General features: G+C 56.4%; 18 protein-coding genes across 51 annotated transcripts; 8 read left to right on the forward strand and 10 right to left on the reverse strand.

Moving 5' to 3' along the window:
• Positions 1-27918: 27918 nt before the first annotated feature.
• On the reverse strand, positions 27919-43373 carry SEPTIN2 (septin 2). Of its 2 annotated transcripts, XM_088530218.1 has the most exons (12): positions 43344-43373; positions 42411-42531; positions 39018-39104; positions 38252-38375; positions 36869-37003; positions 36438-36555; positions 34110-34211; positions 33669-33814; positions 32837-32920; positions 30273-30330; positions 28551-28663; positions 27919-28135 (listed from the first exon to the last, which is right to left on the reverse strand). In XM_088530218.1, exons 1-11 carry the CDS (start codon positions 43350-43352, stop codon positions 28559-28561), a joined length of 1089 nt encoding a protein of 362 aa, XP_088386344.1. In that variant the 5' UTR covers positions 43353-43373; the 3' UTR covers positions 27919-28135; positions 28551-28558. The 2 variants fall into 2 exon arrangements, with proteins under 2 accessions (XP_088386344.1, XP_088386345.1); XM_088530219.1 differs by lacking the exon at positions 36869-37003.
• A 2701-nt stretch (positions 43374-46074) lies between these two features.
• Positions 46075-69837, forward strand: HDLBP (high density lipoprotein binding protein). Its single transcript, XM_088530220.1, has 28 exons — positions 46075-46196; positions 54604-54671; positions 55122-55234; positions 55675-55829; positions 56091-56306; positions 57890-58096; positions 58280-58495; positions 59277-59483; positions 59692-59799; positions 60333-60437; positions 60557-60635; positions 61218-61357; positions 61632-61736; positions 61983-62096; positions 62408-62494; positions 62650-62781; positions 63675-63893; positions 64710-64931; positions 65139-65357; positions 65982-66120; positions 66356-66501; positions 66825-66929; positions 67134-67268; positions 67691-67834; positions 67999-68184; positions 68301-68417; positions 68785-68913; positions 69288-69837. The coding sequence occupies exons 3-28, from the start codon at positions 55159-55161 to the stop codon at positions 69372-69374; spliced, it is 3795 nt and encodes a 1264-aa protein (XP_088386346.1). The 5' UTR covers positions 46075-46196; positions 54604-54671; positions 55122-55158; the 3' UTR covers positions 69375-69837.
• Positions 69838-72017: 2180 nt separating this feature from the next.
• Positions 72018-81496, reverse strand: ANO7 (anoctamin 7). Its single transcript, XM_088530167.1, has 23 exons — positions 81317-81496; positions 80537-80603; positions 80035-80192; positions 79626-79733; positions 79099-79235; positions 78557-78614; positions 78094-78204; positions 77745-77910; positions 77357-77447; positions 76977-77073; positions 76420-76563; positions 76194-76331; positions 75911-76009; positions 75706-75808; positions 75241-75352; positions 74665-74719; positions 74300-74397; positions 74024-74175; positions 73254-73459; positions 72857-72999; positions 72541-72631; positions 72329-72448; positions 72018-72113 (listed from the first exon to the last, which is right to left on the reverse strand). The coding sequence occupies exons 1-23, from the start codon at positions 81428-81430 to the stop codon at positions 72018-72020; spliced, it is 2664 nt and encodes an 887-aa protein (XP_088386293.1). The 5' UTR covers positions 81431-81496.
• Positions 81497-86767: 5271 nt separating this feature from the next.
• PPP1R7 (protein phosphatase 1 regulatory subunit 7) lies at positions 86768-101593 on the reverse strand. Of its 2 annotated transcripts, XM_088530224.1 has the most exons (11): positions 101498-101593; positions 100853-100930; positions 100570-100692; positions 96176-96231; positions 95186-95251; positions 94466-94596; positions 93744-93906; positions 90393-90509; positions 89879-89983; positions 89081-89167; positions 86768-87138 (listed from the first exon to the last, which is right to left on the reverse strand). In XM_088530224.1, the coding sequence occupies exons 4-11, from the start codon at positions 96206-96208 to the stop codon at positions 86962-86964; spliced, it is 879 nt and encodes a 292-aa protein (XP_088386350.1). In that variant the 5' UTR covers positions 96209-96231; positions 100570-100692; positions 100853-100930; positions 101498-101593; the 3' UTR covers positions 86768-86961. The 2 variants fall into 2 exon arrangements, with proteins under 2 accessions (XP_088386350.1, XP_088386348.1); XM_088530222.1 differs by lacking the exon at positions 100853-100930 and having other exon boundaries at positions 101498-101557.
• Positions 101539-116456, forward strand: PASK (PAS domain containing serine/threonine kinase). Its single transcript, XM_088530168.1, has 19 exons — positions 101539-101622; positions 101972-102113; positions 102623-102820; positions 103812-104047; positions 104535-104705; positions 106028-106168; positions 106709-106843; positions 107530-107823; positions 108196-108343; positions 108843-109014; positions 109539-110068; positions 110247-110428; positions 111672-111839; positions 112670-112795; positions 113173-113307; positions 114175-114374; positions 114891-115024; positions 115845-115991; positions 116180-116456. The coding sequence occupies exons 1-19, from the start codon at positions 101539-101541 to the stop codon at positions 116374-116376; spliced, it is 3540 nt and encodes a 1179-aa protein (XP_088386294.1). The 3' UTR covers positions 116377-116456.
• A 1592-nt stretch (positions 116457-118048) lies between these two features.
• On the forward strand, positions 118049-118994 carry MTERF4 (mitochondrial transcription termination factor 4). Its single transcript, XM_088530169.1, has 3 exons — positions 118049-118253; positions 118333-118517; positions 118623-118994. The coding sequence occupies exons 1-3, from the start codon at positions 118049-118051 to the stop codon at positions 118992-118994; spliced, it is 762 nt and encodes a 253-aa protein (XP_088386295.1).
• A 1508-nt stretch (positions 118995-120502) lies between these two features.
• On the reverse strand, positions 120503-143076 carry SNED1 (sushi, nidogen and EGF like domains 1). Its single transcript, XM_088530172.1, has 32 exons — positions 142852-143076; positions 136629-136916; positions 134813-134953; positions 133485-133647; positions 132144-132269; positions 131821-131934; positions 130518-130631; positions 129848-129961; positions 129629-129745; positions 129339-129464; positions 128943-129047; positions 128328-128441; positions 128095-128211; positions 127829-127945; positions 127627-127743; positions 127423-127536; positions 127164-127337; positions 126916-127029; positions 126578-126691; positions 125960-126073; positions 125759-125872; positions 124757-125053; positions 123493-123676; positions 123299-123411; positions 122468-122746; positions 122050-122194; positions 121878-121960; positions 121369-121455; positions 121168-121284; positions 120909-120996; positions 120633-120716; positions 120503-120539 (listed from the first exon to the last, which is right to left on the reverse strand). Exons 1-32 carry the CDS (start codon positions 143053-143055, stop codon positions 120503-120505), a joined length of 4335 nt encoding a protein of 1444 aa, XP_088386298.1. The 5' UTR covers positions 143056-143076.
• Positions 143077-145219: 2143 nt separating this feature from the next.
• Positions 145220-163794, reverse strand: CROCC2 (ciliary rootlet coiled-coil, rootletin family member 2). The gene is made up of 31 exons (XM_088530173.1): positions 163741-163794; positions 163379-163529; positions 162939-163084; positions 162474-162647; positions 162262-162329; positions 162056-162136; positions 161549-161699; positions 161219-161325; positions 160775-161002; positions 160460-160556; positions 160165-160374; positions 159798-159997; positions 159520-159702; positions 159273-159417; positions 159048-159194; positions 158724-158954; positions 158457-158650; positions 158150-158298; positions 157935-158080; positions 157568-157747; positions 157196-157330; positions 154707-154850; positions 153206-153444; positions 152953-153112; positions 152461-152628; positions 151991-152367; positions 151802-151928; positions 150001-150231; positions 148959-149239; positions 146083-146251; positions 145220-145444 (listed from the first exon to the last, which is right to left on the reverse strand). The coding sequence occupies exons 1-31, from the start codon at positions 163792-163794 to the stop codon at positions 145220-145222; spliced, it is 5298 nt and encodes a 1765-aa protein (XP_088386299.1).
• A 316-nt stretch (positions 163795-164110) lies between these two features.
• On the forward strand, positions 164111-166569 carry MAB21L4 (mab-21 like 4). The gene is made up of 5 exons (XM_010225198.2): positions 164111-164543; positions 164886-165114; positions 165533-165686; positions 165879-166235; positions 166429-166569. The coding sequence occupies exons 1-5, from the start codon at positions 164111-164113 to the stop codon at positions 166567-166569; spliced, it is 1314 nt and encodes a 437-aa protein (XP_010223500.2).
• Positions 166570-167314: 745 nt separating this feature from the next.
• AGXT (alanine--glyoxylate aminotransferase) lies at positions 167315-170222 on the reverse strand. Its single transcript, XM_088530184.1, has 11 exons — positions 170043-170222; positions 169746-169938; positions 169599-169663; positions 169422-169522; positions 169273-169343; positions 168833-168917; positions 168597-168692; positions 168376-168445; positions 168172-168267; positions 167821-167949; positions 167315-167422 (listed from the first exon to the last, which is right to left on the reverse strand). The coding sequence occupies exons 1-11, from the start codon at positions 170205-170207 to the stop codon at positions 167315-167317; spliced, it is 1179 nt and encodes a 392-aa protein (XP_088386310.1). The 5' UTR covers positions 170208-170222.
• Positions 170223-175454: 5232 nt separating this feature from the next.
• KIF1A (kinesin family member 1A) lies at positions 175455-213355 on the forward strand. 28 transcript variants are annotated; one of them, XM_088530226.1, is made up of 50 exons: positions 175455-175563; positions 179332-179408; positions 179840-180019; positions 180410-180475; positions 181163-181341; positions 182002-182113; positions 182341-182418; positions 182665-182730; positions 183132-183149; positions 183613-183688; positions 183813-183891; positions 184309-184451; positions 184953-184979; positions 186609-186820; positions 187022-187101; positions 187675-187750; positions 190053-190132; positions 190478-190584; positions 191064-191147; positions 191328-191508; positions 191615-191687; positions 192380-192473; positions 193299-193447; positions 194317-194495; positions 194596-194733; positions 195534-195788; positions 199862-199980; positions 200077-200162; positions 200703-200841; positions 201060-201228; positions 201662-201752; positions 202658-202776; positions 203041-203096; positions 204078-204186; positions 204609-204675; positions 204765-204849; positions 204958-205063; positions 206865-206891; positions 208626-208649; positions 209577-209691; positions 209988-210121; positions 210311-210372; positions 210459-210604; positions 211278-211490; positions 211650-211727; positions 211857-211981; positions 212126-212272; positions 212402-212594; positions 212672-212790; positions 213010-213355. In XM_088530226.1, the coding sequence occupies exons 1-50, from the start codon at positions 175458-175460 to the stop codon at positions 213050-213052; spliced, it is 5487 nt and encodes a 1828-aa protein (XP_088386352.1). In that variant the 5' UTR covers positions 175455-175457; the 3' UTR covers positions 213053-213355. The 28 variants fall into 28 exon arrangements, with proteins under 28 accessions (XP_088386352.1, XP_088386354.1, XP_088386358.1 ...); XM_088530228.1 differs by having other exon boundaries at positions 195558-195788; XM_088530232.1 differs by having other exon boundaries at positions 186687-186820.
• A 3195-nt stretch (positions 213356-216550) lies between these two features.
• ILKAP (ILK associated serine/threonine phosphatase) lies at positions 216551-224492 on the forward strand. 2 transcript variants are annotated; one of them, XM_088530255.1, is made up of 10 exons: positions 216551-216632; positions 217528-217644; positions 218371-218497; positions 219024-219130; positions 219492-219585; positions 220850-220937; positions 221363-221484; positions 222721-222840; positions 223853-223934; positions 224229-224492. In XM_088530255.1, the coding sequence occupies exons 1-10, from the start codon at positions 216587-216589 to the stop codon at positions 224367-224369; spliced, it is 1044 nt and encodes a 347-aa protein (XP_088386381.1). In that variant the 5' UTR covers positions 216551-216586; the 3' UTR covers positions 224370-224492. The 2 variants fall into 2 exon arrangements, with proteins under 2 accessions (XP_088386381.1, XP_088386382.1); XM_088530256.1 differs by having other exon boundaries at positions 216586-216632; positions 217528-217669.
• A 2779-nt stretch (positions 224493-227271) lies between these two features.
• On the reverse strand, positions 227272-228837 carry ERFE (erythroferrone). Its single transcript, XM_088530185.1, has 6 exons — positions 228738-228837; positions 228330-228529; positions 228138-228246; positions 227953-228043; positions 227593-227671; positions 227272-227380 (listed from the first exon to the last, which is right to left on the reverse strand). The coding sequence occupies exons 1-6, from the start codon at positions 228823-228825 to the stop codon at positions 227282-227284; spliced, it is 666 nt and encodes a 221-aa protein (XP_088386311.1). The 5' UTR covers positions 228826-228837; the 3' UTR covers positions 227272-227281.
• Positions 228838-230064: 1227 nt separating this feature from the next.
• Positions 230065-234309, reverse strand: KLHL30 (kelch like family member 30). Of its 4 annotated transcripts, none has more exons than XM_088530189.1 (8): positions 233536-234309; positions 233347-233349; positions 233104-233272; positions 232620-232706; positions 232121-232276; positions 231807-231995; positions 231013-231158; positions 230065-230316 (listed from the first exon to the last, which is right to left on the reverse strand). In XM_088530189.1, the coding sequence occupies exons 1-8, from the start codon at positions 234307-234309 to the stop codon at positions 230065-230067; spliced, it is 1776 nt and encodes a 591-aa protein (XP_088386315.1). The 4 variants fall into 4 exon arrangements, with proteins under 4 accessions (XP_088386315.1, XP_088386314.1, XP_010210796.2 ...); XM_088530188.1 differs by lacking the exon at positions 233347-233349 and adding an exon at positions 233484-233486; XM_010212494.2 differs by lacking the exon at positions 233347-233349.
• Positions 234310-235785: 1476 nt separating this feature from the next.
• On the reverse strand, positions 235786-237498 carry ESPNL (espin like). The gene is made up of 2 exons (XM_088530174.1): positions 237313-237498; positions 235786-237258 (listed from the first exon to the last, which is right to left on the reverse strand). The coding sequence occupies exons 1-2, from the start codon at positions 237496-237498 to the stop codon at positions 235798-235800; spliced, it is 1647 nt and encodes a 548-aa protein (XP_088386300.1). The 3' UTR covers positions 235786-235797.
• Positions 237499-241134: 3636 nt separating this feature from the next.
• CFAP410 (cilia and flagella associated protein 410) lies at positions 241135-245857 on the forward strand. The gene is made up of 7 exons (XM_088530190.1): positions 241135-241228; positions 241710-241728; positions 242239-242285; positions 243015-243244; positions 243916-244078; positions 244557-244650; positions 245663-245857. Exons 1-7 carry the CDS (start codon positions 241152-241154, stop codon positions 245786-245788), a joined length of 756 nt encoding a protein of 251 aa, XP_088386316.1. The 5' UTR covers positions 241135-241151; the 3' UTR covers positions 245789-245857.
• Positions 245858-249160: 3303 nt separating this feature from the next.
• Positions 249161-257932, reverse strand: PFKL (phosphofructokinase, liver type). Its single transcript, XM_088530257.1, has 22 exons — positions 257826-257932; positions 256777-256850; positions 256292-256369; positions 255963-256152; positions 254987-255152; positions 254856-254900; positions 254504-254612; positions 254046-254141; positions 253863-253955; positions 253270-253395; positions 253110-253174; positions 252691-252754; positions 252369-252515; positions 252057-252127; positions 251831-251918; positions 251309-251461; positions 251065-251229; positions 250673-250734; positions 250294-250405; positions 250057-250156; positions 249573-249678; positions 249161-249443 (listed from the first exon to the last, which is right to left on the reverse strand). Exons 1-22 carry the CDS (start codon positions 257908-257910, stop codon positions 249296-249298), a joined length of 2343 nt encoding a protein of 780 aa, XP_088386383.1. The 5' UTR covers positions 257911-257932; the 3' UTR covers positions 249161-249295.
• A 446-nt stretch (positions 257933-258378) lies between these two features.
• Positions 258379-259939, forward strand: PROCR (protein C receptor). The gene is made up of 4 exons (XM_010212493.2): positions 258379-258433; positions 258512-258748; positions 259472-259738; positions 259817-259939. The coding sequence occupies exons 1-4, from the start codon at positions 258379-258381 to the stop codon at positions 259927-259929; spliced, it is 672 nt and encodes a 223-aa protein (XP_010210795.1). The 3' UTR covers positions 259930-259939.
• Positions 259940-264458: the final 4519 nt, after the last annotated feature.

Genomic DNA, 264458 nt, shown 5'->3' on the forward strand with positions numbered 1-264458 from the left:
GAGCAGATTTGGTGGGTGGAAGCAGAACAGTTTGGCAGTGGCTGTTGGACCCAGGAGTGCAGAACACCCTGTTTCTTTGGAAAGGCCACAAGTGGGTTTCTTGACTAGAGCTCGTAGCTGATGACAATGTTCAGTGTAGGTCTCCTACAACTAAGCGACTGGGAATGAGTGTTAGGGGTGGGGTTGGGGGGGATTTTTTCTTTGCATGCTAGTTGGAAAGCCATTTTTTTATCCCAAGTAATAATGACCCAGTTTCTACCTGCAGTGCAGTACCGTGGTCGGGAAGCGAGAGAGGAACGCGCACAGCAGGAGGCTGCACGGGACAGACAGACAGGGGCCGGTGCTGCCTCTGCCCCAGGCGCCCGTGCAAATCCCTGTTTTGGGTAATGAGAGAGAGGGGCAGAGGGGCCGGTGCTTCGCAGCCCTCCACGGTGTCTGTGCCCAGGAGATGGCCCCACAGGTAGCGCCCGTGGCAGGCGGGAAGGGGGGATGTTTGGGGTATTTTTCTTTCGGTGTCTGTTTTTCTTGTTGAATCATGTTTTTTGGAGTGAATTTCCCTTCCTGTTCTCCCACGTGCTCCTCCCTGCGGAGGGGACAGCACCAGGAAACCGCGACCCCGTTTCAGTCAGGGCAAGGGTGGCGGCAGCTCCTCGGACTGACACCACCGGCCAGGTGTGACCGAGCGGTTGTTCCCAGTCACGGTGACACTGTGCAGCCTCTCTGACCTGTGCTCCCCTTCCAGCAGGTTGAAACAGAGCTGATTTAGTGGGGTTTCAAAAACAGGAGCCTCCAAATCCTTCCAAGGGCAGTTCCAAGACCCACCAAAACCCAGGGGCAGAGACACACAGTACAGGGTATACACAGATTTATTTACTTCTACAAATATATGAAGTTCCACATTACTTTTACTGGTCTAAACAAATACTTTTTTGTGTGGTTTTTGAAACAATATTGCCAATAAAAAAATTAGCCTTCAGTTGCAAAAATTCCCACCCCCAATCCTGCAGAGATCCTGCAAACACAAAAGAGGACAGGGCATTAAAAAAATTGTACCCTCTGCAAAAGAAAAAAAAAATGGGGAGTGGGAGGTTTGGGGGCTTCAAAGGAACAAATCCCAATGTTTCACTGTACAGGACGATTCGGAAGTCTTTGCCGTTTCCTTTTCCCTGCAGTGAGTTTGCTGTCAGCCTGTCACACTCCAGGTTTCCTGTGGGCGCAAAGGGGACCGTGTTAAATGCGAAGCCAGGAACGTGTTGTTGGTCCAGTTCATGTTTTAGACATCACATAATCACATTTTTGATCCTTTTGCAATAATATAACCTTGCAGTCCACACTGGTGTGGAAAAGCCGTGAGAAACAGTCGTTATGCAGAAGAAACCCTCCCGAAGACCAGCCTGTTTTGCCAGCTTCTTGCTCACGCTCCTGGTGCATGGCAGAAACGCGGGAAGCCGCCAGGTCCCGACCCAGGCGCTGCCGGCCAGGGCTCTCCCTCCGTGTCCCCGCTCTGCGGGTGTCCCTCGCGCCTTGTGGCTTCGGAGGGGAGCGGGATGGAGCCGGGGCAGGGGGGCTTCGGCTTTCCCGAGGCGACATTTTGGGTCGGAAAAGCCTCGTTCTGCCAGGGGCTGCTGAGGGGGGGTCGTGCGCTGGGCAAGAGCACACGCGGAGCCCCGTCCCTGCTGGTGGGAGCGCCGGGAATCACAGACTTCCAAGGGTCTCTGTCCTTCAGCCTGCTCTTTTGTGCCATAACGTGTATCTTTTAACCAGGGGTGAGGGTTGTTAAAGGCTTCCAGAGCGCAGCTACTTCTCATTTACCGACAATGACAAACTGCCTGTTGTTTTCCGGTGGGCTTGGCAGGGGCTATGGTATAACAAAATATCTAAGGTCCACCTTTGCTTTAAGCAGATGCATTTCTATCTGCAGGAATAAGAATTATTTCACTTACTGGCATAGCTGGACAGTTATCTCTTTCTTTCTGTTACCAAGGTACTTGTAACTCTCTTGCACTGTTTATCTAAAGTTGAAATATGTTCTTTGAATCCTTGTATAAATAAAAAGGCCGGAGACTTAAATCTGTAGTTACAGGGCGGTTTTATTTCTTCTCCACTGAAGGCATAAGGTTTTTCCCTTTTGTTTTTTTCTTCTTTAAGTCATGGATAAAGGCTAGGTCAATAGCCCCGAAGAAGGGTGCCTTGCTTTAAAACAGAGGGTTTGTAAAAGTATAGTGCAGATATTTGGAATATGAGTTTGCTCTGCATAATGTGGACAAAAACTGCCGGGATTTGATGGATGTGGAAACCAGATGAGCCAAATTTTTGCTCATCAGGGCAAGCGTGCTCAGGGATCTCCTGTCACGTAAACGCGCAGGAATCGGTGCAGGTCTTTGTGAGTGCGGCTGCTGGCTGGGCTCAGCACGAGCCGCCCCGTCTCATGGCCGGAGTGGTGCCGCGGGTTCGGGTTCGGGTTCGCTTCTCTGCCGTTCCGCCAGAGCAGGGGACTGCAGGACTCACAGCAATTTGTCAAAGCAGCTAGTGAAATGTTTCTGCGGGAGACTTGAAAACTAGAAAATAGCAAAAGTGCACCTGCCTACAAGCAAATATCACTTAAATTTAATAAATTGAGTAATATCCTGAGTCAGTAGGTATTTCTTCAGTGTAATGTCCTGCAGTTGCAGCTATTTATGTCACATGCACGAATTTACATCAGTGCAAATAAGCATAGAAATGTTAAGCTAGTTGACTTCCCAGTCAAAAGATGGGGGCTATTTGCAACTGGAAATTATAATGATGGCAGATGTTAGTGAATTAGGAGTTAACGATGAGTTTAATAACATGTTATTATGAGCTAATGCTTACAGAAGACACAGGACTTGGAGACGGTTATCATTATTACGGCATTGCATACTGCTTTCTTTCCAATATACATTGCGTATTGCTTTCCCTTCCCATATCATAGTGCCTCACATAGGGCTGTCACCACATTACTGCTGCTGGAGGAGCAGCAACAGAGCAGCCCAGCCTGAAACCGGGGCTCATCCTTAATCACCGACCCTCCTTAATCAGCTACCTCTCCAGGTAAAGAGGCCCCATACTCGCACCCATAACCCTCAAGTAGACCTGCTGTGCCAATATACTGCCAATACAGACCGTTTTATGGCCAATAAAAGGATTTTTCTTGTGGGGAAAGGTAAGCAGATCCTTTTTATTTCTTTATTATCCCTATTTTCTCTAATTGCAGTGAGGCACCCTACGTGTTTTTGTGCAGTCCGCCGGGACATCCGTGCTCACAGGGCCGTGGGGGCTCTATGGGCCCAGGTGCTGCCCTACCAGGGCCTCCGAGCGCACGGGGTTGAGAGGGCCCTATGGGCCTTGGCGCAGCCACCCGGAGTCTAGGTGCCCATGAGACCGGGGGGCGCTACGGGCCTTGCTGCAGCCCCCTGGGCCCTCTGTGCACATGGATCGGGGATGCCCTACGGGCCTTGGGGCGGCCCTCTGTGACCTCCATGCGCACTGGGCTGGCTGGGAGGCTCAATGGGCCTTCGTGCAGACCCCGGGATCTCCACAAGCTCAGGGGGCAGCGGGGGGACTACGGGCCTCTGAGCGGTCCCCAAGAGGCCTCTGTGTGCACGGAGCCATGGAGCCCCCTGGGGCCTCCATATGCACAGGCCTCAGGAGGAGGGCCTAAGGAATTACAGAGGCCCCTCGGGGGCTCCATGCAGATGTGGTCAGGAGGGGCCTGCAGTATTTTGAGTGGCCTGCTAGGGTCTCTCTGTACATGGGCCCTGGGGGGGCACTACAGGCATTCGTAAGGCCCATCAAGATGCACGAAAGCCCGGAGGACCCCCTGACCCAGTGTGCACGGAGGACCCAGGAAGCTGCATGAAAGTCCATAGAAACCCCCGGCACAGTGCTCCTGGAGGCCCCAGGAGACCGTACGAAAGCCCAGAGGGCCACCTCAGTCTAGGGCACATGGAGGTCCTTGGAGGCCACACAAAAGCCTGTAGGGCCCCCCTGGCCCAGCACGCATGGAGGACCCAGGAGGCCGCACGAAAACCCATAGGGCCCCCCATAGCACACAGGACCCAGGAGGCCACACGCAAGCCCCTAGCGACCCGCCCTGGCCCAGTGTGCACGGAGGCCCCAGGAGGCCGCTTTAAAAGCCTGTAGGGTCCCCCCAGCGAAGCGCGCATGGAGCCCGTGTGAGTCTACACGAAATCCCTGAGGGCCCCCTCCAGCCCAGCACACACAGAGTCCCTGGGAGGCCACGTGAAAGCCCAGGGAGCCCCCTCGGTGCAGTGCACACAAAGCCCCAGAGGCCGCACGAAAGCCTGCAGGGCTCACCCAGCTCAGTGAGCACGGGAGCCCGTGGAGGCTGCACGAGAGGCTGCAGCACCGCCCCCCACCCCAGCCCAGCGCACACGGAGGCCCTGGAAGGCCACATGAAAGCCCAGATGTCCCCCTGCCCCCACCCCGGCAAGTGTGCACGGGGGCCCCAGGAGGCCTCACGAAATCTCGAAGGGCTCCCCCGGCTCAGTGCACACAGAGTCCCCAGGAGGGCACATAAATGCCTATATGTCTCCCTTGGCCACGTGCGCACAGAGGCCCCAGGAGGCCGCACAAAAGCCCAGAGGGCCCCCTCAGCCCAGTGCTCATGGAGGCCACAGGAGGCCGTACTGATGACCGTAGGGCGCCTCCCGGTGTTTTGCACATGGCGAAACTGCGAGAGCACAGAAAAAACAAAAGGCCTCCCATTCACATGCGCACAAACACTCCTTGGGGGCCTCATGAAAGACCACAGGGCCCCGTGCACACTGAGGTCCCATAAGGCCGCCCAGAGTACCATAGGGACCCCCCCCCCCCCCCCCGCCCCGGTGTTTTGTGCACTGAGCCCCTGGGAGGACGCACGGAAGGCCTAGGGTGCCCCCTGGTGTTTTACGCTTGGATGCACCTTGAGGCCACATGAAAGACCCCATTGCCTCCACGGCCCCGGACGCACGGAGGTGGCACGAAAGCCCAAAGGGCCCCTCCCAACCAAGGTGAACAGACACCCTGGGAGGCCTCAGGAAAGGGCCTAGGACCCCCCTCACCCCAGCCCAGTGCGGATGGAGGTCCAGGGAGGACTCCTGGAAGGTTGTAGGGCGCCCCCTGGTGTTTTGAATACGGAGGCCGCAGGAAAGCCTCCCTGCTCATGCCCTATGGCCCAGTGTGCATGGAGGCCCCGGGGGGGGCACACGGATGGTCATAGGGCGCCCCCTGGCGTTTTGCGTATGGAGGCACCGCAAGGCCACACGAAACCCTTTGGGCCCTCCTGGCCCTGTATGCACAGACACCCCGTGAGGCTGCGGGAAAGAGGGTGGGGCCCCACCGGCCCCGTGCACCCTGAGATCCCATAAGGCCACACAGAATGCCATGGGGTCCCCCAAAGGTTTTGTGCACCAAGGCCCCGGGAGGCTGCACGGAAGGCCTAAGGTGCCCCCTGGTGTTTTGTGCTTGGATGAGTCTTGAGGCCACATGAAAAAACCCTATTACCTAAAACAGCCCTGGGTGCACGGAGGCCCCAGGAGGCGGCAGGATAGCCCATAGAGCCCCTCCCAACCAGGGCAAACAGATGCCCTGGGAGGCCTCAGGAAAGGACCTAGGACCACCCCCTCACCCCAGCCCAGTGCGGACGGAGGTCCAGGGAGGACTCCTGGAAGGTTGCAGGGCGCCCCCTGGTGTTTTGAATAAGGCGGCTGCACAAAAGCCTGTAGGGGCTCTATGGCCCAGTGCGTATGGAGGGGCCACACGGATGGTCATAGGGCGCCCCCCGGCCTTTTGCGTATGGAGGCACCGCGAGGCCACACAAAACCCAGAGGGCCCTCCTGGCCCTGTACGCACAGACGCCCCAGGAGGCCGTGGGAAAGATCGTGGGGGCCCCGTGCGCTCTGAGGGCCCATAATGCGACACAGAGTGCCGTAGGGCGCCCTGTGGCGTTTTGTGCAGAGAGGGCCTGGGAGGCCGCCCGGAACACCATAGGGCCTTCCCGCATTAGTGCACACCGAGGTCAGGGAGGGATACACTGTATGGCCTGTACGCCCCCTCCCAGTCCAGTGGCCATGGAGGCCACACAAAAGCCCAGCCAGCCCCCTGGCCAAGTGCTCACGGAGACCCCACGAAAGGTTGTAGGGCCCCCCCCAGCTATGTGTGTATGGCAGCCCTCGGAGGCTGCATGAGAGGCCGTAGAACCCCCGCAGGCCCAGTGCACCCGGTGGCCCCTGGAGGCTGCAAGAAAGCCTGTAAGGCCCCCCGGCCCAGCACGCACGGAGATTCAGAGAGCCTGCATGCAAGCCCAGATGCCCCCCCACAGCCAAGTGCGCATGGAGGCCACACAAAAGCCCAGAGGGCACCCTCACTCCAGTGCGTAGTGAGGCCACAGGAAGTGGCCTCCAACCCAGTGCACATGGATGCGTTGGGAGGCCTCACAAAACCTCATAGGGCTCCCCCGTCTCAGTGGGCACGGGAGCCCTCAGAGGCTGCACGAGAGGCCGTGGCACCCTGCCCCGGCCCAGAGCGCACGGAGGCCCTGGGAGGCCGCACTGAGGGTTGTAGGGCACTCCCCCGGTGTTTTGTGCACTGAGGCCTTGGGAGGTCGCACGGAAGGCCTAGGGTGCCCCCTGGTGTTTTGCGCTTGGATGCACCTTGAGGTCACATGAAAGACCCCATTGCCCCCATGGCCGCGGGCACATGAAGGCCCCAGGAGGTGACGCGAAAGCCCATAGGGCCCCCATCAACCAGGACGAACAGACGCCCTGGGAGGCCTCAGGAAAGGGCCTAGGAACCCACCCCTCACCCCAGCTCAGTGCGGATGGAGGTCCAGGGAGGACTCCTGGAAGGTTGTAGGGCGCCCCCTGGTGTTTTGCATAGGGAGGCCGCACAAAAGCCTGTAGGGGCCCTATGGCCCAGTGTGCATGGAGGGGCCACACGGATGGTCATAGGGCGCCCCCTGGTGTTTTGCGCATGGAGGCCCCAGGAGGCCACACAAAAGCCCAGAGGGCCCCCTTGGTCCAGTGCGCACAGAGGCCCGAAGGGCTTCTCCAACCCAGTGCACATGGATGCTCAGTGGGCACGGGAGCTCTCAGAGGCTGCATGAGAGGCTCTAACACCCTCCCCTGGCCCAGTGCACACAGAGGCCCCATGGAAGCCTGTGGGTCCCCTTCAGTCCAGCGCGCACGGAAGCACCGGGAGGCATCACGAAAACCTCTAGGGCCTCCCAGCCCAGTGTACACAGAGGCCGCACAAAAGCCCAGATATCCCACCCGGCCAAGTGTCCTGGAGGTCCTGGCAGGCTACACGAAGGCCCAGAGGGCCCCCTCAGTCTAGTGCACATGGAGTCCCTGGGAGGCCGCACAAAAGCTTGTAGGGCTCCCCCAGCTCAGTGGGCACAGGACACCTTGGAGGCCACGCTGATGGCCATAGGGCGCACATGGAGGCACCGCAAGACCACACGAAAACTAAATGCTCCTCGGAGGCCACATGAAAGACCCTATTGCCTCCACGGCCCCGGGCGCACAGAGGCCTCAGGAGGTGGCACAAAAGCCCATAGCCCCCCCCCCCCCCCCCCCCCCGCTAGTGAGAGAGAACAGACGTTGCTGGGAGGCTTCAGGAAAGCGCGTAAGGACCCCCTCACCCCAACCCAGTGCAGATGGAGGTCCAGGGAGAACACCTGGAAGGTTGTAGGGACCCTATGGCCCAGTGCGCATGGAGGCCACACGGATGGCTATAGGGCGCCCCCCCTGGTGTTTTGCGCATGGAGGCACCGGGAGGCCACACAAAACCCAGAGGGCCCTCCTGGCCACGTGCACCCGGAGGCCGCACAGAAGCCCGTAGAGCCCTCCCCATCTGGCCCCATGGACACGGAGGTCCCGCAAGATTGCACAGAAACACAAGGGACTCCTCGCCACGAAGCACACGGAGGCCCGGGAGGCCGCAAGAAACCCCATCTGGCCCTACATGTGCCTTGAGCGGCTACTCTCCTGGGCTATGGCCCATCATGCCAGGGAATGGGGGATGTGCCAGAGAAGACGGCCCAGAATCAGTGTTCCAGCTTAGCCATGCTAATGAGATGCTAACAAAATGCTAATGAGATGCAAACTTGATGGCCATGACTAGCAGCTCAGACAGCACTAGTGTCAGCTTGAGGGTGTTCTAAAGCACCTTGGAGTTCAGAGGTGTGTTGCTGTTGGAGCCCAGAGGATGTGAGACATTCCTGATGCTAATAAGATGCAAATTCTATGGTAATGAGGCCACGACTGGCTGTTGTCATGATCCATTCTTAGCTCTATTTTCTGAGCAGCACAGCGCTCAAAACGGGTGCACATAAAGAGGCAGGGCTCGAGTGAGCAGGGTGGAGCCGACTGGGACGGTGTGGCCGGGGTTAGTGGGGGCCAGGACCAAACAGTCCAGGGGCAGGGCTGCTGTTTTGGTTGTCCAGGGACCGCAGAGGCGTTCGGCTTCCCGCTGCAGAGTAATGACACTTTAATGAAATGTAATGATATGCTAATGTTACGCTAATGAGGTCATACCTCCACTCGGTATTGTGAGCGAATGAGGGCGTGGTCGAGGCAAAAGTGGGCGTGGCCATCGGGTGAGGGGGCGGGGCCTCCGGCGGGTCAGGGCTCCGAGGGCCAGGGCAGGGCGGGGCGGGGGTGGGAGGGCGGGGCGGGGGTGGGGGTGGGGGGCGGGGCCTCGGCCCCTTCCCGGCGCCTGCGCGGCCGCTCCCGTCCCCAGAGAGGGGGCGGAGCCGCGTGGGGCTGCGCGGGTCGTGCGGGCTCCGGGGCGGCCGCTCCGGCCGCCTCTCGCACCCGGGGCCGGAGGGTCCCGCCGCGCTGCCCGCTCCCCCGGACCGCCTGGCCCAGGTGAGCGGCGGCGGCCGGAGCGGAGCGGGGGCTCTGCCCGCCCGGGAGCGGCAGGCTGGGCCCGGCCCGTCTGGAGGGGTCCGCGACCCCCTTCCCGCCCCCCGCCCAGCGCACACGGGGTTGGGGAGGGCTGCGGCACCGCCGGGCTCTGAGAAGAGGGGCTGCAGGGGGGGTTTGGGGTGTCTTTGTCTCCCTGCCCAAATGCTGCATTTCTGGGGCTCCCACACGGGTTCAGGGGGCTGGTCTGGGGCTCAAAGAGCGTGATTAGCCCTGCGTTTTGGGGTTGAAAGCCAGCGGTTCAGTCTGACCTGTAACACACCCCCAACTCTCTTTGTTTCAGACCCTAAATTGCAGGATCCGAGTTCCGAACTTGACGTGAAGTGCTGCATTTCTTGGGCTCCCCAAGAAGCCCCAGGGCCTGGTTGCAGAGCTCAGCAACGGACACCAAGTCCTGCATTTTGGTGCTCAAAAGCAGAGTCTAAGTGCTGAGTTTGGGGGTTCGGGAACAGAGCCCCAGTCGAACGTTTGTGCAGCTGGGAGCAGTGAGCGGGTGCTCTGCTGGGCAGTGCCCAAAGCAGAGGGGTTAGCCCTCGGCAGGGGTTCGGAGGGTGGCTGGGCTGGGGGGGTGGCTGGGTACGTGGACCCTCACCGGAGAGGGGTCCATTCGCAGCCGCCGCGACGGCCCCCGTGCACCAGGCAAGCCTTGGCATCTGGCTTAGTTTCTGGTGTGAGAGGCCCTTTTGAGGACCCCTTTGTTTGTGGTTTGTCCAACTCCTGGGCTCTACTTGCCCAGAGCTGATGATGAACTGCTTATTTCATGTGGATGCACCATTAAATATGATGTCCATAGGCAGATTGTGACAGTGAATGTTTTATGACCTTGTCCAGGGGGAATACTGCAAGCGCAACAGTGGATTGGGAGAGAGAAAACCCCAGCAGACCCCATCTTGGCAGCGCAGGGATTATCGGGGAGCTGTGTGAGCTGCTGGACGCTGATCCCTTCAAGTCTCTGCTGGAGACCCCTGTCAACAGCGCCAAGGTAACTGGGACCCACCAGTGGGGTGGGAGCCCCGTGCCGGGCTCCAGCGCGTCTCCCTGCAGGGGTTGTGCTGCTCCCGGGGAGAGCTGTCGCATGGAGACGTTTAACGGGGGCTGGAACACGTCTGTGGGCCCGTGGCGAAAGGAGTTGGGGTGTGTGTGTGTGTGTGTGTGTGTGTGTGTGTGTGTGTGAGGGAGCGTTGAGCGTGCGAACGCTGCTGTGGGGACCTGAGCGAGCTGGGACGTGGTCCCTCACGTTCCTGGTTTCTCCACACACTGTTTGCACACATTTCCCCCCAGGCCAGGCCAGAGACTCCGTGAGCGCCAGCATGGAGAGCTGCTGCGCGCCCGGCCCGCGTGCGCGAGGGCCGCTGCATGGGGGATGCTCCCGGTCCTGGGGGAGCTGGAGAGCAAGTGCCCCAGGAGGAGGTGAGAGGGGAGGTTTTTCCGCTCGCCTCTGGCTGTTCTCGGGCTGACCCGGGGCGCTGGGTCCTGCCTTCCTGCTTTGCGGTGCCCCAGATCACAAGTAGCCTCTCGCGAGGGTGTCGCAAGAGGCCGAAGATGTGGGCGCACGGGCCAGGGCTGCTCCCTTGGGAACTGGGGCCACAGGGCAAACTTAGACGGGTTGGAATTAGACAAGCTTAGCCTTAGACTTAGACAGCCTTAGTTAGGCTTGCATTTAGACAGGGGCATTTACACTTACATTTAGGCAGACTCAGACAGGCTTATCCTTAGACACACTTGAAGAGGCTTAGCCTTCAGGAAGCATAGGCTTAGTCAGACTTAAATTTAGACAGACTCAGACAGGATAAGCCTTAGTCAGACGGCCTTAGCCTTAAACTGGCTTACACAGCCTTAGTTAGACGTAAATTTAGGCAGACCTAGAGAGACTTAGCAGGTTTAGCCTTAGACACACTTACACAGGCTTGGCCTAGAGAGACGTGGACAGGCTTATTTAGACTTAGATTTAGACAGGATTAGCTTTTGATAGACTTAGCCAGGCTTAAATTTAGCTAGACTTTAACAGAATTAGACAGGATTAGCCTTAGAGAGACTTTGAGAGTCTTGGCCTTAGACAGACTTAGTCAGGATTAATTACACTTTCATTTAAACAGGGGCATTTACACTTACATTTAGTCAGATTTATAGAGGCTTAGTCTTAGGCAGACTTAGGCTTTGTTTCCACAAGCCTCGTATTGAAACGGTAAGTGCTAAATCCCTCTGAAGGGATTACAAATCCTACAGGCTGTAAATAATTTCTGTGCTGTAACCCAGAAACGTTCATGTCCACGAGGGCAGAAGGGGAGACGGGATGTAAAGGAGGCCCTTCTGGAGCCCCTTGTGCCACCATTGCAAAGGCTGCAGACTGGCACTGGCTTGTGCAGGACTAGGTAGTATTTGAAGGGCTGCTTCTGGCTTCCCTTTGGAAAGCCGTGCCGGGGTTAGTTTAGAAAAGAGTTAAAGTTGTTCTGGGAAATAGAGGAAGCAGATTGAAGACTAGGGAGGATTTGTCCCCATTTGTATGAGCCTCAGTGAGGGTTTGTGGGCTGGAGGGGACATCTTGAAGGGTGTCTTTGGCTTGAGGGCGCTCTGCTCTGTCCTGGCGCTATCGCTGCCCTTGCAGCTCTGTGCGCTGGGGACGTGATGCTGGGAGCGCGTTCCTGCTCTCGAGGCCTCTCTGCCTTCCAGGCCCGAAACCAACCCGAAATCACTGATCAGCACTTCCACGATGCCCCTTTTGATGGCCACTTTGCTGCTGAATTCTCGGCGTTTTAGTCAGCGAGCGGCACGTGTGGAGTCGACGGATTCACCCTCCAGGTGGATGCTGTGCACAAGGTACGTGGCAAGGGGTGCGGGTAGGCGAAAATTAACCTCGCCGCCCGCCTTGGCCCAGATGCTCCATGAATTATATGGGCTCTGGGATCTGACATAGCCTAGAAAAGACAGATTTTAATGCAATGAGAATAAGCAGCAAACACTCCAGGAGGGGACATGGAGATGAAGAATTGGCCTATTTTCAAGCTCCTTTGAAAACAGACTTTCTCAAAGCCTGCTGAGAAGCAGCTCTTTAAACACAGCTTCTTACTGTTGCTGTGGGATTTGTTACAGGTGCCAAAGACAGTCAGGAAGGGTGAGCAACTGGCTGGGTGATAAATACTGTTGTGAGCATTTGTGTTGATAAGCGTGCAAGTCAAAAAGCTGCTCGAAAAAAAGGCAACCAGCTTCATCTAACCTTACCTTAACAAAAAAAAAAAAAAAAAAAAAAGTAGATAAAAAGCATTATCTAAAAGGTGTTGGTATAATTTCCCCTGTCCATGTGATCTCTTTCCCCAAGGCGGAAGCGAGGGCATCAGCAGCACGTTCAAGATGTCTCCGTAGTTGCCCGGAGGGCGCAGCGGGGCCTCGTGCTCAGCGACCTCTCGCTCCCCGCTGGGAACGTGGCCACGGGGTCTCGGTCGGCAGCGACGGGAGGCTGATGCTGGGTGACTCCTTGGCCTGTGCAACGAAGGGGAGCAGGTCAGGAAGAGCCTCAACATGAGGTCGCTGCTCGTGGAGATGGAGGCTGCGGTTGTTGCGCCCTTCTTGTCACAACATGGCGCTTCCCTCGGGAGCGTGTTCGCTGCTGCTGCTGCTTTTGGGAGTTTGCTTCCCGTCCAGGAAGTGCGGGAGGCTGCAGAAGAGGAAGGAGGTGCCAGAGCCATCACAGAGGAGCATCCCCTGAACAGCCTGGCGGAGCTGCCCGAGGGAGCCAGGGCTGGGAGCAGCCAGGACTGCCCTGTGGGGAATATTAATATCCTATGGAAAAGCAGGGATGCTTCCCAAGTGAGAGGTGGGAAGGGGAGGCAGGAGAGCTTAGAAGTCACAGTGCACAGTCATGTGCCCTATGGAACAGAAGGTTAATGCGGTGCATGCTTTTGTTTTGTTAAAGCTTTTGATAAATTTCACAAAACGAAAAATAAAAAGGAGGAAAAGATGGGAAAAGCGTGCTGACATTTTTATACACTTCTGGGGAAAAGGGTTGTCTCCCACCTTGAGTGACAACCATGAGTGCACGGCGTCATCCCCCTGGTCACGACTGAGCCCCCTCATTGCCCCCAGCCCCACGGCTGGAGCCAGGCAGGGCAGGCACTGGGTGTCTCTGCCCTGCTCCTTCCCTCCAGGCTTTGTTGCTTCCTTGACACTGTCCTGGGCAGGCAGACACATCCCTGGGGTGCAGGGCAGCTGGGCAGAGCGCCCCGCGCCGCTCCCTGCACGAGCACTGGGGCAGGGAGGCTGCGGCCTTGGCTCCGGCTGGCACTATCACTCCGGCTCCACACAGGAGCTCAGCCTGGTGCCTCCTGGGCTGATCTGCCCTGCTTCCCTGTGCGCTGTGAGGGAGCGGGCAAGCTGGGGTGGTTTCCTTGGCTGTGCAGATGAGAGTGATGCAGCTGGGCGGCCGCTCCACCGCAGCGCTCAGGAACTCAGGTTTGCCCAAAGGGACGTGCGGGCCCCTTGCTGTGCCTCACTCTGCACCCCGGATCTCCCCGCAGGGCCCGGCCGCCCCTGTGCAGCCTGTCCTTGTGGCCAGGGCACGCGGGGCCACGAGCGTTGTGCCCGGGAGTCCCTATTTACTGGGGTGTCCTGTCCCTGTGCACCCCCCGATGTCTTCCCGGCACAGCACAGGACGCGCCCGTGCCCTTGGGTGCCCTTCCCCGCAGCCCGGGCCCTGCTGCTCCTCGGGGCCGGGGGTGTCACAGCACAGGGACAGCGGCGCAGGCCCCGCCCGTGTCCCTCGCGGGTGACACTCGCCCCGGGCTCGGGGCTGTCCCCGCCCGTCCCGTGCGGGCGGCTCGCGGGGCGCGCTCGGCCCGGGGACACCGGCCGCGCCAGCGGGGCTCGCGGGGGCGACAGGACGGGGGGGGCCCGCGCCCACAGCGCTGGGCGGGGCCGGGAGGGGCGGTACCGGGCGGGGTCGGAACCGGAACCGGAGCCGCAGCCATAAAGGGAGCCGGGAGCAGAGCGGGAGCAGCAGTTGTGAGAGCAGGAGGCGGTGCTGGGTGTGCGCGGAGCGGCGCTCCTGCCGGGAGAGCCCGGAGCGACGGGACCGGCAGGGACGGGCGAAGGAAAGCGCCGAGCGGGAGCCGGAGCCAGCGCTGGAGCCGCCGGGAGCGGGAGCCGCGTGGGTGCCGGGGCCGCTGCTCGGGAGGAGGCCCCGGGCCGGAGCCGCCCCGGTGCGGAGCCCCTTCCCGACAGCGGGAGCAGCCGGTGCCCCCCGGGGTCCCGCGGGGCGGCCCGAGCCCTGTTCGGGGCCGGGGTCGGGGCGGCGGCGTCGGGCCCGTCCGGGCAGCGCTCGCTGCTCCGGGCAGCGGCACCGAGCGCGGTACTGGCCGGGGCTCGGCCCTGTCCCCGCTCGGGCCCCGCGGCCGTCGCGGAGCCCCGCGAGCGCTGGAGCCGGTGAGTAACGAGCGCGGGGGCTCGGGGCAGGGGATGGGGTGCGCGGGGAGGCCGCGGGGCTCGTGTGCATCGAGCCTGGCGCCTATGGAATCCATAGGGGCTGCGTGTCGCTGCGAGCGCTCGTGTAACTGTACTCTAACTTTTGTGTGTAACCGTAAGATCAAGTAACAGAGACTTGTTTAGCCGCTTGAGTTGATTATCTTTTTCATCTTGGCTGTGAACAACAAACTTGTTTAACTGACTGGTCTAATTTATCTAATTACCTTGTTAATTTTGTATGCGATAAACCTGTTTCTCTGTTAGATCTGATTCTTCTCGTTATCTTGTTAAACTAGTTTATGGGGTAAAGAACAACTTGCTTATGGGGGGTGGAAGTGTTGGCTGGTGGTGACTCCTCGGGTTTCCCTGTGTTGCCTCCCTGCTGCCAGCTTGTCCCGATTGAGCAGTTCCCTTATGCATTTTGAATGTGTGTTGGCTCCCTGATGACTACTGACTGGCTCCTGGGAGCTGGAAGTACTGGCTGAACCTCGAATAAAATGTTGGACTGACCCGAGGGTTTCTGCTGTGCTTGTCTCTCTCCCACTCCACTGTTGTGCCCCACACTGTTCCCAAGTGCCAAGGTTGTAAATCAGTCACGGTCACAACTTGCCTCCTGACATCACCTTTAATAGTTCATCCACATGGAATGATTAGCTCATTAACAGTTAATTGAATAATTGGCTCGTTAGCAGTCCCTCCCTCTTCCCTAACGAGTCCAGCAGTTGCACAAACACTGGACGAAGGGGGTCCCCGAGGCGCCTCTCGCCCATATTCTAAGTCGTGCGCGAAGGTTCGGCCTGGTGCAGGGGGGCTTCCCTGCCGTCGCGGCGCCCGCGAACGGACCCCCACCTCCGGTGAGGGTCCACGCGCCCGGCCACCCCCCTCCCAGCCCCCGGCCGCCTGCCCGCCCCTCGCCCTCCCCCCACCCGCCCAACCCCGAGGCCTCTGTTTTGGGGCTGAAAACAGACGACGTAGCCTCCGTTTCCAAGCTCCAAAACGCACGACTTAGTCTCCGTTTCTGAGCTCTTCAACCAGAGCCGGGAAGCTGCTTTGGAGCCCCAAAAATGCACGACTTAGTCTCCGCTTCTGAGCTCTGAAACCAGCGCAAGGCACCCGGTTCTGAGCAGCAAAAAGGCAGTACTTCGCCTCTGTCCCTGAGCCCCAAAACAGCCTCCAGGGCCTGATTTTGAACCCAGAAACGCAGCACTTAGTCTCTGCTGCAGAGGCCTCGGGGCAGCCCCCAGAGCCTGGTTTGGAGCACCCCCAATGCAAGACTTGGCCTCTGTTCTTGAGCCCTCCAAGCAGCTCCTGGAGGCTGTCTGTGAACCCAGAAACGCAGGACTCGGCCTCCATTCCTGAGCCCCCAGAGCTGCTGTGGAGCCCCAAAAACGCAGCACTTAGTCTCCATTGTGGAGCCCCCAAACCACCCCCTGAGCCTGGAGGGGAGGCCCAGGAAGGCAGCACCTGGGAACAGAGGCTGCAGCTCATGGCCTCCAGAACAGCCTCAGGGGCTGCTTGGGAGCTCAGGGAAGGAGAGCGAGCCGCAAGCAGCCCCTGGAGCTCCCAAAAGGCAGGATGGAGCTTTCCTCGCTGAGCCCCAGGCAGCCCCAAACCCTTGGGGCTTTTCTAGCTCCGCAAGGCAGAAGCTGCCCCCTCCGTTTCAGGGCCCCAAAACACAGGACTGAGCCTCTGTTTTGGAGCCCCAAAACACAAGGCTGAGCCTCCCTTTCTGAGCTCTCACAGCACTCCCAAAGCTCTTTCGGAGCCCCAGAAGGCAGCTCCGGGGGCTGGGGGGAGCCCACAAAGGAGTCTGAGCAACCACATCCCAGGATTTTGCTGCCCTTTCTAAACCCCAGGCCCGGCCCTTCTCCTGAGCCTGTCCCCAAGCACCAGAACCCCTGTCCTGAGTCCCCCTCCACTTCTGAGCTCCCAAACCAGCCGCGGGAGCCAGGATGGGGGCCCCAGAAACACAGGCGGGAACCTCCATTCCTGAGCCCCCAAAGCAGCCCCCGGAGCTCGTGGGGAGCCCAGAGCTGCAGCCCCCCAGGCTGCCCCTTCGCCCCTGCTTTCACCCCCCAGAAACACCCGGCCCAGCCCTCCCCAACCCCGTGTGCGCTGGGCGGGGGGCGGGAAGGGGGTCGGGGCGGGTCGTGCTTGGGACCTGGGTCGGGGCCCCCTCCGGACGGGCAGGGCCCAGCCCGCGGCGCGGGGCAGCCCCGGGGCGGGCGGGCGGCCGCTGCGCTCCGGCCCTTCGGCCTTTATTTCCCGGCGCCGGCAGCGGCCGCCCCGCAGCCCCGAGCCCGGCCGCTCCGCGCCCCGCCGCTCCCGGCAGCGGCAGCCTCGGCGGGCGGCAGAGTCCCCCGCGCGCCCCGTCCTCCCCCGGCCCCGGCCCGGCCGCTGCCGCCGCCGCTTACCTGGGCCCGGGAGGCCGGGCCGGGGCAGCGCGGTCAGCCCGGAGCCCCCCGCGCGCCACGAGCCGCCGCCACCGCCCGCGCCCGCCCGCGACTGAGGGAGGCGCCGCGGCCGCGCAGGCGCGGGAAGAGGCCGCCAGGCCCCGCCCCCTCACGCCTCCGCCCCTCGCGCTCCCGCTGGGCCGGCGGCTCCGCCCCGCGCGGGGCCACGCCCCCGAGGTCCTGGTCACGCCCCCAGCGCGCACCAGGTTTCTGCCCGGGTTAATTAGCATTGAGAGCTCAGGGGAGGACCTTCTTAGCATAGCATTAGCGTCTCATGTGTCAAGCAGCACCACGAGTGTTAACGGCTCCAGGCGGTTCGGGTGGGGGGGCTCTGGGGCAACCCAGGCTGACGTCAGGGTTGTCTCTTCGCCTTCCCCCTCACCTCCCGCACGTTGGGCTGCTCTGCGGGGTGCCGTCTGCGGTACCGACCCCCCACCGCTGAGCCCCCTTTTCCTCCCGTGTTTGGGCCACGCCCCCTCTCCTGGCCACGCCCCATAATCCCTGGTCACGCCTCTTCAGACCTCACCACGCCCTCTCAGACGGCCCCTCCCTCCATCAGCATGTTTCCACCCCCACACACATAGTGATGCTTATGATTATTAAATCCATCACTGCGACGAAGGCAGATGCAAAGCACTTCCAGTCCCACGTGCCCAGCCCAGAGCTGGGCTGGCAGCAGGTGCACCCAGGGGAGAATCCCCCCTTTCCCCTTCCATACTGGGACAAAGCAGGGACAGAGAAGGGAGCGGAGAGGCTGAGGGGGGAGTGGGAAGCAGTTCAGGGGCACTGGGTAGCTGTCGAGATGTTATGAGTTTGATATGCCTAAACATCAGTGTGGGTATTGACCCGCCAATGAGGGGGCTGGGCCGACTGAGAGGGCATGGCCTGGCCCGAGAGGGCGGGGCCGTGACAGAGTGGCTCGTTGTGATTGAGTCTTCTCTGAAGCCACTCAGTGCCTTCTCTGTCATGGATTTGATAATCATAAGTATCACTGTTGGGGCGACATGCTGATGAAGGGGCGTGGCCAGGAACGATGGGGCATGCCCAGGAGAGGGGCGTGGCCCAAGCGCGGGAGGAAAAGGGGGCTCAGCGGTGGGGGGTCGGTACCGCAGACGGCACCCCGCAGAGCAGCCCAACGTGCGGGAGGTGAGGGGGAAGGCGAAGACACAACCCTGACGTCAGCCTGGGTTGCCCCAGAGCCCCCCCACCCGAACCGCCTGGAGCCGTTAACACTCGTGGTGCTGCTTGACACATGAGATGCTAATGCTATGCTAAGAAGGTCCTCCCCTGAGCTCTCAATGCTAATTAACCCGGGCAGAAACCTGGTGCGCGCTGGGGGCGTGACCAGGACCTTGGGGGCGTGGCCAAGGGGCGGGGGCGTGGCCCAGCGGGAGCGCGAGGGGCGGAGGCGTGAGGGGGCGGGGCCTGGCGGCCTCTTCCCGCGCCTGCGCGGCCGCGGCGCCTCCCTCAGTCGCGGGCGGTGGCGGCGGCTCGTGGCGCGCGGGGGGCTCCGGGCTGACCGCGCTGCCCCGGCCCGGCCTCCCGGGCCCAGGTAAGCGGCGGCGGCGGCAGCGGCCGGGCCGGGGCCGGGGGAGGACGGGGCGCGCGGGGGACTCTGCCGCCCGCCGAGGCTGCCGCTGCCGGGAGCGGCGGGGCGCGGAACGGCCGGGCTCGGGGCTGCGGGGCGGCCGCTGCCGGCGCCGGGAAATAAAGGCCGAAGGGCCGGAGCGCAGCGGCCGCCCGCCCGCCCCGGGGCTGCCCCGCGCCGCGGGCTGGGCCCTGCCCGTCCGGAGGGGGCCCCGACCCAGGTCCCAAGCACGACCCGCCCCGACCCCCTTCCCGCCCCCCCGCCCAGCGCACACGGGGTTGGGGAGGGCTGGGCCGGGTGTTTCTGGGGGGTGAAAGCAGGGGCGAAGGGGCAGCCTGGGGGGCTGCAGCTCTGGGCTCCCCACGAGCTCCGGGGGCTGCTTTGGGGGCTCAGGAATGGAGGTTCCCGCCTGTGTTTCTGGGGCCCCCATCCTGGCTCCCGGGGCTGGTTTGGGAGCTCAGAAGTGGAGGGGGACTCAGGACAGGGGTTCTGGTGCTTGGGGACAGGCTCAGGAGAAGGGCTAGGGTTTAGAAAGGGCAGCAAAATCCTGGGATGTGGTTGCTCAGACTCCTTTGTGGGCTCCCCCCAGCCCCCGGAGCTGCCTTCTGGGGCTCCGAAAGAGCTTTGGGAGTGCTGTGAGAGCTCAGAAAGGGAGGCTCAGCCTTGTGTTTTGGGGCTCCAAAACAGAGGCTCAGTCCTGTGTTTTGGGGCCCTGAAACGGAGGGGGCAGCTTCTGCCTTGCGGAGCTAGAAAAGCCCCAAGGGTTTGGGGCTGCCTGGGGCTCAGCGAGGAAAGCTCCATCCTGCCTTTTGGGAGCTCCAGGGGCTGCTTGCGGCTCGCTCTCCTTCCCTGAGCTCCCAAGCAGCCCCTGAGGCTGTTCTGGAGGCCATGAGCTGCAGCCTCTGTTCCCAGGTGCTGCCTTCCTGGGCCTCCCCTCCAGGCTCAGGGGGTGGTTTGGGGGCTCCACAATGGAGACTAAGTGCTGCGTTTTTGGGGCTCCACAGCAGCTCTGGGGGCTCAGGAATGGAGGCCGAGTCCTGCGTTTCTGGGTTCACAGACAGCCTCCAGGAGCTGCTTGGAGGGCTCAAGAACAGAGGCCAAGTCTTGCATTGGGGGTGCTCCAAACCAGGCTCTGGGGGCTGCCCCGAGGCCTCTGCAGCAGAGACTAAGTGCTGCGTTTCTGGGTTCAAAATCAGGCCCTGGAGGCTGTTTTGGGGCTCAGGGACAGAGGCGAAGTACTGCCTTTTTGCTGCTCAGAACCGGGTGCCTTGCGCTGGTTTCAGAGCTCAGAAGCGGAGACTAAGTCGTGCATTTTTGGGGCTCCAAAGCAGCTTCCCGGCTCTGGTTGAAGAGCTCAGAAACGGAGACTAAGTCGTGCGTTTTGGAGCTTGGAAACGGAGGCTACGTCGTCTGTTTTCAGCCCCAAAACAGAGGCCTCGGGGTTGGGCGGGTGGGGGGCAGCCCCCTTAGTGCGGGTGGGGGGAAGGGCGAGGGGCAGGCGGGTGGCCGGGCCAGGGGGTGGGAGGGGGGTGGCCGGGCGCGTGGACCCTCACCGGAGGTGGGGGTCCGTTCGCGGGCGCCGCGACGGCAGGGAAGCCCCCCTGCACCAGGCCGAACCTTCGCGCACGACTTAGAATATGGGCGAGAGGCGCCTCGGGGACCCCCTTCGTCCAGTGTTTGTGCAACTGCTGGACTCGTTAGGGAAGAGGGAGGGACTGCTAACGAGCCAATTATTCAATTAACTGTTAATGAGCTAATCATTCCATGTGAATGAGCTATTAAAGGTGATGTCAGGAGGCAAGTTGTGACAGTGACTGATTTACAACCTTGGCACTTGGGAACAGTGTGGGGCACAACAGTGGAGTGGGAGAGAGACAAGCACAGCAGAAACCCTCGGGTCAGTCCAACATTTTATTCGAGGTTCAGCCAGTACTTCCAGCTCCCAGGAGCCAGTCAGTAGTCATCAGGGAGCCAACACACATTCAAAATGCATAAGGGAACTGCTCAATCGGGACAAGCTGGCAGCAGGGAGGCAACACAGGGAAACCCGAGGAGTCACCACCAGCCAACACTTCCACCCCCCATAAGCAAGTTGTTCTTTACCCCATAAACTAGTTTAACAAGATAACGAGAAGAATCAGATCTAACAGAGAAACAGGTTTATCGCATACAAAATTAACAAGGTAATTAGATAAGTTAGACCAGTCAGTTAAACAAGTTTGTTGTTCACAGCCAAAATGAAAAAGATAATCAAGTCAAGCAGCTAAACAAGTCTCTGTTACTTGATCTTACGGTTACACACAAAAGTTACAGTACAGTTACACGAGCGCTCGCAGCGACACGCAGCCCCTATGGATTCCATAGGCGCCAGGCTCGATGCACACGAGCCCCGCGGCCTCCCCGCGCACCCCATCCCCTGCCCCGAGCCCCCGCGCTCGTTACTCACCGGCTCCAGCGCTCGCGGGGCTCCGCGACGGCCGCGGGGCCCGAGCAGAGACAGGGCCGAGCCCCGGCCCGGCCCGCGCTCGGTGCCGCTGCCCGGAGCGTCAAGCGCTGCCCGGCCAGGCCCGACGCTGCCGCCCCGACCCCGGCCCCGAACAGGGCTCGGGCCGCCCCGCAGGACCCCGGGGGGCACCGGCTGCTCCCGCTGTCGGGAAGGGGCTCCGGCCCGGGGCCTCCGCCCGAGCAGCGGCCCCGGCACCCACGCGGCTCCCGCTCCCGGCGGCTCCTGCACTGGCTCCGGCTCCCGCTCCCGCTCGGCGCTTTCCTTCGCCCGTCCCTGCCGGTCCCGTCGCTCCGGGCTCTCCCGGCAGAAGCGCCGCTCCGCGCACACCCAGCACCGCCTCCTGCTCTCACGACTGCTGCTCCCGCTCTCCTCCCGGCTCCCTTTATGGCTGCGGCTCCGGTTCCGGTTCCGACCCCGCCCGGTACCGCCCCTCCCGGCCCCGCCCAGCGCTGTGGGCGCGGGCCCCCCCCGTCCTGTCGCCCCCGCGAGCCCCGCTGGCGCGGCCGGTGTCCCCGGGCCGCCCGCGCCCCGCGAGCCGCCCGCACGGGACGGGCGGGGACAGCCCCGAGCCCGGGGCGAGTGTCACCCGCGAGGGACACGGGCGGGGCCTGCGCCGCTGTCCCTGTGCTGTGACACCCCCGGCCCCGAGGAGCAGCAGGGCCCGAGCTGCGGGGAAGGGCACCCAAGGGCACGGGCGCGTCCTGTGCTGTGCCGGGAAGACATCGGGGGGGGCACAGGGACAGGACACCCCAGTAAATAGGGACTCCCGGGCACAACGCTCGTGGCCCCGCGTGCCCTGGCCACAAGGACAGGCTGCACAGGGGCGGCTGGGCCCTGCGGGTAGATCCGGGGTGCAGAGTGAGGCACAGCAAGGGGCCCGCACTGGGATGGAGGGGCCCTACGGGCTTTCATGCCGCCTCCAAGGGCCTCCGTGTGCACTGGCCTGGCAGGGACCTTCAGGCTTTCGTGCAGGCACCTGTGGCCTCCATGTGCACTGGGCTGGGGGGCACTCTCCGATATTCGTGTGGCCTCCCGGGGCCTCCGTGCACATGGGGTCAGGGGGATCCTCCAGGCTTTTGTGCGATCTCCCGGGGCCTCCATGTGCGCTGGGCTGCAGGGGCAGTATGAAATTCTGTGTTGCCTCTCAGCGCCTCCGTGCGCCCTGTGGCTGAATGGGTTTTCTTGCAGCCCCCTGGGGTCTTGTGCGCACAGGCCAGGAGGGCCTTGCTAGGCTGAACGAAAGATTGCAGCACCTCCCCATCCCACTGTGCACGGAGGCCCCGGGATGCCATATGTAGCCCCTGCCCCGTCCTCGTGCCCACAGCGCCCCAGGAGGCTGCACAAAAGCCCGTAGCGCTTGCCCGCCCAGTGCACATGAACCCCGGTAGGCCGCACAAAAGCTCCTAGGGCCCCAGGAAACTGCATGAAAGCCCAGAGCGGCCCCCCACCCTTCTCCCCTGGAGACCGCACAAACCCCGGCGGCTCCCCGGCTCAGCGTGCTTGGAGGCCCCAGACCACCGCGCCTCCAGCCCAGTGCACAGAGAGGCTCCAGAAGGCTCCAGAAAAGCCCATAAGGTTCCCCTGGCATAGTGGGCATGGAGGCCCCAGGAGGCTGCACAAAAACCCAGAGGGCCCTGCCCACACCAGTGCACATGGAGGGCGCAGGAGATGGCGTGAAAGTCTATAGGGCTTTGCTGGCCCCATGCGCACCGGGGTCCAGGGAGGCCGCACGAAAGCATGTAAGGACCCACCGGCATAGTGCCCACTGAGGCCACACAAAATCCCGTAGGGCCCCCCCGGCTCTGGGGTACACAGAGGCCCTGGGAGGCCATATGAAAGCCTGCAGAGCCCCCTCGGCCTCTTGCCCATGGAGGCACTCCGAGGCTGCACAGAAGCCTGCAGGGCCCCCCCAGCCCAGTGCATCTCCTCCTATTTTCCGGCTGTAATGGAACTTTTTGTACTAGGCCTTTTGAGACTTCTGCCAGGATGGTAAATGGTGCATGTGCATCCTCCCAGGAGAGGTTAAATACAGTCGTCTTCGACAAACACAACCTCTGAAATGCCAGACATTCTTTTCCTCTAACATCACAGGATGGCTTTTCTTCTCAGTTGCTTCTCTACCTGTCTCTGAGGAAATGAGAGTGTTTATGGCCAGAGAGGGATGACTAATTTATCCACAGGTGATAACTCAGGGGAGAGCTTAGGAGCCCATGGTGTAAATCTGGCCCAGCCATCCTAATACTGAGAATGACCCAAAACAGGAACATACGAGGTTCTACATTATCTCCTTCCTCATTCCTTGGCGAAGAGCAAGATGGCCAGGGAAAACCCTCCAGCTGCTGTTCAGATGTTCAGAAAAAGGAATCACTGTCATTTTAAGCAGGACAGAGGAATCTAGAAAAAAAAAAATTACCCTGAAGGCATGGCTGAAAAAAAAGGAAAAATGAGCATGAGAAATGCAGGCAGATTAAAAAACAAACTAGAGGTATGTCGACAGGCTGCCTACAAATTTAGCGTACATTCCTCCTAGCACTGCCAGTGGTAAACCAAGAAACACTTTACCATGAGTAGTTAGGTTTATTTCACTGGTCATCATTTTAATAACATTTATACTAATCCTCTTTCTTTCTTCTCACTCAATGGTTAACTAATAAAAAGATTTGAGGGAAATACTGACTCAATATTGGTATGTGGATACACACACACACTTTTGTGAGGGGTTTTTACAAGTCAGTTTTCCCATGTTGTTTTATGTGTTGTTTTATGTGCAAAAAATTAAATTTTAGCAGCCAATTAAAATTTCAATTATGGCTGGGGTTGCCCAGACACTACCAAGACCACAGTCAGCACTGTACAAGATATAATGAGAAATTGTTCTTGGCCCTAAAGGCCTTGCCCTCTGAAAATAAGGGAATGCTCAAAAGAAGCATTTTTGTTTGTTCAAAATAAACATGAAGAATGACACGTCCAGAAATGAAACCTGGGTTATAGGACGGTCACTCCAGTTCCAGTTTAAGATGTTCTCTCTATTCTTTGGTACTGGATGTCCAATACAGAAACATATATGACTGGTTGGATTAAACTTTCAGCTCACCCCAATGTCACTGCAATTTACTTCCTTATAACAGATGTACACATCCTTATACTACTTTATGGGTGATTATAAAAAAGCAAGACTTGTCTTCTGTGATTTAGCATTCAGCACACCTGGTAAGAAAACCTGGGAGATTTTTTGTAATACATTTTCCAGGAGTGATTTCATTGTGAAACTTTTAGGGTAATTCTCTCTCTCATTAGCCTTTTTCAAAATTGCGTTTGAAATCCATTAAATAATCTTCTATACTTGACCAAATGTATACCCATTCTGAAAACTGGAGACATAATCAGCACACACAAAAAAAGTCTTCTCTCAAAAAATAGGTCCAACATATTCAAGGATGCCTTCTTTTCCTGCTCACTACAGACTAAAAGTGAAACTTCCTTAAGTATATCAGTCCTACCTTAAACACTTGAAGTAAATAAGGAAAATACATAAAGCCATATGTTAAAATTAACAGCAAAGCAGAAATCTTATGGCTTGTGTAGAATGACACGACTGCATAATGTGGTCATGCAGCACAGCCTCCCAGCAACAGCACAGCAATCCACAGTGAGTTTTCCAGTTTTTCAAGACCCACAAGAAAGTGGCATATTTCAGTGAGTACTATAAAATGCTCTGCTGTTCAAGTTTACCACAGGAATCCAAGAACAAGGACACAGCCTCGTGCTGCTGATCTGTAACTGCTGTCAGGCCAGCTGAAGTAGCTTTGCAAGAAGTTGCGAGTCCTAAATTATCTTGGAATGTCTGGGACAAAGATCAAAGACCCTTTGGATGCTTCTAGAAATTAAGTAGCCTTCACTGGAGAACATGCTGACCTTTTAAACTCAAAGCATCACCCACAAAAAGCTGCATTCAACACTAACATTACAATTAAGCGACACGAAAGTTTGGTGAGGGCTGCTGAAAAAACAGTATTCCCATTGGTAGAAATGTGGGAGCTCTGGGAATACCCATAGGGAAAAACACTGTACCAATAACCTTGGAACATGCAATATTTAAAAGATGTATTTTATACAGTTTCACGAATGCATCCTCCTTTCACGAATCTAAATTTTTCCTTTATATTCTGAACATATCACCACAAACTAATGTTGCTAGGGTAGATTACAACAAGAAATCATATTGGGGGGGGGGCGGGAGAAAAAAAGGTATTTTTTAGCACTTTTATTACAGTTTTGGCAAGTGGCAGTACCTAAGAAATAACAACAGTAATATTTTTGTACTGAGAAAAGCCATTCTAGCTACCAAATATAAAGCTCTACAAATTTGAAAGCTTTCTGACTCCGAAAAGAAAAAGAACAGTGAGTGGCTCAGCCAGTCACCAAACATCATCTACCTTTTGCCTCAATTACTGCTGTCAGTAATTGAATTTACCTGAAAAATGATCTGATAAAGGTGGTCTCATTTTTGGGACCGCACTGAGTGAACCAATTACCTTTGCAAGAGCATCATAAGAAAGGGAAAGGGGAAAAAGATCTGCAGAGATGTCAGGCACCATGAATGACTTCCCCAAAGACTTGGGAAGAAGAAGCCATCCTAAATATTTCACTTACAACAGCAAGGGCCATCAACTTGCTTTATCCTATGAAAGGAAACCATACGGAAAGATTTCTCCCGCTGGAATTTGTAAATGAAAAGGAATTTGCATAAGAATCAGCCATAATACGTCATCAGGATGAATTATTTTAATAGGTCCATACTATTTCAAAGACGACGATGTTGCCTAAAACAATTCCACAGGTAGTGACCAAAGTATAACAGAGCACTAAATGCACAGACAATCTGCTGCTGTTCCCAAGTTAGCATAAATAGAGAAAACAGATATCGAGAGCATTGAGGAGAACATCAAGGAGGGCGACATGCACAACCAGTCCCCCTTTGCATTTATTTCAGATTTCACAGTTCTTCAAGTACTGGTTCCTAGTGCTGTTGTAGCTTGCAATACCAGACTGATGTAAAGTCAGAAATGTCATGGAGTGTTTCTCCTTGGCAAGGCGGACAGCACCTGGAGCATGCTACATCCTAAATATTTAACAGGGAGTCGGACACAGAGCTTCCAAGCACACAAATGCTGCCAGGACGAAGCAAAAGCAGAGCTTGTGCAACTGAAGAACAGCACAGGACACTCAAAATACTTCATGATTTAACTTCATAGTAAGTTCTTTTGGTAACTTTCTGACAACTGATTGACAAAATGCATCAAAAGACTTAGATGTAAGGTGCTGTGGAATGTTATTTTGCGACTTTTTTTTTCTTTTTTTTTAAAAGAAAGGTAGGAAAAATATGGGAAAACATGCATTTTAAAATAGGTTTTATATGTACTTATTTGACAAAACAGGACTTAATACTTCTATGTATCTAAAAATATAAAAAGGTTCTCATTTTCACTTTTGTTGCAGTGAGGGAAGACTGAGTAATGTGCAAAACTCTGATGATAGCCACTTTTGAGAAGAACACTGGAGCTTCCTAGCAAAGCCTGTGATGGAGGATTTTTACTTCATATCTTTCCAAAGATTCAAATATAAAAAGTTTAATAAACAGTAGTTTCAGGAAGATAAAAATTTCAGTTACTAAGCTAGCTGATATTTAATCTAGCCATTTAAGTACCACTGAAAATATACATTTAGCTGTATAAGTCCTGTTCCTTTTCCAAAGGAATGTTAAAATTTTATTTATCTATTTTTCATAAAAGTCACTACTGCACCTGAGCTCTAAAAAGAGAGAAAAGTGGCAATTCTATTTATTTATAAGCTGTTCTGATAACATTTTTTATCAGATCACATTAGAAATCTGATCACTGGATTATCAGAAGAAGCAGCAAAGCCAAGCAGAGTGTTTTACTGCTTACCTTACTGGTTACCACATATGTAGCTGCATATTAGAGCTATCATTATGTGCCACAGCTACACTATGAACCATGCTATGTTGAAAAAGCTCTAGCCAAGGTTAAAACAAGGTCTTATGTTATTATTATCATTAAGAAAAGTGACCTTGACCTGAAAAAAAAAAGCCTGTAACATATGCGAGTGGCTTCAGAAGTAATACTGCCAACTCCATCTTGATGCAGGACCTTAAAATACAGTTTGCAGCAATCCTGTCAGGCACAGATCACTTCAAGAGATATGTGCTGGCACATATTTTATACTAAAGTTAACTGTTTGCAATGCCCTAAAAAGGAGCATGAAAATTCAGTAAGAATTATATAACTTATTGTTATTGTGCTTTCGAACATGGGAAGCACCTTTGCATAGGAAATTGTTCTCTTTCACTTACTAATATCAACACTGTTCTAGTCTGCTTTGCTACAACGATGCCAGAAAATAGTAGTACTCATTTATATTGATCTACTAGAAACTCCTAAAAAGTATTTGCAGTAAAAAGAAAAAGAGTCACAGGCAGGCAATAAGAATGTTATATCACTCGCTTGAATCCAAAGGAAATAATGCCTGCCATATGGAACACAGCGTGCCCCTCAAGGAGGCATTTCTTCTTCTTGTTAAGACACAAGGCATGCCCAAATTTTAAATTCATAATTGCAGGAGGCAAGAAAATTGCCTGCTGCACTGAGCAGGACTGAAAAAGGGCAGATGATCTCACAGACACAAATCTGTAAATGCCACAAGAACTACAAAGTTAAGGTTAGCACTGCAAGACTGCCTAATTTAGTGACTATTAAAACCCTGGCCAAGACATCACTGACAGCTGTTTATTTCTAAGTGTAATAAAAAGTTAAAAGTAGGGGGGTAATACGTCATATTAAAAAAATAGTAAAAAAAAAAAAAAAAAAATCAATTAATGTCAAGTCAAGCTAGAAAAGTTTCCGTGTCTAATTTGTACCTCAATACAATGAGAAAATAAAAATAAGCTCAAGAACTACTAAACAGACTCAAAGTGATATGTGTGTAATATATAAAATACTGACTGACTACTTCTTATAAAAGACTTATCACAAAAGTTACTACAATGCATTTCTACGTTTAAAGTAAACTCCAAGTCACATATTGAGCAAAAGGCATCCTTTCCGGTACAACAACATCATAATTCAACTCCCAAAGGTTTACTTCAGGAAAGTGAGTATAAAGTAACCTGCAAAACGAGACAGAAAAAAAAACTCAATTAAAAAAAAAATTCTACTTATACACTTAGAAAACTGAAAACTTGTATATACTAGTGGTCAGAGTGAAACAATGACTTCATCGTGAGTCTAAGAATCACCTGTTTACACAATTTTAAAAACTCCTCCCATAATTCTTGCCAACACGCATTCCATAGACTTTCTGGAAACCTGAATGTATATATATTGCACACGAATATTTGGTTAGGCTTCAAGTCATTTCACTTCACAAGCACTAGTTAAACATTCAAAACTAACACAAGGACCAAACTATATGCAGGTTGTTTTTCTGTTTGTTTGTTCGTTTTTTTCCAAAACTTCACAATACCAATCACAAGCTGAATTATGAAGAGAAAAACCCTGTAGGGAGCTGTTTGAACATCTTACCAAGGACTTTATACGTGGTGTCCATGAACTGCACTGCTGTCTCCTTCGCCACTTTGCATCTGCATCTGCATTTGTGCCTGCATTCTTGCAATCATCTCCTGCATGCGACGAAGCTGGAAAGGTGGCATAGGAGAATCCTTTAGAAACCTACCTCAGAGTATAATTTTTCACTGCCACCAAACTATTAATTACTTATATGAAAGAAGGTGCACACATTTGCATTAGATTTATCTGATGGGCAGTAACCCAGGGGCTGGAAATTTACTGACCAAAATGAGCAGGCTTTATTATTGCAACATAGGATCATATTTTAAGCATCCCTAAATGGAAGTCTCTGCTTTCTCAGAAGTTAGATTGGTAAGACTTGTGGTGTTGAAGTACTGAACAAAACATCATTACTATGGCCAGGCAGAAGAAAAGCAGGTTGTAGACTGTGTTTATGCCCCTCCAACTGCACCTGGATCTGTCAGAAAAAAAAACTATCAGGATTATTCCTCGACACTCTTGCTAACCATGACTATGTGGAAGCAAGAATTACAGGCAAATCACCCAAGGAGACACATGCATTATGAAAAATATTTGAGTTCCTACCAGTTTAATTTTAGAGCACTGGAATCTTTAAATACAGGGTAATCATGTAACTCAGCTGCTGAGGTTACTTCAGCCTCGTTACATGTACAATGCTTAGACATTCTTTTTAGTACCAAACTGCCTGACAGATGGGGTCATCCTCACTACAGAAATCGTTTTAGTTGCTTTCACACATCTACATTTCAAAAGGCATAGGCTAAACATTTAAGCAACAGCAAAAAATTGTGTACATACTCCCTCAATTTCTAGAAATATTTGTCTTTGGAACTTTCTAAACCAAAATATATAAAATTTGGGTTTAGGAAGCACTGGAAAGTTTTACTTTCTTTGCGACAATGTCTCAGCAGTTTTGAGCTCATCTATCCTTCTAGCATGCACAAAATTCCATGCTAGTGAGTTCTACAAATAACAGACTGCACTGAAAGTACCTTTTTGGTTTGAATTCTGTTTAACTGTTAGCTATGACTTGCTTCTTTCTTTGTAGTTTCCATCTTGCCATCCATGATTATATAAGCTCCTTACTACAACCTTGCCTTCTGCCATCTACTTCCCAAGAATAATAGCCTAATCTCTAACAGAAGCGGCTTCAGATCTCCATCCAGTTCAGCCTTTCTGTTCACTCTTCACTTCTCATTGTACTTTTTCTAGTTTCAGCTATATGTATTTTGAGTGAGGAGGACCAAAAATGCAGTGTTTGAACTATGCATTATGCATTTGTCACAGCAGCAGAATGAGAATTTTTATTTTTTCATTATTTCTGACAATTCCTAACATTGTTTCCTGCATTGCTGTTGTGCTAAACTGACTTTTCCCTCATCTGCAAATACTAACTGAAGAGCTTTTTTCCCCATGTACGAGGGTAGTTCTCTCTCCTTGTGTAACGCATACTAACTCCGTTGATGGATTTCAGTTTATGGAATCAGATTCCATTTGTTGCAGTATATTAATATTCTGAGACTCTTCCACACCTCTTTCCATTATGTTTTGTTATTCCATCTTGCATAACTTTATATTAATAAATTCTACTTTCCCCCTTAAAATTAACAAGATTATGTAAATCATTTGGCCTAAAATAATAAAACAAGAATAAAATTCTCACAACCACATGAGAACTGAGTTTTGCTATCTTACTTCAGCTTCTTTTTCAAGTAGAATCTGGTCTTTGTTTACTTCTTCATCTTCTACTTTCCTAAGATAAGACAAATATTGTTTAACAACATACATACACACTGGATTTTTCATTTCTATTGGACGCTTTGACAAAAAAAGTCTAAAAGAATAGATATTCACCTTATTTGTGAACATTTCTAGATAATACATAGAAAATATATTAAAGCATTTTCCCCAAGAATATTTCATTTTTTAGATGAGAAATATTAGATTCTTTCTTTTTCCCCAAGCAAAACATTAATTTACTCCCCACTTCTCCAGCAATTTAAGCCCAGAACAAATACAAAATTCAAAAAGGCTTCTTTGAGTTTAGAATATGCCAGATCTTCCTATAGAGGTATGAATGAAAATTATTTCTGGACACTATTCAAGCATAGCAGTTTACTTGAGTATAACATTACCTTAACTGATTGTAATTTGAGTACCACATGGGCATATCAAATTTAAAAGTACTACAAATGCTCAACTCAATTTTTCTTTTTTCATTGCTGAACTAAATGAATACAACTAAATCAAAATGCATGCTCAGGATAATCTTGGGCAAGACAGGAACAAAAATATGGAAGCAACGTATCAAATACTTAGTGCTTTAAGAAACTGTGAACAGCTACCCCCAGGCAGAACCTTCCTTTGATTCTAGTTCTATCTCACCCCTGATTTTATGAAGCACATGTTTGCTATCAAGCATCTATAAAAAGCACACATTACTTATGGAAAGCTTTTAGAGCAAGACAGGTTATTTAAATACCTAAAGACAAAAAGAGGGCAAGCCCTTAACCCTTTGTTTACTACTCAAGTAAAACGCTAATCCTTAAATAAATGAGCACATTTATCTTTTGAGAAAACTTCCACATGTAGATGTGTGCAACAAATTACTGTGTGCATCTTTTCCCCGGAGAAGCCTCCTACCCACTTCTCCACTTAAGAGTTGTGAGGCTGATTATTTTTCTACTGTACTTTAGTTATATTACAAACATTGATTACTCTTGTTAAAATTAAGCAAATGCTGTCAGCCAATATTGCAGCAAACTATTGCTTAAGCAGAACAGTCAGTTTTATTTTGAAAAACTGAACTGGAAAGCATTTTGAAACCCTGTATTCCCTGCCACTCCGCTATCACATTTCTCCTATCACATCTTGCAGTGAGAAAAAAATCCACTAATCAGTCTAACCATAAAAGTGCTATCAAAAGTGCAAACCAAATAAATGGATATTTGCTAAAAGGTTAACAGAGAAACAGACTGTCAAAAGAAAAGAAAAAAAAAAAAACCCTCTATGCCTGAAAGCTTTTAAGAAGCCCAGTGAATACAACCAACAAGTCCAATTACCAAGGGCTGCCAGTGAGACAGGTGCAAAACAACTCCCACAAACTACCCTCACATAAAATAAACATAACTACCTCCTAACAGTACCTCAGAAATGCCAAAACAAAGACGTGCATCCAATTTAACTAAACCAGATAGAAGAACATGTTTTAGTTTCACAAAGATACCCCAGCTTAATAGCAATTTCCTGCCCTGATCCTTGGGTGAGGCTGCTTTAAGTCCTCTGAAACGGGTGTTATTTGAACTCTGGACAGCCTGAGGTGACATTATATCTAAGGCCTCCATACATACCTGGATTACAAACACCATAACTTGGCAAAGATCTTTTTTTGTAACTTGAACATAAGAGGACTGGAAAAAAAAAATCAGGGAAGAAAAATATGTCCTCTTGCCTGAAGTGAAAACTGAACTTGCAGACCAAGCTACAGGCAGAGAAAAACTTTTTCCTCAAAATTGTCTGTGTACAGGATATAACTTCTGTCAACAAGGAAAGTTGCAGGCTGAAAAAGGTTTTGCGAAGTATATCAAAAAATGCAATTATGAAACCCTCTGGTGGTTGAAATAAGAGAAGCAACTTAAAAATCTAAACCACAGAACACCCAATTTTCAGCAAGAATTGAAGTCAGCTTTACAAATCCTGTTATTTTAGTCTGAAATGGGGGGCTCTGCCTGCCTCTCTTACCACGATAGACCTGCCCTATTCACCGCAGCCCAAAATAGTGTTGAAGGGTGTTATACTATGCCTGCTCTCCAGAGATGATTAGTTATTTACACCATGTTGAATAAACCACGACAGGAGGACATCAGTTTCTCTTTTTAAAGACAAAGTCCAGGCAGGACTGGAAAGATTTTAATGTGTTGGGACTGATTTTTAACTTGTGTATGTGAAAGGACTTCTAAAAATAGCTACATCTGCTCAACTTATTTACCTTAAACATTCCAATCCAACCGTGTTAAAGCGCTAGGCAAAGCAGAGATCTAAATATACTCTTTTAATTTCATAGCTGTTTCTTCAGGTTTTCTTACTAGTTTTTCTCATACTGAACTCCTAGGTGCAAGCTGACCAACTGACTTTGGGGCTGGCTGGAAGTAGAGCTGTAGATTTATTGATTCCTAGCAATGAAAAGATCATAGAGAAAATCCAAAAACCTAAGGTCAGAGGAGGAAAAAAAAAAGAGCATATAAACACGAGATAACAACCTGCCGCCTCGCTTGAGCCTCTCGGAGCGGAAGTTCTCATAGTGAAGGTCTTGGGTCACCTCCTGAAGATCTTGCATATGGGTGCTGCAGGAAGAACACTCTTTTAAACATAGCACACACCTGAGAGCTTAAGCCACATATACAGTAATATTTTAATGCAGTTGTCCCATTAGGCCTTCTCCAGCTGATGAAGCTGCACTGATTCAACCCAGATGATTAATTTACGGGCAAGTATTCATTATATAGTTAAACAGAGCAGGAAAAAGATTTGTAGTTTGACAAAACAAACATGATGGTACAAAAACTACAAGTGTGCTCAGTGTTTGCCCCTCTGTAATGTGGTAATTGTTAGAACTAGCCTAGGTTAAATCAGTAGAATAAGAGGCACCACCTCAGACTCCAAGACGTAAGCTGTCCCTCTGAGTGAGACATCTGGGAAGAGGAAGCACGAAGTGCGGTGAGAGGGTGGGTCTTTTGCAGGTATATAGACACAGGTATTTTTAACAGGCAGCAGCTATAACTCCACCTGGCTTATGTTCCTGAGGCTCTGAATAGCTATACTACATTGCGTTCAAAAAAAGGATTAGATAGATGATTGTTTTCATGGAATCAGAGAATAATTCCTATTGGAAAGGACCTCTAGAGCCTATCAAGTCTAATCCCTGCTTAAGACAGGGCCAACTTGATCACGTTGCTCAGAGCCTTCTCCAGACAACTCTGAACATCTCCACACACAGAGATTCCACAACCTGTCCTGACCCTCAGGACCAATTTCACCTCCACAGTCATTCTTTTTTTCCCTCAGGTATCTAGTTGGAGTTTTCTAACTTACATTAACATGGTCCTCAGCTTCAGGAAGTCGTTATGCTCTGGGTTCTCCACTTCAACTACACCCCATGGGTAGAGGCGACCTCTAACTTTTTTACCTTTGGCTTCAATCAGTTGGTTGGATCCCACTACACAAAATGGGATACTGGCCTGAAAGCAAGATTCCAAAATTATTAGGCATAACCTAGAACAACAAGAACTCTGCAGATGACTCTTGTTTTGCTCAGCATTTACAGTAAAAAGCTTGTATTGATAATTCGATGCTGTCAAAGTAGAGGAAAAGAATAATCATTTTTATCACCTTATCACCATCATCTTCATAGAGAAGCCTAGACACAGAACTACGGTGGTCTCAGGTCACAGAGCATGTGCCTTATTTTAAAGGCAGGTGAGCAGTCTGAAGAGATGTAATACACTATATTTGTCTCCTCTATGTATGTTTTACCTTCAGGAGTCTGGTCTGCTCTTTAAAATCTTCATCCTCATCTGATTCAGCATCAGGCAGGTGATAAATCTTGATGCCATGCTCTTCAATTTCATCCAGAATCTGAGTAAATAAAAGGCAAAAGTAAACAAAGTAGAAAGGACTGAAGGAGTAGTAAATAAAGTAAATAAAAGGCAAAAAATTGAGATAAAAACAACTCTGGCTTTACACATGTATTAAGTTTTAAGGTAAAATTAGTTAATCTATTATGTGCAAACCATCTCTTGAGAACTGACTGATCGAAGCTACTAGCAAAGTGTTATTCCACATTCTATGATGATATTCAACAACCACTCTCCATAGACTCTCAAGCAGACAATAGTGCATGCAAACATTAGGTACCTTAAGAGAGTACCTCCTCAGTAACACCAATTACTGCATAGGAAACAATATATGCAATACAGCGTCACATTGTTCAGGCTCTGGTATCTTATTATACCCAAATTACATCTATCACTAGCCGTAGTTTGATTTTCAACAAAGCTATTACACAGTATAGCACTTCTGCCTTCCCAATCGCTCCTGTTTTGCATCAGCTGCAGCTCTCAAAGCTGAAGCTCTATCTCCTTACTCAGGGAATACTCCTGCACAACAGTTTTACTTGAGAAAATAGAGTTTCCTCTTCTGAGCATGGATAAAGAAGTCAAAAAGATAGTGGAAGAAGTTTTAACTTTCTGGTATCAAGATCTTTTTACCATAAGGACTGCAAATTTATTTCCATCTTGGAAGTCCTCAACTTCAAGCAGGCTTGGTTTTGTTTCTTGTTTGTTTTATTTCTTTTTTGTTTTATTCCTTTTTTTCTTCTTTTTCTTTCTTTTTTTTTTAATTAATTCAAATGCAGTTTGTTTTCTGTTTCCTCAGGTCATTCGCATCTCGGTTCAAATTGAGACCGCACAGTTTACTTCTCATTCAAATTGCAAATTACGAGAGAAAAACTTTAATTTAAAGCTTTAATTTCAGGTAGGTGATCAGCATGCTTTTTTTCCTGACAGTTTTAACTGTTCCTAATACTGCTCAGTAATTTGACTTTTGATGTTCTGCAGCAGCGGAATAGCTAAGGAAGAATCACGAATGAGCTGACTTTAAATGGGAACAGTTCTGAAGCCATCTTACTGCAGGCAATCAGTAGACACACCCAACGAATAATAATAAGAAAAAAAAAATTAATCATTTTAAAACTCCCTAAAGATGCCTATCACAGTAGCATTCCAATGAAAGGACCTTCCCTGCAAGCAATTAAGAATTCAAGAACCCACTATCTTATGTGGATTACTGCTTAAAAAAAAAAAAAGCGGTAATAAAAAAGTAACAACTGCTTTGAAGTCAAAGTCTAAACCTCCTGCTCTTGCTCCTAAATTATTATTTGAGGGTGATGGTGGGAAGGGAAGAATTTAAAAACAGAGCAGCAAAAGTCACTAAGTTTCTCCCTTCCTCCATCATATTCCTGACTGCTAGTTTAGAAGTGGTATCTGCAGCAGAAATCCAGTAGCCAGAAGGCCAAATGCTTCTTTTAGGGAATTTTTTTTATTTCTGCAGAGTTCTAGGAGAAAAACTGTTTCAAAGTAAAGTACACCTAACTTACCCAAACTGCAACAAAAATAAAGAACACGATAAGGATTTTCAAACTAACTAAAAAAAAAAAAAAAGAAAAGAAGTTTTAAATTTAACATCTAGGACTGCATCAGCTGAGGCCTGTGGCAAATTAAATCTAAAAGATTTTTTCTAAAATTCACCCCCACCAACACAACATCAAGGCCTGGAAGACTGAAACTGTTAAGGCAGCCATGCTATGAAGAAGCAAGAAGAAAGGATTGCAGTGCACAAGCAAAGATAGGGACATACAAAAATATTTTTTTAAAAAAAATGAAAATCCTATTTTTCAAATATCAGAATTCTGTCTGGAAAAAAAAAAACGTATGCAGATGACACTATTGCTACTTTGGGATGGATCACACTGGCAAGGTGGCAGTTATCATCAGCAAATACATTTAAATGCATTTAAATATTTGAAAAGTTTTAAAAAAAACATTTACAATGTAATCTTGAATGTAGTCAATCTGCCATTTCACAGGCAACCATTAAAATGAAGATTTCTCAGATAAACACATAATAGAAGAGCTTGCAAGATAGCAAACTGCAAATGTTTTCTTGACTTTAAATGATGTCACCCTGTGCACATAAAATCCTGTTTTTCTTGGGTAGGATGGAGAGAAATTGAATGCCTCTTTCTTTGCAATCACGCTGCTATAACCAAAGCCCAACATTTTTTTGCAAATTAGAAAAACTTACCCTTTTCTTTAGTCTCTCTCGCTCCTTCAGAGAAAGTGTATCAGCTTTTGCAATCACTGGTACAATATTGACTTTGTTGTGTATGGCCTTCATAAATTCAACATCCAAAGGTTTAAGACTAAAATTAAAAGATGAAAAAAAAGTTTATTTTAAATCTAGATGATCGGTATTTTCACAACACGAAAAGTATCTCAAAAAAGAAAACACTCCCTGGACTATGAAGTATTAATTCCAGGTATTTGCATCCATATTAGATAACATGCAGAGCTTTGTATCTTCTTCTTACACAGACAGAAAGTACAGATTAATTAATTCTAATGGTACTAACATTTAACTAATAGAAATATGATTCTAAAAATTCAAGTCAATAGGCGCAAAACCAAGCCCCTGAAGTAAAATCGCTTCAAAAATAAAATTAGAGAAATACCTACCCATGCCCAAATGGTGAAATGAAATAGAAGCAACAGTGAACACGGTTATCTATGATATGTCTTCTGTTCAAACCACTCTCATCATGAAGATAGCGCTCAAACTGCTCATCAATATAGGAGATGATGGTCTTAAAACTGTAAAAAAACATATAGATGCAGGAAGTCATGTATATTCTCCAATGCTCAATTTTAGAGATGTTTCTAAGGTAATATTAAAACATCACACATCCTGGTGATGAACCAGCGTGTTGATGGAGAAGATTAATAGCCTTGCACCAGTAAATTAAAGTAAGACATGTCTTAGCATGTTAATTAAATCCAAACAAACAACTGTCACTATAAATATACTATGTATAAATGCACTGTGTATATAAACATACTGTGTAAATAAATATATTTTTAACTTCTGAAGCATAAATCTCCTGCTCTACCGTTTATCTTTTTAATAGAACTAATTATGCATGTTCAATCTAAACTTTTTGTTCCAAATGATTGAAAACACCAAATTATGGTTCACGATGCAACAGCAACCCCTGCCAGCAGCTGCAATAGAGCTGCAGCAATGCCAGAATCGTGCATCATTATTGCTCTGGGTTGCATCTGTCTGAGCCACTCTACCTTAGGCATAAAGTCTGTTCAGTCTGGCAGAATGGTTACTCTCCCATACATTCAATAAGGATAAATATCACTTGCATAGATTGGAATACCAGGTTATTACTGGAAGAATTAGAAAAGTATATATCCAGATGTGGGCATAAATAAATATGGCATTTCTTCCAACTCCCATGTGGGCAGGATCTAAAGGCCGATGTGTACGTGCACCAAAGACTACCAAGCACTAGATGAACTACTTTCTTGGAGTTTTGTTGAGGTACTTGTGTCCTCCGTAGTTTCCCTGCTTTCTGACTACAAAAGAAATGTCAATGATAGCGGTCACTTAAAACCCTTCCAAAATTCAGGGGTTAATCAAGGGGAAAAAATAGAGTAAAACATCAAATCACAACATTTATTCCAATTGTTCGGGAGTTACTGATGACTATTTCTAATGCGGTAAACCTACAGTTAAGAACATTTTTAAATTTGAAGCAACTAAAAAGCAAGCTTCCTCAAAATAATAAAACCTAGCCATTTCTCTGAAATAAGACATCAGATTCATCATATAGCCAAAAACACACACAAACAAAAGAAGACAATGACAAGAATATAACCACTGAAAAGAAATATTAAAAGAGCTACTGCTGCCACCTGGGCTGCCTACTTTGGGTTTTGCATCATTATTAACATAGTCCCACTTCAATTACTTATTTCCCGCCCACTCAGGACAGATACGAAATGGACAACAGTCTTTATATATAGATCAATACCTATACGCTGTGTACATACCAATCTCGACAATTGATAGCATCGCCATATCCTGGTGTATCCACAACTGTCAGACGCAGTTTCACCCCCCTCTCTTCTATTTCAACCGTTGAGGCTTCGATCTGCACAGTACGTTCAATCTTTTCTAAAAGACAAGGAATTTGATCTTTCAGAATTGACTTTATAAGAATACATCATTCTGGGATAAAATTTAAAAAGATTAAATAAAGATTAAGTGAAAGATGCGATTGCGTAATTAACATTTTTCCACAGATAATCTCTAAACCATGATAACATTGTAGCAAGACACAGCAACAGAGCTCATTTGAAAGATTTTGCTTGACTGCAATTTCATACTTTTTGAAAAAATCTACTACAGAAACTGAGACAAAAAGGACCAAGAAAAACTGCAGGTAACCAGTAAACTGGAAACAATACTAAATTTTAATGGAAGGGATGTTTTTTAAAAAAGCCCGTAATGTTAAAAGGATTAAATAATTGTTAGCTAATACAATAAATTATTAAAATAAGTCTTTAAACAAGTAGCCAAGAGGAGGAAAAAAAAAAAAAAAGTAGTAGCATCACCCTCTCTTTTCTTCCGAGACTTTCTTTTGTCAGATTATGGCATGCTTTGGTTAATAGAATAAACAGGAACAAGGGGCAGGGAAAGAAAAAATTATTATACCTAGAAATCACAAAATCACAATGAGCTGTTACTAAAACACGAAGATAAAGGTATTGAACTCCAAAAATTTCCATTATAAGTAAGAAATTAAAGTGTGGTTACCAGCTGCTCCTGGGATTATCCTCTCTGGGTAGAGATCCGTCAAGAACAAGCTGTTTATTAATGTAGATTTTCCCAATCCGGATTCACCTGTGATTCAATATGAAGACAACATCACTACACATCTTGAATAATTAATCTGTAAAAAATTAACTCAATATGGTCAGATGATACAGTTTTAATACAGCTGAGATTAATAGGCAATTAATAGGCAACTGCTTATTAACTACCTATTAATCTCAACTCTATTCAAACTGATCTCAACTGTATTCAAACTGTGTCATCTGATTTTTTTTTCATGTTAAATATAAATGAATCTTTCAATTTTGGACTAAAGTTTGTTATTTTGTATTAGAAGCAAAAGTTAGCATGAAAAGGCTGAATAATAACTTATGCCTCTCAGGTTTACAGCACCCTTTCTCACATCTTTCAAAGAGGATTTGTAACTCAAGCTGCTAGTCAAGCAGACTTGCAATGAATTCAAAGTTAGACTTAAAGCTTCCTACACCATGCCTCAGGATTTTTTAAAGATGCATTTTCCTGCTACCACTCTAGAAAATAAAGATCATATACAGTGAGAAGCTAGATCATATCAAGGTTATATACTCAATTTAAACAGTGAAAAAGATGTTGCTGAACTTTTGCACAGCCAGCCATCATAAAGTGTGTTTTTTGCCCACTTTTTATGGTGATATGGGATACAGGAATGGGAGGGAAGGGGAATATGACACTGTTGCTGAGCATACACAGGGAGTAATTTTTTCACTGATGATACTGAGTATCTTTGTACCATAAATACATTTCTTTCCACCAGGAAAGCCCAAAAAGCAACTAATTAGCTAAAGACCAAGATACCAATCAGAATAATGTCCATGGCTTAAAAAAGAACAGTTTCTCTAAGTAACAAAGTCTGTTCAGCAGCAGCAATCTGACAAAAAAATATGAACAGAAAGGGGAAAAAAAAAGAAAAAGAATTATTTTTAGATAAAGATTTGACTAGTATCTGCTGTTTTTAAAATAGTTTTATCAGCAGTAGTCTTCACCAATGGGAAAGACATGCAGTCAGATTAACTCGGCAGTCCCATGGTGCCATTTCATCAAAAAAAACAAAGAATTTTGATTATAAGCACATTCCATACTTTCCATTTGGGTAAATATTGTATCTAAACCAAATCAGTTTTCCTTGTCCAGGATTAATGAAAAGAGCAGTTATGCCAAGAACTGGTCACAGTTTATTCAGTCTCAAATAAAACAACTATTTAGATGAAATCATAGCTCAATAACAAGCATAAAAATGATATTGTTGATAAACACAAGTGGATTTCTCTTGAACAACTCAGTCAAGCAGCTAAAGTAACAGAAACCCTAGCTCATATCTTCACAAGCTGTGACAAACAATAGCTTGGAGGGAGAGGAAAAAAAAAAAAAAAAAAAGAGGGAGAAATCACTGGATCAGGACTGTTAGTATAGATAGTGTTTGAACAAATATTTCCCTGCTTGAAAAATAAGAAATGTGTCCCCTTAACAAAGAAATACAGTTCAATCCAGACTATACAATATCTCCCGAGAGAGAAAAGATTTAAACTCCCTACGCATATGGCAACAGAAAGAATTCACATTCCAAACTGTTGAAATAATCAATGTTTTAAAGCATAGCTTATCTTAATCTACTGCCTGCCTCTTCTAGTGTATCTTAAAATATCACTCAAAATTTTCAACACAGTTTTTGGAACTTTTCCCCAAGTTCTCTCACTGTAGTCTTCATTATCCTTTAGGATACTGGCAGATATTACTCTAAAGTTAACCCCACCTTGTCTCAAGAGTTAAATTTAATAGTCTTTCCCTCACTCTGATAAAACATTATTTTCCCTCAACTTCTAGTTTACAAGGAAGAGGCCACTTCTTGGTGTATATAGTTTTACTTGTCTTTTGGCCAGATCTGTTTTATGTGGCATTATTTGCAATTAATCTCAAAAACCTCTGGAAATTAGGCTGATCTACAAATAAGAAAACTTATCTTCTTCAGAACTGCCCAGATTTTTAGGGCTGCAGAACAATAATCTCCAAAGAGTTAAAATAGATACTATAATTTGAAACGTGCACATAAACTGTGGTTTTATGCTTAGTTTTTATTCACTAATCCACCAAGGTATTACTAAGATGCTAAGCGAATCCAACAAAGCCAAAATAAAATGATTCTGAGCAATGAAAAGACACATTTAGCAAGTAGTACAACTGAATTGAACTTCCATGTTCCCATTCCCTCTTCCTTCCTCCCCCTCACCCCAAATGACAGTAAACAACTATCATAAATTTCTGCTAAAACCAAAATAGGGACACAGAATTGCAAGAAACACAACACAAGTAATGCTGTGTCTTCTTTTAGGCAAAATTGATGATGGGTTTGAGGACAGGCTCTTTCATAGATACTGTAAACAAAAACAAAACGAAGAAACAACAAAAAAAAAACTTAGATATCTACTAGTGTTTATCTTCCCACCCCACCTGCTCATATACAGTTATAACTCTTGGGTAAATATAACACACAGAAGGAATTTACTTACGATGATGATAAAGAAGAATCGTATTTTATTTAAACCACTGCACTAGGGTACAAAAGTCTATTTAAAATGTGTGAATTACAGAGTTCATTCACCAAAATTCATAAGTTACGGCTCCCAAGTAGAATTCCAGGCAAAATGTAAAATATGCCCAAGTCACAGTTACTACCGATTTGGAAATCTATTTGATTCACAAAAATAACAGAGCACTCTAAGAAAAGCGAGTATGTCTGCAAACATGCTTTATTTCTTTCTGTTCCTGCTATCTACACAGATTCTCAATGAAATACCTAATAGAACTGCAATTTAAATTATGACCGCTAACAGTATTATTAGTATTAATTTAATAAGTAAAAGCTCATAATAAAACGAACTTTTCTTTTCTCACAAGAGTATTTAGAGAAGAAGAAAGAATAGGCAGAGATATCAGAATTCTGACTTTTTTGAACTAAATAAATACAACAAATGGTTTAAACAGAATAGGCTTCTTGACACTATTCTTCTAACCAAAATAAGCCAGCAAAAAAGGTTGTATTAAAACTTGTTGTCAGCAAAGTTGTAAGCAAAGTTTTAAATGGACAATATGGCAGAAAAGGAGGAAACAATGATCACTGGAGAGCAAAATAAAATTTATTTGCTTCACTTGCAAAATTCAAGAATGGTTTGCAATGTGGAGAACAATTTAACATTATTAAAGAAACTTAAATGCTGCTGTGCAGAAGAGCTTTCAGATACTATCTGAAGAGTTGCAACAGTATAAGTAATATTCACTTTAACTTCAAACTATCTGTAAGAAGATACTAATTTTGAGGAAGACTATAAAATGTTTCCTTACCAACCACCATGAGAGTGAATTCAAACCCCTTCTTCACAGACTTCCGATGAACCTGATTGGGAAGGTTTGCAAATCCAACATAGCCAGGGGTTTCTGGATTGGTAAACTGAGCAGGCTGTTGCTAAAAAATTCAATAAAATAAGGCATAAGACACACTTGTTTGTGGTTACTTCTAATATTATAAACTATAATCAAAGAAAGGTGGGGGAAAATCAGAAATTTAGTGGATCTTTTAGCACTCTGAAGTCTCCCTTTGGCTCCTTACTGTTGTCATTAGAACTTTTAAAGAAAAACTGATAAAGCCGCTTCCCTTTATCGGGGCATGGCGGGATATGGGATTACTTCTCCATCATTTAAGTCACAGGGTTTTAAAGTTGAAGCAATTTTACAATAAAGGATTGATCCATTGCATGCACCTTGAGCTTAATAATAATAATAACAATTTGTTTAATAATTTAAAATAAAATAATAATTTGTTTACATCTAAGAACATTCCTTTCTTAAATTATTTCTAGTCAAAAGAGTAAAAGAAGTTTCAGTGCAAAAACATAACAGAAAGTGAGCTTCAGTGCCATTCCCTTAGCAAAATAAATAAATAAATAGATAAATAGATAGACAAATAAATAAATAATATTTAAAAAATATCAGGAGTATTATCAGCTCGCTGAAGAAGTTTATACTACATACAGGAAATACTTTCATATGTGTTTTGTATTACTGAATAATACTGTGGTTTCTAAAAGTAAATACCTTTATTTAATTCTCTCATTTGAAGCAAATTCTCTTAATAAATTTAATAATTTATTTCTTTAGAAATAAACCGTCATGAAACACAATGTAACAATTACACATTTTCTGCTTGGAGACCAAATACTTAAAAATGATGCATCAGTTTTACATTGTTACATTCGAATAGGGAAATGCCATTCTTACCTTGGACATTTTTAAGAGAAGGCCAGGAACAAATCTGAAACAAAACGTTTTTCAGAATATTAGAGATCATATGGTAGAGAAAAGAGCAACAAATGTAAGTATAATCTCCATTGTTGAGCACAAAATTAAAGGAGAACTCTTGAATTTATTTTGGACATCCGGAGTTTGAAACAGTGCAAATAATTTCTCACAGAACACCAGTGGCTGAATCTTCAGTATGAATGAGGAGCAGGATTTTCAGGAGCCATCAAGAATTTTATTCCTACCCATGGACGGCAAGCTCAAGCAACAGGAATGGGAAGTGCTAAGCCTGAAAAAATAAAAGCTTTTATCCCCTTTTGGAAACCAACCAAACCAAGCACTTTGCAAAAAAATATTTCACTGTTTACAGAAAAACATATTTTCCTAAAAACTTAAAACAAACAAACAAGGCATTTTTTTTCTACTTAAAGCTCCTCCCTCTCCACATTTTCTTTTACCCTGGGTGTGCTGTAAAAAGCTGATAGCTTCAAAATGGAAGATCACTGCCTCCTCTTTGATCTGGATGCATGTAAATTCAGTCTCCTATTTAAACTTCTGTGGCCCAGATAAGTTTTCCAGACACAGCTGTATCACTTCGAGATACAAAGCTGGAAAGAAAATCTCTTGTCTGACATCTCCCTAAAGAAAAGCCTCTTAAAGCCCCGAAATCTGACAGAAGAGGACTTCTCTTGCCTAATTCACAGGATTTCAGGAAACAGTATGATTTGCTAGGGCAAGACAAAAATGTCAGCAAATGCAGTACCCTTGGTAGAAGAATCCCCTTTCCAGTCACTCTCTCCCATTTCATCTCTTTTTTTCCAAAAAGGTATCTGTTCCCTCTTTCCCAGTCCTCATACCATACCTGCCTTTTATCTAGCTAGGAGACACTCACTTCTATTCTACAGATTTTAAATTCTCATCCTTTGACCCCTTCCATCTTCCAAGCACTCTTGGCTCATGCAACTACCTCCCCTCCTGAAGAGGAAAATTTTACAGGTTACGCGCACCAAGTCATCCTCTTAATCTCCTCAAATCTGTCCTCGAAAAGAACTGCTGCCTTATTTATGAAAAAAAAAATGGGGGGGGGGGAGAGAAATTAGGAACTGCTAGAGGAGAACTAACCATAGTGAGTTAAAATGGTGTGTTTTAAAAACAAAACAAATAAACAAACAAAAAAACAAGTCAGGGGATTTCACTTCTTGCTACTGTAGTTTCCAGAAGAAACACCATAGCTGTCAAAAATCTTCACCAATTTCAAACCAACTTTGTCTTCTGCCTGGCATAAAAATCTTGACCTCCTTTCTATCTGATACTTATAAGGTGGCTTTGCCTTCAAGATCACTTTTACAAAGAGTATTTAGTTTGGGAGAACAGGCCATTGCATCAAAACAAATTGTCGTCAAGCAAATCAACTTGATTTCACATGAGGCTGAACCCGCAGGCAAAACAAACAAACAAACAAACAAAAAAAAACAAGCAAACTTCCCTTTTATAGTCACAGACAGAAAACAAAACAGGTAACACATTTTTTTAGCCAATTTTTTTTCTTAAAAGCAAAACCTGCCATTTGCCATGTCTAGATTTTCATCAACAAATCAGACTAAGAGCAATGAGGCTCTTGGCAATGTCCCTTGTGAGATTTTTGTCTTTGTGGTGATTGCTCTGATAACAACTCCTCCTTCCCAGAGCGTTTCCTGCCAAGTGATGTCACTGATCTCTGCTCAACTACTCTCCACGAGGGCTTTTCAAGGCCCAACAAAGCCAAATCCTGCACAGGAGAACATTCCCAACCGTTTCTGAGAGCAGAGAACAACTTCTCACAGCTACTGGGCAACATCCAAGCAGCTGGAGGAGTGACATTAGGGCTTAATACATGCACCTAGCACAGAAATCTTTCACATAAGACCTTTCACATCAAATTCCCCTGAGGCCAGTGGCTGAAATTCTCCCACGCAGGCAGCAGCTCGCAGCCTCCAAGACATCCGGATTTTCCTCTGGAGCAGGTCAGTCATGTTCCTTACCCTCTGGTTTATTCAGCCCAGCCAGCATTGTGCAAGAAAGCATCGTCTGGAGTCTTGCACTGAGTTCAGAGATGCTGCCTTACCTCTTGCTTGTTATTTTAACATCCCCATCCCCCTCTAGAAACAGGAAACTGCATCTTTGAAAGTCACGGCGTGAGGTTTTGACTGTTTTTTTTTTTTTTATACTTTTAGGTGACTCACAAAAAAAAAAGTACCTTTTTTTTTTTTTTTTTAAGATAGGTGGAGAAAGACAGGATGTTACTCGGCCTCTCGGCTAGGAAACCGAGGCAGATCGCCGCCTCACGAGAGAACCGAAGCTCGCCCCCGTCCTCCCTCAGCTCCCTCTTCCTCAGCCGCACTCCGCGCTGCCCAGCCTCCCCGCGGCCCCCGCGCTCCCCTCCGCCCCTACCCCGAAGAAAGGCTCCTAAAGGAGCTTCCCAGCCCATTTTCCGAGGGATTTCCCCCAAAAAATATCCCCTTGGGAAGCGCCGGAGGCGGCGGCCGCCCCTTCCCGCCCTCCCCGAGCGCAGCCGCCCGCCGCCCGCCTCACCTGCCGGCCCGCGCGCACGCAGCCAACCCGCCCAACGGCCGTGCCCGCCCAACGGCCGCGCGCGCCCCGCCCCGCTGCGGGCGGGGCCTCCGCGCGCATGCGCGCGCCGCCCGTCGCCATAGCGACCCGCCCGGGCAAAGGGACGTGCGGGAGGGGCCGCCCTTATGCGGGTAGGTCGCGCCGAGCGCTCTTCTTTGCCAAGATGGCGGCCGGCGCCTCGGCCTCGTACCCAGCCTAAGCTTCGCTGCGGGCCCACTAGAGGTAACGGCCTCCGCACCGCCCGGCGAGCGGTAGCGGCCGCGCGGGGGTTGTGTGGGAGTGGCGCGGCGGGGCGAGGCACGGGGCTGCGGTGACGGCGGGGCGGGCTCGGCCTCGGCCTCCTCCGACAAGATGGCGGCAGCAGAGAGACGGGCTCGGCGGGCGGCAGGTCTAGCTGGCGCTCTATGGTGGCGGCCCTCGCCATTGGCGCCGCGCGGGCCACGTGCCGCCCCGGCGGGGTCCCCGTCTGTTCCCCCGCCACCATGGAGGCGGCGGAGGCGCTGAGGGGAAGGGCCTGAGTCACGGCCCGCGCCCCTCGCCTGCCCTCCGCGCGGGACGAGTGGGCTCCGGCGGCCCCTGAGGAGCTCCGAGTGTCTCTGCCCGCCCTTGAGGCCTGGCCGAGCAGGGAAGCGGCGCCTCTAGAAGCTTCTCTGCCGGATGTCCCCAGAGCAGGGCCGGCAAGTGCAATGAGTTTGTCAGGCCTGGCCCAGGCTTGGCCGCAGATAACGTGATTTGGTCCCATCGGCGGTCTCAGCCGTGCCCAAGGCCGTCCTAGCCGGTGAGAGGTCGGGCTGGGCTGGGAGTGGCGTCGTTGCTTGGAGGAGCCTCCGAGTCATCCCTGGGCTCGAGGAGCCGAGTCCCCAGTTCTGTGCTGGGAGGCGAAGGTTAAAGTCCCTCACTGTTCCTAGGCGCTCGGGAGTCGCCTCTTTTCCTATAGTGCTGCGTAATGGGAGAGGAAAAATATATGCGTAGGTGCATGCTACACTGCTGTATTGCCTGCTTCTTGTTCTGCAAGGCTTTCTGCTGCCTTATGACTTGGTCTCCATTTCCTGTACTGTTGCTCTGAATGATCCCTATTGCTCTTCTCTGGTCAGAGGGCATTTTAACACTGTAACAGCTCCCTTTTCTTGCTTTGGGGGCTGTTTTCTTTGGATCTGGTGTTTCAGTTTGTTTTTTTCCAACCTGTGCTGAAAAATGAGGGCCTGGGTAGTGATTCACAGGTGATATCATATCACAACTGACATTTCACATAGAATATCCCAGCCTCTGGTACAGGAATATGCATCAGAGGCAGGAAAGGAAGCAGTAACCTAATCTATAGCCATATACTGGTCAAAGCTATGCATCTGCAGACTTTTGTTTAGACTGAAGCTGTTTGAAACAACCATCTTCCTGTTTGTACAAAGAACTGAATGCAGCACGGCCTCGAGAAGATTACCCACCTTCTCTACCCTTTTCCTTCCAAAAGGCCCGCTGTGCTCCAGTTTTTTTTTTTCACAGATCAGAATGACGACCACAGGAAAAGCTCCAGACACAGAGGTGACTGCATCCGGAGGCCCATGATCTTTGTGCAAGAGGCATTGCCGTTTTCTAGACTGAGATTTGCTGCTGAGGCTGCATTTAGGAGGCCTAGGTTGTTCTCCAAAGGAACTTTGCTAAGTGATTATTATTATTTTTTTATTATTATTATTAAAGGAGTGGTTAAGGAAAAGTACTTTGTTCTGTGAAAATCACTCCAGTGTTTCATGCACACTCCTGTTTAGGTCTTTATTGCAAGTTAAGCTGATTTCTTGCCCTCTTTCTCTCCCATCCCGTGGTCTCGCTGGAAATACTGAAGATTTTCTGACTCTGACTTTTATAAAGGTTATGATGTTCCCTCCTTTTTTATGAGTCGTCTGTTTTTCTAGACTGGTATCATGAAGGAGATGAAAGCAAAGGGATTTTGTGTGATCCAGAATTGGAATGAGTTTATGCCCAGCAAGCCTTTGATAACCTTAGTAACTTCTTTTAAGTAGAATAACAGCGCTTGCTCTTAGCAGGGATAGATGCATGGGGGACCATTTTGCCATGGGTATTTTGGGAACTGGCCCAGCTACCACAAGTTGAAATGGCTATAAGAGCAAACAGCAGTGTTGAGGTCAGTCTGTGGTTTCTTCGCATTTACACTGAACATGCATATTTGTCTGGAAAAGGCTCTTGAGGTGACCAGGAGGGTATATCTGACCACTCGAACCAACAGTCTTTGCAGACTATAAAGTTTATATGAGAACTTTGTTTCTTTCTGCTAAAAATGTGGTTCAGTAGCGGTTCAACCTTGTTTTGTGTTCAAGAATACACCTTATAAAGCTTAGAAAATGAATCTTGACGCGAAATAGCAGTGTGTTTGCAGGTGTTTAGAAACCAGCCAGCAGTCAAGATGGGTCTAGAAACTGCCTTTGCACTTTGCAAGCATTCATAAGGAGGTCTGAATATTGCAGAGCATCAGGTTCCTTCTCAGCGGGACTGGACACCCAAGTGTGGTCTGGAGAGGCACCACAGCAGGAATTGCAAACTCCTTACACTGTATGGATAAAAAAACCATAACAGCGTCCTTTCCAGAGCAGGACCCTTTTAGAAATGCTGTCCTAATCCTGACCGAGGCTGCGGGGATTGCGACAGGGATTTCTCAAGCGGGCTGGGATAGGCAAGTTTGCCCAGGAGTAACAAGTCCAACTTGTCGCAGGATGCGTTACAGAGAGCCCAAGAGCCTCCAAACCTTTTGCAACATCTGCACAAGGAGTAAGTAGGTGTTAGTTGTATTAAAACGCCCCAATTGCCAAGGATGAGATAGGAGAGAAGCCCAGCTGCAGGATTAGACCTCTGTTTCTGATTGCTGTAACCTTGAAAGAAGAGAGCTTTACATCGTACTGTCTCTGTGCTGTGGTGTTTGCTGGTGTCTTGTTTTGTTTTAGGTTCTGTTTGATTTGCTCTAAGAGCTATTCCGTGTCCTAAAAGCCTGCTATGTGAATCTCGTGTGTTACGTTACCATTTGAGATGGAAAAATCCTGCATTTTGCCCATCTTCCTTCTACAAACTGGCAACCTGCAGCTGCTGTGGCTGCAGGGAAAATGCACCTCGTGTTATGGAGAGCTGAAGAAAGAGGTGTCAATAAATAAGGAGAAAAAGTTCTAGCTAAAGCAAAAGAAAAAAAAAAAAAGGAAAAGCTTCTTTATTTAGACTATTGTATAAAAGAGTCGGGGTTGCTGGAAGATTTCTGTGTTTAAGGATTTAACTCCAACAAGAGAAAGTCAGGCTGTGGTGAGTGGTTTTATTTCATAAGAAACCTGTGTCAGTTTCAACTGAAATGGTTGTGTTTTCCCTCGTTTAGGTGACTTATTTTATTTATATATATATATTTTTGGGTGGGGTGTTTCTAGCTGCATGGACTCTCCTGGCAGAAATATCAGCTTCCTTTCCAGCAGCTCCAACAAAATCAGGATGCTTCCCTCTGAACTTGCTGGTGGACATCTGTGTCTTTCCCTGCTGCTTCAGTGTGGCTGCATTTTGCATCCAGGAGATCAGTAAAGCCTCAAGGATATCTAATAATATTTTGGAAATGATTAGTAGATATATTAGAAGTCTAAATAACTTAGATACTTCATGCCTTAGAGTGATAATTTCCTGAGTTCATCTTCCAAAGTGCTGAATAGCTCAGTGTTACGCATGCAGCCTCCCTTAAGCAGAGGTGCTTAATTGAACTGCAAAATGAAATGCTTTTGTCTGCTGGTGCAAAATGAAAGTGGTTCCCGATTGTTTTACGCCCAGCAGGGACTGGAGGTGATTTCCAGCAGCTTTCCTAAGGATTTTGCACTGTTGGGAAATAACCTGTTTGGAAATGCTTTCAGATTAGGCTGCCAGATTTATTTATCATTAAAGGGGAAAAAAAAAAAAGCATAAATGACTTGTGTCTAAACATGTCACAGATCTGGATGACTATAGTAAGCATCAAGAGCAGCCATTCATATCACTATTGTGTACCCGGTGCTTCTTGTCTGCCCAGCGAACATCCATGAATGAAAACTAGAAATGAGTGCTACTTCCTTGGTATCTTGATAAATACTGCTATGTTGCTACTAACCACTTTGTGGTCATAAATCCAAGCAGCTGTTGATTTAGGGGAGGAAAGGGCTGTTACAGTTCAGCTTGGTGCTGGTTACCTGTAGTACTGAGCGGATAACTTCTTGTTGGGGTCTGCGCTGGAGCTTATGCACAGTCCCAGGGGATAAGGTCCACTCAGGACTTGCGATTTGAAGGGAGGTCATTGGCCTTCTGTCTCAAAATAGATGAGTTAACTTTCCAAAATCTACCTCCAGCATGTTCTCAGGGACTAGTTAACTGGAGTGCTGTTGCTGTTGAGCGTGGGCTGGTTTGTGGCATTGGTGCACAGCGAGGGCATCAGTCCTCCTCCCTTCTTGGAGGAACGTGGAGGACTTTGTTGCCCCTTGCTCAGTTCAGACAGTTCCGCCCACAGAAGTGCTTGCTGCCTCCCCTGCCAGCGTGTTAGCCCTGAGGCTCTGGGCACTGCCAGTTAAGCTGGATATTTCGCAAAATCAACTGGGTGTTTGCCAGAGATGAGGGACAAACAAAGCCTGGGGCTGGCCGTGTGGCAGGAACGGGGACAGAGGGCATGGGACAGATATGTGGGGCACGTCAGGAGAAAGGAGGAGGAGACCAAGGAGCTGATCCAAGCAAGATGCCCCTACTCCAAGAAACAGAGACAACGCCAGAGAAACCCCACTGGGATGAGACATGGGGAGTTATCGAACTGGATTCATCCTTGCTTGTAACCTTGGGCAAGGAGCAGAGGAGTCGGGGTTGGCTGTGTCTCGCTGTGGGTGCTGGAGGCCCTAGGGCTCATCCGACCTCCCCTGCCCTTCGCTCTGCTCTTTGGAAACCTGGCTCCAGCACCTGGTGAAAAGTAAAGCTCACCTTATCTCTGCTCAAGTGATAAAGCAGAAGGTAAACCCACTGTGGAGCAGGAGAAAGGAAAGCCAAGGAGAACAACTCAGGGAGCAGATGGGGTGAGGAGGGAGGAGAAAAAAAAACTGACCTGTTGTTGCCTGTGTTTGTATCTTTAGCATGGAGTTGCTACAGTCTCCTGAGAGTCAGTGTTATAGGTTTATGGGGACCCTGTGAGGCCCTGGCGGACAGCATTGTGTGATTAAGTGACTTAGCTCTAAGCAGAACTGCTTAAATAGCAGTGGGGAAAGCTAAAAACAGCCAACGTCTGCTCTTATAAACAAAGTTAAAACATCAAGTTGCTGGCTCTGCTAATTGAGGCAGAACTGTGGCTGAAAGGGAGGAAACAGCAAGTGTCTACACAAGAAGTTCACAAGTTCTTGACAATAAAAGATGTTTTAACCCTCCCCAAATTCTATCTGAAAGCTCTTACTAATCAGGGCACTACCCAGCTCATCCAGGAGAGACAAGAACAGTGTGGAGGGCTGCAAGTATCAAAGCAGAAGAAACTTCTACCTAAAACCACCCAACCAACCCAAACCTGGGGCCGAGCAGGGTGGGAGCTGAAAGGCTCCCGTTCTCCAAGCATAAAATAATATTAAAGTCGTTGCTGTGGGTGGAAATGGCTTTGCTCGCTTCTCCTTTCACCATGGGCTCGAAAGGGCTTCATGGAGCTGAAAGCGTAGCATGTCTGGTGCTCTCGCTGTCGGTTTGGATCATCGTGATGGAATTCTGCCGAACACATCGAGAGCGGTTCGCTTGGCCTGGTGGAGATTAGGAATTAGCTCTCGGCTGTGGCCAGACTGAGCCCCTGTCCTGTGTGCTGCGAGTAGGACAAAGGGAAAGGCAGGACCAGAAGTGAGGAGCTTGCTATTGTTTTTGGAAAGTGCTCTCTGCCTTTTCAGAGGGAAATGCTGCCAAATGGAAGATTTCCCCAATTTCAAGTCATTCCTGCTACCGACAAATCGATGGTGGTCCCTGCGAGTTTAATTCTGTTATTAGTTTTTGGGAGGGGGGTTATTTTATGCTCATGATGCAACTGTTAAGGTTCTTATTTTCAAATTGCTCATTTTTACCAAAAGACAGAAGTAAAAATCCCCCCCCAATGGAAGGGCCTTGCAGAGCGGCGTGACTCGGGGAACTGCAATGCTGAGGAAAGCATACCAGGGAACGGATAAAGTTTATAAAAATGAAGCGCTGACATTCCCGTAAGTCTTCGTTATCCAATAAATATTAGTAGCTGAGCAACCTTTAAAAGCTTTGGAGGAGCCATGAGCAACCTCACTTAGGCTTTTCTGTGCAAGACCTGGACTAAAAGCAGCCGAACTGGATTAAAAATTAAAAAAAAAAAAACTGCATCTGCTTAAATTTTCCGCACTTCAATTGCAGATCCTCTCCGTGTCACCCTGCTTTCCCCCATAAATATTGTCATTTGGGTTGTCTTGTGAATTTTCTAGACAGTTTTTTTCCTTTTTTTTTTTCCCTCCCTTTTGCTCCATCTGTTTACCTAAATTAAGCCTCTGGGAAAAGGAGCGTTTGCCATGGCTTAACCGTGGCAAATAGGTACCTAAATCCCACCTGTCTGCGAACACCTGCAGGAGCATATCAGGGACCCTGGTGGCAGATTTAAGGACAGGGTAAGCTTTTAAAATCCCTAAATATATGACAGATAATACCAAAAACAAAACAAAACAAACAAACAAAAAAAAAAGGCGGGGGGGAGGGTCAAGTTCAGGGCTTGCATGTCCCTTGAGTTTCCAAGCTATGTGATACACGGTGTGTGAGAGCTCTGGCAACATCTTTTTATTTTTAAAATTGCCACGTGTTCATTATAAGCTGCAATTGCTAAGGGAGAGGGAAGGAGAGATGCGGAAAAGGTAAAGAAAAGAATTGGATCCATGTAGGCAGTGGAGACGAAAATGAAGGTTTTCTTCTGAAAATGGGCAAGGAAATAGTGCCCACTTTGTTTTGTGCTGTCACCTTCTCCTTCCTTGGGTAACCCTGTGATATTTAAGTGTGAGCAGCCTTTGAAATGCAGCTTTGGGCTATTTTTTTGCTGGGAGTTTTTTGTTTTTTTCCCCCTCTCCTTTTACAGTTTCCCCAATGATCTATTGGGGAGCTCATTTCCTGCATCTCTCTTCCCGTTCTTGCATGGAGTCAGTGTTTTGCTTCTCTGTAAACATGTAACACGCCACGGGAAGATACTTTATTTCACTTAGCCCCTCTTGTTTAAAGAGTACTTAAGAGTGGGTTTTGGCTCCAAAAGGTGGAAGACCTGAACTTTCCTCTAGTCTGACAAACTTTCCAATTTGTGCACACGCCTGTAAACTTGAAATACAGGCAGAAAATTCATCTGAGCCATTCTTGATTTGAAGGTACTATTTCTAGTAATATCTCATTCCCTATTTTTTCCTTTGGTTATTTGATGTCTTAACTTTTCCTAAAAGCCAAATTCATGTAAAATTGTGATCAAATGCCTGTCTCAGTATAAATGGCAGGCCTGACTCTGACTTGTGCCTTTGTCTGCTCCATTAGTTTTGCTTTTAGATCCATTTTATTAAACTGTTGGTTGGCTTTGCCATGGCTGATGGGTATGGGTGTTGCCGTAGCACCTCAACCACCCCAAAAAATAACTTTGCGGGGCCCCGCGCGCCGCTCGCGTGTGTCCGCGTGGGAACCAGCCTTTGGGGGCGCCTGCGGCCCGGCTCGCCGCGGGCGGGGAGGGGGCTCGCGCCTCCCGCCGTGCCTGCGGGGCCGCCGAAGCGGCTCCCTTGCGGCGCGGGCGCCTCCCGCGCGGGGCCGGGCCGGGCCGGGCCGCTCCCGCTGACGTGCGGCGCCGCCATTGGCAGCGGCGCGGCCTATATAGGCGCGGGGCGGCCCTGCCCGCAGCGCCGCGGGGCTTCTCCGGCGGGGCGGGCGGCGGCCACGGCACCAAGTAAGTTGCGGGACGGGGCCCCGCGTGTCCCCCTCGCTGCTGCTTCGCCGCGGCGGGGAGGGGGGGCGGTGCCGACGTGGAGGCTGGGGGAGGGGGCAGGGACGGCCTCCCTTCCTGCCGCGGGCACCGACGTGTCAGCGGGGCCTCCTCGCCTTCAGGGAGCCGCGGGAGCGGCGCCGGCCTCCGCGCAGCCTTCCGGGCGCGGGGCCAGCGCGAGGCCCCGGCTCCGCAGCTTCCCCCGGGGCGGCCGCGCCAGGCCCGTGTCCCCGTGTGTCCCCCCCCCTCCCCCGGTGCGGGATCGCGTTGCAACCGCGGCTCCAGTTCGCTCCCCGCCACTGCGGAGCCGATTGAGTTTCCGCGCGGGCCGACGGGGAGGCCCCGCAGGGGGAGCTGGAGCGGGGGGCAGTTTTGGTGCCCCCACCCCCTTCCCGGCCAGGGACGTGGCGGCAGCGCGGGGGCCCTTTAAGGCGCCGCCCCGCCCGCGCGCGCCCCGCCCCCGCCGCCAGTGCTGAGGTGGCGCTGGCCGCGCCGCCCCCCCGCCCCCGGGCACCGCCGCCCCCCCCGGGCCGCACCGGGAGCGACCTCAGGCCGGAGGCAGCGCCGGGCCCCGCGGGACCTTCCTCTTCTCCCGCAGCCAGTGCAGGCGGGCACCTCTATACCTATTTTTATATGTTTTTTCCTTTCTTTTCTCTACAGCAAAAGCTGGCAGGCTGACAGACGGGCAGCGTACAGGACGGACTCTCTGGCTACTGACCATTTAGCTGGTGAGTGCCTGTTCTGGGGAGGCCAAGGACAGCCTTGCTGGGCTGCTCGTGTGTCTGAGGAGGGTCCGAGCACATCCCAAATGCAGCGGGAGGTCAGACACCTGTGGGAGCAACCTTTAGGAAGAGGCAACTTCCATATGGGCCTGTACGGCTTTTGGGAGGAGTTATCCAGTGGTTTTTTGCTGCCTATCCAGCCTTTCACACTCTCATTAGAAAATTAGATGTTTTAATGCATAGGCTAGTTGGAATGCGTGTTAGCAACTTCTGTTGTACCCCTTGCCGGTGACCTTCTGAGGCTACGCATCCCCTCCCAGCCTCCTGTCCAGTGTGGCGAGAAAACCGGGCAGCTGCTGGGACGGCAGACCTGTTACCAGGGTGGGTTTAGTAACCACGCGTCCTCGTCACCACTAAAGGGTCGCTGGCGGCGCCGCCTGGCGCCTTCTCTTGCAGTGGCAAACCCGGATTGTGTGTGGGTGGGAAGTCGACAATGAGCTCCGTGGCAGTTCTGACCCAGGAGAGCTTCGCTGAACACCGCAGCGGCCTGGCTCAGCAGCACGTGAAAGGTGAGGACGCGCCGCCGCGGCGGTTCCCCGCGAGCGGGTACAGCCAACCCTGCAGGGCAGGAGATGCGCGAGTGGCGCCGCAAAGGAGCCTCGTGGGATTAGTGCGCTGGGCTCACGTGCTCCCTTTGCTCGTCTGGGTGCCACTGGTGTGACTCTGTTAACTGACTTTTGGGTGGTTTCTGCACCCGTTCTCCGGCTGAATTGAACATGCAGTCGGACAAGGCCACTCAGGCAGGGGTTGTCTTGTGCAGCCTGTGCTCTGCCTTGGCCGGTTGTGCTCCAGACGTGGCGGCTCTGCGAGCATAACTGTCATGGGAAGCACAATAAAGCACAAGTTGTTTGCTCGCCCTCGTTACTAGTGCCTAAATACATGTAGACTGCTATGAAGAGGGGCATTTCTACCTAGAGAGCATCTTACCGCCCTGTTTGCCTCGTTCTAGTTACAGCTTTAAACTCTGAAGAAGAGAATGATCCTCCAACCTACAAGGAAGCCTTCCCTCCGCTCCCTGAGAAAGCACCATGTTTGGAAACCGCCCAGGAACCGGCTGGGCCCTGGTGCAAGATTCGACCCATAAAGGCTTCTGTCATCACTCAGGTTGGTGGAAGACGAGGTTTAAAGTTTGTCTCCCCTATAGCACTTTGGGCACAAAGTTTTAGGAAGACACCTAAAGAGCAGGACAGTCCTTCTGCCGCAGCACACTTGCCATTTCCCTGGCATCCAGTGTCTCCCCTGGGAAGGGTTGCACAAACCTGGGAATTGCTAGTCCAGGGTGGCAGAGACACAAGGAGATGCTGGAGCGTTCCAAACCTTACCAAATACACATGTCCTTTCCTTACCTGCGCTCTGGCTGAGCAGGTGTTCCACGTGCCACTGGAGGAGAGGAAGTACAAGGACATGAACCAGTTTGGAGAAGGCGAGCAGGCCAAGATCTGCCTGGACATCATGCAGAAGACAGGAGCTCACCTGGAGCTGTCTCTTGCGAAGGACCAGGGCCTTTCCATCATGGTCTCTGGCAAGCTGGAAGCCGTCATGAAGGCTCGGAAGGAGATTGTCGCTCGGCTGCAGACTCAGGTGAGGGCACCTAACTGTTCCTTGCTTGGTCGTCACTCTTCCCCGTGACGCGCAGATGCTTGGAGACCCTTGGGCGGGTGTACTTATAAGCAGGAGAGGTGTTATTAGATGACTAATTCAGCTTAGCCTTATGTTTTCAAAGCACCCGATTGGCAATTTGGGATGGAGATGAGGCTTAAAATAGGGTTCAAAGCTAATTACAGGCCCCGGTGTTGCATGAAGGGTGGAGGCTGTGGTCGCCACATTGCAAACGGCGACTTGGTGCTAAGGTGCTGCTGCTGGAGGGGGGCAGCTCCTCACTCACGCAAGGCAAGCAGTTTATGTGAATGAACCTGTGCCTTCCTTAAACTGTTGAGAAGAGTGGAGAGGGGTGAGGGAAAGGAGGAAAGAGAGAAAAGGAATGGTGAGTGAAAGCTTCATTCCAGGGTTTGGATTGTGTAAGTTGAGCCACACTGATAAGGAGCCAAAACCCCTGTTGTTTCTGTTGCTGCTTCTTTTGACTGTGCGGGTTTGGATTCCTCACCTGCTGCTTCAGTTCCTAATCACAGGAATCTTGTCAGCACACGTGGCAGCCGCTTCTCCTAGGGTAATGTTGAAGCAGTTAATGCAATAGCTAATGCAGTGTCTTTTCAGCCCGTGTGTCATGCCCTGCCACAGGGAAGAGAATGGGACAAGCCCTAAATAGCATGCGCCTGGAAAAGTACTTGGGGTTGTTCTGCTGTAGATCCATGACCCAGTGTCCCCAAACACACCTCCTACTACCCCAGCTCTGAAAGGTGTGTCTGTGTTCTCAGCTTCTCCTGGGCTTGGCTGCCTTCAGTAGAAAAAGTTGAAAACCAAGTCGTCTGTCTTGTGGTTCTCTCAGTGTAGTTTGAATCGTGTGTGTAATTACTCTTGGTAGGTGCATATTCCCAGGCATCACCAATCATATCCAGCTAGCAAAACCACATGCAACGAGAAAGGAAGAAGTCTACAATCCTTGTTACAAGCCAGACCTGCAATGGTAGGTGGAGAGAAGGCCCCTTTTCTGCAAGGGGCCCTCCAGAACTGCTCGCAGGCTCGACGTGTGTCACACCAAAGATACCTTGCAGGGAATGGCAGGAAGGCTCTCTGAGTTGCCTGCCTGCTGGAGTAGCTCTCTGGTGTTGAATTTCCGTTTCCTAGGAATCAGGCCATGTGTCTTGTTCTCTGTAGGCTGAGCAGCAGGTGCCGGAGTTCGGATAAACTCCATCCTTGAGACGTCCTCTCACTTGCTTTCTGCTGTTGCTTCTGGGGCTTAGGCAAGGTGACTGGCAGCTCCTCATCTGATCCTGAAAGCCTTTGATAATTCAGAGCACTATCTGTGTGTCTCAACCAAACAGGATTTGGATGGGAAAGGTGGTTTTTAGACTCCTGGATACAGGTTCTGTGGGTCAACTGTTCTGGTACAGTAGCAGGCCTTGGACTCGGTGTGGTTGGAAGGGGTTGTGCTTGCTCTGAGGAACACCGCTGAGCAGCACCAAACTGGGTTTCCCTGGCTCTGTTCCTGTGGCTCTACCAGTTCAGACAAAGGTCCTCACAGATGCTCGGTTCCTGCGTTTCAGGCTTCAGCGACAGTTGCCATCCCCAAGGAGCACCACCGCTTTGTGATCGGAAAGAACGGCGAGAAGCTGCAGGACCTGGAGCTCAAAACTGCGACCAAAATCCAGATTCCCCGCCCGGATGACCCCAGCAATCAGATCAAGATCACCGGCACTAAAGAAGGCATCGAGAAGGCCCGACACGAGATCCTGCTGATATCGGCTGAGCAGGTACTTGGGCACTGTGATGGGATCTGGAGAGGCGTTTTGCTTCTCCATGGTATTTTAGGTGCTTGTAGCCACCGTGGGCACATTCAATCGCTGAGTAGAGACGCGTGCGGTGCTGCTGCCTGTACAAGCACCTTTCCCAGGTCCTGTAACTTCTGCCTCTTCCTTCTGCCCATACTCTTCCAGGATAAACGTGCCGTGGAGCGCCTGGATGTGGAGAAAGTCTATCACCCCTTCATTGCTGGCCCCTACAACAAGCTGGTGAGCGAGCTTATGCAGGACACAGGGACGCGCATCAACATTCCCCCGCCCAGCGTCAACAAGACAGAGATAGTCTTCACTGGAGAAAAGGAGCAGCTAGCCCAGGCCGTGGCTCGTGTGAAGAAGATCTACGAGGAGAAGGTAGGGACGGTCCATAAGAACCTTCGCCATCTTCTCTGCACCTGCTCACACTCCCTCTTCTCGTTGTGCTTGTGCATCTCTCCGTTGCGTTCTTTCTGTGTCAGCTCTGTGGCCCTTGCAGCGCATGGCCCTGGGGTTTGCTGTGCCCTTCCCCAGAAGGGTAATGGGACTGATGCTACCAGGGAGATGAGATGTTTTGCTTTTCTGTGTCCTGGGAATCGGCAGACCACAGAAAGCTCCCTTGGCTCCTGCTCACAGAGGTGTTACTAGGCAATGGTGTCTACAGTGGTGGCCTCTTGATGCTGTCGGTGCTGCCACAATAAGCAGAAGTTGCCGAGGAGTGAATTTTCACATATTGATTATTCACGGCCAACATTGCCAGGAAAATCCTTGTTGTGGGTTGCCGGGCTCTCCTTCCCCATGGTTAGGACTGTCTTTGTACCAGTCTGCATTTCAACAGAGATAATCAGCTTACAGCCGCTAGCCTACGTGGTGTTGCGCTACGGGACTGCGTGGGGGACGGCTGCGTGGTGAGCCCCGTTGTGCAAGGTTGTGTGTGTGTGCGGGCTCCTCCCTCCCCAGAGAGCTCCAGTGAAGCAATGAACACAAGGCTGTCTGTGTGCAGGGCCCCAAATTGTGCTGTAGGACCCAAATGGAGCGTGCTCGGCTTTGGTCTTTGCTGGGCACAGACTCTCACTCTGTCTGGTGGCTGCCCCTTCCTTTGCTCTCGCCCTTCTCTGCCCCCCTTTTGATTGCTGCCCTCATGCCTCTGCCCGTGCAGAAAAAGAAGACAACCACCATTGCAGTGGAGGTAAAGAAGTCCCAGCACAAGTATGTCATCGGCCCCAAGGGGAATTCCCTGCAGGAGATCTTGGAGAAAACTGGAGTCTCGGTCGAGATCCCACCCACTGACAGCAGCTCGGAGACGGTGATACTGCGTGGCGAGCCTGAAAAACTCGGGCAAGCATTGACTGAAGTCTATGCGAAGGTACTGAGAAGATGGGGTAGGCCTCCTTAGGAAGACACGTAAAGGTGTATCCATTAGCACTGGCGAGCGTGGCGGGGTCTCTGTGGGACTATTAGAGATGCTGCTCATCTGAAACCAGCCACTGATGCTGAGAGAAATTGAAACTGAACTCGTGTGAAGACCTCTCCCAGTCTGTCTGTTCTACAGTTTCTCTGTTCTTCTGTTCCAGGCCAACAGTTTTACCGTCTCCTCGGTCTCTGCCCCCTCTTGGCTTCATCGTTTCATTATTGGAAAGAAAGGACAAAATCTGGCCAAAATAACTCAGCAGATGCCAAAGGTATGGATGAGTTGGTTAGCTCTGCACCCTCTGCTCTAAAATGGGGTTTAGCCTGTATCACCCTTTGTAGAAGGGATAAATGTGCTCTAGCAGGGGAGAAACCACAGGAGAAGTGACGTAGATCTTAATATTAAGAGAGGCTCTCTTTCCTGCTGTAAACACGGCTTGTCCTGAGTTATGCTCATGGGTTGAGCCCTTCAGAAGAAGCTTTATAAGACACTAGTTTGAGAACTGATGTAGTAACGTAGCTGCAAATGTTGAGTTTGGCAAGGCTTCTCATTGCGAGTTACATGATATCTGGAGAAAGGCCAGGTGACTAGTTTCTTCAAAGCCCTTGCAGACTCCAGGACACAGTTAGAGCCTTGGGCCACAACTATTGTATGGCCAGAATTATAAGTTGCCTGTTTCTGAAAACACAGACACGATTGTGTCTTGCATGGAAAAGAAAACATCTCGTCGCAGAATGTGTAGGCCTGCCTAGCAGCACTGACCTGGCTTGCTAAAGTCTCACTGGGTGCTTGTCTTCCCTAAAGGTTCACATCGAATTCACTGAAGGAGAGGATAAAATCACCTTGGAAGGACCTACAGAAGATGTGAATGTGGCTCAGGAACAGATTGAAGTCATGGTCAAGGATCTGGTAAGTTGGTGTTATTGCCAGTCCCAGAGGAATGTGGAGGGAGAAGGGGCAGCAGCGTGGGGATGATGACATATGTGTCGCATGTGCCTGATTACTAAGCCCTGCACAATTCCTCATAGATCAACCGGATGGATTATGCAGAAATCAACGTTGACCACAAATTCCACCGACACCTTATTGGCAAGAACGGAGCTAACAGTAAGTAGGGCACCTTTCCGACAACGCTGCGATCCTTCCTGTGCCATCGATGTTTAGTAGACAAGTAGCTCATCGGAGTGGGTGTTTCCATCATGCTTCATCTGTTCTTTTAGAGCAATGTTGGCTCAAGGAGAGAAATGGGCAGCAAGGGCTTGGGGTGGCTTTGATTTGTGGCAGTGTCTTGGGAAGTTGAACAGCAATGAGATTATTTTGCTGTGTCCTGGAGGAAGTTTTCATTTGGTTGGAGAATTAATTTTTCCTTTCTTTCAAGTAGCCCCATAGCTAACATGAATTACGTTTTAGCAGTAGGTTGGAAAGAGTGGTGAAAATCTGCCAGTGAGTTTCTCCCCGCAAAAGAATTTGAGGTCAGAAATGAAATGACCATCTTCTGATCTAAATGCAGTGTCGCTCAGGGAGGATGTGTTCAGGTCCTTGTGCAGCACAGAGCTGCTCTCACTGACCTGCGCGGTGAAGAGGGGTTGCCCCTGTCTCAAGCCCAGCCCAGAGGCTGCCTTAACTGTTTAAACAACCTGAGCCAGCCTTGGCTTAGCAGACTGTGTCAGCACATTCCTCCCCTTGCAGTTAACAGAATCAAGGACCTCTACAAGGTGTCTGTGCGTATTCCTCCGGACAACGAGAAGAGCAACCTGATCAGAATCGAAGGAGACCCACAGGGGGTCCAACAGGCCAAAAAAGAGCTGCTGGAACTCGCTTCCCGTATGGTGAGTAGGACGTGATGCCTGGGAGGCCGCAGAGGTAGGGCTCTTGTGTTCCACTGTGTCCTCACCTCCTGAGGTTTTGGACATGCTGGCAAAGTTCCTGCTCACAGATCTATTCCTCTGTGCCCTTTCATACTCCTTCTCTGGCAACCTAAAACAAATTTTGTCTAGGGAGAACAGATATTAATAATGAGTAGAACTGTCAGGCAGCAAACTGGTAGCTAAAGTTGTGTGGCTCTCCTGCTGCAAACCTGACTGTAATCTCTATCCTCATCAGGAAAATGAACGCACCAAGGACCTAATCATTGAGCAGAAATTCCACCGGACCATCATTGGGCAGAAGGGCGAGCGGATCCGGGAAATCCGGGAGAAATTTCCAGAGGTGAGGGTTTCCAGGGGATGGGGAACCCAGAAGGGGTGTTTCCTACTGAGATAAAAGTGTCATTATAGCTGAATCCATATCTATTAAGTATAAGAAGACTGTTCTCTTGGCGAGAAGTTGCTAATGTGGCTGCACTTTTCCAAATGGGACGGAGGGCGTGTAGGATCCCAGGCTTTTGCACATGCCTGACATACAGCAGTTCTCACATTTGCTTGTTTTTTGCCTTTAAATGACCACTTCTTGCAGGTTATCATCAACTTCCCAGACCCAGCGCACAAGAGTGACATCGTCCAACTTAGAGGTCCCAAGAACGAAGTAGAGAAGTGCACCAAGTACATGCAAAAGATGGTGGCAGACTTGGTAAGAGGAGTTCTGTGTGTTCTTCTGTCCTGCACACCTAGGTGGCCCTGGAATAAAGCACAACTGTATTGTCACTATAGCTTAGCTGGGGCTAAAATGTGCTCTGCATACAAACTCTGTGCAAGAGGATAATGCCTCTTATTTGAAGACAACATGGCAAGGGACACACTTTTGCTCGTCCTTGCAAGTCTGTTCTACAGAGAACTTGGGTCTTAGCTTATTGTCAAGAACTTGCGTTTATCAAGATCCTGGAGCAGGCCCTGGCTTGGCTGACAGGGTGATCTTGAATTCTCCTTTTCTTTCTCTCTCAGGTTGAAAACAGCTTTTCTATTTCTGTCCCCATCTTCAAACAATTCCACAAGAACATCATAGGGAAAGGAGGCGCCAACATCAAGAAGGTGAGATAGCTTTCCTGTCTCCAGGGCCCAGCGTGGTCTCTGCCTGCAGCTAAATCCCCATTCACTGTGGTCTCCTGCTCTTTGGTGAAATGTAACCTCCAAGGGCTTTGTTTTCATTTGGGACATCTCTGAAATGAGTTTTCTCTCTGTGGCAGATCCGTGAAGAAAGCAACACCAAAATTGATCTCCCAGCAGAGAACAGCAACTCGGAGACAATTGTTATCACAGGCAAGAGAGCAAACTGCGAAGCTGCTCGCCACAGAATCCTTGCCATCCAGAAGGAGCTGGTAAGTGAAGCGACTGCTCTGCTGCAGATGAGGAACCTTAAAATGTTGCTAAAAGGCATAAATAGAGAAGAAGTGGCTGTAACAGGGAAGGACAGGGAGGAACCAGGAAGTGCACCTCGGGGCATTCTTGGATCTTAAACCCAAGTTCTTAGCAAAAGCTGCCTGTAGCTCCTTGTCCAGAGAGCTCTGATTTAGGCCTGTGTCATTTGGCACCTTTTTCAGAGAAGCCTCTTTGTCCGGCTTGCCCAGATGCAGGTAGGACTGTCCCTCTGAAATTGGCATGGGTGATCTAGGGAAAGCAATGCTTTAACCGAGCTCAAGGAGACTAAAAATGCCCTCAGCATTAACGAGGATAGCTCACCTTGAATGAAGCAAGGATCCGAGCTGTGTTGTTAACATGAAAGCCTTGTGGTGGGAGAGCCGTCTCCCAGGACGGACTCTCTACAGCAGCCAGGCTAGTGTCTCACACGTTACCAGAGAGCAGGCTCCTGTACTTGCTTTGAGAGGTGCTCTGAGCTCACTCAGCTCCACCAGCATCTCCCACAAAATGCAGTAGCCCTGAGCAGCTCCTGCCCCTTCACATGAACTCCTGGAGGCAGGTGCAGCCTCTTTTTTTTTTTTTTTTTAATCAGAAAATGATTTTGCATTTGTGGTGTCTTTTTTTTTTTTCCCTTGGGGAAGGGATATTGTTCTTCTAGAACTAACTGTGCTGTGGTGCTGTTCCTCCTGTCTCTGGCTGTTCCTGTGTCAGCAGCAGCCAGTCTCAAACCTCTCCATCAGGCATTTTGTACAGCTGTCTGTAGAAACCAGCAGCGTGGAGGTCGCATGCTACGCCAAGCGGGGATGAACACAGTTCTGCAGCTGACCAGCTGCCTGGCACTGCTCTCTTTCAGGCCAACATCACAGAGGTGGAGGTGTCAATTCCCTCCAAGCTGCACAATTCCCTCATCGGCGCCAAAGGCCGCTTCATCCGCTCCATCATGGAGGAGTGCGGCGGAGTCCACATTCACTTCCCCACTGAAGGCTCTGGCAGCGACACTGTGACCATCAGGGGCCCAGCCCAGGATGTGGAGAAAGCCAAGAAACAGCTGCTGCACCTGGCAGAGGAGAAGGTTAGCCCTGTCCCAGGGGAAGCAGCACATTGGTTTGGCCTGTCCTTTCTCTTCTGGGGTTGAAGTGATCCCTTCTGCCTGCTGGAAAGCCTCTGGCATTGGACAGTTCCATCATCTTTTGAGGGATTTGAGGGCAATTGAAAGAAAAATGTACTTCCATCCCTCGGACAATATGTTCCATCCCTGCAGGCAGAAGAAATTGCTCTAACACTTCTTTTTACGGGCTGGAAATGTGTTAAAAGCACTAAGGCCCTCCATTCCTGGGGTTTAAATGCTGTTAGGTAACTACACTGCCCTGAAACAGCTTTCTTTACATATATCCCTATCTTATCTCGCTCCCTGTGAATTTTTTTTTTGATCTCCCAAGTTCCAGCAGTTGTCACGGGTCTTCCATTTCAGTGCATGTACCTGGGTTTGGGAGCCTCTGGTTGCAAGACCTTGTCCTGAGTTGGGACTAGCTAGCAATTTCTGTTAGCCAAAGAGGCCCCTCTGCAGCTTGTCCATATGTTTGAGTCCTCTCAGTTTAAAGCAGCCCTCAAGTGGTTACGCTGCCTTGTGCAAGCGTCAGGGCCTTCTTCAGGGGAAGTCTCTTCTGCTCGTGTGCTCTCTAGTCCCGCTCAGTGCAGAGGTAGCTCTTCAGCACTGGGGTGTCTTCGCGTAGTAGTTTATCTTTAAGACATCATACCTTCGATTTTCAGACATCAGACTGCACTTGCCTTGCTCTTGAAGCAGTGTGTGTGCAGGACACTGTACACGCTGCTGATGTGGATGTACACATTCTGTATATTGTTCCCTGGTTTATCCGACTCCTTTCAGCAAACAAAGAGCTACACCGTGGACCTCCGTGCAAAGCCCGAGTACCACAAGTTCCTTATCGGCAAAGGCGGTGGCAACATCCGTAAGGTGCGTGACAACACTGGCGCCCGCATCATCTTCCCAACCTCCGAGGACAAAGATCAGGAGCTGATCACTATCATGGGGACTGAGGAGGCTGTCAAGGAGGCACAGAAGGAGCTGGAGGCCCTCATCAAGAACCTGGTGAGAACTTCTCTTCTCCTACCCATCCCTGTAGTGTGGAGGACCTTCCAGGGTGGAGGATCTGCTTGCCCTAAAACCACTTCACGGGAGCTCGAAAAGATCCCCATGCTGACAGTGTTGTTGGGATTTTCTGACTGTTGTTGAGTACAGGAAACTAATGATTACCACCAGAACAGGCAGGGTTGACTGAGTGTCGTCTGTGGGCAGGATAACGTGGTGGAGGACTCCATGGTGGTTGACCCTAAGCACCATCGCCACTTTGTCATCCGGAGAGGCCAAGTTCTGCGCGAGATCGCTGACGAGTACGGTGGGGTCATGGTCAGCTTCCCACGCTCTGGCACTCAGAGCGACAAAGTCACCCTCAAAGGAGCCAAGGATTGCGTGGAGGCAGCCAAGAAACGTATCCAGGAGATCATCGAGGACCTGGTATGTCCGAGGAAAGCCGGGTTTCCTCACTTTGCTGCTTCAGCAGTGCTGTTCTTGAACCTGTGGACAGCCAAACTTCATATAAACAAGTCCTGTGGCAACCTAGGGCCTGCGAACTTTAGATCCCAGACTGGGGAATAGTTATTGGCTTTAAAAAGACAAAGTTGCACAAAGGAATTGCCCCTTCTGCAATCCCTGTGGTGTCTGGGAGTGGAAATGGAGGTTTTTCCTTGGTATACTTTGAGTCATTAAAAGGTTGGAGCCTTCTTGTGTCTCTCCATGGTGGATCTTCTGGCTGCTGCCTGGCTTTTCTTCTGTCAGCACTGGCTTTCAGAAGCAGCCAGCAGACCGACTTGTGCTCTCTCTTCCCTTTTTTCTTTTTCCTTTCTCTGCATCGTTCCTGCCCTTTCAGAATCATAGAAAGCTTGAGCTTTGGTCTCTAAAGCCCTTAACATCACGGGTTGGAGGCAACCTTTGTTCAGAAATCCTCTGCTAACTCCTTGGAGAATAGGAGGGATTCTAGGGAACTTTCTAGGGAACCAGCTTTTATGTCCTCGCATGTCCGTTATGGATTCCGGTGTGAAAGTGGCTGCATGGCAATAGAGCAACTCTGCTTTCTCGCAGGAAGCTCAAGTGACAATCGAGTGCACCATCCCACAAAAGTTCCACCGCTCCATTATGGGCCCCAAAGGATCCCGCATCCAGCAGATCACCCGGGACTATGGTGTCCAGATCAAATTCCCTGACAGGGAGGAGAACCCAGGTATTCCCGGGGGGTGGGAGGTGCATGTTCACAGGGTAGTGGGGAAGATGAGTAGCATCTTGGCTATTTGCTAGCTAAAGTCTGTGGAGAAGTAACCCCAGATGTTCCCTGCCGTGTCCTTAGTCTGGGCTCAGCATTAGCCTAGTCATTTTGGGGAAAAGGGATGATTTGAGGAGGTGAAACTGCAAATCTGGAGGGCTCCACATGTTTAGTGTGACGTTTTCCATTTTGCCAGTCCCCGTGGCGGAGCCAGCGGTGCAGGAGAACGGTGAGGAGGGAGGTGAAGGCAAGGATGGGGACCCCAGCTCTCCCAAGAAGTGCGATATCATCGTCATCTCCGGCCGCAGGGAGAAGTGTGAGGCAGCCAAGGAGGCGCTGCAGGTTCGTGGGCTTCCAAGGTCTGCGATGTCACGGTGCCCCAGTGCAAAAAGCGTAATAAAACTCTCCAGTCATGTTTGCTATCGCTCTGGTCACCAAACGTGCCCTTCCAAGGGGCACTCCTGCTACTGCTCTGTCATTTGGCCTGGGATCATAGGGTATGAGCAGTTGCCAGAGCTGAGTGTGTTCGTAGCTGCTCTCTCCCCCTTTAGAGCTTCCACTGTGGCTATGAGAACGTGTATCTCACTTCAGTGAGTTGTTCTTTTGAGCAAGCTGAGAGATGAAAGGGGTCTTTGCTCCGCTGACCTGCGCTTCCTTCCCTGCAGGCCCTGGTTCCTGTCACCATTGAGGTGGAGGTTCCCTTTGATCTTCACCGTTACATCATTGGCCAGAAAGGAAGCGGCATCCGCAAAATGATGGACGAGTTTGAAGTAAGTCGCTCCCTCTGGTCTCCAGTGTGCTGGAGAATCTGAACATGACTGGGGTTGTGACAAGGCTCAGCACTGTCATGGTGGCAAAGCCACCTCTATAACACCAAAATGAGAGTAATTTAACTGTGTAATTTAGTCTCTGGGGTCTCAAGTGGCCCTGCATTGAATAGTGGTACGAGATGACAGTTGGTATGTGTTGCTCAGGTGAACATCCAAGTCCCTGCTCCGGAGCTGCAGTCGGATATCATCACCATCACCGGGCTGGCCGCCAACTTGGACCGTGCCAAGACGGGGCTGCTGGAAAGAGTGAAGGAGCTGCAAGCTGAGCAAGAGGATAGGGTAAGGCTGGGAGGGCCAGACGAGGCCTCTTCAATGTGAGCTGGCAGGGGAGAGTGTTTGGATTCTGCCGCGGGGAAACTCCGGACGTCCCAGGGCTTTATCACAACTCCGTGTTCCTCCCAGACACTTCCATGTGGGAACTCATGGTGCTGGAAGTCCTTCTGTGCCTTCCTTGTCCCAGCTCTGAGCATGAGGGATGAGCTGGTTGCTGCTTGGAAGTTCTTGCTGGACTTGGCTAGAGCGCAAAGCCCCAGCTGATGCTTTTCCATAGCCAGGTGCACTCAGAAGGACCCTGCACAATTTGCCCTGCATGTGCAGGGAACACCTGAGCCAGAAGGAAATGTTGGAACTCGGAGGGACGTCAGTGTTGCTGCTGTGGCACGGTCCCTGCTGCTGTGCCTCATTCTGCTGCTCCATTCCAGGCCTTGCGAAGCTTTAAGCTGACAGTCACTGTGGATCCCAAGTATCACCCTAAAATCATTGGAAGAAAGGGAGCAGTGATCACCCAGATACGCACAGAGCACGAGGTCAACATCCAGTTCCCGGACAAGGATGATGAGAGCCAGGTGAGGGCGGAGGGGGCACAAGGAAGCAGCTGGTGGTCTCAGAGTAGGACGCACAGCGTCCTCTGTAGAGCTCTGACATCCCTATGCTGCCTTTGGAATTAAAGGAAAAAGATGGCTCAGCTGTTGGTGGGCCTGGTCACTCATCTGTGTCCCCATGTGCCCAGGCCCAGGACCAGATCACCATCACGGGCTACGAGAAGAATGCCGAGGCTGCCCGTGATGCCATCATGAAGATTGTTGGCGAGCTGGAGCAGATGGTGTCCGAGGATGTGACGCTGGACCACCGTGTTCACGCACGCATCATTGGAGCGCGTGGCAAAGCCATCCGCAAAATCATGGATGAGTTCAAGGTGCGCAGGGAGACTGGGGGCACTGGGCCTGGGTGCTTTTTTTCTCCTGCAGCTCTCCTGGTGCAGGTCATTTGAGATGGGCAGGTCTAAGTCCTCTCCTGTTCCTTGTGTTGCAGGTGGACATTCGCTTCCCGCAGAGCGGAGCTCCTGACCCTAACTGTGTGACTGTGACCGGCCTCCCGGAGAACGTGGAAGAAGCTATTGATCACATCCTCAACTTGGAGGAGGAATACGTAAGTGCTTAGCACGTCTCGGCGGGGGGAGCAGGGACATCATCTCTCACCGGGCTGGGTGGCCGAGGCAGCTCCAGCTGGTAGTTCCTCCTATGGCTTTGCAGAGCGTGGCCCTGGGGCAGGTGGCAGTTGGCCCGCTTGTGCTCAGTGACGCACTGCAAGCTCTGGCCCTGCTGTCAGGAGGCACCATGCACGTGCAAGCACTTGCCTGGCTGCAGCTTGCACCAGTCAAGGAGGTGGTAGCCTGCCTCCTAGAGATGCTGTTTTCAGCCCTTGTAGAGTGGCTCAGCGACCTTAGGAAGGTCCTGGCAGGGGGATGTGTTGTTTTGGGTGCTTTTTCTGCTCTAATGGGGCCGTGTGGCTGCAGCTTGCAGATGTGGTGGACAACGAGGCAATGCAGGTGTACATGAAGCCCTCTTCCCATGAGGAGTCCAAGGCCCCGTCCAAGGGCTTCGTGGTGAGAGATGCCCCCTGGGCCACTGTCAACAACGAGAAGGTGAGTGCTGCCTCTGCTGAGGGCCTGCGGGATGGGGGAGTGAGGCACCTTGGCCCTGGTCCTGCCCCAGGACCTGGCCCTGCTGGCACAGTTGAGGCAGAACAAGCAGCGAGCTTAGTCCTTGGCACGTGCAAGCTGAGCGCAGGCCTGGGCTCTGCCTCCACTGCTCTCCGAGCTCTGTGTCTCCTTCTTCCACGCACGTCATCCACGTTGGCCAACGGCTTCACCGCTGGCCCCGGGCAACCTGACTGGCCCTGTTGTGCCCTCGCCCCCTCTCTCTCCTGGGCTGTGAGAAATTCTGCTTAGCCCCGGGCACACGATGCAGGTTTGCAGCAGGGCAGGAGCTTAACTTGTTCCCTTTTCGTTTGCTTTAGGCCCCCGATATGAGCAGTTCTGAAGACTTCCCCAGCTTTGGGGCTCAAGTGGCCCCCAAGACTCTTCCCTGGGGACCCAAACGATAATGACCTGGAAGCAGAACCATCTCCTCCAGCCCGCTGACCTGACACTAACCTGCCACAAATCCTTCCTGTCCGAAATCTGACCCAGCGGCTGGAGCGCAACTCAATTGCCCCACGAGGTCTCCTAATGGTGGCTGGAGTGCTAGACCCCATCCTGCTCCCCTCAGCTATCACCGTGGCTAGGACCCACCCTCCTCTCTTGATGGATCCTCTTTCCTCCTTTGGAACAAGCCTTCCACTCAGATTCGAACACTAAATGTGTGTGTTTTCGTTAGAAACTCCATAATTGACTCCAAGTGGCTAAGATTTGCAGCTTCCCGAGCGCTAGCAGAGCACTCTGCTCTCTCGAGCATGTCTTACTGGGCATTCTCGCCTTCATTAGGAGACCTCCGTTACTGTGGCTAGGAATCTACTTCCTGTCTCATGACCTCAGGAAATAAATTTCCTTGACTTTCTAAAGCCAAAACGTTTGCCCTCTTTCCTTTGTGTTTATCCCAGGCCTTACCTTACCTTTGTAGAGTGCAATCAACCCTCTTTTTTTTTTTTTGTTTTCCTTTTGAACTGCCAAAAATTCATTTAATGCTGATAGCTGACTGTGGGGAGAGCTTAAAACATAACCTGAAAGACCCCAAAGTTGCTTTTCAAAGGCACAAAAGCTGCGCTAGGCTGGAGAGGCAGCAGCGAAGGAAGGGAGCAGAGCCCCGGGAGGCTGCCGCGTGCATGGAGCCGCCGCGGGCAGTGCCTCGAGCCCGGCCCTGCTGCCGAGTCTTCCAGGTGGTGATTGCAGAGCCTGCTCCTAGCGGGGGGTAGGCAGGTGAGGCAGCACGTGACAGAAGTACCGCCCGGGACGAGGGGGAGGGCGCGCGAGGCCGCTGCGCTGATGCGGAGCGGAGGCTGCGACGGCCTCCAGGCACGAGTGGCGGGGCCGCCTACAGCTATTGCCTTCTTTCTACCTCAAAAGTCAGGACGATGGGGGCCTCCCCGGGGAGGTGGCTTAAGCAGCTCCCCAGCTCCCACCCTGTGGACCAGAGCAGAGCGCCCTCCCCGGGGCTGCAGGAGCCGAGCGCGGGGCCGGAGACGCCCGGGCTTGGTTGCCCCTCCGTGCTGCCAAGATCACCCTGGCCTTGCTGGGAGCTGGACGGCTGCTCTGGCGGGTGGAGAGCTGGGCCACCTTGTGTGCTGGGCTGCCCGTGCTGTGGCCCTGCCTCCCGCAGAGCCCCTGTCCAAGCTCCTCCAGCCACTAAGAGGAAAATCCGTGTCCTGGTGGAGAAAGGCAGGGGGAAGGTCCCATGGCGCCTCCAGAGGTTGTGGTCTGAGCCCTTCCTCTCCCTCAGCTGCTTCAGCTCTTGGACAAGCAGGAGGCCCCGGCCTCTCTTCTCATGCTGCTTACAGGGCAAAGGCCCAAATGTGGGAAGGCTGGGCCCCCTCTTCTTGCCTTTCCCAGCCAGGCCCGAGATGCTCCCGCTTCTCCTTCCTGCCCTCACTCCTCCTGGAAGCGGCTGCGAGGTGAACCAAACCCTCATAGTGCTATCAGCAAGTTGCAGAAAGGGCCCCAAGCGACCAGGTCCCCAGCACACAGGGTGGGTTAGAACCAGGAGACCCCCCTCCCCTCCGCGTCTGCCCGAAAACAGTTATTGCCCTGTAGCTTCGGCCTGTCCTACGTCACCGAGCCGGTCACAACGCCCTCCTTCCTCTTTAGGCCCCTAGTCTTCGCACCAGTTGCACAGCTCGGCTTGCGTTACCCTGGGGGCACCGCGGCCGTGCCCCCCGCCCCTCCGCGCTGCAGCAGGTCGTGAAGTGATTGTACCTAGTACTGTCCCCCCGCGCGCAGCAGCCCGTGGCATGTGTCCATTTCCTCTCTGACGTCTTCCATATTGTACGTTTCCATAGCAATGATCCCTTGGCCTTAACTTTGGAATTTGGAGACTATATGCAAACATGTAAAAAGGCTCATGAGTATGGATGACACTGGAATTTTATAAATTCTAAAATAAAACCTGAAACAGCTCTGGAGCGTTGCGGATGGTTTTTGTTTCCTCCCTAGGCGGGGCTGAGAGCCAAAGTGGCAGCCCTGGGCCTGGGCTGAGCCCAGCGTGAGGCTGTCCCGTGCCCCGCGACGGAGGGACAAGGGGCAGGTAGCAAGGGCAGGGCCCGGCCGTGGTGGCAGCGGCGCAGGGAACTAGTGCCCCCCTGCAGCCTTGGCCCTCGGGGCTTTGCCCGCAGCGCTGCCGCAGGGGAGGTCACTGCTGCTGGCAGCAGCAAAGCCACCCTGTGTTCCCGTTCTGGGTTAACACGAGTACAAGAGGCTGGAGGGGCCACCGTGCTGAGGCCGAATGCGGCAGGAGGCAAAAGCTCTGGCTCTGCCGGCTGAGCCCGGGCACGCCGCGGGTGCAGCCGCCTTTAATGGGTTTAGTCTGTTTACACAGCACTAGGTTTAACTTACCGTAACACTGCGAACGTGGGTAAATAGCCGGCGTCAGCCCGTCCCCACCCCCAAAATGCCCCCTGTGGCGGAGCCAGCCTCTTCCAGCCAAGCAGAGAAGGCTCCCACCCAACCTGCGGCTCAAGGTTGTCCCAAGGAGGAGCAGGACGGAGCAGAGCGGAGCCTAGGCGCAGCGCCCAGGGCCTTGGGACACGCTGCAGCTCTTAATTGCTTTGCTCCTGCTCTGTTTCCCAGTCCCTGATTGTTGCCGAATCCAAGACGTTGGCCCTGTTCCTCGTGTCTCGTTGTTCTATAAGGATCTGGGTCAAAGAAAAAAAAAAAAAAAAAAGGAGCAAGTTGGTGCTGACACTAGTCAAGTTTCAGCTCTAGCTCCTTATGGGCTGTCTGGTTGCTCAGCCCCTCACTGAGGAGCTTCAAAGCAAGAAGGCAGCACAGGAGGAGGAAGAGGAGCAGCCAGGTGCAGCTGTGGCACCAGCTCACGCGGGGCCACGGCTCCGAGGGAGGCAAAACCCACCTTGTTCTCAGCCAGAGCTTCCTTGGCCAGGTACCGCTCCCGCTTCACCTTGATCTCCACTGACTCGGGGATGTCGGGTACCAGCAACTCAATTAAACGCGCGATAAAGAAAACCACGTGCTGCGAGGGGGAGGAGGAAGGCAGCGGTTAGCGGTGCTGGCCCCTGCACCGCCCGCACAGGTTGGCAGCAGCCGGCGCGCCGTGGGCAGCACCTCAAAGGCGATGATGAAGGCCAGGCGAATGGCGAGCAGCTGCCAGTAAGTCGATGAGAAGTTGCCATCGGGGTCTCTAAATGCCCGGTACCTGCAGGAATAGGACACAGTCACCACTGCCTCTGGGTGCTGAGGGAACCCTGGGGTGAACAAGGTCCCCGAGACCCTTGGGGGAGCTGGTCGGCAACCTGGACCTGGCTGAAGGCCGCCATGCACCACCTTGGCATGCACCTTGGCATGCTCGCCAAGGAGGTGGCACTGGCAGAGAGATGCGAGCGGCAGCATAAACGAGATCGAGCAGGACGGGGGCTCCCACCTGCACATGGTGTTGTTGTGCTGCACAAACTCCCACGGCGCGTGCGCCAAGGAGAAGTTCACGTAGCCGCGCAGGCTGCTGTCGTAGATGTGCTTGTAGTAGGTGCGGGGCAGGAAGTCAGACGTGAAGGCAATGAGGAAGGCCTGGGAGGAAGGAGATCTGCGTCAGGGGGCTTCCCACGCAGCCCGAAGGACATCCCAGTCCCACCGGCCAAACCACCTTCATGGCCACACATTTCTGAACTCGCTCGAACACGACAGGCTGCCCCAGGCCTTATCCTCAGCTGCACAAACCAGACACAACCACAGCTTCATCTTGGAGGGCAGCTTGCTGCTAAGAGTGCCTTGTTTCACACTCGCCCCTCGATTAACCCTGATTTCCCTAACTCTCAACGCACGTTGCTGATGACAGCCAGGTGGGCGATGACCTCGAGGATGTAGAACCAGATGCCGATGCCCTGTGCCCGCTCAGCCACAGGCCGCCGGTAGTCGCAGACCAACTTCTGCGCGTCCACGCGGATCTCCACCCAGTTGTTGAGCAGGGCGAAAAGGGGCGCCAGGGGACAGGCTGCCACGAAGATGGTGATGAAGCCAAACTGCATGACTGGGGTGTGAGGAAGAGGAAGGACAGGGGGTTGAGAGGCAGCAGCAGCGGCAGCAGCTTCCGCTGCCAGCCCCCTTCCCACCTCACCAGCACCCAGAGGTCCCCACAGAAGGGTTAAACCCCTGGAGCTGACTCAGTTGGAGGAGGGAGGCAAGGAAGGAGCCTCCTCCGGGCAGAGGAAGCCATGAGGCGCAGCAGCCTGGGCTGGGCTCCAGGGTAAAGCCTAGCCTGAGTCGGAGGCTTCCTGTGGAACATTTTCCTCCTAAATCCAGGCCCAGCAGGGAGAAGAGCCACAGCCCGTGCCAGGACCAGGCTCCGGCAAAGAGACCGGTCTCCTTTGCACCCCTGCTGCGGGGAGCGGCCTGGCCCGCTGCCCCCCAGATTGCCGGGGCCCATGGGCACCTCACGCTGACACCCCAGGGCTGCTGCTCTGCCAGGGAGTTTCTCCACAGCCGTCCTGAGGCGCCATGAGGAGACACGTGTCCCCCCACGCCCACCGCTCACTCCTCACCATGTGCCAACATCCCAGTCCCAGGCCGGCCGCAGAGCCCTTCGGGTTCCTACCCATCTCCAGGTACTCATCAAAGAGCCCCTCGAACACCAGCAGTTGGTAGTTCTCCTCCCAGGGCGCCTTCTCCGCCTGTACCGATTCCCCATCCTTGGCTGCCTTCTTGCTGGAGTTGAACCTGTGTTTCTGCCACCAACACTTCAGCTTCCTGGAAGGAGATGACAGTGACACGGTTTGCTGCTCAGGAGCCATGAGCTGCTTGCGCTCGGGGCTTGCAGCAGGACGGGGCGCGACGCGGCCGCGCTCCCCACCGCAGCACCCGCGGCACTTACGGGATGACCACCTCCTGCATGTTGTTGATGATCTGCTTCCCCACCATGATGACAAGCAGCTCCTGCGCGAGCTCGATGAGGCACCCGCCCGGGCTGCACTGTATGGGAAGAGCAAGGGCTCCCTCAGGGCCGGATCCAGCAGGTGGAAGAGTCCTAAGGGTCCAGTGTTAAGACTCCCCACCATCCCCAGTGGCCCAGAAGACTGTGAGCACAGGAAGGCATCAATGGGGAGCACCAGCTCCAGGGTGGGGTGACAGTCCCGTAGTTTGTGACTCACAGACACCCCACAGGCAGGAAGATCACAAGGAGAGGTGCCTGCGTCCCAGCAAGGACCCTGTCCTGTGGGGGGCACCGCCAACACTCACCTCCTCGTTGCGGACGCCCAGAAAGTTCACGTAGTTCCCGGGGTAGCCGACAAACCTGCGCAAGCCGGGGCAGAGACGTAAGCCCATGGGTCACCCTTTCTCCCCACCCTGCCCCTATCCACTGCCTCCCATTCTCCACAAGACTCTGGTGTCCATGGACACATCCCAGCAACCCTGGGAGTGAGCTGGGCTCCGAGAAACCTTAGTGCTGCCCCTCTCATCCAAACCCCCCCAGGCACCACAAAGGGAATGCAGAGGGAAGGACGGACATCTCAGACGCCTCCAAAAGGCCCAGCAGTGCATTTCCATGAAGGAAAGGGGGCTCCTGGGTGTCCTGTCTTACACCAAAGCCCTCCAAGGATTCCAGCTTTTGGGTAGGCACCCAGCAGGCCAGGAAGGAGTGAGTGGCTGTCCCGGTGCGGTGCTCCTTGCCCCAAGGTGGCAGCACCACTCCAGCTTGCCACAGCCCTCCAAGAATATGTCCCCATCCCTGCCAAACGCCAGAGCCCTGCAGGACACAGGTGGGCACGGGCTGTTCCCTGACACGAAGCTCCCTTCTCCCCGCAAAGGCCTTACTTGCCCTTGAAGAAGGCGACGTAGAAAGGAGAGGAGTAGAAGTTGACGAACTGGAAGACGAACACCTTGAAGATGAAGGCGTCCTCGTACTTGGTCTGTGTGCGGTGCATCTCTGCAGGGGGGAAGCACAGAGCGGCTCGCTGGTGTTGGTCCTAACCAGTTAAGACTCTGATCAGCCTCCTGGAGCACGTCCTGCGCTCTGCCCTCTCCCTCCCCTGCCCACACGACTGTCCCTTGGTCTTGCTCTGGTCAACCCTGATGAAGAGCGTCCTCCAAGCAGCTGCCATACCAGGAGCCCAGGCCACCCGTTCTGGCACCTCTTGCCTAATTGTGCTGGTGTCTCCTCATGGGAGCAGCAGCGAGCAGCTCACGCTCTCCAGAGTCTCGCTGTCATGGGGAGGGCCAAAGGGAACCAGGTTTTAAGGATTCATGTCACTTTGTGCCTTCCCCACCGTGCCAGCTTACCCCACTTGGTGAGGAAATGAGCCAGGGAAATGTAGATCTTGGAAAGGATGAGGATGAAGAACAGATTCACCACTGAGCCCGTGACACTGGCAATACGAGATGCCTACAGGAAAAGCAACACGGAGAGCACGACAGGCGAGGTCGACAAAACACAGCAAGAAAAGCAGATCTGCTCAGCGCGGGAGCGGCTCCGGCCACGTCTTACCGAGGCCACGAAGCGGAAGTACCCGGAGCTGGCGAGCAGGATGGCAACTACCACCCGGTACAGGATAACAGAGACCACAAACATCACCACGATGGCAATCTGCAGACAGCACACGACAGGTGAGCGAAAACCTCACTTACCCTAAGGCATTAACAGCTACAAGGGAGGTCACTTGTAACCCACCCCTTTTTTTCCCATATCAACCCCCTCTATCATGTCTGCCTAGAACAGGCCAGCCTTGGCAGCCGATGGAGCTGCTCTCCCAGCCCTCCCGAGATCTCACCATCATTATAACAACCATGGACCCGGCCAAAATCCGTTGGTGGCGGTTGCGCTTGGGGAAATAGGGCTCCTCTGTGCCGGTAATGGGGTTTATTATCGTCATGGGGGCTGTGGCAGTGAACTGGGGTCGTGGCCGCTCCTAGGGAGGAGGAGGAAGGTGTTACAGGCACCCAGTGGTTTGGCTCAGCACAGTTTTGGGGGGCGTTGCAGAGGGTCGGGACCCCCACCTCAATGTCCTCGAAGTCGGAGCAGTCCCAGCGGTGCGCCAGGGAAGCGTTCATCCGCTTCCAGTGCTCCAGGAACATCACCGCCCACAGCGACATGAACATGCTGAAGAAGATGGTCCCACCATGGTCAAAGAGGCGCCCTGCCTGCGGGGCAGCAGAGCAGGGCCGTGAGGGAGGTCAAGGGCTGCCACCGCCACACGCAACGTCTCACAGCAGCTTCATGGTGTTGCTTTGTGGGCCAGCGGACCCACAGGAGGACCTGGGATCCCCGTGACGCAGGTGGCTCTGAGGGACCCTGAGCACGAGGGAGGTTGGCAAATGCTCCCAACCTGTCCTGCCCACAAGACTCATGTAGAACAGCACCTTGTCCCTGCTCCTTCTCAACGCCAGATAGAGCGAGGGCAAATCCCGGTGCTTCCAAGAGCACTTGCAGGCCCCCAGCAGCCTCCCCGCCAGGGCCCTGCAGGACACAGCACCCCTTGCAGCCAGACATGGGCTGACAGGGCAGGGAGGAACCCACGTCTGCTCCACCTGCCTCCAAGGAAGCGGGATCTCACCATAAACGTCGTGCAGATGCTGGAGAGCTGCCAGTAGGGACAGGACTTGCAGAGGGGACACATCCTGTACTGCTCTTGGCTTTCACAGACCTCCTGCCTACAAGCAAAGGAAAGAGCAGCAAGGAGTCTGCCATAGCTTGCCCTCTCCCACAGCGTCCAGGCAGGCTGCAGCCCAGGTGCCCAGGCTCCCCAGAATGAGAAGTTTCCTCTCTTTTGCTAAAATTTGGCCCTAATGGGTCAGAACTTGGGGTGCCAAGGGTTAGCCTGCACCCAACAGGCGACTCAGCCCCAACGAGGCCCACTGGGCTGCTGAAACCTACCCAAACTGCCCCTCCTGTGGCCAGGGGAAGGGATGAGCGGGGAGATCAGGGGGCACTTACGCAGGCACGTCATTAAACATGAGGAAGATGCCCGCTACGAACACCAAGGTCCCCACAACTGCTGCAGGCAGGAGCCACCCCGTGTAGAAACCTGGAGGAAGAAGAGGAGGGCAGGGAGTGCGAGTCCCGTGGGCCTCGGTCGAGACCAGCGCCCTGCGGCTCTGCTGAGAGTGGCTACAGCTACAGACAGAGCATTTCTCCTTGCCAGGCTGCTGCCGCAGGGGGAAGAAGCCACCTGAAAAGTGTCTCAGGACACTGTGGCCCGGAACGGGTCCAGAGGAGCAGCTCCGACAGCCCCTCACGCTCCCAGCCCTCTCCGTGGCCCAAGGAGAAGTCATGTCCGGATGGACTGAGGCACCTGAGCTGCTCCGGAACCTGCAGGACTCACCCAGCCAAGCGAAGTAGAAAGCCACCTTCTCTCCAAAGTACTTGCGGATGTGATCCAGGGGCTGGTACTTGTACCACTTTCTCCAGTTGGCCCAGTACTGGAAGAGGATTTGGCGCTGGTTGAGGCTGCTGGGAGCTGATTCCTCCGACGGGAGCTTGAAAGGACCCTGCGGGGACACTCATGGCATGAGCAAGATGAAGCAGAGGGCTGTGCCAGGATGCTGCATCCCATCCCAGAGGGTGGCTCCGAAGAGGTCTCCACTTCCCCACTTTCTTTAAGGGCCCTGAACAAGGCTGAGGGTGCCCCGGGCTGGTGTCTCCGGGGCGGCAGCGGGCAGCTGGCTACGTACGTCGTGCAGTGGGAAGGCGGCGCTGAAGACGTTCTCGCTCAGCAGCCAGTCCACGCCGACCTCCCTCTCCTTGGAGCGGCCGTACTGCGTCGTCGCCAGAATCTCGTAGAGCTGGTGGGGGCAAAGCGGGAGAAGATGAGCAGGGCTTGTTCATGGGGAGAGGGCTCCACACCACCCATTGCGGGAGAGCTGCTTTTGGGCTACTACCTCCAAGCTTGGCTCTCAGAAACACTGCCACGTTCTTCCCCGTGACCCTGAGCAGCAGAGAAGGCTTCTCCTCTCTGCTCCCCTCTGAAGTTCTTTGCACGTAGCAACACATGTTCTGACAACAGGCTCTTGCCTGTGACACGAACCCTCTCCGGGGACAATGTCTATGGCTCGCGGCAGTTCTCCCTCAGACCCTGCACACCATCGGAGGCCAGGGAAGAGAGGCCGTTGCAGCTTCGCTACGCAAGGTACTCACGATTTGATGCCGCTGGGTGGTGGAGAAGAAGGTGTCCTGTTTTTCACTCCCTAGGAACCTGGCAGCACAGAGAGCAAGAGCCCGTGGGCACAAGGCTCGTGGGACAAGCTGCTCTGCTACCCCAGCCCTTCAACTCCCATGGCCGCAGCACCATGCTGGAGGCTCCGTACGGGCCCGGCAGGCAGGACTTCTGCCCCAGCTAGTGCCACCACTTGGCAGCACAGCGGGGACAGCTGGGCAGCCCTTGCCCCGTCAGCAGCTGCGCGCTGCCCTCTGAGCAGCGCTGCTCTCCTTGGCACGGCCGTATCGCAGCTGCAGCCACCCGCTGCGGTGGCCAGGCCCGCAGCAAAGGCTGCCAAATCAGCCTGGGGGCTATAAACGTGTCGGAGGATGAGCAAGACCCCAGGAAGGGGTGGGTGGGGATGAGGAGCTGTTGCTGTAGGCCTCGTTGTGCAGGCACGGGAGGAAGGAATCCAAGTCCAAGCCGAGAAGGAGCGAGCAGTGGCCGAAGCTGCCAAGAGCTGCTCCCCGGGGGCTCTTACCATTGCAGCTTGTTCACCTTGAACTGGCAGGTGTAGTGGTCGAGGGGCAGGTTGGGAACCTCCTCGGCCATCACGTTGCGGATCCCCAGCTTGCCCAGCACTCTGGCTGACCAGTTGGAGGCCTGGTTGGGCAGGGCCTGCACACAGGGGACAGAAAGGTCAGCAGGAGGGAGCAGTAACAAGAGAGCAGCGAACCCAACTGCAGGTGGGAGACAGAAGGGATAACCCCACACTGGGAGGCCACGATGGAGGAGGAAGCCTGTACTAGGGGACGGGGGACAAGAGAGGTGATAAGGACAAGAAGCTCAGAAGGGATTTGAGGTGGGACCCAACGGACTTGGGGAAGGAACTGGGGAGCACTGAGCCCACAAGAAAGTGAGGAGGAGGAAGTGGAGGAGGAGGAGGAAAGGGGTGGGGAGGAGGAGAAGACAACCTCCTCACAGAGGCTCCTGGCAAGGCGCTGCTCCTGGGGAGAGCCAGGGCTGGAGGCACCGTGCACCTCCAAAGAGCACCGTCTAGCAGCTCACCTGCAGTGGCAGGCGGAGCTGCAGCTCCTCGGCGTAGTAGCAGAGCACGCTCCAGGGCGCGCTCAGCAGCAGGTAATGCACCACCTTCTTCTCCATGCGGCTCACGTGCTGCGAGGGGCAACCAGGGCAGAGAGGGGGCTGTGGGGACACTGGCACACGTGTCGCGGGACTCGCTCGGCCAGTCTGGATTAGCCCAGTGGGCCCATGTCCATCCTGGCAGGACCGACCCTCCCAGCCCCATGGAGAAGGGATGAGCCGGTTCCACATCCCACACAGCCTTCGTCATCCTTGCTGTCCTGCTCCACTCCCAGCGGGGTCCTTTTGGGATCATGGACACAGCTGCCATCCCTTCTCCCGACTTCCAGAGATTAACACACAGTGGAAAAACTGCTGTCAAACCTCCAGGTACCTTTTCCATGTGGATGCCAGTATCAAGAAGCTTGTCCAGGAACCTCTTGCGCCAGGTCCTGTGGATAAGGGCCGATCTCTCCCGGACACCCTTGTTGTCACTGCTCTCCTTCAGCTTCGTGAGTTCCCGGGGAACCGTTTCCCACACAAGGACAAAGTCTGAAGCAGAAGAGGAAGCTCGTGCCCACACCGTGGCTCCTGCGCCACCAGCACAGGACTCAGTGCAACCACAGGGCCAGGCATTTGTTTCGTGGGTAAAACAAGGAACAGAGGTAAAAGTGCTTGGGCTGCAAACGTCTTTCAAAGGCTTGAGTTCCTCAGAAGGACAACGCTCACTGGGGGCTTGCAGGAGGTCTTATGGACCAACTATAGCCAACTGCACTTGTTAAGGACAGCGTCAGCCATGGAGATTGGAAGCCTCTTCTGTTCCTTACCAACCCAGCAGGCCCCATGCAGCCACATCCTCCCCATTTAGGGTGAAAGCCCTCAAAGATCCCCCTCACCTATCCTGGTGTGACCATCACTGAAGACGTTGTCAGTGCTCTGCTTGTCCAGGGATGAGTTGTTGAGCTAAGAAAAAGGAAACACAGAGAACCATGATGGTTGGCAAAAACCTTCAAAGACCTTCAAGATCATTGAGTCTGCCCATAAAATACACAGCAATAAGAGCCCAGATCTCCTCACAGAGCTAGTCTGGCTGGAGGGCTTCTCCTCCCCTGCTCCTGGCCTTTCCTTCAAGCCCCCTTACTACAGGACACGGCTCGAGCAGCCCTCGGTTCTCCCTGCAGAAGTGCCAGGTGCTGGCAAGGCCGGGGACCCCCTCCTACAACCCCATGGATGCAGAAGGTTCCTGGAGAGCAAAAGCTTTCAGCTGTGGTGGACTTGGGATTAGGAAGAGGATGAGAGGTGAGCTCCCATGTGAAAAATACTTTTAATGTTGCAAATTGCCATCAGTAAAGGGCATCATTCAATTTGAGGCAGGTAGGTGGGAGAGTAACTTGGGGTCGAGTTTCATAAACACAAGGCCTGACTTTCAAGCCAGAAATTCCTCAGGAACTGCGATTCCTTAGGACCTGGGATCCTTGGGTGCCTCTGGCTCTCGGGCCACACAGAACATCACGTGGGTTCTTATGGTCACTTTGGGGGCAGATGCTGAGTTTTGTGCATTACTTGGGCCCAGGTGCTCTGCTGGAGTCTCTCCAGGCCCAACAGGAGCCAGCCCCGAGGTACAGGACAAAAACAGGGGCTCTGGCTGGGCTGCCACGAGGGACACAGCCACCTACCTTGGTGATTTCGCTGGACTCCTTGTTCATGCTGCCGTAGTAGACCCCTCTGCTGCTCTGCTCCTGCTCTACCAGGCTGCTGTGCAGATCATCCGAGGTCTTTCTCCGCTGCATGGCGATCCGTTGCGCCGGGAGCTGTTCCTGCTGCCGGGAGGCCGATCAGCTCAACGAGAGCGCGTCAGCGTGAGCACGGACGAGCCGTCGCCCCCAAAACAGGCAGCCTTAAAGGCTGACGAGGTCTGATGCTGGAGATGCAGTAAGAGCTGCTTCTCTCTCCCCCAGCTCCACAGCCAGAAACTCCTGCCCAAGACTGGTGAAACCACTAGGTTTCCAGGTGGAAAACGAAAAGGAATCAACGGTCAGCAGTCTCATTTAGGCCAAACGCGACGTCCTTTCTTCACATGGCACCTCAGACCATGTCCAAGTGCCTGTGTCTACACCCCAGCCAAGATAAAGTGGGGTTCAGCCAGCAAAAACCTGGTGAGAAAAATGCATTTTTCTCCTCTTGGATTTTTCACCTCGCTGCTCGGCATTGCAGCTAAAGGAAGGAGTTTTCATGCACAACCACCCAGCAAAAAGACAGGTCCATCAGCAGGTGTGACCCAGCGGTGCAAAAGTCAGGAATTTCCTCTCTGCCACAAACTATTCCCCAGAAAGAGGTCCAAAACATGGACTGCTCATAGCCCAAGAACTTCAAACCCTTCACACAAGGCACACAGAGCAATACAGTAACCTCACACAGTGCTTTCCACCATCTCAGGCACGTTGGGATTTCACTAAAAAGCAGAAAAGGCGCCTGCTGCAGCCGTGGGCAGGCCAGAAGGATGTCACAGCAGTCCCAGCACACACAGGCAAGGGGAAGATCAGTCGTGTTCCCTTTCTCCAGCTGGCAGCAAGAGTAAATCAGAGGGGTGTTGCCTGAACTAGTGGTAATGAAAACCAGGCAGAGGTAACAGGGTACGTGCACTAAATGGGAAGAGCTACTCTCTTGGAGTGCATATTCCACCTAAATACACTGGACGGTCTCACTTTCCCAAATTAAATAACTTCATGCAAAGTCTAGGTGAGCGGAAGCTGCTGTGCATCTGAGAGCTGCAGTCACCCTCTCCCTTCTGCTTTCTTCTTCTAGCACAAGTGCTTGTGTGGCTGCAGCAAGAACAACCTAAGCAAATACAACTAATTTATGGCTAGGATCTTACACAGGCCTGTAGCAATAGTTGGCCATTGGTGAATCACTTTTCTGGAGCCTCCAGGTACCAGGTTGTTCCTGCTCTTCCAAGGTCTCTGCCATTCCATGCTCTCAGGGGAACCTGCTACAGTCTCTGTAGCTAAGCTAAGTCTTAACGACTTTTCCTTAATCTAGAGTCACTTTATACCACAGGGGCATTCAAAAGCAGATGTAAATATAATACTTAGGCTCTTTCTTTTCCCCTCAATATGTCTTTAGTCGTGGCAGTGGTTTGGATTTGGTTTGTTTCAGATTATAGCAAAGCTCCTTCATCTAACAGAGCTGCATGGAATTTGTCCTAGCACTTGGCATCGAAATGCACCAAGAATCCTGGTCCAAGATCACCGTGGTCAAAAGACACCATTGGAAAACCCATGGGCAGCCCATACCAACCTAGCTGTTCTGACACATGAGCTTCTCTTTTCTGGGGTGTCAACGCTGCGCAAGGAAGAAACCTGCTAAATTCATCTGAAAGCATCAAAACGCCACACAGTTCCTCAAAAGCAAAGAAGTCATGGAAATAGGATCAGCCTCTTGCTCCTGGACTGAGAACTAGCTGGTATGGAGATAAAATGTTCCTCTGGGGAATGATGTCCCTCCTTATTCCTGCTGTGCTCGGGATTGGCAGTGACACGAGACAAGCGGTGGGGCAGTCACCATTCAAAGCCTCACTGCCCACCCCAGCCTTCTTCCACTTCCACTTCCCTTTTGAGGATCCAAATCCCCCAGGAACCTTTGGATAATCCAGGCAAAACTTCCACATCTTGAGCCACATTTTTGGCACCCGAACGTCCTGAAAAGTTCAGGGCTGAGATGCCCACTAAGAAGCCCCCACCATAGCCAGAAGCCAGTTTGTGGAGCACATGTACACTCATCGTTTTGCAAAGCACATAGTGGCCCTGCCTTGGAGCTGGTGAGAAAGGGAGGAAGGAGGAAATAGTTGCAAGATGAACCCCTGTAAATCCAGATTAACACTCAGGAGCTTCCAGTACCTGGTGTAACAGACGCTGCCGTGATCCCCTCCATCATGTCTGACACCCTCGTTCAACCTGAGCGCGATACACGCGCGCAGCCGTACGGCAGGCAGCAGGATCAGAAACCAAGACTCTTCTCCATACCTGATGTCCGGGACCACCGCACTGTGGTCAGGCTCCAGCGGGAAGCGAGCACTGGCAAAGCAAAACGCCAAGGATCCCTCCCACGCTGCTGCCCTGAGTCCGTGTCTCTGTCTCCTGCTTGCCCTCGAGTTTCTAGAGGCAGGGAAGCGCTGCTCGTTATTGCTTTAACACTGTGGTTTACGGCTGCTTCCCGTCTTGGGAAAGGCCAGTTTGCATTGCTGAGAGATAAGGCCCGTGGGCAGGCCCGGGAGGAGAAGGGCGGCAGGTCTGCGGTGCCTTCCTGCGAGCAGAGCAGCCGTTAGCAGGCCCTGCCCTTGTTTGAGATGGAGGTGGGAACTCCGTGTCCCGGAGCAAACAGAGCGGCCGCGTTCCAGGGAGCTCGCGGGGAGCCGACCTTTGGCAGAGCAGACACGAGGAAGGGCAGAGGGGCTGCGCTCCGGTGGTCCTGGTCCCCAGCGTTTGCCCAGGTCAGCTCCCGAATGGAGGCCCTGCCTAAGCAACAGGGAGAAAGGTCACCCCGGGCGAGCGCCATGGCCGAGCGGAGCCTCCCGCCGCAGCGGTGCCGGCGTCACCCTACCCGCTCCGGCTGCGCAAGTGCCGAATTCCGGCGGTGCTTCTGTGGCATCACAATGGCAGACGGAGCCACCCTGCGACGGAGCCGGGCGCACGGAGCTGAAGTTCCCAGGGCAAAGCGGGGGACAGTGGAGCTCGGTGTCCCTTGGCTCGCGGGCTACAAACTCCTGGTCTTGCCCAGGGGCTCACCCATCTCTCGAAGATTCAAATCCAGTGCAAGTTAGAATAAATCAAACCAGCACTAAGGGAATTTTTCAAGTACACCTTTCAGTCTTTCACACTTCTTATTTCTCAGCTATTTCTCTGCATTTGGATAAGGCAGGAGGACGAGGTTTACAGCGCTGGTGGGCAGCAGCCCAAGACCTGACATGCAGTAACCAGCACACCTCATACTAACCAACTAATACCTCATTGGAGATTTGGTTCAACTGCTAACAGAGAGAAGGGAACAGTTCCTTTAAAAAGAGCCAAAATATTACTTTTTACTGGAGAACTTGTCAAACAAGTAAGCTGATACGTCCTTTTAACAGCAGCAGCTTTCATATGTAGACTGTTTTGTTGCTATGTTCCCTTACAAGGGCTACAGGCCACATGTGAGAAGTTCCTCAGATACCTGACACGTTCATTGGATAAAAACCCTGTTCAAAACATGCTTGTGTGCACCTCAAACCTGCTACGGAGCCGGTTATTCGGTTACACTCACTCAGTTCTTTTCCCAGCCTTTACCTTGATCTATTTAGCTCACGATAAAAAATTCACTGTGACCTGGCCAGGGCAGCAGCTTCTCCCCAGGAGTGATGAGAGATACCTGTTAAGACAAACACACTTCAGCAGATGGCAATCCCTTCCTAGGAAGCTTTGGAGACGCTGAAGACACAAAGGTCAGCTGCCTATATCAAACATGAGTGTAGAGGAATGTCAAAACCACCTCTCTGAATTTAACGGCAACAAGACTTGATGTGGTTTTTTTTCAAAGAAGTCGACCCTTACCTTGTTGGGTCATCTGGCAGCAGCTCATGGTCTATCCTTACCTTATCCTTATGTCTCTGGCCCTACTTTCCACCTCTTGTCAGGAAACCCAGCTCCTGCAGTCAGAGTGTAGAGGGAGAGAGCCCAAGGACACCAGTGTAACCAACTGAGGGCGGATATACAGCTCGCCCCTCCTCGGGGGCTGCTGAAAAACATCCTGAGTAAGCAAGTTTGGTACTGAGACGATGCCAGATGCCCTCCTGGCCTCCCAACACCCCGTCTTGACACCTGCCTCGCAAGCAACTGCTGCAAGAGGGGCAACTAATCCCCAGGCACAGATTGTGTTGACGGAAGCGCTCAGGGAAACCATCAGAAATAGGGTCCGCTCTAGCTGGCACCAAACATCTTGCCAAAGGTGACTACTGCCACCGCAGAGATCAAGTAACTGATGACAGATCATATGGCAGTGCAATAAGCAGCAGCCCCCAGGGCACCCTGCCAACCTTCCTGCCTCCTCTGCCATCAGCACATTAGCAGCGAGCCCTTCTGAGCTCTGCCAGTTAAAATTAGGAGTCCTTCACAGAGGACTGCATCTTACCCCTCTCCAGACTCTTCTAGGGCTTTCAAAACTGCAATCCAAGTGTCTGGCACTCCAAGCAGGTGGCTTTCCATGAAGGGATGCTGGCAGCATTCGTAAGATGAAGACTACGTTTGAAGAGACACTAAATCACTGCCTCCCTCTATAGGAGCTCTGCTTGTTTTCAACACAACTGAACACAAAAGCCTCTGCCGAACCTTTCAGCTTCGCTTCGGGCAGCGGTGGCACCTGTGACGATCAAGGAGCTGCTTTGAAACGCCGGAGTGCGGGCCCCACGTAGCACTCTTGGGTTCTGAAATAGATCTCAAAAGGGCCTTGACTGCAGCCTAGGAAGCAGAATACCTGCCTTGCTTTCTGCTGTGCTTTGCTCTGGCAAATCCTGGGAAATAAAAGGCAAACGGTCATAACCACTAAACAAGAAGCATGCCAGAACAGGCTGGATCCCTCGCCTCCTCAAGTAGAATCCCTTTTTAATCTTGCTTTTTGAAGTCCCTTTGCCCATTCCCACCTCACTCCACTGTTTGCGATTAAAACATGGAAGTCATATCAGTAGTGGCTTTCTCTAGGCATGTCCATTCCCACTCCCCTTTCACAACTCCATTTTTCTCAGCCTCTCTCTAATGAGCTTGCAGCTGTTTCCCCACAGACAGGAAAGAATATAGAAAATCTAACTTTCCCCCTTCTCTGGAGATGTTTAGCCCTGACTTAGATTGGCTAAGCTGTCAAGTTTTTCCCCATGTCAACCCTTGCCTTGTCTCCTCATATTTTTACCTATCACCTTCAAACCTGGATCTGAACGCTGGAGGAGGGAACACACTGTTTGCAAGGATCTCACTGGCCTGGAGATGCATCACAGGATCACTGCAAGTCACAAGTGGCTCCAGCTAGAAATGCTTCAGTCCATCGCAACCACTTGCTGCCAAAACTTCCCACATAAATAACAGACGGAAGCGCAAGGAAGTCTCTTAAGATTTAATAATAATAACATTTCAAAAACAACGAGTGCATTGTACACAAGATCTTGGATTCAGTGCTTTTTATTGACCATTTGTTTTGCGAGCGTCAGTGTACTGAAGACCTAGGGAGTGGTAAGTGGATAAAAAACCCAGCTGGGACACTTCTGCAAGGAGGGCAGGAGAGGAGAAGGGCAGCAGGAGGTTCAGAATCGAACAAACGTGGCATCAATCTGCCGAACAGACGGGAGGGCCAACATGATTTTACGCCGGTACTGGGGATCCTTCTGCAAGGGGTTTCGCTCCAGATAAACAGTTTCCAAGTTCTTGGCTCCTTTCAGCTCATCCAGGTCACTCCAGCTCTCGACGAGATTATCATTCATCTGCAGAGCACATATACACACACAAAGAGACACTTCCAGCAAAGTCTGCTTAGCAAGAGCCTAGCCAGGACTGGTGCTGCTCACGGGGAGCATTACCCAAGTAGCAGGAACCTCTACGGTCTTCACATGCATGTGAGAAGTCCCTGGTTACACGATCCTTTTCCCTCTGGAACCCGAGGGAACATTTTGTGCTGCACACGCCAAGCTTTCCTAACGTCTACCACTTTCTGCACAGTTTGGGGCTGCAGGTCAAACGCTGCACTCTACAGACCACCCACCTGGTCTGCCAGGTACCACCTCCATCTATCTGGTTCAGTGAAAGGAAACTGCCTGGTTACTGGCACTGCCGGTGCTCCAGCACATGACATTGTTTCAGTTAAGCCCCTGGACTAATGCTCTGAAGAAAACCCAGTAGCTCTTCACTCTGCTATCGCTTATCCCAACATTGCTTCAGGCAAGTCACTCGCTCGTGTCTGAATTCCTCCGCTGGGATAACACAGGGAAAAGTTTAGACGATTCCTGCAGAATCTGAGATTTGGAGTTCCGTTTCCTTGAGATGTTAAGGAACTTGGTTAGGTGGTTTCATCTCTTCAGATGGTGAAAATAAATAAGTAGAAGCAACACTTGCCTATAGCAAAGAAAGCTGAGCCTAGGTTTTTGTCAAGAATATAAGCTTTTTAACACTTTCGAAGTGAAAAAAGAGCAGTAGAGCTTTTTCCTATGTTCAGGTGGGGAAGAGAGTTGGACAAAGCTACTAGATCTTGGCCAAAGCTCTGCTTTGGCAAAGGCCTCTTTCAAAACACAGGTGTTTTTGCAGAAATAGTCCAGTAAGAGAGGATCCTCCCTTTACCTTCTGCAAGGCAAATGTAAACAGCTGCACAAGGCCTCCTTGTCTAAGCAGCAGAGAGCTGTGCTCAAAGAGGAAGATTACAGGAAGTTGAAAAGATTCAAGCCAGTCCCACAGCAGTCACATGGCAGTGTCTTGAGCCCAGAGCCTGCAGGACATCATGTTAAACAGCTCTGTTATTTAAAGGATTCCTGCTAGAATTAAGAAGCTCAGGTGACATCACCAACAGTCTGCTAAGCAGCACTCCATTGTGTGAAAAAACAGCCCAAGGAGCTTAGAGCTGCTTTCCAGCTCTTCTGTCACTGCCTCTACCCCAAACTGTAACCAACTGAAAGCCCAGACAACAGTATTAAGCAGCATTAACTCTTCTTCTCAGCCTTGACTCCTAAGAACTCTACAAGAACTAAAGCATCTACCAGCTCAGCAGGGTCTATTCTTTCCCCCAGACATTAGCAGCTGCCAAACACAGCAGAGGACTGACATTTCAGGAAGGGAATCTAATCTACACATTTCCTGACTGGAGTAGTGAGTGGTAAAGTTTAGGATGCCACAAGGAAACCAAATCAACCTTGAACACTCAGGAACAAAAGTAAATCAAGGATAGTTTTGTTTTCTTTGTATTTACAGTGACAAGAACAGACCAGCTCCAAACAGCGTGCTCTGGGGTGGTGCTGAGCCACCATTGACCATTGACCATTTGTTTTGCGAGCGTCAGTGTACTGAAGACCTAGGGAGTGGTAAGTGGATAAAAAACCCAGTGTCCCCATTTCACAGTGGCCCTGACTTAAAGAAAGAGGAGACCTGCAAAACCAGGACCCAGGAAGGCTGGTTTATAACCATTACAAGCAGGACTTTAGCAGGGATGGGTTGGTAGCAGGATCTATATTCTGGGTAGAGACAGGCCTGTTTTTACTCATCAAAGCCTGCAAAAATTCCAGTAGATGTAACTTCTTCTCCAGGGAAGTCAGTTGTCGGAATATAAAGAGTTTAATAACCCTACAGACCCCTGGACTCCAAGGAATAACCTTCCCCTCCTGCTGTTCCCCGGCACAAAGGGGTGTAATTTGTCACATCCCACTTTTTTGGGGTACTTACCCAGAACTCCTGCAGCTCTGTGAGGTGGCTGATATTCTCAATCTTTTTGATTCTGTTGGCAGCAATGTCCAGCATTGTAAGTTTGTTCTAGACAAGGAAACACAACACTTCAGAGCCCATTTGCTTTCACCTTCTCACCTCCACTTTTCCTCAGGCCCAGAATTTGAAGCCACGACACGACTGGGCCAGCTCTTTACATGCAGCACAAGGAGAGTTCGCACTAATTAATTATAGCAGGGAGAGTGTTTTGAATTAAACTGGGTTATTCGCACAAGCTGAGTGAGCTTGCTCTGCTCTCCTACAATGCCATCTTCTGCCAAATGAGAAAGAAAACACCACGGGGCTTCTCTCTGAGCAATCCTCTGGGACAGCTCCACAAAGCCCACCGAGAAGGCAAGGCAGATGTCACAGCTTGCTCCTCTTGCCCACAGCTCCTCTCATCCTCCTCAGTAAGACTCCTAATTATCTACAGGCTTCTGTTTGAAACAGTGAAGCAGGGAGAGGCAACAGCAGTTGCCAGGCTCTGCAGATCAGCCGGGCACTTTGATCAACCATGTGTTCCCCAAGTCCCTTCAGCCCATCCCAGATAACCATGAAAATGATTCCATTCCAGAAGATCTGGAAGGGCTTCACATATCCAAGATATTTTAACAGAGCAAATACTTGGATCTCCATGTTGTTATCATGCAATGGGAGAAACTGAGGAATGAAAAAGCTCCCAGAAACACCTAGCCCCACTTTAGGAGCACTTCAGGGCAACAATCAGACACGTTTAGTGAGAGCTGGTGGGAAGCTCACGTTGTTCTCCAGTCCCTCGATGACTTCAATACCGTTGTGGCTGAGGTACAGCTCGCGCAAGTTCACCAAGCTCTGCAGACCCTCAATCTTGGTCAGACGGTTGCTCTGAAATTGTAACAGCAGTTACAACACCATTAACACAGGAAAACCCAGGGGAATTCCTGAGAAACAGCATTCCTGTCAAGTATAACTGGGAGAAAATGAAATGGCCTGGTGGGAGTACAGGGAGATGAGAGGTAGCAGAGCCCACACTGATCTCACTCAGTTAGTTTGATCTCTTTACTACCATCTCCCAAGGAATATTCGGGAAAGTCAAAGTCGCTAAGACTGGAAGAACGTGGCTCTGACCTTCCCACCAAAAGCTGCAGCCTGCAAGTTTTCCATTAGGTCTGTTTAGAAACAACAGGCTTACAAATTAGTAACACTTGTTTTATAGTTCTTTCTAAGGGAAAGCTCAGAGGGAAGCTGCATCCATAGCCCTTCAAGATATAAAGGTTCCAAGTAGAATCAATACCTGTATACTGAGCACCGACAAGTTTGTTAGTGCGTCCAAATTCTGGAGCTTGGTGATTTTATTTTTTCCAAGGAACAGACTGTCAAGATTAGTCAAGGTGTCAATGTTTTCAATTGCCTGTGAAATGACCAAAGGAGACAATGTTATTGCTGTGACATGAAACCTAATCTATAGATGACCAAGTTTAAGAGGAGCAGTTTAAGGCAATAGAAATTTAGAGAGCCTTCTTAAGATGTTCTTGCCAACAGCTTGCTACCCTGATCTGAGCAGCTCTAAAACTTTCGCTATCTCTGAATCAAGATGTTCTCCAGGTTGGGTTGCACAGGCAGCCTTAGATGCATGTGCCCACAGCGCATCAAAAAATGAAGCCACTTGGCTAGAACTCCACATTATTAGCAGTTACTGAAGCAGCATAGCAGGAGCAGAGAGGACCATCAGCTCATTTTCCTTTGTGATGGGAATACACCTAGAACATGTGCTCCCTAAGTGTCAGAATTTCCAAAAGGGAAACACAATCCATCTCAACTGCAATGAGAAGAAAGAGGAAGTATTTCCAAGTGGAGAATGACAAAGACTCCTGAGAAACACCAGCCTGCCAACTCCACGATACAAAGCTTGCACAAGGCAGGGCCTCCCTCTGGGCCTAGAAGCAGAGCAGGGTTTTGTGCAGTGACCACTGCCTCAGGGCATTTTTGTTCCTCGACTTTCATCAAGGGTCATGTCACCTTGTTCTGGCTGTGGTCTCCACTATCCAGGCAGCAAGAGCAGAGAAAAGAGGCTCAGAGTGTGCTGGACAAGACATTCTTGGGGACATCAGGTGTATCCAGAGCAGGGAACATTCACTTGTGAACCAATAAAAGTCTGTTACTAGGGAATGGAAGGAGCATCTGGAAGGAGAAAATAAAATTCCCAAATTTAGTCCTGACCATCAACGATCACAACTCAGAGGCAATTTAGCTCCTCTGCACTGCAGTTTCTGTGCCAGAGCAAGGTTAACTGTCTCAGGGGTGTATGTGAAGGTAAGGATGACACACATGCTCCTAGCACAACACACACCAGTAGGTTAGTCTAAATCCTCAGAGCTCAGCCTTCTGCAGGAGGCAGCAAGGAACTCTGTGAGAGGTCAAAAAGAGCCTCATACTTCACTTGCAACAAGAGGTCAAAAGAAAGTATGAACTAGAAGAGAGGAAAATAAAGGGGGAGAAAGAGGGAGAGAGCCTTAGAAAAGAATTCTGCTCATTTAGGCTTAGAAAAGAATCTTTCCTCCAACAGAAGGAAAGAAAATGCTATGGATTTTTGCAGAGGACAGTCTCCTTTACTCAAAGGTAAAGAGCTTCTGCTGGAAGAGAATTTTATAATAAGGACTTCAGCTCTCAGAGAGGCACAGACACACAGCCACGTGGGCATCTATCAAAGCACCTTCTGACCGTTCCATCTTTTCCATGTCTTTCTTGCCTGATGGAGCTGCAGAGAGTAGCACTGCTAACAAGACAGGGAACGGAGCCTAGACAGTGCCTTTGCACACATGTGTGCACACAAACACACACATGGATTGGTGATGAAGATGATGGACAAACACACACACACATAAAGGAAACAGTAGAGGAAGAAGGATGGAAACACACACACACAAACTACATGTTATAGATGCACTTCGGTGAGAAAAGAAGCTTCTCAACATCTACATTCAACATTAGCTGCTGATCAGCACAAACTGGGATTCGTGCTCCTCTGGAACTATCCCCGTTCTGGCCTTGCAAAAAACCAATTTGTTTCTCAGTGGAAGCTCCTCCAGCCCTGGCAGTGAGGAAGAAATGTTTGTGGTTCTGAGGATGCTGAGCAGAACTAACCAGAGTGGGGAGGGCCAGTGCGCTACTTAAAGCTACAAAAGTCGCACTTATGTGAGAGCGTGAAACAGAGAGATGCAAGGGAAATAATTAGGAAAGCAAATAAAAAAATGCTTGCCTCACTCCAATTTTGCAAAAAGGGAAAATAAACAGGCACAATGAAGCATCAGCTCAGGCACAGAATTCTGCCTCCCCAGCATTAGCATAATAAAGGCAGGATGATGAGTGTTTAGTAAGTCCCGAGTGCCTCCGGGCTAAACACATGCTGAAAGATGAGGGGTTTATAGCAAAGCAACTAAGGCAACATCACTGCAGCAGCTCCAATGCACAGGGGATTAGTACAGCAGGAATTCCAGTGCCAAGATGCTGCCTGAGCAGATACTCCATAAGTTATTACCCTGCAGAGCTAAGGATAGGCCTACTTGCAAAAAGCATGTAGCTGGGTCACCAAAACATCAAAATGATCTGAAAGGCAACAAACCACCTAAATATCAACACAGAAATATAGGTGGATTTTTTTTTCTTTTTGCACGCAGTAGTGATTCTTAGATAGGCAGAACTTGCACTTTATTCCATAACCCAGCTTTCAAAATATAAGGAGCAGTAGCCTGTTGGGTTTCTGCCTAAGGAAACTGCCTATCTCTTTCAATCTCTCCAAGTCATGTTCCCCCAGCAAACTGCAAGACTCCTAATCGCTCATCTGGCTGCTGTTCTCACTCTAGATGTATTCCCTTAAGTCATTTCATTTCCAAAGTAATAATTCCTTCAGCTGGAAGAGAAATGGATCCAACTCAGCATTAGCTTATCAGCAAGATAAGCTCTAGCCACTCTAGAAAAGCAGCAAATATTTCTCCCTTAATACAGAGAAAGACTGTTATAGTTGCTGAAGAAAGGCTGCTAGCAGCTGAAGTCTCCCTTTTTTTTTTTTTAGGAAGAGAAATGTGCTTCCATGGGTCTTCAAAGAGAAGGCAGAGATATTTTGCTGGTTTCAAGACAACAAAATTGAAAACATGACAAATTGTACTGCAAAAAACCCCGATTAGGGAGTCAGAAGCACAATATCAGGGTCAGGAAGCATTTCAGAGTTAAGCCTCAGGAAAAAATTTGAATGAGACTGACTACAGTAGCAAGTTATATGCACAAATCTGAAATTAGAATTACGTTTGAATTTAATAGGCTTTATTAAATAGAAGCAGTCTGTAGGAAGGTAAGAGAAAGCAAGCTTTGGCTCTCCACCAGGAGGAAATTCATCTGCAAACGGTAACACACAGAAGTTGCATGAGGTCATTGAAGAGAAGCTCATAAATAGTAATTTAATAGTCAGGCACTAAACCCATACATAATTGGAGGGCTCAGCAGGCACAGCAATAAGCAATTACACATTAAATGAGTACATTAAAAGAGCAAAACTGCAAGCAAAAGTCACAGTGCACTTTCAGAAATGGCCAAACCCAAACCAAAGCGCACAAAGCTCTTCTGTTAGTGTCTTGTGCAGTGAACCTACCCGAATTCGATTGGATCCCAACTCTAACATCTGTAACTCCTGTAAATTACTTAAATTCTCAATTTTGCCGATTTTGTTGTTGACGAGGAAGAGTTTTTTAAGCTGAGTAAGCCGGTCTAGTCCCTCAATTTGTCGCAGAACGTTAAATGAGATGTCCAGGACCCTGGGAAGAAACAAAAATAAAAGTCTCATCAGTCCAGGAAGAAGAGATGATTTTGAGAGAGCAGCATTCTCAGTGGAAACAGTGTTTCTCCAGGGTGACCTCAAACAAGTGCTTATAACTGGGAAAACACTATTCCATACAGCTTTCTTTGCCGGTCAGAAGAACACTTGCAAAAGAAACATTTCATCCTATGCAATACCCTCTGTCATTCCCTGCAGGAATAAAAATCTAGCACTGACAGCAAGAGCTCTGTGTAGGAAGCAGTGGCTAAACTCATCTGCACCAGGGTACAAAAATCACTTTAAACACCTTTCATTCCAGCTGCTTTACACAGCAGCCCATTCATTATTGGCTGGTTGGTCCTAGTGAGCTCCAGGATAATGAAACTAGTTTATCATCCAAGTCAAACCCTTATGGACAAGAGATACTGTCCTTCACAGAGCACTCAAACTGACCTCAAAAAAAAAGAGGTGATAAAGATAGGAATAAGCACAGCACAGGCAATTCAACCAGTGACAAACAACCCTTAGCCCAAGCCCAGTGATTACCCTCAACTCACTCAAGGTCTGCTAGAGCCTCCAAGTTCTCGATCTTCCGAATCTGATTATCATAGAGGTCCAGCTCCCGCAAGGTCTGCAACTGCTCCAGGTTCTCAATGCGCTTAACCAAATTCTGACGCAGACACAGAGTCTAGCAGTTGGGGATAAAGTTAAAAACAAACAGGAAAATGGATATGAATGCACTGTCCTTTGGGACACAGACTAAGTTTTCTCATTTATCCATTAAGCTGTTGCTGGAGTATTTTTTTTTTTTAAACAGAATCTTTTATTGTTTTATTCATACTCTATCAAAGAAAAAAAATCTTACATTAGGTTGCTCAAACACTGTAAAAGGCTCAGGGAATTGCGGAATCTCCATTTTTTGAACATATTTTGACTGGACAAGACTTTCAGCAACAGGCTGTAACCAGATCTGTTTGGAACAGGGGATGACTGAAGACCTCCAGAGGTCCTTCTCAATCCAAGTTATTCTACGTTAAGCCAGCTGTGCATGCACAGAGTGCCTCTCAGGATGGGCCCTCGTCCTCTTCCAACACCAGCTTCCAAAACACCAGGATTTTGACTCCTACTTGACAAATGGGTAAATGCTACCTTCAGTCATAACAACTCCGACCTCATTAGGACCTCAGTCTAAAGGAGATCCTCGTGTTGATTTTCTTACAGGTCAGTTTAGTGAAATCTCCGACTCCAAGAGATAGTTTTTATTCCTTAGGACTTACCTTCACTTTCCTGAGCACTTCAAATCCTTCTATCTTCCCAATTCGGAAATGATTCAAGTCAACATCCTGAAAGATAAATGGAGCTCAGAGGGATGCAGCAGCTCTTCCAAAATAATCTTCAAAGACCAACCTGATACCTTGTTCTAAGGAAAATCATAGTCTTAAAACTACATAGCTCATTAAAGCCATACTTCAAAGAGCTCGTAAAGATTTGACTTGGCAGATGATTTTATCATCACAGGTGAAGCATGTGGCTTCTCAACTGCAAACACCCTATCTGTGAAACGGCCACAGCATGAGGCCCTCTCATGAATATGAGTTTTGTTTCAACAGAAGAAATCTTAGGGGGTAAATTGTGAATTTACTTAAAACAACAAATTCTGTTGTGTCCAGAAGGAAAATGGTCCTGCATAAAATTCTCTAACCTGCTTTGCCAGGGCTTAGCTGGGACAAGCTTTGCTATTTCCAGCTCCAGGCCTTACACGGCCAGAGACCACTGATAGTTTTGTGAGCATAACTGCACCATCTAATACACATCTGTACAGTACAGATATTCTGGCCTTGCAAGCCAGTGAGGAAAGGAGAAATAAGGCACCTCACCACCCAAAAGCTCAGCAACCCACCAGCCGACAGGCTCGTGCAGCTGCCTACGCCGACGCAGGAGGCTGGTGACTGGCTGTGCCTGCTATGAATCACGGATCTTTCAGCAGCAACTGAAGACCTTCTCACAAAAGCTCATACTGCTGCACTGATGCTTGCAGCGTGTCCCCATTTCCAGCACCTCTGGCTTATTCTAAACTTCAAAGTGACTAATGAAATCATTCAGCTGCTCATTAGGAATAAAACACGTTTATTTCTCGTCTAAAAGCTCTGATCCAATTCTGGTGAAGATTAGCAGAGCCAGTACCTTCAGGGGAACTGTATTTAACATGGTTTCATGTGTTCCTTTGCATTGTGTTAAGCCCTTAGGAGCAAAAAATCACATCTCACCTCAGCCTCTGGGTCCAGGCTAACTGTCTCCATGTCCACTGGTGTCTCCGCTTCTCCTGCGGTGGAAGCAAAGACACGAACACATGATAGACCTGTGCTCCATGAAGAGGCTACAACGGCTCACAATGAGACAGAAAAAGGAAGCAAACGCTCTTCAGAAGAGGAAGCAACACACGAGACTCACAGCTGAGACAGGCGAAACATTATTAACGCAGAGGACTATCCGGCTGTCATCATAACATCCAGACACTAAAGCTTCCTCAACAACAGGATTTTGTGCCTAAATGCAGAACTTAAAAAACAGCACCTCACTCACCCTGCACGTAGGGCTGGTAATTAATGCTGGCTTGAGACCAATTTTTGGCACGATTCCTTTTTCTGCCTCCCCTACCAGACCATCATCATCTCTCTCAAGATTCACTGCCTGAACTGTTTCTTCTCCACCCATCTAACACAGTGCTGCCAAGAAAGCACCTAGGCACCCATGCCACCTACAGCAGCACCAAGCACCACAACCACCCCACCTGGAGCTCTGCATTCATAACTATTATATTACCAGCTTATATCACTGTGAACATTTTTGCCTGGATTTCCCTTTTTTTGTTTATTAAATGAGCTCACTGATATGCTAGAAAACACTGTTTATCCCACTGCATACGATTTCTTCCTGGGAAGTGCTTTACAGCTCTGGAAGGCAGCCCAGCGCAAGATGGAGCGGAGTTTGGTGGATAAATCCACGTTGAATAATTCATGGCCCCTTCCCGTTCGCTGGGAGATGCCGCTCGCATCCGTTTCACAGGGAAAGCCTAATTAGGCTGTGCAAGACAGACATCCAGTCTGTTTGCACTTCACATGCGAGGCTCAAAGAACACTACAAGAATCTTTAATTACAGTCGTTAAGTACAAACACTCCAAATTAACCCCTGCATTACTACAAGCTCATTTGATTAACCCAGAAGCAAGCACTATTTTTACAACCTAGCATGATTATAACCCAGAAGCAAGCACTATTTTTATAACCTAGCATGGTTATAGGTGTCACGCACACACCCCAAACACCCCCTGTCCCTAACAAGGGCTTCTCCTACAGATGCTTGGCATTTTCCATAGTACAGCAAAGATTGACCAGTTTTGGTCGCTCCACAGGGAACAGCCCTAACTAAACCAAATCATGGAGTTTAGGCATGAAACACAATAATCTCTCCTCATCTTTTAATGCTTACATATATATACACACCATAAACTATCAGGAAGCATAATTCGTATTGGGGGACGCAAAGCAAGTTGGGTGCATTTAATCAAAACCCCACCAAAACTGACATGAATATATATCTATCAATATTTTAACAACAGACAACACTTCTTTCTCCCCCATTATTCTCCCAAATCAGGATCAGGAGTGATTTACTTCAGCAGAGAAGTGGGATACACTGCCCTACCAAAACTGAACCTATTTGATCTGCTGCTAGGATGCAAGATGCTGCAAGCACAACGGTCCAAGACAAGGAAGGTGCCTAGCTGATTTTAGAGTCAGCAGGAATACAATCCAAGTTCAGAACAAGAGCTGACATATTCAAAACAAAACAAGACATTCCCCTTGTATTAAGTTGCACTAGAAGTAAATCATAGAGTTTTATTGTAAATAATTTCTCCCTTTGAGACTTTTAAGTTGTTTAGCAGTTAAGCCAGTAATGCACTTAGGAGATAACTTGGTCAAAAATCTCATTCTTGCAACTTTTCCTGATTGACAAGCTTCTCTACAAAAATCATATTTCTCAGTCTGCTATGGACTATATTCATTTGGACATTAAATACATTACACCAGGATCTGTTGCTGAATAGCTCAGAGTGCGAGAACTTCTGAAACATTAAATCCTCCCTCCTTTCTCGGATTTTCACCTTTTCATTTGAGCAACCAGACCCATTGTCTGGTGAAAGAAAAGGTGATGGAGTCCAGACTCAATCAGAATGAAAAAGCTCATTACCCATTTCTGGAGAGATCTTTCGTAACAGTAATTTATGGCCACTGCTTTTGGGTGTATTGGGAATTTTCTGGCACAAAACACACCTCTTGCTCTATAACTCACATGAAGTTACCCAGGGCATTGCAAGAAGCAATAAAACTTCCAGTCACAAGAACCCCTCAGCTGCTTATGCTGCGTTTCATATACAGCCTTTAAACAAGTAAACAGTGCAGATACAACACAAGAAAGGAGCTCTTTGAAAGCTGAGTTGTCCTAAATACCTTAAGCAGACCACTAAAAGCAGCTTGGTTTTTGCAGAAGATCAAAAGTCGGCAGTATAAAAAAAATCCAATTGCTAGTGTCATTTCTTTTTTTAATAAAATATATTAAAAAAATAAAAACAAGCAGCTAGACCTTCATTTCCACCTCCTACCTGCAAGCCCCCTCTCTAGTTCTTACTACAAAGGAACTGACAGTCTCTTGACAGGCTGTTATGGGATAGAAGGCCTTCACTGCCTCCAGAAAATTCTCAACAAATCCCTCCAAATCTAAAAATCTGCCATAGCAAAAGCAAGACATGTAAAACACATCTGAATTATGAAGAGCAGCCTTTAACAAGGCTGGTATCTTAGCAATAGTCCTGGCAGACTCAGTGTGGGTGAGAAGTGCACAACTCCACAAGCGCAAAACCAAAGTCTAACAGTCACAATCACATAGCAAATACGTACATACATTGAATTCACAGTGATAAAAGCAATTTAAACCTAAACACAGAGATAATTAAGCCGTTTTTTATATCCTCTCCACGAAGCAGTCTGACCAGTGGGATTTCATACACTTCCAAAATTGGGACAAAAACCATCAACATACATTTTTGCTCTTAAGGAGCAGATAAGCAAAAAACGCTTTTAGGGAATTTACTGACAGCAAATTGTCAGACGAAAATTGTTTTGTTTATGAACCAAATAAATATAAAACACAAAGAACCCTAAACTGACCCTCCTACAGTCAGCTCCACAAACAAAAGCGCAGTTTTACTTGCCTGCATTCAAGTAGGCAAATGCATTTTCATGTCAACAATTTTTAATGTAACAGGGATTCTCAAAGGGGAAAATAACCATTGCTCCAGCAGCGAAGCTACTTAACTGAGTTTTTAACACAACTGATGCCTGTAAACTACCCATCTCCTCTGCAGAGGCAGGGAAAAGGCTACATCTGGGAAACCTGAGTTCCGCAATACAGAACAGGAGTTAGAGTTATGTAATCCCCCAGAACCACAAGCATTAGCGCAACCAAAAGCCCAACTGCTCTTTTTAACTGAACATGCAGGGAAAAATACTACGCAGAGCTAAGTTAGAAGCTTCCTGAACAGAGCTGCTATTTCTCAGAGAATTAACAGAGTGAAAGATTTGAAATTGCTGCTGCTTGAGATCTATTTATGTCCTTCCACAGGAAGTGTGGAAAACTCTTCGTTTTCCTTCAACCTGGCAACTCAAAAGCTAACTACGAAAACTAACTCAAGCGTTCCAATACTATTTCTCCTCCTTGGTCTCTGCTGAATCCTACCAGCTTGGAAGGAGAAATGACAATATTGGTATTAAATTAAGTAGTTTCCAATATAATCCACCATGGATCATTTAACTAGGAAATGAGAGTTCAAATTCTCACATTAGTTTACTAGTTTGGAAAATGCTTTTCCAAATTCTAAGGGATATAGCTAAGAGGGATCTGTAAAATGGGAACAGTCAAAAGGATTAAAATGCAGCAGAAAAATGCTGTATTATTTCACTTGCATTTTCAGAGCAAGTCACTTAAAGACATGCATCAGAAGGATGCTACTCTATCTCAAATTATTAGGCAGACCTAAGATCTATCACAGATTTAACTATTATTTGTCCAACACTCAGCAACCAGCACCAGAAATTTAGATAATGTTGCCAAATGTTGTCTTCAGAGAGGGATTTGCTTTGATAAAGTCCATGCAAGTTACCGAAAACCAAATCTTTCTACCAGACATACACAAGCTTAAAAAAACCTCCAAACTTCTACCACACTACAGTAATAAAACAGTAAAAATAGCAATGAGAATTCAAAACTAAGAGGATTCAAATATAAAGACGCATTTTGATACATCTTATGATTTCTAAATGTGTAAAAAAAAAAATAATAAAATGAAAGCTTCCTTCACTGTATCTAGAAATAGTCTCCTTTGCTTTCCAAAGGAATGTGGCAATACTAAAAAGTAAATAATGACACTAACCAGAGCTGATACTGTTGGTATTCTCTGAAAAGAAGGGAATAGGAAATATTTGCACGGTTAATAACACAGATATCACACATAAGCCTGAGAAATACAAGCATGGATGCAGAGATACTGCTGTGAGACGGACCCCCCGCCTGGCTGGGGGCTCGATTAGCTCTGCTGGGTACCTGTGGAGTTCTCGCCATTCTGCTCTTCGCGCAGGCTCTGCTGACTGAGGTCTGTTACTAATGAAGCCGCTTGTTTCTTCCCTTCCTCGTCGCCCGACTCCTCCGATTCGATCCGCTTATCAACTGCGTAAGATACACAACACATTGAGGCTACTTTTGTGCACGGGGCAGAGGAGCAGCAAGCAGATATAATAACCAGGACTCACATACACCACTATGCAGTTAGTAGAAATCCTAAAGTTAACTAAAGCAAAGGTTTAGTCTTAAATAAAAGGCCTCTTACCCCTTGTTTCTAGTTTGATTTTGGGTGCACTTTTTCCTCCCTTCAGATCTTCCTAAAACCAACAATCTGGGAAGAAGACTGGAGGAAAAAGGAAATTTCTTAGATCAAAGGAGTGCAAATCCAAAGATTACGGAGATGGAGTTATATTTATTACATTTAAAGAGCTTTGAGGAAAAAAATCAGTATCTTGTGCAGCAGTGATGGTGACATGAAGTAGCAAAGGCTTCAAAAAAAAAAAAAAAAAAAAGAAAAGAAAAAGGGGGAAAATAAAAAAAATCCCTGCAGGTAAAGCAACCGTTTCCCAGCATGATGGCTCCGTCCTCTCCCCGGCCACACCGCGGCTACCCTCCGGCTCCCCCCGGCGCTCACAGCCCCCTCACCGGGCGGCCGAGATCAAGCAGCGCCGTGCCAGGGGGGCGCTCGTTGGAACCGGGTTTTGGGTCTTCTCCACAGAGCGGCTTCTGCCACCGCCCGCCTGAGCAGCCCCAAAGCGGGTGGGACAACACGGAGGGCCCGCACAGACCCCCGGCCCAGCGGGAGAGGCCCCTTCCCTGCCCATTGCGGAGGGCCCGGCCGAGCCGCGAGGGCCGAGCTGCGGTCGCCCGCCTCCCCCCGGCCCCGCCGCGAGCCCCAGCCGCCTCTCACCCTCCATCATCTCCTGCGGCCCCTCCGCGCTCGCCGCCGCCATGTTGCGTCACCACCCCCCGCCCCGCCCCCTGCCCGGAAACCGTCGCAACGGCCGCCTCGGCCAATCAGAGGCCGTCGCCACGGTCGGGAGAGGAGGGAGAGGCGGGGCGCCGCCCGCCCGGCCACCTCCCCCTGCGCATGCGCGCCCGTCCCGCTCCCTTCTGGGAGTTGTAGTCCCCGAAGGGGCCCGGTTCGAGGCCCCAATGCTCGCACAGGACCCGGCGGCGACCTCGGTTTCTCACACACCTCCCGTGCGGCCGCGGGAGCGGGAGGCCCAGCGCAACCCGCCGCGGCGCTGCCCGTGGTCGGTCGCTCGTTGCCGGCCATCCCGGGAGCGCGAAGTTTGCTGCGGCGAAGGGCACAGAGTGTGGAGGGAGCTGCCCATCGCCCCCGGCGCCCCCGGCGCTCCCGCCGCTGCCGGGGCGTCCGTAGCAACGGCAGAGCGCGGCGGCGGCGGGCGGGCGGGCGGCCCTGCTCGTTCGAGCGGCCCGCCGCGCCGCGCTGCGCCGCCTCATTGGTCGAGCCGCCTGCCGCTCGCCCAACGCCTGCGCTGATTGGGCAGCGCCGCCAGAAAGTCCCGCCCCCTGTTTCCTCGCGCCCGCCGCTCTGAGGTAACCGCTCTGGGGGCCGCGGCGGCCCCGGGCCGGCCCGGTTTGGTCCGGCTGGGGCTCCCCCGCGGGAGGACCCGGGTGCGCTGGACCGGGCCGGTTTGGGGAGGGGGATGGCCGTGTGCCGCTTGCCGCATTAACGTTGGAGATTGCTGCCAGAATAACCTGCTTCTGCGGTTAAAATTTGTAGAAAGTGGGAAAAAAATGTGTTTTGGGGGGTTGTGGGAGCATTTCCAGTAGTGCAGCGGGGAAGCTCCATAGGTTGTGCTATAGATGCTGTGTGTTCATGTTCATTAATGGTCACGTTGATGTCTGCAGCGCTGCCCAAAAGTCCCCTTGGGCAGTGGAAAATCTTGGGCTGCACTTGGGACACGGTTCGTTCAGCCAATAGCACAACCGTTAGTGCCTGGCCAAGGGTCCCACTGAATCTGTCATGTTTCGGTTGCAGACGGTGTTTTTTTTTTTTTTTTTTGAGCAACATATGGCAACCAGGGTGTGACGATGGCAGACGAGGTGTCCGGCGTCTCCGAGGAGGCCCTGGTGCCTTCATCACCCGGCTCAGCCCTTCAGCGCTCGAGTGACACGGATAAGCTCAGCAGGTCCCACCCCTGGGCCAGAAAGAGGAGGAAAAGTCAGTTTTCAGACCTGTGCCGGAGTCAGACATCTCTGTCCGGTGAGTGGGTGTTGATAGATTCACATGCGGTCAACGAAGAGGGTGATGATTATTCCTTCAGATGGTTTCAGATCTTCTTCCTCCCTCCTTTCTCTCCCTCAAAGCTAGAGATGATAGCAATAAGAAGCTGTCAGGGGATGTTTTGGGGGAACAGATTGCTGTTTGCTTGCTCTGTACCAGTACTTGTTCCTGGGCAGCATTTGCTGGCTGCTGGAACAGGCACTTCTGATCTTGCTGGATACCCGGTGTTCTAAATATTATCTTCTAAAACATGAAAAACTGCCAAATGGGGAGGAAGATGACAAACACGTCCAGAAACAGATGTCTCCATTTTATTGTGGTCAGCGTATCCGTATGGAACACAGGGCATAAATGCAGAGATATCCTTGTGATGCCAAGGTCATCATGGCTCTTCCAGCACGACTTGTTCTTTCGGGCATGGAGTGATGGTATTTGGTTGCCAGTGCTGAATGCAGGAACATTTCCTGCAGGCAGAACTTCTGAAAATTTTAGTATAATCCCATGGCACTGCGTGACATAAAACATTGGTGTGGGCACAGGTATTTCGGTGTCAGCTCTTGCGAACAGTTAATTAAGCAGCTTCTGACTAACTCGGTATTTAAGTATAGGGCTTGAACATGCTATTTAAACTTGACAGAATTCAAAACCTGTCCTTTAAACTCTCTTGTCTTCAGTGAAAGGAAAATTGACTAGTCTGGTTAATGTGATGCATGTTGGTAATATTTTCTAGCCCACGAACAGTATTAAATTGTTTCAGTGCCCGTGACTTAAAAAGACATATTTATTAGAATCATTTCTGTTCTCTTTAGTTTAATTGATTTTGGGTTTTTTTTCGGCCATTTCTAGCAGCATATATTTTGAGATGAAGTTACCTATTGACTGTTTCTGACATTTTTCTTTTAATTCATGCCTGTAAATACTCTTCTAGTAGAGTGCCACAGCAACACAGTTGACCTGTATCTTCTCACAGGAGACAAATGGAGCTCCTACTGCTTGTCCTCACTGGCGGCTCATAACATTTGTACCAGCAAAATCTCTAATTCCTGGGCTCCGTGGGATTCGGCCTCTCTCTCCAGCTCCCTTTGCAGTCCTGCCTCCGTTTCCTTTCTGCATCCCCTTGCCACGGAGGAATCCAGCCAACACCTCGTATCTGCTGCGCGCAGTCCCGGCAAAGCCATCTTCACCGTGGATGTCAACACCACAGAGGTACTGGCTGTACCTGTAACTAGCTGTTGCAGTGCCACATGCAGGGAAGGAAAGAGAAGCATAAAACGTTTGGAGCCATGTGACAAGGAAGCACCTTCACTGGGATGGGCTTATGATGGCACAAGGTCTCTGTCTGTCCCAGTAGATATGTATTTTACACTGGGAGAGAGAGAGAATTTCTCAGGTTTTGTCCTGAGAGTAAACATTAGTATGAAATTAAATACTGAGAAGAGGGTAGGCAAATAGAAAGCAGAAAGCTTAAAAGCTACCAATGTCTCAAACCCCCTTAACGAAGGAGGGGCTTGGCCAAGGTTTTTCCTAGAACGAGAAGTTTTAGTGAGACTTCAGAATAAAAAACAATCTCTCCATTTCCACTGAGAGAGGAAGTGACGTTATGAGACATTAAAACAACAGCATGATGGTCTATTAAAGAAACTTGCAGCTTTTGTGTTTTTTGGTTTGTTCTTTTTCCTTTTTACTTCTGCAGATTCTTGTGGCCAATGACGAAGCCTGCAAACTGCTTGGATGCAGCAGTCAGGAACTCATTGGTCAGAAACTGTCCCACCTGATATCGAAATCCAGTCAAGACATAGTGGAAGCTCTGGGTGAGGAGTACATAGAAGCTGATGGATGTAAATCGGTGATTTCAGGAACTGTGGTACGTGAAATGTTCCAACAAATATTCCCCACCATACACACATTTTTTGGTCTGAGTTAATTTAGGGTTTTTTTTCACTTTATTTTTTGATGCTTTCAATACTATTTCCTGAGACAGGTAACTTAATGGGCAATTAAGTAATTTGTAAGACTTTTGACACATGTGGATAGGAGATCTCAACAGGTAAGAAATGGTTGTGAAGGCACCCACAAGATCCTTCCAGCTGTCAAACACGTATAGGCATGATGATGTGATCAAATGAATGCTTCAAAGACACTAGATTTAAAAAAACAACCAAACAAAAATGTCATACATTGTTTAGCATAGAAAAAACTTATTGCTAAAAGTTTCCATTTGTCTGGGTCTTTTAGAATATCCTTAAAATTAAATTGCATGGTACATGTTAGGAAGTTAGATATCAGTCAAATACTGTGAAATGACTGTGACAAAATGTCTTAGACACAGAAGAGCAGAATTGATGTTTTGCCTATGTGGAGGTTATTTATAAGAGAGCTGTGTGAGAAACATCTAAAAATTATTTTCTTTTGCTGTTTTTGGGCTACTAGAAAATACTTGGAAAATGACTGTTCTTCCCATCACATGATTTTTGTACTCAAATTCTCAGCATCTCAAAGCTGGAGCTTCCTGAGCCTTCAGTTGGGTTTGGGAATAAAAATCCAAGCTTGAGTAAGTGAATCCAGAATACAAATGAAATGGCTGATGAAAGCACAGCCTCCAAGCTACAGCAGCTCCAAATATTTTATAGGATCTCACAGAGTCACTGTGTGATTCATAAACCCATTCTGTCAAAATCCCACAAAAGTGATAAAAGGCTCGATGTGAGCACTGCAGGTTATAAGTAAACATCTGATTTGTGAAGAATCTTCTCCCACAGGAAATTAAACTGCTGTTTTTTCAGCTGAAAATAGGAACTACCTTCTTAATGTGCAGTATTCACTAGCATCATTGGATATACTCAAGGATTTAGTTGTTTTGAACATTATATGTTACTGAAAAGATAAGGTGGGCGATTATTCTCACTGAATGTAAAGTATTAGATTAACATGTTTATTGTGCTGAAAGAATTGCCTTGAGGTGAAAGAGAGGCAGCAAAAGCAACAAAACGTTGTGTATGATCAGTGAACTATCTGCCAACATTGTCATTTCTATATTAAAGCTATGTTTCTTCCAAATTAAAAAAATATATATAGCAAATATGTAGCAAATAGCCAAGACATAATGTTTTGCTAATAACGAGGGAGAGAGATTTGGGGCCAATTTCTTATTCTTCTTTGGAACCCACCCGTGTTTCCTGTGGGAAGGTGGACATTCTAGGCCGTTCCAAAGAGAAGATCCCAGTCTCTGTGTGGCTGAGGCGAATGAGGAGCGAGGACAAGCAGTGCTGTGTGGTTGTGCTGGAACCAGTGGAAAGGCTCTCAGCTTCTGTTTCCTTCAGGGCTGACGTGAGTATTTTTCTAGTCATTGAATGACAGCAGTTCGTGACAGTTTGTGCAAATTAGATGCATCTAATTTCCATAGGCACATCATTATTTATGAGTATTAAAATAATACTGCCTCAAATTGGGATCATGTGCAAATTGCCCCCATACTGCCCACCTTGATATTCAGCTAGTCACATTAAAATACACTGTCCCTCAAGGAACATCTTAGGCTGCAACACTGAGAGTTTGGCAGGGGGTTATTTAGGGCAGGGTGGCTCTTCTTGTGAAGGGAAGCAGTTCGCTAAGGAAAAAATTTGTGAGGAATCTTAGACTCCTCTTCTTCTCCTCTATGACCGGGGTGGGTTCTGTGCAAGATCTTGTCAAAGCAGCGTTGCGTTATACCGTGTTTGCTTTTACTGAGTCACCTGTTTAGTTCTGCTGTCCCTTTGTGGTTGTCCCCTGCCATTTGGGCAGATCCTCACAGAAACTGTTGTTAGAGGATTGGCTGGATTATGTCTGAACTGCTAAAATTAAAATAGTCCTGTAAATTCTCTTCCCAAGGGCGAGATTACATCATGTGACCTTCCTTTTGCCTATCTCCATGGTTACCCATCGTTGGAAGAAGTAATTGGGCTCAACCTAAAGGACTTGATTCCTTCTGTGCAGATCCCCACTCTGGGCAAGAGTATCCCAAAGGTACAGTATAAAACTGCAGGCAAGCTTTTCCATATGCTTCCTGCCTGGGCCATAGGTACACATTGTTTTCCCTCCTTATCCATCAAGAGAAAACCTTTTCAGAGAGAAGCACAACTGTCCTCAAAAAAAAAAGAAAAAAAAAAACAACTGTGCTGCTTATTTAGTTGGCTGCTGTCTGGAGGTTTTCTAAGGATGAGCCCAAGCCCTGACCCCTGTCTTTGGGAATTGCCCTCGTGACAGGTGCTTTTTCTCATCCATGAGAAGCCCGGCCTCTTTTGGGAACCCCCTGTCTCTGTCAGCACCCTCATGCTGCTTTGAATTCTTCGGCTGGTTGCAATGAGGTTTGAAAGGCTGAAAGCTTAAAAAACGTGCAGATTTTGCAAATGGCATTGGAGTGTGGGGAGAAAGACCAATAGGTCTAGGTTAAGTTTGCCTAAAATGCCTCGTTTGCCTAAAAGTTGCAGCATGGACCTGCCCTGTCTTCAAAACTGGGTTATAAATCCTTCAAAAAAAACCTTTGCTTTTGACATTTGATACTCACAGCATTTGTTCACTTTCTCTTTGCCTCCTTCTTCTCTTTGTCCTTTTTCCTGAGAACTTTCCTGGGAAACTTTATATGAATACTAAAATAAAAATCATGTGGTTGTTCAGGGCTTTTGTTTGTTTGTTTGTCTGCTTGTATTTAGAACCTCGGGATCCAGAGATCCGTAGGTCGAACCAGAGAGGGGAACACCTTTCCTCTCAGCATAAAGCTGCATGTTAGCCTTCCAGAAGAGGACAAAGCTGCTGTGCAGAAAGACAATGTTTCATGGACAGATAAAGAAGGCTCCTTCACAGACTGTCATTATTCTGCCACAGTCAGGGTTTTTTCCACCATCAGTGGCATTATTACTCTCCAGCCAGATGGAACCATCCATGGCATCCAGAACAGTTTTTCTCTAATGCTGTTTGGCTATGAGAAGGAAGAGCTGTTGGGAAAGGTAAGGTAGGAATTGTCGTCTCCCTAACATGACTGTGTGTCAGGCAGCACATCCCTGGGAGGTGCAAAGTCTCCTATGCTACTCAATTCTTTCTGTCACAACAGTCCATATTCCACTTGTTCGGTGAGTGAGTTGTAAGATAATACACAAATTCTCTGGTTGCAATTGCTGGAATCTTTTTTTTTTTCTTTTTTCCTGGATTTGGGCTGGAATGAGCTTCCAACAGCTCAAGGGATGCTGCACACTTGTGTATTCTCCACCTGTTGCCTGACTTTCCATGAGCACCATGGCCACCAATATGGGTTGTTAGCAATTGCCCCCAACATGTGACAGTCCATTTACCTTCAAAGGTTTCATTTTGTTCTGTTTTAGAACATTACGTTCCTGATTCCTGGTTTCTATAAGAGCATGGACAGATGCAGGGACTGCTCCTTGCCGCTACCTCCCCTTGAGGATTCGATGGGGACAGAAAGCGCAGGTGTCTCCGGAGGTGTCACTGCCTGCAGTGGCTCTAACAAAGGTAAAATGAGCCCAAGAAGAGGAATTTACCTCGGAATATGGAAATGTGCTTTGTAAAAGCAGTTTATGTCTAAGCAGTTTTCTTCTTTGCCTAGAAATGCACAGCTGCTTTGTAAACAATGCACAGTTGCTACTAAAACAAGGAAGAGTTAGTAGACAGTGTGAAAATTCTTAAATACTTCTTTAGCGAACGATAGCTCTGTAATCCAGAGGTAATTCATCTCCAGGGAGGAACATTGGCACTCAGACTTCAGAAACTAGAATATTTTTCTGTGAGTCTAACAATTCTTGCTTTACGACGTCTTAGTTTTTGTGTGTTTTGGCCTTTTATGCTGCTGCTAGCTATATGATAGCTTAATTTCCAGTCTCTGTATAGCCACGAGCCTCTCAGCTCCCTGAACTTCAATCCAAGCAGCTAACCCAGGAGGCCAATACCTCTCCAATAACTTAAATAAACATTATCTATGCATAAACAAGGTTTTGTTTCTTGTTTGGTACAGGAATCGATCATTTGGCTTCATCTTCAACAAGCCTTCTGTCAAGAGATGAAGCGCAGAAATTAGGACAAAGATACAGAGAAGACAGGATAATAAATACTGGGAGCAAGAGAAAGAGTGGGAGTTTCTTACCTGCTCCTCCCTCTCCTGAAGTCTCATCCACAACTGCTAGGAGGTAAATACGTTAATATACCTTGGTAAAAGTAAGGTAAAATATAAAATAGAAGGTAAAATAATATTTTACCATGGTAAGATACCTTGTGCAGTGGTTTCCACTGAACTGTGTTTGATCTGATGGCTGAAAACTCAACAGGAATCTTCTCAGGCCTAGAGGTGACCTGCCACATGCAGTGACTTTTAGTTGTGGTAAATGACCTGTGAAATATATTTAGAAATGGAGCTAGAAAAGGAAGTAATCCATAGGGAAGGAGTGCCACTGGAGTGCTAAAGCTGGAATTTGGTGTTTTCTGATGCCTGTACCAAGTGCTTTCTGAGTTTTTTTTTAAGTCTAAAAAGAAGAGATTTGATGCAGGTTTTACATAGTCAATGTAGGATCTGTAGAGTGGGTGTCATACAGATGACTCTTTTCTCATTCTTTTGTCATACAATGTAATATAAAGAATATAATATAAAGAATAACTGTGAACTCCTCCTTCAGCAAACGTTTCCCGATTGTTCCCATTTTCCTGTGTGTTCTAGGCTAGAAGATGTGTCTGATACTCCATCCGATAGCTTGGCCAAGCCTTCTGCTGTGACTGGTACTTCATCCGGAACGCCAACGGTTGATGAACCGTGGTCTGGGGCAGCATCTCGCTGCGTGCGAGACTTTCAGAGGTACAGGATTAAACAGCAGCCTTCAAAAATCAACCTGGCGTGTACCCTGGGAGCTGAAACAACCCTTGAGGACCTTAAAGAGTCAGACACTGAGCTGAGCTGCCTTTGTTCTGGCCTTGAGGATCTGGATCTGAATGTTGGTGTAGAGGGGAACTCGGCCGGCTCTTCAGGCACTGCTACAGCTCCTGTAGGAGCGTCCTCTAATGCAGCCGACTGTGCTGTGGGCGAAACACTAGTTCCAGACAGTGCTTTTTCTGGGCAGAAAAAGCAAACTGTGCAGGCGCAAGTAACATCTACACCCGTGAAACAAAAAGGAAGGCTGAATCCTTTGAGCTCGGAGATACTGGAAGGCATCTACCTCGGGAGCTGCTATCACAGAGATGGTTCTCGGCTGAGTAAGTTGAACCTGTTTGTCCTCTTTCAAAACCTCTCAGCAGGCCACTTTTTCACCCACGCTTTTGCAGAAGGCAGGCAGCTCTGGTCCCCAAACCCCAAACAACATGGAAGCTCTGTGCTCTCATTCAGCAATAAAGTTTCATTCCACCCTTTTAACTCACTCCCCTGTTTCCACAGCGATACTTTTTGAAGTGAAGCACGTAGAACTGCAGGACCCTGCTGCACTCTTTTGCATCTGGGTGGTCAAAGACTTTATACCCAACCAGCAAGAAGCAACACCAAAGACTCAGCTCTGCTTCTCCAGCCTAGTGAGCTCCATCCAATCTGTTACAGATTTTTCTTCACACAGTCTCGCAGAAGTAAGAAAGTTTATTTACTCTGTTTTATAACGTTGAACACTTTTACTTGGATGTCAAGCTGAACCAAAGTTGATGAATTTTTCCTTGCTGTAATAATGGCTTGGCCTGGTGGGGAATATTGCTGTTTCCTTATTTCCCTGTTGGTGTATCAAAATAAATGCATGTTTGGGGGTTGCCATGGAAAGGACAAATTATTATTCTGCAACACACTGAACTACACGGTTCAGTGTAGTTACCTTCCCAGTCTGAACAATGAAAAGCTCCTAATTTTCAATCTGTTCTTAGGCAGGTTTAAGTTCCTTTACAATAGAGATTTGCCCTAGTGTAATGAGATTAATTTTAAAATCAATGTAATTGCGTTGAAACAAGTAATGTAACATTATTAAAAAAAAGAAATAGTAGGATGAAAAAAAGCTCACAGCAAGTTAGGCCAACAAAAAAGGCCATTTTTAGCTGCCTACTGGGGTGCTTCCTTCAACTTGGTGTACAGAAAAGTGAATGTGTAACTCCTTGGGCCTGGTTTTTGATTAATAGCGGATGGAAAATAGACAGTACTTTCACCAGAGCTGTAGACAGAAAACAGTTCAGTTCTTTGATGAACTGAAATGGGTAAATGAAATCTTTTAGATTCCGTGAATATGCATGCCCTAAAATCTTTAGGTGGCTGGATTTTATATGACTTCATAGTGGATTTTATTAAGGTGTCCCTTAAACTTGTTTCTTCTCTCTGTCCCCTAAGAAAGACTGAAAGAAATAAAATGCTCTTGTACCAGAGCGCTCTGTAAACATTGGAAGTTAAATATCTTTTATACACTTAAGTGATTTTAGGTTGGTGCAACAAGTAGAAATCACCAATTTTATTGCTTGGGCTTAAAGTACCTTTTTAGTTCTCTTAATTTAACTTGGAAAAAAGGACAGCATCAAAAGTAACCTGCCTTTTTATTCATCTAATAAAATGTTCCATTATTTTATTTTTCTGTTTGTCTGGAGAATTTTAGCTAGTGGCTAAAATGCACATACTTCAGTTTTCTTTTCCTTTTTCCTGAATTTAGCAGCACTGGGAGCTGTTAAAATGGAATTGTTGAATTCAACACCTGTTACTTCAGTATTGGTTCCCTCAATATACAGATCTTGCTGTCAGTCTTGCAGATACGTGTTTTCTTTTCAGGCTTTATGTCAATTTGCAGGCATTCTTCTGGTTTTGCTCATTTTCCTTTTGCTTGTTTTTCTTACCTATACCTAGAGGATCAGATCAACTTCACTTTTAGATAACTCCCGAGTTGCTGAAGAGCTTGAACGGCTACAGGCTTGTGAAGGAGAATATGCAAGAAAATATGACACGCTCAGTCCCATCGGCAAAGGATCTTTTGGCTTTGTCTGGACTGCCAGGTGCAAGGAAGATCAACAAGAGGTTAAATATTTCTATTCTATCTGTCATTGTAATGATTATTTAGGATTGAATTTGAAAAGTGAAAAGTTAGAGCATTTATATAGTGTAAAAACTAAGCTATTAAAGCCTGTCATTTCCTAGTTTGGGGTTTTATCTGTTTAGAACGTGAATCTGAAATCTCTAAGCTTTGAAAACAGGACAGTGAAATGCTCACATTGATGAGCATTTCACAGTGTGAGCTGTTATCTAAAGCAACAGGTGCGGAATGAGGCTGGCCATGCAGCTAATTTAACATGCTCAAAGAAGTATATTTTGAGCTTAAACAGAATTACACATTTTAATCTTTATTTGCTAAAGAGAAGGACAAACTCCAAAGTCGTTTTTTGTGCCAAGACTTAAGGATGTGGTTACTTTACAGGGAAATAATCACACTGAGGTTATGAGACTCAAAATACTCCTTTATCAGCAGAAGTATTGTGGGTATTGAGAGGCAAAATCTCTTTTTCTATGTACGAAGGTTTAACCGCTCATTTCTCTCACTGTAAACCCCTTCCAGAAGTTATTACTGCCATAATTGAGTTTATAAAAGAGAGCTTGCTTGTCAAAGTCCTTGGAATTCAGAGCATCAATAAAAATAAAACGAATGATGGATATTTGCCATCTGTGTGTAGCATTTGGTTCTAGGACTCAATTAGCTCAAGTATATTTAAAAATAGTATAAACAGCACATATTGGCTGACTTCTATTTTTCTAGTAATATCGGTCACTAATCGTTCTTTCTGGGAAATTGACTTAGCAAGTATTTAAAGCCATGTTTTTACGGGCAATATTAAATGTAGTTTTCTGTGTAGGTTGTGGTGAAATTCATCTGGAAGGAAAGAGTATTTGAGGACTGCTGGGTAGATGATCCTGATCTGGGAAGAGTGACTCAAGAGATTGCAATCCTGTCAAAGGTGCAGCACCCCAATATCATTAAGGTACCGTAATTTGCAGCAAACACAGTTTGAAATGTGTCTGATGAAAGAAAAAAAGCCCATGCAATATTTTAAGATAACAACAGGATACGTACCCTAACGGTGAATGTACACTGTCATGGCCAAACATTTAGCAGTTCAGTAAATAATTTGGATATGTATCTTGATTTCTGTTCTCTGCCTTTTTTTTCCTGAAAAATTCATCTTGATCTTAATTTTCCAGTTTTAATTCCATGCTTTCTTCAAGAAATGTCTGTGCTCAGTGAGATGAGACTTGAGAGATTATGATATACTCTGACTAAGCCTCCCAAGAGGGATGCAATGTTTGCAAAAATAGTTTGAGGTTGGAGTGCACGGTAAAAAGAGTCTGTTATTTATAGGTTCTGGATGTGTTTGAAAATGAACGGTTCTTCCAGCTGGTGATGGAGAAGCATGGATCTGGTCTGGATCTCTTTGCCTTCATTGATAATCAGCCTGACTTGGATGAGCCCTTAGCAAGCTATCTGTTCAGACAGGTGAGAGCTGGCAAGGTACATTTGCTGCATACGGGAAAAAATAAATTAATATAAGAACTGTGACCATTTTTTCACTAAAAAGAATTGCTGGCTGATCAGCAGGCACTGGTTACTCCCAGGGTTGTGCATGATAACTGCAGAACTTTACTGAAACCTTAAACCTGTCAAAGGTTTACTTAGAAACCTGTAACATGGAAGCCTTTACTTCAGGTGAGGATTTGATAGACAGCTCTTACTTCTCGCCCTGCCTGTGGCACCTCTAGACACCCACTTGCGTGGCAGCTGCATCTATTTTGCTGTGGGAGAAGAGGGAGCTTGGTATTATAAATAGAAACTTTCCTCCCTGCTTTTCTTGCTCAGATGTATTGTGATTGGGTTCAAGATTGTTTCCAAGGTGACATAATTGCGATGAGCTTCTTAATTATGGTGTTAGAGCACAAGTCGTGAGCAAAGAGGAAGGGGCTTCCGGGGGAATGTGCTGTTTCTATGAAACTTCCCTCTCCGGTGCTTTGTCATCCTGCAGTATTGGAGATCAACAGTAATAGCCTGCTGGGAAAATCAAAGGCCCCTCCAAAGAAAACACAGGCTGGGATAAAAATAAAATGACCTGCAGGATTGTAGCAGCAGCCACGGATGCTTCTTACCAAAACCATAAATACTTGGTGACTACAAGCGCATTGGAGTTAACACCTCTCACAGCAGTACTGACAGCCATTCCCAAGTTCCTGTGCAGTTAGCAACAGCAGGAGCTAGATCTGGTTTATACAGTTTTAACCCAAAATAGGATGGTTGGAATTGTGTCACCACGTAGATTGTCCGGCAGGAGGTCTCTATGCGCTAAAACCTCCTTCTTTCCTCCCATTCCAGCTTGTGTCAGCTGTGGGCTACCTCCACTGCAGAAACATCCTTCACAGGGATATCAAGGATGAAAATATTGTGATTGCTGAAGACTTCACCATTAAGCTCGTGGATTTTGGTTCAGCTGCCTACCTGGAACCGGGCAAACTGTTCTATACCTTCTGTGGGACCATTGAATACTGCTCACCAGAAGTGCTCTCTGGCAAACCGTACGTCACCCTCGGAAAAGTCACCCTCGTGTCCCTTGTCACCCAAAATGTATGTGTGCAGCACAGGAAGGCTTTGATATTGGTGGTCTGAAGTATCTAACCACACCACAGAAAGCTGTGGTGAGATTTAGGGCACTGCAGTGGCAGAAATTACTTGTAAAGGCTCAGATACAAATGGTCTTTTCTGACTGTGCAGAGTACAGGAGTGCAAGAGCAAGCTCACACTCCCCTAAAAATCCAGGATTCTTTTGTTGCAGCTTCTTTTGCTGCTGTCTTGGATGTGCTGCCCAAATCCCCTATTTAGGAGACTGGCTTTACCATCCCAGGATGGTAAATACTAACTATATGTGCAACTATTTTATCTTTTCTGCCTTGTGGGAGCCTTATTAGAAATCTCATAACCTTCCTGTGTTAAAAATTAGAAGCATAACAAGAATGTTTTCTTTTTGCAATTCTTTAGCACTCCAGTGTACATTTGCAGCCCGTATTAATGCAAGCCTGCACATCTCTGCATAGGTACCAAGGGCCCGAGCTGGAGATGTGGTCACTGGGTGTCACCCTTTATACTCTCATATTTGGAGAGAATCCTTTCTGTGAGCTGGAGGAGGCCATGGCCGCGGTCCTGAACCCTCCTAGGGTCGTGTCGGAAGGTGAGTCCTTCACTTTTGCTTTGCTAAAGGGGCAGATCTCTCAGGAAAGCTTGAGCAGAAAGGGTAAAACTGGGTGAATGGTTCCAAATGTGCTCTGCAATGATTTAAAAAGCTGTTCTCTGTGGGAAAGATGTCTTTTTCCATGATAAATTTGCAGTTCTTTATGCATGCAATTAATAAAGCCATCTATTATATGTTTCAGTGTTGCAAATTCCAGACCTTTAGTTTATTATGTTATTATGAACTTAGCTACAACTGAATGAACTTCAGGGAGGTTTATACCTGAGTAAACCAGAGCAAATAAAGTCTGGTAGATAACTTTAAAATCTATAATGGCACTTGCATAGTTCTAATCCCATGTCATTTCACTTGAACTAGTTGCCAGCAAACAATATGTTATTCTTGCGTGTGATGAGAGTTTGTTAATGTTCATAACTTCCAAATGAACTGTATGCTTTGATCTCACAGAAAAAAAAATATTTGGGGGGCTTCTGTGGTGCTACAATTAACTGGCAAATTCTTGAAGCTTTCCATGAGTGTTAAGTGCCCCTTTAATCACTGATAAAACATGGCAGGACTGTAAGAGAAGACTGGGCTTGGGGCCAGTGAGTTAGGGCTGCCTCCCTGGCGTTTCTTTCCATGTCAGTCTCCCCCAGGGTCCTGACTTTGCTCTCAATTTGCTCTTTTTATAACCCAGAGAGGGATTAATTGGGAAAATTTGTGATTAAAACCCACACTGCTTGAATCTAAATATTACCTCACGTTCCCAGCATGCCTAATACGCAGCTGATCCCTTCCTCTTGCTGCTGCCCCTGCTCAGGTCTCGTGAGGCTGATGGCGGGGCTGCTGCACCCCGTGCCGCAGCAGCGCACAACTCTAGCCAAGTTAGTGGAGGACCCGTGGCTGAAGCAGCCGGTGAACGTGGGCGATTACACCTGGGAAGAGGTGTACGTCCCCGCCGAGGCAGGTGAGCGGTTTCTGCTTCCACGCAGTCCCTACCAGGCACAGAAGAAGGATTTATATGAGAAGTGGGCAGCGAGAAAGCTTCTCATTCGCCCCGCGCTACCCGGAGATCTGGGAGGAGAGGGTCCTGTTGGCTAGTGGGACATGTAGTTCACCCCTCATGGCGCTTCTGCTGCTTCTCTTCCTCCCTAGAGCGTGGCGGCTTCAGAGATGGTTCCAGCGAGGGCACAACCAGAGACAGCCTCCTCCTTGCAGCTCCCGGCGTGGAGGGCGAGCCCGGCTCGAGCTCTGCTGACCGCAGGTGGACGGATCCCCACGTGGAAGGACTCGCCGCTGCCGAGGACCAGGACTCGGCTCACGGGCATCGCCGCAAGCTTTCCCTGCAGTAGAAGCCCCTTGCCAGGAAACACGTTGTGTCTCTTGAGACCTAGCAGAAAATAATCTTAAGCACTTCTCTTTTGTAGAAAGATGGGAGTTTTTGAGAAATGATGAGTGCAGTAACTGTCAGGGCCTGACAGAGCCTTGGAATGGGAACCATTTTCTGTAGTCTCATGGACAACCTCTGAACTCAGGCTGACTTTTTTTCTAGACTGTGGTAGGCAGAAGCTGTTGCAAGTGCCAACAACTGCAAGGCAAGTGCAGGATTTTAGGGCCTTGTTTTTAACAGTCCAGAAGCCAGAGTATATTTTTAATGGCTCTTTTTACTTTTCTACGTCCTGTTTTCCTCTTTCTGCAAAATAAAACATCTTAGTCTGGCTTGTTGCCTGCCCTGTGGGTGGTGTTTGGATGCTGTCGGCGCCAAATGTTTACTGTTACCTCAAAAAACAGATACATGTGCTAAATGCATTTATTCCTCTCGACCCTCAAAAGAATTGCAAGAAAATATTATTTGATTTTAATGAGATGAAGATATTGGAAAGCAAACTTCGATTCAAGAAAGAGAACTAAATCTGACCCATTAAAAATACTGACATATAGGTAATAAAATCACCTCTCCTGACTGCTTTTTGGAGCAAGATACAGAATGTCCAGGGAGAAACAAAAGGACGTTGTTGGATAAAAACCACCGCCTCCTTAATGCCACCTAAAATACTAGCACTATTTAAAAAGCGTCTCCAGGAGCTAAACCGTGGCTGGGCGCGAGGCGCGAGGTGCGGATCAAGGGCGCCCCATGACGTTTCACTGCTGGCGACACCGGGGTAGGGGCTGAGGGGCAGCTGCCACCCGAGCCCCTCCGGCAGCGCGAGTGGGGCGGTGAGTCCTTTCCTCCCATGTATATATGTGTATATATATGTGTGTGTGTGTGTGTGTGTATAGATGTGTGTACATGTGTGTGTATATATGTGTGTGTGGATATATATATGTGTGTGTGTGGGGGGGTACACGTGTGTATGGGGCATGTGTATGCGTGTATATGTGTGCTTGTGTATATACATATGTGTTTATATGTGTGTACATGTGTGTATGTGTGCAGTTGTGTGTGTGTATAGATGTATGTATATGTACAGATGTGAGGGTATGTGTGTATGCATATATGCATGTACGTGTGTAGATGTGTGTGTATATGTGTACATATGCATGCATCTACACGTGTGTATACAAGTGTGTATATGTGTGTGTGTGTGCAATCATATGTATATGTGTGTACAGATGTGTGTGCATGCATGCATGTGTGTGTACATGTGTGTGCGTATCTGTACGTGTGTGTGTGTGTGTGGATACGCGTGTGTGTATAGATGCGTGCGTGTGTAGGCACGGGCATGGGGGGGCATGGGGCGGCTGTGTGTGTGTGTGTGTGTGTGTGTGTGTGTGTGTGTGTGTGTGTGTGTGTGTGTGTGTGTGTGTGTGTGTGTGTAGCTCTGGTACAGCTGCGCGCGCACACGCGCGCCCGGGCACGGGGCGGGTCTGTGCCCACCCGGGGGCGTGTGCGCGGCCGGCGCCGCCCACGCGGGGCCGCGGGGCGGGCTGCCCGCGGCTCCTCCCCGCGCGCGGGCCATGGCGCGGTGGCTGCCGCGCGCTGCCCGCCCGCTCGCGCTCTGCGCGCGCCGCGGGGCCGCCGCGATGGCGCCGCCGCCGGGCTGTCCCGCGGAGCCGCCGCGCCACGACGCGGAGCGGTGGCTGCGGGCCTCGGAGCAGCTGCAGCTGCTGGGCCTGAGCGCGGAGGCGGCGGCGCGCGCGCTGCGGGCCTGCCCGGCCGTGCTGCGCCTCACGGCGCCGCAGCTGGAGGCCCGCGCCGGCTGCCTGCGCCGCCTGGGCCTGGGCCAAGGTGGGCGCCGAGCCCCACGCGCGCCGCCGCGCGCGCCGCGGGCCGCCCGGCACCCACGGCCCCCTCTTGCTCTTGGCAGGTCGGCTGCTGGGCGTGCTGGGCCGCTGCCCGCAGCTCTTCGGCCTGCCCAGGAAGCGGCTGGAGGCCGTGACGCGGCTGCTGCGCGAGCGCTGCCTCTTCACGGCGGCGCAGCTCACCACCGTGCTGCACTCGTGCCCCGCGGTGCTGCTGTGCGAGCCGGACAGCCTGCACCTCCACTTCCAGGTGAGCCCCGGCGCGCCCTGTCACAGCGTGTCCCGTCACACCGTGTTGTGTTGCCTCACGTCGTGTCGCGTTGCTGTGTACTACAGCACCTCATCCCGCCCGCAGTACGCCTACTTCAGGATGGGGCTGCAGCAGAAGGCCATGGTGAAGGGGCGCCTCTTCTGCGCGCCCTTCGTTGAGCTCCGCCGCCGCCATGGCTTCCTCGAGCGCCGGGGGCTCTACCGGGCCCCGCGCAAGGGCCAGGAGCACCCGGACAACCCCAGGCTGAAGGACATCCTGCACCTGCCCGAGGATGCCTTCCTGGCCAGCGTGGCCCACTCCACGCCGCAGGAGTACGAGGTCTTCAAGAAGCTGCTGGCCCGCGAGGAGGAAGAGCAGGAACGAGAAGAGGATGAGGAGGAAGAGGAGGAAGATGATGAGGATGTGCTGTTTGCAGAGAGAGACGAAGACTTGGACAGCGAGGGCACGAGGAGCTGATGCTTCGAGCGTTCCAGCGGAGCTGCCCGTCCCACTGCCTCCGTCACACGTGAGCCATGGGGGTGAGGGGATCTGCTGCTGTCCTGCTGCCCTTGGGGCTCTGTGCTTGGAGCTGCAGGAAAGCTGCAGCCCTGGTGCCTCCTCTGTGGCCTCCTTGGAGCAGCACCAGGGTCGTGGTGGGATCCTGAGGGGGCTGGAAGGGCGGTGGGGACACAGGGGACATGGAGGAGCCAGGGTCAGCAGGAAGCACCTGCAGCTCTGTGAACGATCCCCCTCCCCAAAACCAGCTGCTTTAAAAAACACCCACTTTATTCTATAAAGTATTTTTTTTCTTTTTCTTTCTTTCTTTCTTTTTTTTATTTAAAACCAACCAAAACAACTAATTTATCTCCAAGCCGCGGGTTGGACCAGGGGCTCCGTTAGATGGTGCTGGGGGCGGGGGGCTGCCCTCTCCTGCAGTCCCCCATGCTCCCAAAGCAGCCCCCACTCAGGGCTGCTAGGGGCTGTTTTTTTTTTTTTTTTTTTTTGCTCTTTATTTTTCCTTTTTCCACCCCCCGCGCACATCAGGGAGAGGGCGCTGGCCGCAGCGCTCGGCCCTGCTCCCGCAGTAACACTCTATACCATAACTAGGATATAGCTCTGGCACGTATTGATTTAGCATATACACCGTGGACGTTAATACACACACACACACACACACACACACAACTAGGGCTTAACTAGTGCCGTTGTACAAACTTGCAAAAAACTAGGTATGGTTCTAAGCTAAATGCTTTTTTTTTTTTTTTTTTTACTTTTTAAAAACTTTTTCTAATCTTTTGTTTTTCCTCCTCGCCTGCTCTGCTGGCGCTGGGAGGGGGGACACACAAAGGGCTGCCGGGGTGTCCCTTCTGCTGCCAGCAGAGCGGTGACTTTGCAGGGGCAGCGCTTGGGGACACGGGGAAGGCAAAGGCTGGGGGTAGCATTTTGGGGAGGGCAGAGGGGATCACTACAGGCCAAGGTTGCGGCTTAAAGCTTTTTGGTCCCCATTATCTGGGGGGAGCAGAGGTAACTTAAAACCAGGGGTTGGTGGCAGGGAGATGGGGCCGGTGCGAAGCTGGGCCACACTGGGGTGGCCCCGGGGGGGACAGAGGTGGCAGACGAGGCAGCAGTGATGGAGCGGAGGCAGTGGCTGCTCGGCCCCGGGCAGGGGAGGAGCGAGAAGGGCATCCCCGCCACCATGGCTGCCTTGGGCAGCAGAGCTCATCTTCCTGGGGGTCTCAGAAGCCTTCAGAGGGGGAAGGACGAAGCTCCTGCTGCTCCAAGCCCTGGGGAGGAACAGGAGAAGATGCTGGCGGCAGCCTGGGTGGCTGCAGTTCCTCCCTCCCCACAGACCCATCCCAGGCTGTGACCAGGAGCCCCGCTGACCCCGGGAACAGCAGCCACAGGGCTGCGACTCCCTCCACGGTGGCGGGTGGGTCACCCCGTCCCTCCCCAGGGCTGTGGGGGGCCTGCAGTGGGTACTCACTCTAGGGCTTCTTCAGTGTGTGACTGGTGCTTTGCTTTCTGCAAGAGGAGGAGGGAGAGATGTGTGAGCGCCGCGGCCTCAGGGAGCGCCGAGCGCCCCGGAGCGCGACGTGTTTGTGGCCCTGGCCGTACCTGCCCACGGCGCGCGTGGCAGCGCTGCCCTCGCAGCTCTCCCGGTAGCAGAGGTCCTGCTGTACCCTGTAGACGCGCCTGTACCTGCGCACGCAGAGCAGAGGGGTGCGGTGTAGGCGGCAGCAGCGGGAGCGCTGCCTGCCTCCTTCCGAGCCGAGCCGAGCGCCACCGCCTCCCTCCTCGCTGCTGGGGTGGCCCCGGGGGCGGCGCGCGCTCGCCCGGCCTGGGGCCTGGGCCGGCACGGGGCTGCAGGGAGTACCTGGCGCCGGTACTCACAGGTAGCGGCAGATGCCTCCTTCCCACACGGGGAATGACTTGGTTTCCGAGTACAGCCGCGTGCACGAGAGGGGCACCTTCTTGCAGGCTGCTTGGGGAACAGGAGAGGGCAGCTAGCAGCGAGCCCGCCCCGCGCCTGGCCTGCCGGGGCCCCCGGGGGCTCCCCCACCGCTGTCCTAGAGGGCTGGGCACCGCGCGGCTCGGAGGAGGCCACCGCTGGGGACGCTGCTGCCGGGAGAGCCGCGGGCTCTGCACTCACCCAGCTCGCAGTGGCGGCCCTTGAAGCCCGGCGTGCAGTGGCAGCGGTAGGAGCGGGCGCCCCACACACAGACGCCGCCGTTCCTGCAGGGCTTGGCGGAGCACTCGCGCCTGGCGCCTGCAAAGAGCCGCGCGTCGCCGTGAGCCCCCGGGCGCCCGGGGGCAGGTGGCAGCCGCCTCCCCACTGCCCGCCCGCACTTACTGCTGCTCCGCGCCTCCGGCAGCTGCAGGGCTTGGCTGCCCGGCAGCGGCTCCTCCGCCTTCTCCAGCTTCACCGGCGTGTCGGGCTCTGGGCAGGCAGAGGGCAAAACGTTACTGCTTCAGAACTAGAACATGCCGGCCCTCACGGCAGGAGCTCCTCAGGCCTGAGGAAGGCGTTTTGGCCTTCCCAAGCCTTCCCGTGAGCTCAGCTGACCGGTGGGGCCGCCTCGAGAGCACTGGGCTCCTCGGCCACTGCAGGCATGGGGCTGGTGCCCGTAGCCCCATGGTTGCTGCCACAGTGAACTTTCCTGCCACGTCCCCTCCTCCCTGGCTTCCCACGTGTGTCTCCTCCCGTCACCAATGCCCTAACGGTGGCCATGGGCTGCCTAGCCTGCCTGGGTCACCCTGCTCACCAGGGAGCAGGGCAGATGCCAGGTCTGACCGGGGAGGGCTCCAACCCCGCAGCCACCCGCCCTGTCCCCGAGGGAGGAAGGAGCCAGTGACACTCACGTGTCTTCACTGTGATGGGTTTGTCCGGTGAAGGGCCGAACCTGGCACTGATCCTCCCTCTGCCGTCCACCAGCTCTGTGAACCTGGGAAGGGGCAGCGGCAACGACGTGAGCTCCACTTGCTCTGCGTGCTCATGCGAGCCCTGGGGACACCACCGCCGAGCCGTGCGTACCTGGGTGCTGGCGAGGGCTCCTGCGCCGCCTCGTGATCCGCGAGCAAGCGCAGCTCGGGCAGGAAGGCGGGCGGCAGCCGGGTGCGCAGCACCCGCGGGTGGCCGCCCTGGCTCCAGCGTCGCTCCGCGGGGCCGTCCCGCTGCACTGCGGGCCGAAGCGGGGGCTGAGGCAGAGCGGACAGCGGGAGCGCAGTACAGAGCGCGTCACGCCTGTCCCCGGGTCCCCCCACCGAGGCACTCGGCATCTCCGAGACGTAACTCGGCTTCCACACGGTGGCGAGGGAGGCAGTGCCAAGCAAGCTGGGAGCCGCAAGGCCTCGGCTCCTATCTCTCCCGCTCTCGGTTGAGCTGTTTTGCTTTCCCCACCTCCTCCCTCCACCAAAGCAGCGCCGGCCCCGCTCGGCCCAGCCCCACTCACGGGTGCTGACGTAGAGGTGGATGGGCTCGCTGTGCACCTGCCCCTGCTCCGTGTTCTGCACAGCCGTCACGGAGAGGCGGTAGCGCTGCGCGGGGAGCAGGTCGCGCACGGTGTAGGATGCCAGCTTCCCGTTGGGCACGTAGCGGCTCTTGACGCTCTGTGCGGTGGTGACGTTGATGATGTAGCCCTCCACGGTGCCGGCAGGCGGCTGCTCCCAAGCCATGGACACGGAGGTGGCGCTGACACGGGACGCCGTGAGGTTGCGGGGTGGAAGTGGCCCTGGAGGCGACAAGGGCTCCTTGGAGAGCGTCCGCCCCGGGGTTTCCGCACCAGCTGCCCAGGCTGGACAGGGCCCTGCCCAGCTCTGCCCATAGGGGCTCCATAGGGGTGAGCAGTAATGGGACTTGGCCCTACCCGTCACCTGCTGGGGCAGGCTGGGGGACACAAAGCCCTGGCAGCCACTCATGTCCCTGGAACCCCATGGGGCTGTGGGCAGCACGTGGAGACCAGGGCGCTCCTGACGGTGCTGACAGAGCTGGGGCTGCTCGGGGATGTGATGGCTGGCGTGAAGCCACCTCCACGGGGTCGAGAGGACAAGTGCGTGTCCCCTCTGGTCTGAGTGGCCAAGATGTCACCAGCACGGGCCGTCATGCCCCATAGTTTCCAGTGCATGCTGGTGCCAAACTGTGTCCGCCAGAGACGGCTGAGGCCACCTGCCTGGCCCCCCTCATGCCGTGGGATTCCTGCTCCATGCCTGGAGGACGCGGGACAAGCCCCTGGCACACAGGGAATGCCCACCCCAAGCCCCAGGGCACACAGGGCCCCACTCACTTGTCCACACATGGAAGGGTGCCGAGGCCAGGCTCTCCGAGGGGTGATCTTCAGTCCCCAAGCCGCTCAGCGTCGTGACATGGACAATGTACTTCTCTCCTGGCTGCAGGTCCCTGCAGAGGAGGAAGGAGCCGGGCACAGGGTGAGTTTCCCGGCCCGCGAGCACCCGGCTCCCCCGGCGCCCCAGCACTCACAGGAAGGTGTACTTGGCCACGCTGCTGTTCAGCTCCACCGTGCGGTCTGCCAGGTCGCCAGGCTGGCGGATGGAGACGCGCACCCTACTAACGGTGGAGTGCTTGAGCCGGTGGAGAGCCCACTGCACCGTGATGGCGCTGGCCGTCACGTTCGTTATCTCAAAGCCTTCCACCGGACGCGGTCCTGGCCGGAGCAAGCGGGGAGCAGAAGCCAAGAGCGGGGTGGTCAGCGGCTGCTCAAGCAGGGGCTGCCACGACCCTTTCCCTGTTCCCCCGGGCCGGCTGCCGGGGTCCTCGCCTGCCTTCCCAGCTTGGCTTCCCTAGTGCAGAGCTGCCGGCAGCGGCACAGAAGGGAGCAGCTCTGTGTGGCTCCACCCCAGCTGCTCGACGGGCCACCACGTGCGGCTCCTTTCCCGAGCGAGAGGGCAACCGGGAGCGCTCCCAGCCCGGCCCCTCGTCCCTGGCTCTCCGTCTCTGCGGACTCAGGACGGAGGAGTTTTTGTCTGCCTGCCTGTCACTGTGCTCAGCGTCTCCGGGTGGGAGCTGGGAGCTCCCCACGGCCTCCTCGGTGCCAGCCACGCACAGGACAGGAGCATGGAGCATCAGCCTGGCCTGGCACGCAGCCCATCGCGGGCTCTGCGTGACCTTTGGGCCACGAACCCAAGGACCCAGCAGTGACCCGGCCCCTTGGCCTGGCCCATTTTGCTGCTCCTGGCTTGAACCATTCTTGGCTCACGGGGGTGGGCACATGGCCCATACACATTGCCCTGTCCTCACCCTCTCGCTAGAGGGCTTTTTTTTTGGCCAGTCCTAACCCTTCTCCATCCTCAGTCTGCTCTTGACTCCTGCTCCAGCCGTTTGCAGGCAGACCTGGAGCTACAGAGGTGCTACAAGAGGCACAGCAGCATCTGTCCTGCAAAGGGGGGAGGACGGCGCGTCCTCGTCCTGCCCTGGGGCAGCGCTGCCACCCCCTGCTGCTGCCGTGGCCGTGCCCTGATGTCACCATGCCCCGAGGGCTCTGCTGCCTTCTCGGGCGGTGTCGCCATGCCGAGACGCGATTCCCTGTTGTCGGCGCAGGTTTTCCCGCGCAAAGCCGGGGAGCGTCTCCCAGACGCCGTGAGCCCCGTTTGGATGCAGAAGGTCCCTGGTTGTGACGGGAGCTGGCGGGCCCAGAGGCGGCCAGGACAGGGTGCCCGTTGTCCCTACGTGCCCGCGAGAGGCAGCTCCATCCTCACCACCGCATCCCCCCGAAGACGCTACTCACTAGTGCGCGTGGTGAGCACGACCGGCCTGCTGATATCGTTCTTGTTGTTCACGTTGCGTTTGACTGAAAAGACAGAAATATTGTAGGCTCTGCCGGAGGCGAGTGCCCGCAATTGGTGGGCAGAACGACTTCGGTCCACAAAATCTGTCCTGCGGTAAGAGCCGTCGAAGGATACGTACGTCACGGCGTAGCCGTCAATCAGTTGCCTTGCGAGCGCGTCCTCAGGCGGGTGCCAAGAAATCAACACACCAGTGTCCTCCACCCTTTCCACCTTTAATGAGGTTGGTGGCAGCAATTCTTCAGGGTGTGGGCAAAAGCAAAGGGGAGAGGTAACGCCATAAATCTTTAGAGAACAGACCCCCGGCAACGAAATGCAGAGCAGTGGGGACGAAGGCCAGGGCCCCTTGTCTCTCTGTTTTCCTCTCTCTTTCTCTCTCGTTGCACCTTACGGAAGGCCCTGCGGGTGCCAGCTGCCACCGGGCTGTCGTGCTGGGTGCTGAGAGCCCCTGCCCAAGCAGGCTTGGGGACGGCCACCGGCAAAGCTGAGCGGAGCAGGGACAGCCAGCATGTGGCTGATGGGGCACTCGGCGCCTGCTCCGCGCAGGGACACGCCGGACAACATTCCTCTGGGGTGACTCCCCATGGGGATCGGTTGGAACAAATCGATCCAGTTATTCCCAGCCAAGGGGTTTTAAGCGGGCTCCTTTGGGAGCTCCTTTGCCTCCCCTCCTGGGGCGTCACCATCACCAGAGGGATTCATGCCGGGTGTCCCCGTGCCGAAGGGCCTCGCAGCTCCCGCAGCAGCCAGCACGATCAGGCCCTGCTGGCCCCTGCCCTGTGCACGACGGGGCCTGCGCAAGCTCCGAGCTCTGCCCGTGGCGAGGAGAGTGGCCGGTCCCGACGGCCGAGCTGGCGGCTGGCTCGGCCGCTGCCGGTAAGGCGGGCAGCGCCGGCGTCGAGCCCCTCACAGTGTGTCCTGGCGCCGCTGCTCAGGGCCTTTACCTTTTTCGCAGTTCTTGCCTGTGTAGCTCACTTTGCAGGTGCAGCTGTGGCTCCCGTTGCTGGCCAGACAGTAGCCTCTGCTCCCACAGGGGCTGGAGAAGCAGGGGTCGCTGGCTGTGGGCGAGAGCGAGTGCCGGCACTGTTACTGTCAGCGGTGGCCGGGCGGCCCCGCAGCCCCTGCCCGCCTCCCTGCCACCTCACCCGTCTCGCAGTGGTAGCCGAAGAAGCCCTCTGGGCACACGCACAGGTAGGAGCCTCCAAAGCTTTCACAATCCCCTCCGTTTTGGCACGGGCCTGACTCGCAAGCATCCACTTCTAGAGGCAAGAAGGAGGCACGAGGTGAAGGGCCTGCTCGATGCCCAAGGCACAACTGGGCCCCCCCTGAGTTTAAACAGAGTCCTCAAAGGTGCCCTGCCCATGGCAAGGCCTGTGGCAAAGAGCACTGGTGGCTCTGGGTCAGGCCCTGGGTCAGTGCTGTGGTGGCTTCATCCCACTCGGGTGCTGTGGCTGGGAGGAAAAATAGATCCATCGTGGACAGGCCAAGCTGCCCGCTTGGGCCATTCCCTCTCCACCAGAGACCCACCCCGGGCCAGGCTGATGTGGGTCTGGCCACACTCTGGCCAGAAGCCACGGGGAAATAGCCACAAGCAGCCAGCGCTCCAGGAGACAGGGAGTGCCCCCAGCATCGTCCATGAGGGCAGAGACTGAATATCCATTGCGGGGGGGTCCTCGGGACCCTTCTGCATCCCCTCCTCGGGCTTTGCCCCCGTGCCAGGCTGCAGTACTCCCTGCGAGGGCCCCACTCTGCGAGGACCCTACCTGTTTCACACTGGGTCCCCACGAAGCCCTCAGGACAGGCACACACAAAGGAGCCCGCCAGGTCCTTGCAGGTCCCGCCGTTCTTGCAGGGCTCCGACTGGCACTCATCGATATCTGTCGGGAGGCGACACTTGAGCCCGCCACCCACGACAGCCCCACACGGGGCGGGAGGTGGGAACGGTCCAGCAAGGACATGGGGGCACTCAATGTGCCATTCCCACCCTGCCACCATTCCCCGTGAGGGAACGGATGAGGAAGCGTTTGCTGTGGTCACCCAGGAAAGCCATGTGCCCCGTGTGTTGTGGTGGCCCCGGGGCACGTTCTTCACGCTCTCTTACCCAGCTCACAGTGGTGGCCTGCGTATCCCGGCTCGCACACGCACAGGAACTCGGCGATGCGGTCCTTGCACAGGCCGCCATTGAGGCAGGGCTGCGACCTGCACTCATCAATCTCTGCAAGATTCGGGGCACAAAAGAGCCAGTCAGAGGGAGAAAGCCACCCGAGAGGCTGTGGGGTGCCCCAGAAGCAATGCCCACAGCTACAGAAGGGCGTCCGCAGCGCTCAGCTGCTTCCTGCTGCTCCTCACCGTCGCACTCCGGCGGGTCGCTCCAAACGCCCGGCGGGCGGCAGACACGCGGGTTGTTGTGCTGGCTGAGGGTGTAGCCCAGCTCGCAGCGGTACTCGGCCAGCGAGCCCACCTTGGTGGAGTTGTAGGAGGCCTGCGCATGCTTCACCTCGTTGGGGACGCCGCAGTCGACCTCTGCGTTGGGGACACGGGGCTGTGAGCCAGCGGGGCAGTGGCCTGAGCTCCTGGCTGGCGGCGGCAGGAGCGGGGCCCTCCTTACCCAACTGGCAGTGCTTCCCCACGTAGCCCATGGGGCATGCGCATGCATAGTCCCCGCCGAGCTCCTTGCATGTGGCGCCGTTCTCGCAGGGGCTCAGGAAGCATGGAGAAGGCGCTGGAGGAGGAGCAGGGCACGTTGCTGGCACACAGTGATGGGAAACGATCCCCCTCGCTGGGTGCCACCCACCCATGTCCCCGCATGTACCGATCTCGCAGTGCCGGCCGGAGTAGCCAGGGGGACAGTCGCACTTGTACTTGCCGATGTAGTGGAAGCAGGTGCCCCCGTTCTGGCAGGGCCCCGAGGCACATGGATCCGGTTTACCTGCAGGGCAGGAGGCCATGAAGCAGCGGGCAGGACGGCGCCACCTCTGGCATGCGGCGGCGGGCAGGGGCGCGCGGGGCAGTACCTATCTCGCAGTGCCTGCCCGTGAAGCGGTAGGGGCAGGCGCAGTGGTACTCGCCGTCGGCCTCCTTGCAGGTGCCCCCGTTGCGGCACGGCGCTGCGCTGCAGAGCCGTGGCCGGGCTGCGGGGAGAGCGCGAGTTGCCCACGGGCGCCTCGGGAAGCGCCGCTGCCTGCTCCCAGGTGCTCGTGGCACCGAGGAAGCGTTCGGGTGCGACGGCGCGACCCGCCCTGCAGCTCCTGCCGTGAGCAGGGGGCTTCGTGCCAGGTACCTTTCTCGCAGTGCTTGCCCAGGAAGCCCCGAGGGCACTCGCAGGTGTACGAGTCATCGTGAACCTCGCAGGACCCCCCGTTCAGGCAGGGATCCGAGTCGCAGGGGGACGGCATCGCTGCAGAGCCAGACACAGGGCGTCACAGAGGATGTCCCAGCGGCTTCCCACCCGTGCGGGATAAACCCTGTGATTATCCCCAGCTTTCCCGTCGTGCCCCGGCCGAGCAGACTCACTGTGGTTCGTGCCGTAGTCGGTGTGGCACACACACAGGTAGCTCCCGCCATACTCCATGCAGTAGCCGCCGTCGGGACACTGCGTGTTCACGTTGCACGGCGTGGCGGTCACTTCTGCAAGAGCACACGGTGACGTCCCGCAGCAGCAGCATCACGGCGGCCAGCATGGCCAGGCAGAAAACGCCAGCAACGGGAGCTCCTTAACTCGTCAGAGGTGGCCTCACCTCACAGCCCACGCGAGTGCTGAGGGCTATTTTGAATGCTCAGAAAGCTCTGGGGGTGCCGTGAGTGAAGGCTACATTTTCCTTCGCCAGGGGAAGCAGCCAGGCTGTGTCCAGTGCTTGGGAAGGCACCACTCAAGGCGGAACGACAGCAAGAGCTGTTGTTTCCTCACCATGAGGATGTGTCTCTAACGCACCATTCCCCACCCTCATCCTGCACGTGTGGAATTTGGATTCAGAGCAGCCCCGCGGCACCAAACGAGCTTTCGGCACAGGCTGAGGCAGCCAGTGCTTGCTTCGAGGCCAGTGGCCTTGAACGTCCACAAGAGGGAGCAAACAGAGAAGCCGAGCATGGGGCGAGAAGCCGAGCATGGGGCGAGAAGCCTTTGCTTACCGAACTCGCAGAGGAGACCGAAGTAGCCTGGCGGGCACTGGCAGATGGTGACGTTTCCCTCCAGGCAGCTGCCCCCGTTGCGGCACTCGCAGCCTTCGGACAGCTCTGCAAGAGATGAGAAGGGAGCTCTTCAGGATCCCGTCTGCTGGACCTGCATCCATGGGGCTGGGCAGCCAAGTGACACCATTGGATGTCACCTGGGAGTCTGGGTGGACTGCAGCCACCAGGTGTCCAGGTGCTGCCTTGCCAAGAGGTGCTGCATTAGCAGCCTCTTCTCAGAGATCTGCTCAGCCCAGGAGCCACGTACAGGCTCTGCTGGCGCTGCCTCTTGCTAGGGAACCTGTAAGGGCTTCCTTAGAGGTGTGGGAAGGCAGTGGAAAGACTGCAGGGACTCACTGTCATGACAGTCCTGCCCGGTGTAGCCCTCGCGACACTCGCAGACGTAGCCCTGCTCTGTCTCCAGGCAGCTGCCCTCATTCTGGCACGGGTTGGAGAGGCAGGCGCCAGGCACCCGGGGCCCACCTGTGGGCAGGAGAAGCCTCAGCCTGGGGCTCCGGCACGCTGCTCGCAGGGCACACGGAGCCCGTCCCGTCTGCGGGTCCGCAGCCATGGGGAGAGGGTGGAAGTTCTCCGAAGGGGCCGCCCCGGCCAAGCCGCTGTGGCCCAAGCGTCGCTCCCCTGCTCACCGTATTGGCAGTTGTTGCCGTAATAACCCGGGGAGCACGTGCAGATGTAGCGCCCGGGGCGGATGTAGTTGCACGTCTGCCGGTTCCTGCAGCTCCGGTCCTCGCAGGAGGAAGGGTCTGGAAGGGAGGAGCGGTGAGCGGAGCAGCCACAAGGCCGAGAGGGCCGGCGAGACCCCAGGGACAAGGCCTCGGCCCCTGGGCGCAGGAGGGACCAAACACCTATTTCGCAGCGCTGTCCCACGAAGGGCTCCAGGCAGACGCACGTGTAGTTATCAACCAGGTCGACGCAGTGCCCTCCGTTCAGGCACGGGCCGGACTCGCACTCGTTGAGCTCTGCAAAGCGGGAAGGGCCCATCAGAAGCACTCGAACACGGGCTCGCTGCCGGCTCTCGCTTGCTGCTCCCGTCTTGGCTCTCCTCACCGGAGCAGAGAGCTTTCCTGGGGCCCTGCCCTCAATCCCGGGCCAGAAGATCCCCCCCTGCCTGAGCTGCAGGGCCCGGGGGAGTGCTGGACCTCCCCGCTGCTCCCTGTGCGCCCGAGGTAGCGGTCGGGGTCGCCAGCTGCCTGCAGGCGGACAGGGCTCGGGGCTGTTTTGCTGCTGGCTTGGTGAGCACGATGGACGGGGTGTTAACGTGCACTTCCCCAAAGCCTTGCTGGAATTTAAACCATCTGCCAGGCGCTGCGTTTCCAGCCCGCTTCTCTTTCAGTACAGCCTCCACGGGAGCAGCCCTCAGCGCTCGTGAGCAGGCCAACACAGATGCTCCCATTGGAACAGCAGTGCGGACCCCAACCCAAAACCGCAGCTGAGGGTAGAGGAACGAGGCCAGACGGTGAAGCTAGGGAGCGAAGGCAGCACCAAGTGTCATATTCCCGCAGGGCTTGGTCCTACCTGTCTCACAGTCTTGCCCTGCGTATCCCGGCTGACATGAGCACAGCGCGGTCCCATTGGCCACCTGGCACTTCCCACCATTTTGGCACACTTTGGTTTCACACGGTGATTCTTCTGTGGCAGGACACCAAAGAAAAGAGAGGAGAGGAATAAACCCAGGCGCAGGAGTGGTGCAAACACCCCCCCTTCCCCAAGGATGCAGCAGAGCTGGAGCTCTCGTCAGCAAACTCGGTGCCTGCCCGGCAGGTTCTCCCTATCACCCTCACTCCGGAGGCGCAGCAGGACAAGCCAGGCACGGCTGCTGGCACCACAAACTGGACAAGAAACCCTCCCCTGGACAACACGGCCTCTATTCTTGGTGCCGCGTGTTTCTCTCTCCTTTCCTTCCCTCACAAGTAAGCCCGCTGCTCTCTGGGTGCCTGAGCTCGCAGGCTGCTCCGCTGGGCTCGCGGCACCTGTGCTTCCCTCTGCTCTCGTGGAAACCTGGCACTGCCGAGCGCTTTGGAAAGGGGCCCTCCCGGCCGTCCCCATAGCGCTGCTGCCAGGGCTGCGGAGGTGACCGCGTCTTCCTGCTCTCCGCGCTAGCCCCGACTCCCCAGGGGACGAGCTGGGCGAGCTCCCGGCCGCTTCCAAGGGCTCGGGAGTAAAGTGGCGCCTGCGAGAGCGTCGCGCGGAGCCCCGGGGCTGCCTTGTTTCCACAAGGTCGAGGCGGTGCCGGTGCCGGGATGGGCTCCCCGAGGAGCAGGCTGCCAGCAGCAGGAAGCGCTCGCAGCCAGAGCAAAGTTCCCCTCGCTCACAGCAAGTTGACATCCAAGATCGCAGCACTCGGCCCCGCTCCCGCCAGCTGCGCGGGCTCTGGGACTGCAGAGGCTCCCTGGAGCAGCCCCAGAGCCTGGGATTTCTGTAGCCAGCAGACCCTTCTCCATGGGCACCCGTGGGTCTAAGAGCAGCTGGAGTTGAGCCTGGCATCTGGCCTGGAGCTCCTCCCTTGTGTCCCAGATGGTTGAGGTTGGAAGGAACCTCAGGAGATCACATAGTGCAGGCCCCTTTGCTCACACAGGGCCACCGAGAGCACGTGGCACAGCACCCACCTACAAGGAGGTGGCACCAAGCTACACGCTGCTCCTTGCCGTGCAGCTGGGTGCATCCTCCCAGCCTCCAGGTGCCTTCAGGGCCAGGCTGCAGTGCCTGGGGCCAGGATGCCCAGCACTCCCACCCTTCCTGCCTGCTGGGATGCTGGATGTCGAGCTCTTCACGCACAGGTAAGAGCCACCCTGACCTCTCCACTCTGCCATTCACTCACCCGTCTCACAGCTGGCACCTTTGAAGCCCGGAGGGCAGGAGCAGCTGAAGCTGTTGACATTGTTGATGCAGGTAGCTCCATTTTGACATGGGTGGGAGAGACACTCATCCACATCTGAAAAAAGAGCAGGGAGGAGAGAACAGGAGCTCAGGGGGAGCTTCCTCCTGGCAGAGAAAGAAAGAAAGAGCCATAGGAAAACACAGTTCAGCAGCAAGTGACCCTGCTGCAGGAGGTGATGCTGCTGAAAGGCACAGATGGGACGCACAGACGGCCAGGGGAGAAGAAGGACAGAGAGGAGGGCACCGTGGTGGGGCGGCACTCACCTATGTGACACCTCTTTCCCGTAAAGCCTGCCAGACAAGAGCAGGTGTAGGAGGGGTTCCCCGTGATGCAGTCCTCAATACACTTCCCCCCGTTGAGGCAGGGCCGCAGCGTGAGGCACACGGAGGCTGGGGAGACACACGGGGCCCCCGTTAGCGCCGGGCCCGCGCGAGGCCTCACGCGCCGCGTTCTCCGTGCCCGAGGGCAGCTCTTGTGATCCTGGCTCTCTAGGGTGCTCGGGAGCCCTCGGCGGGTCAGCGTTCGCTCCTGCGAGGGAGCTGAGGGCTTTTATCCCCGCGACGCCAGGGAATTTTGGGGCAGCTCCGTGGGGAGCTGCCCCTCGGCACGGGGGGACGCTATGGCCGACCCTCGCGCACTGGCCGTGCCAAGGGCGACGGGGGGACCTGTATAAAACAAACCCGCAGGTAACACAAAACACACGGAGATTAGCAGGTAAGGAAACACAGCTGGGGGGGGACAGGGACAAGGGGCGGGAGGTCAGCGGCTCCATGAGGAGGACGCGTGGGGAGAGCCCATAGGGGGCAGGCAGCCGCCCAGGCCCTGCCAGGACGCCCGGCCACCCTCCTTGTGCCCTGTGGCGAGGACGGCTCCGCCGGAGCTCCGCGGGCTGCTCGCACCACCGGCCCCGGCTCCGCTAAGGGCTCTGCCCCTGAAACGCCACCCGCGGGCCCCAGCCTTGTCCCCGGCGTCCCACCTCGTGCCCTGCCACCCCGCTGTGATCTCGACTGCTGCCTTTCCCCCCTGCTCCCCCGACACCCCAGGGAGGTCGCCGGCCATTCAGTCGCCTCAGGCCCACCATGAAGACGGGCCTGGCCCAGTCCGCCAGCCCAAGGGAGCCGTTCTCCCTGCTCCCAGGACTTGGCTGGGCTTGACCCTGCCGCATCCTCAGGGCTTCTCCAGGCACTGCTCTGTCAACCTGTCCCTCTCCAGGGCTCCCTGTCATCACCCCCAGCACTCGCAGAGAGCCACGCTCGGCCATGGCCTCCCCACGCGCAGCACGGGTGACCGGGCCCCAGACAAGCTTGGCGACCCCAGGGCATAAAGCGGCTGGGGACGCGGCTCCCACGGGCTGTGTCACTTCACCGCTGCCCCGTGGGCTTCCTGCAGCCGCGCATGGGGCTGGCGGCTCCAAGGACGGTCTCCCCATCGCTGCCTCCCGTCCCACCCTAAGCCCTTTGAGCAGTCTCCTCCATCCCACGGGTCGCTGCTCTCTCCCCTTGAGGAGGGAGATGGGGGTGGGGGTCGAGGCAGGGAAAGACAGGGCTGGAGAACAGTTTGGGGGTGGGTTGGGTGTTAGATAAACCTAACTGCTGTCCTCTTACTTGTATTGCTGCAGCCCCCCACTTGCACCTGGGCATCATCGATTCTGAACACCCAGCGCCCGGGGATACCCACATTTGTCGTCATCTCCACGTCAGCGATGTCGTCAGTGCGGGATCCGGGGATGTTGAAGTAGCGCTTTCCATCACCGGCGTTAAAACCTGCCTGGGAGGACAAGGGCAGAGAGGAAAAAGGCCATCAGTGTGCAGAAAGGGAAGGCGGGTGGCCTGAGGGCTCCAGCTCCTCTGCAGGCAGCGTCACGGCCCTGCGCGAGGGACCTGTCACCCCGTTCCTTTAGCACCAGTGACCCCCAGGGCAACAAGGCCCGTTTGGATGGGGGACCTGCAGGGACCACGTGAGACTGTTTCTATCCAGATTTGGACCTTCCTCTGTCCCATCTGCCATGGCAGGACAGTTTAGTGTGTGCTGAGGATGTGTGTGGCTATGTGATATCACCAGCACAGCCTGGGATCCTCCTTCGTGCAGGGGATCCTCCTTCACTGATCCTGGGAATTTGGGGACCTAACTCCCTCCCTAGGCCTCGCTCCAACCGCAGCCCGGGGCCGTGTCCTGGTGGCGCAGGGGACGCCGCCTCATGCCGCCCTAGCCGAGCCTCACAGTGGGCTGCGCTGGCCACCCTAACCGTGCGGGACTTCTCCTTCGTTTTCCTCGAGACTTCCTCTTCCCCAGGGCTGGCACGAGGCTGGGCTGCTCCTGGAGCGCCCGCCGCTCTCCAGGGCGGGAAGTCACCGCTCCGTTTACCCCCATAAAATCCACACGAGTGAATTCTGGGATTCAAAACGTGTCCATTTCCTCTACACCTGCAATTTCCTGCTTGCTGCAGACCCCGCAGGCAGGGAGCCAAGGACAGATCAACTGGTGGTAAATTCACACATCCGAAAGGGTACCGCCTTTTTTTCCCCTCTATATACATATTTTTTTTTCTTAAACACAACAACACACACAACGATGGAATAAAAATACAAGCGAAAGCTGTGCTGGCTGCAGCAGCTTGCCGAGATGCTCTTAAAGTCTGAGGTTAGGAAGGAAAAGGAACTAAGAGGCAGCAGCCAAGGAAAAGAACCGTGGTTTCATTATAACAAAGTCCCCTATATGCTCTCGGCTTTGGGACTGAGAGAACACATGGCTATTTAAGAGCTTTAAAAAAGACGAGGGGAGGGAGGAACAGAGTCGCCACCAAAAATCCCTTGGCTGGTTCATGCTGCCAGTAACTTTTTTTTTTTTTTTTTTAATCTAGTGAAAACAAACAGCAGCAACGGCCTTGTAGGAGCTGCAGGACTGGGAGCGCCGGGCTGTGTTCACCGCTTACCTGTGCTGCGATGCCGCCAAGCCCAGCAAAGTCCCCCCCACTGCTGGCGTGCATACCCGTGGTCCACGTGATGGACTCATAGTTGAAGATGGTGAAGGAGAGCTTGCCGTCTGTGATGAGCACTATCTGGAAAGTGTTCACCTGCAGGAGGAAGAGGAGCAGGCAGTGAGGGGTGGAAGGAGAGGCAGGGACGCAGGGGAGGAATGGTCTGAAAAAAGAGAGGAAAAGAAAACTGTTGAGCAGGGAAAGCTCATTTGTGAAGATGGGGTCTCTTTTAGCCCTGATCCTCCTTTACAAGGAAAGGTTTGATTTAATTTCTTTTCTCTTGGGCATCGGAGAAAGAGGAGAGGAAGGGATTTCCACAGAAAGCTGCCCTGGGAATCCGACACAAGCGGATCCAGGCCGCGGGCACGGCCGCAGCGACAGCGCTAGAGCCCTCCTGCCTGCGTTCTGCTCCTCTGCGCGCGGGAGCAGGAAACCCCGGCCCTTCCTTTAGGAGGGAAATGCCAGTTCCTGGGGGCATCTCCGGAGGAACAGCTCGAGCGGCAGTGACCTCACATGGAGGCACATCAGCCAGCACGGGGATGCCTCGGTCTGGAAGGGGCCTGCGGGAAGCGCTGCGCGGCCACGGCACCGTCCTCAGGCCCCAGGAAGAGAGGGGCAGCTCTCCGAAGCTTCCCCAGGGCACTGCAGCTCTGAATATGGAGCCTCTTACTTAAACATATACGTTTGTCCTTGGATTCCTGGAGCTTAGAAACAAGCCCCAGAGGACACTGGCCAACTCTCTGCAGCAACTATGAGGATTGAAGCAAGCACTTGGGCCCAGGGGTAGCCGCATCCAGGAGAGGGGCATCTCAGTGAAGGGCAGCAGAAAGAACAAGGACTCAGGGAGACATTCTCAGGCCAGCTTTTAAGCTGTCCAGTGTCGAGACTCCACACACATGATCTCAATGCCACTGCCCGAGAAGGCACCAGCAATTACAGCCTCAAAAGGGCACAGGGAAGGGAGTTACTTCTGCCAAGCCAGTGCTACAGCTGTGGCAGCAAGGAAGAAAGCAGGGGACTGGGCCTGAAGTGATGAATGTTGCACCACCAGGATGGCCAAGAGCAGGAACTGGGTTCATTGCCCATCTGGGCACTGGAAAACACAGGCAGTTCTACAGTTTGGTTCCTCTCACCCCAGCATCTAGGAGATGAGGTGACAAGGGCAGTGTTTGGCTCAGTCAGGACATGACCGAGCTGTAGGTGCCCACACAGCAAACGGGTGTTGTAAAGTGGTGTCCAGCGTGGGAAGAGCCAGAGGCGGTGGAGGAGGTTTTACAGGTGCTCTGGGTGCAGCCGGGGTCTGGTCACACGCAAACTCACGCCAAGACTGGACACCCACCCTGTACATTTGGTGGGTGACTGCCAGCCAGACTAACAGCCGGAGCATTTGATGGCAGCCACGTGCAGCCACCCGCCCTGCTCTGCAAGGGGTTGAACCCTCAGGCTGCTTAACCCAAGTGGAGTCTTTGGGTTTGGGCTAGTCCCACTCATGACTCCGAAGTTACGGGGCAGGCGCAATTTGATGTTACAGGAGCAAAGCTGTTGTAGAAGATGCCAAAGCTCTGGTTCCTCCCAAAACTCCTTTTGAAAATAAGGCATCCCTAAATTAAGAGCAGCCCCTAAGAGGAGGATGTCCCCGAGCTGCTCTCTCTGCAGGTGCTCACCCAGCGACAGAGCATTGGCCTCTGGCGCTTTGGGACCGTCCAGGATTGTGTGCTGTGCCTGCGTCCCGCGACCCGCCGGTGCCCGCACTGAGGCCCCAACCACTCACTGGAGAGAAGGAACTTCCCCCGAAGAAGGTCACTCGGTACCAGGTAGCAATGAAAACCCACTGCGCGGAGAAGTCGGGGAACTCGGGAAAATACTGCGCGATGTCGCGGGTCGCTCGCTCCAGGATGGCCCGGTCCTTGCTCTCCCGGTAATACACGTCGCCTGCCCGCCGGTTATCCACATCTGCCCAGAAGGCCGCTACCACGCGCCGGTCCTTGGAAATCGGGAATGCGACCGGTGTGAACTGGGAAACCTCCTTCAGGAAAGAGATGATGCCGTTGTTGTTGACCTGCGGGGGGAGACACAGAAAGGAGAGACGAGCGTGACAGCGGCCATGAGCGAGGGAGGACGGGCTGCGGGCGGCAGGGGAGCCCCGCTCCGAGCTCTGCTCCCCGCCGCACCTCCGAGCAGTGGCGCGGGCTCCCGGCCCGAATCCCGCAGGACCCCTCAAGCCGCGATGGGCCTTCAGAGGTGTTGGAGGTGCCCGAATCCCCAGAGCGGACAACGAGGACGCTGCAACCTGTCCTGAGCGGCACAAACACTTCTTGGTCAGCAGGAGCGTCAGCAGGGCTGAATTTGAGAGGCCACTTTTTAGGTTTTTTTTTTTTTTTAAATTTCTTCCCCCTCCTTGCACAAATATTTGAGCGCTTCCCCTTCCTGCCCTTTGAAGCGCGGCCGTGCCCCTCGCTCCAGCGCGAGGGCCCGGCCGCCGTCGCCCCCGCTCGCCGGGAAGGGGCTGGCGAGCGCGGGGGGGCCGAACAAGCCGGGCCCTGTTCTCCCGCCGGAGCCCGGCCAGCGGAAGCGGCGGCAGCTGCGAAAACTCGCGGCGGGCGCCGGGGAACGAGCTCCTCTCGGCCTCCTCGTGCACAGCCCCTGCAAGGCGCCTCGGCTCCGAGAGTGTCTGAAGGGACCCCCTGAGGACGTGACTCCTCTGGCCAAGGGCCGCCAGGGACCCCAAGCTCTCAGGGACAACTTCAGAGCATCCAGGCAACCCTTTTTGGGGCCGAAGAACCTGCTGCAAACGCAGATGGTGCCCAGCCCACTAACAGCCTCCAGATGCTGGTTCGAGCTCTGCAGGTCACCTCACGGGGAGCAGCCTTGCAAGGAAGCTGCTTCTCAATCCTCGAGCCCCAACGTGGCTGGCGCAAAGCAGGGAGATCCAGCACCAGCCGGGCTAAAAGCTGCCAGCAAATCCCACGAACCCAGCCCCGCTCTTGCTCAGCTAATTCCTTCCCTGCCATGTGCTTCACAAAGATCATCTCACATCTCAGGAATGAGGAGAAACCACGAACGCTCTGAACTGCGGCCCAAATCGAAACCCACAGTGAAAATATTCCAGGGGAAATAGGCCTGAACACTGTTTGTAGATGCAATTCGAGCCGAAATGCAGGTGTTACATTTTTGGGGTTTCATTTTGCCTTTTTGAGCAAACTTTGGATTCAAGCAATTTTCTGTGCGCGCGCGGGGCTGGTCGCGGCCCAGGAATTTGGGCCCAGCCCATGAATCACAGGAACGTTGCCCGGGAAGCACCGGGCTCCGGCAAGCAGCGCGCCGAGGACAGCTCCCGCATCCACCAACACAGGGGCATTGATGAAGAGGAGCCTCTTCAGCTCGAAGGTTTCCCAGCGCAGGACCTCAGCTGCGACCACCTTCTGCTCCAGGCGGGCAGGACGGGAGCGCTCGTGTTCGGCGTCTCGCAGCTCGTGGCATCCAGCAGAGGCAGCCGCCAGGCTCCTGATTTACGGCCGCGGGGGACGCGAGCCGCAGCTGGGGAGGGAGCAGCAATTCCGGGCCCTCGGGCCAAGAGGAGGTCTCCAAGGCTTCGTTAAACTCCGTAAATAAATAAAAGGATCCTCGAGCGGCGTTCCGCCTGCTCCGCAATGAAAACATCCAGGCGCGGGACATCCTCCGCAGGCAACACCCTGGAGGAGGAGGAGGGCGGATGCAGAGGATCCTGAAGGCAGCTGAGATCAGCCCGGGCTTTTAACACGTTTGCCTGGAGACAAAGCGCAGCTGGAGGAAGCGGCCTCTGCTTTCGGTGCATGTGGCTGCTTTCAGGCTTGGGGATGCAGCAGGAGAGGGAAGGGAGGAAAAATTGGGGTTTTCAGGGTGATTTAACCATCCGTTGAGAAGCTGCTGCTTTGCTGGTGGGTCCTGCCGTGCTCCTTGGCATTGGCGGAGGGCTACTGGGGCAGGAGGCCTTTCTGTAGGGACACGACAAGGCCACGTGGCCTCCATGCTGGAAATCTGCGCAGATCCCGACGTCTCTGCAGCCGCGGTGGCCGCGCTCCGGGCTAGGAAACAGGCGCCTGGCAAGAGCAACGGATGCCCATGCAGGACGGGGAGGCGGCGCTCGGGCACAACCTCCCGCTCCGCTTCGTCCCATGCAGAGCACCTTGGAAATGGTCTGCACAGGTAGACCCCATCGAGGAGCTGACACAGTTAATCTGAGCTGCCTCCGCGCCACTAACGAAAGTCCCAGCAAGAGGTGACCGTCCCTCCACGCGGCACGCGGTGCCGTGACTAAGGGCGAGGAGATTCCTGCTCGCAAACCCTTTGTAACCTCTTCGTGGCCGCAGAGGAACATTCTTCCCCTTATTAAAGCAAGATGAGAAAGAGCTGGAGCCAAAGCTTCCTTTCTTTAAGGAAAGAGGAGGAGGGGAAGGAGATTAAAGGCAAGTCTCAAGAGTCGGGGGTTCCAGGTGAGGCGCCCCAAAGAAAGCTCCAAGACTTAGGTGCAGCCTTGGTTCTGCTGTGGATCTCTTGGGAGAATCTCGACATGTCACTTGGCTTCTCCAGCCTCTCTCTCCTCCCACGACCTCTTCTCTCTCTCAGCTTGGTCTTCCTCTTGCTCCAGGTCCACACAGTATCTTGGCACACAGCCATCTAGGCTTCCTCCAGGACAACATCCCAACAAACAAGGCTCAAACTCAAGATGTCCCAGATGAAGGATGACATGGCAGAGCATCCTGGCTTGTCCGTGGAGCAGGACTGACCACAAGGCTCATCTCAAACCAGCGTGACAATGCCCAGTCCAGTGCTTCTGGCCATGTGGATCATGTGGTCCAAGTACTCTCACCGCTACTGCCACATGACAGAGGTCCTCGAGGAGAAAGGGCATTTCCACACCCCCGTTTTGGGGCAGAAGCAGCCATGGGCACCCACGACAAACGCAAGAAGACCCAAGGCAGGTTACAGAGCCCTGTGTGCAGAGCACTCAGCAGAGCAGGGTTTAGCCTGGTTCCTAGCTAGGCTGGGTGATCCTGCTGCCCATGGGCAGCTTGTGCCTTAGCGAGTTCAGCTGCTCCAAATGGGACCTGCATCTCCTCCGGGCCCAAAGGTCACCAACCCAGAGACACGAACATGCTGGGCAGGAGCCCGTGCTGGGCACCCTGGGCACAGAAGGGCCCAGGCCCGTGGAGCGTGACCTCTGCGTGGAGCGTTTTGTCCCAAGCAGGTGGGTAACATACAAAGGAAAATGAAGACCCCCTGTGACGTTGGCTTTTCCACCACGTTTTCAAGATGCCGAAACTTCATCCCGTCCCAAAGCAGGAGTTGGAGTGAAACCGGTGATCTCCCAGAATGAACAGATGTTGTCCTCCGCTTCCTGGGCAGCCTCCAGCCCCAAATTCGCTGCCCAGGGACCCAGGCCCCGCCGCGCCTGGGCAGACCTGGCACCCGCTGACGGTTGGTGGTTGACCGACCCACACGATCCCTAGTGACACAGCACCATGGGCTGCTGAGCGCGCTGCCCTCGAGCGCGTTACCCAACGAAGGCGACTGCACAATGAAGCGAGGGGAGCAAGAGGGACCCCAAGAGCCCCCGGTGGCGCCTGTGCCACTGGCCGCGTCCCTCCGCACTCCTCCACGTGCCCCTTCCTGCTCGTGCTCCTGGCGAGCGCAGCACCCAGCTCCCTCCACGGCAGCGCCCAGGGCCGTCCCAGCTCCTGCCGAGCCCGGGCTCATCCCGACTGGGTCACATGGAAGCCACTCGCGAAAGGGGCGGGAGGCCAACAGGATGCAACAGGCTCCCTGCTCCCTCGCCGGGCGCCTGCCCCGGGCGCACCTGGCCCGTTGTGCAACGCCGCGCGCGGGCACAAATCCCTTCGTGGTGACGGCGCGGCTGATCCCGCCGGGAGCGCGCCAAGCCCCGCGGCGCTTCCGCGGCGGCACCGCCGGAGCACCAAGCGCCGGCGCCCGCGGGGGAAAGAGCCTCCTCCTTCCCCAGCTCCCTTCCCCTCCTGCCCTGCCTCGGTGGGTCCTGCTGACTCCCGGCATACCGCTGCTGAGGCCCTAATCCCACGGCTTAATCCAATTATCCCGCCGGCAGAGCAATACCAACACGGATGCTGAGTCCGTCTGTCCAGCCCCCGGGGCTGCAGTCACCCGGGCAGGAATTTGCAACTGGGAGCGATGCAGCCCTGAGTCCCAGTCGGGCCTCAAAGTCAACAGAGGCTCAAACGGCCCCGGGCACCGCGGCGCTTCCCGGGCCTCCTCCTCCAGCCCACGCCGAGGGATTTATCTGTCTCCCTCACCCCAAAGCAAGCGGGGAAAACTACTGTGATAGACACCGAGCGCCACGAGGGCCAGGGGCCAAATCCCAGGGGAATCCGCTCCCCCGTCCCAGCGGCACAGGAAGCCGCAGCCCTCCGGCAGCGGCTCAAATCTGCTTCACTTGCCTTTTATTTTTCCCCACAATTTTGCAGGGCTCAAGTGCTACAACAAACCAACAAACTCATCCCATAGCTGCCAGGACCAGCTCGACTCGCGATGAGCTACGTGCTGGCAAGGAGGCACGAGCAGCGACCGCGGACACGGTTTCTTTTGGAAGGTTTTTTCCCCAAACGGGCAGCATCTTTCAAACTCTCACCCCATTTGGCTCGGGTTTGCTGCCTGCGTGCCCGGAGGGCGGCTGCTCCTGGGCACATCTGCGTCCCCATGGACAGCAATGGAAGAGCTTGGAAAATACAGTCCATGGGCAAAAATTGGGCTTAGGGCTGACCCCGGCCTTCGAGGGAATTAGGAGAGGGCCTCTGAAAACAGATGTAGCTGCCAGCCCTGGGTGTAAAACCCACCAGCTCCTCCTCCTGTCACCATGGACCTGGGGAGGAAGGGACATCTCAGGGTAGATCCCAAAAGATGCGACACATCTGCACACCCCTGGGGCTGGACCACGGCCAAGAGCTTCTGCCAAAGGACAAGCAGGCAAGTTTTCCTGGTGGATTTGGAGCTGTCAGAGCCTGGCTCCGAGGGATCCTGCTCACCCAAACGCCCCAGCTCGTAGCGCCCTGCAGGGCTGGTTGAAACACGGCGGCTTTGGTGCTGGCGCAAAACGCAGCTCCTCAGAGTGCGGCCGGCACGGCGGGAGCGGCGAGGACGGGGTGCCCCCAGCGGCAGCCGTGGGCTGCCCAAACACATCCCCAAAGAGCTGAGGGCATCCCTGGACTCCCAAGCAAGGGCAAGTCCCAGGCCTCCGCAGCGAGGCCTCCCTCTCGCGAGCCGCAGGGGTTTGGAGGCCAAGGAGGAAATGTTCTATCTAATCCCGAGCGCACGCAGCGCCGGGGAGCAGCGCCCGGCCCCCGAGGCCACCAGCAGCTCTACCTCTCCCAAAGGGAAGGGCACGTTTGCACCTGGCTCCTTGCTCCAAGTGAAAGCAGGGAGCAGAGGGGACATAAGGGACCTGGCTGGAGCTGCCAGAGCCTGTTTCTCCAGGAGCATTTTGCTTCCCCTCCGCTCGGCTTGGGAGGAAGCAGGAGGTCTGCACTGCACGGGAAGGCGAAGGAGGAACACGACCGAGCTGTGCTCATATGGAAGGGAGCAGAAGGCATCCGAGTCCCCATCCTGGCTCCCTGTATCCCGCATCTCCCCTTCCGAGCTTGCGCACGCGGATGCTCCGCGCGCTCCTCTGCTCCCGTCGGGCTCTCTCCGCTCTCCCCCAAGCGGAGGCTCCGTTCGCGGGCAGGACGGGCGATGCCCGAGAGTGACCCCACACCCGGCCGCTCCGGTGCCGGCTCCCTCACAGGACCAAATGGGCCATCGCGGGCACCTCCCGGGCACGTGGCGGCGCTTGGCCCGAGCTCGGCCCTTCCTCGCCTCGTCACCTCCCGGTCCCCGCGGACGGGCACGGCGGGCTCCAAGCCGGGGCGCGGATCGCGGAGCCCCTGCGGCTTTCGGGGCACGGCGCAGCCTCGCGGCCACAGCCGGTACGGGCGCCCGCTACTCACGTAGAGCCCGCTGTGCGCGGCGCCGAAGAAGGGGAAGCGCACGGAGATGGGCTGCAGCTCGGAGCCGCCGTCGTCCTGCTTGCGGGTGGCGGCGTCGCCCTGCGCCGGCCCGAACGGGTAGAACTCGGCGAGCGGCACCACGGCGCCCACGCGCAGCGCCAGCGCCGCCAGCGCCGCGGCCCAGCAGCCCGCCCGGCCCCGCATGGCCGCCCGCCCTGCTGCCCGCCCGGCCGCGCTCACGACATGGCGGCGCCCGCGCGAAGGGCCGAGGGGCGGGAAGCGCCGCGCGCCGCAGCCCGCGCCGGAGCCGCAGCCCGAGACGGAGGCGCCACCGCGGCCGCGGGTTCGAGGCTGCGCTCGCGCCGGGGGCTCATTGGCCTCGCCCCGCCCTCCGCGCCCCGCGGGATTTGCATAACACCGCCGAGCTGGCCTATCGCCGCGCGGCGCTCCCGTGAGGGGCGGGGCCATGCAAACGAAGAGGCGTGGCCTCGCCCCGCCCCGCGGGGCGGGCAGGACAGGAGGGCGCCCCCGCGCGGGCGGGCGGGGAGGCGGGAAGAGCCCGTCCCGCCATGGCCGCGTGAGGCGGCGGGAGGCGACGCGGCCGGCATGAGGCGGCAGCGCGGGCCGGGGCCGCCGGGGACACCCCGGATGCGGAGGGAAAAGCGATGGGAGCCGAAAGAGACCAAGCTGGGAGCCGCTGGTCCCGGCTGAGAGCTGCCCCTTGCTGCCTCAGCCCCCCCCTTCACCTCTCTGCGCATTCGGAAAAGGCTGGTCAGGGTTTCGCCTTGCTGGCGTGGAAAAACACGCAGCCACCCAAGAAACTCTGACACGGTGCTGGGCCAAGGCAGGGGAGCGGGCCAGGGGGAGCCTTCGGCCTCGGATCCACAGGGTCATCCCTGGCCCCTCTTATAAAACAGGCGAAAAAGGAGGTGGTGGGGAGGGGGCAGGATGGGGCACGGGGACAGGAGGGTGTTATTTGCTTTTTTTTTTCTCTCTTTTTTTTTTCAGGTGCTAAAAATATTATCAGGAAATTCTTTTCAGGAATGCGCTGTTTTAAGTCAGGCGGCGGGCTCAAGGGCCTCTTTGTCTGCGCTGGGGAAAGAAGGAGAGAAAAAAAAAGCAAAAAGCAAAAATAAAAGCCACATTTATCATGGGCAAACCATTCTATCAAGAAAGCTTGAGGTCCCCCCAGCAAAACAGGGTGGGAGAGCGAGGGCCAGGCCCAGAGGAGGGAGAAATCCTGTTGTAAAGCCAGGGTTTTGGGAAGGAATCTCCCTAGGTTCCCCTTTCCATGGATTAACTGCTGTGCCAGGCTCCAGAGTGTCCCCAGCCAGGGGGTCCTGGCTGGACCCTTCGTCGCTTCCCGCACCCCATTTCCAAGCCAGGAGGCAGCTCTGTGCAAAATCTCCCTTGCTCCATGGAATAACCAGGAAAAGCAGGGGGATATGAGGGGTCAATGCCGATGATTCCTCCCGGAAGGCAGGAAAATGAAGAGGAAAAGCTGCAGGGAAAGCCTGGTCTTCAACGTGGGGCAGGTCGGCTGGCCATGTCCTTCTTGGTCCATGTGGGGACGTCGGCAGTTCCCGAGGCTTGGAAGGCACCGAAACGCAAACCCCGGTTCCAAAGAGTTTATGTTTTATTCCATACAACTGCAATATAAATAGGCTCCGCCGTAATTATTGCAAGGTACATTTTAATACTGAAAGCGGGCCAAGGAACATATTATGTAAGGATTGAAGCGGGGGAGAAAACAACAGCAGGACTCAGTTAGGATCAACAGCCCAGGGATTATGTGGATACCACCGTGGAAAGTTCGCCTCACGGGGACCCGGTGTTGCCATCAGCGTGGGGCACTCTGCGGCTTCCCAAATCCTCGCCCACGCGCGGGCCCCAAACGTGGCCCGCAGACCCGAAACACGGCTGTCGCGCGCGCTGCCCTCCTTTAAGGTGAAACAAAGCAGGCTTGGAGCAAAAATATAAGGAAAAAGAAGGGAGGAAAAAGCTTCCCCCAAGCATTCATAGAGAAAAAATGTGGATTAGTGCTGACAGGTGAAGGGTGCAGCCGTCCCAGGGTGGCCCTTGTGGTGGCTGAGGGGCTCCTGCCTGCTCCCGCTTTGATTTCTATGGGGATTTTCTAGGTGAAGAGGGGGTAGGATGCCCAGTTTTGCACTTCTGCTTGTTCCGGGCCGGCGCGCTGCGAGCTGGCCTGGCTCGGATGGATCCCAGCCGCCTGCCACGGTGGGAAAAGGCCAGTGGGAAAAGACAGCGAAGAAGAAGGCAGAGAAGCCCAGCTGGGGGCCTGCCAGGCAGCTGCCCGCGGGAGGCAGTGGGTGCTTGGCCTTACCAGCAGCCCGCAGCTATTTCCAGGTCATTTCCCTGTCTGGAGCAGCAGAGGGATGGGTGCCTGTCCCCTCTGCTTGTCTTGGTCCAGCCCCTCGGAGCCTGTCCGGGCTTGAACTCCTCTCAGTGGGTGCTCCGAGGGTCCTTCCCGCGGCTCCAAGGCCTCGACGGGCTGCCTGGGGGCTCCCTGCAGCTCCTGCTCGGGCACCGGGAGCTGCCGCAAGCAGCTCTGCTCCACCTCCGCCATGGGCACCTGGAGAAAGGAGAGGGGTTGGCCTCACGGCAGGGACGAATCCATGGCAGATGCTGCTGGGCAAGAGGAGGCGTTGGGTAGGGTCTGGCACGTCACTAAGGGGTGACAAGGACAAGTGAGGGGTTGCCCTGGCTCCCAGCTCTGTGGGGAGCTCCATGGGCTGCCGGCAGCCCCACGGCTGGAGCTGACACATCCAACTCATGGAGACATGACAAGGGACTTGGGGGACAGGACACCCCCGGACTGCCAGTGACGCGGGGCAACATCCCGTTGCCAAACAGCTTCCCTGAAGACCAACTCCAAGCGGGCACTGAGCCCATGGGACCTGCGCTGTGCCTGGCCCGTCTGTGTTGTCTCCCAGGCAGCCCGTGGTGAAAGATAAAAGCTTGGAAAAAGGCAGCTCTGCCCCTTTAAAAATCTCCTGGAAGAAAAATGTTGAAAGGAAAAGAGAAAAATAGCGAAATCCAAAATAAATAAACGGCCACATCCGGATTTCCCCCCTGAGACACTAATAAAGGGTTTATGAGTTTGATATGAATTACCCTCCCCGGCCATTTACAGCTGATCTTCTGGAACACATTAGTCTCTTCTCCCCTTGCCCCTGCGCGGGGGGCGGCGATGGCAGGCGCGCGGCTCACCGCAGAGCCCGGCTCCGGCCGCACGGCTCGCGCTTCCCGCACGCTGGGCTCTGCCCGCAGCAAACCCGCTCGGAGCGCGAGCGTGAGGGCGGCCGGTGCCAGCGCCTCTGTGCCTCGCTGGCCGCGCGCGGCTTCCCGCAGCGCCCGGCGCACGGGGCAGCTCCGCTGGCTTGTCGGAGAAGGAATGCGAGCACCGGTTTCCAGGGCCCCGATCCCCACGTGGCTCCAAGAGGCCAGAGCTTTTCCGGCAGAGCCTCCTCCCACGGCAACAGAGCCCTGAGGAGCCCGGAGCTCCGAGGTGCGGGGGGCTGCTGCGGGCAACGGGGCCCGTCTCCTCCAAGGACTCCCCTGCTTGCTCTGCCTTCCTCGTCACGGGCTGTCCCGGCTGAGCCCTCTCCTGCCAGCACTGCTCCCCAAAGCCCGGTCTCCCAGTCCTGCTGCCGTCAGTCCCTGAGCCCCAGCAGTCTTGCAGGCCACGTCCTGAATCCCCCATCTTCAGCTGGGTCCCCTGTAAGCTCCGACACGAGGGACAGGGACACAAACGCTGTGTCCAGGTGTCACCCCGCGGAGTCCCCTTCGGCCCGGGCTCCCTTCAGGGCACAACTCTGCTCCACATCCGCCCGGGCGGAAGCCGCGCGGCGCTTCCCGTGTGCCGCAGCTTTGGGGAAGGGGAAGGCGCCGCAACCCCGAGCCGCGGGCGCACAGCGAGTCCCACCAGGCAGCCTTCCCAGCGCGCACAGGAAAACACGGCAGCGGCCTTGCTGCGTTGTCGCATTAAGCTCCTCGGGACGCTAAATTGAAAGCAGCAACCGAGTTAGGAAAACAGCTGTTGGCCACAGCCAGAAACGATTTCCTCTGGGTCAAAAGCTGGACCCGATGCAAAGCTGGACTGTTGGGAAGGCCAGGGAGGAGTGTACGGGAAAGGGTCTCCTTTCCTGAACCATTTGCACAAGCTCTAGCCCCCTGTCTCCTTGTGGGAGCAAATGACCTTTGGTCAGCCCAGAGCTGCCTTCAGATGTGTCCTCTACTCAGCCTCCAAAGCGGGGCCAGGACCCTCCATCCCCATGCCAGGGTGGGAGGGTGAGTGGGACCGGGTTTGGCAAGGAGAGAGGGAGGAGGGTTTGGACCATCGTGTTGGGGTGCAAATCGCTCACCTTCCACCCCAGCAGCCCCAGGGGGAAGCCTTAACGGCCAAGCAGGACTTGGCTTCCAAACACTGAGAGATGGTCCTGGACGTCTGTTGTGCTTGGGACCGAGTGGAGCTTGAAATCCACGTGGAGAGAGGTATTCAAGCAGGGCAAGAAGTTGGCCCCAGCCCGTGCGCTATCATCTCCAGCGCGTGAGCGCGGACGGCTGTTTGCAAGGCCGGCGGGTGCTGTGCTTGCCGAGGCGCTGCCTTGGGCACCCTCCGCGAGGCGACCCCCTTGCACATTGCAAAGCAGCCCTGGAGAAAGGCGGATGCCTCCTCCAGGAGCGCGGGATGGACGCGGATGTCCTTGGGCCCGTTGCTCCTCAATGTTGCCGTGTGTCTTTGTGGCCCTGTGGCGAACCAGGCTGTGGAGGGCTGCACTGGCCCCAGCACTCCGTGGACACTCAGCCTGGCCTTGGCGGAGGAGACCACTGAGGGACCTGGGGCTGCTAAATCCAAGTGCCTGTGCCCTGCAGTTGTGTTTGGAGGAAGAGAGAGGCTGACCAGCCCTGAGCAAAGCCGCAAGGGCCACGCGCTCATCCTGCCACCTAAGGAGAAGCGGTGGGAGGCCAAGGGCCTCCCTGAGGCCCCGCGCTGAGGGAAGCGATGTTGCTTATCCGGCGGATAAGCAGAGCAGACGAGCTGGACATAGGGTCAAATAGGCCCTAGCCCCTGCTCAAAGCTCAGCTCAGCCCTTGGCCACGGGGCAACCAGAGGTCTGAGCCCTTTGCTGACCCTGGGACCCGCCGCAGCCTGTTATTCTCCCACTCTGCTGAGTCCCGGATTTCTCCCATTCCCAGGAGGACACAGAACCCAGAGGGGCCCCCAGCCCATGGGCTGTCCCGAGGAGGACAGAAGAAATGCGGCAACTGTGTAAAACCAGCGAGCAGAGCCTGGCTCTCAGGGGCAGTGCAAGGAAGGACCTATTAAACATCCAGAAACTTCCACATGCCGGTGTTTTTGGGTGGAGGGTCCAGCGGGTCAGCGCAGAGCCGCCTGCATGAGCTTCAGGAGAGGGCCCAAGCACATGGTTTGCATTTTGCTCTCCCCCTTGGCTGCAGCTCATTAGCGCAGCGAGTGTCCCCGCTGATCCCTACCACATGTGCGACACGAACGATCCCTTCCAATGGGAAGGGCTCCTGGGAGCGAGCGCGTTGCTAGCTCTGTCTCCGGGCAGGGAAGCAAAGCAGGTAGCTGGGGGACGTGTGCGGGTGCGCGTACACGCGCGCGGCGCGGGGAGCTGGGCCGCGAGATGATGGTTTAATGAAGAGTTTTGAACTCGCTTGCTGGCCCGCATTCAAAGAATGCGAGAGCACTAATCATGCGCATAAATGCGCGCGGTGGGAAGCGGCTGGCGGGGCGCCAGGAGCGCAGAGGTTACTGCAACGCACAGCGCGCGCTCCCTCTCCCGCTCCCCACGCGCCGCCAGCGCTCGGCCCAGCGCGGCCCCGCTGCCGGGAGCACCAGGCTCTGCCTCGGCGCCGTGCGGCCTCCTCACACGGCGGGTTCTGCACACGGGGCCTCCTGCCCGCACCCTGCCTTGGCGAGGCTCTTCTCCGGGGAGGAGGCCCCGGCCGTGTCTGTGCGGGAGGCCGAGCGCCTGCTCTCCTGCTCCAGGAGGCCCGGGCTGCGCTGCGGGGCGCTCGGCCTCCTGTCCTGCATGCCGCCCTCACCTGCGCGCTCTCACCCGCGCGAGCCCTGGCCACGCTCCGCTGGCCAACACGGCCCCGCCACGAGGTAGCAGCTGTGCTCGTCACTGGCAGACGGCGCCAGGAGAGAGTGCCCTTCCTCTCCAAACCTGCTGCCAGGAGGAAGAGGAGGCCCGAGGGGTCCTTCTTGCTCCCGGTTTGGGACTCCCTCCCCTTCTGCGGCAGGCACCCGTCTCTCCGAGGCCTCCAGTGCATCCTGCAGCCTCCGCTTGTCGCTCTCCAGCGTGGCCTCCCTCTCCTGCCACTGGCTCTCCTCTTCCTGGAAGTGGCCACCCACCCGGCTCGTACCCTCACGCCCGCCACGCTGCTGAGTGTCCCCCGCGGACAGCAGCCTCGCTCTCCAGCAGCCCCTCCACGCCAGGGAGGCAGAGCCTCTCTCCCAGCCCACGCTGCCTGCTGCTGTCCTGGGGAGTTGCTCCTTGCCCTGGCGCTTGTGGCATCCCCGGGCATCACGGAGAGGAGCAAGGAGATGGCGCTGGGCATGGGCAGCCCATGCGCAACAGCGTCTTGTGCCGTGGGGCGGCCGCGGGGCCTCCACGCTGCGCGTGGCAGCGCTCGCCCTGGCAGGACCCTGTCCCAGTGCCGTGGGGTGGCCGCAGGGCCTCCACGCTGTGTGTGGCAGCACTCGCCCTGGCAGGACCCTGTCCCAATGCCACAGGGCAGAGCCCAGGTGTAGGAACACGGCCAAAGTGCTGCCACTCTCCGCCTGGGCAGCGTTAGCGCGAGGGCTGCCACGTGCCGCCCCCCGCTCACTGCCCGCCCCGTACGTGGCCTTCAGCTCATGCCCTCCCTCGTGCCGGGGCCCGCGTCCCTGCGGCCGTTGCCCACCCCCAGCCGGTGGCTGTGCTCCCCGCACACTCGGCGAAGCCCCGGCCAGCGCCGCGCGTGGCCCCATGCTGCAGGCACCCAGCCACCCCGCGCTCGCCTCGGGGCTCAGCTGGGGCAGCCACCACATCCCCCTATGGTCACCGCGGCCCGGCCTATCTGTCCTTCGCAGAGCGGCTCATGGCACCCCCCGACCCCAGCACCAAGAGGCTTCTGCCCCGCTGGCGCCTCCTGCCCTGCTCCCGGGCAAGGACGGCCTGTGCCCAGCAGCTGTGGGAAGGAGGATGAAGAAGAGGAAGACTGGCCTTCCTTGGAGGCAGCCAGTGGCTTGCGGAGTGGCGGGGCGTGCGCACGCATCTGCTCCTGGGCCTGCTCCGTCTCGCTCAGCTGCCGCCTCAGCTTCATCACCTGAATCCTCAGATCGTCCTGGTGGGAAGGAAATAGCAGAAAGAACAAGGGGTAGCCCCCAGAGCAGCGGTGAAGGAGCGCAGGGGCTCTCAGAGCAGCTCGGGCGCTCCAGCAGCCTTCACGCCGCGGTGTCTCACGAGCCCCGGCCTTATGCAGTGCCGTCCCTTCCCCAGCCGCTGCCCGTGGCGTCCGCTTGGCCTGGGCCTGCGCGCAGGCTCATCCCGCTGCCCACAGAGGAGAGGCCACCGAGGCGCTGCCGGAGCGTCTGCACCCCTGCGGGTCCCGGCGCAGGATACGGGGCGGAAAGTGGGATGTGAGACCTAAACTGGCGCTTGGGGAAGCCTCCCAGCTGGCTCTGGAGAGTGGAAGAGGCGGCTGGGACAGGGCAACGCGGTCTAGGCTGCAGCCCGAGGCAGCAGGAGGCTTCGAAAGCCTCCCCGAGCTGCGCGCCCCAGAATGGCAACGGGGGTGTTAATCAAGACATGAAACCTCCCGCAGACCCACATGGCGTCACTTGTGCCAGTGCTAATGCAGAAAGGCAATTGAATGCAGACGTCCTCCCCAGCACCAGCAAGTCCCTCAGCCCCAAGGGCTGGGGACGATTGAGACACCTCTAGCTTCCCAGCGTGGCGTCCTAAAGCAATAATTGATTTCCCAATCTGGCTCGAAGCCCCTCGGATGTTCTGCTCCTTTGATTATTTGACAGAGCATGTTTTTTAAATTATTCTTGTGTAAATATTTATGCATTTTTACAAGAACCACATTTTGAGCAACAGGACATGACAGAGGAAGGGCCAAAGGGGATCGGGCCGCCCCACGGATTGCTCCATCCTGGCCTCTGAGGTTGGCTCGGGGGAGCACGGGGACACGGGGCTGCCTGGGGAGTCCCGGGGCGGCACGTGTCACCGCAGGCCGTGCGCTGACAGCGGGTGTAAATCACGGGCACTACCCGGCCCGGCACAGGCGCTGCGGCCCCGCGGGGGACACGCGGCCCAGGCGCGCGGGGGCTGGCGGAGGGGAAGCGGCCGCGTGTTGCAGGGCAAGAAATGCAGCTTGTGGGTGTGATCCTGCCCCTTCCCGGCTGCTCCCCTGGCTCGTCCCTCCCCAGGGAGTAACACTTGGCAAACCGCAGGACTGGCCGGGGGCCAAAGCGCCTGGCGCGGATGCGTGTGAAGACGGCCTTTCCTGGAAGGACTAATGCAGGCCCCCGTGTGTCCCCGTTTGGCTTGGCAGGCTGGGCCTGGCCCCGCGAGCTGAGGAAGAGGGGGATGCAGTTTTCCGCTTGCGGCCCAACGGAGGGGCAGGCCCTGCCCTGCTGCCGGCACCGTCCCTCTGCATCACGCGCGGCAGATGGGACACGCGGCTCCCCGGTGGCCTGGGGGATGCGGTGCTCGGGCCCCTGCTCCCCAGTACTCAGTCCTCTCCTGTCAGCCCATGCCAAGCACTGGGGGCAGCTCAATCCTCAGCTCTCCATGGTCCTGCGGCACCCACGGTGGTGGGACACGTCTCCCAGTGCAGTGCAGGGCCCAGGGCGCCATGGGGAGCCCCATGCAGAAGGGAGGTCACCCTGCAGCGGCCTCGCTCTCACCCTCTCACGCTGGGTGTCCCGGAGCTCCTGCAGGAAGTCCCTCAAGGCTGCGTGCACGTGGTCGGGGTCGATGTCACCCGCCGTCGATGACCCAAAGGTTGGAGATGACCCTGGGCTGGGCACGGAGCTTTCCAGACCTGCGCGAGCCAGGAGAGTGATGGAGTCAACCTCCAGCGAGGCTGGGCCCACGCGAGGCCGCCCGGGGGAGGCCAACCTTTCACAGGAGAGCCGGCCCGGCGCGGGGACGGGCTCCTCGCACCCAGCCCCAGCGTGCGACGCAGGGCCACGCGCAGCCCTCCCAGCTTGGACTCCGCCGCCCTCCTGGAGGCCTCGGCCCTCTCCAGCTCTGCTTCCAGGCCCCGCAGGCGGCCCCGGGCCATGCTGAGCTGCAGCTGGAGGCCGTCGCCGGCCCCGTGGGCCTCCCGCAGCTTCAGCTCCAGGCCGCCCAGCTCGTCCCGAAGCATCTTCTCGCGGCTGCGGCTGTCGCCGAGGCTGCCCTGCAGCTCCTTCTCGCGCGCTGCTGCCTCTCGCTCTGCCTCCGCCAGCTGCCTCTGCAGACCCAGCACCTGCAGGGGAAACACCCGGAGCAAGCGCCCGGAGCCAGGGCTCGGCCTGCCCCACGCGTGCGGGGCGCGCGGGGCGCTCCTCGGGCTGCCCACCTCTCTGCGCGCGCAGTCCTGGCTGCTCTCCAGCTCCGCCACCCTCTGCTGCAGCTCCCGGCCCTCCCGGCAGCTCTGCTGCCGCTGCTGCTCCTCCCGCAGGATCCGGGCCTGCAGCTCCGTGGCCTCTTTGCCCTTCTTGCTGTTCTCACTCTCCAGAGCCTTCACCTGCAGACAAGGAGGCTCATAACTCGCTGTCCAGCTGGGCCACATGCCGCGCCAGGCTCTTGGGAGTGACAAGGAGCAGGAACGGGCTCGGAGCCCCTTGGTCATTCTCTCCAGTTTGACTCTTCCTCCCGCCAGGAGCCAGAGCCAGGAAAACTGGTTGAGCCACAGCCCCGGGGGAGAAGGTTGGGGCCTCCCTGCCCCATCTCCAGGCTCAAGGAGGGTATCGCAGTGGTCCTGCCAGCACGTGCTGCTGGCCCTGCTGTGACGCCCCTGCGCCGGGCTGGCCACCGTGCGCGCTGGCAACGGCAGCGGGGCTCCACGCGCCTGCCTGCACAGGTCCTGCAGCTCCCGGCGCGCTTCCAGCCGCGACGTCTCCACGGCGCGCAGGCTGGCCCGCAGCTCGCCGGCCTCTCGCTGCGTAGCGGCCCGAGCCTCCTCCAGCACCGCCACTTTCTGCTCCTTCTCCTCCTTGGCTCTCTGGAGGCTGAGGGGCAACAAAGGTGATTTCACCCCAGCCCAGGGCCCGTCCTGGTGGAGCTGGGCACAGCGGTGCCCGCGGGGCGCGCGCGGAGCCCACCTGATGCGCTCGCTCTCGGCCCTCACGACGGCGGCGCGCAGCTCCGCGTTGGATTTCTGCAGCGCTTCCCTCTGCCGCCTCTCGTCCTCGGCGGCCCGGCGGGCCCCCAGCAGCTCCTTGCGCTGGCGCTCCCGGGCCTCTGCGGCCTCCCGCAGCCGGCGGAGCGCGTGGGCCAGCTCCCTGCGTGCGCCGCCCTGCGCGTCCTCCGCCAGGCACAGCTGCGCCTTGAGCTGCTCTGCCTTGGGGAGGGAAACGCGGTGCCCTCGTCCCAGCTCCGCTCCTGCCGGCAGCATGGAGCCAGGCTCTGCCGAGAGGACGGCAGGGACCGGTGGCTGTAGGGGGACCTCTTTTGGGACAGGGGAAGTGTCCCAAAGTGGTGACACAGGGGGACTCCAGGCTCTCCCTGCAGACCCAGCCACTCCAGGGTGTTTTTGGGAACCCCTGGCCCTTCCCCCCGCCCCACATGGGAGCCGCAAGTGAGCGGGCGCTTTCCGCTGAGCTCAGCAGAAACTCGCCCGGGAGGTCAGCGACCAGAGAAAGGGGCGATCCATCATTGAACCAACTGTTTTCATTTCCCAGGATAAAGGGGAGGAAGGAGGGTGTGTGTGTGTGGACTGGGACTGAAAAAAAAGAAAAAAAAAAGAGAGGGAGAGAGAGAAAAAAAAGAGCAAAAGGCAGGAAAACACCCCCCTCATTCCCTGCCCTTAACAACCTCGGCCCCTTCCCCGCGCGGCGGCCCTGCGCGCTCGCAGCGCTTTTACAGCCAAAGCTCTTCATGTGATTATAGTAATTATTTCTTTACTCATTTTTTTTCCTCTTTTTTCCCCTTTTTTCATAAGCAGCCTCTTTTGAAACCTCGCTGGGGGAGCCAAGACTCCAGCTGAGCGCTGGCCCAGAGGAAGGAGCGAGGGGGCAGGGGAGCGTGTGAACGTGCACACGCGTGCGTGCCGGCGAGCACGCGAGCGCGCGGGGGCCTGCGCCCGCATGCCTCATGGTGCTGGTGTCCGCCGGCAGCGCGGCCACGCGGGCCACGCGGCTCGGAGTGCTCGGAACGCGCTTGCCGCGGCCTCGCTCGCCGTCTCCACCCGCACTGTTGGCCCCCAAATGCCCCTTATCCCCTCGCCGCCTCCTTGTGCCACTCTCTGTGCTCCCCGTCACGCTCTGCCTGCCCACCGGGTCCCCGTGGTCCTCTGGGTGCCCCTCTAGCCCCCTCTGCGAAGCCTCGCTCTCCACTCTGCTGTGTGGTCCCCGCTCCAACCCCGGGCTTTGAAATCTGTTGAAAGGAGGCCATTTTCTGCCAAAATAAACAGCCTGTCATGTTAAATTACTCTCTCTTCCTCTCTAAGTCCCCCGACCCTCTCTCGCCTCCCACCCCGTGCTGCCCTTTCGGCTCGGGGGCCGTCGCGCGGGGGTGCTCGCGGCAGCCGGGCGGCTTCGCGGCGCCCGGCCTCGTGCTGCCGCCGGGAGCGAGGCAGAGCCCGCGCGCCCGGGCGCCTCGTACCTCCTGCGCCCTGGCCGCCTTCTCCTTCGCCAGCTCCTTGGCGCGCTCGCTGAGGCCCTTGGCCTCCCGCTGGTGGGCGGCCACCGCGTCTTCGAACCGGCCTTGCAGGCTCCTCAGCTCCCTGGTGATACTGGCCACCGTGTCCTAAAGGAAGGGAGAGACAGCGTGAGGGATATAGAGAGCTCAACGCGGCCCCCTCGCCCACTCCGGGCTGCCCCAAGTGGCTCTCACGCCACTCGCCTTGTCCCTTTGTGTTGCTTATGACCCAGGTGTCCACCTGGAGCAGGCCCCTCGTGCTGCGGGGCTGCTCGATGCGCCCTGCGGATGGTGGCGCAGGCGGAAGGGAGATGCCGGCTCTTCTTCCAGCCATGTCAAACACGACTCGAGCCCTTCTCCGGTGCCCGAATATTGCTGCGTTTTTTTCCTCTCTTGCTTGCCCTTGCTCTTATTTCATTTTACTTTTTTTTTTTCTTTTCACTCTCTCCTATTTCTAAAATTCGTAGAACCATAAAATGCAGAGATGGAAAACGACCTATTACCTCATCCAGCCCAGCCCCTCTGCCAGCGCCGAGCCATTCCCTACTGAACGTCCCGGGTGAGTTGTCTAGACCAAGCCTGACCGTCTCCAGCAATGGGGATTCCAGCACTTCCCTGAGAAGATTATTCCATGCTTTAATTGACCTTATTGTTAGGAAATTTTTCCTGATGTCTAGCCTAGAAAGTTTCTGTGCTAAGTTTGCGCCCATTGCTTGGTTACCCTTCCCTCCTCTTCCCCAAACACCCTGCCCTTCACTGGGCTTGGCCGCGCGCTCTTTCCATCCCGTGAACCTGTCCTCAGGGCCAGGTTCATCCCTCTGACGTTTTGCTGCTTCCTCTATGCCGCATCCAGCTTCCTCTGGGCTTCCTGAGGGACAGCCCCACAACCACGACCCAGGCTGAGTGGAGGGGGAACAGGCAAACCAAGGGCTGGTGGAGCCACGTCTTGAGCTCGGAGATGTCTGACTGAAGTCCCTTTGGGTCTCCTGCTGGTAGGTAGATGAAAAGATGTCCTTGCTCCACATGCTCCCGTCTGCACGACTGTCCTCCCTGCCATGCGGCCAAGGGAGGCTCTGCACGGCTCCCCTCCGGCTGCCCTGGGCTTGCTGCTTCCTGAACCAGATGCAAGGAAAGACGTTCCTGGGCCAGCTCCTTCTCTGGTGATGCAGGTTCTCCACGCACGCTCTGCTACGCACGCAGACCGGGGCTGCCGGGCGGCGGCTTCCAGGTGCGGTGGCAACGTCTGCTCTCTCTGGCGATGCTGCTGTGACTTGCATGTGTTGTAGCCTGCTCTGTCCTTGGCAGAACCACTCGCATCCACAAGGAGCTGCCTGCAGAGCAGTGCCCCGTGTCTCAGCTCTTCCCATGCTTGGCCTCAGCACAGGGCTGAGGAGAACCAGCCTCGCAAACCCTGCAGGTGGGCTAGGGAGTTAGTCACCCAGAGTGAGGCCTCCTCTGATATCAGCCATCCTCGTTGCTGGACAGGGAAGGACAAGGCCTGCATGGAGTATCCGAAAGACATGTCCTGGCTGGGATGTGTGTGGGGCGGCTGTGTTCCTCGGTGCGGAGCCCCATGGAGCCTCATTCCAGCTGAGGAGCCATTGGGAAGGCCATGGAGAGAGAGCCTGGCTCTCCCTGCAGAGAGGAGGCAAGTGGGCTTTTCATCTCCCATGCCCTGGCCCCAGAGGCCGGCTGCTGGCAGCTGGACATGCGTCGTGCCCTGTAGCGTGGGGACGTGTGGCAGCGATGGCAAGCAGCAAGGCACGGGCCTTGCGGACGGCTCCCACAGGTGGGTTTTGTCAGGGATGGCCAGGAAAGCCAGTGTCCTCCCTGCTTGCTGCCGCGCTGTTCACAGCCCACACGGAGCTTTGGAAAGGTTGGAGGTGGGGAGAGCTGCCGCAGGAATTTTGTGAAAGCGGGTCTTTTTCGTTGTTGTTTTGTATTTTTTTTTTTAATGCAGTTGTTGCATTCAGTTCCCAAACAGCCTTTGATGTCGGCGCTTTCCAAGCGTGCTCCGGCTGCATTTCTTTACCCTCCACGGACTGTTTGCTTTGTGTAGGGGGGGTTGCTGCTCTTCCTGTGCACATCCCCCTTCGAACCACTCTCTGGAGCGCTGCCTCCCCCGCTGCATCCCCGCTGCTCCCAGGCACGCATTTCGGGTTGGAAAAACAAGCCAAGGCGCCCGCGCTCGCGAGGGCTCCCGGGGGTTGCGGCAGCCAGAGCGCGCGCGGCAGCACACGCGCGCCTCCTTCCTTCCTGCCTTTCCATCGCAGCTCCGCTCGCAATCCTGGCTCCAGCCGTCTTGTAGGAGACGGTGCCGTGTGGATTCACTGGGGGCTATTGGATTTGACCTTGCTAGTCCTCTCCACTGTGAATCTCTAGGCAAGGTGGGTCCTTAAGCCCCTGAAGGACCCTGAGTTCTTTTGGGCATATGGAGAAGGATTTGGGCTCACCTTATCCTGCTCCTCGCGTGCGAGAGCCTCCCGCTTCATCTGATCCATCTCCATCTGAGCATTCCCAAGCTCCCTCTGCACTTCACCCAGCTTCTCCATCACGATGTTCTTCTCCGCTTCCATCTGGGACAGAGCCTGAAAGCCACAAGAGGAGTCATCGGGCAGGTGCCACATGCTGAGGGGTGGCAGGTAGGAGCAGGCCTCGCTGCTGGCCCCACAGCCCAGCTGCTGACGGCTCCTCTCTGTGGTGACCTGCAGCGAGGGCCGAGGTGGCTGCGGGCGCATGGACCCGCTCTCTGCACACACAGGCTCCACGGGCGGTGGGCGCAGGCGACGCGGTTCCTGCAGCACCCGCAGACGCGCCACGCTCACCTGCTGCTTGTCCTCCTGTAGCAGCAGGAGCCTCTCGTCCCGCTCCTGCTGCAGGCTCAGCATCGCTGCCTGCAGCTCCTCCTTCTCTGCCCTGTGCTTGGACACCAGCTCTTCCTTCTCCCGCTGCAGGTGCCGAGCGGCCTCTGCCTTCGCCTCCTCCAGGGCCTGCCGCAGGCTCTCCTGGGCCACAGCGGAGCAAGGGGTGCCCTGTGTCTCCCATCTGGACATACTGGCCCAGCCGCGACACGGGGACACCCACGGGGAGTAGCTCCGTTGGGCACGTGGAGCCAGGCGGGCTCCAGCCCTGGTCATGGAGCTCTCCCTGGCAGGAGCCATGTGCAGGGCCAGCATCGGGAACATCCCCTACCTTCTCCCGGCAGAGGCGCCCCAGCTCTTCCCTGTGGGCCAGCGCCAGCTCCCGGAGGGCCGCCCGCCTCTCCTGCTCGGCCTCCTGCCGCAGCGCCTCGGTCTCGGCCCTCAGCGAGGCCTCCTGCCGTGCCAGCTCACCCCACGCTGCCTCCGCCTCGGCTGCAGGACGCGGCTCCACTCAGCAGCCCCGCTCCGCAGCGGCTCCACACGCACGGCGGGCGGGCGGCCCGTTACCTCGCAGCGCCTGCCGGCAGCGCGCGCCGCTCTGCCGCTCGGCCGCCTGCTGCTCCGTCTGCAGCTCCAGGCGGGCCGCCCGCTCCTGCGCCTCCGCGAGGCTGCTCTCCAGGGAGTCCCTCTCGGCCCTGTGAGGTGACCGTTTGCTCAGGGTCCTCCATGCACCGCAGAACGGCCCTGGGACCCCAGCGCGCCGCGGGCAGCGTGAACTGCCCAGAGTGTCAGTGTGATGCATCCCCAAGGCACCCCGGGCGCGTCCCACCACGGGCCCCGTGGCGGGTGGTACCGCAGAGCCTCCGTCTCCTCCAGCAAGGCCGTCTCCTGCCGCTCCAGCGCTGCGAGCTGCACTGCCAGCCGGGCCCTCTCCTGGGCCAGCTCCTCCTTGTCCCGCAGGGCTTGGAGCAGAGCAGCCGCCCGCATCTCCATCTCCTGCTGGCCCCGCGCGAGCTCCTGTGCCAGCTCTTGCTCCTGGCCCCTTGCCTGCACAGAGGACAAGCCGAGGGGCAGCCCCCATCTCCATCACGGCGGTGGCGTTGAGGGAGCCACGCGGTACCTGCAGCAGCTGCTCCTGCAGCTGGGCGTTGTGGCGGTGCGTGGCCAGCAGCTCCGCCTCGAGCCGCCCCCCGCGCTCCTCCGCTGCCTGCCGGCCCTGCTCAAGGCCCCAGCGGGCTGCGCTCGCCTCCGCCTGCTCCCGCTGCAGCTGCGCCAGCCGCTCCGCCAGCCCCGCGCACTCCTGCTCCAGCTCCCGCTGCCGCGCCGCCAGCGAGCCCTTCTCCTCCTCCAGCTGGGAGCGGCGCCGTGGGGAAGGACCCCAGGGAGGTGAGGGATGCCGCGAGTCCCGACGTCAGGGTGCAGAGGCCACGCGGGCGCACGTTACCTGCAGGACGGTGCCGCTCAGGCTGGCCTTGTCCTGCGCCAGGCCCTCGTTCAGGGCTGCCATTTTGGCCAGCGAGTCTCTCAGCTCCGCTCCCTCCAGCTGCATCGTGTTCAGGGCCAGCTCCAGCTTGGCGCAGGTGGCCTCAGCCTGCGGGAAGGGGAAAAGCCCAGCTCCACCGCTGTCTCGGTGGGCAGCGCGCGGCACGGAGGCCGAGGTGCTTCTCACCTTCCTCAGCGCGCCACCCAGGCTGGCCTTCTCACCCTCCAGCACCTCCCTGGCCAGCGTGGCCTGGCTCAGCGTCTCCGTCACCGCCAGCAGCTCCTTCTTCAGGGCTGAGGCCTTCTCCTCCAGTTGTTCCAGGGATTGCTGCCTGCATGGGGGAGCCAGGCACCAGGTCGCCACGGTGGCCCTGGGCTCGTGGGTGGCTGCTGACTTGACAGGAGCTGTGGCCAAGCAGCTGGGCTCAACTCACCCTCGCTCTAGCTCTTTCCGGCTCCTCTCCCACTCACTGGCCAGCTCTTCCTTCTGCTCCTCCAGGAGGGCTCTGTGTCGCTGCAGCTCTGCGTTGGCAGCCGTCAGCCTGGCCACTTCCCGGCGGCAGGAATCCACCTCCTCACTCAGGCTGCCCACCCTGGCCTCCGTGGCCTGCTTCTCCCTGCGGACATGAGGCCAGGTGCGTGGCTGGACTCTGCAGCCTGCAGTCCCCTCCCCGGCATCCTCGCAGGGCACCCGGGAGCTCTAGGGCCTCACTGGCTGAGCACGGCCACGGAGGCCCTGCAGCGCTGCAGCTCCCGCTCGCGCTGCTCCAGGTCCTCCGCCGCCTGCTCCCGGCCTCGCCGCTGCTCCTGCGCCCGCCGCTCTGCCTCGTGCGCCTCCCGCCGCCGCTCGCACGCCTCCGTCCTTGCTGCCCGCAGCGCATCCTGTGCGGACGCCAGCTGCGAGCGCAGCTCCTGCCCACCGGCAGGGAGGGGGTCAGCTGGATGCGTCCCCCGTGCCAGCGCTCGCCTGCAAACCTTCCGCCTCGGGGCTCTGTGCCCGACGGATCTTGTCCCCGTTGTCCCCACCCTGGCTCCATGAGCCTGGCCCGGAGCTGCCATCTCCCCGCACATCCCCTCACCTGCTCGAGCAGCTGCTGCTGCTGGAGCGCTGCCTGCAGCGCTGCCTCGGGCTGCCGCAGCGGCGGGACGTGCTGGCGCTGCGGGGAGCTGGCGCGCGGCAGCGAGAGCCCCCGGCTGCCTCCCACCTCTGCCGATGCGTCCCTGCCGTCCCGGGAGAGGGGTCCTGCTTCCTCCTTGCCTTCTGTTGCCTCCCTCGCGGTGGCAGCTTTCTGTGCCGACAGGTAAAGAGGCCCTTGGTGGCCATGGCATGGGCAAGGGGAGTGGGCGCGCGTGGAGCAGGCCCATGGGGCGCACCAGCTTCTCAATGTCCAGCTTGAGGTGGGCAATGGACTCCTCCTTCTCCATGTTTTGCTCCTGGAGCCGCTCGGCTCGCAGGCTCAGCTCCGCTATCCTGGAACAGAGGGGGCCCCATGGATGCCACATGCAGGCAGGACTCACACAACCTCCTGTGTCGGAGACCTTGGCCCACGGAGCAATGTGCTGTCCATTCCATCCACCCAACTGCCCACACGTTGGATGGCAGCAAGCCAGAACTTTGAGCCTTGAGCTCTGCCCTCGTAGCCTTCAAACAACCCGCCTGGAGAGACAGCCCAGCCGGGCCTCATTTACCTGGAGTTCAGCTCCACTTTCTCTCCATCCCAGTGGCTCTGGAGCTCTATCATCTCCCGCACCTTGTCGCGGAGCTGCTGCTCCAGTTGTGCTCCATGCAGGCTCTCCTTCTCCAGGGAGCAGGTGGTGTGGCTCTGGGACAGGCGGAGGTTGGAGTCCAGGTTAAGGCAGGCTGTGTGGAGGCGCCGTGCCAGCTTGGCCATGTCTATCTTTGCCTCCGCCAGGCCTCTGGTGACGAGAGAGAACATCCCCTTGGGTTTCTGGGACAGCGAGGTCCCTCTTTGGGTCACGTAGGACACGTGCTCCCCCGCTGGACTTGGAGCCTGTCTGTCCCACATGACACCCACAGGCCTGGCCTCCCGCCTTCCCCAGGCTCCGTGTGTCAAGGCCATCCTCGGCAGGACCCCCAGGTGTCTCCCTGGAGGGGTATTTTGCAGCACCCACCTCTCCGTGACGGCCCGGAGGTCCATGAAGTGCCCGCGTAGCGTGGCTGCCTGGTGCCACAGCAGGAGGGTCTCGCCACGCTCGCTCCTCCAGGAGGGGCCAGAGCTCTGCCAGAGGTGGGAGCAGGACACGAGGGACAAATTGGAGCAGGAGTTAGCACCACACAAAGGGTTGCGATGGCTCCCACTCTGCACCAGTCTGTGCCCTGGACACTGTCCATCCCCTCGTCCCATAACTGTCTTGGCATCACCTCCCGGACCCGCAAGGTCCCTGCCATTTGCAAAGGGGCTGTTTCAGCCCAGGTTAGCAAATGGGCCAGGGCAGCATCACCTCTCTATGGTGGCACTGCTCCACCTCGCCCCTCAGGCGATGGACGTCCACCGTGGCCTGCTCCAGCTCTGCTGCCAGGCGCTGGTTGGAGGATTTTATCTGTTCCAGCTGCTCCCGCAGCAGAGAGTTCATCTGTGACAAGCCAGCGCTCCTAGGGCACGACGGGCAGCACGTCAGTGGCCAGGGTCTCTGTGAGCTCCATGCTCGGCCATGCTCTGTACCCCAGCAGGGAAACCTGGCGGGCTTCAGAATTTGCCCTCTTCCCCTCACTCGGACGCACCTGGGGCAATCATTTCAGTTGCAGGGGAGGGTTCAGACCCCAGGAGTGTGACAACACACAGCCCTAAACAGGGCTGAGGGTGGCACAGAGGAACCAGGCAGTCTAGAACTGGACTCAGATCCACCTGGGTGGGGATCCAGCACTTGGGCGAGGAGATGCAGAGCCCGTTGCCCGCCTGCTGCAGCTCTACCACCTACCAGGCTGCAAGGAGCCCTGTGCCTGCTCACCTCTGCTTCTCATCCTCCAGGTGCAGGAGGGTGCTCTCCAGGTCGGAGCCGTGGTCCTGCTCTGAAAGCACCCTGGGCTCCCTGGACTCCAGCTGGCGCGAGAAGGAAAGGGAGGCCATGAGGTGATTGACTTCCCACCCTGATTCCTGGAAGAGGATTTCCCACGACAGTGGGGCAGCCCATCTGCACTGACCTCTGCCGGAGGCTCCGGTTCCGTGGTTTTCTCTAGAAGCTGCTGCTCCAGCTCTCCACATCTCCTCTTGTACTGCAGAACCTTGGCCAAAAGGGACAGGCAGCAAAGGAGAAAGAGAGGAGAAAGAGGTAAGGGAGAAAGCAGGCACTGGGTCCACCACCCCGTGCCAACGTCGAGGCTGTATTTGCAGTGCCACATGGGCTGTGGTGCAGGACGAGTCCGTACCTTGCTCTGGAGGCGCTGGACGAGCTGCGCCTGGCGCTGCTGGCCCTCCTGGTACGCGTGGAGCTTGCGCTTGAAGGCCCTCTTGTCGCCCTCGAAGCGCTGCCTCAGCTCGCGCAGGGTTGGGCTGCCCCGTGCCTCGCGCTGGGCCGCCTCGGCTCGCAGCGCCCTCTCCAGCTGCCCGCGCGGACACCACAGAGCTCGCCTGGGCACCCAGGCCATGGCGGGCTGGGCACCCAGGCCATGGCGGGGCCGCCGCCGCTGCCCTTGTGGCAGGACCAGCCTGCTGCTGAGCTAAGGGCAGGTCCTAGCCCGCTCGGACCCATCGGTGGGGACCCGCTCTGCCCTCCCAGATGCCGCTATGGGCTTTGGGGGCAGCTGGACATGCCCCGTCCCATGGCCACAGAGGGGATGCCTGAGTGCTGGGGATGCGTGGCCACAGGGAAGTGCGGGGTCCCTGGCACTTACACGCTCGCTGGCGGCCCGGTGCTTGGCGGCCGCCTCGTCCCGCTCGGCGCGCGTGTGCGCCAGCAGCTCCTCGACGCGTGCCAGCTCCCTCTGCAGCAGCGCGTTCTCCTCCTCCATGCTGGCGGCCGATGGGCTTTCCAGCACCGCTGGCGGTGGGGGAGAGGGAAGGGAAAGGATGCTCCAGCCCCCATGGAGCACACAGGTTTGTGCACCCACTGTGGGCAAGGGGTGGCCTGGGTGGCAAAGGGACCTCCTTGAGCCCCTGAGCTTGCCCACAATGGGGACGATGGCACCCACGATGCTCTCAGTAGGCAAGGAGGATGTGCACAGTGTGGGACAGACAGATGGACGGAGGCCTCAAAATGATCTGCCTGCAAAGGTGCCCCCTGGCTGGCTGCCCGCCTGAAACTCCCGCCCCGGCCCCCCGGCTTGTCCCCTACCCGGGGCAGCGTCCTCGGCCAGGCTCTCGGTGACGATCTGGCGAATCCTGGCGGGGATGGAGGTGGGGGCCGTGTTGCCACCCTCTCCCCGCACCAGCAGGGCCTTCTCCTCCCGGCCGGCGTCAGGGCTCAGCACCGTGGCCTCCAGCCGCTGCAAGAGCCAAGCGAGGGGAGCCGCGGTGCCGGTGTCACCGCCTGGGCATGATCGGGGTGTTGCTGAGCCCCGCTCGCTCCCCCTGCTCGGGCAGGGTGTCATAGCGCCCCTGCGCCTGCAGCGGCCTTCCCACCGCATGCCCCGGGATGGAGGGGACACAGCTTCCACCCCGGTGCCCCACGGGTGTCACCGGGGCTGCCCCACCGACCTGCACAGTCGCCTCCAGCCGCAGCGCCGCGGCCCCGCCGTCCTGCTCGGCCATGGCTGCCGGGGGTGACGCGTTGCTGTGGCGACCGCGGGGACCAGGACGCGTTGCCACGGGGACGGTGGGGACAACACGGCCAGCGCCCTGTGTGTGGGGAGGGAGCGGGACTGCAGGGACCTCCCAGCTGCCGGGATGGCGCCCACCCTCTCCCCCCGCATCCCGTTCCCACCCTCTCCCCCTCATCCTATTCCCTCCTGTCCCGTCCCCCATGTCCCGACGCGCCCTGTGGCGTGTGCGGACACCGCCCGCTCCTCGCCCTGCCCACATATTTCCCTGGAACCGGAGCGCACCGGGGTGCTGCCGGTCCCCCGCCATGGTGTCGCACTGGCACAGCTATCTCAGCGTGTCCCTGTCACGCGAGGGGCCGCGGCTGGAGCGCTTTCAGCAGGCCGAGAACATCCTGCTGACCCTGCTGGAGCGCGTCCACCGGAGCGACCCCCGCTTCCTCGTGGATTACTGCCGCGACCTGGAAGCCTTGGAGTTTGCCCTGTGCGACGACGAGGATGCCATCACCCTGGAGGTGCCCCTGCGGGTTGACGGCAACACCCTGCGGGTGCGACTGTGCCAGCCCGGAGACGGCACCTGTTACCTGGAAGTGCCATCCCAGGAGGCCAGCTGGAAGGACTGGACCAGTGCTGGTGCTGGGGGTACTGGGTGCCTGGTACCGGGCAAAGTTCTCCGGTGCTTGAAAGAGCTCCTTGTTTCGGCCATCGTGCACTGCCAGCGCCACTTCCTCCTCCAGCCGGGTGCGTAAGTGAGCGTGGGCTTCCCGGGACTCCGGCCGGGATGGAGGGATGGAGGACGGGTGTGTTGTCCCAGGTGGGAGATGGTTCCGGGTGCAGGAGGGGGCGAGTTGGGAGGGTGCCAGAGCTGATCCCGCATGCGAGTGGGTCCCAGCTGGGAGCACTGTCTCTGGGAAGGACGTGGTGGGCAAGGGCTCTCCTGGGAATGCCCATGGGCATCCCAGTGTCACCTCTGCACCTCTCTAAATGCTCCTTTTCAAGTGTGTCTCGTCTCTGATGGAGATGAGGTGATGTTAGAGGGTCTCCAGCATCTCCTCTGATGTGGCTGAACTGTCCCATGCCCAGGCGACCTCAACGCTGAGGAATTAAAGGAAGATGTCATGGAGCTGACCCTGCTGGTCCGCGGCGGCTGGAAAACACTCCGCTTCAACCTCGTCCCCGTGGTCAAGAGGCAGCAGGAGCCGCTGGAGCTCGGCCGGCGGCGCAGTGCCGAGGGCTTCCCTCAAGGCCAAGGCAGCCTCCGGAAGGCCACACGTGAGGCCCACCTCGTCCCTGCCTCTCCCTACTGCTGGAGGTGAGGGGCACGCGGCGGTCGCGGCACCTGGCCATGCCTCCCGCATCAGTGCTCACGTGCCACTCCAAGGAAGCCCTCCATGATCCTGGGAGGCGATTTGGAGGTGCTTGGCTCACACGCCGAGCCCTGTCTGGCCACACTGGGCACACAGATGGCCAGGGAGGCCCCCAAATCGCTCCCAGGAGCTGAGCCTCAGCGGGAGCGGAGCCGAGGGCGGCAGCCCTGGTGTCAGGGCTTTGCGAGCAAGTCCGGGCACCTCCCAGCAGCAGCTAAAGAGGTGCCTCCCCGCGTGGGCCACGGGAGGGAACAGGGCTGGGGCGACACACACCTACCCGCGAGGCTACGGCCCAGTGAGGGGCTGAGCAGGCCCCAGCCCCAGCTATTTTGGGTGCCCTCCCTGACCGCGCACTCTCCGCAGATCCTCCACGCACCTCCCCGTCCTGAAGCTGCTGCGGGCAGTGGGCACTCTGAAGGGTGACCGTCTTGACAGCCTCCGCCTGCTCGAGCAGGTACACCGTGAGGAGTGGAGGCAGGAGGCCCAGAAAGGCGGCCTCACCTTCGACCACCTCAAGGTAGGTCCCTCCTGCATCCTGGCACGCCGGGAGGTGCATGCTCAGGGCTGAGGGTGGCATCTCCTCCTGGGACCAAACCCTCCATCCTTGCTGAACCTGTTTGCAGCGTTCCGGGCTGCTGCCAGGTCGGGAAGGGCTGTGTTCGGGCTGGCACCTGGTGTCACAACCCAGGTGTGCTCTCCCTACCCTCAGATGGTCTTTCTGTGGAGCACGGAGCTGTTTCCCTCACCAGAGGACTGGCAGGACCTGGAGGGCTCCGTCTACCGGCTTTTGGTGGTCCTCCTGTGCTGCTTGGCCAGTGGGCGCTTGCCGCACTTCCTGCATCCCAAGGAGAACCTGCTCCGAGGGGACACGTCGGAGCTCGGCTCGCTCTACTGCAAGGTGGAGAGTTTCGCCCGGGACCCGCATCGCTTCCTGCGCCTCCACTTGGGCCCCCCCGTGCACGCCGATAACCTGCGCGCCGATCCCGGCCTCAGAGCTCTCCTGCAGCTCCCGGCCAAGGACGAGACCTACTGGGACACAGCCTATTTCGACCTCCTGCTCAGCCAGGTACCGGGGGACACCAGCACCTTGGCTTGGCTGCTCTCGCCAACACGAGGCGGTGCCAGCAAGCCGCTTGGCTGGGCTCTTTGGGTGTGCTGAGCTTTGCTTCTCCAGGCTCCCCTGTCCCCAGCCATCGCTAGCGCGGGCTCAAGCAGAGCAAGAGCACCTCTCCCCTCACTCCCTGCACATGTCTGCACAGTTCCAGGTGTATCGGATCCAGGACCACGCGCGCCGCTCCGCCATGTCCCAGCTCCTGTCCAAGGCCCTCAGAGAAGTGCTGGTTCTGAGCCCTCTGCCCGAGCATCTGAGCAGCACCCTGTTTGCCATCCCCACCACATAGACATTCTGCCAGCAACTGAGCTCCCACAGGGAGAAGGGATGCAATGGGACTGCTGACCCGTACACCTTGTCGCCAGAAGAAGCAAGATCATGGGCAAGAGACTTTTTTCTCCTCCAACAACCGGAGAGCCCGACCCAGCTCTCCTGTGCTGGACAAGGATGTGCCCTTGTGGCGCTTGCTTGGATTGCAACTATGGTCTCGAAGCTCTCGGAGAGCTCGTCAGCTACATGCATGGGGGAGCGGCACGGTGCTTTGGCCACTTTATTCAGGAAAAATGGTACCAGGGAACGAGCGGGTGTTGGTGGCAGCTGGGTGTGGGTGCACATGGGCTGTCAACTCTCTGCGTCACAGCTGGGCTCCAGAACGGGCGTTTCACATCACCGGTTACCTGCAGTTGAGGATACGGCAGTTCAGCACTGCAGGCCTTCAGGAAAGGAGAGGCCAAGGGTGATGGGGAGGGAGGAGCGAGGAGGGGACCTGGGGTTGATCCTGCCTCTGACCTGAGGGTCGGCCTGCCCTGGGGGCAAGGCAGGAGAAGGAGGTGAGGGGGCCAGGGCAACCAGGCAGGAGGGACAGGGAGGAGAGTACATGATCCCATCCCACTCGCCCGCACAGCAGCCTGCCGACATGCTGCCCTATGGCTCCCGCACGCCCTGGCCTCCCCTGGCAGATCCTGCCCTTGCCACCAGCTTCTCCTTCTGCACGACCTTGGCTGGAGCCCGTACGCGGCCGCAGCACGAGGCGCTCACAGCTGGCTCCGGCGACAGTGCTGCAGGGCGTCTCCCAGGGCCCGCAGCACCCGCTCCACGTTGGCTGGCGTCGAGTTGTAGCCCATGAGGCCGATGCGAAGAACCTGCAAGGAGAGCAGGCAGGTTCCGCGCTGCCGCACAGCCCTGCAGGGCCGTCTCCCTGCGCGGGTGCATGCGTGCTCAATGCGCCTTTGCTGTCTTTCTAACTGAATGTGCCTTTCCCCCCCCCGTTCCGTGTGCAGTCATTCCATCCCAGCCGTTGCGCAGGGTTGGGAAGTGGGATGCGTTGCTGAAGGCCCGTGGGTGGCACCGTGCGTTAGGTGCACGTGGCCGGCATCCAAGGACCATCAGTTCATCGCAGCGCTTGCTACCGATGGAGGCAACTTCGATTCGGCAGGGCAGCATCCGGGAGCGGATGCTGGGTCTGCCAGGGAGTGCAGGGTGACCATAGAGCAGTGTGGTGGGAGAGGAACCCCCTTCCCACCATTCCCACCCTTCCCACCTTGCCAACTGTGGGGCCCAGGCCCCCGACGATCTCGATGCCGTGCTTGTCCAAGACATAGTTTGTGAGCTGCTTCCAGTCATAGCCCTTGGGCACCTTGACGGTGGTGACAGTGGGAAGCCTGGCCTTCTGGAGGAGAGAGGAATGGGGTCACTGCTGCGGCCACTTGTTCTCCCCCCTCGAGCTCTGCAGCCCTGAGGGAGAAAGCATCTCGGGGTGGGGGAAATCTGGAATCTTCTTCTCCGTCCAGAAGAGTTTGCCCCAAAATGCACCCAGACCCAGTCTCTGGGAGAGGAAGGTCGCTGTGTCCCCATGTCACTTGGACTCGGTGGGACCCAGTCCCAGACCTACCTCTTCCTTCACGAAGAGCTCGAGCCCCAGATCCTGCAGCCCCTGGCACAGGGAGATGCAGTTGGCCCGGTGCCGGACCCACGACTTTTCCAGGCCCTGTGCAAGGGGGTGGCCATAAAAGAGAGGTCACCGGTTCTGCCCAAGACCTCCTGGCGTTCCTTCCGTGGCACGGCCAGCTCTGCCATCCCACAGGGCTCTGCTCACCAGCTCAGCCAGCATCGCCAGGCCCTCCCGCAGGCAGTAGAGGCTTTGGATGGGTGCCGTGTGGTGGTACCTGCAAAACCCAAGCGGTGCCTTGGTGGCCTCATCCCTGGGCTGGGAGAAAAGGGCTTTTTTCTGGGGATGGGGATGCAAGCTGGGAGCTGTGGGCAAAGGGAAGCACCGCGCGGCGCGCTGGGGTGCCTGGGGCCATCTGTGCCCCTCACGTTCGTGACGGGCCATCGCAGCCCCAGTAGCTTCCCAGGCAGAGCACGTCCAGGTAGTAGGAGGGTGGCTTTGTCTTCCTCCTCAGTATCTTCTCCCTGGGGGAGCAGAGCATGGGTCCTGAGCTGCACCCCTCAGCAAGGACCAGCCCATCTCTGAATGGAAGCAAGGAGGAGATGGGGGGCACGGAGCGGGGATTACGAGCTGCCCCATGGACGAGGGGCCAGGGTGTCCTTACTTGGCTCGCTCACTGAACGCGATGGGGGCAGAGCCCGGGGAGACACCGAGAACTTTCTGAGGGGCCGAGTACAGGATGTCGATCTCTGCCGAGAAGGAGAGGAAGCTCCTCAGAGAGCCAGGCGCTCCCCGGTGGGAGTCGGACGTGCACAGAGCCCCTGGGGCCCGCGTCCGGCCCCGCCATGCGCGGAGTGCGGGGAGCGTGGCGGGGCACAGGGATGGGGTCTTGGTGGTGGCTATGGTGTTGGCTTTGAAGGACACCCGGGCAGCTCCAAGCATCCCCACACAGAGGTGACCACAAGGTGTCCGGCCACCGCCGGGAGTACAAGTGTCAACAGTGCGGATTGACAGGCGGCGAAGCTGATACCGCTTCATCAGCCCCGCTACAGCCCAGCCTGAAGCCCCGGTGTGGGGGTGCCCGGCAGCACCCGCGGCTCTTACCCTGCTGGTCCATGAGGATGGGCGCCCCGCCGAGCGAAGCCACGGAGTCGACGAGCAGCAGGCAGCCATGCCTGGCGGAGGGCAGAGCTCAGCCCCAGCTCCTCGGGGCCCCGTCCCCGCACCGAGGCCCTTGGGGGACCCGCACTGACCGGTGGCACAGCTCGCCCAGCCCCTCCAGTGGCTGCAGCACCCCCGTGGAGGACTCGCCGTGGGTGATGAAGAGCACCACGGGCTTGTGCCGCACCAGGCCCTGCGCGGAAAGAGCGACCAAGGCCAAGGGCTTGGCCCTGGCGCGGGGCTCATCCCACGGCCACTCGCGCACTCACCTCCTCGATGTCCCGCAGGGTGAAGTACTCGCCTGGCGGCTTCCGCACCTCATGGACGTTGGCTCCTGGAGTTTGGGCAAAGCGAGGCTCCCCGTGAGCACCCGGAATCCCCTGGGGCGGTTTGGGGACCCCTGGCCACACACGTACCCAGCCTGGCAGCCATGTCAGCGGCGCGCTCGCCCCAGATGCCATTGATGGCCACGAGGACGGCGTCACCCTGCTCAGCCACATTGAGCAGGGCGGCCTCCATGGCACAATGGCCGGTGCCGCTGACAGTGAGGGTCAGCGTGTTGCGCGTCTGGAAGGCGTACTGGATGCCGGCCTTGACCTCATCCATGATCTGCAGCGATAGAGGGGACCGCGAGGCAGCGGGGCTGTCACCGCAGCCCCCTGCCCGTGGGGAGCACAAGGAGGGGAGGCCAGCAGGGCCGCGGGGCGCCTCACCTGCAGCGTCTCAGGGTGCATGATGCCCAGGAGCTGGTGGGACGCGGCCGCCAGCACGCGGGGCGGCGCGTTGCTGGGCCCCGGGCCCAGCAGCAGCCGCTGCGGCACGGCCAGCGGCTGCAGCAGCTGCTGCGGAGGGGCCACGCGTAGCTGCACGGCAGCCATGGAGCGCCGCGGCGGGGCCCACCGTGCGACCGCCGCGACGGGAGGCAGCAGCACAGCCCGCGCAGCGCCGCGCAGCGCCGCGCTCAGCATCACCGCCCGCGCGGCCAGAGTCCGGCGGACCCCGACCCCGCCGTAGGGCATTGCCCCTGCGCCACCGCCCCACCGTTGACATGGACTCTGCCCCCGACCGGTTAATGTGCCACCAACGCCAGCCCCGCCGCCACATCGCGTGGCAGGGGTCCCCCTGCTGCAGTCCCCTAGGGCCACGTCCGCCTGCTGCCACTACACTCTGCATGGGACCCACGGATCTCGTGTCAGCTCTACAGTGCAACACCGCAACACCGAGGGCTGCTGGCAGGTCCGGGAGTTGGTCCCTGGCCACGAGCAGCTCCTGCATTTCTCATGGACACCAAAGGACTGTGGCTCAGAGCCAGGCACTGGCTCGCTGGCCACCCGCCATCTTCCTGCTGCCACCTCCCCTGGGGACCAGTGTTGTCCCTGCTAGGCCAGCAGCCGGCAGGTGGTGACTTGTCACCCGGTGTCACAGAGCCCCCATGGCCTTGGCACCTGCTGGCACCGGCGGTCCCCCTGCCACACACTGACACTTTTGGAGCCAGTCACCGGGCATGGAAAAGCTGGGGCTTGCGGCTATTTTTAGCTGCTGCCCGGCCCGGCCCACGGGCGGCCGCAGACAGCAGAGGCGTCACTGGCGCATGGTGATGCTCTAGGACTAGCAGATCAGGGTGTGGCCGCAGAGTGTGACAGTGTGTGACTTTGTGTGTGCGACTGTGTGTGCGACTGTGTGTGTGTGTGAAGCTGCTCCCAGCAGGACCCCCAGAACAGCCGGAGGAGCTGGGCTGGGCCACAGCCACAGGCTGGGTCCGGCCTGGAGGGGTTGCCGGGGCAGTTGCCCTGGAGATGGTTGCCAGGGAGACAGTTGCTGGGTGGGGGACGGTTGCCGGGGCAGTTGCTAGAGGATCCGTTGCCGGGTGTGTGGGGGCGGTTGCCAGGGGTGGTTGCCAGGGGAACCGTTGCCGAGCGGGGGGGAGGGCTGTTGCCGAGGGGCTGTTGCCCGGGATACAGTTGCCCAGGGGAGGGCTGCGGTTGCCAGGAGACGCCGGGGGTGGTGGTGTTTGGGGGGGGTTTAAACGGCTCCCTCGCCCTTGCGGCGGTTCCGCAGCGCGGGCCGGGCGGGGGGCGCTGACGTCACCGCGCCATCACCGCCCCCCCACCCCAAAGCTCCCCTCCACCCCCCCCCCAACCCCGCAGCCAACCAGCGCGCGGGGGGCGGGGCGCGCGCGGACCCGCAGCGCCGGAGCCGCTGCCAACCCGCAGCCGCCGGCACCGCCGCTCTGCTCCGCTCGGCTCCGCTCGGCCCGGTTCGGCCCCGCTCGGCCCGGCCCGGCCCAGCCCGGCTCGGCTCGGCTCGGCTCGGCCCCCCTCATGCCGGCTCCCCTCGGCCGCCTCTGAGCTCCGGGCACAGGTGAGGGCTGCGCTGGTGCGGGGGGAGCGGCCATTTTGCGGGACCCCGCGGCGGGCGCGGCTTCCAGAAGGATCCCGCGGCTTTGGGTGGAGGCGGGGGGGGCGCTGCCCCCCTCGCCCCGCGCCCTCCTGAGCTGTCATCGTTAGGCTTCAGAGTCAACGGGAATGGGATGCGGCGCTGCTGGCGCCCATCGCCGGGTGTCTGGGCTGCCCAGGGGGCGCGGGGGGGCTGCCAAGGACGAGCTGCCGCCCTTGACCTTGCGCCCGGCTGGGGCCCTGCCCGGCGCCCCGGGCGCGTCCCCGTCACCCTGGGGCTCCGTCACGGAGGGGCTGCGCGGATGCGCCGCAAAGGCAGCTTGTGGGCCATGTCCCTCTTGCTGGGGGCGGCCACCGCCAGGCATTTGCTGGCACCTGGGTGGACCAGGGAGGTGATGGGGGCCCGTGCAGAGCCGGGTGCTGTTCCACCCTCTGCCACCCCGGTGCCCGCTTGCACGGGTGGCAGCCCCTTTGTGGCGCAGCCATGTCTGCGGTGACAAGCGCCAGGCCGGTCACCAGCGTGTCCCCAGCCCTGGGTTACCCCCGGGGCACCGGGGAGATGGGTCCTGCAGGGCACGGACGGGCCTTGGGGCTCAAATCTGCAGCGTCACAGCTGCATGGGGCCGCAGGGAGCTTCCCCGGAGCCACACCGGGCCTTGGGGCAAGCGGGACCGGGGTGTTCCCGAAAGGGCTGGTTGGGTTATTGCAGCCGGGAGCCTTCCCGAAGGAATGCCGGGCTCCGTGGGAGCGACGGCTGCTGATGCCTGGACAGCTCCGGAGCGCGCAGGGAGGGAGAGGCTCCTGCGCGCTCCCTTCAGCTCTTCCGTGCTGCAGGCTGATGCCTGCAAAAAATGTCAAGAAAACAATAACGACAACAAAAAAACCAACAAAAAACCCCCCAAGCAGTATCCGGGTGCCGGCGGCCGACAGGGATCTCGCAGGGTTTGGTATCGCGGCGGGTGCGGCGGGGAGGGGCGCGGGCAGCCGCAGAGCGCACGGGCACGAGCGGCCGCCGCCACCGCGTCCTGGTGGGACAGGGTTAGGGCTGGGCGGGGGGGACAGTCCCCCAGCTTAAGGGCAATCCCGTCAGCTCATCCCTGCCCCAATTAATCCCAACTCATCCCATTAATCGCCGCTCCGTGGGCTCTGGCCCCTGGCTCCGGGGTGCCTCAGTTGGATGGGACGAGCGCGGAGGGGGCAGCCCTGGCACAGGGGGTCCCTCTCCGCAGCCCTTCCCACGGGAGGCCACGGTGACTCCGCAGCGCGGCGTTCCTGCCTGGCTGCTGTCCCCGCGCCGGGGCCGGGCGCCTTGCTGGACGCTTCCCAGCAAGGGGCCGATCCTGGCTTACTGAATTTCTCTCGGTTGGCGGATTGAACAGGCAGTGGCCGACTGTCACCAAGAAGGGGCTGCCTGTTGCCTTGGGGCCAACTGGCCCCTCCTAGCCCCCGGAGTTCCCAGGGCTTGGGGGGTCCTCTACCCCCTTGGCACCTGGGCCAGCTTGTGGATCTGGTAGGAAGCCGACAAGCGAGCCGGGAAGCTGTAGAGGAGCAGGGGTGAAGCCGTGTTTCGCTGGCTCATGGTTCCCGAGGAAATGGATGGAGCTGCTGCAGCGCAGAAAATGGAGCCTGGGTTAATTCTTGCAGGCGGAGAGATCCCCGCTGCTGAGCGAGCTGAATAAAACGGATTGTTTTCTAGAAGGCACCAGGGAGAGCAAAAAGAGCAATTCTAGCTCGAGGACAGCCCTAGTATTGGAATGCGTAAGGATGCACCGGGCTGGGGAAAACGCTCGCTGGAAACACGGGTGGTGCCCAGCGCTCACCAGGAGGAGGGCCAGGCTGAGGCGAGCGGGGCGCCCACAGCCCCACGTGACGCAGCTGGGCCCTGCGGAGGCCTCCGGAGAGCCCCGAGTCGAGGCCGCGCTGCGCGGAGCGGCGCTGGGAAAGTGGGGCAGGGCAGAGGGGAAAGCGGAGGCCACGGAGCCGGGGGAGCTGCCGGGCGCTCCCGCATCCCCATCCAAGGGGCAGCAGAGTGAGAGCAGGAGGGGACACGGGCAGGGACTGCGTGCACCGAGCTGGGATGTGACTGATTTTCGAACACTTAATGGCCCCTTTTCCTTTCCAACTCAAGAGGGAGGTGTCTGATGTTGGGAGAAGAGACCCGCGAGTGAGTTACCCAAGGAGGAGAGGAGAGCGTTTGACGCGGGCGCTTGTCAGGTGCCTTTAGCCGAGGAGCCGCCCGGCGTCCCCGCGTGCCGCCTGTGCGAGACGGGGCCGTCTCCCGTGCAGGACGCAGCCGCCGGAGCAGATGGCCGCCCGCGAAGGCAGCCCTTCCACCCAGGAATACGTGCTGTCATTTTGCAGAAAAAACAGCTTTTTCTTTCCCCTCTGGCACAGAGTCAAATTTATTTTTATTAATTCTTTTTTTTTTTTTTTTGCTACTCAAGAAAGGAGCAGAGCGGTTAAGGCAGAAGCATGTTTATATGCAGCATTGGACTCACTAAATAAATTATTAAATAAGTCCTTAAAGCAGTTTGCATTCAAGATAGCCTGAGCACATCCTCAGCTGCAAATTTGGTTGCATTTCGCTGGGGCAAATACCTTGTGTGGAGGGTGACCCATCCTGGTTGCGTCTCAGCACAGCTAGAGTCACCGGCGCTGTGTCATCGCTTGCCACTCCTTGGTCCAGGCCATGTGCTCCATGTCCAGCTGCTGCTTTGGTGTCTTGGTTTAATTTTTATCCCTGTCTGTTCCTGCTTTCATGGCTCCAGGATGGAGCACAAGCTGCAAGATGGGAGGAAAAGGCTGTATTTTAGCGAGCCTATTTGAGCGAGCACCAGAAGCTGGTGGCGGCAAAGAGAGGAAGGTGTCAAAGAGCGGGCTGGTTTTTAAGGCAACGTGGAAGGATAGAAAGGATCCAATACTCTTTGGCTGAATCATCAGTCTGACCTGGGGAAGGAAGGGCATGGAAAAGGGGCTGGAGAACCTGGGACACAAGGAAAGGACCTTGGGCAGAAAGGACCTCGTTAATAGTTGCAAGGGTTAATGTGGGAGTGGGAAAGGTGGGGGACCATTTGCCAAGACAGTGTCAGCAAGAACGGGGACTCTAGAAGATGTCCTAGAGCTGTTCACTTGTGCTTGTGGTTTTGGTCTGTGGCCACCTCACTGGTGTTTCCGTGGTCAAATCTTGGCCTGGTCCCCTGTGGTGCCCTCGGAAAACTGCTGCGTGCAGGTTGGGACTGGCCAAGGTCCTGGGGACGATCTGAACCTCGGCGGGAGACCGGCATGGATGGCAGATGGAGGCTCCCTAGCTAAGCTACCCTTGCCGTTTCCCCTGCCCGCTCCCCTCTCCGGAGGCTATTCCGGCTCCTCTTGTGGAGAAGCCCCCTTGCTTTGAGGGCAAATTGATTCCTAGATTAGCCAGATTAAGCAGAAAATAGTTATTGACTGACAGGCCTCCATGCTGTGCCGCGAAGGGCCCGGGGCTGCGGGTCTCCACGAGCGAGGCAAGGACACGGCTCCGGGCCTGGCGAAGGCGCCGAGGGGCCGCGTGGGCCCGCGCGGGTCCCTCGTGGCGGCGGGGCGGGACGAGGGGCTGCGTGGGCCCTCACGGGTCCCTCGTGGCAGCGGGGCGGGACGAGGGGCCGCCTCGCGTAACGGCCGCTCTCCTCCTTCGCAGGACGCCGGCCGCGTGGCCCCGCTCGCCCGTCGCAGCGCCCGCCGCCGGCCGCCACGATGGCGGGCGCCTCAGTGAAGGTGGCCGTGCGCGTGCGGCCCTTCAACTCCCGCGAAATGAGCCGCGAGTCCAAGTGCATCATCCAGATGTCGGGCAGCACCACGAGTGAGTAGCGGGGCGACGGGGAGGGTGCTGCCTTGTGCCCAGTGTAAAAGCGGGGCCGGGGCAGTGAGGTTTCGCGTGGCGACGCGATGCCGCGAAGGGGCTGAAGACGGGCAGGACCAGGGCTCCCAAGGGCTTCCCCAGCGCTCGGGTGCTGGGAATAGGGAAAAAAAAGGCACCCGAATCCCTCCCCTCTGGCTCTGCAAGCTTCCAAGTGGGGCAGTGTTGGAAATAGCTTCCTCCTCCCTGCGTGTCTGGAGCTGCCGACGTCACCGGCGGTGGGTGAAGCTGCCACCTCAGTGGAGCTGCCGGGCTGCGTGACGAGCCCAGCGGGGAGAGGAGACCCTCCATGGTGCCAAGGTGCCTCCGCAGCCCCCTCGAACCCCAGTACAGCAGGGGATGAACAGTTGAGAGGTGTCCAAGGCCACGCAGAGCCTTGGAGCAGGGTCTGCGTCATCCTCAACGAGTCTCCGCTGGCCTTGTCAGTTGGACATGCCCAGTGTGTCCGTCCTGTCCCCCTCTCCTTGCAGAAGCTTTCCAGGGTTTGCTGAGGCCCTTCAGTATCTCTGGAGTGTTCTGCAGCACCCCGGCATCAAGGTGCCCTTGGGCAGCCACCGGGAGCTGGTTCCTCCTCCCTGCCACCCCGGCTGAGCTCGGGGCAGCTGCGGGTTCCCAGCGAGCCCTTTGCTGACAGCAACGTTTTCTCGCCCGCTGAAACGGGAGTCAACAAACCCTCGGCTAATCCCCCGCACTGGGGATGAAAGGGGGGTGTTTGTGGCTCCACAGACTGCACCAGCTCAGCACTTGTGTCCCTGCAGTCTGGGAAAGGGGAGGAAGAGCCGGAGAGCGGGGACGTGGAGAGCGATGGTGCTAGGGAGGAGGGGATAGGGGCTGCGGAGCAGCCATGCCTGGGCTGTGTGCAGGCAGGGAGGGGGTGATCCTGGCATTTCTGGGGGCCAGACGTCCCCTTCTGCACCCCCCTTCGCAGGATCATTTGCAGTGTGCCCTGCAGACAGTCATTTTTATGCGCAGTCGATTAAATCGACCGGAGCGGCGAGGCTGGCAGGGAGGGCAGGAACCGGCCCTTCACTGCAGCCCTTCTCGTCCCTGCGTCTGTAGCCCGTGTCACCGCTCGGCTCGCGCCGCGGCTGCCCGTCCTGCCAACACTGCCGCTTTGTTCGCGGGCCCGCTCCCCCCCGCGGCGTCCCGCTGACGCCGGCCTTTCCTTTGTGGCCGCGACGTGGCCTCGCATCAATAGCCCCTGCGCACTTTCTTGGCAGCTTCGCCGCACGCCGTGGCCGAGCTCTCGCCCTTCACCCTCCCCTGCAGCAACCGGGAGGAAAAGATCCCGGCTTTCTTCCAGCTGGGCCGTTAATATTTTCCAGCCAAAGCTACTTCTTCGCTGACAAGTGCTGGGCTGAATGGGGGAGCCTTGGGAACCCGCTGACCTCTGCTCTTGCCTCTTCCTCTAGCCTCTTCCACCTGGCAAAGCAGTGAGATGTGTTTCCAAGCTTCCCCCAAGTTTGTTCTTCTCCCAGCACCCGTCCCAGTGTTTTATTCCATCCTGAAACCTCCGGATGGTCTCCAGAAAAATGTGTCTCCTGGCAAAAACCCAGCACCTAGTGGTTCTCATTTCTCTTTGGCTCAGTGGTTGCCCCTTCTCCACCTTCTCGCCACATTAGTGGCTCTTTAGGTAATGCAGGGCAGGAGCCTTCCGTCTTCCCTGCTTGGTGGCCCTGGGTCCGGCTCCTTCCACACATTCCAGGCCATCTGGACAGTTGTGGCTGGAGGAGCCGCTGGGTGCTGTCCCGGCTCCTCCTCTGCACCGTGCTGGGCGCGGGATTGCACGGGCGCGCAGAATGGCCTCGTTATGTGGGCACCTCCCCACCCTCCTTTGCCCGTCTGGTCACGTTTGCCGTGGCTTCACGAGGGGCAGAGCTCTTGCCAGCACCCAGTTTTCCGTTCCGGCGATGCCGTTCCGGCGTGCATCTCGCTGGGGATTTACGGAGACGAGGAAGTTGCTATGGAGACGTTATTCCTGACCCCTTCCTCCTGGGAGCGCGGCTCTGCCGGCGGTAATTAGCTGCCGTCTTCCCGGGACGCGGCAGGTAGCTGGAGCCAAGGGCGCCCTGGCCCGGGGCTTCCCGTCGAGCTCTTGCTGCCGCGGAGCTCGCGGCTGCAGCGGGGCCCAGCCCCTGCAGTGCCCTGGGGCCGTGGTCCGAGAGATGCTCCGTGTGCCTCAGCCCGACCCTCCTCCCCATCAGCTTGACCCTTGCTCCCTAAGCGGTTGCTGGCTTCAACCGAGCATCATCTTGAGGGCTTCTCCTTGCCCTTCCGTGTCTCCTGGCAAGCCCAGGGGCTGGAAGACGCCTGGAAAACATGGCCAAGCCTGGTGAAAAGGGCCCCCTGACATCACCAATGGACCCAAGGGTGCTGGTGGCCGTGGCTCTGACTTAGCAAGCAGAGAGTTGATGGGCGCAGGAGGTGGCCTAATTTGATCCCTTCCTTGTCACCTGGCCCCAGGACTCATTTTGGCAGCCACGGCCCTTGGAGAATTGTGTTTAGGGCTCTTGAGCCTGGAGACACCGCCTATCCTTCCCCAGCCCTTCATCCTTACGGAGTCGGGAAGCTGTGAGCAGCCGGGATGCTCGTCCGGAGGCCGGTGGCAGCCCAGCCGCCGTCTCCAAACCCTCGGCGCTGCCTCTGCCCGTCTCCTTTCCCGCTCACTCTCCATTGCTTCGGCTTTCAAGGACACGCCAGCCAATTTGATATTCCCAAGCCCGTTCCCTAGCAACCCCGGGGCTCCTGGGGCATCTTCATCATTAATTTAGGACGCAGCTTGTGCAAAGTGCCTTGCGAAAGTCTTTATGGCCTCCTGGTTTGGTCCATGGGTTTTTTTTCCACTGCCCCGCAGCAAGCGTGCTGTCACAGAGCTAAAACATCCCACCTTGGACGAGAGGGACCCGCAAACCTCCTTGGCCTGGGGTGTTCCCCCCGTCCCCCTTCCCTGCGGACCTGCTGCTACCCAGGGTGCCGATGGGGACGGCCACCCGCACGTGGCAGCAGCTCACGCGGGAAGGTCGGCTGAAAGTCGCCCAAAACGGGCACTCGCCACGTCTTGTGATTCTCCTGCAGTTTTGGGTTTCTTCTGACGCATCTCTCTGCGCGCTTGTTATTTTAGGGGGAAAAAAAGATCATAAACACTCTTTGGGAGGAGAAAAAAAAATAAGGAAGAGAGCGAGCAAGGAAGAGAAGTGATGCAGTCTCCCGTTTCCATGGCAATGTCCTTTTCAGCCAGGGATGGGAAAAAGCCGGCCCTTGTTCCCATTGGCAGCTTAACCCAGCGCATTAATCACCCCGCTGGTGCTGGAGGAGAAGCAGGTAGTGAGAAATGAAGTGCACGGAGCCAGATGCAGCGGGAGCCGACAGGCAGGAGCTGAGGGAGGCCCAGGGTCCCTCAGGAGGGAGCCCAGGGAGGCCCAAGCAGGCTGCTCACCCTCCAGCTGCTCCAACACACAATTAGGACATCTCTAGATCAGTCCTGCTCTTAGCTCTGGTCCTCCATGGGCTCGTGAAAGTGCTTTTGCCCAGGGGGGAAGCACATGCAGGAAAGGGACAGGGGTCTCTGCTGAGATGTCCGGCCAGGATGGTTGCGGTGGGTTGGCTTTGGGTAGCAAAAACCCATCCAGGTTAAAGCAGGAGCCCGTGAGCTGCTGTCTCGGTGAGGAAAAGGCAGAGGTTCTCATCGTGTTCCTATCTGTTTGCCCCCAGCTATCCTGAACCCAAAGCAGCCCAAAGAGACACCAAAAAGCTTCAGCTTCGACTATTCCTACTGGTCCCACACCACGGTAAGTGCTGTGTTGTCTCCATATAGAGGTTTTAGCCGAGGGCTCTCCCAGCTCAGCACCTTCATGGGTTTAGCGGGGCAGAGCCTTCTGCTCTTCTTCAAGTGTCTCAGAGCTCCTCTGGCCTGTTGCCTTCAACTCCCAATCCCAGAAACGCGTAACGGGAAGCAGAGCTGGGTGATGGGATGCAGCCCAGTGGCAATCCCAGTGCGGTCTCCTCCCCAGGCCTGCAGCAGCATCAGGGCACTCTGTATCTTCCTGAGATCCACGTGACTCCCAACAGGCTTCACAGGGCAATAACTCAGGCTGTGCAGTTTCAGGGAGGTGACAGGAATCTCGCAGTGAGTGTGGTGGAGTCAGGTCCCTCCCGTATTCCCTTGACGCTCTCGCACTTAATTCCTTGCTTCTTCTCTGCCTCCCTGTGCTCCCCGCAGCCCGCGGACATCAACTATGCGTCGCAGAAGCAGGTGTACCGCGACATCGGCGAGGAGATGCTGCAGCACGCCTTCGAAGGCTACAACGTCTGCATCTTCGCCTACGGGCAGACGGGGGCTGGCAAGTCCTACACCATGATGGGGAAGCAAGAGAAGGACCAGCAGGGCATTATCCCACAGGTAGCGCCTGGCCGGACCGCGGGGCAGCCGGGCCTCAGCCATGCACGGTGCCCGAGGGGAAAGCATGAGGAGGGGAGGGAAAGCGGGCAGCGAGCGGGGGCGAGCGGGGCGGCATGGCAAGAAAACGTGATTCATGCTCAGCCTGAGAGCTGCTCTGTGCAGAGATCAGCGCCGCATAGAAGAGGCTTTGTCTGAGCATGGGGGCCCCTCGACACGAGCTGGGACGTTTGAGAGGGCCCCTGCAATGACTGTCTTTCCCACTCTGTTATTCTGGGTTTTTGGGGGAGCGAGGAGGCAGGCAAGGTCAGAAACCCTCATAGTTTGGGGGCCCCTCAGATGGGCGCAGCCCTCTGAGCGGGACTGAGCAGCTTGGCCTCCTTTTCTGTGCAGCTCTGCGAGGACCTCTTCTCCCGAATCAATGACACCACCAACGACAACATGTCCTACTCCGTGGAGGTATGTACTGCCTGCCCCGCGTGGGCTACCACAAACCTCCCGGGAATGCGGCCGCTGGAGACCAAACACCACCTTCCAGCAGCTCCCACCCAGCTCCATGGACCAAAGGAGTCTGGAGTGACTCTAAGGGGAGCGCAAACCCTGTTGATGCTCACAGAAACCCTGCTTGGTTTCTTGCTTGTGCCCAGCACATCCCATCACTGTATCAGGCATGCACAGAACTCTGTCCGTCCTTTCTCCTTCCTTCCCCTCCCTCTCCTGTGGATATGCACGGACAAAATAGGCCCATTTATTTGGCTCCATCACTGCCACCAGCTGGGCGAGCGGCCTGCTTGGATAGTGCCAGCTCCATGTCCTTCAGGGACAGGTGGCTGTGGACACCTGCTGAGCTGACAGGAGCTGTGTTGGGGTGCAGATAGCCCATGCTGGGGTGCAGATAGCCCGTGTTGGGGTGCAGACAGGCAATGTTGGTGTGCAGACAGGCCCCCTTGCTGGCATCTGGGGTATCCCTTTCCCTGGGCTGGAGGTGCTGGGGAGCATGCGCAGGGGGGTCCTTCTGAGGCCTCATTCTGCTGCGTGTGCTCATGTTGTGCTGGAATGAAGCACCAAAAATGAGGTTGGCTGAGGCTGAACGCACCCCAGGAGGTACCCAAATCCCGCCTGCTCCAAGCTGTTCCTGTCCCCTAGGTGAGCTACATGGAGATATACTGTGAGCGCGTGAGGGACCTGCTGAACCCCAAGAACAAAGGCAACCTGCGGGTGAGGGAGCACCCCCTGATGGGCCCCTACGTTGAGGACCTCTCCAAGCTGGCTGTGACCTCCTACAATGACATCCAGGACCTCATGGACTCTGGGAATAAGGCCCGGTGAGTGGGGAAGCAGGATCAAAGTTCTTCAGGAGATTTCAGACATCTCCAGAGAGCTCTGCTAAACCTCCTGCCCTGGCTCTCTGAGAAACACATTCTTTCTGTCTCTCCCCCATCTCACGTCAGACAGCAAATGTTCCAGATGCTGACCTTCAAGCTGGAAAGGTCTAGAAGGATGTGGTTCCCCCACGCCCAGGCCACACCACTACCTCTTGTCTCTCAGTGTGGCTGCTGTAAAGATGGCAGTTCCCTCGTGCCTAATGTGCTAGAGATGGGGACCCTAGCTTATTTTCATGTTGTCTCCTTAGTGCTATCAAAGCACCCTGGAAACAGATGGTGAAGGTTTGGACATTTGCACATGGGCCAAAGCCTGCTCAAGTCCTCAGCTTCCCCAAGGGGTCCCCAACCCTGGGGTTGGGGAGCTTGATACACTGTCTCTACAAGAAGTTGTCACGGAGAGAGGAACAGTTCCCCTCTGCCCCACACGAGGGGCAGGATCTGAGCCACCTTGACTCCTGGATAGCAGAGGCCTCTCATGTCTGGTGGCCACTAGATTTGTCTTCTGCAAAGTAGCCTGTCCTGATACTAGTCGAGGTGCTGGTGGCAGCCGCCGTGGCCTCCTGGTGCGCTGCAGAGTGTCAGCCCATCTTCTCCCCACAGCACCGTGGCTGCCACCAACATGAATGAAACCAGCAGCCGCTCCCACGCCGTGTTCAACATCATCTTCACGCAGAAACGGCACGACGCCGAAACGGACATCACCACCGAGAAGGTGAGAGTGGAGCCCTCGCCGCTTGCCCGCACGTTAGCCCCGTTCTGGCCGAATGGCCGCAGCGACGACCTTGCAGAGGCCACCTTTGAGTAGCTTCCTGCCGTGTGATGGGTTTGTTCCCTCATTTTGGTCCTGGAGCTGCAATTTCTCAGACTGGGTTTGCCAAGGGCTTGGGGAGATGAGTGGGCTTCTCCCATCGTGGCTAAGGGCCTGGTCTCTGCTTACAGGTCAGCAAGATCAGCCTGGTGGACCTGGCGGGGAGCGAGCGAGCGGACTCCACGGGCGCAAAGGGCACCAGACTAAAGGTGAGGGAGCAGCTCAGAGCTCGTGACCTTTCCCTACCTAATTCCCTGCGTACCACAGTGGTGACCGTAAAAGTCTCCACGGCGGTGTTGTTTGAGTGCCACCAGGATCTATAAACCCCAGTTCGGAGGGGCTGGGACCCCAGTATGTCCTGCTGTAGTAAGGCTTCCCCATCTTCCCGACCTGTTGGGCATCTGTGTTGCTTGAAATAAGAGCCTGAGCATCTGGGCGTTTCTTCTTTCCATCAGGAAGGAGCCAACATCAACAAGTCCTTGACCACGCTGGGGAAGGTCATCTCTGCCCTGGCTGAAATGGTATGTGGCCTGGGCAAGGGTGATGGATGTGGGGAGGGAGGGCATCGCTCTGCGCTTGGGGAGGCAGCCTGGGCTCTTGGCCCTGCTCTCAGCTCGATGTCCGCAAACAGATACTGCCCCATAAAGCCTGGGAGAGAAGTGAGTGCAGTCAGCTCCTTCCTCCCACCTGCTTGCACCTCATGTTTGCTTGGGTGCCGCCTGCTCTCCCCCTGGCTCTGCTGCATGGGAAGATTTGTCCTGTCCTGCGCCACGCTGCCAATTTTCCTGGGGCTGGGGGCTCTCATCACGCCATGTCCCCAGCTCTGCCCTGGTGCCAGCGAATGGGAGGGGGTGGCTCAGTGGTACCTCCCTCCCTGGCAGCTCCCAGCACATTGTGAATGCTCTCTCTGCTTCCTTTGCAGGATTCGGGGCCCAATAAGGTAAGTGCTGTGACGAGGGTCAGTGGGGCTGGCTTTCAACACAGGTGGGTTGGCAGTGGGGAGCAGGGAGGTTTTCACAGAGCCCTGTACAGCCGAAACTCCAGGGGGATCTGGGTTGCACTTCCTCCTGAGGGCTGGACAGATGCGGCTCATGTCCTCACCGCCTTGTAGCTGTCCCGGCCCATTCTGCAGGTCCACCCTACCCTGTTACCCCTCCTCAACCGCCTCCCAGACCAGGTAGTGCAAAATGTCCCAGAGCAGAGGCAAAATGAGTTGCTGAGCTCACTGTGGCAGAGCAGGACGGTCCTCCCATGAGGGCACTGTCTCCTGAGGAACAGGGCTGTTTGCTGTCAGCCTGGTGTGGCTTGAGCCAACCTTCCTCCGGGATTGGCTTCCACCGATTGTGATCTTACCTTTGGAAGAAAGGGAGCCTGACAACACCTCTTCACTCTCCCCTCTCCAGAACAAGAAGAAGAAGAAGACAGATTTCATCCCGTACCGGGACTCTGTGCTCACCTGGCTGCTCCGGGAGAACCTGGGTGAGGAAGGGATGGCTGATACGGGGCTGATACAGAGCTTGCCTGAGAGCCCAGCTGGGGAAGGGAGGTGGTGGCTGACTCGGGGACCGGCGTTTTACTGAAGCAATTGCACCTCTGTGGGCAGGGGGCAACTCCAGGACTGCGATGGTGGCTGCTCTCAGCCCTGCCGATATCAACTATGACGAGACCCTCAGCACTTTAAGGTAGGCTCTGGGATGAAGGTCAGCCTGGCTGGCTGAGAGCAGGGGATGGCTTTGAAACCCAGGAGCTCCTGTCACCTTCCTCACTGCTTTATTCCCCCAGCATCCCTTGCCTGCGGTGGGAAGGTAGTGAGGAGGCCAGTGCCATTGGCACCTCAAGTAAGAGGCCCAAAGGACTGTCATGGGGGTCGCTGGCAGTGCTTGCCCAAACAGCAGCCACCATTTTGCACCCCACTGGTCCTTGGCCACATGTAGGAGTCCCCTGCCTGGTCAGCTGCAGCTCAGAAGGGTCTCCTCACCGGGGTGGGCTCTCACCACAGCCCAGCGGCCGGGGTTTGCATGCCCCTCTGGCCCAGATATAGCCCTGTGTGGCTCGTGGGGAGGCTCCCCTCAGTTGCCCCTGCTTTGCCCTGTCCCTAGATACGCCGACCGTGCCAAGCAGATCCGATGCAACGCCGTCATCAACGAGGACCCCAACAACAAGCTCATCCGGGAGCTGAAGGACGAGGTGGCCCGTCTGCGGGACCTGCTCTATGCGCAGGGGCTCGGGGACATCATTGACAGTATGTACCCCTCTGCGCTCGCGCCTGGCCCTGCTGGGCTGCTCTCTCCTTGCCCGCCGAGCCCACGGGGCCCTGCCTGGAGCTCTCCCCCATTCCGCTCTGTGGCTCAACCATCTCACTGCCCACCCTGCCATGAAGTGATGTTACATCACCCAAGTGCAGCCGTTCCTCTCCACTGCCACTGCACCAGCAGGGACGTCCCCCAGCTAGTCCCAGACATGTGTTTGTGACTCCCCTGCCGCTCCCATAAAGCCAGAGGAGCTACTTTACACCCAGCAGGCCTCCTCCCCTCACCTCCACCTCCATCCTCGTGTCCCCCATTCAGCTTCCCTGTGGATGTGTCCTGCAGAGCTGCCAGGAATTCATCCCTGGGGCTGAGCTCACCCGTGGCCTCTCCTCTGTGTGCTTTTCAGGTGGTCGTAAAACCTACTGAGATGAACCTACTCTTGTTCTGTTTTCTTTGTCTTTCTCCCTGCTTCCTGTCCCCTCTTTCTCTCTTAGCCAATCCTGCTGCAGGAGGATCCAAATGTGTGTATTCCCCATCACTGGTATTCTGTGTGGCTTCATTGCTTTGGGGAGACCTAGGCATAACCAAGGAACACACGTACAGCATGGGAAAGGGCTCCAAGAGCCAGTGCTGGCTATTGGGAATGGGCTTGCCTGCAGGCAGACGTGAGGAAAGGGCCATCGGCAGATGGTCAGTGCCTTGTGCTGGGGCTCAAACCCCTGCCTCGGTACCTTAAATCCCCAGGTCAGCATGCAGGGGGCTGAGGGGGGGCCTCCAGCATCCCTCAGGGGCTGAGCTGCGTGGCCTCTGCCATCGCTGCTGGCTCTGCCCCAGAGGGAACGCGGGCCTCGTGGCAGCCCCGTGCTGGGGAAGCCCAAGCAGAGGGCTCCTGTGCTCAGCCGGGGTTTGCGCAGGACCCTTCTCCTTGGGCTGCTCCTGCAGGTGAGAAGTTGCTGGTGTATTCAGCAGCCTCCAGCAGGCAGGTGGCTGAGCCTCATCCACAAAGGACTCTTTCCCCATGCTGTAACTGTGTTTCCTTCTGCTTCTGCTGTTCTTGCTGCTTCTGCTGGCCCTGGCAGTGGTCTCTGCTGCTGGGTCTGCTCGTGAAGGCACTGGCTGTGCTCCTGGGTGCAAACAGAACCAGGCAGGCGAGACACAGTGCAGGTGGCACTAGACAGCCCAGTGACACAGCACCAGTCCTTCCAGGGGTTGCCCTGCGCTCAGCAGAGGAACGGGGCAAATTTGTTGGTGGGGAGACTTGCCAGAGCGACTTGGTTTAGGTTCCTGTGCTTGTTTGTGGAGAGGGAATGGTGCAACTGCCATCGCAGCTCCCAACGCCAGGGCCATCGATGGGCTGCAGGTGGTGCCCAGGCACTAGCACCGCGGCCCGACGCTCCGTAGGCTGGGACGGAGCTCTGTTAACAGCTGAAGGGTGGGGAGGTGTGTGGTGACCCACCAGAAGTGCTAAGGTTTGGCCATGGCCCCTCGACAAGAAATGCGGAGATGCCCCTGCCACGGGCAGGCAGCGCCAAACCGGGCTGTGGTGATCCTGGCAGGGAGACAGAGCTCTGGGCACGGATGTGAGCCACAGAGCCCCACAAGAACCTGCCGAGCCCCGCTGCAACCTGCCATTGCCCCCTTTTTGGAGATGCAGAATGCCACGGGGCTGAGGTCCCCTGGAAGTGGGAGCCTCGACTAACGCTGCCTGCTCCTACCCTGACTAACCCGTGCGCTGCCGGCCTCTAGCACCAGCCGCCGAGCTGGGAACCGGCTACCTGGGCTCTGCAACTGGAGCATCTCCGGTCGCGGCGCCAGCCTGTGCCACCACCTGCCTCTCTGGTGCCTGCTCCTCTGCCGTGCCAGGGAGCAAATCCTGTGGGAGCCGCTGCGGATGCTGCAGGCGCTGCCGCCGAGCTGGGCTGGGGATGGTGCGAGTGCCCCTCACCCTGCTGCTGGCCTGCGCTGCTGTGCCCATGCGTATGCATTTTTCTTTTAACTCCTGGCTTTCTTCTTGCCAAACCTGGCCATGTTTTTTTGTTGTTTTTTTCCCAACAGCTTTTCTTGTCTCTATCTTTTTCTTTCTCTCTCTCTTCCTTCTTCCTCCCCATGTGTCTTTTCCCCCTTCCGTTCCTCTCCTTCCCCGCCCGTAGATGTGTCCGACTTTGAGAACAATAACAGTAACCCTAGAGTGGCTGAACTGAGTCAACGCCCTGACAATCTCTCCACAGTGACCAATGCCATTGCCGGGATCAGCCCCTCTTCCTCCCTGTCAGCCCTGTCCAGCCGGGCGGCCTCCGTCGCCAGCCTCCACGAGCGCATCATGTTTGCCCCAGGCAGCGAAGAGGCTATCGAAAGGCTCAAGGTAAGAACTTGGGAGGACGTGGTGCCCTCTGGAAGGGCGATATGTGGCCCCGTGGCACTCTCCGGTGCTCTGGGGTGAGACACATAGCTGCCGTGTGGTGCTGGGGACATCGCTGACCCTCCGGACTCCTGGTTTGATGTGTTGGGGTCCTGACTGTCTGCGGCCCCTGAAGAATGCTAACCCATGCCTCGTGTCCCCCAGGAAACAGAGAAGATCATTGCTGAGCTGAATGAGACTTGGGAGGAGAAGCTGCGGAGGACAGAAGCCATCCGGATGGAGAGGTGGGTGAGGCAGGACCAGCTCTCCCCTCTTCTGTGCTTTGCCTGGAGCAGTTCCAATAGTGAGACATGGCTGGGTGCCCCCCAGGGAACCCAGCACCAGAGCACACAGTCTGCTCTGAAAATCCTCTTGAGGCACATACAGGGCTGAAACAGGCCCTAAGGCTGTGTGCCCAGCAGCAAAACAACCCAGGCCAGAGCACGGGCCTGCATCCAGTCTTGTGTTCCTCTAGCACTCACCCTGGCCCAGTGCTCTCCCAGATCAGCTAGCACTGTCCCTGCGGCTTAGCACAGGCCATGTAGTGTGAATGAAGCCATCCACACTTGAGGATGTAAGAGAGCCCAGCCAAAAGGCTGCAAGTTGAGCCAGGACTGCAAAGTGGAGTTCCCCCAGTAGAGACACAGTCTAATCCAAGGCCACCTCGCCACAGCACCTCGCTGCTCCGGGCGGCAGAGGGCTGTGCCTTGTGCTCCAGCTGGGCTGTTCTCCGGGGCGAATGGATGGATGATGGCTGCGGGGCTGGCTTGGGAGACTCATGTGGCTTTGACGGCCTCTTTTCTCCATTGCTCCTTCAGGGAAGCTTTGCTGGCCGAAATGGGGGTGGCCATGAGGGAGGACGGAGGCACCCTGGGTGTTTTCTCTCCTAAGAAGGTAGGATAACCTCTTAAGCTCTTCTTTGCAGCCAAGGAGACTGGTTTCCACTCCCAGGCCAGTTTCCATCCCCTCAGCCCGGCCTGTCCCTACGAACCAGCCCGGGCCCTACAGACCATCCCCAGTCATTTCTGATTAGCCCTCTGCAGTATGAACTGACCTTTCATTGCAGCGGGCTGTTCGCTCTGAAACGTATAAGGGACCCTTTCAAAAACAAACCAGTTGGGCGTTTTTATCGCCGTTTATTTCGATAGAAATAAACGCCCGGGTGCAGTGGGGCGCTCCACACGCCAAGGCAAGGCAGATAGCAACTCTCGGCCTCTGCCATGGTTGGTCTGGCCACACATCTTAGCAGGTGCTGCCCTTGCAGCCCTGCTGAGACGATGCAAAGTCCCGGAGAGTGGGATCTGTTTCCAGCCTGAACCTTTTGGGCTCTTCTTCATCCCTGTCCCAGCGTGGCTATTGCAACAATTTTTTACTCCATGTTCTTTATTTTTCATTTCTGTCTCAGCCGCTGCCCATTAGGTCCCCCGATGTTTATATAGAGAGCGTGGGGGTTTATTCCCCTAAGCAGGTTGGTCTCTGAGGACGGGGTTGCTGTGGTGCTCTCAGTGCCTATTTATTCTCCAGCTCTCTAGTGGGTGGAAACTGCTGTGGCCTCTCCAGCTGCTGGCAAAGGAAGGTTGGCATGGAAAGCTTCCCAAGCCCATTTGGATGGAGAGCAAACCACGGGGACCTTGTTGTCCTGCTTGATGCTGTCACTGGTGTAATTATTACCCTAAGGAGCTCAGTGGAAGTTAAAACATTTGCTTCTGTTAGCAAACCTGGAAAATCCATAGAAAAATTGCAAGCTAAAGGAGTTTCAGAGCTTCTCCCTGAAGCCAAGGGGCCACCTGTGTGCTCAGAGAGGCCCGATGTGAGATGTCATGGCCAGCTTCTTCCTTGCAGCTACTGTGCAGAAGAGCCTGCTGTTCCCCCTGATCTCCAGCTCTCCTGGACTGTTTGGAGTGAATCTCTTGGATCAGTCAGGGCTCAATGCTCTTTTCCAAAGGGGAAATCTCTGCATGCTTTGTGTCAACAGGCTGATAAGATATTTCTTACACTTTCATTTTGTATTTCTGGGGAAGAAGAAGCTTTTTTGCTTTGACAAAGCAAAGAAGCTTTGGAGCTTCACCTATTAGTGCCTCCTTGACTTTGCCTCCTGACTGAAGCTGCAGTCACAACATTTTGCAATGGTTCGGGTAAGCAGGGACCTGTTGTCAGGGGAGAGATGCTCCTTTTGTTAAGAACAGAGTGGTTTTGGTTCCTGGGAAAGAAATCCTTGTGAGACAACTGTGAGAGGCCGTGGAGAAGCTCAGCCTTGGGAAACAGGTCCAGATCTCCACTCTGCCATAGGCTTTGGATGAACGTCCAGACTGGGACCTGCCCCTCTGGGTGCTTCATGTGTGCTTGTATCATCAGGGGAGGAAAACTAGGCACTTTTAGGTCTCAGCTCTAAAATTTCTGTCCGCATGGGAAGTGCGTCTGTCTCAGCTGCATCTTCTGCAGGTGTATGATAACATAAGGGGCTGCAGACACTGCCAGAGGCTATCAGGGTCCTACCTGATCCTTGGCCAGAGGCCCAAGGACAGCCATGTCTGCTCCCGGACTCCTTCTGTGAGGTGTTTAACTCTGTACCGGGCCACTTTACAACCCCAGGATGCACATGTGCGAGTTTTCCACAGCAGCCAGTGATGGGCACCAGCGCCTGGGGAAAATTGCCCAAACCGTAGCCTTTTGCAGCGAAAAACGGAGACACGTGAAGATGTGAAGCTTTAACTACAGCCCTTGTAGGACCTTTAGGAGCACTTGTCCCAGGATGCGATGCACAAAGCAGCAGCTCTCCAGGTTAGGCCAGAAGCAGCAGGTTGGTTTATCAGTGGCGGCAGGCAGAGGCATCCTGCTCAGTGGAGGGCTGACCTGGCAGAGAATCACTGCAGAGCCCGTCCTGTGCTCGTCAGAGAGGCTTTGGGGTTGGTCTCTGACGCGTGTGGAGCCCTTGTGCTAAGAGACAGGGACCAAGGGGTTACAAACTCACTCTGAACTTCTGATTTCTGATTTCTGCTGTCCAAGTGTTGGCTCTTCTGAGGGGAGATGGGGGAAATAACCCTTCCTCCTTGCATGGAAGAGCATGTGGAGCCTCTCCCTGTGTGCTGAGCCTCCAGGCCTTGCGCAGGAGCTCTGGGGCAGGACATGGAGCAGCCAGGCTCTCACCATGTGCATGAGGAGCAGGCAGGGGTGACTCTTTCTTCATCTCTCCCAGACACCCCACTTGGTCAACCTGAACGAAGACCCGCTCATGTCCGAGTGCCTTCTCTACTATATCAAGGACGGGATAACAAGGTGAGCCCATATCTCAGGTCCTGGCTTGCCCTTCCAGGAGCTGCAGTGCATTCCTGCTGTGGATGCAGGAATCCACGTGCCCTAGGAGGGCTGCAAGGATGTGCACAGGGGTCTCACACAGGCAGCCTGCCCTCTTGCCCCTGGCCTGGGTACAGGGTCCTCTGGGCATCACCAAAACAGCATAGCTGCATGGGAGAAAATGTGCATATCCAGGGCAACCTCATTAGGGACATTGGTCTCACTGAGCACTGTTCAGGGCGGTCCAAAGGATATTTTTGAGTGGAGCCTGCAGAGGGGCTGATGTAAAGAAGGGGAGAGAAGCCTGAGCTGTGTGTCCTCTGGCAGAGTTGGCCGGGAAGACGCAGAGAAGAGGCAGGACATCGTTCTCAGCGGACACTTCATTAAGGAAGAGCACTGCCTTTTCCGCAGCGACACGAGGAGCGGAGGGGAAGGTACTGCAGGCTCAAAGAGCCTCTGCATCCCTATGTTTCTTCCTCACCCTCGTCCCTCTGGGTGTCCCCAGCGTGTGCCAGTACCTGCTGTGGGCCACGCTGGTCCCAGCCTGGGCTGGCGGGGGGTCCTGCCATCCTCGGGAGAAAATCCTTTGCGAGATGAGTCTGGGAAGGCTGGAGGTGCAGGATGTGCGCTCGGATCCTGTCTAGCCTCCATCTGCTCTTAGTCCTTGGGCTGCTCTGATTAACATGGGACTGGCTGAGCAGTGTTGAGATCCCTGTTGGTTGTCCGGGTTTGGGTGCTCCCTGGGGCACCCCAGTGTCCCTGCACTCCATGCCTAGGGTACCATCTGGGGCAGCCCATTTTTCCCCGTGCTCCAGGAGACCCAGGATGCCCCTTTTGTGGAATCCTGGTATCTTGTGGCATCCGTTGTGAGTTATTTACACTCCCTTTCTCCCCCTTCTTGCTGTCCCTGCAGTAATAGTGACCTTAGAGCCTTGTGAAGGCGCTGACACCTACGTGAACGGCAAAAAAGTGACGGAGCCCAGTGTCCTGCGATCAGGTAGGACCTGCACCGGAACGGGGTTGGCTTTGGGGCCTGCAGCCCTGGGGCCCAACCAACATGGGGCAGCTGCTGTAACCTGCATCACTTCCTCAGGCCCCTGCAGCTCAGTGGGTCTTTCCATGAATCCCGGGCTCCTCCTTGCTCAGCTCTGAGCCCTTTCCCTGTGCACCCCCTCAGGAAACCGCATCATCATGGGCAAGAGCCATGTGTTCCGGTTCAACCACCCCGAACAGGCCCGGCAGGAGCGGGAGCGGACGCCGTGTGCGGAGACGCCCGCAGAGCCCGTGGACTGGGCCTTCGCGCAGCGGGAGCTGCTGGAGAAACAGGGCATCGACATGAAGCAGGAGATGGAGCAGAGGTGAGGAGACGGGACACGGCAGTAGGACGAGGGCAAGAGAGAAGTCAGCCAGCAGAGTGAGTACCTATACCCAGGCTTATTGTGCTATTTTTTCCCTTCCTCCCAGGCTTCAGGAACTGGAGGACCAATATCGGAAGGAGAGGGAAGAGGCCAATTACCTTCTTGAGCAGCAGAGGCTGGTAGGTGGCCAGACCTGAGGAAGACATAAGACTATGAGCAAAGACTAAGCGAGCTGGGCCTGTTTAGCCTAGAGAAGAGAAGACTGAGAGGGGTTCTGATCAATATGTACAAGTACCTGAGGGGAGAGTATAGGGAGGATGAGGCCAAACTCCTCTTGATGGTGGCCAGTGACAGGACAAGGGGTGACGGGTACAAGTTGAAACACAGGAAGTTCCATCTCCATGTGAGATGGAACACCCTTTCCTGTGAGGGTGACAGAGCCCTGGCACAGGCTGCCCAGAGAGGCTGTGGAGTCTCCTTCTCTGGAGATCTTCCAGACACACCTGGATGCCACCCTGTGCCCCGTGCTCTGGGTGTCCCTACTTGAGCAGGGGTTGGACTAGATGATCTCTAGAGGTCCCTTCCAACCTCAACCATTCTGTGATTCTGCAATTCTGTGACCTGACTCTTCCTTAGATGCCAGGTCCTGGCTGGGCTGGGGTCACCAGAGATTCCCAGAAAGCAAAGGTGCTCTGGAAACCTGGTGTGTGAATCTTGGAGCTGTCTATGATCATGAGTCTGGAGGAGGGAGGAGCCTGGATTTCTTTAGGGAGAGAAATAAAGCAAGATGTGAGGTGGCAAAAAAGGATGGGGGGCACCAAGGAAAATCGTGCTTTGTGGGTGGCATCGTTCTTCTCCTTGCTTCCCCCAGGATTATGAGAGTAAACTGGAAGCTTTGCAGAAGCAAATGGACTCTAGGTATTATCCTGAGGCCAATGAGGAAGAAGAAGAACCTGAAGATGAAGGTGAGTGACAAAGGAGAGATCAAATATAGTGGGTAGGTGGGTGTGGGCAAGTCCAGGTGTGTTATGTTTTGAGAAATGGTATTGGGTACAGATGTATCTGGAGGGAGAGGAGAGCTGGTTTGGTGTCACCAGCCTCAGCTTTACTTCATTCCTGCCAACCTTTCTGAGGAAGTGTTAATAAAAAAGAGCAGATAAGAGGAAGCATTTTAGAATGAAGACAAAAAAAGTCAACAGTGCAAGCTATGACTGCAGAATCCCTCTGAGAGTTATCAGACAGTAGCTGGGAGGATATTTTATGAACCGTTTTCCCATCTCTGGGAGCTCTTTGTTCTGTTTCTCAAAGGGCAGCAGATTAGAAATTCACCCTTGAGGATGAATATTTTATACAATAGCCCACGGCTTGATTCTGCTTGGCTCAGAGGCCTCAATAAAACTCTCTGGAATTACCGAGGGACCACGGAGCTGCCAAAAATTCCACTCACACCTTGAACAAAGTGACAGGCTGGTCCCAGATGTTTGAAATATCTGTCGCAGGGTTGTGTTCAGTTACCACACTCTGTTCAGAAGGCATCTGGGAACGGGCGGTGTTGTTTCGCATGGAATAACTCACCCCATTTCCTGCATCCCTGGTCTTCTGGGGTTTGGGCAAAGGTGCTTCGCCGTAGTAGTTCTCGAAGCTCTGGTAGGAGCTAAAGGAGCGACAAGTCCAAACCAATAATCCCTTAGGTGCTCCTGCACCAGCATCACCCCTCCTTGCCGTGGCAGCCAGGGCCAGGCATGCTCGGTGCCATGCAGTGACTGTCCCTGTCTCCTGTGTCTCCACAGTGCAGTGGACCGAGCGGGAGTTTGAGCTGGCCCTCTGGGCCTTCAGGAAGTGGAAGTGGTACCAGTTCACCTCTCTCCGTGACCTGCTCTGGGGCAATGCTATTTTCCTAAAAGAAGCCAATGCCATCAGCGTGGAGCTAAAGAAAAAAGTAAGTAGCTGGTGCCACAGGCCGGAGTGTCTGGGTTTTGTCTCCAAGATTTTGCACTCTGTGTTCACTCCACTGCTTTGGAGGCAAACTAACAGCTCCGTGTGCCCACGTGGGCTGAGCAAGTGGGTCGAGTGATGCCTTTCCAGAGAGCTGCAGCAGGTCGCTAGTGGCAGGTCCCTATCGGGAATACGCATGTGTTCCCACAACGGCGAATCTCTGAGGGACGCCAGGTGTGCTCGATCATTCTCAAAGCCTGGAAAACACAAGAATGAGCAGCCTGGAGGAAAACGTGGGTCTCTGACCCAGGAGTCCAACCAGACGGAGGCCCAGGGAGGTGCCTGGGGGAGGAATGAGATGTTACAGGCAGGCTGTGACGCTTCTCTAGTAAACTTCTCCAGCTTCCGGTGCCCTGAGGTCAGGGAATTCCTGGCCCAGGCACGCTATTTTCGTGTTTAGCCTTTGCAGAGCTGTTTTTTGCATGGATTTATGCACCTGCCTTTTGAAAACATTGATGTGTTTACTGGGCAAAATTACCTCCTCAGTGGACTCTAAAGCATCCCCTTGTGCTTGTTTACAACCACCTAAGGGTCATTTTGAGTTGTGCTGTTATGAGAAATGGCCCATCATCTTTTTTTTCGATTAGCTGCAAGGCAGTTCTTAGAGCTTCTGCATGACATGTAGCACCTGCAGCAAAGGACGCAAGGCAGACCCTGTGCGGTCAGGTGGTGCTTGGGGGAAGGAGTGTCCTTTCTTGCTCCAGAAGATTTGGAAAGCGCCCAAGACTTATCCCCCAGCTGAAGTACTGCAGGCAGCTCGTCGTCCTCAGGTGTCTCATGAGCGGATTGCTGTCCCTGTGTGCCCCTTTCCAGGTCCAGTTCCAGTTCGTGCTCCTCACCGACACGCTGTACTCGCCTCTCCCTCCTGACCTCTTGCCTCCTGATGCTGCCAAGGACCGGGAGAAGCGGCCGTTCCCCCGCACCATTGTGGCTGTAGAGGTGCAGGACCAGAAGAATGGAGCAACGCATTACTGGACCCTGGAGAAGCTCAGGTAGGGTGAGAGGTGCCTGTGCTGGGCCAGCGTGTTCCAGGATGGCTGAGCTGGCCGTATTTTCTTACAAGTGCCTGCTGGGTTCCTCTCGTACCTGCAGACAGCGGCTAGACCTGATGCGTGAGATGTACGACCGCGCCGCCGAAGTGCCTTCTAGCGTCATCGAGGACTGTGACAACGTGGTGACAGGCGGAGACCCCTTCTACGACCGCTTCCCCTGGTTCAGGCTGGTTGGCAGGTGAGCGCTTTGGCTCCTCCTAAATGCATCTTGCATCCAAAGGCAGCCGTGCAGGAGGAAACGCAACCAGCGTCGGGGGTGCAGGAGCTGTTCCCCTCCCCGGGCAGTGCCGCGAGGCAGCCGCTGCGCCCGGGGAGAGCACCAACCCCCTGCACCGGCGTGGGGCAGAGCCCCTCTCGCCAGCCAGGACGCTGCTCTGCCGGGGCCGTGCCGGGACCACGAGCCACGGGGAACCCTCCTGCTGCCTTCCGGAAAGCTCTGCCGCGAGGCCCGGGCTCTCAACCTGCCGCTGGCGGGAGGCGGGGGCAGGTTGAGACCCCCGGCTGCCGTGTCCTGCAGGCGCGCGGCCGTGTGTCTGTGTGTGCACACGTGGGCGTCCTTGTGTGAGCATCTGTGTGTCACCCGTGCGGTGCGTGCCGTGCGTCTCCGTGTGCTTCCCGTGGCACCCGTGGAGTCATTCCCTTCGATGGCGGTGGCGTCACCGAGCCGGGCGCCCGTCCTGCCGCGCTGCCGGCTTCCTGGCAAAGCCAGCGTTGGGAATCCCCCACCGTTCGCACCAGTTTGTTCGGGCGTTCACGTTTTTCCACGCTTTATAGCCGGCGGCCTTTGGACGCTTCCTTTTAAGACTCACTGGACGGGCAGGTCTTTTATATCCCCACGTCCCTTGATTTAAGCAGAGAAAAAAAAAGAAAAAAAAAAAGGAAAAAAAAAAAGAAAAAAAAGCAAAATTCCTATTCTTGCTCTCTCTGTTTGGAACAGCTGGTGTTAACCTGTCTTCTATCTTGTTGTACTAACCTTAGTTCAGATATCTCTGGCTGCAACAGCTCTCCTCTTTTCAACACATGCATGAGCGAGCGCATGGCTGATCTCACCCCCTCCCCCACCTTCTCGAACCCCGACTCCGACATCACCGAGCCTGCTGACGAGCAGCACGAGGGGCAGGAGGAGGAGGAGGAGGCGGAGGACCTGGAGGAAGACATCTTTCCGGAGTGCCCGCTGTGTGATGGCCGGGATCCATTTTACGACCGCTCCCCCCTGTTCAGTTTAGTAGGAAGGTTGGTGAGGTCTTAGGAGAGCATGCTGGGAAGGAACTAGCTCTTTCGCATGAGGGGACTGCTTTGTGACATGAGTGGCACGCGTCCCGGAGGCGCAGGGGGTGGCCCGGCCGGCCGGGAGAGCCTCGGCCGCCAGGGCCACGTGAGGGGCTGTGAGGAGATGGCCAGCGAGGTAGGGCCGTGACAAGCACGGGGGCGAGGGGAGCACCGAGGAGGGGAGGTGGCGCCAAGCCAGGCTGCGGAGGGCCCGTTAGGCAGATCCCGCAGCCTCCCGGGCATCGGGAGAGCGGCCCGGTGGCCCTGCAGACACAGGAGGCTTCCCAAGGCCTTGGCACCCAACGGGAGAAGTCCCCTTCAGTCAGGGTCTGTGGCAGGGTTCGCTTTGGGGGCCTTCAGAAGAAACATCCATCCAGGCGAGGGCCACATCCCGCCAGCCCTTGGACGGCTTGCAGGGACATTTGTCACGGTGGCACGAGAAGGGGGGATGTGCTCACTCGCAGGCACAAGGAGATGTCCGAGTGCAGCCGGGCAGCGCGGGGAGCAGCCGCGTGTGAGGGAGGGAGAGCCCAGCCAGGGTGAGGAGCAGAGAGCTGGCCCTGGCAGGAGCAGCGGGAGGATTTCTCCAGGCGGCCTTGGGATGCCAAGGAGCATCCAGGGCTCTGGAGGGCGAGGAGGACTCCTTAGAAAGGTTTGTTTTCTCTTGCTGCTGCTGTCCAGCTTTCGGAGCGCAGCGCTTTCCCTGTGCTCTTGCAGCAAGGGCCCGTTCTGCAAGGACCCAAGCTACAGGCCTCCAGCTTCTCCTCCCCGCCAGAGAAGGAAAAGAGCTTTCCTTTCTCTTGCCCTTTGAGAGGGAACCGCCAGACTGGTTCAGTCTTGGCTTGGAGAAACCCTGCAGGCTCCACAGCACCATCCGCACCTTGGAAACGGGCCGTCACCAAGCTGCCCTTCCCACACAGGCCGGGGCTGATGCTGGCTCCCTTAGCTCTGCTTTGGATAGTCTCCTCATGGAAGACGGGCCCCTGTGCCCCAAGTAGGGCCGGGAACCTCCACCCCAAGCAGTGGGAAGCCCTGGGAAGGCAGAGAGCTTCCCCGGGGGCCGCTGCGGAGCAGCCCCTCCATGCCGGGAGCCCTATGTGCTCTGACACGGCGAAGCTGAGGCTTGAGGCTGCTCCTCGCCAGCGTGTCCGACCCCGGCTCTTCCTTCCTCCTCTGACACCTGGGAGCTGGGGAGCGGGAGCGAGGTGGGCAGTGGAAGGGAACAGCGCAGGGAGATGGGGGACGAGTCTTGCAGCCTCAGACCGAAAGAGCTGGGTTCTTCCACCTTTTTTTTTAATTTTTTCCTTTTTCTTTTTTTTTTTTTCCCTCTCGGGGACATTTTAAAAAACAAACTGACCAAACTGCCAACCAAGCCCCTGACGCAGCAGACCCCCTCGCTGCTGGGGGGATGTTCCCAGGAGCTCTTCCCTTTGGAGTCTTCCAAATTCTTTTGAGTCTGACCTGGATTTGGCTCCTGTGCAGCAGCTGTGCCGGTCACATTTCTCGTGAAGTGTGCTTTGATTGGTTGATGATTGGATCCTTGTCTTTGATTATTTTTTATTTTCTTTAATTTTTTAATTTTTTTATTTTTTAGCTGCTGGCTCTCTCTCTCCAAAGCTTTAGCGAAAATTGGGGTTATTTCACTTTTGTCTTCCTTTGGAAAGGCTTTTCTTTGGTCTGAGCATGCCATCTTTGCACCTCACCAATCTTGTGGTTAGTGTCCCTGCCCTCCTTCCTCTAGTGACACACTTGCCCCTCTCCTCTCTTCCCTCCTCCCTCTCTCCTCTTCCCTTTTTCCTTCCTCCTTGACCTTCCTGGTCTCAGCTGGTTTCAGGATGAGCTGCCCCAGGATTTCACGTGGCGACAGAGCAAACTTTTAACAGGCAGAGGTTTCCAAACCTCGCACTGGTGAGGAACCTCCTGACAGGTTCTTGCAGGCCCTTCTCAGCTGGGTGCCCCACGGGATGGCCCAGCCATCTGTCTGCCTTTGAGCAGAGAGGAGGCCTCGGAGGATGCTGGGCTGGAGCTGAGACCCTTTTTGCCTATGGGAAAATGGGAAGTGTTCATCAACCACCCGCACTGGCAAGCATGGGAATACATTCCCTGTCTGCAAGGGAGGTAGCTCCAGGGTCCCAGAACAACCTTGGCAGAACTGCCCTGTGTGAGATGTTTGTTGAGGGGTTGCATCTGCTTCCGTGACTTCACTCCTCTGAAATTACTTTGCATGGAAAAAACCCCAGCTGGCTGTTTGAGATTAATCAAAGCTCCAAGAGAGGTGGGAGTTTTTGGACTTCAAGGCTGAGGTTGGTGGTCGCACTGGAACCTGCTTCGGAGCGTGCAGGTTATGTGTTTCCTGCAAGAGCCTCCTGGGCTTTCATCATAGCTCTGCTGTTCGGACCTCCCCAAGGCCATCTGCAAGGTTCGAAAGTTGGGAGCAACGAAGCCACATGCTTAGAGATGCTCCTTGCCCTCTTGGAAGCCTCCAAGCAAGCACGTCCTAGCAGTTCCCAGCATGATCCTGACTCATAAAATACAAGAGCATCATGCGTCAAGACAGTGACGGACCCCTGCAGTTGTGAGCTCCTGGCCTGCACTCAAGGCACCCCCCATCACCTTGCTTGGGTGGCAAAAAGGGGGAGAAGGGCTCCCCAGCAGCCTTGTGGAGTGGTGCAGACCTACAGGCCATGGTGCTGTCCACATCTCTGCTGCCTGAGGCGTTAGGTGAGGCCTGGTCACCGCTGAGGCCATGGCACGTCACAGTCACCTGAAGGACCTTTGAGTGCTGCTTCTCAGGCGGAGGAGACCCAAATGTCCCCTGACCTCCAGAGTGAGCCTGGCAGTGACAGGGGGATCTGCTGACCCCGGCTTGTTGCGAGTTTGAGGAAGGCAGCAAGAGAGGCAACGTGCCTGAGAAATGTGCGCTGCGACCCCATCTGCACCTTAGTGAATGAGCCAACACGAGCGGAAGAGCAGCTGTGGCCGTGCTGGTCACCGTCCCCATCCAGCTCGAGTTTGCCTCGCAGGCAGCCCCTTCGCTGCCAAGCAGAGACCCGTGTGCTGGTCTGATGCTGCCCTGCAGGCAATGTGAGGCCCGTTCCCCATGTCCGTCGCGTTGCTAACAGTGACGGGGGATTTTATTTGCCCCAAGGGCTGCTCGAGCCTAGGGAATGCCTCCTGTGGGAATGGGAGCCGGCCTGAGGACATTGCAGGGAACCGAGGTGCTGCCGGGCTCTGGAGAAGGCCAGGCCCAGGCTCCAGACCCAGTGGCCGTTGCTGAGGACACCCAGCTGTGTGACCACCTCCCTGCAGCCCAGTGGGCCCCAGGCAGGACGTGGTCAGCCTGAACGACGTTCCTCCTCATGGAGGCTCCCTAGGGTGGTAGTTGGCTGCGCTCAGCTCTGCCCAGCAGTGCCGGGAGCCAGGCAGACCTGCAGCTCCGGCAGGTCCTTCCCAGTAGGCAGGACCACCCAGGCTCCAGCCAGGACCTTCCCTTTCCTCTCCCTCCTGTTCTCTCCTTCTCTTGGCTCCCACCGGCCTCTCCCTCCTTCCCCGCCTCGGCCTCGCCTTGCCCGTCCCCTCTCCTCCCCACACTTTGACTCCGCAGCAGCGCCCCGAGTTGTTCCACAGCACCTTCCGTACTAGTCCTCCAGCTCGTCACTGCCAAGAGAGTCCTCTTCCCAGCTTCCATGTGGCACCAGCACAGCCCCTGTCCCCCTCCCCTCCCCACGACGCTATCCCACACCCGGCAGAGATGACAGACTGAGGTACGCTAGCCCTCATGCCGCGCTGCCACCCATGCTTCATCGCGACCGGCACAGGAGCCTGCCGCTGTCGTAGTGCTGCTCTCCCATCCGCTGCGCGTCCCCGCTCCCTGCCCCTCTCCGGCTGGCCCTGGCTGCCTGTCTTTAGTTTTGCTTTGCAGCACCATGTTGTGATGTGAGCGGTGACCTGTGATCCCGGCTGCCGGTGGCCTGCCCCGTGTGTGTCCCCAGCGTGGGGAGCAGTGACCGCTCTCTTGTGTTGCCTCCCCCCGGCAGGGCCTTCGTGTACCTCAGCAACCTGCTCTACCCCGTGCCGCTGGTGCACCGCGTCGCCATCGTCAGCGAGAAGGGCGAGGTGAAGGGCTTCCTGCGCGTGGCCGTGCAGGCCATCTCAGGTAGGAGCTGGCGCCCACGTGCCCTTGGGCCTCACGCCCCAGCCTGAGTGGGGTCCCAGCCTTTCTGGTAACATCTCCGTGTCCGTCTTCCTCCAGCGGATGAAGAAGCCCCAGATTACGGTTCGGGAGTGCGGCAGTCGGGGACAGCGAAAATATCCTTTGATGACCAGCACTTTGAGAAGGTACAGCTGAGGTTCCCCGCAGGGAACACGGCTCTGCGCGGGGCCAGGGAGGATGGGCACTCTGACTGCAGGCCCCTGCAGGTCCCCAGTGCAACCAGTGGCACCTGCAGGTGGCACCTGCATGAACGTCACCTGGCGAGGTGCATGTATCATGCTGTGGCAGCCGTGGTTGAAGGGACTGTGCTCCCGATCCACCTTTCCCTGCTGCTGTCTGTGCCATGCAGCCCTTAGATTGTCCCCAGCACTCACACTCCATGATTGACATTTGCAGCCCTGTTCCCTGCTCGTGCAGGGGCCTGCCTCCCTTTGCAGAGGGAGAGGGGTTGCTGCCCAGTTCACCCTGCTTTGGGGTGACTTCGGGTGACTAGATGAGACCTGGCTGTGACTCAGTGTTAACCACGGAACTGTTTCTCATGGGAGCTGCTCTGGGTCAGCAGAGATCTGGAGCTGCTCCTGCACCCTGTGTCTCTGCTCAGTACTTGTGCCACCTTTGGGACAATGGGGGTCTCTAAATCTCATTTCTCTCTGAATATCTTGCAGTTTCAGTCTGAGTCCTGCCCCCCAGTAGGAATGTCTCGCTCGGGGACCTCCCAGGAGGAGCTGCGAATCGTCGAAGGACAGGGGCAGATGAGTGACATGGGCCCCTCTGCAGATGAAGTCAACAACAACACATGCGCAGGTGAGAGGTATCAGCCGGGGGGAGATGGGCTGGTGCTGAGCACACAGCGGGCAGCACTGGACCCAGCAGCGAGCTCATGATGCTCATGAGAGCTTTGGCATCCAAGTACGAAAGCCCAGCATCCTCACCAGCCCTATCCAGCATGTGGTGGTGATGGGAGTTGTCTGCAGATGCCAGGAGGACCATTTCTTCCACTGACGACTCTCTTTTCCCTACAGTGACTCCAGAGGACCTTCTCTTGGATAGTCCAGAGAAGTCTGCAATGGACGGGCCTCTGGAAGCAGCTCTGGATCACCTGAAACTGGGCAGCATATTCACTTTCAGAGTCACTGTCCTCCAAGCTTCCAGCATCTCAGCAGAATACGCAGATATCTTCTGCCAGTTCAAGTGAGTCTGCAGGCCCTTGCTCTTCCTCCATGCTCAGGCCTCGGTTTCCCCAGGAAGAGGCACAAACAGATGTCAGGATGTCTCAGGCGCGCTGCCTCTGTTAAGAGCAAATGTCTCCTTGTCCCCATCCATAATTGTGGTCCAGGACTTTCCAAGAGGGGACGCAATATCGAGAGGTGTGAGACAGACCTTTTGGTCTGTATGGGACCTTGTCCAGTCACTTTTGAAAGCCAATTTCTTTCGTAGACTTTGGTGGGCTACAGAGTAGTGTGTGGCGGTTTTCCGTAGCAATCTAGCCCAGGTTACAAAATCCAGCCCCCAAGATAGAATGGCTGATTCTCCTGGTTCCTGTCTTTCTTCTCTGTTCCTTGATTCATTGCGTCCAACCTCTGCTCTGCTCTGCTCTGCTGAACAACTTTCCCTTCCTTTGCAGCTTCATCCATCGCCATGACGAGGCCTTTTCGACAGAACCCTTGAAGAACACGGGGCGAGGGCCACCCCTGGGTTTCTACCATGTCCAGAACGTTAGTACCAGTCCTGACCTGGCATTTCCTCTACTCCATGGTAGCCGGGGTCTTCACAGAACATTGAATCCAGCTCCGGGGATTCCATCTCAGCTGTATGGGAGATGTTGCCCTTGTTGTGCCATCAGGAAGCATGGGGTGGAGGCTGTGCTGGGTGATGCCCAGCATGTGCTTTGCTGGGTCATCACTCTGTCGCACTGGAACAAATTACTGACAACAGCTAAATCTGGTAATTTCAGCGGGGGCGGCAGGACGAGCTGCTCTCCCTGCCTGTCACAGCCCATTCTGCTCTGCACACACAGGGTCTCCAGGGATCTCTTCCTTCCAGCTTGTCTGCCTCCTTTCTGCACGTAGCAACCATTTTGTCCCTGTCAGCTCAGAAACCCCCACCTTAAATGAGGCAGCTGCAGTGCGACGGTTCAAAAGCCTCTGCTTTATCCCCAAGATGCAGAGCAGTTGACTCCCATTCTTGGAGTTTTCCTGTAGATTTCTGTGTGGAAGATCCCATTCTTCAAGGGGCATGTTCTAGGCTGTGCTTTCTTTGCGTCTGGCTCCCTCAGGTTTTCTTCTAGGGATGTCTCACAAAATGGATCCTTGCTTTGGTAGGTCCTTGCTGCCTCTGGGAGGGGCTGCTAGCCCAGACTATTTATCCTGCTCTAGATAGAGAGCCTTGAGGGAGGGAAAAAGGCCTCCCATGGGCTGTAGGTGTGAGGTTCGTGGACATACAGCCTCACAACAGCCCCCTGCAGCTAGGGTTTTGGGCAAGTGGTCTTGGTGGAGAGAGCTTCACAAGCCAGGGGAGGTCTTTTCTTGGCTTGGGAGGCTTTGGTCCTCCTGCTTCATATTCTTGAGTGGCTGCTGCTCCTACCTGCATCTCCTACTCTTCCACTCTCTCTCTCTCTCAGATTGCTGTCGAGGTGACCAAGTCTTTCATCGAATACATCAAGAGCCAACCAATTGTGTTTGAGGTCTTTGGGCATTATCAGCAGCATCCCTTCCCCCCTCTCTGCAAGGATGTCCTGAGGTGAGCGCGTCCTGCGTGCGCACAGGGGCTCCTGTTCCTTTCTCTGGGCACTGGAGCCCGGCGTGGAGGCCTAGGACCCTCCACAGCCCGAGGGCACTGGGTGAGACACCAGCCCGAGGCCACCTCTGGGTTCCTGGCGCGGAGAAGATGGGGGCAGCGGGAGGGGCTGCGCAGCCCCTAGGTGCCACGGGCTGGATTTGGGCCTCCTTGGCCTGTTGTTTTGGTGCGTGTGGATCATCTCACCCAAACCTGTTCTGTGTGCAGCCCGCTGAGGCCATCCCGGCGCCATTTCCCCCGCGTCATGCCGCTCTCCAAGCCAGGTAGGACTCGGCTCCCCTCCGTCCCTCGCTGCTGCTAAACGCCCGTGCGTAACCGCTGCGCTTTGCGTGGGGCTTTCTGTTTGTTTCCCTCCCTCCCTCCCTGGAAGAGCAAGCGAAGCCCCTGCAGCTCCTCAGACACTTGGTGCCCGCTGTGCTGGCCGGCTCGCTGCTGGACACGCTCTCCGGGCACGCGCTCGCGGCGGCCAGCGCGGCCTCTTCCTTCCTGCTGAGCGACGGCGAGGAGGCCGCTCGCCTGCCTGCCCTGCCTGTCATGAGCAGTGCTGTGAGGAAGGCTCAGACGCCCGGTAGGAGGAGGAGGAGGAGGAGTTCATCTCCTGCTGCTGGAGAACCAGCTGCAGCTCGGGTTTCCTGGGTGCACATGCTTGGGGGACACAGAGAGGACGGCGTGGCTTTGCCAGCCGGCCCTGTCTTCCCAAAGAGCTCTTGTCCGTGCTGCGTTTCAGCCTGCTGAGCCCCGAGTCGTGCTGGTTTTCCATTGGCGGAGTGCCTGGGTTTGCTGTGAGCTCTTGAGTTCCTGGCTCCTCACTCCGGCGGGCCGGGCTGTGTCTGCCTTCCTCCTGCTCCAGCGCCAGAAGGCTGCAGTTCCCTCTGACTGCTCCTTGGCTACCCCACTGGTGCTGGAGCTCCCCGCTGCAAGGAGTGATTTGAGATCTGTCCACACCGGGGCTGTGGGGCTGGGGTGCGTGTGTGTTCCTGTGCTGAAGTCCCTGATCCTCTGCTTTGGTCCCACCATGGGAAGAAGCACCTTGATGGCAAGGAAGATTCCCCGGATGGGGCTGTGTCCCTCTGCCATACATGTGCTCTGTCCTGCTGTGGGTCTTACTGCCACCTGTCTGGTGTGTCTTCCCCTGCCCGTGCTCTGCCTTCCCCTGTGTGCTGTTGTGTGCCTTCCCCAGCGCTTCAGCAGCAGCCCTGCCCCTTCCTGCCTCATTTTGAAGTTGTCTTCTCCACCCGTCGCAGTGCCTGCAACGAAACTGAGCACTATGACCCGTCCCAGCGCTGGGCCCTGCCAGTGCAAGTACGACCTGATGGTCTTCTTCGAGATCTGCGAGCTGGAGGCCAACGGCGAGTGAGTCCCGCTCCTCAGCAGGGCCTGTTCGGGCTACGGGGACTGCAGAAGGGGCCGCCCGTGCTGGGGTTTCTCCTGTGGCCACTTGTGCCGCACTGCAGCATCTGCCCGTGGGATGGTCCTTGCAGAGTGAGGCTTCCCACAGTCCGAGCTCAACAGGGAGTCGTCCTTGGGATCGCCTGGAAGGGAACGGGCGCATTGAATATCTCAGGTGGTGGTCAGGCTTCTGGTATGATCTCTGCCTAAAAATTCCAGCTGTTTTCAGTTGCTTTGCAAAAGGGATAGGAGCGAGGGAGAGGGAGGCAGTTCATTTAGCTGTAAATTTACCTGGAGACTTGTCCCCTCGTTGGAGCCTGTGGGAGGTCGCGTGGGCTTCCCAGCACCATCCCAGCGAGGTCTCACAGCGCGATCTTCTCCCCTAGCTACATCCCCGCTGTTGTGGACCACCGCGGGGGGATGCCGTGCCACGGGACCTTCCTGCTCCACCAGGTACTGCCTGAGATCCGCTCTGCGCGTGGGCCTCCGGGCCTCCTGTCACGAGCCACACTGACCACTGCCTTCTCCTCTGTTGGTCGCAGGGTATTCAGAGGAGAATCACTGTCACCTTGGTGCATGAGACAGGCAGCCTTATCCGCTGGAAGGAGGTGCGGGAGCTGGTTGTAGGTAAGCAGAGCTGGCTCAGGTGGGGCCTGAACGCAGCCCATCCGGTTGCTGCATGTCCTGAAGGACCTTGCAGGGCTGCTCATGGCTGAGCCCGTGCTGTGTTTGCAGGTCGCATCCGGAACACCCCAGAAGCAGACGAGTCTCTCATTGACCCCAACATCCTGTCCCTGAACATTCTGTCGTCCGGCTACATCCGCCCCTCAGGGGACGACCGGTGCGTGGGGCTTTTTCCTGTGTTCCTCTTTCGAGCATGGTGCCGTCGGGGCCATGGACAGGGCCGCTGTGGGAGCCTCCCTCTCCCTTGGATGCTCTTTGCCCCTCAGCAGGGTCCTGCAGACCTTTGCTGTTTACTCTGCTCCACAGAGAGGATTGGGATACGGGATGGGACTCACAGGGAGAGCCCCAAAGTTCTGGGATGGCAGCTCCTTCCTGCTTCCTCTTTTCCACTTGCGTCCAAGGCCTCTCTGGCCTGGGGTTTAGCAATACAGCGAGTTTGGGACAGAGCTCTCCTACATGCAGTTTGGGTTAAACACACTCTGTTCCTCCAGAGCTGTTCCCTGAGCAGTGATGCCAAAAACGCCACTTTGTGCCCATGGATGATCCTTGCGTGTCCCGAGCGATCCAGGAGAACGTTCCCTGATAGCAGATTACCCTGGGTCTGACTTGTCATGCTTGGACCCAGCCTGTGCCAAGGGAGCTCTGCTCCAGTGTGGGCTTTGCCCTGGCTGTTGAAGCAGCAGGGCTGGAGGCCCTGCAGCACCAAGACCTCCTGGACTGCCAGGGGCTGCCCCTGGCTCAGTGTCCTCGTGGCCTTGGCCCTGCAGCCCCGGAGCACTGGACTGAGAGGAGAACCTCGAGCTCCTGGGGTCCGTGTCAGAGCCTGCAGGACTCGATGGCATCTGCAGTTTGGGTCTCTGGCAGTTCCGAGACCCTTCCCTGAGGTCCCCTTGGCTGAGACTCCAGGCTCTGCAGAGCTGTGGATGGGCCTGGCTGCTGCGGGACCCGGAGAGCAGGACTCTGCTCCAGGACTCCCTGAGCTGCCGGGGCTGGTTGAAGCGCGTGCGGCGGCAGCTGTGACGCGCGTGCGAGGATGGAGCCGGGTGCTGCAGGCACAGGGAGCGCCGGGCCTGGCTCTGGGCACCGGGAGCACCGCGGGATGGGAGCCGGGGCGGCTGCCTCACCAGAGTCCGGGGCTGTGCGGGCAGGTTAGCACGTGGGAGCAGGACTGACACGGAGGCGGTGTCACAGCCACGGGGAGGCTGGTGGCCGGGGCAGGGAGCTCGGTGCGTTTTGCTGAGCAGAACGGGCGCCGCGGGGTGAGCGGTTGGGCCGCGTTGGCCTCCTGGCACCGCATCGGTCCGTGTAGTGGTTATTGGCTCAGGAGCTGGTACAGGCCCTTTCTGTCCCGCTCGTGGTTCTGTAGAGGCTGTAGCAGGTTGACACAGGCCAGGGAGGAGGGTAGGAGGCTGCCGGCTGCGGAGGGCAGTTCCAGAACCCCTGTGCCGGGACTCCCGCACGCTCCCAAGGCCGCGCGATGCTGCAGAGGGAGGGTGGCTGGCGGAGCAGGGCCCATCGCACCCTCTTCCCGGGCTGCTTTTGCTCCCTGCTTTGCTCCCTCGCATCATTCAGCCTCCATTGCCGAGAGCGGCCCCAGCTCATCCCTTCTGCCGAGTCCGCGAAGCCGCCCGAGAGCCTCCACGGGGCGGCCCCGGCGCTGCCCGAGGGGATTTCTGGCCACTGGGCGACGCAGCCCGGACCGCGGCCCTGCCCTCGTGCGCAGCCATCGCCGCTCTCAGCCCCTGGCTGCGCCCTAAGGAACCCGCTGCAGGGCCGCGCTGAGCTCCGGCCTCTCCTGCGAGCTGCGGCCGCCCCGCGCGCCGGCGGCTGCGCTGCCGCGGCGAGGCCCAGCGCGCGGAGGAGCCGCGGGGCCCCGGCTTCTCTCAGCACCCGCTGCTGCCGCTGCTGCTGCCCATCCGAGCCCTCACTAACCATGTGATTGTTTTGTGTTTTCGCAGGCAGTTTCTTGATTCGGATATGCCTAGGTATTATTTGTTTCCATTGATTTATTTTTCCACCCCTCCGCTCTGCCCTCGCTCTCCCTGCTCACCTCAGCACTTTCACTCACAGCACTTTGGTTTCCGGCTCTGCCGCCTCTCCATCCACCTCTTCCCTCCCGCCTGCCGCGTCCCGGGGCACCTCTCTTTCACGCTCGCCCTTTCCCTTGGGTTTTGCTGTCTGACCGCTCCGCGCGCTTGCGCTCTCCGTCTCGTTCTCGGCGGCCTGCGTCCCGTTGCCTGGTTTTGGTTTTTGTTGCTGCCTTTGGACGTCGCTGCTCTCCTCTCTCGCTGCCACCCAGCAAAGCCCCTGTTGCCCCCTCGTCGCCTCCTGCCCCTCGTCCAGCTCCGCCCCGGGAGCACTGGGAGTAGCTGCAGCCTGGCGCCGTCTCCGCGGGCGGCTCCTGCTGCCTCCGCTCTCAGAGCTGGAGCGAGGCCGATGGTCTCCAGGCCATTGGGGTCTTCCTGGCGGCCCCGCTGTGTGCGGGGACGTGCGCTGCGTCTGCATCATCCCTAGGGCACATCCAACCGGCGCCCTGGTGGCCCTCACATCTGAAAGGCCTCACTGGGATCCGTGACGTCCCCTGTCCCGCAAGGGGCAGGTTCCCCCCATGCGTGCCAGCTGTGGCTACCAGGGGCTGTGCAGGGGTGTGTGTGCGTGTGTGTGCACGTGCTGTAGCTACAACATGTTTGTGGTGTGCGCGTGTGTGTGTACACAGAGGCTACACTGGACCGGGGCACAGGACAGGGCGGGAGGTGCCTGGCTCCATGCGTGGGATGAGCTGAGCCCATGGGGACGAGCCCGGTGTGCCGAGCGCCTCGTGAGCAAGAGCCACCGGAGCCAAACGCGGCCCCCGGCCTCTGAGCGGGAGCTCCCGCATCCCGTGTGTCCCACAGCGGGCGCAAAGACGCAGCATCTTTGGAGAGCTGAGTGCAGGAGAAGGGCAGCGAGACCGCGAGGTGGCTGCAGGCACGTCCGGGGCGGTGGTGATCCGCGGCAAGGCCCGGGAAGCGGCTCCGGAGGAGGCTCCCAGCTCCAGGAACGCGGCACCTCGTTGCTCTGGGAAGGGCTGGGGCTGCTCCGAGGGGCCGTGGGGAAGGGCAGAGTTGGGGTTACGGGCAGCACTGGAGTGCGGCGTCCGCTTTTCCGCGTTGGAGCGTAGGCACAGCTCGTGCGCAGGAGGAACCTGGGCCCCCGCTGCCTCGGGCGGTGCTTTGAGGCCGTGAAGGTGTGATATAAACCGAGGCTTTTTCTCAGCTTCTCTAGTGTTAGCCTTAAGTTTGCTCCCCTCTTAGGTGCAAGAGAGGAAGGCTCTGAGGCAGAGGGTTCCAGAGGGGTTTCACATCAGGGCTGTGAAGCAGAAGACGGGGATATTCTGGTGCTCCTTTGCTACCTTTCTGCTCTCGGGGGATCCAAAGTGCCTCTCTGGGCAGGAACGGCCTGGAGAAGAGAACACGGCTGGTGACAGCCAAGTCCTGTGTGGCACAAGAAGCGCCCGCGTGCCGGGCCCCGCTCGGGCCATTGCCGTCTCCTTCCTGCAGAGGCAGCCCGGGATGAGCGGTGCTGACGCCAGGAGCGCCAGGGCCGGGGGCGGAGGGGGCCCTGCTCTCCGCGGCCCTCGTGGCCGCGAGGCCCCGGCTGGACTCCGCTCTCTGACGTTTCGTTTCTCTGTGTGTGTGTACGTGTGTGTGCGTCTGTCCTGGGTTGCCTCCCACTTATAGCATTTCGTTCGGAAATGACACTAGGTATTTCTCGCGCCCTCGCTCGGGCTGGTCCCTCCCGCTTTTCTCTCGTCTTCCTTCGCCTCGTTCCTTCGCTCTGTGCTCTTCTCCCTTCCCCTCCTGCTCCTCTTGTCCTCCTCTTCGCCTCTACCCTCTGGAGCTCCTCCTGCTCCGGCACTCCGTGTCTTCCCGGTGCTCCTCCTTCTCCTGCGGTTTCTGTGTGCGCGACCTGGTCCCATCCCCGGGCCTCTCTGTGCTTCCAGCGTGGAGTAGCGACCATGGCAGCCTGTCCCCAGGCACCGGCCAAGCTCCCTTAGCAAGGAGCCCCCCAGCCTCCCCGGCCTCTGGAGCTGGGGCCCGTGTATGGCCGTGACAGCTTGTCCGTGTGGAGATGTCGCTGCTGTCCCGGGCCCCTGAGCCTCCCGAAGAGGCTGCCGGGCCAGGGAGAGCCGGGCAGGGCAGTGAGGAGAGCGCAGGGCGGGCGCAGCGGGGGGCAGCGGGTGTGTAGGGAGACACCTGCGGTGCGGCCACTGGCATAGGGGGCCCTGCACGCACCCTGGGGGCGGCCGGGAGGCCCCTTGTGCTGTGACGCGGAGGGCAGAGGCCGCGTCCGAGCGGCTGCCCTGGGAACACGCTCTGTCCACGGGCTCCCGCTCTGCCTGTGCGAGCCCCTGCCGCCAACCCTTTCCCTGCTCCCTCCGCGGCTGCTCCTCCGCAACCCCCATCCTGAGCGGAATCCCGCACCGGCCACCCGCCCTCCACCGGGCGAGCGCCGCGCGCCGGCCCCGCTGCGCCTCCCCGCTTGGCTTTGCCGCGTGCGCGGCTCCACGCGCGGCCCTGTGCGCGTGCATGTGCCTGTGTCCCCGCGGGGACGGTGCCTCCCGCGCGCCCGCGCTCCCTGCTCGGTGCCGCTGTCGCTTCAGCGGCCGCCCGGCGCCGCTCTCGTTGCAGGACGTTCTACCAGTTCGAGGCGGCCTGGGACAGCTCCATGCACAACTCGCTGCTGCTCAACCGCGTCACCCCATACCGGGAGAAGATCTACATCACGCTGTCGGCGTACATCGAGGCAAGGAGCGCCGCGGCCGCCGGCGGGGCGCAGGGTTGACCCTGGGGTGCCTGCGGGAGCCGCAGGGATGGCAGCCCCGGGCTATGAGGAGCTGCCTCTAAAGGTGTCTGGCTGGCAGCTCTGCTCGCACCCAGCACCAGGCGGGGGGCAGGAGGGAGGCTCTGAGCCATAATCTGCATCTGCAGCTCTTGCCGTGGGCGAGTGGGCGGCGCGGGCAGCACATGGGCAGGGTCGGCCGTGTGCGTAGCCCCCTCTGAAGCGTTGCTGCCACTCACCTTTCTCTGCACCCCCCGCAGATGGAGAACTGCACCCAGCCCGCCGTGATCACCAAGGACTTCTGCATGGTTTTCTACTCGCGGGACGCCAAGCTGCCCGCGTCCCGCTCCATCCGCAACCTCTTCGGCAGCGGGAGCCTGCGGGCCGCAGAGAGGTACCGCGGCCCTTCTGCGTGCGGGGAGGGCAGGAGGGAGGCACTGGAGCACACGGGGGTGTCCCAGGGCTTCCCAGCAACGTGGCCTCAGGGCCGAGCTGGGCTCACTGCTCCTGCCTCTTCCTGCGGCCTCTCCCCAAGGCCCCGCTGGGCCGCGTTACGTGACGTCTTGTCCCCTTGTCCTTGCAGTAACCGCGTGACGGGCGTCTACGAGCTGAGCCTGTGCCGCGTGGCAGACGCCGGCAGCCCAGGTGGGTGGCGCGTCCCTGTTGCCGCGCGCGCCGCGGGGCCCGGCCGGCCGCCCTCCCTCCCAGCAGCTGCGCTCCTCTCCCGGCAGGAATGCAGAGGCGGCGCCGGCGTGTGCTCGACACCTCCGTGGCCTACGTGCGCGGGGAGGAGAACCTGGCCGGCTGGCGGCCCCGCAGCGACAGCCTCATCCTTGACCACCAGTGGGAGCTGGAGAAGCTCAGCCTCCTACAGGAGGTGAGGCTGGAAACGTCCCCATGCTGTGGTGGCGCAGTCCTCCACAGCTTGCCCCGTGCCCTGCGGACACCACGAGAACATGGGGTGCCCAAGCTGGGTGTCTCGGGTGTCTCCCCGTGGATGATGGTGGCCGGAGGCAAGAGTGGGGCTGCCCCTCGTGGTCTCATGCACAGCAGTGTCGGCTGGACCTCCCAGGCTCCAAGTCTGTGAGCCAAGTTAGCAGAGCTTGAGAGGCACCTTGTGCCAAAGGAGCTGGGGTTGTTTAATGTGGAGGAGGCCCAGGGGAGACCTTATTGCTCTCTACAACTACCCGAAGGGAGGTTGTAGTGAGGCGGGGGGTCTCTCCTCCAGAATAACTACCCCTAGGACAAGAGGAAATGGCCTCATGTTGCGCCAAGGGAGGGTCAGGTTAGACATTAGGAGGAATTTGTACATGGGAAGAGTGGTCAAGCCTTGGAACAGGCTGCCCGGGAAGTGGTGGAGTCGCTGTCCCTGGCAGTGTTGAAGAAACCATGTCAAGGGACACCGTTTAGCAGGATGTTCTCAAAGGGTTCCCGGTTGGACTTGCTGCTCTTGAAGGTCTTTTCCAACCATAATGATTCCGTGCTGCCCTCACCCTGGGCTGGGGAGCCCGTGGTAGGACGGGGCTCACTGAGCGAGGCTCTCTGTGCAGGTGGAGAAGACAAGGCACTACCTGCTCCTGCGCGAGAAGCTCGAGACGACCCAGCGGCTGGGCCTCGAGAGCCTCTCGCCGTGCTCCAGCGAGGACTCCGAGTCGCGCAGCACCTCGTGCGTCTCCTCGCCGCTCTCTGCCGACGGGGCCCCGGAGAGCAGGGCCTCTCCCCCCGAGACCCCCAGCGAGCGGCAGAAGGAGCTGGCCGTGAAGGTAACGTGTCAGAGCAGGGCTGCTCCGCGCGCATGGGGCAGGGAGGGCCTTGGGCAGCAGGAGGCACCTGCTTGGGCTCGCTGCTCTGGAGGGCGTTTTCCAGCCGTAACAACGATTCTGTGACGGGCCTGGCCCTCGGGCCTCCTCCTCTCTCCGCAGTGCCTGCGTCTGCTCACACACACGTTCAACAGGGAGTACAGCCACAGCCACGTGTGCATCAGCGCCAGCGAGAGCAAGGTACGGCTGGCGCGGCCACCTCGCCGTGACACTGCTGTCCCCAGGGCCTTGTGGGAAAGCACCGTGTGGGGCTGCGCTGGCGCTGCAGCCATCAGTGGGGACACTGCTGACATGCCTGCTCCTCCACAGCTGTCCGAGATGTCGGTGACCCTGATGAGAGACCCTTCCATGTCCGCCCTCGGCGTCACCACGCTCACCCCGTCTTCGACCTGCCCGTCCCTGGTGGAAGGGCGCTACAACGCTGTGGAGGTCAGGTGAGCAGGCGGCCGCGAGGTTGGGCTGACTCCTGGAAGCCCCCTCAGCAGGATGACGGAATGGCTAGGACATGGTCCAGGCTGATGGGTGTCCTCCCTGGTCTTCCCCCTTCCTACAACGCCCAACCTCTCCTCTCCTCCCAGGACTCCCCAGGTCTCCTCCAGGGCAGAGAGTCCTGAGCTAGAGCCTGCACCGGAAGGAGAGCAGAAGAAATCCCCAGCCCGCCGACCTGAGGAGGAGAAGGAGCCGCAGCGCCTGTTGGTGCCCGACATTCAGGAGATTCGGGTCAGGTAGGAGCTGCTGGGGCACCAGCTCAAGTCTGCGCCAGGGGGGCAGGGCCCTGCGATGGCGCCATCCTCGCGCCGCTCGCCACAGCCCCTGCATCCCCCATGCTGAGCGCGGCCTCTCTGGCCCCGCAGCCCCATCGTCTCCAAGAAGGGCTATCTGCACTTCCTGGAGCCCAACACCAACGGCTGGGTGAAGCGCTTCGTCGTGGTGAGGCGCCCCTACGTCTACATCTACAACACGGACAAGGACTCCGTCGAGAGGGCCATCCTCAACCTGTCCAAGGCCCAAGTGGAGTACAGCGAGGACCAGCAGGCCATGCTCAAGGTGGGCGCCTGCCCCGAGCACGGGGAGCCGACTTGGCCCCCCGGGCGAGGGCGTCAGGCCAGGCTGTCTCCCTGCAGACCCCGAACACGTTCGCGGTGTGCACGGAGCACCGGGGCATCCTGCTGCAGGCGAGCAGTGACAAGGACATGCACGACTGGCTGTACGCGTTCAACCCGCTCCTGGCTGGATCCATAAGGTGACGAGGGCGTCGGGGAGGAAGGGGCAGCGTGATCGCTGCTGGCAGCGGGGCAGGGTGTAAATGCACGGAGATGCTGAGGCACTGGGATGAGAAACACGTCCAGCTCGTGTCCCTCTAGCTCTGGCACCCCACTGGCATCCAGGACACAGATCCCTGGGGGGCCTCAGCACTCCCTTTCTGCATCTCTGACCCGCTTTGTCTCTGTTTCCAACTCAGATCCAAGCTGTCCAGAAGGAGAACAGCCCAGATGAGAATCTAACCTGAGAAACACCCTCCACCTCATCCATCTGCCAACGGGATCAAGATTGCTGATTCTGTCCCAAGAGTCCCCATGTTAACGTCCGGTCTCTCACACCATCTGCTGCCCCAGCTGTCTGCTCCATGGAAGGATCTGTTTCGATTTTACACCTTCACGGGGGAAACTCATTTCTGTTTGAAGCTGCAAAAGCCTGGCCCCGCCTGGGCAGGATTTCTTGGGTGCATGTGATCTTCTGCCCATCCCCTCACGGGTGACCTTCATGTCATGCAGCCTATAACGCTCCACAGAGGTTCCTTTTGGAGGGGAGGGAGCAAAGAGGGTAGTTTTGGTTAAAAGCTAGTCTTTGGTCTACGGAGGATAGGAGCGTTGGAGAGGTCAGAGGTTGGAAACCAGGAGGAATTGCTTCTGCGCGAAGGGAAAAAAAAGTGATAGTTCAGTTCTGGGGATTTCCTAACTTATTCACGTTTCTACAGAAGTTGGCTGGGTGAAACCAGGTGCCAGTAGGTTCAGATTATATTTATAAAGTATTTATTTCTATCTACTTCCTAGCATCCCCCAGGCCGGGGTGGGCAGGGCAGAGGCTCGGCGGCCGCCTGGTGCAGAGGCCGCCGCGGCGCCTCCCTCGGCGAGGCCGCCGTCCCCGGGAGAGGCGCCGCGAGTGCCCCGCGTGTCCCCCCGCAGCTCCAGCGCCGCTTCCCTTGCGCTGTGCCGGGGCCGCCACACCGTCTTCCCGAGCGAGGCAATTCCTACCTGCCCCGTCTACCTCTGCAGGGGGGTCCGTGCCGTGTCGGGTGGCCGGGGCACCCGTGCTCGCAGCCACGGGGCTGCCCCTTGCCGGGGTGGCCGGCGTGTGCTGAGGGTGAGTGGATTTTGGCTTCTTTTGCGCCCAGTGCCTGAAAAATCGAGTTGGGGCCTGGGGTGGCTCTTGCAGAGCTGCGGCCGCGACGCAGGGCAGGGCCCTCCGCTCCTGCCCCCGGCCGCCTCGTCCTGGGCTGTGCCCGGGAGAGGCTGGGGCGGCCCCAGCTCTGCAGCCCGCAGCCGGGGGCTGTTTCCCGAGCTCCGCGGGGACCTTCCCTGGGATTCAGAACTGCCCCCTCAGCCCAACCGGCTCCTCGCTGCCCTTTGCTGAGAGGCCCTTTATGGTCCCTGCTCTTCCTTGCAGGAGGGAGAGGCTCAGAGCAGATGCAACGGGCAGCGGAGAGAATGGGGGGGAAGCAGAGAGAGATTGTGGCTTCTTTTTACTTTTGTAGCTGATGTTTTCTTATTCTCTCCCTGCTGTTCCGGAAGCGAAGGGCCGCCTGCTTGGCCAGCCCCTGTAGATGCCAGAAGTTGCTGCTGCAGAGCAGCTGTGCTGGCGTGGGAGACCTTCCCGTCTCAGAGGTGGCTTCACTAACACGGTCTCCTCCTTGCCGGGGGAGACCTCACTGTCCCACTTCTCACATCCCCCCCTTCAGCAGCTTGTCTTGTTGGTCGGTTGTTTCGCCGGGTGTGTGTAGGGGGGGACGCTTCCCTTCAGGGACACTTTCCCCAGAGCAGCTGGTTGTGTCCCGTGCTACTCCGGGCAGGAATTCACCTTTCTCCGCACGCCTCTGGGGCCCGTTCCGTGAGGGCCCCCGCTTCGCTGTCACGCATTCACAGCTGACCTTAATTTGCACAGCACGGCTGCGCCTTGGTTCTCCGTGGCACGTCTCCACGCTGTCCGTCGTGTGTTGGATGCTGTGTGTGTGGTTCCGAGTGCAGGTGCTCTCTCCGTGCTGTTTTCTCCTTTGGGACGCTCATGTCGTGGAGGACACGTCGGACGGGGGCGCAGGGGCCCGGTGACGTCCTCCTCGTCGCCTCCCCTCCGCCCGGCGGCACCGCACGTGGCCAGGCACCGCTTAGCCAGCCTCTCGGCGCGCAGAGCTTTTTGGTTTTCCTTCCCGAGCCCTTTCCTGGTCCTGCCCAGCCTCGCTCCGGCGCCTCGGACGGTTCGTGCCCTCGCGCTCAGCCTGGTGCTCCTTCCGCGCGCCCCGTTTCGGCGCTGTCCCTGCTCCGCCAGGCAGGGAGCAGCCTCGGCGCGCGGGAAGAGCGCTTGGTTTAGCCTTCTGTTGCCCTTTTAATCGGACACCTGGAGGTCGATTCGTGTCCCTTAACAAATCAACCTCATGGCCCCGTGTCTGCCAGGGACCAGACACGGGTTCACTGGAGGTGTCGGGACGAAGGAGGGGGCCCTCAGGAGTGCTCGGTGGGGATGGAGCCCCGCTCCGTGCCGTGGCGCTTAGGGAAGCCGGGTTTCCCGGGGCGGAGCTGGCGTGTGCCTGGGGCCAGCCAACCTGCAGAGCACACGGCTCCGCTCCGCGAGGGAACCGGGGCCGACCCAGCCTGCCACGGCCACGAGCGCCTCCCGCTGAGCCCGCCCGGCCCTGGCCGCGGGCACCTGGGGGTCAGGAGGAAGCTGCAGCCCCCCTCCCGCCATCCCCACCACTCTCCCGCCCGGAAAGCCGAGCTCCGAGTCACAGCCCTGCCCGGGCGAGGAGCAGAGGGAGCACCGCATCCCCCTGGCATCGCGGCGCGGGGAACGGAGCTGGGGAAGCACCGCAGCAAGAGTCCCCAGGGCAACGACGTCGCTGGGCCAGCCAAATCCCGACGGTTTTGGCCACTGGCAGAGGGCCCGAGGTGTCTGAGACGGCCCCGTGGGGACAAGCGCGAGGTGGTCGCACCACCGCCACGGCCGCGCGCTCGTCCCGCTCCGTCTGTACCCACCGGCGGCTCCTTTCATTTCAGCCTCTTTTATTTTTTTCCTGTTCCTTTGCCTGTGCTTCCACGAGTGGGCTCGCACAGGCGGCCCTGCGGCTGCTCCTCCTGCTTGTACATAAGTGATGGCCGCGCGCGCCCAGCGCGGCCGCAGAGCGCCTGAGCACCCCGTCCCGGTCCCTTGGTGTCTTGAAACTATGAGTGTTGGAGCTTAGGGTCTTAAAACCGTCTGTGTACACTTGAGGCATTGTTCCGTTAAGAAATAAATGTGGCATTTATGCAAATACTGCAAATTCTGCACCGAGACTCGCTTTTTTAACCCCCTCCCGTCCAGGCGGACGAAGGCAGACCCCATACGACTGCTCCGGACCCCAGCCTGGGGCGCACTGAGTGGGCACTTCCGCCTCACGGGCGGCTCCTTCCCGCCCTCGCCATCGATTGGCTGGCGCCGCACGACGGGGGTACGCCCCCTCTGCGGGATTGGCCAGCCGGCGGGCGCGCTCTCGCTGATTGGCAGCGCGTGCTAAAAATGAGAGAGCGGGGCTTCACCGGGGGGGGCGCACTCGACGGGTGATTGGCCGCGCACGGTGATTGACAGGCGGTGTGGGAGGGGCGCGGGTTGGAGCCCCGCCCCCTCAGTAGGCGGGAGCGACGCTCCCTTCCGGCCGCTCCGCGGCCGCTGATTGGCCCGGGCTCGGCGGCCGCGGCGTGATTGGTAGGCGGGGGAGGCGGTGCGGCGCCGCCGCAGGAGGAAGCGGCGCCGGCGGCCTCGTCGCTGTCGCCGCCGCGCAGCCCGGCGGGATGGATCTGTTCGGGGACCTGCCCGAGCCGGGCTCCTCGGCGGCCGGTGAGCGGCGGGAGCGCGGGGGGGCCGCGCGGGAGCCCGCGGGACCCCACGGGACTCCACGGGCCGCCCGCCCGCCCCTTCCCCCGCCGCGGGGGGCGGGGCCTCCCAACCGCCCCGCGGTCACGTGGCTTGGGGGGACTGGAGGGGCCTTCTCGAACCTTCTCCCCTCCCACGCGTGTCCGCGCGGAGGAGTCTGCATCGCCCCTCGAGGGGGTGAGGAGCCCCGTGCCCCGTGGGGCCGACCCCCTGCGGGAGGGAGCGAGGGGTTAATGTGGGCCCAGGTGGCGGTCCTGTCGGGTCTGTCCCTCCCAGGTGGGCCCTGACACCTGGGCCCCGAGCTCGCTGCTTTGGAAGCCTCTGTGTGTCTTGTTGCTCTCCCCTCGCTGGCGCCTATCTCCTCCTGGTTACTAGCAGTGAATTTGCTCAGAAGCCCCAGTCATCACCCCGGCGAGGCTTTCCTGGGGGAAAGCCCTGCATCATGCAGGGACAAGTCTCCTGACGGGCAAGGCCAAGCCTCGGAGCTCATGGGAATGGTGTTCTACACCCCAGCTCTGACTTGTAGCCCAGCTGAGCCCTAGCAAGTACCTTATGTGCTTCAGAGCAACGAAGTGGCCTTCCTTGTCCAGAGCCTGCTTTTGGAGGAGTGAATAATAATCGTAAGAAGTGCTCTGGTGTGAAACGTTACCTCCTTTGGTAGTTAACCAACGGAAGAGCGGGTAGCTAAGAAGCAAACGGCAGGATAGTGGGGAAAATCGCCCACCTGCCAGTCAGATGTGACCCTCCTGATGCTGTGTGATGTAACTTTAAGTCACATAGCAGACAAATATCTGCTGATTCTCTACAAATTTAACCAAACTGGGTGTCTTTAGCTGTCTGCACTGCTCTTCCCTTCCAGCTTCCTGCACTACTGAGCAGGTCTCGCTGGAGAGCCACGGAAAAGGGGAGAAGAGGAAGTCCCAGGAGGAAGAGAAGAATGGCAGGGAAGAACTTGTGGAAAAGAAAGTTTGTAAAGGTTTTCAGACAGTTTGAAAACAAATGTACTCGATTTGTACTTTTGACGTTGGGCTGAGTAAGTCCAGATCCAAGCTCAGCTTTGGTTCTTGCGTGTGCTTGCCGTGGCAGCCTCGCGGGGCACAGGCCGCTGTGGTGGCTTGTGAAAGTCCTGAGCTCTCTGGCCTTCTCTGCCTCTCTCTGAGGGTCCTTTCTGCCCTGCTGAAGGGGCCTGAGGTCACAGAAGTCACCATCTTTCAGCATGTGAGTTCCTGTGTGGTTCCAGGCGAATTTATTTGCCAAATCCACAGATGCCTCTGTGGAGGGGCTGCTAGAAAGCCAGAGAGACGTGTTTATGCAGAGCGCGTCGGCAGCGCGTGTGCCCACGTGTTGCGCTCACCTTCGGGAATGGAGTGTGCTCAGTGGTGCAAATAAGTTATTCTAGAAGCAGCAGACTCTGCTTTCTTATCCTTAGCCTCCTCCTCAAGGAGGAAGCTTTCTTTAACCTACAATTTAACCCACATTATTGGTGCTTTGTTTAACCTACAATTCCAGGGCCACGTGTCCCTTTTGGGGAGAACTCAGCAGGATAGGGGCAAACAGCTCCTGTAGCTGCTGTCGTTGCACCGTGTTTGGCAGGAGGTGGCGGGAGCTATTTTGAAAGTTACGTAGTGTTTGCTGCTCCGTCGCCTGCGCTCACAAAGGAGTTTGATTTCCGTGTGCCTGCGTCTGCTCTGTGCCCCGTTAGGCTCCGTGGGCCTCCTTGGGCTGAAGGGCTACGTGGCGGAGAGGAAGGGCGAGCGTGAAGACATGCAGGACGCGCACGTCATCCTGAACGACATCACGGAGGAATGCCAGCCTCTGCCCTCCCAAATGTAAGCGGCATCCGGCTTGGAAAACTGGGGGCTAAAACTGCAGCTTGCGGCATCGCGAGAAGACAAAAGAGCCCTGGGCCGCTGCAACGCGGCTCCCTTCTGCTTTGAGCAGCTGGTGCTCGTGACTCCAACGTGCCCTGTGGTGTGACGGGGCTGAGTTTCCTGCCTGTGGCATCACTGCAACCAGGCATGCCAGGAGCTGGGGGTTCTGTTAGACCAATCTCCATGCACTACTGGACACTTGCAGCGCCCTTCATGCAAAATGTTCGGCCACTCTTAGGCCAGGCTGTGGTCTGTGAACTCTCTTCCCCCATTCGGGTGGGGAAGTTAGGAGAAAATTTTAATGCTTGGATATGTAGTTTGGGTAAATGCCTAAGTGTGCGAGCGCAGGGACTTGCAGCTTTTGGGAATTGCAGCACGGTGTGGCTCGGGTAGGGCAGGGGTTAGGGCCACAAACGTTCTCTGTCTCCTCTTTGGGCTAACGGGCTTTCCTGGCTGTTTTCTGTTGCTCTTTGCTCCTCCACAGCACACGTGTCTCCTACTTCGCTGTTTTTGACGGCCACGGGGGAGTCCGAGCCTCGAAATTTGCAGCACAGAACCTGCACCAAAACCTGATTAAGAAATTCCCTAAAGGTGAGAGGAGCGGAATAGGGGAGAGGGGGCATCAACGCTCATCTTTTATACCTTGGCTTCATGGCTGTCTCTCCGGAAGTCGCTGTGTTCGAATGGGGGCAGGTTCCCACTGCCTGTCACGGATGGGCTTGTGTGCGCAGGGACCTCGTGTCCAGTCCCTTGGAAGAGGCCTGGGAGCCTTTTGACGCAAGGGTGCGGGTGCGGAACATGGTGTGAATGCTGAGATGTGCTCTAGTGGCCTCGGGAGTGCTGCCTCGTGAGGAGAGGAAGGATAAAACGAGTCCCTAGGGTGAGGGATGGCTTTAGCACAGGTCAGAAATGTTTCGGCAGGACCACAGTGTCTCTTTTTCTCCTCTGCCAGGCGAGGTGGTCAGCGTGGAGAAAACTGTGAAGAGATGTCTTTTGGACACCTTTAAACACACAGATGAAGAATTTCTGAAGCAGGCGTCCAGCCAGTAGGTGTAAATGCTTTGCATGCGTTCGTATTTCAACCGCTGCATCTCACGGGCCTCGGTTTTGAGTGGGGCAAAGGGAGCTCTGAGTGGCAGCTGTGCTTCTGCAACCCGCTAGCTGTTCACACACAGCACAGCTCTGTTTTGGATTCTTTTAAAACAAAGCAGAAATGTCTTTTAAAATCTGCTTTCTGTGAAAGGAATGCCAGCCTACCTCCCAGCTTTGCAAACATCCTTGCTTTTGCTCAGTCCCTGCTGAACTCTCATGCTAGCTACGGTTTGGGACTAAGGAAGATGAAGACTGGGTTAGAGTTTGATCACTTTGTAACTGGCCTCATGTTTTTTGTCCTCTGCAATTGTCGTATCACCTCTAAGGTGGCTGGAGAGACTCTTGGCATGTTGTTTCTGAGCCTCCCCACAAACGCTCAGCTTTATTTTAAACACTGTTAAAGAAGGTTGGCTAAGCAAAAGGAAAGGGGTTCTGTTAAAGCAGTGTTGCTCCCAAACCAGTCTCTATTTGTTCAGAAACATAACCTGGGACAAAGCTGCTATTGCAGGGTTGCTGCACTGATGACATAAAGTGAATATTACTCATTCAGCTGCATCTTCAAAATAGGAAGGAAAAGAAAAAAGGACAAAAAATGTCAGGATTTCAGTGTCTTGGAGCTAGTTTCAGGAAAGAAGAGCATCAGAGCTGGCCTTCCTTACGGAAAGGACTGGTTTGGCAGCTGTAATCTGAGGAGCCCTTCTCGTTTTACCTGGAGCTCTACAGGTACAAGCTTAACTACAGCAAGGGAAATATCAGGAGAGTGACTGTAGTGCTACCACTGCAAGGCAGGTGGATTTACGGTGGGGACTGACGCAGGCCGATGTACTGAGGAGGAAAAGGAAGAGAAACGAAAAATAGAGCTCTGTCCAAGTCCTGACCGTTCCTTCCTTTTTGCTGCAAAGAGGGAGCCTCCTGAGGAGGGATTTGGGGTGCTGGTTTGCTTAAAATGCTGCAGCTTCTGGGCAGGCAGTGGGGCTGAGCCTGGGCTGTGCGTGGATGAGCTTCCCTGGAGCTGAGCGTGGGCTGGGGAGCATGGCTGGCAGTCCTTGAAAGATTTGGGTTCGATCCCCTGAGAAGCAGGACAAAGTGCTGGCACATTTAGGAGCTGCTGCATTTTGTGGCTCCTCTATCTATGATAGCTACGACTGAGAGCTTCCCTAGCTGCTTGCTCACAGCTGTTTCAAAAACTCTTTTTGCCCTTATTTTTGCTGCCTTCAGGAAGCCAGCGTGGAAGGACGGCTCCACAGCGACCTGTGTCCTGGCTGTTGACAATACTCTCTACATAGCCAACCTTGGGGACAGCCGGGTAAGTGGGACAGAGCAGTTCCCAGCCAGCACCTCCTCTCTTCCAGGAGCCTTGTTGTCTCCGAGGGGCAATGTAGGGCTCTTGTGGGATGGTCCTAGTTACTATTAGCTCCCCGGTAGTTATCTGCAAAGCAGAAGGGAAAGCTCCTCTGCATTGTCTGTAGGGCAAAACTACTGTTACTTCTCTAGGTGGTGCTAAATAACACCTGATATCCACTGCTGCTGCCTTCTGTCCTGTTCACAGGCAAGTAATGCCTGGAAAGTTGCAATTCCCACCTAGTCACACCAGAGACATCAAAGTTCCTGTTTCACATGTGCAGGAAACCTGAACTGGGAACTCAGAGCCCTCTTTAGCAGGCTTTTTGTTGCCTTTTTTTTTTTTTTTTTTGGCCAGCGTTTAGTCACAAAGGTCTTTTGTCAGCACAGGCGATTCTGTGTCGTTACAATGAAGAGAGTCAGAAATACGCAGCCTTGAGCCTCAGTAAGGAGCACAACCCCACGCAGTATGAGGAGCGTATGAGGATACAGAAAGCAGGAGGGAATGTCAGGTAGGTGCCTCAAGGTGCCAAGCGAGCAAATCTGTGAGCTTTTTGCCCTGAAAGAGGGAGTTGTTTCAGAGAACATGAGGGGCCCAAAGTGTCAATCCTCATGGCAACGCTTTCCCAGTAGTGTCTGCTTCCCCAGCAGGATGTATCCTCTGGGATTGACTGCTGTGCTGAGGCTGTTAGAAGCAGAAATGGGTTTTCTGGAGATGGAGGGAGATCTTCCTAATGCTGCTGTGCGTGTAGGTGTGAGTGGGGTTTGCACCTGATTTCCCTGCTTAGGTTTCCTACCTTTTTTGGAGGTTGCTTCTTGTCTTGATACGTATTTCAGTTAGTGACATCCTCGTGTGAGAGGGGGCTCGGTGCAGGTAACGAGTCTTTTGTTTTTCTAGCCTGCTCTTTGCTGCAGAGGCAGAAATCCCCCTGGGGTGGGAAGGGGTGGGCTGAGCCCTGGCAGGACGAGTTCCTTTATCTCCGGAGAGCACCTGCCACTTCTAATGCTGCGCACTGATCTATCTGTGTGCACGAGGAAGAGACAGGCTAGTCTTTTAGCTCTGTTCAGAACCAAGGGAACTATTCCTGAGCTGCCTGGGAGCCTCTGCTGCTGATGGTAGTTCAATATTTTGGACCCAAGAAATAAGGAGTGAAGAAAGCCTTGGCAAGGTGGAGTGTGAAAAGTGGCACTGGCTTCATTAAAGAAATTTGACAAATAAAATTGCTCCCTGGGACGCTTTTACAGTTTGTTTTTTGTGGGAGCAGTTGTGGTCAGGGTAGTTTGGTGCTTGCTCAGTGGTCGAGCCAATCTACAGGTGTTGGTGTTCCGATAAGTAAGCCCAGGAGGGGCTCCTAGCTCAATCCTGCTGCTACTTTCTGTCGTTCAGGGCTTCTGTTGAGGCACACTTCACTAAATATCCCCCTAAGAGATAATCCGCAGATTCAAGCCTCGCTTCAGCCTGTAAATCTTGCTTTCTTTTTTGGGCACGACCTGAGTTGGGACAGGGAGAAAAGAAAGAGCCTTGAATTCCATTGACTTTGTTTCTCCCTCCTCTCTTCCGTTTGTTGGTGTGAAGCTTTGGGAAACATGGAAAGTTTTGGAGACTTGGAAAGGAAGATCTGATCTTACCTGGGAGTTGCAAGGCCTGGTACAAGGCAGTTCAGCACTAGCCTGGGGAGGAGAGCCCAGTGCAATGAGGAGCTGCGTGTGTGCCTGGGGCGCTCTCGATGTTTCCTTTCCTTACGCAGGGATGGAAGAGTCCTCGGCGTGCTGGAGGTTTCCCGCTCCATTGGGGACGGGCAGTACAAGCGCTGCGGCGTTATCTCCGTGCCAGACATCAAACGCTGCCAACTCGCGCACAACGACAGGTAGAGGGGTCCTTGCTCTTGCTCACACGGAGCACGAGTGGCACAGCTCCCTGCGCCTGCTGGGGCTGAGGCGTTTCAGACTCCTTACCCAGGGCCAGAGGATGCTCTTGGTTCAGCCGCTGAGTTTGGAAGTTCTGAGATGCTTTTCTAATAAGTGATTGGTGCCAATAAATCACTGTGAGCTTCCGTGTCTGCGTGGCTAATGCCTCTCTGCTGAAGTGAGAGACTGTAACCCACTACTGCCCCTTTAGCAATATTGGTGTTTCCGTATCCAGAGCTGCTAAAATATTTGTAGAGAACTCTAGGTGTCAGGCTCTGAAAGGATGTCCTTGGGGACACCTACTCTGGCCACCTCTGCAGGAGGTCCTGTAGTTTTCTCTGTCCCCTGAATCTGGCTGGGACTAATGGTTCATACAGTTTCCATGCAGTTCCCAGTTCATACAATTCCATGCAGTGAATGTGTGTGTGGCAGCACCTTCCTGTGCTTCCTCTTTTATATCTTTATATCTTCCTGTTCTGAGGCTAAGCTGCTCTCTTGCTCTTTGGAGTATTTTTAATTAAATTATATTAGTGCTCACCCCAGGAGCATTAGATTTTAGAAGCCTTAAAGGGATGCACTTAAGGTATTAAACCTGCTGGAAGTCTCTGTTTGCTTGTGCTAGCTGCTTTGCAGGCAAAATAAGCAACTGAAAAGGTCTCAGAAGGAAGAAACAGTTTCTAAAGAAATACTGGAGCTTTCAGGCAGGACCCAGGGACGTTGTGCGTGGTCTGGGATGACTGTGCGGTGTCAGTAGCTCCCCTGGGATGTCTGACGTTGCTTGTCTAACACTGTATTTTGAGCTGCTTAGCTCTAGGAGCACTTTCTCGTGCTCCTGAGGGATTTTTCGGATAAGCTTGATGGCATCTTCCCTTCAGACTGGAGCAGGGCTGCTCCTGAAATAGGACGGAGGGATTTTGTTGTAGCTGTGCAGTCAAAGATGCAGCCTTACAGCCTGGCCTGATTCACTTCCAGGTTCATCCTGATCGCCTGTGATGGCCTGTTCAAGGTCTTTACTCCAGAAGAAGCTGTGAACTTCATTGTGTCCTGCCTGGAGGTGAGGAAAAGCTGGCTTGGGGGTGTTGTCCTGCTTGTGTGCTCCTTCCATCAGTGCAGGAGGCATGAAACAGGATGTGACCTGCTTCCTCTGAGCTAAAACCAAGCGCATGTGGCACAGAAATGCACTTCTGCTGTGGCTGGTGGGAGCTCTATGGAGCACCACAGGGCTGCTCCGTATATCTGGGCTTATCCTTAATTTTTCTGCTTGCTCCATGCTCGGATATTCCCCAGCGCTTGCGCCTTGGTACTCCTCTGGGCGCAACCCGTGTCGTCTTTGTTCTTGTTGTGACAGGATAAGAACATCCAGACGAGAGAAGGGAAGCTGGAAGCAGACGCTCGGTACGAAGCTGCGTGCAGCAGACTGGCCAACAAGGCCGTGCAGCGAGGCTCGGCGGACAACGTCACCGTCATGGTGGTGCGGATAGAGCACTGAGGCGGGTGCTCCGCGCTGCTCCCGGCCGGCACAAGGAAGGGAGAAGTCGGAGCGTGTGGGGCTGGGGCAGGGAGGCTCCTCTCTGATGCTCTTCAGTGTAAATAAAGGTCTTTTCTAGTAGTTTTAGTTCATTTGGCCAGCAGTGTTTTATAAATGGCAAAGGCTTCCCCAAGAGGGTCAGCCTGCTGGGAAATCGCTTGTCCATCCTTGCTGTGAGTGTTGTGAGAAACCAGACATAAATGCCTATGGTAAAGGTGCTGGAACGACAGCCTGTTCAAAACGGGGGCAGTTTGGGGCTTTGGTTCCTCTTGAGCTACAGGACTTGGTGGGAGCTCCAGGTGAGGCCAGGCCATGCGCCCAGTGCAGTGCCCAAGGCCTTCTGCCTGGAAGCTGGCATTAGCTATGCCCTTAGTCCTGGGTAATCCATAGTTTAAGCTCTGGAACTGTGGGCTTTTTTTGAGGTTTTGTGCTGCTCTTGGCAAAAGCCCTGGAGTTTGTTCCTGATACATTGATAACCGAGAAAGCCTTTTCAAAGGGATTCAGCAAACCGATCTACCATGAAGTGAAGGCAGGCCCAGGCTCAACACTTGTCTCTAGTCCCGGTCTTTGTGCTATCCGAGGAACGGGAATCTTGTTTGAGGTACTAGTTGCTATTAAATATATTTCTTATCCCTTACTCATTCACCTACGAGCTGCTGGTACAGAGAGCAAGCAATGCCGTTTTCCAGAGAACCATTTGGCAGAGAAGCAATATATCTCACTCCTTAACACCTTGTTAAGGTTTGTGGTGGTTTGAGAGTCACAACAGCAGGGGGGCTAAAATAGATTTGGACACCAAAGCATGTTTCTCAGATGAGCCGTGTTACAAACTGTGACTTCCCTGACCTGTGGGCAAGACATTTGGTTGGGTTGATGTGGTTCCTGCCATGTGTGTGTAATTGTGAGGTTTCCCTGAGCTGTTTTCTGCTCCCTGAAATCCCTGGGAGGTTGGAGAGATGCTCCTGCATCCTGGTGCAGGACCTTGGGGCCTCTTATCTCCTCCGAATTTCAGAAACTCTTGGTTACACCAGTGCTCTTGAGTGTGCTTCGTTACAGGACTAGGGAGAAAGTGCCTTGGTGATGAGTGTGTTTAAACTGCTGCTGTTCCTTGACTTGTCGCCATTCAAAGTCAGAGATGGCCACAGTAGAGGCAGGTAGTGCTCGGTGTACGTGGTCCATGGTGTCCAGGAGGACAACTCGCCCTCCTTTCTCCTCCTGCAGCTGCTGCTGTGGGAAGAGCTTGCGCTGGGCTGCTGGAGCGAGTCTCACCAGTCATCCGCTGCCTCCAGCAGGAGGCATCTCCTCCTTCCTGTGCAAGAGCTGGTGCAGGAAGCGTCCCTTGGACCTTCTCTTAGCCCTCCCACAAATATTCTTTTCTTCCTTTCAGAAAGAATGCTGAAAGCCCCACTCCAGCCAGGAACAGAAGGCAGAGTGCTGTGTGCTGTGAATAAACATGTGGTGTAATGATGCATGGAGCAGGTTTTTACCAAGCTTGAGAGAAAAGTGTGCGGCAAGTTCAACACTAGCCTTAATAAACTCGTCTAGGAGCCTCTTGCCACCCCCTGCTTATCAGCTGGGCAAGGGCTGTTCTCCAAAAGTGAATCCTTCTGTAGCCTGCACTCAGGAGGAACAGAAAATGGCTAATCTGAGCAAGACTGACTTGTCTCATGGTTGCACCTGGATGGAAAGTGCTTTCTGGGTTGAGTCGCTCAGCGTGGGGAGAGCTGCGTACTTGTTTCTTCCAGGATGCTGCTGCCCACTAGCATAGGCTGTAAAACTATGTGGGTTTTTTTTCTTTCTTTCTTTCTTATTTCTCTTCCCTGAGAAATTGAGCCTCTTTAGGGACACATTCTCCTTGCCCCCCAGGAAGAGCTCGGAGTTAAGGCTGCAGAAATGGAGCTTTCTCTGGTGTGTAACCATCATGGACTGCAGCTAGGGCGACTCCTGGGCGGCTTCAAGGCCCATCCAGGACACGGAGGGAGCCCTGGGGGCTGCCGCAGTGGCAGAGGTGGCCGCCCTGCCCCTTGCCTACGTGCTCGGGCCCTCGGGCGCCCGTGGTGCTGGGTGTAGTCGCAGCCTATCTGGCGGTGCCGCTTCCCCGCCGCCCCACGCCCAGCCCGCTCGGGTACCGGCGCTGCGGCCCTGCCTCGCGCACGTAGCCCTGCTCCCATCCCTCGCCTCAGGCTGCTATCGGGGCCAAGGCAACGAGCGTATCGGTGCGGGCCATGGCCCGGGCCCCGTGCCATGGGCAGGGAGCACCTGGCCCAGCACACGAGGCCTCCGCGGTCGGAAGGTGACGAGGGAGGGGACGATTAATTTGCTTTAATGGAGCGTGCCCAAGGCTCAGGCCCCTGCTCTGCTTTGCAGATTAACTTGGGAGGGCACTGCCTTCTGCCAGGAAACAGCAGCTGATAATAACGTGCGGGGAAGGTAGTGATACAACTAATCCGTTGTCAGCAGCCAACAAGCAGGGCTGGGAAATCTTTTAAGAGCAAAAATGGGGACTTGGGCCTTTCCTCTCTGGCCCCCACCGGGAACGCTTGCCTGGAGCAGAGTCCTGCAGGGAAAGCAGCCTGCGGCAGCAATGCCCAGCACTGCTATTCACAGTAAACCTCCAGCTGAGCCTTTAGATTCAAGCAAACTCCTTCAGTTTGTTGTGAGATGGAGGGTTATTTATTTATTTATTTATCCTCTCCTCACTGATTTCTTCTGGCTCAGGCAGTCTGGGTGTACCTGGGCAGCTTGCTGTTCTGCCGTAGCAGGCCTCTCTCAGCGGTGAGCGGGGATGACGGAGCTGGCGGTGGCAGGCGGCAGGGTCTGGAGCGGGGATGACAGAGCTGGCAGAGAGGCTTTGGACGCGTGCTCGGGCCTTCTCACCCCCCCAGCAGCACCGCGCTGAAGCTGGAGCTGCTTTGGACAGTGAGGGGCGAGCGGGCGGCATTGTCGACGAAAACAGAGGCGTACTGCCCAGCCTGAAAGGCAACGGGGAGGCTTAACATGACGGGGCCGCCCTCCCAGCACGGTGCGCAGCGCTAGCACGTCCCTGCTGCGTGGCATGGCGGAAAGAAGAGCGCGTGTCTGTCCTGGCAGAGCCCTGTGCTGTCTCTGTTGCCTGTGAGGGGTTTGGGACACCTCCAGCCTCCTTCCAACTCGGAGCAGAGCCTGGAGCCCCAGCACTGCTCACCTGCAGGTACAGGACTCCGTTGACAGAGACGGTGAAGAGGTCGCCACTGCTCTCCAGCCGGGACACTGTCTCCAGGGAGCTGTGGAAAAGCCAGAGCAGGGCTGGGAAGAGCACGGAGTCCTTCCTTCTGCCCGGACGTGTTGACCTCGTTGCCTGCCCCGGCTGCGGGCATTGCTCTCCCCCAGTGTAAGCAGGACTTTGCGTTGCCTTTCTAGCACCCTCGCTAGGGTTGTGCCACGAGCCCGGCGCTCGCTTGATGCTACGAGGTGTGTGTTGGGCAGGCATAGCACAACCGGAGCTGCCGAGGGGCTGGGGAGCGCAGGGCTCGTCCTGCACCGGGCGCTGTGCAGGGACCCTTACCTGTGGTGCTGGCACAGGGACTGCACGCAGATGAGGACGTGCAGGCGGTTCCTCCCACACTGCCTCCCCTTCCTCTGGTGGCCTTGGTGCACTGCGAGCGAGAGGAGGCCAAGCAGAGGTCAAGCCTCCCTGGCCACGTCCCTGCTCCCGGGGTAAAGCTGTACAGGACAGGAGCCGTGGCTCACCGATGTGCAGCGTGGCCGTGAAGGCGTAGTAGCCTGTGACAGGGGCCGTATACTGGCCGCTGGTGAGGTTCAGCCCCAGGCCGCGGTGGAAGATCCCTTCATGCTCGGGCTGGGGGTGCAGAAAGGCTCCCGTGTTAGGAAAGGGGCCATGGGAGGCTGTGCTCGGCTGCCCGCCTTCCCTGCACCACTCACGATGTAGTAGATCTGCAGCTCCCGCCGTGATCTCTGCTCCACCGAGATGTTCCTGCGCGTGTGGCAGCGGAAGGCCGCCTCCACATGCACGCGGGGCCCGTGCGGCAGGCTGGGCACCAGGGCCAGGACGTTGCCTGCGCTGCTTTTGTCTTCCTCACACCCACCGCAGTCCTTTGCCTGCGGGTGCTCCTTGGCTATGCCTGAACCCAGAGTCCGTGGGTGACTTGGGCTGAGGAAGCCTCAGCCCACGGGGACTTGGCCAGGAGCCGCGGGCTGCTTCCCCATCCCTTCCAGCGCTCCCGTGTCGCACTCCAGGCCCTCCACCTCTTTTCCTTCCTGTGCCCATGGGCCACGTTACCTCCCGCACGGCCCCCCTCGCTGTGCCCACGGCGCTTTCTTTCCCGGTACCTCGGAGCAGGCGCTGCAGTTCCCTCAGCAGCTCTTCCGCGGCCATCGGCGCCCGTGGGGGCCCCTGGGCACCGGGAGCACCCGGCATACCGCCCTGGAACGCAGCAGGAGAAGCTGCTGTTGCGCGGGCTGCTGCTGGCACGCGGCGCCAGGCAGCCCACGGCGCGGGCGACCGGGGCCCACCTTGCCTCTCCTGCTGCCGTCACCAGCCTTGCCCTCCGAGCGCTTCACCAGCAGTGCCCAGGCATCGCGGGGGTCCACGGCGCCCGCTCGCTTGCACCCCACCGCACCAGGGGTGGCCGGTGACGCGCACGGAGCCGCCGTGGGCCCCGCGCAGGCGGTGGCGCAGAGCAGCGCCAGGCAGAGCCCCGCGAGGCGGCGGCACCGCATCCTGCCCCAGGCTGCGCTCCCGCTTCAGCCCCGGGGCAGCGATGGGCGGCCCTGGCCCGGCCCCGCCCCGCGTGGCAGCGCTCCCGGGGCACCTTCTTGGGGGCGTTCAATGCTCTCCGAATAACGACACAGCGGCGCCCACGAGTGCAGTGACAAACAGGCCTGGCGGGTGCCCGGGGTCAGGCGTGGGGGACGCATCGCTTGGTGCCCCCAGGAGCCTGGTGCTCTGGCATGGGAGCCACCGGGGCAAGGAGCTCCCAAGCAGTGAGCTCCAAAAGTGGGTCAGGCCATTTGGGCCCTATCAAGCCAGACATGTTTTCGTCCGTTGTCGAAAGCATATCCCGAGTCGGCCTTGGTGTTCCCACATTCTGAATATCAGAGCAACTGGGGCTGCCATGCACAGCAGAGAAGCAAGGGCTTTGCCTGGTGTTATGAGCCAAACATTGAGAGATTTCTCCCTTATAGAGAACTTTGTTTTCTTTGAGAGGGAGAGGAAAGGAAAACAAAAATCAAGATCAGGAACCAAAGCAAAGTGTGTTTTTAAGGAAAATCCCGGCTTCCCCCCAGGAAACTTCTTTCATGCCTGGAAGAGCCGGGTGAGAGTGATTGGGCCACCAGGGAGCTGGGCTCACTGCCTGCCCCACTCCCGAGGGGAGCAGAGCCTGGAGCCAACGTCAATGTGTTTAATTGGGTACCGCAGCATCGCTCCTCCTGGCAGACGGGCCCCAGAGCAAGCCCGGCTGTTGAGTCCATGACAGCCGAACCGCTTGCCACCCTCGCAGGGAGCCGCAGATTTTAGGCAGAGGCCTTGGGCTGAGCCGTGCAGAAATGCCCTGCTTGTGTCTAGCAAAACCGACCCACAAATCACCCCCCGGAGCAGCCCTTTCCCTCCCGAACAGGGGGCTGAGCTCATCCAAGCCAAGGGCTGTGGGCTCTGCTACCACCCATGGTCACCCTCAAAGGCCTCAGTCCACTTGGAGGTGTCCATGAAGATGGAGGAAGAGCTGTGGAAAAGCCAGAGACAGGGCAGAGAGCCCTCCCTCGTCCAGCGGTCCTTAGCACAGTCGTACACCTCCATCTCCACGCGGTAGTCGCCGTCCATGCCCTTCCAGTGGCCGCCCGTGACAAAGAGCCGGTCACCCAGCGGCGCCATGCCGCCGTTCTCATGGAGCATGTGGAGCAGCTGCACCTGCGGCAGGGACACGCCCGCTGAGGAGATCGCCCAGATGCCGGGACCCCGGCAGGGGGGCGTCCCATCGAGACGGGCCCTCCATGGTGATAAATTTGGCTTAAAACTATAATCTGATGCATTTTTTTGGAGCTAAGGCCATGCATCTAGGCAGCAAGCTCAGGCCTGGGGAAGGAGAAGGAAGGACGGGGGCGAATTTGGCTCTGTGGGGGTTAATGGAGCGGTGGGCAAGCAGCTCCCCGGGAGGGAGAGGCAGATGCTGGCGCATGGCCAGGGAGCCCAGGGGGGCCGTTTCCATCCGAGGAGCCAACAGCTGCAGGAGGAGCCCGACACCGGTCTGTAACCCGAACCGGGCAGGGTCTGGGCGCCCAGCGGTGCTTGCCCAGCTCAGGGCTGTGGGGCAGCCCCAGGGATCTGGGCTTCCCTGGGCACCTCGTGGTGGGGAAAGGGTTGACATGGCTATGAACCTGCCGATTCACAAATGCTGCCAACCCTCCTGCCAAGCACGGGCCTGCACCCGGCGTGGCAGTTTTTCCCCTGGCCTTCTCAAGGGTAGCCCCAGAAGACCCCTTGTCTCCTCCTCACTTTCTCATAGAGGTTTAGCACCTCAGTTTGGAGGGATAAATAAGACCCACCCTCAACCTGCAGATCAGGTCCATGCCCCCATTCTGGATGAGCTCACCAGGCCCCCCCTACCTTCTGCCAGATATTTGCCTCTGGGTCATACACGTAGACCTTCTTGGTGTTGTCACCAATGAGGTAGATGAGCCCGTGCAGGGAGGCGCAGCGTGGGGCCGAGAGGTACTTCGGGATGAATGGGGATGTAATTACACTCCACAAATCTGCAAGGAACAGCATCACATTCGACTGCTTCAGACACCCAGCTATTAATGCAGCTATGTCTCAGTGACCAAAAAATTCAGCACCAACCCCCCCGCCCCGACAGTTATTTGAAGAGAGTGCTTAAAAAAAAAAAGAGGAGACAGACTGGCCAGACATGGGGGCACCCTCACTACCATCCAAGATCATTTTCTTGGGTGAAACAGGCAGGGAGTTTTTCCTACCAGCAGTGTGAGATGGTAGCAACTGCCATGGGGCTGAGCAGGAGCTGTCTGAGGAGCTGCAACTTGTTGAAGGGGCTTTGTAGTTTTTCCCTCTCCAGCTGAGGAGCTGCCCGGAGGCCATCCCAGGGCGAGAGGCTGGGCCCAGTGTGGAGGCCTAATGTTGAAGCCTTCTAGATGGACCTTGGGCCAGCACAATAGCTTTGTTTCTGGTTCTGGCTCCATCCTCTGTTGCTCCTGGTCTCCCATGATGGTCCCTGGGCCCTATCCATCCCCTTGCCGTGTCCAGGCCTGACACTGGATCCATTAGCAGCACTCAGCTCTGCCCACCCTGTCCATAACCCATGGGCCCACTCGCGCTGGGCTGCCCTTGGCTCTGGCACTCTGCTCCCCGAGCACTTCATGAGAGACATGGGGCCCCGCGTGCACCTCTGACGGGGTTGTAGCACTGCAGGGTCAGGGCGTTGTACTTGACGGCACAGGAGCCGATGAGGTAGAGCTTCCCCAGGCAGCCGGCGGCCGCAAAGTTGCTCACGTACTTGAGGGCCGGGCTGACGGCACACCAGCCCTTGTTGTAGGGATCGTAGCACTCCACTTCCACCATGTCCACCGTGGTGCCTGTTGGGCAGAAGGGATGCTGAGTTCCACCTTGGCCCAGAGCTACGGGTGCGGGGGAGATGCCCTGCGCCCGGCAGCTCTTTGGGTCTCGGTGTCTGGCGCGCCAGGTGCCCGCGGTGCCTTACCGCCAATGACGTAGATCTCGCCGTTGAGGACAGCGCTGGTGTGGTTCGTTCGGGCTTTCAGCATCGAGGCGATGGGCTTCCAGGCGCCCTCCTTGAGGCAGAAGCACCAGGCCTGGGTGGTTGACCACGTGTCATTCTGGGATCCCCGGGAGCCACCTGGAGAGGGAATCACCCGGCCGTGGTAGGGATGGGGTCAGGCTGGGCTGGCCACCATCCCCTCTGAAGGCCCGTGTCTCCTGGGCTGTTAAATCCACCCAAGAGAGAAGCAAGGAAGGGGCTCTTGCTGGCAAAGATCTGTTCCCAACAGCCTTGGGGAGAGGCCCTGGTGTTTCTGCCCCACTTGGGGAGCTGCTGGCACCCACATCACACCCACGCTGGCTTGGAGGGCAGCCCTGGTCCCACACCTTGGCCCCAGGCCCTGGTTGGTGGCTCTCAGCACCTCCTCCTTGAGGCGATACTCTGGGTGCCCCCACCTCAGCCGGGGGTCCCTCACACCTACCCGTGACGTACACATCGTTGTTAAGAGCCACCATGGAAAAGCCCCACTTGTTGTAATCCGGGAAGTCAGGCAAAGCCATCCAGCGCCCTGAAACGCAGCAAAGGCAAGCGATGGAGCCGTGGCCTTGGGAGACCCAGTGCCACGTCAGGATGGCAGGGCTTGGGGACTTGGAAGCCACCTCTGGGCTCAAGTCTCACAGCCTCCCCTGTGTTTGCTTTATTTACTCCTGGCTGTTGTGCAATTGGAGGCGCTAGGTGAAACGCGAGCCTGTCTCCTCCCCAGGAGCGGCTGCGGGGCTGCTCTGGGGACGGGTGAGCTGGGGACGGGACTTCCAGCCTTGCCGAGGCTGGAAGGCGCAGGGAGATGCCCCTGGTCTGCTCTCCAGCGACGTCTGGGCTAGGAGGGGGATTTGGGGCAGACCACAGGGGTCATTAACCCCCAAAGCGCAGGGGGATCCAGTTGCCTTGTCCCCTGCTGCACTTACTGCTCTTGGGGTTGTAGAAGGCGAAGTTCCTGGGGGTGGCCGGCATTTCCAGCCTGCCGTCATCATCCTCACTCTCCTCCAGCACGCGGCCACCAACCACCACCAGCACCTCCTCCAGCTTCTGTGGCAGGACCAGGGGCCTCTTCTGGGCGCCGGAGCCGCTTCCCCCCTGATGGCAGAGACCAGGACAGTGCCATGAGGCTCCAAAACCCTCTCCTGGCTCATCGCTCCCTGACCCTTCACTTGCTGGCCCTCATCCCGCCACAAGGCTGAGGACCATAGCACCTCCACCACTGCAGGGTGAGCGGCACCTCCCACATGCCCCTGTGCTCTTTGGATGATTGTGGTCTCCCACATACATGTTTCTGCTCACTCCTGACCAACTTCAGCCTTGCCCTTTCCCATGTGCCGGGGAGCCCTGCTACCACTGACCGTGGTGCGGTATCTGGCAACAACGGCCTTGCTGGCGTCCGAGTCGCGGACGAGGGGCTCCGTGGCGAGGAGGTTCTGCAGGTACTGGTCCGGCAGCGAGACCAGGTGGGCCAGCTCCAGCAGCTCGGGCAGGAACTGGGCCCTGGGCCCTGCGTCGTAGCGCACCCAGCGCAGCACGGCTTCGGCCAGGCTCTGCTCCTCCTGCACCTGCAGCTGGTCCTTGGAGAGGTAGGTGGCCAACCTCTCCTTGGAGAGTTGGAGGAACTCCTCCTGCTGGGAGACTGCTTCAAAGTTCTCCTGCAAGAAAGACCAGGCCTTGGAGGACACCTCAGGGCAGCCGTGGCTCTCTCCAAACTCGCAGATACCTAGGCAGTTTGAGGCGTCCATCTGCTGCCGGAGGTAGCGGCTGCAAACTTTCTGGATGGTGGGGAAGTGAAGCTGGTTGGAGGTGCGGATGAGCCCCTCCACATTCGCCTGGTTGATGGTGATCTTGCCTGTGTAGGCAAAGTCAAGCAAGACCTCCAGCGCACTGGGGTCCACGTCCTTGATCTCCACACGGGCGGTGATGCTCTCCACGAAGCTGCCGGAGAACATGGCGTCGAAGTAGTGGCTGCAGAGGGCCAAGACACCGCGGTGGCAGGGGAACTCCCGGCCGCCCACCAGCAGCGTCACGTCCGAGAGCTTGGGGTTGGCGCGCAGGCGCTGCAGCCCCTCCAGCACGCTCTGGGCATGTGATTCCAGGCAGAAGTCGAAGTCATCCACATTCCTCACCATGGTGCCCGGCTCAGTGGCCAACGTTGCGCCAGTGTGGGGAACCCGCAGGCTAATGTTGGCGTAAGGAGTCGCCAATAAGTGTGACGAGGGCGTCCCTGTGGGGAGGGAAAAGGCGATGACAAGTCCCCCCCCTCTGAGCATTCATGCACCTTCCCGCAGTCACCCACGTGATTTATAAGCACCAGCTGGGTGCTTATAAATGAGCTGTGAGTGTTTGCAGTGATGAGCTGTGCGCTGTCAACTGCTACCGCCCCGTGGCCTGAGTCATGCGGTGGGTGACACCGCAGCGCGCCCGGGACCACCTGGCTGCCACCACCACCGATGTTTCAGGAGGGTGGAGAGAGGCGGGAGGGTGGGTTTGACACAGCCACCGCAGCTGGAGGTCCCTCCATGAGGAAGGTGGCTGTGACCCGCTGTCTCGGTGGGCAGCAGGCCTGGGGATGGTGAGAGACAGAAGTTGTATGAAAATAGAGGGGGCTGCACTCTGGGCTGGTGCCAGACATGTCTGGGGGTGTCCACACACATGAAGGGGGCTCCACACCCAGAAGAACCCTCAGCAACCTGCCCTCGTTCCTCCGAGCATCCCCAGGCGCGCTCCCTGGTGCGGGAGCACCAGGTCCCCACGTCCCCACCGAGCGCGCGGCGGGTGGGTTGCGCCCGGCCGCCATCCAGGGTCCCTCCCACGCGTCCCTCCCGCGATTGCTCCCCGCAGGCTCCTACCTGGGCTCCGCACGGCTCCGAGCACTCACTGCGCTGCCTGGCCCGGCAGAGCGATGTGGCCGGCGCCCGCCCGCTGGGGAGCGATGTCTCTGATGGCAGCTTAGGGCAGGGCCAGGGCTGCTATATTTAGCCCGTGTTGGGACACTGATCGTCCCCAGCCGCCTGCTCTTAAAGGAGCCCCGGGGGCAGCAGGCAGAGCTGCCTGGCGCCGCGTCCCTGGGCTGGGGCAGGGTTTTGGTGGCCTCACAAGTGGCTACGTGCGCCCAGGCTGAGCAGTGCTCTGGGGGCAGCGTCACCGCGGCACGTGTGCACGGGAAAGCGCTCCCGGCATCTGACCCAGCCCTCGCCTCCGCTCCCAGAGACACTCCTCTCCCGCAAGCTGCGGCTGGTGATGCTGCCCACTAAATATAGGCCGTTATCGCGCCCCTTAGCGCCGGGCGGCTCTCCCAGCCACCGACGAGGATGCGAGTAAATCGGAGCAGCTGTGGCCTCAGTAGCCAGCAGAGAGCTGGGGCTGGGGGCTGAGGTGCCACCGTGGCGGGAGGGCTTGGGAGGACACGCGGGGCTGGGTGTTCGGGCTGGGAAGCATGCGGTGATCCTCCAGCTTCCTCCATCGCCCCAAACGCCATGAACCACATTGGAAAGACATTTGGTCTACAGTGATAAATACATACGTGTATATATATATATATATATATATATATATTTCTGCAAGACAACACCAAAATGCTTTTATTTAGCCCCCCAGTCCCCACGGAAACTGAGCCCTCACTCCTCGAAGTTGAAGATCTCCGCTTCCTTCTCCTTCCAGAAGGCGAAGCTGCGGTCGATGTACCTGCAGATCTCCTCGTTGCTGACGCCAGGAAGGATGGACCTGCAGCCCGGCCGGCTCCGGGGCCTCCGTGGGCTTCCCGAGGCACCCGGGCCTGACCCCATCCAGCACACAGAGCTCTTGGTGCTGCCGAAATACATCGCCTTGATATCTTCGAAGCTGTCTCTCCAGCCGCGGCGGCCGGCGCCGATCTCATTGGTGACGGCGCGGTGGAAGGCGCGCACTGTCTCCCAGCTGTGCCGCCCCAGGTGGTCAAACACCTCGAAGCAGAGCAGATGCCGGCCCCGGCGCTCCTCGGGCGAGAGGTCCTGCTCCAGGATGCGGAAATAGCCCAGCATGAAGAGGTCCAGTGTGAGGCTGTCGTAGTCGGCCGGCGCCCCGTCCACGAGCGGCAGGAACTGCTCTGGGGAGTAGATGCCGCATGGGCCAGCGCCCGGCTGCTGCACGGGGCTGTGTGACGCGACGTCCTTCCAGCTGCCGATGAGCTGCTGGATGGCGTTCCGCTGCTGCACCAGCTGTCCCACTTTGGCCGTCTCGCCCAGCACCTTCTCTGCGGAGGCCTCGTCTGCCCCAGGCCCCGCTGTGGCCTCCCTTTGGGCCCGCTGGGCCTCCAGCGTTTTCCGGGCCGCGGCGCGCAGCGATGGGCCCTCGGCGGAGCGCTTCCAGTGGCTCAGGAAGAGCATGACGATGCGCTCCTTCCTGAGGCTCGCCGACTCTGGCACCGGCGCCGGAGACCCGCTGGCGTCCGAGGAGCCTCCACAGCTGATCCCCGAGTCGCTGGCCGCCTCCGTGCCGCCAGCCTCGCTTTCCCCTTTGGCTGCTTCTCTGAGGGCTCTTGGTGCCTCCGTGGGCGGCCCGGCCGCCCCGCTCCGGTGCTGCCCCGCTGGCACCGCTGGCGGGCTCCCCACGGCCGGGGCCTCGAAGGTGCTGCGGAGGCTGCGCACGGAGACGCCGCACTGGCGGATCTCCCGCTGCGCCACGCTGCCCGTGGGGCCGCGGGGCCGCAAGGGTGCAGGGGCGGCCGGTGGCGGTGGCGGCGGCAGCGGGACGGCCCGGACCCCCTCGGCGTTGGCCAACAGCAGGCCCAGGCTGCTCACGACGCCGGCCAGGCGGCCGCACCAGAGGGGCAGCGGCTGGCCCGGCGCCGGCGGCGGGCTCTGCACGGTGATGCGGAGCAGCGGGGCGGGCAGCAGGGCCTGCAGCTCCCGCGCCAGCCGCTCCAGCTCGCCCTGGTACTCCTCGCCCCGGCGTCGCAGCCGCAGGCTCTCCACCTGCCGCTCCAGCTGCGCCAGGTCCGCCTCGGTGAGCAGCTCCCCGAAGGGGCCCAGCACCGCGTCGCGTGCCGGCGAGAAGCACCAGCCGCCCAGGCCCTGCGGCGGAGGGGATGTGAGAGGCTGCTCTGGTGCCAATCAGGCAGGTGCAGCCGGGGCGGGTGCCCACCGCGATCCTACCTGGTCTCCTGAGGTGTCGTCGGCCGCCAGGCGGGCCCGCAGCCGCCGCACCATCACCTGCCGCTTCCACTCGGGGATGGGGCGGCCCCACTCATCGTGCGTGGGCACCAGGGCGTCCACGTCACTCGGGTCCGACGGCGGCCAGGGCAGGCTCCCGTGCCTGGGAGACGCTGCTGGCTCAAGCATCCCGGCCTGCGTGGGGGTGATGGGGACATCACTCCATGCCCCTTGGCACACAGCCCGGGCTTGTTCCCCTTGCACGGGGACACCGCGCTGTAATGCTGGGGCTCATTCCCCTTGCCCGGGGACACTGCGCCGTGATGGCCCCAGGTGGGGTGAGAAGGGCAGGGACAGCCTTGGGGAAAGTGCCAGACCCAGGCACAGGCTGGGGGAAACGTACGGGGTCCGTGAAAGTCGCCGGGATCCGAGCGCGCTGCGTGGGTCTCCTGATCTTCAGCTCTGCCAGGAGGGATTTGCTGCACTCGCTGGGCTTCATCATCCCACAAGACTTGGTCACTGGCGAGGAAAGAGGGGTCAGCTGATGTTAGGCACCAACATGGGGCATGGGGAGCGGGGGTCGGGGCGAAGGGCACTCACTGGCTGCGGGCGGCCACGCACGGGTGGCCCCTCCTCGCGGGGCGGCGGGTGGCCGCTGCGGGCTCGTGTGCCGGCGGGCCTGGTGGAGCAGTGACAAGGTGAGCGCGGACCCCGGCGAGCCGCGAGCTCGTGGCACGTTTCCCACCCTGCTGCCTGGCGCGGGTGTCCTGGCATAGCCGGCGTGCCCGCGGCTACCGGATCCGCTTTGCTGACCCGCTTGGGCAGGTGCCAGGCTCGCGGGCGGCCCCGTGGCCGCTGCCACGCGCAGCCCCACAGCACCCCGGGGCCTCTGCGGCTTCCAGAAAAACAAGGGGCCTTGACCTCCGAGAGGTCTTTTAGACCCAGCTTGCTGGTGGCAAGGACATGATCGGCTGAAGGGAAAACTGCAAGGTCACGTTGGACTTTTCTGCCTTCCCCCTTTTCTTCCTTATTTTTTCTCTCCTGGTAGAATGGCCACTAGCATTTTTCCCCGCGCTTGCACATCGGCTCATCTCAGACCCGAGGGCAGCAATGCTGCAGCGCAGCCGCACGCTGCCCGTCCGTGGGTGACCCTCTGCCCTGCCCACACCTGCGTGCAGGGAAACTCCGCTGGGAGAGCCCCTTAAAGAGGGAGTAGGGAAGGGAGATATCCGAGCAGAGGTGCCCGTGTTTGCAGCCCTTTGGGGCCATTCCCCTCGCCGGTGCCCAGAGCTCACCTGGCTGCCCTTCTCCGCAGGGAGAAGCGCTTTTTCAGGAGACCATCAAGCGGAGCCTGGCGCCTCCAAACAGCCTTTGCTGCTGGGCGCCCGCGTGCCTTGCGGCGCTCCGTCCCGCCGGGCATCTGCTCATGGGGCTGCGGGCACCGCTGGGCAAAACCCAAGCAAGGAGATCCCGCTGTCGCCCCGCGCTCCCTCCGCTTGTTACCTTTAAGAGAATAAGTCTCATTAGTGAAGCAAATGCGTTGGGATCTGCAGCTAACTCGCTTGCACCGTTCGCAGGAGCCAAAAGATCTGGCCGATATCGGCCGTGGCGGAGCTGGGCAAGGTGATCCGCCGTGGCAGAGCATCCCTCCGGCCGTGCCGGTGAGGATCGCGTTGCAAGACCGGGTAGCTGGAGCTGTCCCTGCCCTCCCGCAGCACTGCAGAGGCCACCGGTGAGCAGCGCCGTGTCCCCATGCTGTCGAGCATGCTGCTAGCACTGGGACAGTAACAAAATGTGGGTGCTGAATGCAGCGAACCCTCCCAAAATCCTGCATGGAGAGCAGTACGTACCCAGCCGGGTCCTCCTGCCCCATCTGCGGAGCTGAGGCAGAGGTCCCGGGGGCAAGAGAGAGGTCCGAGGAGCTGGGGAGCCTGGCCTGGCTCTGCTGCGGGAGCTGGGCAAGGAGCGTGTTTGAAGCTGTAGGAGGACAGAGAGCACAATTAACATCACATTAATATTTGACGGAGGGGCATCAAGTAGCAGCGTGGTGCCCAGTGGGTGGGACTGGCGCTTTTGCAGGAAACCATCCTCAGATAGGGCTGCTCTGACCCTCATCCTGCCTCACTTCTCTTGTCCCTCCTGCTCTCCCGGCCTCTGGGGAACTGCCTTGCCACCTTTGAGGGTGGCTCATCCAAAGACGAGGGCTTTGATGAGGGGCTTCTTCCAAAAATGACTTTCTGACCATGAAACCTTGGCTGAGCTCCCTTACCCATGGGAGAACCAAGTCCTTAAGCAGAGGAGTCTCAGCAAGGGATTCTGACTTTCAGCTCTGCCTGGTCTTCTGAGCATGACCAGACTGGCACACATGGCCAAGTGGGAGAAGACAGGACACAGGAGATAGGTGGCCTTCTTGGACAGGGCCTCCATCCCCGTCAGCAGGACAGGGGGACAGACAATGGCACGGCTGCTACATGGGGTCACCCAGGCTCATCCGCTGCCTTCTCTCTCCTGCTCCTTGCTGGACGCTATGCCCTGGCACCCATGGGCACCTACACGTACAGCAGTGCCTATAATCATAGGCACGGTGCCATCAACCTCCCATTTGCAGGATGAGCTCCTTGCTCTGCAGCCAGAGCTTGGGGTCTGTTAGTGTCACTGGGGCGGCAAGTCCTGTTCACAGCTGGAGGGATATAGGACTGAGCTTCCTTTCCCTTTATGCAGGGCAGGAACGGATCTTCACCGCTTCCCGAACGCTTGTCACTGATATTTTTTTGTCACCGATATTCAGTGATGTGTTTGTGTTTCTTCACTCAACCTCCATCCATTATATATGGACAGAATGGATTAGCAGAGCTCAGTTACACGAGGGAAATTCAATCGAGGGGTTGGAATAAAATCAAGAAGCAGGAGATCAAAGCCTTTAAACGCTAATCACCCTGCGAGGCTCCATTACTGATTCAGTGTCTAATCTCCCCCCGGCCCAGGCAGGCTCACGGAGCAGGAAGCATCAGGCTGCCCGAGGCTGCTCTGCCCCTGCTCTCGTTGCCACCTCCTTGCCTGAGTGTGACCTAAAATTGGTGTCAAACTTTGCATTTAATAACCCAAATCACAGTAGCTACTATGAAACTATAGGATCCACAGGATCACTATGAAACCATAAAAAACCATATAAAATAACATACAAAAAATCACTATGAAACCACAGGATCCATATTTTTCACCCTGAAATACAGCCATAACCCTAGCACCCCCCAAAAAAACTTTGGCCTTGTTGTTCTTGGCTTGTTTCTTGCATCGTTCGGTCCACCCCTTAACTAGCTTCCATTAATCGAATGCTCGAAAAGGCCACCTTGCTTTACACCACCCAGAGAAACACTTCTGAGCACCTAAACCCTGCCCTGATGCCTTCAAAAGGGCCAAATTCGGGAACGTGGCTCCCGGAGGCCCTCAAGGAGCGGCGCTGGTGGCTACCGGAGCGCGTCCCACCGCACCGGGCGGGCGGCCACGACGCCTCCTGCAATATTGATGGGGGACGCGGCGTGACACGCGGGGACGAGGGACGCGCGCCGTGTCTCGGGTTAAGCGGACAGGTGTCGGGGTGTCACGAGCCGTGCCAGGAGCCCTCTCGGGTTGCATCCCCAGCTCGGAGGGCGCTGGTTTCCGCGCGAAGGGCCCCGCAGCGCTCGGGAAGACGCGGTGCGCGCGGGGACAAGCGCGGCGGGACCCGGAGGCTCCTCCGGCCCCGCGCGGGGCTGCGGCGCCGGGAGGCGGCTCCGGGCCGGGCCGGGCCGGCCCAGCGCGGGGCGGAGCGCGGAGCGCGGCCGGGCGGCGCCGGCGCCGCCATGAGGCTCACGCGGGCGGCCGTGCTGGGCCGCGCCAAGGCCGCCGCCCTCGACGGCGTGCGGCGCCTCAACTGCTGGTGCGAGCCGGCGTGGGGAGCCCCGGGGGGACCTCGGCGCGGGGGGGACCCCGGGCCTGCGGCGGGGGGGCGCCAGCAGCCTTGGGGGGCGGCCCGTGTAGGTCCTGGGGGAGCACTGGGGTATGGGGGGACAAGCAGGCGGCGGGATGGCGCTGGGAGGGGGGCACGGAGGCGCTGGCGGTGCAGGCTGGACCTTGGGGACATGGAGAGGGGGCAGGCAGGCCCTGGGGGGGGTGCGCTGGATCTTCAGGGGCCGTTGGTGGTGGGGGGGACAAGCAGGCGTGGGGGGTGCACGGGGAGCCGTGGGGGGGTCCCAGGAGCGGGGCTGGGGGGGACAAGGGGGCCTTGGGGGTATCAGGACCTGGGGGGCAGGGAAGGGGGAGCAGGCAGTGGTGAGAGGGAGACAGAGGTGGCCCCAGGTGGGCGTGGTGCGACACGGGGCACCGGGCACCGCCGTGACCCCCTGGCTCTTGTCCTGCAGGGGCAGCCACCTCACGGACGTAAGCAGCGGCCTGTGACGGAGGGGCGGCGCATGGGGGCATCATTCCGGGTCCCTGGGCACCCGGAGGCACCGGCAGGGCCACCCACGTGGGGCAGCATCCCGGGTCCTTGGGCATGTGGAGCCACCTGTGTGGGCATTATCCTGGGTCTTTGGGCAGCCGGAGCCACCAGCAGTGCCACCCATGCGGGTCATCATCCTGGATCCCTGGGCATGGGGAGCCACTGGCAGTGCCAGCTGCATAGGGCATCATCCCAGGTTCCTGGGCATCCAGAGCCACTGACAGTGCCATCCGCACAGGAATGTCCCTGGGCATCCGGAGCCACCCGCACAGGAGCTGGTTCCAGAGTGTGGAGGGGTTGCTGAGGGTGGCAGCAAATCCCTCTGGTTGTGTAAGGCTGGGGTGAGACCAAGGTGTCCTTAAAATTGCTGTTTGTGCTGTTACATTGTGAGCGATTTTATTTTTATTTTATCTTTTCCTGGCTTATTGCTCCTGTCTTTTCCTGCCCAGATATCGATATGCCGGGATCTGCCCAACATTGAGGTGATCACATTCAGGTAAACACCAGACTTCTGGCCACGGACAGGGCAGGGACAACGAGAGTCTCATGTCTCAGAGGGCTCTAGCTTCTTGCCTGAGCTCACAAGGGCCAGAGATGCGAACATGCTGATTTTCACCCAGCTCCTCTGCTCCTTTACCTTGACTACTCAGCTTGTGGGTGGGAAATAGTTGTTATTTCCAGAGGTGGTAAAACCTCTTTGGCTTTTTCCTCCCTGGAGTCATGTCCCATAGTTTAGATGAGATTTTGTCAGCCTCGATATGGGACCTGTTAGCAGAATGGTTTCAAATCTTACGAGGTTTTTAGTTTCCCTTCACCTCCTGGCGACTCTTCTGTGTGTTCGGGGCATCACACAGAGCCTCTGCTGTCCTTGAATTTAAGTTTTTTAGCTTGGTCATCTTACATGGGCTGTCCTGTCTGAGCAACTGCTGTGGCAAAGGGTATATGTGTGATGGAGAGTTAGGGGAAGCAAAGGCCATTTCTCGTGTTCAGCAGAGAGGTGAGCCCGCTTTTGTAATTCTTTTCTCTGCTTAAAAAGATGGGATGTTGTCTTTCTGCTCTGTGATGTCGTAGGCCCTCAGCACCCTCCCTTGCAGTGCTGTGCCAGCACGAGGTCCCTAAATTAAGGTGCTGCAGGAAAAGGGGCTGTTATCCAGGGGTCCTGCTCCCACCTGGATGATGCAGCGAGGGAGGCTCCCCAGTCTCTGATCTCTTGGTTTCTGTTCAGTGTGAACAGCATCTCGGACCTTGAGCCGCTGAATCAGTGCCAGAACCTGAGCGAACTCTACCTGAGGAAGAACAACATCGCGAGCCTGAATGAGCTCTTCTACCTCAAAAACCTGCCCCGGCTGAGGGTCCTGTGGCTGTCGGACAACCCTTGCTGTGGGTCAGACCCCCACCGCTACCGAATGACTGTGCTGCGTAACCTCCCGCACCTGCAGAAGCTTGATAACCAAGGTGGGTGTTTGCAGGTAAAGGGCGGTCTGAGCGGCCCCACATCCTGGGCAGGTCTTGTCGGGGTGAACGGGAGGGCAGCGATTTGGTTCCTCTCATTGGGATTATGTCCTTTGGCACCTCCTTGACGTGATGGTAGAGGCACGATACCTCAGCCCTGTGGGACCTGCTCAGGGTTTGAGCGGCCTCCCTGAGAGATCCATCGTTTCCAAGTTGTTTTCTCCCTTCTGTTGCCTGCAACGCCAGAGCTGACACTAGAGGGACTCATTATAGCTGCAACTGTACTGCTAATTAGCGTTTTTAGAGTTCTCTGCTTTGGCAAAACAAAGATTCCGTAACTGGATCCGCTGTCATAAAAATAGAGCAGCTTTTCCACCTGCTAGCAGGAATGTGTTGGCTTTTGGAGCCTGCAAAACCTGAGACAAGAACTGGTAGGTTATCTTTGCATCTCTCCTCGATACCTTTCTCGGTTTTGCAAGGTTGCTGCCAGCAGCCTCCTTGGCGGGGGGTTCCTGCAGGAGGGGAAGGAAAGTGAAAGGCCAGGACGGAGCGTGGGCCCCATGGCCTCGCTCCGCAGCAGCTGCACGTTCCCGGCTGCAGGTGCTCTCCTCCCCAGCCCCTATAGTGCCCGCCTGGTGGCAGGTTCCTGCAGGCTTTCGTGTTGACTTTCGCAGCCGTGACGGAGGAAGAACTGTCCCAGGCCCTGGTGGATGGGGAGGAGATAACGGCCCCGCCGGCCCGGAGGAACGTGGAGAATGGCTGCCCCGAATCCAGCACCGCTGAATCCACAACGGAGACCAAGAGTGGGCTGCTGAACTTCAGCCTGGAGGAGACAAAGTGAGGACCTCCTTGTGTGCGCTTGGGATTTGGGGGCGTGAAAGGACCCTGTGAGCCAACCCCAGTGTCCTGGGAGCCAGACCTGCAAATTCCTGTTCCAGTTACCACGTGGGAGCTGCGTGGGCTTAGTAGCACTTGCGGGTCTGGTTCTGCGTCTGCCAAACGGGCTTTTCCGTAGGTGGGTACTGGCTCGCGAGCGTGTGAGCTGCTTGTGCAGACAGAGAGGGCTCCTCACTGCACTGAGAGCTCTAGTCCACTCCTGCCTGGCTCTTCCACGACCTGCTTTGGCACCCGTTAGTGCTGCGGGACGTGGGGCGCCAGCGCAGCGTTGTCGCGCGGTCACGCTGCAGTCGGGGCGCGTGAGGCAGATGGGCTTCAAACCCTCCGTGCCTCTGGCGCAGGTGTGATGGTGAAGGGTTGCCTTGGTGGACACCCTCACTTCTGCTCATTTACTGCCTGCTCTTCCTCCCTTCTTTAGCAAAATCCGAGAGCAGCTCGGTATGAAGCCTGTTCCCAGGGACAAATTTTCGTCCTTTTCGCCACGAGAGACAGACTACAGCAGAAAGAAGAGAGTGAGTGTCTTTAACACCCCCATTGGTTTTCTTCTTTAAGACAATGTCTAATGTTTTTCCTCCAGAAAAGGAAGAAGGCCTCGTGGGGTTTGCGCTCCTGATCCGGCCGCAAACGAGCATGTGTGTGTCCCTTAGGCTGGCGCTGTGCTGAGGTGGCTGGGCAGTAGCTGCAGTGTCACCGCAAGCTGTTGCACTTGTGGGCTAGAGGTGTTGAGTTTTGGTGGCTCCTCTGACAGCTCAGTGATGCAGCCCGAGTCGAACCTGTCAGCTGTTAAGCTGAGTCCAGCTGGGAGCTGCTTTATGCTGGGCTTGGGGCCAGCACTTTGAAGGGTTTTGGAAGGCCAGGATGAGAGCTGGACCATGTTCTGCTTCATTTTTGTACTAGCTGCCTGCAAACTCTTAACTCACTGATGTTTTAAGCTTACTTGAGTGCATTCCTTTGCAGTATCCTACCGCAGGTTCTGGCCTTCAGGAAAAGAGAATATGTAGCAAAGGGAATTGGCCGCAGGCTATGGAATCTCTGTCTCTGGAGTTTTTCAACTCTTGGCTTGACGAAGCCATGGCCGGGTCCTGGCAGCAGACGCTTTGGTGGGACATTGGGCTGGGGACATCCAGGGATTCCTTCCAACTAGCGCATTTGCAATTCTAGCAGCTCTCCCTCTTAAGAGCAGCGGGTGCCTGTCCTTTCCCATGCTACCCACGGTCAGCAGAGGAGGGAATGGGTGGTTGCTCGGCCAAATCCGCTCTGCGTTGCACAAGTCAGTTCAAAGGGTGGCCCTTTTGGGCGGCCACGTGGGACTGGGCGGACGTGTTTGTCCCCGCATCCCTGTTAGACCCGTCGGTCCCGAGGGCCCCCTTGGATCTGTCCCTGAAGCTGCAGGTGTCCGTTCCAGACCGCTGCAGAGGTCTCGGGAGTTCCTAGAAGGAGCAGTTCTTTGAAAACCCGATGCCCCGTTCTTCTCAGGCCTGGTAACATGTAGCTGTAAAACAATCTCTTGTCTCGTTGTGGCAGAACAACGTCCTGAATGCCATCTTGCTCCTCATGAAGGAACTGGACGTGGAGGGGCTGGAGATCGTCCAGCAAACAGCGGGGAGGAGGCTCCAGGCCTGCCGGAAGAAGGAGCTGCAGGAGGAGTGATAGTGCTCGGCACAGACCTCCCCTTTTTGGGGAGGCAGCCCTGGAGCAGCAGCACCGTTTGTGCCCCCCACATTTCAGGCTGGAGCCGAAGCCTCCGTGCGTCCTGCGGCGCTGTCCCTGCGGGCAGGCACGAGCAGGGGCAGCGAGCGGGGCCCGCGGCTGTGCTGCCCGCCGGGGCACAGCCTGCTGCTTGTTCCTGTTGAACCGCGGCCGCCCTGACGCGCTCCCAGCCGCTCTTCGCACGTAGCAGATGTTGAAGGCAGCTCCTGCCACAAGACTTGTTTTTATGAAACCTGTCCGAGGGGACGCTGACGACCGAGAGCTGCCCCAAAGACAGCTCTATGTCAGATGCTTAGTTAACCTTAAACTCTCCACTCCTTTTGGTCTTCGTTAGTGTATCCAGCATCCGACTTGATGACGGGGGTGGCCTGAAGCTGTTTGGAGCAACTCAGCTGAAGTGGAAGTTTCTGTGTCCCATGTGATGAATGCTCAGGTCTGCTTCATCCCCCACCTGCCCTGCAAGGCTTAGAGCACCTGAAGGAAATCTAAGCTAGCAATAAAAACCACATGTGCATTTTGCAGTTGAGAAGGCATGATGAGTGTCACAAGCCAGTTTGCACAGGTGTCATGGGAGGGATTTCTCTGCAGCTGAAGGAGCTGAATTCCCAGAGCTGCATAGTTGTTAAGTAGTAATTAAAGCATTGTAACATGCCAAATAAAAAGAATTTTCTCTCTAGGACATGTAAGCTGTGGCTGATGTCAGCAAACAGGGTGAGAACCACTGACTGTGGCAGGAGAGGGCAGGATTCGCCCCGCACTGCTTAGGTCTTTCATTCTGTGTGAAAACCAATTGCACTTAAATAGTCAGTGTAATTTCTAAACTGGACTTGCCTGCGCGTTGCGCACAGCTAAGACACCCCTGGGGGCTCCAGCTTTCTTGGGAGAAACGTGTGCACAGTAAGTGCAGCCTGGGGCCCGTCCACGTGGCATCTCCCTGGGCGGCTGTGGAGGCCGCTCCAGCTCCGTTCCTCCGCACCCTCATCCCGGGAAGGCGGCTCTGCTCCCCTTGGGTTTCGCCTACGTGCCCTGCTTGTCATTCTTGGCTGGCGCTGCTGCGCCTGCTGCCAGGCGCGCTGTCCTTGCTGGTCTTGACCTGCCCTTCCTCCTGCTGCAGGGTGATCCCGCTCGCCCTCCAAGCGGCCCAAGGAGCAGGTTTGACCCTTGGACTCGCTCGCTTCAGAGACCTGGTGAGCTCCCTCGCGCCGTCGGCTGCTCGTGGCTCTGCTGCGGCGGCGCCGCATCAGCGAGCAGGACGCGCTGCAGGAGGCAACGCGTCTGCGCCCGCGCTCGCTTCCTGCTGGAGCGAAGCTCTTGCGGACCCCCCGCGCAGGCTCCTGTGAGGCTGGAGCTGCCACGGGGAGCGTTTCGCAGGCCCTGGCGCCTGACGTGCCCTGGCAGCCGCGGGGGACGTCACGCAGGGGTCACGCAGCAGCGTTCGCCTCGCCCCGGGTGACGGAGCAGCGAGGACGAACGGTTCCCAGCAGCGGTTCCAGCCAGCAGCCGCCTGCCCCTGGAAGCTGATCCAGAACAACCCATGTTTAAAAGCTCCTCAGGGACTTTCAGAGGCTCCTGGTCCAGGCGGAGAGCTGTGTTCCCAGCACGGCACGTGGGAGCACTGCTGCACAGCAAGACGACTCTGCTGAGGGTTGGCGAAAGCCCCGGTGCTGCTGAAGAGCAGGACTGGACTCGGTCTGTCTGTAGCAGCATCAGGCAACTTCCAGGTGCATCAACCAGCGCTCCGGGAAGCCCCCTTCTGCCTCCCGCCTTCCCCAGCCCTGCCGAGGAGCCATGCGGGGCTGCTGCTGGGTCGCCAAAGCAGATCCGCGCTGGAGGGAAGTGCAGCAGGGAGGGGAATGGCAGCATGTCCAAGCCAAAGGATGGGGACGCGGCCTCGTGCTGGCGACGTCCCCCAGAGCCCCAGGAGGAGCGGCTGGCGCGGAAGCCCTGGGAAATGGCTGTGCTTGGAGAGCCAGCCCGGGCCAAGGCGCCTGAGCGCAGGGCCAGGCCAGAGCGGGAGCGGAGGCGCTTGGCAGCCGCCCTGAGAAGCTCTGTTATAAACGGACGTGTCATGTTGATATATCTGTCTTTGACCTTTCTTTGAAGATGGGAAAGAAAGCATGGGAGAAAGGATTTCTGTCCAGGGTTGCAAAGTCTCCTCCCGGAGGGATGGCAACTTTGAGCCCACTGGTCACAAGCCAAGGAACAGGGAGGTCTTGTGCATGGGAGAGGTCCTTGGCCATCCTGCTCCTTGTCCCCGAGTGGAGGAGCGGGATGGGAGCAGGGCCTGGTCTGGGGGACCCAGCCGGGCCCCTAGGGACCCTCCTGGCTCTGCGTTAGCCCAACTCCAGAGCAAGCCCCAAGCATTTTCTAGTGCTTTCTCTCATCCCAGCACCTTCCCCTGGTGCTGGCACTGGCCCAGCCCTGCACGGCCCTGGGGTTGTGGGACAGGGACAACTTGGGTTCACGTGGCAGAGGAGCAGGACTCGGCTGCAATCCCATTCAGCCTGGGAAACAGGGGCCCTCTCCTCCTGCGTGGGCCTCATCCCACAATGACCAGTTCCCAGAGACGCAGATTTGGCTCCAGCAGGTTTTATCTCTAGAAGACACAAGCAGCGCCAAGGACAGTACACGACACAAGATTCACAGAGCAACGGTGTCACCTTGGGCACGGCCCTGCTCGTGGCAAGAGCACCTGGCACAAAGGGGCTCCGGGGCCAGGAAGGCACCCGCGCCAAGCGCCACGGAGCAGTGGTCGGAGCCAAGCGTCATGCAAGGCGGTTGGGGAGCCGGGCTTGCCAGGACCAGCGCTCACTGCTCAAGACATCCCGCGAGGCAACACGCGGGGCAGATGGAGGGCCATGCGCAGATGCGACTCGCAGCATGGCCATGAGAAACCAAAGGAGCTTTCCTGGGAACCCATGTGGCAGCAGCGAGTCCCCAGTGTCAGCCCCTACCTGCTCTGGAACAGCACGGCCTCCTCAGCTGCCCCCATGTTGGAGGGCAGGGAACTAAAAGCAGCAACTGGCTCGTGCAGTCAGGCCGCAAAAGAAGGAATCAGGATCCTCGCTCATTAAATAGTGAGAATAAACTAAAAGGGAGAGGTTAAGGGTCGGGGCCATGCAGCTGGGCTCTAATATTCCCACTTCTTCCCCCAGCTGCTCAGGGACTGGACCCGGGGTCAGTGTTTTCAGGAGTGATTGTGCTGTTTTAGGAAGTGGGGCCAGGCTCTGCCTGCCTCACAGGGTCTGGAGCAAAAGTACTGGCTGTTGAGAACATGGGGCCCGGTGCTCCCCAAGCAGCACACGGGGAAGGGGCGCGTGCTCAGGGATGGCTACAGTGTCTCCCAGGTCTGCAACCCACTCACTGGTGGTCCTGGGCCGCGCGGCGCTCCGGAGGCGTTAGACAGGAGGGAGAGGGAGCGGGGAGCTACGGCTCGGGCTGGCGGCACTAGAAGCCCTTCTCGATGCTGAGCGTGCGCCGGGTGACGTGCTCCATCTTCCCGGAGATGTACTCCGTCAGGCTGATCTGGTAGTTGGCGAGCATCTTCAGCATGAGCCGCAGGTTCAGCCACCACTGCTCCTGGGGCAGCCTGTGCCTGCAAGAGAGGGACAGAGCTCTGGGGCAGCCCGCGGGACAGCGAGCAGCACCCTGCTCTGCAATGGTCCCCCTGGTCTCACCCCTGGTGACCCGCGGGGAGAGTAGGGGCGTCTGAAGAGGGACTTACTCAAAATCGGTGACTTTCTTGAGCTCCGTCACGGGGCTGAAGGCCACCACCTTCTTCCTGAGCCCGATCACGCAGGCAGAGTCGGCTGAGTTGGCAAACACGCGCCCTGCAGGGACACAGGCGCCCGTCACCGCGTGCCGCAGCGGCTAGAAGCCGGCCCGCCCGCCCGCGGCAGCTGCAGGCAACCACGGGCCAAGACCGCTCTCCTCCATGGCTAGCAGAGTGCAGAGGACCCTTCCGAGCTTGGCAGGCGAAAGCACCCCAGCCAACTGCCCTGCCCGTCCGCTGCTGCCGCCGAGCTGACGCGCGTGGCAGGGACACGTGCCCTCTGCCCCAGGACAGGGCTGGCGCGGGCGGCGCGAGGCTCCTTGTAGCCTTGCGGGCTGGCAAAGCACCAGCCCCGCTTGGCACACGCGTTCCTGGGAGTTCCTGCTGGCTCTGGCACAGGAATACGGATCCAGGCGCATGCCAGCCCTTTGCTCACCCTTGCGGTAGACTTCCTGCAGCTTTTCTGACATCCACAGCACGGCCTTCACTCCCAGCTTGGTGCCGTAGTTACGGTCAAAGGGTGTTGGGGCTCCTCCCTGGTGGCAGAGGGACACTGGCCTCAGGCCCGAGCCCTTCGGCACCGCTGGCAGCAGCAGCAATGTTGCTTGCCCCGGGGCATCTCCAGGGGCAAGGTGCCCACCAGCAGGTCCCTCTCCATGCCTGCCGCCCGTACCTGCTGGAGGTGGCCCAGGACATTAATCCTGCAGTCGAAGATGCCTTTGCCCTCGGAGGAGTAGAGGTTGTAGAGGAACTCGGTGGTGTAGTGCTCGTGGCACTTCTCGTTGCTGGGGGAGCAAAGGGAAGGTGGCACTGTGTGCCCAAGGAGGGTGCTGTGCACCCAGTGTACCAAAGCAGCCTGCCCCCGGGGCCACGCAGCGAGTGCTGTGTGCAGGAGAGGGTTGGCCACCCCGATCCCTGCCTTCCCAAGGGCAGCGAGCCTTGTCCAGCTCGGCTCCAGGCTGCCAGGGGCAGCCAGGGGCAGCCTGGGCTCATTCCCAGGCTCCCGGGACACTGTCCCGCAGTACCCGGTGCGGCAGAGGGTATGAACTCACCGCAGCACCAGGCCCCTCTGGATGTCTGTCTTCATTTTGTCAGTCAAGTGCTCCACGTTGGCCTGCAAGACAACACATGGATCACTATCTTAACAGCTCCTGTCCCTTCTCTGTGCCCAACGCAGTGGCCCGGACAGCTCCTCTGGGCTGCTTCATCCTGCTGCTTCCTAAACTCCAGACGAGAGAGCCACTGCGGTGCCGTAGCTGCTACCCTGCAGTGCTGTAAGGATCTCCCCATACTGTTCCATGTGCTTCCATATCCTGCCCCGTTCCCAAGAACTTCTTCCTGTCTTCCTTCTTTGTCATGACGCTGTTGAACAACTGTGAAGTCCCCAGACACATCTCAGCGGCACCAGGCATTGTGGCAGCCCAAGCTGCGCTCCCCTGCTCACCTTCAGGTCATGGATGGTGAAAGGATCTTCGTAGACATAGGCAGCATCTGCACCCACTGCGATGCCGGTCACGGTCGACAGGTACCCGCAGTAGCCGCCCATGGTCTCCACGATGAACACGCGGCGCTTCGTGCCCGAGGCCGACTGCTTGATCCGGTCGCAGCTCTGCGACAGGGGCAGAAGGGACGAGTGTGGGGGGCGGCGCGAGAGGGGCTCCCCGAAGGCCGCTCCGCGCTCGCCTCACCTCCATGGCGGCGTTGACGGCGGTGTCCGAGCCCAGGCTGAAGTCGGTGCCGGGCACGTTGTTGCTGATGGTGGCCGGGATGACGCACATGATGATGCAGAGCTCCTCGTACTGCCCGCGCGCCTCCACCAGCTGCAGCACCCCCTCGTAGGCCTGCAAGAAGCGGAGGGTTGGCAACACACCAGTGCCAGGGACCTGCCTCTGCATCTACGTCTCCGACGTGGTTGGGTCTCCTTGTGCTGCAGCAGGAGCATCCCCGGCTTGGGAGATGCAGTTGCCGCATGCACATCTGCACGGGCTGGGATGTGGACAGGAGTGGGCAGAGGCTCAGGAGAGCCAGCCTGCACCCCCAGCTCAGATATCAGCTCCCTGCCTTGTCTCACATGAGCCTCTCCGAGGCGTCAGGTCCTAAGGTGGCAAACAGGGGGACCCCATCCCAGCTGGACCCTCCTCATTTCCATGATACCACAGCCTGATTTTAAACACCCAGCTCCCCACAACTCTGTCAGAAATTCTCCACACCTCAAACCCGCCAATGACCAGCAGGCCCTGGATGTTAAACTTCCGCACGTTCTCCACGATCTTCTCCATGCACGTCTTGGGCAGGGTCCTGCAGAGGGGAAGAGACGGTGGGGTCAGCATGGCCGGTCCACCGATGGCAACAAGGTCCTCTCAGGTGCTCTCCCGCCACTCCAGGGTGCTGCACGGCGGGGCCAGGGCCCGCGGCCGAGGCCAGCGCAGCGCTTACCGCTTGGTGCCCAGCATGGAGCCGCCGCGTCCCAGCCAGCCAGCCACGTCGTGCCAGCCCACCTCGCGGATCTGCAAGGAGCACGGGTTGGAGTGCGGGTGGGTGGCAGCGTCTCCCCCAGACCACCCACTCACGCGTCCATGAACGGGGTCCGGGTGACCCCAGCTCGCCTGTGTGCAGATCCCCACCATGCACAGCCCCCACAAACCTCCCAGGCTAAGCAGAGAGCCACAGACATCTGCACCCACGTCCGAGGCCACCAGCCAACGTGGCTTCTCGAGGTGTCGGACCACCCCAAGCCAGCGCGCTCACCTGCCCTTTGGAAAGGCCCTCGAAGCCGTCGTTCACCACGTACATGGTGTGTCCCTGGCAGATGCCGATCCGCACGGCGGAGCGCACGGCAGCGTTCATGCCAGCGGCTGGGGCGCCCACGTTCAGGATAGCCAGGCTGAAGGGGCTCTGCGAGGACAGTGTGGAGGACAGGGGAACATCTGGACTGAGAGCTAGATGGAGCTCCCAGCAATAGAGCACCAGGACCTGTTGTCTCCCTGCTCCTCCTTTCCAAAGCCAGACGGGATCAGGGTGATCCCCTAGACCTCTGCCTATGCTCTTGACATCTCTTTCTCCCCCTTACCTTCTCCTGGGCTGGTTTCTGGTGTGCCAACAGCTTGTAAATGTTCCAGTTGTTTTCAAAGCTCCTGTAAAGAGGATGCCTGTTCTCAGCAGGAGGAGGGAGGGAGTCCTGCTGCTTCACAGCCCAGTGAGTGCCACTGGGGCACATCTGGGCCCCGGGACAGTGGCCACTTGGGGTATGGAAAGCCTGGAGAGCTCCAGGGCTGGACATGACCTCCAGTCTGGAGGAGCCGGTTACAGCAACATCTCCTATCTTGGGCTGTTCCCGAGCTTCTCCCGAACCCCAGGTGCAGCTCCACGTTCCCTATGTGCTCCAGAACTAAGCACTCCACACCGGAGAGGGATGTAGGAACTTCTTGGTGAGGAACGGGAACCTGGATCACTCTGTGCTCCATAAAGCCTAGTGACTCCTCTCCTCACCTTCCACGGAGCTGGATGGCCTCCTCAAACCTCTTCTCGTCCATTGCCTTCTGAACATCCTTCGTCTGCGGAGAGACACAGCAACGTTAAGGCACACGCGTACCGGGAGGGGACAAGACACCACGGCCACCACCACGAGGACTGCCCCGCATGTACTCACCACCTGGACGCACTCCATGAGGGGCAGCCGCACCGACTGGTTCCCCGAGAGGCTCACCACGCAGGCGGGGGTGTCCGGCGTGGCCTCCAGCAGCGCCATCACTGCCTCCATCCCCATCTTGCTGCTCTGCAGAGGGGACACCAAGGTCCTGGGATGCCGTGGCCCACCCGCTACCCGGACACTATCCCGGTGGCCCCGCTTGCCAGCCGGGGATGCACATTGGGAAGCTCCCAGTCAGCCTGCTGATGCGAGACCTTCCCCGGGCTCGTGTTTGTACGGGGTGAACACGTGCTTGGAAGTCATGAGGCTGTTTGTGCAGCTCCATTAGTCTGATTTGTGGCCAGGGAGCTGCCGGGTTATTTAAGAGCAGTAAAGTCAGAGGCAGATTAGAGAAGCAGGTGCCCCATGCTGCCTGGCATGGCTGCAGGGAGCATGTCAGCGCTATCTGAGCTGGCAAGTCCTTCACAGCTGGCACAGGGATGCCAGGAATGGGGTCCCTGAGACCCATGGCATCCACAATCCATGCTGCACAACCCCAGGACTCCCTCACCATGCTTATGCTTCTGCCCCTTTGTGCCCTCTGCAAAACCTACCAGGATACGGTCAAAAGCTGACGGTGTCCCCCCACGCTGCACGTGGCCCAGGACGGTGACGCGCGTATCGAAGCCCAGGCGCCGGACCACGAGCTGCATGGCACACGAAAGGGGCCATCAGGGCAAGGGGACACGGCGGCCACAGCCGCTGCAAGGGGACAGGGCACTCGAGCGGGCGCTTACGTCCTTGACGTAGTTGGAGGAGATGGGCTTGCCGCTGCGGTCAATGGCGCCCTCGGCGATGATGATGATGTTGAGCCGCGAACCCCTGCTGCGTGTCTGGCACAAGGGAGGAAGGCCGGGCAGCCCGGCTGAGCCGCAAGCGCGAGCGCGGCCACGTCCCCCTTCCCGCTCGGGCGCTTCGCAAAGCGGGAGCCAAGGCCAGACTTTTGCAGGGCGCCCGCTGGCTCGCGCCAGCCCGATTTGCATCCGGCTGAGCGCTCCGTTTCACGGACACAATAGCGCGAGCTCCCGAAACGTCGCAGCGGACGAGCACCGCCGCAGCCAGGGCTTTGGGCAAAACACTGAGTTATTCCAGCCTGGATCTGCTGGGAAGGCTCTGGCCCGGGAGAAAAAAGAGGCACCAAAGGCCTGGACCAGGCAAATGACCCTCTCAGCAGGGAAAGGAAACCCCTTCTCACCTCCCCGAGCCTCTCGCACATGAGGTCCTCCCAGCCGTCCTCCGGCGGTGATTCGGGGATGAAGAGCCAGTCAGCTCCTGAGGCCAGCCCGGACACCAGCGCCAGGTACCTGGAGGGAACAGAAGGCATTAGCATGGCACCAGGTGACAACATGTTCGTCCCTTGGCATCCCACCCGCTCAAGGACACAACTGCGCAGCACGGCGCAGACCCTGGGCAGCCCCCCGGACCCTTGATGTGGCTCCGGGGTCCCTGCTGGTACCGTCCCGCGTGCACTGAGCTGCTCGTCCCTCCCTCAGCGCCAGCCCCACCAACGCTCGCCCAAGGGCTTCTCCACATCCCGGAGCTCTCACCCGCAGTGCCTGCCCATCACCTCCAGCACGAAGGTCCTCTGATGGCTGCAAAGAGACCAAGAGGAGAGAAGGGGCATGAGCGCCCTTTCTACCAGCCACCGCGGACGGGGCGGGCGGCGGGGCCCGCTCACCTCTGGGCCGTAGTGGTGATGGCATCGATCACCTCCATGATGCGGTGCAGCGCCGAGTCGGTGCCGATGGTCATGTCGGTGCCGCAGAAGTCGTTGTCGATGGAGCCCACGAGGCCCACGATGTTGAGGTGACAGTACTCCTTGGCCACGGCCTCGCTGATCTGCCCTGCGGGTGACACGGCGGGCCCTTTCCAGTGCCCCTCGAGAGCCTCCGGCAGAGCAAGGCTTGGGGAAACGGGGCATCTCCCACCCCAAGGGCAGCGCCGGTGCGGGACAAGCAACAGCGGCATCTCCTCCTCCTTCCTCAAGCCCCTCCACATCTCTCTCCTCCGGCTTTACGGACCACAAACCGGGTGTTTGACGGTCACGCTTGCCAGCCTTTGCCTAACAAAGTCCAGCTTCCCCCTTGCCTCTCTCACCGCCGCTGAACTCTTTTTAATTGCTCCCTAATTTCCTCTGTGGGGCTGATCCCTTTGAAGACGTCAACAAGCCCGAGCGCGCAGCCAAGCCTCAGGAAGCGGCTTCCCCTTTGGCTCCGGCACAGGGCCGCGCTTCCCAGCTCCTGCTCCTGCTGATCAGACGCAGGGGAGACTTCAGCGGCTCCAACCTTGGGCTCCAAGAGCACCTGAGCACGTGGGATTTCCAGTGCACTGAGACAGCAGAATGGTGGCCAGAGACTGGAAACCGGGGCCAGATTAGGAAACAAATGTAATCTATTCTAATTTAATGGTTGGGGGCAAGGAGGGAGGGATGAATCCTGCAAGAAACTCCCAAGGAAAGCAGGAATTGACAGTTTTCTGATCCAGACAAGCTTCTTTGGGAGGCTAAAAGCTCCAGAGCAAAGCTTGGTCTCTGCCTCAGGCTCCCTCGATTCGGGTGCCTCTTGAGCGCTCTCCCTCCAAGGACCTCCCGGCCACCCCGTGCCCAAACCCTCGTCAGTATGAGGCCCGTCCCGGGGGTTATCAGCTGCACGCACCATCTTTAACGAGCTCCTCCAGCAGGCCTCCCCACTCGGAGCGGAAGATGTTGGCCCCGGTGAGGCTGCCGTCGCCGCCGATGACGCACAGGTTGGTGATGCCGTGCTGCACGAGGTTGCGCGCGGCGCGCAGGCGGCCCTGGCGCGTCGTGAAGGCCTTGCAGCGCGCGCTGCCGATGATCGTGCCGCCCTGCGGCCGCCGAGGGAGAGCAGCGTCAGCCCCAGCAGCGGGGGAGACCCGCGGCCGCCCCGCGGCGACATCCGAGCTCCGGCCTCCGCCGAGCTCCCCATCTTGGGCACGCGGGGAGATGAGCGGCCGCCGAGCTCACCAGCTGGATGATGTTGGAGACGCTCAGCCAGTTGGCTTGCTTGATGTTCTCGCCACCTTCCACCAGACCCTCGTAGCCCTGCCGGGACAGAAAGCGGAGGCAGAGCTCGGAGGTGCCTCCCTTGCACCTCCAGCTGAGGGAGTCTCATGAGAACTCAACCTCTAGGGCTACAAGATAGCCAAAGCTGGAAAGGTCTCCGGGTGTGGAAAGCACTGGGGAGAGGTGGCCACAGGTGACGTGTTTGGCTTGGGATGCAGCCAGGCATGCAGAGCATCCCCAGATCTCACTGCCTCCTGCTGGCCCAAAGCAGGACCAGCCCCTCGGCCCATGCTGAGGGACAAGGGTGCTGAACGGCTCTCTAGAAACGCATCGTCCAACCCTGTCCCCGGTGTCACTTATTGACACTTCTCCACCAAAGAGGGGTCCAATGGAGCCGTTCCACCTCCCTCAAGCAACACCCGGATGGAGCAACGGGATCATCGAACCTCATAGATGAGGAAAACCTTGGCCCCGACGTAGATGCCCATGCGGGTCACGGCGCGGACAGCAGCGTTCATGCCTGCCAAGGGAAGATTTGTTTGAGCGCGATGCTGAGCATCCCATCCCGGATCCGTGCCGCAAACAGCTGGGATGCACGGGCGAAAAGCCGCTTTTCCGCTCTGTGTTTCCAGGGCGCTCTGGGAAGGGGCTGCTCTGTGCCCAGCCGGAGCAGTTCATTGCCGGCGGCGACAGGGTTACGTAATCGGCCACCGGAGCCGCGGGAAGCTCCCCTTCCGGCCCGGTGGCCCCGGCTCATCCGCGGAGCTAATCCCGGCGGGATAAATGCGGCGCGTCGGCCGGCGCCGGCTTGCCCGGGAGGTCACATCGTCCCGGGCGCCTTTTGGCACACGGGCGCCCTCGCGGGCTGCAACGTGTCCATCCGTCTGTCCGTCCATCCCTCCCTCCGTCCCGCCTGGATGCCCGTGGCATGGCGGGAAGCTGTGGGGCCACCGCGGCCCCGTCCCCGCAGGGGTGGTGCCCGGGCAGGAGGACTCTGGCCCTGCCGCGGCCACACAGGGGACACGCGCGTGTCACAGCTTGGGCCCGGCAGGTGACGTGTGTGTGTGTGTGTGTGTGTGTGTGTGTGTGTGTGTTTGGGCAAACTCCTGGCAGCTGCGGGGCCCTTGTGGGGACACACATGGGGCAGGGGGTGTTGAGGCCACCCAGGTGACAGGAGTGCTACACGGCAGGGGGGGCAATGCCACATGTGGGAGCTGAGCGCACCCTGGGGACGCAGGAGGCGCCACACGGGGGAGCTGAGGTCACCTTGGGGACACGCGTGCCACATGGAGGGCGAGGGGGCACCTCGGGGTGGGGGGTCACATCCGTGCCACATGGCCGGGCCGGTGACACATCCGTGTCACGTGGCGGCGGCGCCTGCCCCCCTCCCCCCGCAGGGGACACGCAGCGGGCGCGGCTCCGCGGGGACACGCGCGTCCCCTCCACCCGCACCCCGGGGCGGGGACGCGCGCGGGGCGGGCGCCGCGGGTCCCACCTTGCGCGTCGCCGCCGCTGGTGAGCACGGCGATGGCCATGCCCGCGCCGGCCATGCGCAGCTTCTCCAGCTCCTGCGCCGCCATCGCTGCGCCCTCCCGGCCCCGCCGCGCCCGCGGGCCCGCCCCTGCGCGCGCCCCTCCCCACGCCCGCGCGCCCCGCCCAGGGACACGCCCACCCGCGGCTTCAGACCACGCCCACGCGACCTGAGACCACGCCCACAGGCGCAGAGACCCCGCCCACAAACCACGAGGCCACGCCCGCTCCTCCTCGTCCCCCGTGGGGGAAACTGAGTCACGCGCGGGGCCCGTGTCGCCCCCTCGCGCCCGTGCGGCTCCCGGCGCCGCTGCCGGGGCCCCCGCGCAGCCCGCGGCTCCGCCGGCCCGTCCGGCCGGCAGGGAAGGGGTGCGCGTGTCCGCGGCTGAGGAAATGGGAGCGCCCTGGCCGCGCGCCCACCCTCCCTCCGCCTCGCCCCACCTCCGGCCCCGCGCGCTTAAGTCCCCGTCACTGCCACCAGCGCCACCGCCGCGGTGCCCGTGCCGTCCCGCCGCGGGATGCTCGTCCTCCTGCTCCTCTGCGCGGCCCTGGCGTGCGGCGCCGAGCAGGCGGGTAAGGTCTGCAGGGGGGTGTCACCGCCGGGCAGCGGGTTTCGGGGTGGCCGCGGGTGACACACGGCCTCTCCCGCAGCCCCGCTGGCCTTCACCATGCTGCAGGTGACGCGCGTGTCCAATGGGCGCTCCAGCTTCTGGGGCAACGCGACGCTGGGCGGGCGCCCGAGCCACCGCCTCGAGGGACACAGCCTCAGCCAGCTGCTGCCCCTGGAGCCACCGGCCACCTGGGCACGCAGGAAGGAGGATGTGGCCACCTACCTGGACTACTTTGCCAACATGGTCAAGCTCATCCATATGGAGAGGAACATTGAATGTGAGCATTGCGACAGGGCAGCTGGACCCTGGAGGGGAGCAGGGAGCACGTTGCTGAATCCCGTGGGGATGGGGACACTGGATGCCACAGGGGTGGGGACGCTGGACCCCCTGGGGCTAGGGAGGCTGGATGCCTTGGTGTGGGCACCCTGGACCCTATGGGCTGGAGATGCTAGACCCTGTGCTGGGAATGGAGACACTGGAGTCCATGAGCTGGTGACCCTGCACCCTGCAGGGATGGGGACTCCAGACCCCATGGATTGGGGATGCTGGACCCTGTGGGAATGGGGATGTTGGATCCTGTGGGGATGGAGATCCTACTGGGATGGGGACCAAGAATTCTACAGGGCTGGACATCCCAGGCCCTGTGTGGATGAGGATCTTGGACCCTGTGGGAATGGGAATGCCAGACCCCCACAGGCATCAGGACAGCAGCGACGGGGAGCCCTCCTTGCTGGGCAGCGCTGCCAGGACACTGGGATGGTGGCCCAGGGACAGGTGGGTGGCAGGGTGCCCCTCTTCTAATCAAAGCCCAGTGAGCTGAATTGCTGAACGGTCGCAGTTCCAGAGCCAGTTACCACAGACTGCAGTACCAAGGCCTGTCTGGGGATGAGGATGGGAGCAGGGATGGGGATGGGAGCGGGAACAGGGCCGGGAGTAGGAATGGGGATGAGAGCGGGAACAGGGCCGTGCCTGACCTGCTTCTCCTCTCCTTGCGCCGCAGACACGCAGATCCTGCGCTGCCGACTTGGCTGCCACCTCTTCCCCAACGGCACGGCCCGCAGCTTCTACGACATGACCCTCAACAGCACGGCCTTCCTCACCTTCCACGTGCCCACGGCCACCTGGGAGTGCCGCTGGCCTCGCCAGGACGCCGTGGCCACCTTCACCCACCAGCAGCTCATGAAGTACCCCGAGACCACGCGGGACCTCCAGCACTTCCTCAACACCACGTGCGTGGACGTCCTGAGGGCTCAGAGTGCCGAGACAGGTCGGTGCAGTGCCAAGAGTGAGGCGGGTGATAGGGACACAGGGGTGTCCACGTCCCTGACGGTTCCTGTTCCCGCAGAGAAGCAGAGCGGCCGCTCGCATACGCCGCTGGTGGTGGGTCTGACCTTCGGGGCCTTGGCCCTGGTGGCCATGGCCGCAGGCATCTTCCTGTGCACCGGTGGGAGCTGCTAGCGGCCCGTGGGCGTCAGGGGACGGAGCGATGCCCGCGCTCGGCGAGGTAGACCTTCTTCATGGCCTTTCCGACACCAGTAGACTGCGCTGCGGACTTAGTCACCCAACATGCTCAGCGCCGGGGGCCATCCCACCTGGTCCTGGGAACTGTCCCCATGCCGGGTCTGCTGCTGACATCTGTGTGTGCTGCAGAAACATGAGGATTGCCCGTGGCCGGGAGCTGGACGACACAAGGGGATACGCAGCAGAGCAAGTCCAGGAGGCCACTAATGGGCATGCAAGGGCTGGTGCCATCCATCCAGAGGGCACCAGGACATGCGGAGTAGCCAGCACCCCATGGCGCCTGCGTTGTAGGCGCCTGCTCCTGGCTGACGCTTGTGGGTGTCCTGGTGCTGGTGGGTGCCTGGATGTGCGAGCACAGAAAATAATCTCACTTGGAGATTGGCTGTAATAAAACCCAACATTTCATCCTGGATGGTTTTTCTGTGCAAAATGAGACATTTTTGACTCTCATAGCAACAGGTAGCTTCAAGCAACACGGGCTGGTAGGGCAGCAGAGAAGGGGGGACACGGTGCTGGGCAGGGACAGCGTGGGATGAGGGGCATCAGGACATGGGCTGGGACAGGAACACCCCAGGCTAGACCCTCCTGTCACATGGAAGACTTAATTTCACTTCCCTTTCAAGAATGAGATTGAAATCGAGAGCATTTAGTTTGATGATTTGGGTTACGCTAGTAAGAATCTCCTGGCCATTTTGTCCCTTTTGCCTGTTACAAATTTGCCAGGTAGCTCGAGGTATCAAGGAGTTCTCCTGCTTTAATTTCCAGCTCCTCCATTTCTAAATAACCTCTCCTCCTGGTCAGAGCAGCCACCAGAACGCAAGGGTGGGCCAGGGAAAGAAATGCGTGACCGAAATGGGATGGGAGGATCACATAGCGGTGCCTGCAACGAGGGACGCGGAAGGAGGTCTCCAAAGACCACGTTTCATCCGCTCGAGCTGCCAGGACCCCCAGCTGCTCCTGCAGCAGAGCAACGCGGCCGCTTTCCCCTAGCCAGGTCGGGCCGCAGCTCTCCCCACCCTTCAGTGGATTCATTTGCGAAACCGAAGTGCCGGCCAAGCTTGAAGGGGAATCAAAACAGGGACAAGAAAACACACAAACGTCATTGCTCAGCATCTCAGCAGGCCTTGGCGCAGGCTCTGCTCCGTGCCAAGCCCTGCAGGGCCACAGGATCCCTAGCATGGAGATGGGTGATGTTCTGGAGGTCCATCTCAGCCTCACCATCCCTCTTAGCCCCTGTTAGCTGCTTGCAGTGGGAAGAGACCTCTGCGTCCACGTTCCTGTGGGCCTCTGCTTTTGGCTCTCCAACACATGGACATGCGTTAGCTGAGCAGCTCCCCTGCCGAGGCCTCCCCGCTCCCTCCTGGGCAGCAGAGAACAAGGGGCCAGAGCTGAGGCAGGTTCAACCACAGCTCTCTGCAGGCCCATAGCTTTGAGCTGCACCCAGGTGACTCACTCACAGGCTCTGAGGTGCTTTGTCACAGCAGAGCGGGAGACTGCTCCGTACCCAGCCTCCCGGACCCCAAAATCAGCTCATGGGGGATGCTCATGGGTGCTCATGGGCAGGAGAAACTGGAGCGCCTGGAATAACAGGGCTTGTTTTGCTTCTCACTTTTGAAATGCGTCATCTGTGGGGCAGATTAGGAAGTCTCTACTTTAAACAGCTCCAGGAAAGCCTTTTCCTCTCCCCTGGGACCTTGGGCTTGCCTAGCCATGCTCTGGAAGAGGGGCCGACCTCATTGCTGCCTTCTTGAGCCTAACAATGATTGCAATTGGCACTGGCTATTCCAGAGCTGGGCTCTGGCTGGCACAACTTGCTGGCATCTGTCCCACAGCCCAAACTGTGGCCCATGGACTCCTCACCACCCAGGCATGGGATCCCTCATGTCTGCAAAATGTCACCTGCAGCAATGTTTGGACCTCAGGAACACCAAAAGGGTGGGAAAAGTCAGCAAAAAAGGTGAGGACTTTGTGCGAACTTCCTACATCTTTGTCCCAAACCGTGACCAAAGATGGACAGAACAGCACAGAGCAAGAGGAAGGATCCAACACACTACCTAAACATTTACCATCTCTTTGGCAGCCGATATCCATGTGCGCAGCTTGTCCTTCTCCAAATTTGGCCATGCTTCCGCCCTCGCTCGTGGCTCGGGACACATGCCAAGGCCTAAGCGCATGCGGTGCGGAACGAGAGCTGCTCTTGAGCCGCTCTTTGGCTTTTGCTTTCCGGAGAGCCCCGCACACTCCCTAGAGCAAACAGCCCCCATTTCTGCACATTGGTGGCCTTATGAGCTTGGGTTTCCGCTCGCCATACCCTTTCCATCACTCATTGCTATCTTTATTTTCCATCGCTCAGCTCTGCTATCATTATTTTGGGTAGCTGCTGAGATAAGATGCCCGCTGTTGAACGCAGTATGTTGTTCCAGTGACTAAAGCGATGCCAGGGTGCTATCAGCTGAATTTCCTCTTCCCCTCCATAAACATCCCACGAGAGGGTTTAACCAAAGCAACTCCCCTCGCACAGGGCTTGTCACAGCTGAGGGCTTCATTCCGCTTCGTTCAGAGGCAACGCAACAGGAATGAATAATCCCTTGCAAACACCTTCCAAGGGGCGGCACGTGGCCAGCGCATGCCATGACTAAGAGCACTTGCGCACACGGCAAGCTCCTTTCCTCCGGCACTGACTCAGAGACGGGGATGGCATCGCTCACCGCGGGGTCCTGCTTGAGCACGCAAGGCTCGAGCTAGTGGGAAAGGAGGCTGTGAATTTATGGGCTGTAGTGGGGTCGGTGTGCTTGGAGTCTAGCAGGAATGCGTGGTTCCCCGTCGCTCCCAGCTCCCTGTCGTGCCTTTTGCACGGCAGCTCCGTGCAAGGTCAGCCTCCCTCTGCCATGGCCTTCACGAGTCTCCAGCCTTGGCGGCAAAGCGGCCTTGGCTCCGAGCACCGGCCGAGGCTGGTGGACTCCAGGTCGGACCCATCTCCTTCCCCAGGCCGTGTCTTGGGGAGCTGCTGCGCCCAGCTGTAGCTGCAGCTCCTGCTGGGGCAGGGATGGGGAAGGCAGTAGCTGGGGCCTTTGGAGACCACTGGGAGCTGGGATGGCTGCATGGGGACCATTTTTGGTGTCTCGCTCTGCCGGGGGGCAGCATTTCCCCCGCACAGCCTCTCTCCTCACATTCTCCCAGGAACAAGGACGCAGTGTCCCTACATCACCCCCAAGGACCTCCAGCTATGACAAGCTTTCTATCTATCACCAAGCTGAGGTCTCCTTTCCTCAAAGTTAAGCTGTTAATCTTTACTCACTACGGGGCCAGGAAGAAGGGCTTATTTTCATAAACATGCTGCATTTGGTGCCTGGGATGATGTCATCAGCTCTCTTCTGGACTAAACAAACTCTGTTCTTTCCAGCTTTCCTCAAAGGCCACATTTTCAGAGCCCCAGATGTTTTCGCTTCTGGAATTTCCAGTTTTAGCCCATCTTTCTGAATACAGACGTAACCCGCACCGATGTCAGGGTGAGTGGCTCTGTTACGTGGACGATTTTGAGGCAGAGCTAACGTGTCCTCCTAGAGCAAGAGCTGCCTTTTTTTGGCAATGGGTTTTTGGGCTGTGCTGAATTTGGGGTTCTTGAGCACAAGGATTTGCTGCTGCCGCATTATCCCTATCCATCTGGGCCTTCTCTAGATATGCAATAAGTGACTTTGCACAGGGCAAGTAAGTGCAAGGCCAATGCCACAACACCGAGGAGGGGTCAGTTACTTGCAGAGTGGAGCAAATAACCTCAGGCTCCCAAGTGGCTTTTGCCTTCTCCAGGCCAGCCTCACCAGTCCTCCTGCTGCCCAGGGTATCATCCTCATCCATGAGATTCTGCTTCCTGAAGAGCATGGGAGGAGGGTAGGTCAGAAGGTATGTGGGAGGGCACAGGATATCAGGGCTGACTCAATACCTGTTTTCCATCATCCCCGTGCAGGCAGAGCCTCCAAAATATTTAAGGGTGGAGGATGAGGCTGTGCTGATGCTGGAGACCCTCCCTGCAGGGCATGCGGGTGCCCAGGAACCATCACTGCCCTTTTCCTTTTCCTTTCAGCTCCCAGGTCACCATGCCTGACTCGGCTGGAGGAAATAGGAGGAGAAAGCTGGCTTCTGGCCAGAGTCAATACGGAGTGCGGCTACTTGGCAATCTGCGCGAAAGGAGGCTTTTGGGCAACAGGACACCACCACGACGTGCCAAATGAGCGGCCCAAGAGGCCTCCGTGCCACCCTTCCTGTCACAGCCCCTTGCTCTGCTCCATGGCTACCTGCATGGCAAGGACGGCTCTGGTCGAAGCAAATGGTGCCCCTGCAAGACGGGCAGGTCCCTCTGCGAGCTGGCGAGGTGTGAGGAGCTAAGCGCCTTCAGGAGCAGAGTAATCCTCTCCTGGCGGCAGCCGCTTCTCCTCTCTTATCTCCACTGTCTCATATAAATAAAAAAC

The sequence above is a fragment of the Tinamus guttatus genome, unplaced genomic scaffold, assembly GCF_059628265.1.
Source record: "Tinamus guttatus ecotype Peru unplaced genomic scaffold, ASM5962826v1 Tinamus_guttatus_pri_ptg000364l, whole genome shotgun sequence".
In the NCBI taxonomy this organism is placed as follows: Eukaryota; Metazoa; Chordata; class Aves; order Tinamiformes; family Tinamidae; genus Tinamus; species Tinamus guttatus.

Bases quoted from the DNA above. Each gene is read 5' to 3' on its own strand.
- SEPTIN2 (XM_088530218.1), bottom strand. The intron at 36,556-36,868 runs GTAGGTATTTCT...TTTTAATTTTAG, and splicing joins ATTTCACCATTTGGGCATGG to TCTTAAACCTTTGGATGTTG. The intron at 34,212-36,437 runs GTAAGTTTTTCT...TTATTTACTCAG, and splicing joins GAGAGAGACTAAAGAAAAGG to ATTCTGGATGAAATTGAAGA.
- HDLBP (XM_088530220.1), top strand. From the start codon at position 55,159: ATGAGCTCCGTGGCAGTTCTGACCCAGGAGAGCTTCGCTGAACACCGC. The intron at 59,484-59,691 runs GTACTGAGAAGA...CTTCTGTTCCAG, and splicing joins TGACTGAAGTCTATGCGAAG to GCCAACAGTTTTACCGTCTC. The intron at 67,835-67,998 runs GTGAGGGCGGAG...CCATGTGCCCAG, and splicing joins ACAAGGATGATGAGAGCCAG to GCCCAGGACCAGATCACCAT.
- ANO7 (XM_088530167.1), bottom strand. From the start codon at position 81,430: ATGCAGCGGAGAAAGACCTCGGATGATCTGCACAGCAGCCTGGTAGAG. The intron at 74,720-75,240 runs GTAAGGCCTTTG...CGGCTTGCGCAG, and splicing joins GTCGCCTTCTTCAAGGGCAA to GTTTGTCGGCTACCCCGGGA. The intron at 74,176-74,299 runs GTAAGTGCCGCG...ATCTCCTTCCAG, and splicing joins ATGCAGGAGGTGGTCATCCC to GAAGCTGAAGTGTTGGTGGC.
- PASK (XM_088530168.1), top strand. From the start codon at position 101,539: ATGTTGCGTCACCACCCCCCGCCCCGCCCCCTGCCCGGAAACCGTCGC. The intron at 104,048-104,534 runs GTACTGGCTGTA...TTACTTCTGCAG, and splicing joins TGGATGTCAACACCACAGAG to ATTCTTGTGGCCAATGACGA. The intron at 112,796-113,172 runs GTACCGTAATTT...TGTTATTTATAG, and splicing joins AGCACCCCAATATCATTAAG to GTTCTGGATGTGTTTGAAAA.
- PPP1R7 (XM_088530222.1), bottom strand. From the start codon at position 101,540: ATGGCGGCGGCGAGCGCGGAGGGGCCGCAGGAGATGATGGAGG. The intron at 100,693-101,497 runs GTGAGAGGCGGC...TATCTTACGCAG, and splicing joins GCCGCAGGAGATGATGGAGG to TTGATAAGCGGATCGAATCG. The intron at 94,597-95,185 runs GTAAGTCCTAAG...CCCAACTGCTAG, and splicing joins AAGTGCTCAGGAAAGTGAAG to ACTCTGTGTCTGCGTCAGAA.
- MTERF4 (XM_088530169.1), top strand. From the start codon at position 118,049: ATGGCGCCGCCGCCGGGCTGTCCCGCGGAGCCGCCGCGCCACGACGCG. The intron at 118,254-118,332 runs GTGGGCGCCGAG...TGCTCTTGGCAG, and splicing joins CCGCCTGGGCCTGGGCCAAG to GTCGGCTGCTGGGCGTGCTG. The intron at 118,518-118,622 runs GTGAGCCCCGGC...TCCCGCCCGCAG, and splicing joins GCCTGCACCTCCACTTCCAG to TACGCCTACTTCAGGATGGG.
- SNED1 (XM_088530172.1), bottom strand. From the start codon at position 143,055: ATGCGGGGCCGGGCGGGCTGCTGGGCCGCGGCGCTGGCGGCGCTGGCG. The intron at 131,935-132,143 runs GTGAGTGCCGCC...CTCTTTTTTCAG, and splicing joins GGGAAAGAGGTGTCACATAG to ATGTGGATGAGTGTCTCTCC. The intron at 123,412-123,492 runs GTGAGTGCTGGG...CCTCCTCTGCAG, and splicing joins GTGGCCAAGTACACCTTCCT to GGACCTGCAGCCAGGAGAGA.
- CROCC2 (XM_088530173.1), bottom strand. From the start codon at position 163,794: ATGGCCGAGCAGGACGGCGGGGCCGCGGCGCTGCGGCTGGAGGCGACT. The intron at 157,748-157,934 runs GTAGGGGATGTT...GCTGTGGCCCAG, and splicing joins GGCGCCTCTGCCGGGAGAAG to GAGAGCCTGCGGCAGGCCCT. The intron at 153,113-153,205 runs GTGGGCTCCGCG...GTTGCCCCTCAG, and splicing joins GCCGAGAGCGAGCGCATCAG to CCTCCAGAGAGCCAAGGAGG.
- MAB21L4 (XM_010225198.2), top strand. From the start codon at position 164,111: ATGGTGTCGCACTGGCACAGCTATCTCAGCGTGTCCCTGTCACGCGAG. The intron at 164,544-164,885 runs GTGCGTAAGTGA...TCCCATGCCCAG, and splicing joins CCACTTCCTCCTCCAGCCGG to GCGACCTCAACGCTGAGGAA. The intron at 165,687-165,878 runs GTAGGTCCCTCC...CCCTACCCTCAG, and splicing joins TCACCTTCGACCACCTCAAG to ATGGTCTTTCTGTGGAGCAC.
- AGXT (XM_088530184.1), bottom strand. From the start codon at position 170,207: ATGGCTGCCGTGCAGCTACGCGTGGCCCCTCCGCAGCAGCTGCTGCAG. The intron at 169,523-169,598 runs GTGAGTGCGCGA...CTTTCCGCGCAG, and splicing joins CCCTGCGGGACATCGAGGAG to GGCCTGGTGCGGCACAAGCC. The intron at 168,918-169,272 runs GTAAGAGCCGCG...CCTTCTCGGCAG, and splicing joins CATCCTCATGGACCAGCAGG to AGATCGACATCCTGTACTCG.
- KIF1A (XM_088530225.1), top strand. From the start codon at position 175,458: ATGGCGGGCGCCTCAGTGAAGGTGGCCGTGCGCGTGCGGCCCTTCAAC. The intron at 187,751-190,052 runs GTAGGATAACCT...CATCTCTCCCAG, and splicing joins GTGTTTTCTCTCCTAAGAAG to ACACCCCACTTGGTCAACCT. The intron at 210,605-211,277 runs GTGAGGCTGGAA...CTCTCTGTGCAG, and splicing joins AGCTCAGCCTCCTACAGGAG to GTGGAGAAGACAAGGCACTA.
- ILKAP (XM_088530255.1), top strand. From the start codon at position 216,587: ATGGATCTGTTCGGGGACCTGCCCGAGCCGGGCTCCTCGGCGGCCG. The intron at 216,633-217,527 runs GTGAGCGGCGGG...CTTCCCTTCCAG, and splicing joins GCCGGGCTCCTCGGCGGCCG to CTTCCTGCACTACTGAGCAG. The intron at 222,841-223,852 runs GTAGAGGGGTCC...ATTCACTTCCAG, and splicing joins CAACTCGCGCACAACGACAG to GTTCATCCTGATCGCCTGTG.
- ERFE (XM_088530185.1), bottom strand. From the start codon at position 228,825: ATGCCGGGTGCTCCCGGTGCCCAGGGGCCCCCACGGGCGCCGATGGCC. The intron at 228,530-228,737 runs GTACCGGGAAAG...CTCTGGGTTCAG, and splicing joins ACTGCAGCGCCTGCTCCGAG to GCATAGCCAAGGAGCACCCG. The intron at 227,381-227,592 runs GTGAGCAGTGCT...GTTGCCTTTCAG, and splicing joins ACGGAGTCCTGTACCTGCAG to GCTGGGCAGTACGCCTCTGT.
- KLHL30 (XM_088530189.1), bottom strand. From the start codon at position 234,309: ATGGTGAGGAATGTGGATGACTTCGACTTCTGCCTGGAATCACATGCC. The intron at 232,707-233,103 runs GTAAGTGCAGCA...GCTGCGTTTCAG, and splicing joins CTTCTACAACCCCAAGAGCA to GGCGCTGGATGGCTTTGCCT. The intron at 231,996-232,120 runs GTAAGGCACCGC...TCTGCCCAACAG, and splicing joins CGAGATCTACGTCATTGGCG to GCACCACGGTGGACATGGTG.
- ESPNL (XM_088530174.1), bottom strand. From the start codon at position 237,498: ATGCTTGAGCCAGCAGCGTCTCCCAGGCACGGGAGCCTGCCCTGGCCG. The intron at 237,259-237,312 runs GTAGGATCGCGG...TTGGCACCAGAG, and splicing joins ACGACACCTCAGGAGACCAG to CAGCCTCTCACATCCCCTCC.
- CFAP410 (XM_088530190.1), top strand. From the start codon at position 241,152: ATGAGGCTCACGCGGGCGGCCGTGCTGGGCCGCGCCAAGGCCGCCGCC. The intron at 242,286-243,014 runs GTAAACACCAGA...GTTTCTGTTCAG, and splicing joins ATTGAGGTGATCACATTCAG to TGTGAACAGCATCTCGGACC. The intron at 244,651-245,662 runs GTGAGTGTCTTT...TCGTTGTGGCAG, and splicing joins ACTACAGCAGAAAGAAGAGA to AACAACGTCCTGAATGCCAT.
- PFKL (XM_088530257.1), bottom strand. From the start codon at position 257,910: ATGGCGGCGCAGGAGCTGGAGAAGCTGCGCATGGCCGGCGCGGGCATG. The intron at 256,153-256,291 runs GTGAGCTCGGCG...CGGCGGCCGCAG, and splicing joins TCTCCAACATCATCCAGCTG to GGCGGCACGATCATCGGCAG. The intron at 250,735-251,064 runs GTGAGCAGGGGA...GTTGTCTTGCAG, and splicing joins TCACCATCCATGACCTGAAG to GCCAACGTGGAGCACTTGAC.
- PROCR (XM_010212493.2), top strand. From the start codon at position 258,379: ATGCTCGTCCTCCTGCTCCTCTGCGCGGCCCTGGCGTGCGGCGCCGAG. The intron at 258,749-259,471 runs GTGAGCATTGCG...CTTGCGCCGCAG, and splicing joins TATGGAGAGGAACATTGAAT to ACACGCAGATCCTGCGCTGC. The intron at 259,739-259,816 runs GTCGGTGCAGTG...CTGTTCCCGCAG, and splicing joins GGCTCAGAGTGCCGAGACAG to AGAAGCAGAGCGGCCGCTCG.